Below are 282,264 nucleotides of genomic sequence, written 5' to 3'. Positions count from 1 at the left end.
ACTCTTTCCCATCTCACCCCCAATATCCAGTCTGTTGCCAAGGCCTGTTGATTTCATCTTATATCTGCCCCCCTTCTTGGACGCCGACACCAGTGGACAGCAGGACATTATCACTCCTTGTCTGGATTATTGCAATTGCCTGCCTCAAGTCCCTGCCCCCGCCCCATCCTCCCTTCAGCCACCAAAAGTGATTTTCCCATCGTGCAAATCTGACCACATTACTTGTTAAACTCCAATGGTTCTCTATTGCCTTCTGAACCAAATACAAAATACTGCTTAGCATTCAAAGCCCTTCCTAACCTGGCCCCCTCCTACCTTTCTAGTCTCCTTAGGCTTTATTCCCAACGTATACTCTTTGATCTAACACTGGCCTCTTGGCTGTTCCATGGACAAGATACATCTCTTGCCTCTGGGCATTTTCTCTCACTATCTGGAATGCTCGCTCTCTCTCCTCGATTCCATCTACTGACTTTCTTTAAGTCCCAACTAAAATCCTGTTTTTTACAGAAAGCCCTTTTCAGTCCCTCTTATTTATGTACCTTCCCTCATTTATTTATCTTGTATACAGCTTACTTTGTATACATTTGTTTGCATGTTCCCCCCCCCCCCCCCCGTTACATTGTAAGCTCCTTGAGGATGAGGTTTGTCTTTTGCCTCTTTTTGTATCCCTAGTACTAGGCACAGTGACTGGCAAATAATAGGCATTTGATAAATGCTAGCTGATAGGAGAAATGACCTCCTGAGTAGAAAAGAAGACTTTCAATAGCTAACTATAAGCCTGTGAAGCTGTGGAAAGCCTGGGAGCCAGACCCATCATGTTCTTGATCTCCAGGACTTGTAATTCTATAGACTGTTGAGTATCTCCTTTTGGGTGAGATCATTCTTTCTCTCCAGGTTTGAGCTGAGATATTACCTTGCTCCCAAGCTGATAAGCTCATTTTTGGGTGTGTTTTTTAACCTGTAGAACTTCTCCAACTTCTGTTCCTTTGACTGGATAAATGGATCTACTCTCTCTGAGGGTCTCCTGTGTAACGTCTGGTGGGGAGGGACAGAGATAGTGACTGTAAAGCATGCTGGTGATGCATGGCCCTTTGCCTCCTTTCCTTTCCACAAAGGCAGGCCAAACCTCAAATCATCTACAGATCCAACTGGGTGCCTCCATATTCAGACAACCCACATATATATCTTACATTCTCATCAGTCTTTCTCTATCAATACTGAAAAAGTGTCCTGCTCCCCTCTCTCTGACTAATCCAGGTACATTTCATCTCTTGAAGTAGCTAGAGTAATGACCATCAAGGAAGGATAAGAGCAAAGGGGCCTTTGACAGAATCACCAAAGAGCAGTAGCCTCTTTCCAAAAGCCCTGAAAGGATAAGGATAATGAACCACTAAGAAAAGGCAGAGGTCTCTTAAATCAGAGATGTGCCAAACATGTAGCTGTCCCACCCTAAACAGATTAAAATGTTAACCAGGAAATGTTTAACAGAATAAATAAAAACCCAATACAACAGATATTAATTTGTGGTTTTCTAAGTCAATATTTGGCCTGCAGGGATCCCAGTTCCACTTAACACCATTGTTTTAAATTACATAAAGTTCCCTGGAATCAGTTAGGGAGGAGGGAAGGAAAGAATAAGAGGGATTGAATAGTAGTTTTAGGGAAATTATTCTCTAGGATTAACTATTGTTCAGGATTGATGAATCAAAATGTCAACTTTTCCCTTATCCTGATTGTGTAATTATGTTTTATCAATGTGTGGGATTTCTTTATTCAAGAATCCGATAAATGTTACTTCAAAATTTGGAAGAAGTCACATGGGAGAGATATCCAAGGGCATGAAAAGACTGCCAGTTTATCCATTTCTCTCTCTATGCTACAAAAATGCTTGTATTAGGATAACACTAAATCAATAAAAATTGTTTCTGGTAGACTTGTCCCTATAGTTTAGAATACCATATTTTTTTTCAGTCTCTCTAACAAAAATAAGTTAGGTAGGATCAGGAACCAACTTTAGAAGATGAATTTGTTTTCGACATGGGTTTAAATATCCATGTGGAAACGTCAAACAAGTACCTGGAGTTTTAAGAGAACCTTAGACAGAAGCCAAGACTGGGGCCATAGACGAACGCAGAGATGATGTGTGAAGCTGCTGAACCAAAAGAGGTGGATGTTTAATAAGTCACGTTCTAGCCAAACTAATATGACATCTAAAAGATCCTTTTGTGTACACTATGGCCCAGACTGGGAAACCTGCCCATTCTTGGACGTGCTCTGCTCCTGGTGGGCCCCTAATCTGCAAGGACAGGAGAAAACAGGAAGAATTTCATTTCCATAGTTTATTAAAGGTGACATTGGACTGTTAGACTGTGTAAGAAGTACAATACAGCACGCAAAAATCCAGCTCAGAATACAATGTACTTTATGACACACAGACGGACCTTCTCTATTTATACTCATGACATTAATCACATTATTTATTACAATAGACTCTAATATCTTGGTGAAGAAAGTCAAGAACAGCCTCATTGGTGTGGAATATTTACTTTCCACCCCTCTGCCATGTCTTGAATCTTGTCCCCACTTTTGTAAGCAGCTGCCTTTTCCTTCACTTACAGAAAATAAATACTACCCACTCCATACAGAAGAAGAGATTTTGTTCAGTGGCTCCTTTACCCCACCCCCAAATTAAATCAGTGCACAGAGAAATCCCTCCTCACACAGAACACTGGATTTTCAGATACTGAAAAGCTGGAAAAGTGCTTTTAAAACATTCTCATATTCCATTCCCCCCTCACACACACATATACAATGTTCTTCTCCTCATCCCTCCATCCCCCAAAAAACAAAACTCAAAACCAGGGGCCCTTTGGACGGTGATGGGAATTTGACAGTTACTGAACCAGATTAACAACTTGGAATGAAGTGAAGGAAATGAAAGAACCAGAAAACTGCAAGATTCCCCAACTGGGCTGAGCTGCTAATGGCAAACGGGCAGGGCACTAGGCAGCACATTTCTCCCTCCTCGAGGGACTAGATGAAGGAAGGTTGGCCTGGTGGCCTATGTCAAACCTGAAGGCAGGGATCACCACCCCAGTAGGCCTGCGGGCCCATCACCACTGCTTTTCAAGGCCCCTTCTCCAGGTTCTGGGACGTGGCAAATGGGCTTCCAAGCCTAAAGGTGGAGAGACTGTGGGCGGGACGGGACAATTAGGCTTTGTGGAGGCTCAAGCGGCAATGACCACAGGCCAGCACTCAGGTCACAGTCACACTGAGCCACACTGAGGATCTCCCACAGGAGTTGTACTACTTACCTACCACTATGGCCATGCTCTGATCACACCTTTTCTTCCACTGAGACTCACTTCTATGGTGCTCTCAACTCATTCACTCTATCGGCCTCCACTGAACACACACAACTTTCAGTTCCCCTCCCTGAGACAGCCCACGGGCCAGACTGCCCACATTAGACACACGCAACAGCAGGAAGACAGGAACATGAAGACAAAAGTGCCCAATGGCAGTCCAGAAAGCAGCAATCCTCAAAGTCTGGGGCTATTGGTTTTACTTGTGGTAGACAAGGACACAGACACCAATAGGAAAGTGACCAAAAAACCTTCCACAAATGCATACATTTCCAAACTGAAAACTTTTCCCCAAAGTACATAAAATGAAAAAATAATTTAAAACGAAAAGGACAATTGGATACCTAAGTGTCACTAGGCTAGATTAAGGGTTTTTAAGTGCATAATTGGCAACAGTTGACTTGTGTCTAGCAAAAGGAGGAACATAAGTCACTTGCCCACAGGGACCCAGCCACTTACAGCGACAGCTTGGCTCTGCCTCCCCTAGGGGGGAGTACCTACCACAAAAGGGATGACAACAAAGACCGGGCACCGAGGATGGCATTGGGTTCACTACTGGACACGAAGAGGAAGGAGAGCTGGGCTTTCCCTACAGTCACCATTGACCAGAGGCCCCAGCAGCGGGACAACCCGTAAGCAAGGCAGCAGGATTTCTGCACTCAGTTTATGGTGATATCAGGGAACTTGCCTGACTGCCAAAGATCCTCCCCTCACCACAATGCTGAAATGGCTAAGGGCTGGAATTTTAACATGCAACAAGAGCTGACAGAACAGGAGAGACACACCTCAATCCACCTACGTGGAGAATCCCCTTTAAAGCAGGCAATGAGCTGCTGCCTCAGTCACACCTGCTTTGCTTGGACAGCCACAGGAGCTGTTATCAGAGGGCTATTCTGCGCCTGTCCCTTGTGCCAACCCCACCAGAATAGGCTCTGTGGACATTTCGTTTGCTTGGGAAGTGACAGTAGGTGCAGCACACCCAGGATGCTATTTCTGCTTTACACTGCTCCTCCTCAGGGTTTAGTCTAACCAATTCCAGGGTTGGGGGGAGAGAGAGGAAGAAAGGAAAAAAAAATTTACTGTTTTAGTAGGAAAGGAGAAGCAAGTAGGTTCTGCTAAGGACTTGGGAAAACCTTGGTTCAAAAGCTCTGGTACCAACAGGAAAAGAGTGGGATGTGTACTGAGGATATGAGGCAGTAACCAGGAAGGGCACACTGAAGGACCAGAAGGTGGCAAAGGAAGTGAGGTCCAGAAGTCCTTGACCACTGCCACTCCTGGTGGAAATTTCTGGTTCCCAACAAATCCTCTTCCATAGCAGACTGGAAAGCAGGGAGCCCAGTAACCTGGCACATACCAGGTAAGGTGCCTAGATGAGGGGCTCATATGAGTTATAAAAAATAAAATAAAAAACCCCTCAGGGTGGGTTGGGGAGGGGGGAGTACACAGGATGGCTCAGTTTTGAGTGTCGTGACACGCGCCATTCTTCAGGTGGCCTCCAGAGCCACGGCCTCGGCTGTCTCCTCCTCCTCATAATCGGACACACAGGACTCCAGGCTCTGCTTGGCCAGCAATTCTCTGCGGGCCTGCAGCCGTGTGCACTTCGGGCAGCTTCCAGACTTGAAGCAGGCTTTGTGGTAACAAGCTTTACACTCTACACAGGATTGGGAGCAGGGTAGTGAGAAAGAGGAGAGAAACAAAGAGAATAGGTCTCTGTTATCCCGGGCTTGGATTAATTACAACTCACCACAAAGTGACGCATAGGACTACCACAATAGCACAGATGGTTGTTCATTAAAACAAGACAAAAACATATTTGAAATCCCAGAGCTGGAAAAGACCCCTCAGATCACCTGATTCACTCTTTTATTTTCCATATTTTATGTTAGATTAAGAAAATCGAGGGTCCCCAAAGTTAAAAGACCTGGTTCCAGTCCTTTGGTAGCTAGGACTAGAACCCAGCCCTCCTGAACCGCACTCTGTTGTCCTTTTCAGGATTCCAAAAGGTGACTCTTGACAACCGAGAAGGCAGCATGAGGTGGGTTACTTTTGTTCTCCCTCCTTCCCCTCTGGCCTCACCTTCACAGGTCCGGCACTTATGAAGTTCAAATGGAAAAATGATATCATCCTCATCCTGACAGAACTCACAGATAAAGCCCTTAGCTTGGCAGAGCTGAAGAAGAAAACAGACAGGAAAGGGATTAAGGGCAGAATACCAGGGGCCAGCATGAAGGGGCCATCACATTGGAGGGCAGTGCAAGCATGGAGGGGGGCCTGGGGAGTCAGAACACACAGTGCCCGGCTGGAAAGTCTGCCTGTGTTCTCCTTCTGGCCATGAGACCTGACTCACTTCCTTCCATGTACTACGAACTCTAGAGCCCCACAGGGGAAGAAGAGGACAGAACTGTGGGTCAAAAATGTTGGGCAAAGGGGAAGCTAGGTGGCACAGTGGATAGAGCACCAGCCCTGGAGTCAGAAGGACCTAAGTTCAAATCTAGCCTCAAACACATAACACTTACTAGCTGTGTGACTCTGGGCAAGTCACTTAACCCTAACTGCCTTGCCAAAATAAAAAAAAAAGCAAACAAAAAAAGAATGTTGGGCAGAAGCTCTGGAAAGAAAGGCCAAGAACAAGACTGGTTTCCTGATGCCCTTGGCCATGGGGCTGAATCTCAATGAGGCGAAAGAAGAGAAGGGAATGACCTCAAGGTCAGTTAGCAAAATTCTCTGTTATCTAGGGCATCTTAAATACATTGCTCCAGTTTGGGTTATCATTTAAAAACAAAATGTCCTAAATACACAATAAACATTAAATATAAAGGGTAAGGTCATTTCTCCACCACGGAAGTGGAAACCTTTGCCACCCTCCTAAACCCAAGCAAGATTCTCTGCCCCTTCCCTTGCTCCAAGCTCCTCAACAGGGGAGACCCTAAGAACTCAAAATGGAAATTGTCTGAGCACTGAAGTAAGGGATCTCTGGATTTCAGGCATTCGGGACACCAAGACTTGTGCTAGGTGACTCAAGGGCATTGCCAGGATTGAACTCTCCTAGTATTTGCTCCTCCATGAAAGAGGTTTCCCTTCTCGTAATCTGCATCTATTTAAGAAGAATCCAGTACAAAGTAATCCTGTGCTATTTCCTTCACTATTTACTCAGAAGTGAACTATCAATTAAAGCATTCACATGAATCAAAAAGCAAAAAGTTCCCACCATGCAGTGCTGTACATGTGCAGTGCCTGCCCTGGTGAGCTCTGAAAGCTGAGGGGCCAGCTCCCCCTTCTTGGTGGTGCTCAAGTCATTGAGGGAGTACAGGTGGAGATCTTCTGTCAAGTGGCCCGGCACCATGTCAAAGGCATCCAGAAGGCTGTAAGGACACAGGAGGGAAACACAGTGGGGAGGAGGCCCTGTAGCAGCCCTCTACATCAGACCACCGTGTGGGCAACCACAGAGCCCTGGGTCCCAGCCGAGCATGCTCCTGCTATGCCCACGTGCTCTAGACCAAACCACTCCCCCTACCCTGACAGTAAGTAGGCTCCTGAAAAGTGACACTTTCCAATTAAATGGGAGACAGATTAGAGCCCTCCTTCATAATTTCAGTCACCACCACAAAAATCTCTTCCATGAGATGAAGGTGACCAAAGCACAACTGGTGATGGAGTCTTCATGATGCCATTTTTAGATCTCCCAAGAGCCAAGGCTTTACTTAGGCAAAGCTCAGAAACAGAGAAACTATAAAGCAGTGGTAATCAAAGGGTGGTCCACAGACCCCTGGGGGTCTTATGGGGAAGGAAATGGGGGTTACGGGGCCAAAACTATTTTCCTAGTAACAGTGAGATGTTAGTTGCCAATTAAAAATCTCCTCTCTTTTCTAACTATCTTCATAAGGCTGGATTTTCTTCACTTATTTCAGTCAAAACAATATCACAACAGATTGAATACTAAAGCAGATATGAGACTCTAGCTGTTTTCTATTAAGCCAGAAATCACATTTGTATGAATATGTAAAACAATGTCACTTTTCTCACTAAATTTTGTTTCAGAAAATAGTTCTTTTTTCATAAAAATGTTATTGATGTTAAGATGTACTGGGTTTATTTTAAAATAAATTAATATTTTTAAAAATCTGTCAGTTTTCATTTCTAATAGAGTAAATATCAGCAGAGTTAACCCATGTAAACAAGTCTCTGAGATCCTTAATGATTTTTAAGAGTGTGAAGAAGTCCTGGCACCCACAAGTTTGTCAGTGGTTCCTAGAAAGGGATCCCAGGTTCATATAGCCCACGAGAGACTCACTCTTTCGCCAACCGGCAAGTCTTGAACATGTTCTTCATGTGGTACAGCTGGATCCGCAACAGCTGAGTAAAGAGACGTGAGGGAGGGGGCAAAAAGGGCAAGTTAGGGCTTCGGAAGAGGCTGACCCCTTGGCATCTAAGAAGCCTACCTATCCATGAAACTGTACTAGAAGACTCCTCAGAAACACAGCAGGCCATGAATTTAAGAAGACCTGGTATGCCAGTCCAGCCTGTTCCCAAGGGCAGTACAAGCGATGACAGACCTAGAGAACCGAGGCCATCCAGGTTACCTGGGTGGTCTGCTTAAATTCACAGTGTTGATGGCTGAGGGGAGAAAAGAACTCAGAAAGCCCCACCCGCAGACAATTAATACTTAATTTACCAGTAACAATACTTCTGAGTGACTCATGTCCAGAGATTTATGACAGATCCACAAGGCATTAAATCTGCTTCTCTGGAACAGGTACTCAGGACCATTCTCAGGTTTGGGATTCTACCTACCCTAAACATCTGGGAAGGGGGAAGAAAAATCAGGAAGGACAAGGAACCTCACTTGGAAGTTCAAGGCCAAGAGGAAGAAAAGTAGGAAGATATGAGGAGAGCCTAGGTGGTGCACAAAAGAAAGGAGGCAATGAGAAGGGAAAGGAGTCTATGATGGTCCTCTTCCCACAGCCTTACCCGGACTTGATTAAGCAGCTTGACCTTCCTATAGAGGGCACTGTTGATGTCCTGCACATTGAAGAGTGGATCGTTCCAGATCTTGGTAAGCAGGTCTTTGGAGAAGTTGCTGACATAGTACTTGCTGAAGTCCCATTTGCGCAGGATGCGACTAGGGATGACCGCCTGGGCATTCCCATGACAGCACTGGCAGAAGTACTTGCCCAGATATTCACAGTAACGAAGTCGCTTGATATAGTCTGGGGAGCAGGAAGGCCAAGGTAGACAGAATGGTAAAGCTAGGGTCCCGTATCTAACTAACGGGGTAAGAAACAGCATCTTTGGTGGGAAGGAAGGCACAGGAATGACAGAATTCCGCCCCCCTCCTCCCCCAAAGGCTGCTAAGGATCTAGCCTTCAGGGACCTTGTTGAAACATCTAGCTTTCTCCTTCATCACAGTCCCAGTGACACAATCTAAGACAACCGATGATATTCACACAGACTGCTAGGGTTCTCCCAACTTTACCCTCTCCTGTCTCAGTCTCTTTCTCCTTCCCCTGGATATTGTCCATCATTCTTTTTTCATCTCTTCTCTGAATATCACTTCTTGTCTCCCAAGTGTGGATCATGGGGGAAGAGCAACCCATGGAGCAAGGTGGGAAGGAGATACTCACCAGGGTCTGTTCTGGTACCACACCCCGCACAGCGGTAATTCTGCTTGGCCACAGCAACTTTTCTCCTGTGACAAGAGGGAGTAGGTCAAGGACTGGCAGATGTTTGGCTGCTGTATCTCGCATGCCTTCACATCAAGGGGCTGGGAGATACTAACACTGGACTTTCACTTCCCAAGAGAAGAGAATTTGCTTATTTGCAGGTCTGGCCATCTGGCTTTTGTGACCCAATTACCAGCAGGACCTCAGAAGGATCACACCTGACCCTGGGGGATTAAGGCTGTAATTTCAGAAAGGGATGCCTACAGTAGACAGCCTTCATATCAGAATACAGGATCAAAAAGCAGGGAAAGAAAGGCAATAATAGACTAGAGGGAAACCACTCAATGCCAAATACTGTAAAGATACAGCAGAAACCACTCAAGACCATTGAAAAGAGGATGAAGGTCAAGGAATGCGAGTAGCTAGTGAACTTGTTAAAAGAATAACTCTGGGTAGGTACCAGAGTCAGCAACCAGTGTCACTAATCAACCCACTGGAAGAATTAGATTCAGGAGAGGCCATAATCTTCTCCCACTTTAAAGGGAATCAGATGAGCAGGTAGGGGAGGCCACATACTGAGAAGGGTGAAAAGAAATCTCTGGCACCTCATAAAACAAATGTGGTCACTGGTCACTTACGTGGGGGCAGGATGGATGTTAAAGATGATCTGGGGACGGGGTGGGGCCCACTCCAGGTTCCCTCGAACTCGGATGCGTAGCTTGTAGATGTCAGCATGCTGCCCATCATCTGGCGAGATGGGCAATGAATCAGGGATGGGCAGGAGCTGGAAGAGAGAGACAAGAGGGAACTGGAGGGGAGCAGCATAGGAAATCCATCCCTCCCTTGTTGGTTAATCAACAAGAATTTGTTAAGCCCCTACTACTTGCAAGATACTATGCTAGGGAATACAAAGACAAAAATGAAACCGTCCCTGCCCTCCAGAAGCTCATGATCCATCCCACATATTTTACCCATCAAAAAATGCCATGACTGAAAGATGCCTCAGTGACAACCACGGTGACTTTGGGTAACCTTAGCTTTCTCTCTGAGCCAGTTCTGTCCCTGCCCCATCTTCCCTGGGCTCCATCCCAGCCGCTCCATCTGAGCCACGTACGCTGGTTCTCGGGCACAATTTTCCAACAATCCCCCTAGAACTCCTCTCTGCTATTAAAATTCTGTCACTGTCCCCAAGGGGCAACGATGGCCCAGTGGGAAGAGATCACTAGAGTGCTAACCCAGAATCCCACGTCTGGTTTGAGGCCAGACCTAGCTTTAGTCCAGGATCAGGAGGTATTAATCTTTTTTATTTTGACCGCATAGAAAACTATCACCCCCAAAGCTAAACAAAAAAATATTTTTTTTGATTTTAGTGAGGCAATTGGGTTAAGTCACTTGCCCAGGGGCACATAACAAGTATGTGTCAAGTGTCTGAGGCCGGATTTGAACTCAGGTCATCCTATGGTGATGTGTTGAAATTTATGGCCTCCTTCTCAGAATAATGTTTTTAAATGTATAAAATAAAACATATGAGGTTACAAAGAGAATCAATTTTGCTGAAAGTTATCAAAATATTTTAAAAGAAGTTTACATATGCCAAGTTAAAACCGCTGGTCTGGAGGATATTGGGAAGGATGGTAGGCCAATCCTTGTGATCCCTAGGGATGAGGGGGAACAGGGAAGGGACTGGGTCCCTGGATTTCTATGGAATGAATATAAAGTCTGAGACTGACCCTCAAACTCAGCTGGCCTCTCTCTGAATGAATTTGACAAAATGTCCTGCATCTTACTGACACTCTGCTTTTCTTCGTATGGATGACAGGAGACTAGCATTAAGGCCAAGACTCACCGCATAGAAAACTATCACCCCCAAAGCTAAACAAAAAGAAAAAGTCTATTCTGGGGTGAAGAAGCGGCTCCCTCACAGACACAGCTGGGTGACAAAGAGAGAGAAGTCTAATGTGTGGCCTATGACTACCAAAGGAGCGGATACACAAGCCACCCTTTTCCCACATCAACTGATGGGAGAAGGCAATATGTCTCTTCACCCCACGTGTCACACATGCAAAGGATCGGGGAGGAGACAGGAGAAATGCCACGTGAGGCAGCCTTGTGGCAAAGGCTTGAAGTTGGACGGAAGGGGGTGAAAGGAGCAGGAGGGGGACCTTTACCTTCTGTGGGGCATCGTGCTCAGGAACCAACCACTCTAGCTCTGAGGCGGCTGGGAGCTGCATCCCTTCAAATTGCTTCAGAAGGCCCATGGCCACAGCCTCGGCTGACGTGGAATGCAGAAAATAGTGGGAGCTGGTGAAGAGAACAAGACGGGAAAGAAAACATGTAGACTGAGCATTGGAAAAGACGGAGGGCTGTAGGGCCAGCCAGGAGACCCCACCTCTCACCCAGGCTATGGGAAGAAGGGAGGTGTGGAATGGAGGCCATATTGTATCAACTGCTTTTTTTTTCTTTAGCTTCTCTTTTATCCTAACTGAAAGCAGAATTTGCTTAGGAAGGTTTCTTTTCTTTCTTTTTTTTGATTTTAGTGAGGCAATTGGGTTAAGTCACTTGCCCAGGGGCACATAACTAGTATGTGTCAAGTGTCTGAGGCCGGATTTGAACTCAGGTCCTCCTGACTCCAGGGTCAGTGGTCTATCCACTGTGCCACCTAGCTACCCCAAGGGGTTTCAACTCTAATAAGTCTGATTTTCTGGAATTCTCTTATTTTCATATTCAGAAACTAAGATCCCCTGCTTCCTTGGTTGGGATCTGATTTGTGGTATGGAAGAAAGCACACTGGCCTTGGGTTCAAGTCCCCAGTTCCCTTACCTCATAACCACTTATACTTAATAAGCGCTAGCCCTCACTTCAAGCATGTGTTGTACTAAGGCTTAGCGCTTCTTAGAACAGAATCTTAAGACTTAGAAACGGAGGGAGGAAAAGGGAAGGAGTGGAATAAGCATTTATAGGGTGCCTATGAGGTGCCAGGCATGGTGCTAAGCCCTCACCAAACAGCATCTCACTGGCTCCTGAAGGGGGTCCTCCCTCCCTCCCAAAGTAGGAATCTTCTCCCCACACCCCAACAGCTGACCTTGCAGCTGCTGCTTTCATGCCTCCATGCTCACCACTATGGCACAGAGCCGAGGAGACCTGTGGCCTTAACCCCGGAGACAGCCAAGGCCTTTTGTCCCCAGGCCCTGGGGAGACCTGATGGTTTCTCCTTATGCCTCAGGGAAGGAGGTTTCGCCAGGGAGACACTTACAAGGACTCTGAAGACAGATGGGATCTGTTGCTGGAGCTTGCGCTCCTCCTGATGTCAGCATCTGAACACAAACAAAACGTGAGGGGAACAGAAAAGAAGGTAAATGACCGTGAAGTAAGCAATCATCCTATGCTACTGCCAGTGAGACACTCTGCAAGGGACTACTACGTGCTGTCTTCTACAGAGGATGGGAAGCAGGCTCACAGGTGGGAGTGAGGGTCAGTGACGCCTGAGGCATGACCTATGGTTCAGCGGTCACAGGCGACACCACCAGGAGAAGATTAGGCTGAGTCAGTGATACTACGCACAGCACCAAGGGTGACAGAGTGGTTATGGACTCACACAAACACATACTAAGGTCTGGTGGGAAAAGACTACAGAAAGAGATTAAGCTGAGGAAGGATCCTAACAGGGACAGTGTCATGCCACTGCCAGGTCAAAACAACAAGAAACAACTAAACCCAACCAAACTCTGTTCTGACATGGCCTTGCCCCATCACTATTCTGGTACTGCCCCAATGAATGCTGAAATGTCTCATAATGGCCACAGGGGGAGAGACCTCTGAACTTTGGGGAGGGAGGGGGAAGGTCCTCAAAGATGAAAGGCTTAGGGGCAGCTAAGCGGCACAGTGGATAGAGCACCGGACCTGAAGTCAGGAGGATCTGAGTTCAAATCCGGCTTCAGACACTTGACACTTCCTAGCTGTGCGACCCTGGGCAAGTCACTTAACCCTACTGCCTCACCAAAAAGGAAAAAAAAAAAGGCTTAGCCAAAAAGACTTCATCGTCCCACGAAATAGGGAGCATAGACATTTCTCTACGGTTCAGTAAATCCCCAAAGAAAAAACTGAGTATCTCCCGGAAGGAGATAAACTAAATAACTGTATGTACTCCTTCTTAGAGCTCTTAGGGTTAAGTTAGTGAGAAGCCAGTAAGCTTTTTTTACCCTCTTATCAAGATTTTTGGGAGTTAAGTTTCTAGTACTATCAACCACCACCTATAATTACTTGAGATCCGGAGGAGAGGAGAAGAGGACCAAGCAAAGACTGCTTAGGTAGGCTGCCCAGCAGCCCCTGACTAGTCAGGAGGACCCCAGTGCTCTCACCATTCTTGTTCACTCCCTCAAAAGGCGGCTCAAAATTTACCATCCCTGATGAACTTCATCTCAAACTCTGACTACTCCCCTATTCTCTATTCCCTTAGCACTAAAGGAACTTTATGGATTTTATGCTTAATAATATGGCGCCTAAATGTTTGTGTGTGTGTGTGCATGCAGCCTTGTTCAAGTGAGGGATCTCTGGCAAGAGATTCAAAGGCAGATGGACTTTGGAAAACACGTCCTTCACTTATGTGAGCAGGATCATTTTTAATCAAGAAATTTCCTGGCAAATTCACAGGATCTGAGAATTTTAAGTAGGAAAAGGCCTTAAGAGATGATCTAGTCTGATCTTGATATTTTACAGTAATAAATGTGAAGCTCAGACAGTCAACTGTCTTGCCTAAGGTCAAACAGGCAATTAAGAAACAGAGCTGGGGCTCAAATTCTAGCCCTTTGAGCCCAAACCAGTGCTTTTCCCCTGCATGTGAAACTGAATGAAGCCCACACAATCTCTCATACCACAGAGAGTTGGCTGAGCTTTAAAGTTCTTAGGTCTCCACGGTATAAGAAAGGAAGGGAGGTAAGGTGGTGTGTGTCCCAGAAATGGAAGAGGCTGCTATATTTAAAAGAGAAAAAGAAAACCCTCAGGTAACTAGTTCTCTTCAAGGTAAGCAGAAAATGTGACAGGATAAGTAGGAAAGGCACCCGAAATTTCAAAGGTCTTCAGTCATAATATGTTACATCTGTCAAACTTTGATGACTCATTGTGAGAGCTCAAAAAACCCATTGTGGAAGGTTGTGATTCCTCCAGGACAAAGATCCGGGTCCAGCATTCAAGTCCCTCCATAATTTGGTCCAGATCTCCATTTTTATCATGTCTAAGAGATGGAAATTACATCATAAAACACAAGTTCTGATGCTTCCCAGGCAACGAAAGTCAAGACTTGGGGATATCCATTTCCATCTCCTCCAAACCTTGTAGCTTTTTTCTGCCAAGTCAAATGGAATAAAGAAGAAAACCAAACAGAAGTCACAACTGCATCTACGTTCACAGAAGATAACTCCAGAAAACAGACCACAACAGTTAGCTTGGAAGAAGAGATACTCTTGTTATGTAGCTGAGTTGGGAGACCTTGAGCAGGTTTAAAAAAAAAAAGAAAGAAAGAAAAAGTAAGGGTGGGGGGAGGAGAAGTCCTCAAGCATTTAGGATTTTAATCCTACAAGAAATTATATCTTTAGAAAGAAATTTCATTACTGAATAGTAAAGGGAACAAATGGAGCTAAGAGGGGATGCAAGGATGTCAGAAGAAACATGGTAAAAGCATCTTGGCTGAACAGAAGTGTCACAAAGGCCAAATAAGGCCCAGTTCCTCATTAGACCCAACAGCCTAAACAAAGTAAAGAGACCACGGCTATAATGGAAAAGTCTGACCGTTGAGGAAAGATTTTGAAGCTAAAATGGCTTGAGGACTGTTAGATCTAGGGTAAGTTAGTTCTATTCTACTACTCAAGAAAGATTAGATTAATTAATGATAGATAACAGTTAAGGATGAATGTGAAAGCTACCTAAACTCCTGCATTTCTATACTGCTTCTAACTGCATATACTAATTTATATAAAAGTAATTAGTAATATTATTTAATATGTATACTTAGCTATTTAATAAAACATTTTGCTTTTAATTATAAGTACGGAAGAATGTGTTCTACCTTTAAGTGGTTAGCTCCTGCAAAGAACTAGTGGTTTGGCTCGCGAGGCTTCACTGTCTACCTGGTAAGAGCCAATCCTGAGTACAGGCTCTTGAATTCAGACTCTACAAACTTCCTTTAATAATAATCTTTCTACCTAGTGACTAAATTATAAATCTGACTACTCATCCCCAATTGACCTCCCATATTCACCATTTATTTTGGAATTTTCAGAGGAAGAAAGAATCAGAGAACCATAAGATAAGTGGTGGGGACTGTGTAAGGCAGGGAGTTCAAAAGGCTCATTCTACATATATGGCTTCTATTTTCAGGTTTCTACCTAGTTCCCCCAAGAAGCCTTGTCATTCTCTAACATTGAGCTACATGAATCATAGGGCACACACACGTGCTAGAGACATACGTAAACACACACAGAGAACACTCTTCACACAGGCTACCTGAAAACAATGAAGCCATGGACACTGACAGTCCGTTCTTTGACGAGTGAATCAGGTTAGACCCATCATTACCATCTGTGTAACAACGGTAACAAAACGGTGCACTTCAGTGCTCAGGTCACAGGAAGGAGAAGTAACAGGGCAGGGACAAGACTGGAGCCCATTACCTCCTTCTGGGTGTCAGGATTTAACCCTTCACTTTTACATCCCCAAATCAAACTCTGGCCTTCCTTGGGAGACTGAGGTCAAGTCCAGAAAGCAGGTACCCACCAGAGCTCAAAGGACATTTTTACTCCACCTCTCCAAACCCATCTGCAGGCATGCTCCCTGTGGCAAGGTAACAACCATAGCCCCAGCTGGTCCACAAATGCTTGCTCTATTTCTTGCCAGTTGAAAAAACTGAACCTGACAAGTAACAGCCCCTGGGCAACCGCACCAGGTCACTCCAGGGTTCTTAAGTAAGTTTCCCTTCAAGTTGGACATCTATCTTTCTATAATAGAAGCTTTGGTGTTAGCAGGTAGGTTCAGGGTCATAAAGCTACATTCATCTCTGCACAGTGGGAGAAAATACAATGTCAGAAAGTCACCTTTGGTGAAAATTTCACTTCTTAGCAATGACAGCTCATTAAACTTAAATGGCTCAGAAAATTTCTCCATCCTAGTTTCACGGGCTTAAAGGAAACATGGGAGGATCTCTAAGTGTCTCTCATGAAAAGAACTAAGAAGTGGCTGGTATACTCCTAGATATAGTAACTTCCAAGTTATCTAGGTATTTTGAGCAATAAGCCAACTTATTAATAAGTCAAATGGAGTAGAGATCCAGTTACTACATCTGGAAATCTGCATAAGCAAACAAGTTCCCCAGACTGATATGAATAAAAACCCAGAATCTCTGAGAATGATAGGTCTACTCCAGCAAGCAAGCAACTGTTAATAAGTATAGACACAGCTAGTTTCCTACAAGGGAATGTGTTTCATTTTAAAGTAAGTGCCTACCTAGGGTAGGTTCCTGAGGCTGCAATCCAAGGTCGAAGGAAGAAAACAACGGAAATTTGAGTGTAATAATGTGACATCTCTTACCTTGGATCTCAAATTCATCAACTTCATCAGTGGAGCCAGAGTCAGAAAGTCGTGCTGAATCACGTGAGCTGAATTGGGAACCACTGGAAGTGACCAGAAAGCCTGTTTTCAGGGTGAGAAAAAGTAGTTAACCAGACTGCCATGTGCCGTTATGACCCAGCAATCGAAGAAGGAAAAGAGGTAAGGCTGTGAGGCCCTAAGTGATAGGACACGGGAGGAACTCAAAAAGAGGCATCAAGGGAAACCCTAACAGGTAAACAGGATAAAACACGAAAGCATTTTCCTGGTTTGTCATCTCAGAACCCATCTTGTAAACAGAATATAAAGTCAGGTCTTGTAGCCTTGGCTTGCAAGAGGGTTGAGTTATCCCAGCATATTACAGAGCAGGAACAAAAAAATCACCCTTGGCAACACAGGAACCAACTTAGGACAAGAATAGTTCCTTTGATGAGAAACAGGCCAGACCTGTTAGGTCAAACCTAACATCCCGGGTCTGGTAGGAACGACGGGGATGAGATGATGGAGAAGCATGTCGTGTAGGAGCAGAACAGCCCCTGGTAGGAGTATGATGCTCCAAATGAACTCAGGAGATCCCTGATGGACTAGACCAAAGCAGGGCAGGGCAAGAAAAGGCAAGGGCAAGCTGGGACGGGCCCAGAGACTCACTTCCATGCTCTGTCTCCGGGTAGGCAGGGAGGAGGTTTTTGGTGCGGATCTGCTGCCGCCGAAGACGGATTTTCTGTTTCAGCTCCTGGATCTCCTTATCACTATCATCTTCTTCCTCATCCGGGTGCTGGTTCATCATATTACACTTCATTAGTTCAATGGCGGCAATCAGGGACTCTGAGATGCTAAAGTGGGCATTCTCCTAGGGCAGGGAAGGAACCAAAGGAAGTTTACTTGGGGAAGAGCCAGGGATATTAAAAGGTCCCCAGACGCTCACTGCTTTGGCTAATGCCACTCTGTAGAAGCTACCAGAGGACGAGCTGACCACTAGAAAATCTCTCTTCTAAGTTATCTCTGCCCTCATCGCTGGGCAACAATGCTCCACATCATCTGAAAGCAGCTCCTTTCTCTCTGATTCTATAAAGCCCCCCTCTTCCTGTACCATCTCCAGCAGAAACAAGAACAACAATAGCAGTGGCCCAAGGGCCCTTCCTTGTAATCTAGGGCCTCCACAGCAGTCTTTCCTATAGACATACACAAACAAGAGTGAATATTGTTGTTCTATGACTTGTATCAAAGCACTTAGGAAGGGAGTCTGGAAAGAGCATTTTTTTGGTGGGGGGGAGGCTAGGCAATGGGGTTAAATGACTTGCCCAGGGTCACACAGCTAATAAGTTTTATGTGTCTGAGGACGAATATGAACTCAGGTCCTCCTGAATCCAGGGCTGGTGCTCTATCCACTGTACCACCCAGCTGCCCCAAAAAAGCATTTTTAAGTGATGAATCAAGGGACCTGATGACACACCCAACTCTCCTCACTGTCTACTTTCTGGCAAAAGATCAGGGATGACTATTTAGATTCAGAGAGAAAGGCTCCTTGGAGTTGCCCAGAGACGGATCTGAGCTAGCTTCTGTTTGCGAGGGGTAAAACAGGGAGACTTGTGTGAGGACCACGGCCTCCAAAATTTTTTTCACCTCCTCTTTAGCCCCTGAGCCTCTTTACCTTCTCCAGGTCCGCACAGCTACCAAAATCCTGTTCAGACAAGTAACTGATGAGGGACTGTCCTTCTGAAGGCCTTCGGAACATGCCTTCCCCTGAACATAGGTACTGATTACCATCTGGGAAAGAACAATGGGAAAATGTGGTCAGCTTGGAATGGGGACACAAATCATTAGAGCCAGCTTGTCAAAGAATGAAGTATCTGGAATAGCACAGATGCTCCCAGCCTTCTCCAGACAACAGAACCAAGTTGGAGGGAACAAGTCTCTACCTCCCATGGGAGTATCTCTAAACCTAAGGAAGTCTAGTTCATGAAACTCTCGTTAGGAAAGTTTGGTGAGGTCACTGGAGACACTCAGCCCTCAGGGAGCACCACAGATAGAGCCTGATCAGTTCACTGCCCAGACCTGTGACAGACAGACCCCAACCCCTTACCCCAAATTTCTCTGCTAAGAATCAGAAAAAGATATGGTCCTACCCCTCCTGCCACTAGGGGTTCTCTAGTCACCTCACCAAGGCCTCCACAAGGGCATCTTCAAGGTCCCACTGACTCTGCAGGAGATCTCGGCCATCCCATCTGGACCATCAGATTGCAAGAAAAGGGCCAACAGAGGGAGAGGAGGGAAGTATCAAGGAGGAACAGCAGGAAAGGAAAGTAACAGAAAAGTGTGACTTATAGCACCAGAGTTAGGAATGGTGAAAGGGAAAGTTAGCCCATACAATACGTACTTTCTATAGAGCTGAGCTATTCCAGAGCACAGGGGGTTGGGCGCAAAAGCAGGGGGACGAAGATAAAAAAACAAGCAAGACACAGCCCATTGCTCCACCCAGCCTTGGCTTTCCTGACACCCCGCACACTCACTCACCATACTCCACGTCCAGAGAGCTGGGAATGCTGACTTCACTGTGTTGGCCAGATGAGGACACAGGAGCTTTCAACTTTGAGCTATCATTTCTGGATTCTGATATCAGCCAGCACACCAGGGGGCGAAGGAAGAACAGAAAAAAGGGGTGAACAGTGGAGAAATATGCCCTTTCAACTTTAGAATTTAAGCCTTTATGGTGTGCCCATCCCTACTTCTCTCGAAAAAAAGGGGAAATTGCATACTAACAGGGAACAGTCCAGGAAAATGTGGAAAGGAGAAATGAAGTCAAGTCAAGTGGTCTCCAACAGTAAGAACAGAAGGTAGCAAGAGTGGATAAGAATGTGAGAAACAAGCAAATCAACTACCCCACTGTCTTTTTTTTCCTTACCCAATGGTTTTTGTTTCTAGCGGATTTCTTGCTAAGGGCCAGGACCATTCACAAGATCATTCTTCTTACTAAGATGTTGGAAATGGGATACCTAGAGAGCCACTAAATTGTCTAAGTACACCCAAGGAGGTATATGATTGCCAGAAAAACCCCAATTTATTTCACCTGTCTTCCAATAAGGACTACACCCTTCATAACATCCTCAATTTAGGGCACATTTGCCTTCAGAAGCTATCTCTTTACTGCCAAAGGAAGGCAAACGTATTTAAATTTCCTACCTTTCCCGAATGGTACATTGCAAAGTTACAAAGAGGTCTGCACTGGCTGCTCAATTTTGTTTTATACAATTGGATCTGGACTGAAAATTTAACACGTGCAAATTAAACCTATTCCTGGACTGGGCTAAAGAAATCAAGCAGCCACCATACAGGCAATACCAAGTACTGAAGGGAAAAACAGGACAGCTATGACTGGAAATACCAAGTGAAAGAGACAGAACTGGCTGTACCCAGCCTTATCAGAACTGTGACAAAAGCTGGTCACTTGCTGTCTCGGCATAACACGGTTATGGGAAGCAAGCAGGACTGGATGCAAGAAAGGAGGTTCTAGTGTTCCACAGAGGTTGTCACGGGCAGCTCTCTGCCAGAACAGGAACAGAGTGGACCTTGAGGTTGTGAGGAATTGAGGGGATTAGGACAGCAAGTGGTTCACTGTGGGAACTGAGCAAACAACACTGACCCCATCTTGTGACTCAATTCTGGAGTTAGCTCAGTTCCCTTTCTATTCAATTATGTGTTTAGTTCAACTTCTGTCCTGTGAGAAAAATTTATTCAATTGGTGGGATTAGAAGAAAACCTTATTTTAATTGTCTATACCTATCCCTGGATGGCTGGGAATCCAGATCACCTCTGCCTGCTGCTTAGAGACCCTTACCTAAGGACCTCTGTTGTGCTGACCAGACACCCAGTCAGGTCCTAAGATTGATGCACAATTTTTCACAATGATATATCTTAAGCAACCCACATAACTTATCTGAAAACTGGTTCTGTACTGATCAATCAATTATTGTTTCCATGTTTCTTTAGTTAAATACAGATACTTTGTGAAGTGGGACACCTTTCCTGATTTCAGGGAACTACACCTGTTTAAGCTCCCTCTCCCAACTTGGAAAGTCCCTAAGCTTTTCTCCAATTAAAAATCGGATTACCTAATTTTGTACTCTGGTTAACTGTTTTCTTTTAATTAACTGGTCTTATTTAATTAATTGTTTTTAATGTATAAAAAAATCTCTTCCCCTGTATTTGGGGTCCAGTGCTAAAGCTGAGGAAGGCTATTGGTCCCAATTTGTCAGGCAATTGGCATGCATTGCTTAATAAATCAATATGCTCAGAAGCTCAAACCCTTGTTTCCTCAGTCCTTTCATCTTTCACCCACCACAGTTGCCAAGAGAAAAGGAGGGTGTTCCAGGCAGGTAAATAAGGGGTAAGTAAATAAGGGTAACCCAACTCTCCTCTTTGACAAAGAACACCAACTTGTCAGCTGCCCTACTTAGGGCTTGTTATCTTTCACACGGTCTGGTGAGGCCTTGGTGTACTGTTTCAACCTCGAGCTCTAAAAGGATCACACTGGTCAAGATGTGTGTGTCCCTGACTACCAGATACCAGAGTAAGGAAAGACGGCCAAGGCCAGTAGCGTGTAATAAAGACATGTTGCTGAGGTCAGTAATAATTAGTCGTGAGTCTGTTGTGCCCAGGCAGTCATGGAATGGAATGCCCAATGACCCAGAAATTACAGAATTTTCAGGCGGAAACCGATGTAGTGGAAAAAGTCCCTCTCCAGTATCGTTGGCAGATGGTAATTTTTACTATTTGGGCAACAGGGAACCTCACTACTAGTACTCCATTCCATAACTGAATAAACTGTTAAGAATTAACAGTTTTTCTTCTAGATTGAGCTAAAAATCTGCCTTCTTGGAATTTCCATCCTTAATAATCTAATCCTGTGGATTTCCATCCACAGAACAAGGGGAATGCCTTCTCTAGAAATATTGAAAACTTCACTGCTGAAGACAACTATCATATCTACACCTAGTCTCTTTCTTCCCAGGCTAGGTATACCCATTTTTTTCAACCATTCTTTTTCAGGACATGGTTTTCTGAATTCTTTCCACCCGTTTTGCCAGTGCCTCCCTTTAAAATGTAGCATCTAAACTTAAATAGAAGCCACTGGACACAATTCTAATGTTTGCTCAACAACCACAATAGAGACCACATGAACAAGACTTATTTCACTGAGAAAATCCTAAGCAGTGGCTGAAATGGAAAACAAACAAACAAACAACTCCATAAACTGGACAACGAGGGAAAATGGATAAAAGGGCAAAAAGAAGTGAGGACGGTAAAGAACATGCAGCACCTGCTTCTGGGTCATAGGAAGGAATATTCAAACTGGTGTTAACTCAAGAGAAGCAGCGTGGTTTGGTGTTAGCCCCGAGAAATTGTGCCACCCAACCCATTGTAAAGTCTTATATCTTTCAATTTCAATGGGAAAAATCATGTGGATAATTTTTGACTTCTCCTAGAGGCTGCCAAAAGAAGGAACCATTTCACTTCAGCAGAGATGCCTTAATGGTCAGTCAGGCCAATTTTGGTGGCAAGCCTCCTGGTTGCCCTGACTTCCCTCAAGTCTCAGCTCCAAGCCAACCTTATGCAGGTGGTCTTTCCTTACCCCCCCGAGGCTGCCTATTTTGTATGTATGTAGTTGTTTGCACGGTGTCTACCCGCCATTAGGTAGTGTGGACTCTCTGAAGGCAGGGAATGTGTTTTTTGCCTTTCTGTGTATCCCCAGCGCTTAGGCCCGGTGCCTGAAAATGCTTAATAACAGAAGAGAAGGGCAAAGATGCCTCCAAACTAACCAGACTTGATTTAACACCAGAATGTGAAGGGAGGCTCTGAGTCAAGCCAAAGAAATGGTTGCAGGTGAGGAGATGGAAGAGAACAGGACTGGTTCCCAAACCTGCAACAGGATCTTCAACTATAATGGTGATATTCCTGAGGCCTTCTGTAGGTGGAGAGAAAGGGAGGCAGAAAGAATACAGAGACAACAGTGAGAGTGAGTGAGTGAGAGAGAGTGACAGAGTGACAGAGAGAGAGAGAGAGAGAGAGAGAGAGAGAGAGAGAGAGAGAGAGAGAGAGCGAGAGCCTTTTACTTACCACATACCATCTTTCACCATCTCAGGGGAATATCTTACCCTGCTGATGAAGCCCTCCATGGTTCCCATTTCTAATACTGTTTCTGGAATTTTGGGTTTCCCTCTGCATAGATTCAGGAATAAAGGGCAGAGGAAAGTTTATGGCCACAGGCCAGTAAGCAAGAGCAGGGAAGGTACCAGGGTCTAGCAAAAATTCTGGAACAGAGGACCCAGCCCAGCTATTCCTGGGGCTGTCATCAGGCTAATCAGGACAAAGACTTTGTTTTCAGAGTTTTTCTTAGAATCTCCAGATCAGCCAAATTAACAACATGGTCAAAGGAATCATTGTGTACATGGACAGCTGAAGATGAAGTCCCCATCTCCTAATCTCCAAGAAACAAACCTTTAGCATCTGTAGGAATATCAACAGAAACCAAAGATGGCCCCAGCTGTTGGCCAGGGCTCTTCTCCTGTCCTTTCTTTTCTAAATGGGGACCTTCCCCACCCAAGGCTGCTTTCAAGCATAAAAGGTTCACGTCAGCTTTTTGAGTTTGTGAGAATGCCATTGCAACGGAAACCCACTAGAGGGCTGCTAGACATCCAAACAGCCTAGGGAAGATGATGATGGGGCAAATGGCAAACCCCATTTCCCTGGTGCTAAACTAGCCTGAGCAAAAGAAATACTGGAAGTAGGAATTTACTGAAATTGTTCTTGAAGTTCATGGATGTAGTTTCTCTGATTTTAAGAGGCTGAGGGACTTAAAATTCTAAGGGAATCCCTTTAGCCCTAATAGCTATGGGCCCTAGCTTCTATTAGTGCTTGAGATCAAGGAAAGAGAACCCAGGAAAGGCTTTTTAATCCATTTTGAATCAATCCATTCAGAAACAATGATAAAGGAATAGAATAATAATTTTCAAAGCCCCACAGAATCAGGTAGGCTGGAAAACCTTCTTTTCCCCAGATTATATTTACAAGACCATCAGCAATAGTGAACTTCCTTTGTCAGCTAGAGATTCCTGGCTGCAACCTATCCCTACATCAATTCAACAAGACTGAGAGTCCTGAATTAACCATTCATTACCTTGGACTTTCCTAGAAGCTATGTTGGTATCAGAATGTGAACGGGTGTGACTCTTCTTGGCTCCACCAGAAACGGCCAATGTCTGGCCCTCCGAAAAACTGGACCTACGAAGGACCCCAGGCACTTGGCTCTGACCAACTTCCTCTTGCTCCCCTACAGAGGAAGCAGGAGAATTGGCTTTCTGGGAGCTGCTGGAAGAGAATAAGTTAGAACTGCTACTCTTGGTGTTGCTGCTGCCGTTACTCTGACAGCTGGAAGCTCGGGTTCGACTACTCAAGTTGCCAATGGCTAAATACTCAGGCCCATCATTGGCATCACTTTGGGGGTCGTCCTGGCTGCTGGTCCACGGCTCTTCACTGGGGCTGGTCAGGGCACTAGAGCTCATGTCGTTTGGGGAGGGTGGTGAATCCCTGGCCAATGCTGAGACTACAGAAGGTAAGGAGCCCTGGAAGGACTGGTCCCCTCTCAGTGCAATAGGCTCTTTGCTTTCTTGAGGTTTCCGTGGAGGGCCAGAGAGGGAGAAGGAAGTGGGTCTTTTGTCTAGGATACAAAGAAAAGGAGCAGAGGGTAATTTGGTATCACACAGTAGTTATAAAGAATGCTCATACAACCAAAGGAACCAGACAATCCACTTATATTTATATAAGATGTAGTATATGCTCAATCCTATGCTAAATATGAAAGCTAAGGAAGTAGAGCACAGTAAACCTATTGAGCCGGAACAGACCACAAAGGTCATCTAGTCTAACCCCTCATTTTATAGGGGAATCAGAAGCCCAGAATGGTTAAGTGATTTGCCCAATGCCACATACCTCCTAAGTGGCAGAATCAGCATTCACTGATCCTGACTCTGAGTACAGAGCTTTTTCCACTACACCATGGAAAAGAGAAGCTTCATGGAATGAAAATCATTTTTTAAAAATCCTTCTTGGGCATGTGAGTAATAAAGCCAGGAAAAATTTAAAAGATATTTCTCTTTTCACTATTTTTCTCTATCCTACTTATCCTGGGCTGCTCTGCAAGATTAAGTTCATGTATAAAGTTTAAGGAGCTTTAAATACTCTAATCACAAGTTATACACACACAGAGAGTATATTTTACACCCACCAGAACAGGGGCAAGCATGAGATCCCTGGTCCCCCTGCCTCCTCACCTGTGATGGGTATGGGGGTAGATTGGTAAGGGCCAGAGAAGGAGCCAAAGTAACAATGCTGGGTATACTTGGAAGGAGGGGTGTTGGAGGAGCCAGGCAGTGCCGTCAGACTCTGGCTTTTGGTCATTAGCAGCGGGGTCTCATGCTTCCTGGCAAACTGAAAGGAAACAAGGTTGAAGCCAAAGACATTGCTCCTGAAGGAAGAGTTCTGCATAAGACCCAGCACCTCCAGGGTTCCCTAAAGAAAGCTGGCTTCTGGCTTCAGGATTCCATTGCAGCCTGAACTTGTCATCAAACAATGCAGCACAACCTCTCCTCCAATTAGCAGTGGCTGACCTCAGCTGCCAGAATGTTTCTAACTGGTCAGCTCAGGAGCAGCTGACCAAGTAGGAGGGCCAGAAGGCCCTGATTAACAAGAGCCAACCTAATGTTCTCAATACTTGAAGGGTAAAACTGATCATGTGTAACAGTAGGTCACGCAATGAATTTAGAGCTGGGGTGCAGAACCTGTGGCCTCAAGTGCAGCCCTTTGATTGAATCTAAACTTCACAGAACAAATCCCCTTAATAAAAGGATCTGTTCTGTAAAACTTGGACTCAGTCAAAAGGCTGTACCCAGGGACCTAGAAGGCCACATGTGGTCTCAAGGCCGCAGGCTCCCCACCCCTGATTTAGGGGAACCAGTGCAGACCCTGTAACCCACATCTTTCATTCTTACTATAGATGTATTACCCATTCCACCTAAACGTTAGTAGCGCCTCTTCCCTGGGGAAGGGCCTGTTCAGACAGGAGACCTTTGCAGTGTTTCTTCTTAAATGGAAATATATCCTTCAAAATAGAAAGCAGACCCCAAACTAATCCCATCTCCAGATTCTTCACCCCTCAGGCCCACCTGATGACATTTCTACTTTCCAAAAACAGAGTGGGGGGGAGAGAAATGGGGTTTTACCCTTCCACTCCAGCTCCTGAACCCCTAAATGAAAGCAGGCTGCAACAGGACGAGGTGTCTAACACCTCCTTGCCCTCCTTACCATGGAAGCATCTATCTGAGCCAGGAGCCGAGGGTTGTTCTGCTCCACTGCCTCCAGGCACTGCAGCATGGCTGTGACGTGAGCGCTGCTCAGCAGGAATGCAGCATCTACAAAGAGAAAGACAACCCAGGAGAAGCTTCAGGAACCATCCGTGGCCTCCCCAATTGATTTATGAGCAGCAACTTGATGGAGAAGAGTGCAGGGCAAGAAGCCACTCTCTAGCCAGGAAAAGACTAGGGAGTATGGGCCTTGAAGGAACAAAGATAATCAGATGCATAAAAGGCCGGCAATCAGAGGCATGTAAGAGAGTGTGTGCGAGCGAGAGCAAGAGAGAGAGCAAGACAGAGAGCGAGCGAGAGAGAGAGCAAGAGAGAGAGACAGAGTAAAAGAGAGAAAATGAGAGAGCAGGAGAGAGAGCGAGAGAGAGCACGAGAGTGAGAGAGAGAGAGCACGAGAGTGAGAGAGAGAGAGAGAGAGAGAGAGAGAGAGAGAGAGAGAGAGAGAGAGAGCGCACGCAAGAGAGCGAGGCGGGGAGGGCATCACAAGGGTAAAACACTGGCCCTATTATATAAGATGGAGGGGCAAGGAAAGGAGGGAGAGCTGGCAACACTGCTCCGCCAAGAAATGTTCTGTTACCTGACATGGAGATAGGGGAACCACTGTCCTGGAAATTACAAAGAGCGCTTGGCAAGGCCCAGTGTGGAGCTGAGGAAGGAAAGGCTCCCAGGCTCTGCCTACCTGTGTAGAATTTCCTGATGTACTCTCTGTCTCCCAGCAAGGGCCGCAGCTGAGCAGACAGGCAGTGGAACTGCAAACTGTGCTGCAGCCACAGCTCTGCGATGGCCTGGTCCCTCACGCCGTCCGGGCTCCGCTGGCCATTCTCATACAAGCTGATGAACTGTGAGACAGAGAGCAGGCATGTGCATGCATTAGGACTGAAAGCCTCATCTATCATCATGGAAAGTCTAAGAACCGTCAGAACCTTCAGAGCTGAACTGAGGGAGAAAGGACATGCCCTCAAAAGTCCTTGGGGCAATGAACAGGGGAGGGAGGGAAGAGGACCTCTAAGGGTACCTGCAGCTCTACCATTTTTTGTTTGTAATTTCAATGGCACAGGGATCTCCTAATGAGGAAGCCCTCCTACCAGCAGACAGCTGTCACCTGCTTTGCAATTTCTAGTCTCAAGACTTGCCTGGGAGCGCTCAGAGGTTAAGTAACTTGTCCAGGACTGCACAGCCAGAATATATCAGAGGTAAGACCTGATTCTTCTTGATTCTGAGATCAGCTCTGTCTCCACTGTGCCTCTCTTCTTGCACCTAACAGGTGCTTAATAAAACGTCTATTGATTTGCATTGATTGACTGGCCAATGCCACGGATCTGGGAGTGACAGCCAACAACAGATCCCAAAGAAATCTTTGGCTGGATTTAAGGCTTTGGTGAGTGGGGCAGGGAGGAACATCTCAGACAAATGACAGATTACAATCAACAGAAACTACCAGGGAGGGAAGAAGCAGTTAAGGCCAGATAAACGGCTCCAGAAGAGGAAAAAGTTCATGACGTACCGACACACTTCAGAGATATTCCCCCATCCTATCTTGCCCCTAAAGAAAGTCTAAGTCAGTGGACTAACTCATGTGGTCAGCATTGCTAGATAGTCCCTGCAGAAAAAATACCCTCCAGCAGGATGTTTCAGAAACACTGGAGGAAACAGATAAAGGAATTCCAGACAAGAGCACCAGGTTAACTCTGGCTTCTCCTCTTTGAGAGAACTAGGGACACATTTTAACCTCAGTCCAAGGAAACTCTTAGGGATTTCACCTTCTCTGCCATTATTCTACCACCACAATCAGCAGCTTATGCCAAAAACAGGCAGGAGGAGGAAGGCAATGGCACAGTCACAGCCCGATGTGTGGCTCACTTGGTACCAGGCAAAGGGAGTTTCTGGAAACCTGCTATTTCCTCTTTTCCTGGTGCTACTTTCCCTTAAACAGTTAACAAAATTATACTCTAATGCTTTTCCTGTCCCTTCCTTCTTGATGTTGTTTCAGACACAACCTGTTGCCAGCAGCCCTGGATTCTGCAATCCCTCACTGCTCTCTTCCATGCACAAACTCTGTTTTAACAAGTCAGAGGCATTCCTTAGGTCACAGGATCACAGCTTTCAAGCTAAATGGGAACCTCAGAGATCATTTAATCCCACTCCTCACTTAAGAGAAAAGGAAACTTCTCCCCCTTTTCCATGGCTCTCTGTAACAATCCATAAATGACTGGGTTTGAATGGCTCAAAGGACCACAGGTTTAGAGCTGTCAGGAAACCTGGAGGTCACATACGTCAAACCTTTCACTTCTACTGCTCAAAACAAAAGAGACACTCTCCCCCCCTCTCCCACCTAGCCCAGTTCCTCTCTAGGAAATAGGACAGTCTTACCGTACTTAGTTAATAAGAACTCTCTGCCCCCAACACACATCCTCCATACATACACACACACTCATTCACTCCACTGCTCAGGCCAAAGAATTAGTAGGCACTTGAATGATAATATTTTACCTGCAGTATGCTCAAATATCTCCCTCAAATCCACATCTTACCTTCTCTACGTGAAGGGCCGAGTGAGGGCTGAGCCACCGAATGTCCTTCACAAACTGCCAGTAATCGTTCTGTTGGCAGCAGACCTGTCCGGGGAACACACACAGTGAGATACCATCTTGGCTGCATGCCAGCTGCGGTGCTGATGTACCAGGACAGAACAAGAGGTATAACCTTCGTTTATTTCACCAGGACACCTTACATCATACCTCAGGTGCACAGATGCCTGCTGGCTTCTAAAAGGTCATTCTCAGAGGTGGTGGTCAGCACCGGACTGAAAGCCAAAGAGTGATGGGTTCAACTGGTCCCCACTACAAATCCAAGCCACCAAGGACAGAACCAGGTTTTCCCTTGTCACCTTGGGTCTGGGAAGACTGCTTTTATGGATGAGCAGTCCAAGACTTAACAGTCTTGCGATGGGAAAGACCTCAAAATATATTGACACTGGTCTCTTCTGCCTACTTGGCAGGATGCAGCAAAGCAGCAGGGAATCACACCCAAGTACAATCATATTCCTGGCATTTGTCCCAAGCCAGAAGCGGCACAGGCAAAGACCTGCCCTGGGAATTTGTTCCCTTCCCTACACTGCTACCAGATGACCTTGAACTAATAACTTGGCTCCTCTGTGCTCTGGCTTCTTCTTTTAAGGAAGAGGAAAAATTTAGGTTAGGAAATCCTGTTCATTCTGTCTTGACTAATTCCTTCTGGTACCCCTGCCCCAGGATACTTCCTGTCTATGTTACTGAGGAAGGTTTCTTTCTTTGGAAGAAGGGAAAGGAAAAGAGGGAAAGAAGGGAGTGAGGGCCCCAGGAATGACCTTGAGGCCACAGCTTTCCTTAAACTCTTAGTGTTTCTCCCAAAAGACCCCTTTCTCTACTTGAGAGCACTATGGAAGTCCAAGTAAGATGTACCACTGTTTCCCTTCCCTCTCCTTCCTAAAAGCCTGATGCCCAGAATAGTTTTCTGATGATACGGCAACTTGAAGAAGTTTGAAACTCTTGGTCTTTAGTGAGGAAATGAAAAGAGGAAACAAAATTCTTGACAGAGAACTTGCAAAGGAATATAGAGCAGCAATGAGCTGGCCTACATCTTTGACAAGTTTCCCTTCTTGGACTGTATTTATTATGTTTTGTATCTGGAGATGAAGGGTGAGATAGTTTTGCTCAGTTTATAGTTAGCACTGATTTTAGGAATTTCTTTTTACATAAAATGATATCTATTGCTCAATGTGTAGACAAAGTGACTTCAAAAGTATTATTAACAAGAACAAAAAGCAATGCTAAGGTTTTACATTAACCGTCATTTTCACTGGATATTTTCATACATAGTACTTTATTAATAAATATAAACCCCATGGGCATGTCTTCTCCCTGTGGTGAAACAGGAGGTAGAGAGAGGAGAAAGGGCCTTCTTTTGGGTGTCCACTGCAGTTGTGCAACTCATTCAATGTGGGGCCTCTCACAGACTTGCCAGGTATTTCAATTATTTCCTTCAGAAACACCCACATTGCTTTTATTAGATTGGAATGACAGTGAGCCAGCAGCTGGCCTCTGGGCTGGTGAGATCACTTGTCTGGTCCAGCTATTCATTAGTCCCTATTACAGCAGGATGAACAAATTCCTTCATATGAACATCCCGGACTACACTTTCTTGGTTTTTTAGGTTTAGTCTCATTATTCTGTTGAACCCAGATGCGCCTACTCCACGTTGTTCATCCCACCTGCCACGGAGCCTCCTCTGTAGCAATTTCTTGAACTTCATATGCTCCGCTTCCAAATAGCATGACAAACATGATTACTTCCACCACAGACTCAAGGATCATGGGATTTTTAGATAGGGATCAAACATATACTAAGTCCAAACCCTTATTTTACAGATAAAGAAACTGCAACTCGGAGAGGTCAACTGTCATGACAAAGGTCACACAAATAATAAATGAGTCAAGAATGAAACCTAAATCTTCATTTTCCAGGCCCAGTGCTTCTTCCATTCCTCCCATCTCTTCCAGGAAGCCTCCCTAGAGATCTGAGAAGAACTGATTGCTTCTCCCTGACCAAACCAGACATGCAATTTCCATGGAAATGGTCTTATTTTTTTTTTATCCCCACTCAGTGATGTCCCTGGCATCTTTGTTAAAGATGTCATTAACAGTCTTTCAATTCCCAGACAGAATGTGTCTATAGGCATAGTATACCACATTTACTTATTTTAAAATAATCTTTAAATCAGGGCAAGTCATTAAAATACACCTAAAGCAAATAATTTTCTAAAATGAAATTATTTTATAATGTGAATTATCCTCTAATCTTAGTGCTATGTGAATTCCAGATTTCATTAAAAATAATTTCTCAAAGTTTTCTATATAGTGCTATGTGGAGAAATCCAGACTTTGAAGATGATAAAGGTGAAAAATTGATATCTTTGGCAAGCGTGCAAAGATAAAAATCCTCCTGAGTAATTGATATAAGATTTATTTTTTCTAGCTTCAAAATAAGCCTGAAACAGAAGAGACAAAACCCTTTATTAACCCAGCATCTTCCCTCTGTTGATCATCTCCAATTTATCTTGTTTATACTTATTGTCCATAGCTGCTAGTGTGTGGTTTCCCTCATTAGACCATAATCTCCTTTTTCCATTTTTTTTTGGGGGGGGAAATTGGGGATAAGTGACTTGCCCAGGGTCACACAGCTAGTAAGTGTCAAGTGTTTGGTCTGAGGCCGGGATTTGAGCTCAGATCCTCCTGAATCCAGGGCTGGTGCTCTATCCACTGCACCACCTAGCTGCCCCTAGACCGTGATCTCCTTGAAGAAAGGACTTTCTTAGCGTCCTTGTGTCTCCAGTACTTTAGCACAGTGCCTGACACATACTGGGTGCCAGTCAGTAATATTTACTGACTGATAAACATAAGGTTAATCTAATCTAAAGCAACTCTCAAACCAGTAGTGGTTCAATAACTATTGGTCTCAGGACCTCTTTACATTTTAAAAAATTACTAAGGACCCTGAAGAGGTTTCACTGCTATCTACTGATCTATAGGGCAAGTAGGTGGCACAGTGGATAGAGCATAGGGCTTGAAATGAGGAAGACTCATCTTCATGATTTCAAATCCAGCCTCAGACACTTACTAGCTGTGTGACCCTAGACAAGTCATTAACCCCTGTCTGTCTCAGTATCTCAACTGTAAAATGAGCTAGAGAAGATAATGGCAAACCACTCCAGATTTGATCTATTGGTCAATCTATTGACATTGACCACATCAGAAATTAAAATCAATAAAAATAAGATATTTTCATGAAAAATAACTATATTTTTTAAAAAGTGAGAATGGCACTATTTTGCACATTTTTGCAGATTTCTTTAATGTCTAGCAAGCTAGAAAACACTGAAGACAGCTAGAGTTCCATATCTTCTTCTGCATTCAATCTATTGTAATAAATATGTTGTTTTAGTTGAAGTTTATGAAGAAAATCTGCCGCCGCACAGATATGCAGATGGAAAAAGGAAGAATATTTTAATAAGCAAATAAGGTCATAATATTAATATGAAAATAGTTTTGAGCTCATTGACCCTCTGAAACGGTCCCCAGAGCATACTTTGAGAACTGCTGCCTTCGCCTAAACTCTGTATTATTAAAATCCTGTGACACTCTGCTTATGAATTATAGTTTTTAGACCTCTTCTTTCCAGAGGCATCTTACTATGTACTGTTCTCATTGTAAATCAACTACCAAACTTCTAGATCCAATTCTGAGAGTAATGCTTTTAAAATAGGGCTTTAAATCCAAAAGGAAGGGGAACTGGCTATCATGTCACTACTTGGAGAAGAAAGGCAAAGGAGATGAAATGGGGAAGGTGACACTGACTTCACTGAGGGAGTCTGAATCAGACTTTTTGGTGCTACACTACTGACTCTCAACAGTGAAACACAGATTCTGGAATCAAAAGACCGGGGTCAAATCCCAACTCTGGCTCTATCACTCATTGTGTGACCTTGGACAAGTCGCTTAATCTCCATGGGCCTCAGTTTCCTTACCTGCAAAATGAATGCACTGGACTAGATCATTTCTGAAGCCTGGATTTTCCAGACCTGTACCTATGGTGTGTGGTCTAGTGCCTCCTGTTCCTAAGGAGGATCTGTCCTAAATAAAATTGTGAAGTGAAAGGCAGTGTGGTATATCCTAGATTTCATGACAATCTCAGCAATCACTTTTAGCATTTCCCATGAGGTAGTTTATAGAGAGAGATTATAGCATCTAAGGAAGCTATCTGATTCAGGAACAGCACAGAAATGAACAAAATCTCAAGAACTCCTAAGCTTGCCTCTATTTGCCTATCTGTGAAGTTAGGAGATAAATATTCTGCTTTCATGTGATGGTGCTGAGAAGTTAACAAACACAGCACTTAGGCTAACTGTAGTAATATGTTCTGAGGGGGACACACAAAGCACTTCGATTTCTTTGCTCTCTACCCCTAAATATTTCACTTATTAACTGAAACTGTTCTCTGAAATTCAACCCTTAGAAATCCACCCATCTGTTTCCAAAGCTCTGCTACCAATTAAAATACAAAGAACCCTGGAAATTAAGAGACTTAAATGCAAATTATTTCATCAGATATTTTAAAAAATGATAATTAAGAACAGGTTTTAATACAGAAAAGTACAGGCCTCGTTGGGCCTCTCTGGTGGCAATATAAAGCCACAAGGTTCTAGAGCCAATATAAGGTCCATGGGCCACTTGCAGTTCACCAAAGTGCCCTGCAGGCCTGTTTTACATCATCTACATTTTCCGCAGGCCACCTGAAATCCTTTGGCAGGCCGTATGTTGTGCAGGCCTGTTTTACAGTGAAGTTGGAGGCTGGGAGAGAGGAGGGGAAAGAAGAATACGAAGAAATGCAAGGACATCAAAGACAACTTCCAATTTCTTAGAGAGGTATTGGGGGTATGTGTGTAGGGGGGAGAAACTGGGTGTGCTCAGATCTGGACTTGGGATTTCATGATGGGATTTCCCAGAGATGAAAGTGAGGATGTTCTCTCTCTACCACTAGAAATTTATACCTACTCTACAATTTCAAAGTCTTTCAGAGTTGTCTGGGCTCTGAGAGATTCAGTGGTTTGAACACAGGTCTTCCTGACAGATTTCTAATCACTTCATCTTGGGACCTTTCACTTACTTCACAAATTTTACCTAGGAATGGTCCCCCTAAGAAGCTTGGCTTATTGCCAAGAATGGTAGAGAAGCCATTATGTATTATCTAACTTCAAAATTTGAGATGTGAATAAAAGAAAATGAACCCAATGACAGTTTATCCTTAGGGGAAAAAAAAGTGGAACTGAAACTTTTCTCCAAGTATCAGTTGAAAATTGATAAAGCAATAGAGAAAAATTCCTTGGAAAGTTAAAATGTATTGTAACTATGCCAAAGGGCCCAATAACGTCTCTAAGAACTCTCCTAGGCTGGTCTCCAGAGCAACTGGTTGACATCAAGAGCTAAGAATGTTAATTCTTCCCACTATGTCCCTCTGCTATGAAAATGCATTTTCAGTCTGTACTCTGGTTGCCTTGTCAAGGGAAATGCCAACAGTTCACATGGCTAATTTTTCCCTTTTCTAACTTTAAGACAATGATTTAGGGAAGAAACTCAAGATTCTAATTCACTAAGAGTCAAGGAGACTTTCGTTCTGATTCTTCTTTCATAACTAATGTAGAAATATGATTAATATGATTGTACATGTATAGCCTATATCAGATTACTTACTGTCTTAGGGAAGGGGGAGGGAAAGAAAAGAGGGATAAAAATTTGGAACTCAAAATCTTATAAAAGTAAATGTTGACAACTATCTTTACATGTAACTGGAAAAAAATACTATTAAGTGTCGGGGAGCGGGGGGAAGAGTCAAGGAGAGAATCTAGTATTCTGAGATAAGAAGGTACTCTCAAATAACATTTAAATCAGCTCATCATTCAGTTCAGTTAGACTGGTTCCACAGCAAAAAAGGGTAAATTTCCCCAAATTAGATACAACCATAGCCTAAGAGTAATCAAGACTCTGTCAAAGTCAAGGGCCAATTCTACCATATTTTTGTCTTGTATTTCCATTGTAGCAACCTCATTGCTATGTGTTTTTTAAGCAAAAAAAAAAAAAGCACCATAGCTTTGAACTGAAGGCCCTCTTAAACATAATTAACTAACTTCCTGGTACCTAGATTCATTGACCTACTTGGCCATTTTCTCTATATATACTACCCAACTCACCTGTAATATAACTCATTTTCCCTTCTTCCCAATGAGTGTTTCTGTGTAGCTGGTAAACAAGAAGGGTCTTGGCATACCTGGTCATGGATGAGCCCATGATAAAGGATGCCCTTCATGTCTCGGCAAAGTCGCTCCAGGCCTCCATATTTGGACCAGACGTTGGGATTGTTGGCTGACACCAAACCCTCCACAGTAGTCTTCAAATTACTCAGTAACTTCCAGTGTTCCCTCCTGCAATGACATCAAACATGCTATAGGGTAAGCTTAATTATACCAAATGCTGATTACTTCAAGCCCAGCAATGAACCAGAATGCCTCATCCTGTCCCATGTCCTGTTGCTATCTCTGCCACTAATTTGTTAAGGCCACACTCTAACATAGTCAGGTTTGTATCAAACCTTAGGATGATTATTAATAATGATGATGACGATAGTAAATGCCATGCATCTGAATAGGGCTTCAAGCTTTATAAAAGCATTCACATCAATTATTTAATTTGATCTAGATTAATTTGATCCAATCTAGCAAGGTAGGTGATTCAAAAAATGAACATTTATCAGGCACTTGCTAGATGCAAGACACTGGAGATACAAAGACGATGCTACAGCTCTTGCTCTCAAGAAGCTTATTATCTAATAGGATAAAAATACACGTACACAAAAACTATGATGATAGGGAATGAGAGAAGAGTACAAAAGATAGGTCTTAGTAAACTGGTAACAAAAAATGTTAAGAGGAAGAACTCCGCTTTCACCTTGAAAGCGAAGATAGGCTTCAGGGAAAATTGTACCAGTGACAGGCCTTCGGAGAGAATAAACAGAGATATAGATAAGACGGGAAGTGAGAGGACTCTATTTCAGGTGTCAGGGATGATGGAAGCATGGAAACAGGAGATTGCAAGACTACAACAGAAAGAATAGTTTAATATGGCACATATGTAGGGTATGTGATGGTTTACAAAGGCTGACTGGGATAGGTTGTAGAGAGCCTTGAATGCCAGGATCAGGAGATTGTACTTTATTCAATAAGCTACAATCCTGTATCAATATTAGGTCTTGGAATTCAACAACAAAAAAGCCCCTTGTAGACAACAGTAGCAGTTATACATCATTTGAAATAATTAGGGTCACATACATTTCCTCAGAATCAGAGAAAATAATTTAACCCCCATACGTTTCCAGTTGGAGCTGCTAGATGGCACAGTGGATAGAGTGCCAGGCCTGAAGTCAGGAAGACTCATATTCCTGAGTTCAAATCTGGCTTCAGACACTATCTGTGTGACCTGGGCAAATCATTTAACCCTGTTTGCCTCAGTTTCCTCATCTATTAAATGAGCTGGAAAAGGAAATGGCAAACCACTCTAGTAACTTTGCCAAGAAAACCCCAAATGGAGTCACGAAGAGTTGGACGTGACTAAAACAACCACAAATGTTTCCAGTACTGCACTAATAAGCAGTAGGGGATATAAAAATCCAGCAAATGCTTATGTATGCCACTGTGTGCTTAGCTTGGTTAGACTTCTGAGAGTATAATAATAGTTCTCTATTCTCAAGGAGCTCATAAAGTAGTTGGGGCAATACATTTCATCCCATCTGTGATGTCGATGCCCTTCATTGGATGCAGACTGCACCCCCATCTATGCCTTCTCATCCAGAGAGATTCTCTCATAGATTCTGCAAAGGATCCTCCCAATGAGCTGAAGAAGCAGGCTACCCAGTGGTGACCCCTTGATACCACACCTCCTTTCCTAATGTCTCCTCAATGATATCTGTAATTACTGCTACCTCCAGGAGACATCAATTGATACATGCTACAGCTTATGTAAGCACATGAAGCCACCTATGGATGAGTTACAACTTTGATTCCTTGGATATTATGAATTTTTAAGGACAGTTCTATAATCAGGGAGCATCCTCAAAAGAACGCCTTTGTTGGTCTTTCTCCTGGGGCAAATTAGGACCATTAACAATGCCTGCATAGTTTCTTTTTCTAACCTACCCCTCTCTTTTTTTTCTTTTGTCCTACCCACAAAACTCTCCCCCATAAGCAATTTCTATTTATTTTGTAAAAATATTACAGTTTAATCTAGTTCAGGCATATGTCAGCCCAACATATCTGACCCCTCTGATGTGGACCTTGGGTAAGACATGTTCCATGACAGTGACAAACACCTGTTTTATACCTCACCCAATGCTAACAATCAGAGGTCCCTGAACAGAATTCTCTCCATGGTTGCACTTGTCAAGGAAATTGAGAGGTTACTTGTTGGAGGGAGGCCTTCGAGACCATTTCCTTTTATCAAATCAAATGCCTTCTTGTAATTAACATATAACAAATAAATTGGGACCTTGTTAAAACAGAGGCAAGGAAGGAATATAATTAAGAATTAGTCAACATGGGGCAGCTAGCTGGCGCAGTGGATATAGCTCCAGCCTTGGAGTCAGGAGAACCTGAGTTCAAATTTGACCTGAGACACTTGACCTGGTGTGACCATGGGCAAGTCACAACACCAATCACCTCATCAAAAAAAAAAACCAGTTCATTAGATCCTACTGTCTCCTCAAGCTATTGTCCTATATTTCTCTTCTCTTTCTCGCCAAGCTCATAGAGAAAGCTGTCTATTGCCTTCACTTCCTCCCCCCTTTAAAACTGCTGTCCAACCTCATCACTCCAATGAAACCACTCCGTCCAAAGTTACCCATGATCTCTAAAAGGTAAATCTTACCTTTGGTCCTCCCTTGGTCTTCATCTTTCTTCACCTCTCTCTGCTGCATTTGATTCTGTTAAACTATAATTGTCTTTCTCTATACTCTCTTTCTTGGTGATCTCGTCAGCTCTCATGGGTTTAATTTTCACCCCTATGCAGGTGATTCACAGATCAGTATAGCTAGCCCAAGTCTCTCCCTGGCTTCAGTCCCACATCACCAGCTGCCTTTGGAGCATTTCAAACTGGATGTCTCAAAGACATCTCAAACTCACTATGTCTAAAAGAAAAGGCATTTTCCCCTCAAACCCTCTCCCCATACTGAAAGTCTCTATTTCTGTGAGAGTACCACTATTCTTCCACTCTCTTACGTTTATAACCTCTCCATCATTCTCCACTTTCTACTCTCATACTAGATATTCAATCAGCTGCCAACTCTTCAGGTTTCTACCACCACACCATCCCTGACACCAATCCCTTTGCTCTAACTACCACCTTAGTGCAGATCCTCATCACTTCTCACTTAGACTATTGCACTGACCTCCTAATTGGTCTTCCTGACTCAAGTCTCTCCCCATTCCAAGCCAGCCTCCATACAGCTGCCAAAGTGATTTTCCTTAAGCACAGATCTGACTGTGTCACTCCTCTATTCAATTAGCTCCACTGGCTCTCCATTGCCTTTAGGACAAAGTATAAACTGGCTTTTAAAGATTTTCAAAACTTGGTCCCAGGCTCAGATTCTTATAATCTAGCCAATAGCTCACTAATGTTTAGACTCCTTAAGAGTCTGCCCAATATGACGGATGTTCTAATAAACCTTGTCTTTGGCTGGAAAAACAACAACAACAACAACAAAAACAAAACCCGGTCCCAACCTCTATTTCCAGAGTCATTACACATTACTACTCTTCCTGTAACGTACAGTCCAACCAAATTGGACTTTTCTCTGTTCCTCAGCCACGGCACCCCATCTTTTCCCATCTTTGTGCATTTGCCTGGTTCACACTGACTCCTTACTTTTATCTCACAGAACCCCTAACTTCCCTCAAGAGGCAGCTCAAGCACCAGTCCCTCCAACTGCTACTGCCCTCCTTATTGATCTTATATTTATTTTGCATTTAGTACACATACATTTTTCTGTATACACACGTTGCCTCTCCTGATAGAACAGAAGCTCTACGAGATCAGGGAGTCCTGCACTTTGGTTTTTGTAGCTCAGTGCCTGGCATACCATAAGTGCCTAATAAAGGCTTGTTGACTAGGGCAAGACTCTGGAAGGTCAGGCAGAGGCGTTGAGTCTCATGTGAAAATGGCGAGCCACTGTGACATTTTTTGAGCAGAAGAGTGATGTGATAAGGGGTGGTGTTTGAAGGGCACGTGACAAGAGGATTTTTTTGGTGACTATCTTAACATGTGGAGCTCCTAATGAAGCAGCTTCCTCTACCCAAGCAGAGCAGTGGTGGTCTTGTAACATAGACTTTGAAAGTTATCAGGGGCACTGAAAGGTTAAACAAGTTATTCAGGGTCACAAAAACATAATATGTCAGAGATGGGACTTAAAGGCAGGCCAGAACTTGAACTTAGGTCATCCTGACTCAGGCAGGCCTCCATCCATTCTTCCAACTTTCCTGTAAGTCAAGAGTTCTAACTCTTTTTGTCAGGACCCACTTGACATTCTGGTGAAAATTATGGACCCTCTCTCAGAGTAATGTCTTTAAATGCATAAAATGTATAGGGTTACAAAACAAACCAATTATATTTAAATACAGTTAAAATAAGCAAGTTCACAGACTCTGGGTTAAGAACTTCTGCTCTAGACAGTAACAGGACAGTAGCTCCTGACAGAGGTGATGGAGTCAAGATGTACAAGACGTATTCTTGGACATGACCAACGTGATTATTTGTTTTGCCTATCATTCATATTTATTATTAGAGTTTTGTCCCCTGCCCCCAACCTGGTTCATGGAGGGGAAATGGGAAGGGAAAGAAAATAAATTTTTGTCCATTGAAAAAATTTTTAAAAAAAAAGGTACATAGGGGCAGCTAGGTGGCACAGTGGATAGAGCACTGGCCCTTAAGTCAGGAAGACCTGAGTTCAAATCCAGCCTCAGACCAAACACTGGACACTTACTAGCTGTGTGACCCTGGAAAACTCACTTAAACCCAATTGCCTAAAAAAAAAAAAGGTGGGGTCTTCTTATCCTAAATTGGTTCCCTTTACCCTTTTGAGTATAAAGCAGTATTAGCCCTAAACACTGGGGCTCCTTCGATCCAGCCTCTAGTTCTGGGAAGACAGGTTTTCCTGGGACCACCATGTTTCTAATGATTTCCTTTCAGAGACTGGAACCAAATGAGATTTGGAAAGCCTGGCGAAGCTAAGTACATGTATCCTCAGTGTATGTGTGATCCTCCAGTGGTTTGTACACTGTTATAAATTTAAATGGGAGGTAGGTGGTACAGTGGATAGAGCTCCAGCCTTAGAATCAGGAGGACCTGAGTTCAAATCCCGCCTCAGACAGTTGACACTAGCTGTGTGACCCTGGGCAAGTCACTTAACTCTGACTGCCTCACCAAAAATAAATTTAAGGACTGTGAGACTGTGTTTCTGTTCTTTATGAGCATCAAACAGATCAATTCAAGGCCTTTCTTATAAAATTTATTTCAGCCAAGAGAACCATTTCATGCCCTCTGACAATAAAAGAGAAATCTGGATCACTTTTTGCACAACAGTGGTACTCCATAAATGCCTACTGAATTCCTCTTCACTAAGCCACATATAGTAACTCAAGAAAGAACATATAATTTCTCAAATGTCAGTCTAGATTTTCGCCTAAAAGTCACATATCAAACATTCATTCTCTTTCTCTTACTCATTTTCTCTCTCTCTCTCTCTCTCTCTCTCTCTCTCTCTTCTCTCTCTTCTCTCTCTCTCTCATCTCATTATAGAACACAACTGCTTTCCAGCAAAATACCTACCCATCTTGTCCATAAATTGTTTCATGACATTTAGACTCTGGAAATTCAGCGTGAATCCACAGGTTGGTGCTGAGACACTATTCCAGCAAGAAGAAATTGTGTACAAAAGTTGCAAATTACAAAAGATCAAGTTTGCAATAGTGAAAAGAAAGGGGAAAAAAAACTATTTCCAAACAGTAGGTTTCCCAGGGAAATAGAAATGTGAGATTCTCAAAGTGAACTGCACAGGTCTCTCTAGAAAGGAAAGGTAGACAAGGAAAGACATATGGGTCAAGGGGAGAATGAGTAAATCTTTTCTTAATGCAACTCTCACTTCCTCTTTTGTGGCATCTGGAAGATGTGCTCATTCTGACTGGTGACATGCGCATGACTTCATTATTTGTTAAGTCTGAGTGCTATCTGACATACCCTGAGAAAACCTGGATAGCGGGTTCTTCTGTATCCTGACAGAACTGGAAGAAGGGACAGTGATTATCAAGTAAGTACCTGAAGCCTCAACCTAGATGCCAGGTCAGAAAGGCCCAAGTGAATCTCTTTGCTACGGCAGGACTAATACCATTCGCCACTTCTATCCCCTTACCCCATTCCAGATTCATGACATTCAATCTGCCAGGCAAAGCCCTTTCCACTGATATTCCCATTGGAATTAGCCAATTCCAACTTTGTCTCCTCTTGTCTCCTATACTGTTCCAGCCCCATATTACCAAGGCCATTTTGCCTAGAAGCAGAGAAGCCCCCCAAGAAGTGTTGCTGCTCTTGTTACAATAAGACTAAAATAGATCAGTCTTCTCCACATTCATGTTAATCAAATGATCCCTGAGCTCTTTCTAAAGCATTTTATATGATCATGGAGACTAGTTTTACAGGCATAATCCACACACAAAAGTGTGTGCTTCTGGGTTACAATCCAAAGAAGAGTGATGATAGGATAGCAACTTCTATCCATGGGGTCTTTTGCATGGCATGCCCCTGTAGTCTGCAAGGATTTACATCTACTTACTTCTCTTCTACTTGCTTCTCTATGTGTCTCTTCCAATTATGGCCTTCACCTACTATCAATTAAGTTAAAAATTACCCAAATCCACAGTTAAATAGGTTAGATTTTCCCCAATAAGTTTGGTTCTAAGTTAGGAATACTTCCAGGGATTTATTACCTGGTTTTTTTAATGAATTTTAACTGTTATGAAAATCTACCCAATAGATTAACTTCCATGTACTGGCCCTAGTTCTGCAAATCTCATCTGGAGCTGTGCAGAATAATTCTTCTTCCAGAAAACCCTTAAAATGTTTGAAGTCAGTGATCATGTTCATCTACTGTGTTTCCCTTCACTATTCTATTCTTCAGCCTAAACAAGTCCAGATAATTTCAACTGCTAGTCACAGATCAACACTTCTGTCTGACGGTTCTTTCACCATCCCATCTGCCTGGTCCTCTCTAAGTGTGGATATATCAACTCAGTCAATGTACCTTTAAAAATATACTGTCTACTTCTGGTAGTAAAAAACTGGAAATACATTGGGGAATGACTAAACAAACTAGGGCCTATGAACATAATGAATTACTATTACACTGTTTAGAAATGACATGAGGAATTTAGAGAAATATATAAAAAACACATATGAAGTAATGTAGAGTGAAGACAGAAGAACTAAGAGAATAATATACAAAATTAAAATAATATAAATGAAAACAACAGGAAAAGGCAACTGAATTCAAATCAAATGCTATGAACAAATGATAAAAACATATCTCTTTCCTCTCAACAGAAGTGGTGGATTAGGAATGTAGATAATTGTATATATTGTCAAGCTAACCAACACTGCTGTTTTGTTGAAATTTTCCACTGTTACAAAGGTTGGCTCTTTGGGAGCTATTATGTGGGAAAATGACTGTCATGTAAAACAGAAAAAGGCCAATTACCCAAAAAACATAAGGGCATAGCTAGGAAAGAAATTCTTAGCAAAAAGAGAGAGGGAGGAGAGAGAGAGAGAGAGAGAGAGAGAGAGAGAGAGAGAGAGAGAGAGAGAGAGAGAGAGAGAAGAGATCATAAAAGATAAAAATTTAAAAGCTTTTGCAAGAATCAAATCAATAAAAACAATAAGGGAAATGACAGAAAGTAGAAAATATTTGCAACAAATGTCACAGTGAAAGCTGGTTCTCCAAAATATTTCAGGAACTGACACAAATATATAATATCAAGGGTCATTCCTCAAATGATAAATAATCGAAGGATATGAACAAATAGTCCTCTAATGCTAACTGACCAAATGAAATCATGCCCCAACCCATTAATAGCAAGAGAAATGCAAAGTAAAATAACTGGAGTTTTCTATACCATGCAAACTATCTATTGTTTAGGGGTCCACTTGTTTTAGATTTCAATTTGGAATTAGAGAAGAAAAGGGACTAAAATGTCCTCACCCTTTGACCAAGCAATGAATGACATTAAGGGATACATGCCCAAAGAAGTCAAATAAAGAAACAAAGATCCAGTGGCAGCACTCAGTGATATCAAAGAACTAGAAATAAAATGGGTCCTCATTTCCAGAGAAAAAAATATAGTATGAGAAATTAATATTTTCCTGCAGTATGAAAATACTAACATGAGGAATTCAGAGACCCAGGGGATAATTTATATGAACTGATATAGAGTGAAATAAGCTGAACCACAAACAATGTATGTAAATGAAAAGATTTCTAAAGGAACCTCAATTCCAAGTAAAGTGGTTAAAAAAAAAGGAAAAAAAAACAAAATCCTGTAGATATAGGTGGAGGACTACCATATGTATACATCCAGGAATAGTCTTTGTGTCAGAGGTTTTTGCTTAATTATTTTTCTTTGTCTTTAGAGAGTTCAATCTAGAGGGGGTAGGAAATGAAAGCATTCATTATTACAAGTACCAACATGGGGCTAAACACTGGGTCTGCAAATTCAAAAGCAAGCCATTACCTTTCATTAGAGGAGTTTCTATGCTAACAGGGTGCACACGAGGCAGAAAGGGGTGTAGGAGTCATGTTTGGAAGAAGTCCCAGAGATGGCCTATGGAGAGTGGGGGGGGGGGCGGTAAGGGGAACACATCAGGGTAGATAAGATGGCTAGGACAGAATACTAAGCATGGCCCTACTCAATACAATGATCCATTACAATTCCAAACTCATAACAAAACATGCCATACACCCCTGGAGACAGAACTGATGAGCTTTAGGTACAGGCTGAAGCACACCTTGCTTTCCAACCCCCACCCTACCTCCCCCCAACACGCTAATGTGGAACTGTTTACATGACTTCATATGTATAATGGGTATTTGAATTTCTTGCTTTCACAATGGGTGAGGGACAAGGTGGAAGGAGGTAGAGAATTTGGAAATGAAAATAATTTTAAAAATAAAAGGAATACTGAGCATGGCTTGGGCAAGATATACATATAGAGAGATATATATAAGGCCCATCTACCCATATAAGACAGCAGCATAAAAGTTATACCTAGAAACTTGGCAGAGCCCTAATGAGCTCCTAGATAACTTTTCCACAATCAATTTGCCAGATTAGCTAATTATTACTGTGAGAACATTTGGCTCTGAAGGGACGGGGATAGGAGGGAACCATATCAGCAACAAGCTGGGAAAGGGTGAGAAAAGAGTGGCAAAATCAACAAATGGGGGCACCTAAGTTGAGGCAGTCCAAAAGGTGCAGCCCATCATTTTGAGTAGTAGGGCTAGGGTTGGAGGAGAGTAGCTGAAGAGCCCCTACAACACTCTACTCAGTTCCAAGGCTAGTAAATCACTGTTCCTAGAATGTAAAACCTTTGCCAAGCAACGAGTGTTGGCTGGTGTAAGCAGTGAATCTGGTATTAAGAGAGAGCCTGTATTCAAAGCTTGACTCTGACACTGATGTGATCCTGGGCAAGTCAAGTCTCTCTGAGCCTTGGTTTCCTCATCTTTATGATCTTTAAAAATACTTGTACTGTCTTGGGGAACTCTAGGAAAAAATGTTTTGTACACCTAAGAGTACTCCATAAATGTGAATCATCATTAAGGAGATGGACTTAAAACACAACTCCAGGTGAATTTGTTTATACTAACCACAAGGGTCAGGGAATGAGCTTTCCAAGGGCTAGACTTCCTCTCCCCTCCCCCCCCCAATAGTGTGCCTACCCACTCCTCTTTCTGCTGCCATTAATAGACCCCATCCATCTATCCTTTTATGGCAACTCCCTGAAAAGAAATAAGAAAAAAGAAATATGAAATGAGACTAGAAGGAAACAAACAGCCAATTAGCTTGAGTTCAAGCAAGTAAGTTATGCCAAACATCTCACCAGTTACTGGATCCCATTTTCTACTTGAAAAGAAAAGAATTTATAACATTTCAGGCTTTAAGTGATACCTCATTATTCCCTGGACCGAATCCAACCCCTGTCCAACAAATAGAAAGGCTCTCTCTCCATCACCTGGTCCCACCTGCCCTGCCCAACGTCATCATCTCTCCCCAAGTCTGTTTCACTTAGGCCAGGTCTGCTTCTTGAACACACCACAGCTATCTCCACCTTGATGACTTTGCTTATATTACATTCTAAATCCTTTGACCCAGAATAAGAGATTTCTCTACTTAACTGCAATGTAAACTCCTTTAGGGTAGGGAATAGGTCTTACATTTCCTTTGTACTCAAAGAGGTATCTAGCATAGTAATGGATACATAATAGATACTCAATAAATAACTACTCAATTTAATTTAATGGAACCATTAAAAAATTGGAGGCATAAGGGGACAGAATAAGCATTTATATAGCACCTACTATATGTGTGCCAGCATTCTGCTAAGCACCTTTCAGATATCTCATCTGATCTTCAAAAAACCCTGCAAGGTAGGTATTGTTATTACTTCGCCACCCCCACCCCCAATTTTACTGCTGAGGAAACTGGGGCAGATAGAGGTTAAGTGACTTACCCAGAGTCACACTGCTAGTAAACGTCTGAGGCCAAATTTGAAGTCAGATCTTTCTGACTCCAGGCCTACTGCTCTATCCATTATGACATCTGGCTGCTTCTAAGAAGGCATAAGTCTTATCCCTGATTTTCACTTTAGAAAAGGCAACATATAAAACTGTCCAGGGTAGGACAAAAGGGAGAAGGGGAAGTGAAATAAGCACTTATATAGAGCCTACTATGTGCCAGGTCCTGGGTTAAATGCTTTTTATAATATTAACTTTTTGATAAGAACAAAGTCTGTCACTTTGCAGGCATTCAATTGGGGAATGGCTAAACAAATTGTAGTACATGAATATAATGAAATATTACTGTGTCTTAAGAAATGACACATACAAAGAAGCATGGATGAAAAGATCTGTATGAGCTGATGCAGAGTAATGTAAGAAAAAAACAAACAAGTGAATGCCATGTAATTATGACTAAGCTTGGCTCCCGTGGTAAGAAAATGCAGTTCTTTGCAGTGGTAGAGGACAAACGCCAAACAGTCCAACTTGTGTTGGGTCAGCTTCTTTTTTTCATTCTTTATTACAAGAAATGAGGGCTCTATTTGTAAATAAAAGTAATATAAAGGCAAAAGATACCAACAAAATTAAAAAACAAAACCAAGAGAGACAGCAGTATCTCACACCATATGTGCAAGAAGTTTCTCAACTGCCTTTCGACCTGAAACAGGGATAAAATTTTTCCTCGAAGAATAATGATTCTAGAGCCCTTTTTAACACCATGGTTGTTGGAGAAGCCCGAGAGGGAAAAGAAACTTTCTCAAGATACAAAGTACAACCAGCACAGAATGGATACCCAATCTGTTTATTTATATATAAAACAACTACAAAACATGAGGCTGGTTGCCTTAAACCACACAAAAACAGTCTTATTATTCTACAACTGATCATCATATTTGTCAAATAAAATACATGTAAAACTTTGTAAACCTTAAAGTTCTATATAACAATTTCAGAGCCATACTTCATGCATCTGGATTCCAAAGTGTTTGACATGAAATGTAACATCCACATAGAATCAACACTGCAATGCACAGTAGGTACAGAAGGGAGAAAAAAAGTGTGCCACTGGGAGGACTGGGCAAACTCCTTGGTTTCTGTCCCAAATGCACCCAAATGAGAAAGCTAATAGGAATGCTACCCCAGCACTCTGCAGAAGCCATTTGATAAATACGGATAAGCCCACATTCCAAAGGTCGATAACCTCTTTAGTCCCAAATTTTTTTCTTTTTACATTTATTATCTCTCCCCTACTGAAGTAAAAAGAAAATCCTCATAATAAATATGCACAGTCCAACAAAAACAATTTCCAACTTTGACGCTGCCCAAAAATGTGCAATTTTGCTTTTTAAGTCCATCCCCTCTCTGGGAAAGAGATGGGCAGCACATTTGTATCCCCAGTCCTCTGGACTTATGGTTTATCATTACATTGGTTGTAATTTTGATAATCATCATATAAACTGTTCTACTTCTAATCACTTCATTCTCAATGAACTGATAGAGTCCCTCACAGTTTCCTTTGAAACTTTCCACTTATTCATTTCTCACGGCATAATAATATTCCACTACATTCATATACAACAATCTGTTCAGCCATTCTCTAATAGGTGAGTTCACACTTATTTTCCATTTTGGCTACAAAGAGGTGCTGTAAATATTTCAGTACACATAGGACTTTTTCCTCTCTCTGATCTCTGTGGGGTATAAGTACAGTAACATATATGTGGTCAAAGGGCATACATACAGTTTGTTAACTTTTTGGGTACAGTTCCAAATTGTTTTCCAGAATGGCTGGGCCAATTCACAAGTCCACCAACACGACATTAAAGTGTCAAGTTTTTTCCCACAGTTCCTCTAATATTTGTCATTTCCCATTTTTGTCATGTGGAACCTCAAAATTGCTTTAAATATTCATTTCTCAAATTATTATTGATTTAGAGCATTTTTTCATATGGATGTTGATAGCTTGGACATATTCCGTTGAAAAATGTTGGTTCCCAAGAGGACTTTGTACACAATAACAGCCACGTTATGCAATAAACTGAACCCTTCTCGGCATTACAAGGATCTAAGACATCTCCAGAGGCCTCGGGATGGAAAATGCTGTCCACATCCAAAGAAAGAACTATGGAAGTCAAATTGCTATCACTTATTTTTACCTTCTGTTGAGTTTTGTTTCATCTTTCTGATGATTCCTCCTATTGGTTTCAATTTTTACTTACAACTTCACTAATGTGAAAATATGTTTAATAGGAATGTAAATGTAAAGCCTATATCAGATTGTGCGCCGTCTTGGGGAGGGTGGGGGGGAGGAAGGGGCAGAAAAATTTTCAACTCAAAAGCATATGGAAGTGATTGTTGATAAATCAAAATAAATTAATAAAATTTAAAAAAAAAAGAAAGAAAAATGTTGGTTCCTACCCTTTGACCATTTATCTATTGTTTTGTCCTTCCTTTTCAAAGAAGAGTACTGATATCACAGGGTGATATCTTGATTTGATTGGGATTTAAACAAGGCAGAGTTTCACGAAGTTGTCAGCTTCACTCTCTCTACCAGAGTTATGGAAGTCCAGTGGCAAGACAAAAGTCAGGACAGCTGGTGATGACCCGGGGTTGCAGTGGATGACCTTGGTGTCTTTGACATCTGACCACACTTTAAGTGCTCCACACCACCTGCTCCAGGCACCATCATGGCCATTGGAAAAAAATATTCTCACCTGCCCATTCCACGGGGGAAGTCTTCACATGCTTGGGATAGACATCCCCCTAACTCACTGACAGCTATAAGGCCTGTCAGTTACCCTCAACCTGGTTTACCCCATCGGCCAAGATGGTTTTACCAAGGTGTGGCTGCTGAAAATCCTACGATTTCTTGAGAGCTGGGGGACAGGTAGATACCAAATGTGGATGAGCACCCCTAAAAAGGGCTCAGCAAGTCCTCACACCAGAGGTGCTAGTCCTTTCTGAACACCCCTACACCCAATGTCTTGACCTACCCATGACCAATTAATATTTCTCCTATTTTTAGGTCTATCTTTTCACAAAGAGTGGTTTATACAGTTCCTGAGTGTGTCTTAGTAGACTGTCTCCCAAATATTTTAAAGTTTCTGTAGCTACTTTAAATAAAATTTCTCTAAGTATACCTGCTGGGTTTTATTGGTAATATAAAGAAATGCTCATAATTTATGTGGATTTACTTCATAGACTATAACATTGTTCAATTTAATGTTTCAATTAATTTTTGGTTGACTATGTTTTTCTAAGTAAATTTCCATACCTACAAAAGGCAATAATTTTGTTTCCTCTTTGCTTACTACCTTTATTCCCTCAATTTCTCTTTCTTATCTTATTGCCATAGCTAGAATTTCTAGAACTATGTTAAATAGTGATGATAATGGGCATACGGCTTTACACCTGATGCTCCTGGAGGGGAGCTATAACTTTTCTCTATTACATATGTTTGGTCTTAATTCTTGGTAGATAGTATTTAACATATTAAGGAAAGATACACTTATCTTTTTATGTGTTTCTATGCTTTCTAGTGTTCTTTAAAAAATGAATATTGAATTTGTCAAAAACCTTTTCAGAATCTATTGGCATAATCATGTAGTTTTATTATTTATGTCAATACGGTTTATTATATTTATAGTTTTCTCTATGTTAAATTAACCCTGAATTCTAGGCATAATTCCAAATTGGTCATAGTGTATAACCATTCTAACATGTTGTTTTAAGCCTTTTTGTTAATTTTTTTATTTAAAATTTTTATATTAATGTTTGCAAGGCATATTGGTTTGTAGTTTTCATTCTCTGCTTTGTCTTTCCCTGGTTTAGCTGATAAATCAAGACCATATTTGTATCATTGGAAGAGATTGGAAGGTTTCCTTCTTTTCTTATTATTACAAACAGTTTATGTGATATTGGAATTAGTTGTTCTTTGAATAGAATTTGAATGTTTGATAGAATTCACTTGCAAATCCATCTGGTCTTGGAGTCTTTTTCTTCAGGAATTCATTTATTTTAGCCCCAAGCTATATTAGTAGTGGTAAATGATATTCCCATGTATTCCACAATCAGGATGTAGGCAAATGAGACACCATTTGTAAAGCACTATAAAAATAGCAGCTATGATTACTATTATTATAAATATCCCTGATGCTATTAATATTCAGAGGGAGCATATGGAGATATCCCTCTTCCCCTCCCCCCAAAGTCATGATGGATTAAGACCCTCCAAATCAGTTGGGAAACAGTAGAACTGAGTTGTAGATATACTAGAGGTTGTCTAGAAAAGTTTCAGAAAATGAAGATATGTCTGTGCTATGTAAGTGTATTGGTGTTGTTTGGGGGTGGAGGTGGGGAATGTGGAATTGTAGGGAGGAAGTCCTGTGCTCTTTAGAGAAACTATAGTTTTGGAAGGGGAAATAGGGGTGAAATCATAAGAAGCAAAAACAGCTTAGGGGAACTGAACTCTATGTAGACACCCAGAAAATAGCAATGAAATTTTCTCACACCCTCCTCTATCACCTGGGTCCTGGGTCATTCTCCAATGTTCTCTATTACTCAGAGGGTTATAGTTTGCAGCTGTTTTTGTGCTACTAAAAAAAAAAATTAGCAGTGTAAATAATGGTCAGTCATCGAGTAAGCCTTTTTATACTGCTGAACCCTGGAATGGGCAGGGGAATTGAACAGGTGAGAGCTGAAAAAAGATAAGTGAGAGAATGGATTGGGGTAAGAAAAGAGATGAACATGGAAAGAAATAGTAATTCCACTGAGCATACTAAATAGCAATGTCACCATTCACTGACTATACAACAATGTGGGACACTACACTAGAAAAACTAAGCTGAATATCCACTTTCAACCTCTCTACTGTGGTCCCATAGCTCTCCTCCTTTTTGTACCTAGATTCCTTGAGAAAGCCATCTACAATAGGTACTTGCACTTCCTTTCCTGTCACTCTCTTCTTCACTCTCTACAATCTGACTTCAGACTACATCATCAACTGGAATTGCTCTCTCCAGTTACCAATGATTTTTCAAGTCTCCACATGTAATGGTCTTTTCCTCTATCCTCATGTTTCTGGACCTCACCATCACCCTCTTCTCCTTGAAACTCTCTTCTCCCTAAGTTTTCTTGACACTGCTCTCTCCTGGTTCTATTCTTATCAGTCTGACCTATCATCCAGGTCATGCCCACTAATTATGGGTGCCCCTCAAAGTTCTGCCCTAGGCCCTCTTTAATATTTTGCTTGGTCATCTCATCAGCTCCCAAGGGTTCAATTATCATCATAATGACATAGTAATTAAACTGTGAGCTCCTAGAGAGCAGGGAAAAGCTCTGGCCTTTGTTGGTATCCCCAGAGTTTAGCCCAAGCGCTAGGCACTTAGCAGGCTCTTAATAAATGCTTGTTAAACGACTACTTTAGATTGTATTATATAGTTCAAGTCTCTTAAAGATAATAAAGGAATGTGGAAGAGCAGAAGGACAGTTCACTCAGCTGTCTACATATGGGTGGTTGATTCCTTAGAGCAGGGAAGGGGTCTTAACTTTTTTTGTGTTATGGAGCCCTTTGGCAGTCAGATGAAGCTGATGGACTCTTTCTCAGAATAATGGTTTTAAATAAAGGAAATGCTACATTTTAGAGAGGTTAGTGGAAATAAAGATGTAATTTTTTTTTCCATCTAAATTCACAGATCCCTTTAAATCTGTCCACAGACCTTTTGAGGATCCACATACCCAGGTTTAAAAGATCATCTGTGCCCATCAATTGGGGAATGGCTGAACAAGTTGTGGTATATGAATGTAATGGAATACTATAGTGCTATAAGAAATGATGAGCAGGCAGACTTCAGAAAAACCTGGAAAGACTTGTATGGACAGATACTGAGTGAAGTAAGCAGAATCAGGAGAACATTGTACACAGAAACAGCCACACTGTGCAATGACTGACTTTGATAGACTTGGCTCTTCTCAGCAAGGCAAGGATCTGAGACAACTCTAGAAGACTCAGGATGGAAAATGCTATCCACATCCAGAGAAAGGACTATGGAGTCTGAATGCAGATGGAGAGTGTCTGTTCTCCTTTTCCTTTGTTGTTCGGTTTTATTGCTTCAATCTTGTGGTTCCTCCCATTAGTTCTAACTGTTCTTTAAATCATGACTAATGGAAAATATGCTTAATATGAATGTATGAGTAAAGCCTATATCAGATTGCATACCATATGGGGGGCTGAACATAGGGGGAGAAAATGTAAAACTCAAAATCTTATGGAAGTGAATGTTGAAAACTAAAAATAATTATGGAAAAAATAAATAAATAAAAAGACCACCTGTTTTAAAGTGGAAAGGTAGGGTTTTTTATTTACCTGATCAAGTCACTCTATTCCATTTAAATCAATCATTCAGTCAATAATCATTTATTAAACTCCTACCAAGTACTAGGCACTGTGCTAAGCACTGGGGATAGAAAGGCAATCCCCACAATCACAATCTAATGGGAGACAACATGCAAACAACTATGTACAAACGAGATAAAATGCAGGATAAATTAGAGATAATCAACAGAGGGAAGGCACTAGCCATTGAAGGGGCTGAGAGAGGTTTCTTGTACAAGTTGAGATTTTTAGTTGGGACTTGAAGGAAGCCAGGGAAGTCAGGAGAGAATACTAGAGATGGGTGACAGCTAGTGAAGACATACACAGTGGGGAGATGGAATGTCTTGTGAGAGGAAAAGATACTGAGGTGCCTGCCAACTCAAGAGATTTTGTGAATTGTGGTTTAAAATCAAGAACTACGTAAGTTTTCAAAGATAGTTTCAGTTCCTAAATATTTACCCAATAATGTAATAAACATAGGCAGCTAGGTGGTACAGTAGACAGAGTGCCAGGCCTGCAGTCAGGAAGACTCATTGTCTTAAGTTCAAATCAGACCTCAGACACTTACTAGCTGTGTAACCCTACGCAAGTCACTTAACCCTCTTTGCCTCACTTTCCTCATCTGTAAAATGAACCGGAGAAGGAAACAGCAAATCACTCCAGTACCTTTGCCAAGAAAACCCCAAATGGAGTCACCAAGAGTCAAAACGACTGAACAACACACTAAGGTAACACATTAGCTAGAAAAATCCCTTTCTGGGCAAGGTAATGGGTTTTTGGTATGGAGATGAGTACTTAGCAATGCCCCCCCCAAACTTTATTTCCTTCTAGTACTCAGTAAATGATGTGCATTATTTATGATTAAAATATTCTGACTGATAATGACAAGTCTAGGTCAAGGTGCGCTGCTCAGGCTTTTCATACAATAGCTCAGAAAAAAGCCAGAGAATAATGAATCATGAACAACTCTCTCTGGGCAACTAGAATCAAACTGTATTCTCAACAGGAACTATTTTTATGTTTTACTGTAAAGTTACTTTGTCCCAAACTGGCAACCACTTAAATATTTAAAAGCATGACCATCTCCATGTCCTTATGTTCCTTTCTTCTAACTGCAGATCCCGAGGACAAAGTCCCCCAACTCTGGTCAGAGGCCATGTTGCTTCTGAATTCCTTCAACTCTTAAAGCCTCAGTGAAGTTGTATGATTTCACTCGTTTCCTCCAGGAGAACCAAAATCTATTGCAGCAACACCCCACTCATATCGGGGTGCTGGTGCAGGCAAGCACAGGCCAAGATGTGAAGGAAATGGCAACCTTTCTCAGTTTCTTTCATCTTAAATTATATGGAAGTGTTTTGTGTTGTTTTTTTTAAAGTTCCTTCTCTTAATTGGTCACATAATACAGTGGTAAGATTGCCAAACAATCCGAATCACACATTGGCTTTAGACTAAGGGTGAAGTCCTTGGAATTGAAATGGCATTACACAGGAATTATGTTCAGATATTCCGAGGAAATCTGGTCACATCCCAAGGTTCTTCTATAAATTATCAAACAAGTATAGAAATGGACATTGGAGTGAGCTTGGCATTCCAGTAAGATCCCTGAAGAGGAATCACTGGGGCAGCCAGAGGAAGGGATGGGAATAGTGGCCATGGCCTAGGGCCTCTTTGCCATCTCTTCACCAGGTCAAGGACCTTGACCTTGTAAGCTTCAAAGGGTTTGAACCATGTTGGACTTCCCATTTTCCCACTGGTATCCTAGTATCACCTCCAGATCAGCTGACAGAGGTATCTGAAGCCAAGAACAGACTGAATATCGATTCACAATTTCACAAGGAGCCTAGCAAAGGCAAAAAATGCCTAAGGGTGATTTTTTTTGAGCACCCACAAAAAGGAAGAAAGGATTTCCAGGAGCCAGAAATTGTGAGCTAACCCCTTTGCCACATATGTTTCTTAAGCCTGAGCCTATTTTCCCTTGAAATCTGTATGGGCTTATGGGAAAGTGTCACAGACTTTGGGGGAATATTTTGTACCAATTGTATTTATTGTACCACCTTGGTAAATACTTGTTTCTAAAAGCTACTTAAGGCTGGCTGAATAAAGTGACTTTCAATTGATAATCTTGAAGAGAAGCACACTGATGGGGGGACTGACCTGGCTGAATTAGAGAATCACTTCCTTAACTCCTTAGTGAGTACACCTAGAACCCTAAAGGGAAGATGTGGCCTTGTTCTGGGGAAACAAGACTTATCTGTGAGAGTGAGAGCTGGGATAAGGATCCTCAGAGGTTATATGGGCAAAGAGATCAAGATTATAGTTTTAAACAATTCTACCTATGTTCAGGAACTCCCCTAGGGACAACTGTTGGTTATCATTTATCCCAGAATTTGGGTGGAATGATAACTACCCAGATTGGAAATGACAAAGGAATCTAAAAATAATAGAAGAGAGAAATCTTTCATTAACTGTGTAGTCTTACAGATTAAAAGTTAAAAGTTAGGCTAACATGTTAGGCTTTCGATGAAACAAGTCATCATTTCAAAGTCCCAGATCCAGAAAAGACAGGCAGTAAAGAAATGAGCAGGAGGAGGGAAGGAATGAGTCATTCTCCTAGCAGAACCCTGCAATGCCAAACTTCCTCTCTGATACTAGGAATCTTGTGGTCCTAACAGGAAATTTATCAAAAATGCATTGTCTTTCAGACACACACAAAAAAAGTGAATTAGCTGTTTTTTGTTTTGTTTTTGCCCTAGTTGTATTAGATTTGTACTGACTCATCCATATTCTTTTTAAAGTCAGTTTCCCCTTGTGATCACACTGTGGGTATGCATTTGCAAGATAGACAGATGAAACCAGAGAGTCAGTTTATGGCCAGTATACAAAGTAGTTCTCAATCTTTTTGGTCTTGGGACCACCTCTAATACTCTTAAAAATTATTAGGGACCCACCCAAAAATGCTTTTCTTAATGTGGATTATATCTAGAAATATTTGCCTAGTAGAAATTAAAATAGCATTATTATGAAAATAGTTTTGACTTCAAAGATCTCCTAAAAAGAATCTCAGGGCACCCCTGCCTTGGGGGTGGGGGGCCAACAGGGAGGTCCTGGACCACACTTTGAGAACCCTCATAGGATATAGCTAATTGTATGGCTCAAACCTTGATCATTTCAATCTAAACAAATAACCTAGCCACTTGAAAAGCCATGTAGCAATGATTTCAGTGGGATCTTCATACTTTAATTGTGACAACTACTCTGCTGAAATTAGTATTGGACCATCCTGGCCAGGAGCAAAGCAACATGGACAGAGAACTATGGGGATAAAGGTGCCTAGCAATGAGCCCATATGGCGTTCTGAGCAAGACAAGTCAGAGGTGCAATACCTCCTATTATTGTTATTTCTCTAATAACCACTAAGCTTGGATGTCCAGAGGAAGATACAGAATATATTTTGACTGAGTAAAAATGATGACTGACAACTCAAGAGGAATTGAGATTCAAATCTCAAATTTTTCAAGTTTTTCATGTGAAACATTTTAAGCATTTCAGACACCAGGAGGAAACCGAAATAGCCTCAATATACAAAAGTAACTGAAATGAAGAAAAAAAGAAGTAAAAGTCATGCATGCCCCTTTTCTCAGTCCCCGGGACAGCACATTAAGAATAGATTTTAGAATGGAAACTGAAAGTTCTGACAACCAGATCCTTGCATGGACTTATACAGTACAATTAGGTGGCTTCTGGTTACCTTCATAAGCTAGTAAGCTTAAAACTGTACTAAGACATTTGGAACAAGCTGTACCTAGACTGAAAGTTTAATTTGGTTTTTTATCGAAACATCAAGACTCCACAGAAGCACAAAATACCGTTTTCCCTGCAGAGATTTTTTTTCCTCACACGAAGAAACACATTTTTCCCCTTTGAGCCCTGACAGATTAGGTACCATTACTAATAGAAACCTGGTTTTCAAAATGCAACAAAAGACTTTAATGGTTTCTATTTAGCCCCCATAACGTTTCAAATACCTAATTCTCATCAAGAATGAAAGTTCTTAATGAGTCATTACCCACATTGAAAATGCAGTACACCTTTGCACGAGGAAATGGCAGTCGTGCATAAAGCCCTGGACTTGGGGGGCAGGAAAATCTGGGATCCATCGTCCCACCTCAGTACCTTAGTAACTGTGTGACCCTGGGCAAATGACTTAAATCTCTGGGCTTTTTCTCCCTTACAAATAAAATGAAGGGATTGGATGTGATAACTTATTCCCCCTCCAGCTCTATATCTGTCGGCCTATGAATGTGGTTTTATTCATTGTGGTTACTGGAATCCCAAACACTTACTTCCAGAATCTATGGAAGAGCTTCAGAAAATATTTCCACGAGTAAATACAATGACAGTCTACCCTATATTCAAGGAGGGATGTCAACATTGCGATCCTGAAAAAGCAGGTTGCTGTACTGAGAAGTCGACAGGCCGGGAATCCAACCAAGCTCGCACCACGGAGACAAGCAGCCCGTCTCATTAGTCAATAAACTTCACCCCTTGCCACTCACTGCTTCTCCAAAATCACCCCCCTTTCTTCTGCACTGCCCCCCTCCCCTATTCCCTTTGCTCGCCTCTTCACTCCCTGCTGCACATTCCTCTAGTTACCTCCCTTAGCGAGTCCTGCCCTTTGCACCCAGAAATTCCTTCATCCCCAACCCCGTCTATCGCTGGGGTGGGCGTGCTTAGCGAGGGGTTTCGGCGGCCAAGACACTGCGGCCCAGCTCCTGCTGTCATCGATCAGCTGAGAGACAGATCTCAGAACGAGGGATGCTCTTCCTCCCGGATTCTCCCCGGAGCTCCTCTCGCCCCCCACCATACCTTTCCCTCCTTCTCCTAAGCCCCCTTTACTCCTTCGCGCAGCGCCACCCGCTCCCCGGCAAGCCCCGGCCCTGCCAGTCCCTGCTCCGCGGCATCGATCCCTTCCCTTCGCCCCTTCGGCCCGGCCCGGCGCCGGCCCCGGCTCCAGCCTCCCTTCTCCTCCCCCTCCCACCTGCTCTCCTCCTGCAGCGTCTCTCCGCAGCAGCTGATCTCCATTCCGGCGCCCTCGGGCCGCATCGGGTTGAGGTGTGGCCCCTTGCGCTCCAGCCGCCTCGCCTGCTGTCTTGCTGGGCTCTGGGGATTCAACCGCTCCGAGGAAGCCGGAGGCCGGGCGGGCGAGCGTTCATTGGGCCAAGGCACCGCTGACACCGCCACAGCAGCTCTCGCTCCTCTGGCTGCGACGCCCCCGCTTCCTCCACCGAGGACTACAACTCCCAGCACACCGCGCTGAAAAAACTACCACTCCCGGCATGCACTCCAGGTAGTGACTCTGGCCCGGGACGCCCGTTGCGTTGCCAGCTCTCTGCTACTCCTCCCCCTCCCCCTCTCCCGCAGGACTTTGGTCTCCCAATCTCTAGGGACAGTTGACTCCGAGTCTCCAAGGTGCTTAGAAGTAGAAGAAACCTTCAGACACAAATCCACGGGCGCGCACCACACTGACATTCTTCTGTCTATACACCTAAATCTAGACTGTCCACATTGTCTACACTTCTGTACCTGGAGTGGATCTGCTGTCTCACTGATGAGTGTATCCCCCCGACAATGCAAAGCGCAGTCAGTTCTGGCCTCCTCATTCTGTGCAACTCTGGTCCACCCCAGGGATGCCCCTTAGAGGAGATCTTCCTCTGGTTCTGTTACCATCAAGGGAGCAGCACTGCAAGCCATAACGTGGCTGCCTCCTCTTCCCATCTCCCAGAGCTGAGCGGTATCTTGTGACGAGGCAGAAGGCTCTAGTACAGAAAAGGCAGAAAATAAAGTATTTCGAGGAGGTATGCAGAGCACTGGACTTGGGACGAAGAGAAGAGCAGAGTTTAAATCTCACCATTGAAATTGACTAGTTTGCATGCAGATTAAGACCAAGTCACTGGATCTGTCTGAGCCTGGGTTTCTTCCCCTCAGTAAAACTGGAAGACTTGTTAGAAAGACATATTACAAAGGCAGAGAAAGGATCAATGAAGCTAAAGGCTAAGCATTGTGTTAGGTGCTTGGAATACAAAGACAGAAACGGTCACAATCATCCAGAAGCTCACCAGGGGTGAGAGGAGATACAAGTCCACAGATACCATATTAAAGGCAATAGCAGAGGGCTGGAACACCACAGCTGTGGGAATCAGGAAGATTAGTGTGAACTGATGCAGAGCTTAATAAGCAGAATTAAGAGAACGATAGGAATAAATTTTAAAAAACCTTTATTAAATACAAAGCACTATGCTAAGAGCTAGTGCTACTAGATGGCCTGCCGGGCCTGGAGTCAGGAAAACTTATTCCTGAGTTCAAATGTGACCTCAGACACTTCCTAGCTGTGTGACCCTGGGTAAGTAACTTAACCGTCTTTGCCTCACTTTCCTCATCTGTAAAATAAGCTGGAGAAGGAAATGGCAAATTACTCAAGTCCAAGAAAACCCCAAAAAAGTTCTTGAAGAGTCCCACACGACTGAGAAAAACACCTCAACAAAAATGCAAGAGCTGAAAATACAAATAGGATAGAAAAATGGCCCCTGCCCTTAAGGAGCTTACATTTTAATTATGACAATAGGGAATATCGTCCAGAGAGGGGTGTTTGTTTGGCAAGTCTCAGGGGTTAGTAAATGGAACCACTGTGGGGAGCAGGGAGATTGATACAATTTCCAGTAGTATTGGCAGTACTGCTTTCCTCTGAGTTAAACTTAGTGATCTTTTTAAAAAAAATTTGTATCATTCTAGCCATCCTTACTGCCCCTATACCCTCTGGCCCAGGACTCCCCTCTGGAATATTTAACCCTTTCAACTGAGGAACTACTACCCTGAAACCCCCAATGCCCTGACTCATGAGTGCCTGTAATGGCCCATTCTATCTGGGCTGGCTCCAGCCTAGATGTCACTTTAACAAACCTGCCATGTGGCTGGGGTGTTCTTCTCCCCTCCCCACCCCTTCCAAAGTTGGAACCATAATCTAATCAAGAGAGGAAGGGTGGAAAGATTTCCATAGGATTTAGTACCTAAACTGAATTTGGAGGGAAGCTAGAGGAAAACTTTAAAAGGTAGAAATGAGGAGTGAGAGGCAATTTGTGTGAAGGCACAGATATAGGAGTGAGGAAAGGGGAGAGGCTGACAGGTTTGAGAATAGCTATAGGAAGGCAGTTTGGCTGGAATATCTAATATGTGAAGAGGAGTACCGTGAAACAAGTCAGGAAAGTTAGGCTTGAACCCATTTGTTGAAGGCTATTAAGGCCAGGCCGGGGAGTTTATGTTTTATCCTGGAAGCAAAATGGAATCACTGAAGATTCTGAGTATATGATTAACATAGTCATTGCTGTATTTTGAAGGATATAATTTTGCAGCTGCGTTAGGCGATGTTTGGAAAAGGAAGAAATTGGAGGCAGAGATGGTAATTATGAGGCTTTAGTCCGGGCAAGAAATGATGAGGGCTTGAATTATGACAGTGTACAGGAGAAGCTGTATAGCCTTAGCAACTGACTAAATAAGGGAAGCAACGTCGTGAAACTGAGGCACAAGGAGAATGGTGGAGTCCTCTATAGAAATAAGGACATTTGGAGGAGGGCCAAGTTTGGGGGAAAGCTAATGAATTCTATTTTGAACATGTTAAACTTAAAATGCCAATAGATCTTCCAAACGGCAGGATTCAACTGGCAGATGACAGTCGACCCGTTAAAATACAAACTCCTCCAAAGTAGGGATTACTCATTCTTCATATTTGTATCCCTAGGGCTTACCATAGTGTCTGGCTTATAGTAAGTGCTTAATAAATGCTTGTTGGTTGTGGGTTGACTGATTTGACAAAGGTGACTGAAAAGGTAAGGTGAGACAGAGAGGAGAAAGTAATGTCATTAAAGCTAAAAGAGGATGTAGTCGGTCAGAAACCTCGGAGAGGTCAAGTAGGATGAGGGCTGAGCAAACCAAGGTCACTGCAGTCTCAATGAAGTACAAGTCATTTGAGGGTCAGGCCTATGGATTCTGACCAGTCTAGTGGTTTAGACTTGTGAATGCAACTAAATGTGACAGTTCTAGAAGACATATTATTGTACGAGAGGAAGTTCACTTAATAATAGGATAGGAAGGAAATGCAGCAAAGATGAAGCTCAGATTCATTTGAATGCAGCTCCCTCCATAGGAAGAAGAGCCCAATAATCAGTTGTGTTGACTCAGGGTAGCATGGCCCACACAGAGCCTGAGGAGTTCCAACAGCTTTTTCACTGGGCTTTATGTGTTACATGACTAATATTAATTATTTTATCGATAGTAATGATAATAGCTAGCATTTATATGATCCTTTGATGTTTGTAAAGCAACTTACAAACATTACCTCTTTTTATCCTCATAACAACCCGGGGAGTTAGGTGCTATATTATCTCCATTTTACAGATGAAGAAACTGAGGCAGACAGGTTAAATGACATGCCCAGAATCACACAGCTATTCAGTAGCTGAGGCCACATTTGAATTCAGGTTGTCCTGACTCCAGGTATAGTGTTCTATAGTGCTCATTGAGCCTTAGTACTCAGGAATGTCTAAGGATTGTTTCATTGTTTTTTAAGGGAAAAACTATCCCAGCCTAAATGAAAAGGACTTCCCAATCTTGCCAGATATTGCTTCCACCACAAAAAGGCATATATGTTTGAGGTGAAGAAGAGTGAGGGGTCCAAGATTATTCCCAGATTACAACCTGAGACACTGAAAGGATATGTGTTCAACAAAAAGGGGAAAGTTCGGTGGAAGGAAGACTTTAGAGGGAAAGGTAATAAATTCAGCTGTAGACATGCTGAGTTTAAGATGTTTCTGGGACATCAATTTTGAAAAGTTTAATAAGCAATTGGGGATACAGGACTGAAGCTCAGAGGAGAGACTGGGGCTAGACATATAGATCTGGAATTCATCTCCCTAGAAAAGAAAAAAAAATCTCTGTAGGGAAAGGGGTATTTTATGCTTCTGTGGAGTCTTGATGTTCCAATAAAAAAACAAATTAAACTCTCAGGTACAGCATATCTTTAGTACAGTTTTAAGCTTAATAGCTTATGTAGGTAACCAGAAACCATTTAGTTGTACTGTATAATTCCATGCAGGGATTTGTTTGTCAGAACTTTTAGTTTCGATTCTAAAATCCATTCTTAATGTGCTAGCCTGGGAACTGGTAAGAGAGAGGCCATGTATAACTTCTGAACATTTTACTTCTCTTTTCTGTGGTTGCGTTGCTGCTTTTGTACATTGGGGCTCTTCTGTTTTCCTCCAGGTGTCTGTGAAATGCTTAAAATGAAAAACTCAAATCTCAATTCCTCTCATCAGTTATTATGACTCTGATTTCCTACCACTAGCTCAGGCACATAGTCAAGTGAAGAATTTTTTATTCTATCAAAATATATTCTTTATCTTCCTCTGGACATCCAAGCTTAGTGGTCATTTATGTTTTATTAAACCTTGGAGAGCTTTTGAGATTACCAAGATAATGTAGAGGGAAAAGAGGACCAAGGACAGAACTTTGGGGAACACCCACAGTTAGGGGGTATAATGTAGATGATGAACCAGCAAAGGAGACTGATAAAAGAGCAGGCAAGTAGTGGGTAAACCAGGAAAGAGTAGTCTCAGAAAAACCCAGAAAGGATAGAGTATTCAAGAAAAGATGGTGGTTACCATTTTCAATTTCATCAGATAGGTTGAGAAGAACTAGGACCAAGACTAGGGACCATCATATTTTGGCAATTAAGAAATCTTTATTAACTCTAGATATAAGGAAGTAAACATTAAGTTAAATTTAAGAAAGATGAAGGCTTGATATAGAATTTATTTTTTTCAGGCTAATTAAAAAAGCAGAGATACCAATCATAATCTTGCACAAGGCAAAAATAAAAGTTTGATGTGGTTTAAAAAGATAAACAGGGAAATTACATTCTACTTTAAAGTACCAAAGATACAAAAAATACCAATACTTAATATATTTATGTGCCAAATGATATCATATCTACAAATCTGAAGGAAAAGTTAATTGAATTATAGGGAGAAAAAGAGATTAAAACTATAATAGTTGGGGGTTTCAATGTGCCCCATTCAGACCTAGATAAATCTATCAAAAAAAGTAATTAAGAGGTTAAGGATCTGAATAGAATTTTAGAAAAGTTATACTGGCTAAATCTTTGTCAATTACTACATGGAAATAAAAGTGATCTATATCACAGCCGTATATAGTGCCTTTCCAAAAATGGACTATGTGCTAGGGCATAAAAACATCATAAATAAATGTGGAAAAGTAGCTATAAAAGACTTCCTTTACTGATCACAAAAAAAAATCAAAATAATAGTCAATAAAATGCCTCTAAAGAAAGGATTCAAACATAAAGGGAAATGAAATAATTTAATCCTAAAAAGCTGGTGGGTCAAAAAACAAATCATAAAAATGATAAATTCTGTAAGGAAAAGGACAACAATGAATCTCCATACCAAAACTTTTGGGATGCAGCCAAAGCAATTTGAAGGGGAAAATGTGTATCTCCACTTTTATTAACAAAAGAGAGAAAAAAGAAAAGCAGATTAATGAACTAGATATGCAAATAAAATAACTAGAAAAACAACAAATCAAAACACATCAACTAAATACCAAAATAGAAATTCTAAAAATCAAAGAGATAAACAGAATTACCAATATCAAAAATAAAAAAGGAAAATTCATCACAGATAGAGGAAGAAAAGTATAAGAAACTATTTTCCTTAATTATATGCCAACAAAAAAATAAAATAAAATGAATAAATACTTACAAAAATATCAAATACTTAGCTTATATGAACAAGAATTGAGATTTTAAATAACTCAATCTCAGAAAAATAAATTAAACTATTACTCATAAATAAACTCCTAAAGAAAAACATCCCCATAACTAGATGGATTTACAAGTAAATTTTATCAAGCATTCAAGAATTATTAATTGCAATATTAAATAAGCAGTTTGAAAAAATAAGAAAGGAAGAGATCCTACCAAATTTCTTTAATGTTACAAATATAGTCTTGATACTTAAATTAAAGAGACAAAGCAGAGAAAAAAATAGGCTGATATCCCTAATAAATATTGATATAAAATATTAAATAAATTATTAGAAAAGAGGCTTTAGTGACATATTAAGATCATATACTTTAATCAGGTTGGATTTATCCCAGGAATGGAGGATTGGCTCAATATCAGGAAAACTATAAACATATCAGACCATATTAATAACAAAAAATAAAAATCACATGATTAGATGAATAGATAATATAAAACAGTTTGACAAAAATCCAACGCAGCCTTTGTTAAAAACAGTAGAAAGGCAATGGATAAAGCACTGGCCCTGGCGTCAGGAGGACCTGAGTTCAAATCCAACCTCAGACACATAATACTTTCTACCTGTGTGACTCTGGGCAAGTTACTTCACCCCAACTACCTCACAAAAAAAGAAAAAAGAAAGAATATATTGGGGCAGCTAGGTGGTGCAGAGGACAGTGCTCCGGCCTGGAGTCAGAAGGACCTGAGTTCAAATCTGGCCTCAGACACTTGACACAAGCTGTGTGACCAGGAGCAAGTCACTTAACCCAGACTGCCTCACTGAAAAAAAAAACCCAGTAGAGAGACTAGCAATAAATGGTACTTTCTTTAATATGGTAATCATTCTGCATCTAAAACTAAAAATAAATATCATCTATAATGGAGAAATACTAGAGGCCTTTCCAATAAGATGAAGAGTACAACAAAGATGTGCATTGCTAAAACTTTGATTTGAAATAGTCCTAAGAATTATCAAGTGTTAGCAACAAAAGAAATTGAGGGAATAAGCATGTGCAAAGAGGAAATAAAATGATGATTTTTTTGCAGATGATATGGTTACTTACAGATTCAATTAAAATGAATATAAGAAATTAATAACTTGAATAAAGTAACAGTATTGAAAGTTATGCTGACTCAGTGACCCTATGGTTCCCAGCCCTGCTTGTCAATCAGTGTTGAGGGAGGTTCTGTTGGGATCACCTAGTCTGCAGCTTTTGTATTACCTGCTATTCAAGAACTACCTGGTCACCCCCACCTGTTGGTCACCTCATACCTGCTACCTGGCATATACCAACAGTTGGGGAGGAGGTGAGATGCAATGGCCCATCCTCTTCTGCTGACATGGACCTATTAAATTGTCTTTATCTCATTATGAAAGTTATCAATAAAAGCTGTCTCCATCTTGAATCCCTTGCTGATCTCTAGTGATCAGCTACCTTGACATTTTTTTTTAAATAAACTCTTTCTAATTCTCTGTCTCCTGAGTTTTACTTCATTAATTACGGCAAAAGACTGAACAAAGAATTTTCCTTTTACCAATAGGATATCAAATAAAACCACCCAAATCATCACCCTTTTTGCATATTACCAACAAACTCCAGCAGAGCCAAAAAAAGAAATCCCATTGCAAATTACTATAGAATATATAAAATATATATACCCTATTTACCTCAGTTCCTAATCTGTAAAATGAGCTGGAGAAGCAAATGGCAAACCACTCCAGTATCTCTGCCAAGAAAAACCCAAATGGAGTTACAAAGAAACTGAACAATAACACATAAAATATCTGGTAGTCCAATTACAAAGACACACATAAAAGAATTATATAAACACAATTACAAGATAGTCTTTATACAAATAAAGAAGAATCATTTATGGCTGAGCCATGCTATCATAATATAAATGATAATACTTACATAGATTAATTTACAGGTTTAGTGCCATGCCACTCAACCCATCAAAAGATTACTTTATAGAAATAGAAAAAAAAGGATAAAACAATCATCTGGAGAAGCTTTTAAAAGGCCAAGGTTCTCAAGAAAAACATGAAAAAAGTAGGAATTAAATAGACATTCTAATATTGATGGGCTATGGGACCTGGACCCCCCCCCAAAACAAAACGCAACCCTGCTCCTGAACCTTCCCACACAGCCCCACCTAGATACTCAGTCATTCTTTCAACTGTCCTTTCATTGTGGCTCTGACCCAGCCCAGCCCTTCACTGTCAGTTACCTGGATCTCGAGGCTATTTTCCAACACTTAACCCCATCTAGACCCCTTCTCTGTTACCTCAGGGCTATTGGCCACTCCTTGATCACATCCAGATCTTCCTTGATCACATCCAGATCTTCCCACACTCTTTCCTATAAAAGTGTCCATTTTTCCCTCATTAAATTGCTCAGATTCTTAAAATCCCACCCACTTCTATTGGAGACACAATAAACCTTGTTTCTGACTGAAAGAAGGCTTGAGTTAAATTCTTTCCAGGCAGACCTGTACCTTTTGCCATTGCATTTCAGAGTTCACAGCACCCTTAGACCACAATATATGGCAGACATTCACCTTTTGCCTTTTGCCCTTTCATTTTGGGGTTCAAAGCACCCCTAAAATGCAAGAGTACCAGAGCTCAAACTATACTTAAAAGCAATAATATTTAAACAATTTGGTACTGGCTAAAAACAAAACAAAAATGTTATTTCCTCAGTGAAACAGATTAAGTACAGCTGATCCAGGAAAAAGCTAAACATAGTAGCATAGTGCTAGATTCATCCAAGTGCACACACTACTAAGAATCACTATTCGACAAAAATTGATAGAAAAACCGGAAAGCAGTCTGGAAGGAATTCGATTTAAATCAACATCTGACACCTTATGCTACAACAAGCTCCAAAGGAATTTATAACCTAGACATTAATGGTAATATAAACAAATTGTTGTGGGTGGTTTGTCCTTTGTTCTCAGAGGACCATGACATCAGGAAGATGATGCCATAACTTGCAATTGACTTTGATTTGAGTGAAGGAGTACTGTGCAGTCACCAGCTTCATTCCCTCTTCCAGAGACATCTGGTTCCAGTGGCCAGACAGATCAGCACAATTGGAGATGGCCCAGTATGCAGTGGGAGACCTTGGCCTTTTTTTTTGGGGGGGGGGAGGTGTCAGGCAATGTGGTTAAGTGACTTGCCCAGGGTCACATACAGTTAATAAGTGTTATGCGTCTGAGCAGGGATTTGAACTCAGGTCCTCCTAAGTACAGGGCTAGCTGCCCCGACCTTGGCCTTTTTAAGCTAAGATCTTTCCCAGTTCTCACTTTGACTGAGGCAACCTGCATTTTCATGTGCAACCTCCATTTTCTGGCCTTTTTTGCTTAAGAAAATATTGATATTATTAATGACCTATATCATACTTTTTAAAATTTGAATACCAAACAACAAATTCTGTAAGCAGCATGGAGAGAGGGACACCTTCAACTTTAAAGTAACAAATTTTTTTTAAAAAGCATTGTTTAAGCACCTACTATTTGCCACAAATTGGGCTAAGTACTGGGGATACAAATAGAAAATGTAGATACTCCCTAGTCTCAAGAAGCTTACTTTCTAATAGGCGGAGATCCCACATATAGAGGAAATGGTGGTATATCCAACTGGTTAGGAAAGTTACTGGGATATTGGGTGAAGCCATAAGGGAGTAAGTATACAACACTCTCTTTCCAGTAACAATGACAGAATTGATTTGATTATGATTTCAGAAATAGAAGGGAGGTGGGGCAAGGTGGAGGGCATAGGCCCCTCTGTGACTAGTGAGGAGACGGCAGGAAAACCAACTAGCAATAAGGGCCACAGATACAGAATTCTAGCAATAAAATGGTTAAATCCTCAGGGCCATGGATTCTGGTCCAGGCAGCCAGATATCTGGTAAAGGGATAAGTAGAGAATGAATAAAACCATGGCTAAAGCCAAGCCTAAATACAGTGGGCTATTGAGGCAAAAAAGATTAATGAATTTTTCATACAAATTAAAAAAAAAAAACTCAGAAAAGTAACAAAGCAAAACACCTTTACAAAACAGAAATTCTGAAAACTAGAGATAAAATTGAAAATAAAAAACCTGCTAGACTATAAATAATTTTTAATTTTTAAAATTTTTTAAAATTTATTTTTAATGACTAATTTTTATTTTTAATGACTAATAAAATATACAAGCCATAAGCTAATTTGATTTTTAAAAAAAGAACAAAATCAAATGATGAAATAAACCAAAATAAATAATGAAAATGGAAGAATCACAACAAATGACAAGGACATAAAAGATATTGTTAGAAACTATTTTGTCCAATTATATGTGAACAAAACTAAAACTTTAAACAAAGTTGATGAATATTTTTTAAAGTATGGTATAAAACACCCAGAAAAAGAAGTAAAGAATTGGAAAAACAACTTGAGAGCTTCATAAATGAACTCTTAAAGAAAAAACTCCAGGTCAAATGGATTCAGATACAGGTGAATTCTATGAAAAATTAAAAGAACAATTAATTCCCTCCTGATGGAACTTATTTACAAAAATGCATATAAAAGACACCTTAACAAACTCCTTATATAAGACAAATATGGTCCTGATTCCCAAATCAAGGAAATGTAAATCAACACAGAAAAACTTAGATTAATACTTCTAATGAAGAAAATGTAAGTAAACAAATACAGAATATAAACAAATAAAATACTCAAATAAACAAAGCCTTAAATAGAGATTTCAACTCAATTTCAAAAGTAAAAATTAATAAAGGAAGGGTATGAGCTGGGGTGACTGGAAGAACAAAAAAACCAGGAAGAGGAGAGGGTTTTGGGGAGAAGATAACGAGTTCTGTTTTAGACACATTGAGTTTGAGATACCTATGAGACATCCTGTCTGAGATGTCCAAAAGGGATATGGGGGTAGAGACAGGAGCTCAGGTGGGAGCATAGGGCTGGATATATAGATCTGGGAAATATCTGCATAGAGATGATAGCTTAACATATAGGAGCTGATGATATCACCAAGGGAGCCAGTACAGAGGCCAGACCTGCATTGATGGATTGGAAGAACAGGGAGGAGTAAGGAGGTGTATAGGTTGAAGTAAAGACAAAGAATAGGTTAGGAATTATGAGATGAAAAGATGGATGGGCAGGAGGATAGGATCAGATTAGGGAATTTCAGAGTTCAGAATCATGTTACTGAATTTTTTGTTACAAGAAGAGTGATCCAGAGCTTGAGAGATTAAATGAAGTAATATACAAAGAGCTATTGCAAACTTTAATGCTCTCTTTCAATGTCAGCTATTACTACTATAATTATTTTTACATCATTTCTCTCTACTGTTCTTTGGCTTACCTGCAATTTTGATTACTTAATAATATGTGGTGACACAATTCACAGTATCATAGTAGAAAAATTAAGTTGTACAACAATCCATATTCATTGAATACCCTCTGTTGGTGTTATTTGTGGATTCTCACGAGTGCTAGCAAATAATTACATGGTCCTATGAGCTTCAAAGTCAAGCAAATAACTTCTGGGGATCAGAGAAGAATTATTACTTTGGAATACATAGGCAATGTACAGGGGATTGCAACCCTACCCCTCAACCAAAGGAATACATCCAAAACTGGGAGATAAAGTTAGTAAATGTCACCTTTGGAAACTGAAGATGTAAGGAATCATTATAAAGCAGTCAATTGTCCATCTGTGAAAGCTATCCACCATAAGGAATTATTTGAGTATTATATCTACCTTCCAGAAAGGGAAGGGAGGGAGTAGGATATTTTCAGAGAGGAGGATCTAGAATTAGCCTCAGGAATACAGATCTTCAGCCTAGTATCAGGAACAGTACCAAAAGTAACCTGAATCAATGCTAAAGCAATATAACCCAAGACATCCTTTCTGCACATCTACAAATCAATATTGCCACAATTACCCATTGTCCTGTCCTCCCTGGATTAAAGAGAAATCCTCCTGTCTGTTAATTCTTTTTTTTTTTTTGGCAAGGCAATTGGGGTTAAATAACTTGCTCAGGGTCACACAAGCTAGTGTCAAGTGTCTGAGGCTGCATTTGAACTCTGGTACTCCTGACTCCAAGGCCAGAGCTCTATCCACTGCGCCACCTACCTGCCCCTCATGTTAATTCTTTTTAAAAGTTTGTTTTTAAAATAGTGTTATTTCCCATTCCTTCTGTTTTGAAAATGTGTTTTAGATTTTAGAAACGTGTGTTGCAACTGAAGTTGATTTTTGCATCAGTGTACCTTCTAGGCTGGAGATCATGAAGGTGCTACTTAAAAGGAGATAAGGGATTTGCTTTGCCTTATCCACATTCCCTCTCTATTTGGTTTCATGCATCAAATTTTTTAAACCCAGCTATCCTGGTCACTGCCTGTTTGGTCACAGCTATTTGTGATAATAGGATTGCTTGACTGCTGAGATGGAGGAAGCCAGTCTGTTCTCCCTGGGGGGGTCAGGGTTGTAAACATCTGCTTATACATTTCGAAGGAAGCTCAGCGGAGTTCTCCTTCATTGCCCCTCAGTCACCCAAGTCCTGCTGATACTTCCTATGTAATGTTTCTCATGTCCGTCTACATTTTGAACATGATCATCTAACATCTTGTAGACTAATACAGCAACCTCCTAGATGGCTTCCTTGCCCCCAGTTTCTACCCCACTTTGAGCAATCCGCATCACTTCAATTAACTAAGTATTCTGAAGATACTCTATGCCACTGCAGCCAAAGTTCACCAAAGTTCCTTCCACGATCTATTTCTAATCTACCTTTCTTCCATTAGCTTTTAAAATCTTATATTCACTGTTGCTTAAAGATGCCTTGGGCAGCTAGGTGGCTCAGTATATGATAAAAGTACTGGGCCTGAAGTCAGGAAGACTCATCATCCTGAGTTCAAATCTGACCTCAGACACTTGCTAGCTGTGTGACCCTGGGCAAGTCATTTGACCTTGTGTGCCTCGGTTTCCTCATCTGTAAAATGAGCTGAAGAAATGGCAAACCATCCTAGTATCTTTGCCTAGAAAACCCAAAATGGCATCAAAAAGAGTTGGATATGTCTGAACAATAACAACAACAAGGTGTCTTGTAGTCTTCTTCCACTATGTTTTCTTTTTAATGTTCTTCTTGTTGCCTATCAAAAGGTGTACTTTAGGATTTGGGATGGTGTGTTACTTCAGATTAAAGAAAATTTTAAAATAATTTTGTTTGATATGAATTTTACTTAACCTAGAATACTTTGAATGGTAAGAACATATTCAGAAAATTAACAAAACTTGCCTATTCTATGTATACACTATCCTCAAAACATGACTCACCTTGAATGTGCAAAGAACTTCATAAAAATAGCAGCTCTTATGGAAGGGAAATTGCATAAATGTGTCTTTCAAGGTGTTGCCAACTGAAATGCTTAACGTGTAGCAATTCTTCATGGCAGAAATTATGGTGCCATAAGTAAAAAAAAGCATAAGAACCAGTGCATTCTTATAACCATAATGCCATCTATCCTCCCATTCCAAAATGCTCCCCACCCATACAAATCATACCTATTCTTCAAGGCCCAAACCAAGTGTTATCACTCCCATGACACTCTTCTACCCCACTGTAATACACTGTAGCTCTCTTCCTTCTTTTTACCTCAAAACTTATTTTCCTTAACTCTCATTTACTAATTATCTTGTCTGGCAGCTATAAATTCCATGGGGGCAGGGTATTCTTCAATGTTTTTGTCTTAGTATCTCTAGTGCCTAGCACAGTGCCTGTCATACAGTAGGTGCTTATTAAATAATAACTGTATGTTGATTGATGAGATCAAAATTTCTCTCAAATGGAACTTAGGGAAAGATTAAAATGTAATAATTAATCAAATGTAACAATCTAGGATACTATTGACATAACAGAAGTAGGGCCTTGGCTCTGCATGAGTATCTACAAAGAATTTCTCAATGTTTGTCTAGCACTGCCTAGACAAGAATGATTACTTGATCAACAAGAGTATTCTACTGGCTTATCAGGCATATCACTACACAAACAGGATACATTAAGCTATTATAGACTGAACACATAACACATTATCCTTAAGTTCTTCTAACTCTCTTTCTTTGGAGCTATATATGTGAGGAAATCTTTATGAACCTTAAAGAACCACATAAATGTGAATCACAACAAGCATTACTGTCACAAAGTAATCTACTATTTTATTTTGGTTTTGCCAATGAGAAAAAAAATAATGCTCTGATCTGATGAAATCTGTGAGCATCTGGTCCACTTGGCAATTATATTTTTCCTTGTAAATTTATAAAATGTCATTCTGATTTTTATGAGTTGGTCTCTTGCGAGTTGGGTTAGTGTGAATCAATTACACAGAGCTTGAGCACCACTTCATAGACTAATAAAAGCCAGCCTCTAGAGTTGAAGCTAAGATGACCTTAACTGATTCTCAATAGGCAAGCCAGACTCTCTTTGCCAACTATCTTTCATTAGCTCCAAAGCAGTATACACTCACCTTAACTCTAGTTATCCTGGACATATGGAATAATGTTATTGATACTTTCAATATTTAGACTTTTTCCCTCCAGTATCAAATTTTCCTATGCTACAACCATAATATGAGAACAGTGATGATGGGCTATAATTACATTCCAGATTTACCACTTTATCCATAGGTAATTCCTTAGCCAAAAGGGAGGTAACATTGTAGGTAACTTTATGTTATAATTTTTCTTTTTAAAAAATTTTTTTTAAAATTTCTAGGCAGTTGGGGTTACGTGACTTGCCCAGGGTCACACAGCTAGTGTCAAGTGTTTGGGCTGAATTTGAACTCAGGTCCTTCTGACTCCGGGGCTGGTGCTCTATCCACTGCACCACCTAGCTGTCCCCTATGTTATAATTTTTCAAACAAAATCTCCAATGCTGATACACAGTTGAGAAGGAAAATAACACAGGCATGGCTAACATATATCCTGGTGACATCCTGATGCTACTAAATCTAGCTATCTTCCTTGATGTTATTGGGATTTCCAGACATCTATGTAGTTTATAAGTAGATCTACCAGTTACTGCAGAACCAGTCTATTGTAGGTGTGGACAAAGGGAGTGAGGAAGGTAGAAGAGATTTCTGTATGAACAAAACGAGAGAAATGCCTCATCCTACCCCACTTTACCTCAGATGCAAATGTTTGAGATTGTGTGGTTTTCTTTTTTTAATGTTTTTACCCCAACTACAATTTCGTTTGCTTGAATTTAACTTATATATATGTTTTTAATCAGCAAAAATCTGCCTTCTCTCCCTCCCACCCCATTGAGAAAAAGAAAAACAAAATCTGTTACAAACATGTATAACCAAGCAAAACAAATTTCTACATTGGGCATGTCAAAAAAAATGTCTCATTTAGCACTCTGTCTTTTGCCCTTCTATCAGGATGTGGGGTGGCATGTTTCATCATTAGTCTTCTGGAATAGTTAATACCAACTACATTTTGAATTGAGGGAAAATTTGAGCATACAAAAATTCATCAGATGTTAACAATTTTATTTTTTAATTCATTTAAGATGCTATTTTGTAAAGCTTTTGTAAAGTGTTATAAAATTCCATCAATTTATTATCCTCATTAATAACTAGGATCACCATCATCATTTTAATTATGGAGTCTCTAGAAAGAAAAGGGAAAACCTTGGAATCCAAATCCCAAGGGTAATTAGAGGAAAACTGAACATAAAAATTCGAATTTACTTACCTTTCTCCCAAGAGAGGATGAGGTCTTTATAACAGTCACTAGGGCTATGCGACATGCTATGAAACGGCCAGGATGGTCCGGAAATACGAAGGTGATGCATGAGCTGTCACTACCATACAGGTTTCCACACAGACTTGGAGACGTTGAATTATTGCAGGGGAAACAATCCTGCAAGGAGAGAGAAGGGAGTGGAGAGGAGAGCTGGCCACAGGTCTTTCTCTCACTTGGAGGGCTTTGACTCGGGGCTAGCTTAAACCCGAACCCCACCGCGGTCCAGCTTTGCACCTGAAAGCGGCTGCAATGCAGTGCAGAGGTGCAGGCGTCTCGCTGCAGGTGCCATAGTCTACAGAGGTCTTGCTGCAGGTGGAGGTACTAAAAGGAGATGGAAGCAACATCATATCATGTAATGCATGCAGTTCTTGGTGGATAGACGCTCCCCTCCCCTCCTGGGGGGGGCAGACGTCAACTAATTTGAGCTGAGGAACTACCCCCGTAAGCCGATACGACTCCTGGGATACCTCCAGCTGCAGAAGCGTTGCTGAGTTTCCTACTGGCCTGCGGGGGGCGCCAGAAAAGAAACCCGGAAATGGAGCCTCTCTTGCCGTAATCTCCTCTCGATGGTTGCTCCTCTTACGACCCCTCCCACCTCCTCACCCCTCCCTGCCACCACTCCCCTGCGCCGGGTGGGAGGGTAAGGACGCCACCGCGCTTGCGCGCTTCTTCTGCTTTACTTGTTTCAGTCAGTCTGTGGGAGGTGGCCGGGTCGAGACGCAGGCCTTCCTCAGTGGCAAGTTCCTGTGAAGACACTTAGAGCGATGAACGGGTTCGGCGTCGGGATGGCGGCCGCGGTGGCGACTCCGCCGCCGTTGAAGACCAGCAGCCACGAAAACCTCGATAAGATTGATATGTCTCTGGGTGAGGGGTCGGGCCGGACCAAATCGCTGGGCCGAGGGGGAGGCGGGTAGTGAGTGGGTGGAACCAAGTGCCCCAGTTTATGGGGGAAGGGGCCGTTGGCTTGCCGGGTCGAACCAAGTACCGGGATTGTCAAGAGCCAGCGGGCCGGACCAAACGTGGGGTTAGGAGGGGGGGGATGGACTGGGTCAGGGGACGAAACCAAGTGCGGGACGAGGTGTGTGGACTGGGATCTGCCGCTGGAGAGCTGCGAGGAGTGGGGAGAAGGCGGTGGAAAGCCTAACCTGAGGCTTGGGAGGGGAGGGGCCACCCTCGGAGTGGACCGCCCCTGGCCCCCAGGGAAGCTCCCCCCATTTTCTTCCTAATCCACTTTGTATTGGGGGGGGGCAGCCGGGTAGTTTTTATCCAAAGTGAGGGGCAGTTGCGGGGGTCCCTAGCACCCGGGGGTCCTAATGGAGCGGGAGCCCATTCTCCAGCGGAGCCTTCCTCCCGGCCCGGCGTTGTGATTCCACAAGTCCGGATGGAGTTACTGCTGTTTTCTGCCCCGAGCCGAAGCTAGAGCTGGTGGGATCTGGGATCCTGAGAAGGCTGAGACCCCAAACGGAGGCGGGAGGCTAAAAACTTGGGGTTCTGTGGAATTGAGTTGTTGGAGGAGAGTCATTACGGAGCCCCTACTGAGCGGGCGTCGGGCCGGGGCTTGGGGTGGGGGGGGAAGGGAGGAGTTGACCTGAACTGTGCTTGCATTTCGAGGGGAAGCTGCTGCAAAGGACGTTTGTTCTTGTGGAGTAGGAATGGACTCGAGTTGGAGTGTTAATTCTTTTAATGAGTTTTAACTTGTATATTTTTTGATCCGTATGTGAGATAATAGAATTACTGTAGCTCAGAAATAATTTGAATAGCAAAAGTTAATCCGTTTTTAAAGTTTTGGTCATTTGATCCAAGCAAATTATCTGAAAAGTCTGAACTGATGACTGAAAATTTAGACTACTGATGGAGAATAAATAATATCTTGTGAAGGGTATATAGTGCTTCGATTCTCAGGAAGTAGTGCTTCAACTCAGGAAAGGCGATTAAACATCTCAGCCTCAGTTTCTTCGAGTGCAAAAAATCCCAAATTCTACAAGAAGCTTTTCTGTCCACCGTAATACTAGTGCCTTCCCTCTGTAGATTATCTCTAATTTGCCCTGTAAAGTGCAATGTACTGTGAAGTATATTGTTTCTGTATGGTTGTTTGGGGTGTCCTGTTCCTAGTTAGCCTGGGGTTTTTTTTGCATATCTTTGTATCGCCAGTGCTTAGCACAAAGGTGGGCACATAGTAGGTGCTTAATATATGCTTGATTTGACTCTTACATTCAAAGACTTTTCCAGCTATAAGGCTATGGTTCCATTATCTTTATTTTGCCATCAGTCGGCTACCATTTATTAAGTACCTACTATCTATCACACCCTGTCTAAGGGAGTAAAAGCAAAAACAAAAGACATAGTATCAAATTCTAGAGACCGAATGAAAACAACTGTGTACAGACAAGATTCAGAGATGATAAATTGGAGATAATTTTCCAGTTGTGGATAGACAGTAGCACTAAGGGGGATCTCGAGAAGGATTTTACTGGGAAACTCCTCACTTCACATATGAAAGAGAATTTAAGAGACTTAAAAACAGAAATGTTAAGTGTGAGGCTGGCATTTCAATCTAGGTCCTCTCACAGTGTGCTCTTTTCTATACACTGCTTTTGGTACGTGCTGTCACTGTTTTGATGTGCACTGTGCCTCACTGTGGAGGTTGTGGTGAGGAAAGCTATTTGTAAACCTTTTATATGTGATTTGTTTTGTTCTGTAGAGTGTTTAGATGTGCCTTAGTAAACGAATTCTCTAGGTGTGCCCTTTTGAAAGTAGGGATCCATAAATAATACTCATAAAACTCAGGATAATATCTAAGAATGTTTTTTGTTACAGTTTTTTTGTTTTGTTATAATGAAAATGTTTATTGAAATCAAAATGAATTTTTTTTGCATATATTCATCTAGCTCATGTATGGTTTTAAGGACAAGCTTTTAATAACTGTTCCAAGTCAAATGGTATGATAAACTTCACAAAGTAGTCACATTTTTTCTGATTATTTAAATTTCATAAACTATGCTATAGCTCCTAAACACTGGTGGTCGGGAATTAAGTTTAAAGTTTGGCAAAGTAAGGTGAATGTATGGCACGTGTCTTTACAATCATTCCTTACTTCCTGGATGTTTCTGTGTTATTTTGGGGTTTTGGATTTTTTGGTGGGTGGTTAGGATGTTCACCCAGGAAAAGTTGAGAAGTAATTGCTCTTTGGTCCAGCACAGAGCTGTGCAGCTGAGCTATAGCTTAGTTTACTCCCTCATTTTTGTTGTAGCACTAGGTCATGAGAAAATATTTATTGTACAGAATTATTTTTTTGTAAGAAATTTATTTTACCAAAGCACAAAAGTGTTACTATTTTGGACCTGGAGAGGATACAGATTATTTCCATTATAATGATTCAGTGTAATATATGTATTTTTTAACTTACTTCGTGTCGCTGTTTTGGAAGGATAAATCCTTTTTAATGTTGTAGAGGAGTTAAGTTGGTTTGGGGACTCAGGTGATTGATGAAAAGTGGTCAGAATTTTAAACATTATCATTTTACCTTCACTTTAATAAATTTTTTATCCTTGTGCTGAAATAATAGAATTACCTGTATGAGATTGTTTGCTGTCTTGGGGGAAGGAAGGGGGAGAAAATTTTAAAACTCAAAAGCTTATGGAAGTGATTGTTGGTAAATCAGAATAAATTAATAATAAAAAATAATAATAAAATTGCTACAACCCAAAAGCAATTTGATTAGTAACATTTACTCCATTTATAAGAGTTTTGGTCATTTGATCAAACTTAGCATCTCTGAAGTCTAAACTGATGACCAAGAATACTTACTAAACAAAATAAATAGTATCTTGTGAAGGAAAACAAGTCCTTCAGTAGTGGTAGTCTCCTAACTATCCTCCTTATGAATTGGAATCCTATAATCAGAATTGGACAAGATCTGAGACTATCTAGGCTAACCCTAACTAAAACAGTAATCTCCTAAAAACATCAGTTGGCTTCAAAACTTACACAGATGAAAAACTCACAGTGTCTGATTAAATTGAAAGTTTACTCTTGGCAGAATTATTTGCTCACCTTTATGCGGCTCTTTATGGTGTGTTTTCTTGATAATAGTCCTGAGAGTAGGCAGTTCAAATGTTATTACCTTCCTTTTACATCTGAGGAAACTGAGTTTCCATTTTAGTTACTTCCCAAAGTTAGCACATGACAAGAACTAGGGTTAAAGTCTAGGTCCTCTGACTCAATTTCTTTTTTGACTGGGTAGTATGCCTCGAAAAAATTTTTAGCAAAGTGATTGACAATGGCTTTCATTATGTTCTGGGGGCAGTGTAGTAAAATGTACATTAGGTGATTTTATAGTAAGATCTCAGAAGTGGTCTTTAATGGTTCCTCACTGACTTGGAATGTGTCCTATGGAATGCTTCAGGGATCTGTCCTTGACTTTGTGATAATTAAAAAATGTTATCCTTTTCTGTACTTTATTTAGAATGTATTAACTGAGAGAATACAAACCATCTACCTCCTTTCATGTTTTTGTGAGTTTCTTTTATGGAACCCTTCCAAAAATACTGGTTCCTTGGGGGAAAGGAATTAATAATAATAATAATTTGCTAGTCACCTCACAGAGGCAGCTAGGTGCTCCATGGATAGAGAGCTGGGCCTGGAGTCAGGAAGAACTGAGTTCAAATCCAGCTTTGAACACTTAACTAGCTGTGTGACCCTGGGCAAATCACTTAACCTCTGTTTGTCTTAATCCACTCAAGAAGGAAATAGCAAACCACTTCAGTATCTTTGCCAAGAAAACCCTGTGGACAGTATGGTCCATGGGATCCCAGAGTGGGACATGACTGAACAACAGAATTAAATTCACAGATGAGGCAAAGCTAAGAGGATTCTCCAATCTAATAATTGGGATATATGCTGGGGTTAAAAACAAACTATACAAGTATAAGATAGAAGAGGAGAGTCAGATAATAGCAATTTATCTGAAAAATATATGGGGATTTTATTGGAAGCTTGATATGAATTAGCAGTGTGATCAGAAAAGATAAATGTGATCTTAGGTTGAATTGAGAGAAAGGACCAGGAGGGAAGAGTCCTGTATCCTAGTAAACTCATATGAAATATTTTCCCCTCAATTTTAGGGCACCATATGTTAGGAAGGAAATAGAAAAGCTGGAGGGAATCTAGGAGGGCAACCAGTATTGTAAAGGGCTTTGAGATTTTCATGATTTAATGGATCCTATCCAAGACCTGCAGATGTTTAGCTTAGGGAAGAAATGCTTAGAAGAACATATACTGCTCTACGTAAAGAGAAATTATACTTCATTACTAGGAGCACTGGGTAGAAGTTGCAAACTGGAGGCACATTTATGTCTGATTTAAAGGGAAACTTCCTAACAATTAGAGCTATTCCAAAGTTGGAATGGGCTGTTTCTAAAAGTAGTAGGGGCTCTTTAGGTAAATGTTGGATATTATAGAGAGAATTCTTCTTTAGGTATGGTTTGGCCAAGATGGCCTTCAAAAATCCCTTTCAACTCTTGAGGTGGAGGAATCATAATCTAGTCATAGGGAACAGGTGGAGTCATAGAGTATGTTTCAGTGGACAGAATAATCCAGTTTTCACATTGTAAAACATGTTTTTCCATAGAAAATATTGTTTAAAATTTTAGTTTTGGTTCGTTACTTTGAAACTAGTAATTTGACATCGGAAAGTCTGTAAGAAAGTATGTGGAGATTTAATAGATCTTATTAATTTATAGTTTACTGGTAACAATCTTCCACAGCTATAAATGAAGAGGGAAAAGGGGTGTAGTTAGTTTGTAAATTTTTTTTTTCTCCATCAAATGGATTATGTCATTATGCTACTACTAGAATAACTGGTTATGATTTTCCATGCAAGCAGTAGTTAGAAATGGCTTTTCAGGAGTCATAAAAATGGATTTTAAGCATTTATATGTCATTTCCCAAAAATTTCTGAAAGTCTGAGCTTTGAGTCCATAAAACTGTTTCAGGGAAACACTTGTATTTGTGTGTTTCTTATAATTAAATCAAGCATTTTAATCTTCAAGTATAATCTGATGATTTAAGTCTAAACAGTTAAGTTTGGGAAGGCAACCATTTAACTCTAAGACACAGGCAGTTTATGTCAGCGTTCTTCTGGGAAAAAGAATTTGAGATAACTGTTGAGTTTAAATTTGCAAGATGATATGGATGATGAAAATTGTAAGATAGTTTTCCTAGCCTTTGTGATTGTTTGGAATTAAAGACCATATACTTCACTTGAATTTTGCAAACTAGGATTTAATTAAATTGTTTTTTTAAACACCAATTTTCATAAAACAAAAACGTTGTTAGCTGTTTCAGGTTCTGTTAAAAAAAATGTTAATCTTAAGCAGGTGGAAAGGAAGAAAGGAAACAAGCATTTATTAAGTACCTACTATATGCTTAGGCACTGTGCTAAGTGTTTTGCAAATATATCATTTGATCCTCACAACTACCCTGGGAAGTAGGTGCTGTTATTTATCCCCATTTTTCAGTTGAGGCAATGCTGCAGATGGAGGTTAAGTGACTTGCCCAGGGTCACACATCTATTAAGTGTCTGAGGCTGTATTTGAACTCAGGTCTTTCTGGCTCCAGGCCCTCTGTTCCATCCACTGCACCACTTAGCTTTAGCTGCCTAGGTGGGCAGTTATAGTGGTGAGAGAGAGGAAACGAAGGCAATTTTTGGAAGATAACTGTCTTAGTCACTAGCTCTAGTGTAAGGTGGATATGAGAAAGGGATGCACTGTGTAATAATAGGAACTTACAGATTATCAATAAACCTTTGTTATTGATTTCGATATCCTTTGCCTACCGAAACTTTTTTCTGAGCTGTAAGAAAGCAATGGAATAGATGAATTTTGAATCTTACCTCCTTTTCCCTTACCTTGCTCATCTCAGATGAGAAGTAGAAGGGAGAGTAGTTTTACCTAAGACCCAGCTAGTGATCTTTAAGTAATTAACCCATAAATTAAAACTTATGTGATTTCTATCCCCCTTTTACATAGATGATATCATCAAATTGAATAAGAAGGAAGAAAGAAAGCAGAATTTTCCAAAGTTGAATAGAAGACTTAAACATACTGGTGCCCGACAATTCAGGATGAGAGTAGCCAGATGGGGACTACAACAGCAGACTGGTAAGTCTTAAAAAGAAACTGTGATTTCCTTTACAAATTCTGAACTCAACTCCTTTTGGAATTTAATAGAAATTGGTGTTGGAATTATTCTTTTAAAAAGTTGTTAAAATGTCCTTTCCCTTTCACTCATAGATCCCACTACTAGACATATGCTGCCAGGTAGTAAGGAATAGAAAGATCCCACCTGTACAAAAATATTCATAGCACCACAAAACGAAGTAGAGAGATACCAGGTGATAGGGAAATGGTCAAACATCTTGTAAGACATAAATATGGTATTGTTCTATAAGAAACTATGAACATAAAGAATTTGTCAGGCTATGGAAAGATTTAGGAACAGATGGAGAGTGAAGTAAGTAGGACCAGGAAAACAGTATACTTGTCTACAACAATGTGTATGGAAAGAACAAAAAACCCAAAACTTCATTTCATAAAGTAAATAAAAATTTAACAAAATAAATAATAAGTGTGAATGTAGTGAATAATTAAAATAAAAATTTATTTGAATACTTTAATTATAATTATCAGCTTCAAAAAGTGAGAAAATACACTTTGTTCTCTTTGCAAATGTGGTTTAAGCTATGGGGTGTGGAGCATGACATTATCAGATTCAGTTGATATGTTGTTGAACTGCTTTTTTCCACCTTTTTCATTTTTTATAAAAAGACTTAGACACTTTGGTAGGGACTGGAGAGAGTGATGTATTTGGAAATGAATGTGATGCAAAAAATTTTTAAAATTCAAATTGTCAGTTATTATACAAGTGTTTTTTATAAAAGTTTTTCTGTACAGCAAAGGCAATGACAACAGCTTTTCTAAAGGATACAAAAATTTTTTCACTACTTATTTTTTTTATAATTTATTCATTTTTAGTTTTCAGCATTCACTTCCATAAGATTTTGAGTTTTAAATTTTCTGCCCTTCCCTTTTCTCTCTCTTCCCTTAAGACAGCATGTAATCTGATGTAGGCTCTACTTCTACATTTTTATTAAGCATATTTTCACATTAATCATGATGTATAGAAGAATTAGAACTAATGAGAGGAACCACAAGAAAGAAATAAAACAACAAAAGAAAAGGAGAACAAATAGTAAAGTTTGATCTGCATTCACACTCCATGGTTCATTTTCTGGATGTGGATAGCATTTTCCATTGTGAGTCTTTTAGAGTTGTCTTGCATTGCTGAGAAGAGCTAAGTCTGTCAAAGTCAGTTATTACCCAGTGTGGTTGTTACTGTGTACAGTGTTCTCCTGGTTCTGCTCATTTTACTCAGCATCAGTTTATATAAGGCTTTCCAGGTTTGTTGTTGTTGTTGTTGTTGTGGAAGTCTGCCTGCTCATCATTTCTTATAGCACAATAGTATTCATTTACCACAACTTGTTCAGCCATTTCCCAATCGATGGGCAGAGGATACAGAGATTAACTGGAATTCGTTCCTTAAATGTATTGGGGGAAAAGAATAATACCCCAATCGCAGAACTTAGTGCCAGAAGGGATCTTCAAGGTCATCTAGTCTAACCTCCTCATTTTGTAAGTGAGGAAATTGTGGCCTAGAAAGTAAAAGTGATTATCTTTCCAAGGTCACATAGCTAGTAATTGTTACAGCTGGGACACAGTCTCAAGCTTTTGACTTTTAAGCTCAGTGTTTTTCTACTATATCACAACTGTGATATACCCCTCCTAATAAGAGTTTTACAGCTTTTAAATGAGATAGCATTTGTAAAGTGCTCAGCATTTATGTGCGTAGTGCCTGGCACATAAGGGGTTCATAAACGCTTGTTTCCCTTCCATTTTTAATCAGAAGCAATTGCAAAACTTAGAGGGTAAAAAGCAGTTACAGTGTGCATGTAAAATTGTAAAGATGAAAACGGGTGGAATTAGTGTATTTGGGGGGCATGTGACCAGGTGAAGTTATTTCAGATGTATCAGTTCATCAGCACATTATTTTTGACCTTTGCACATAGAAAACCTATTGGTCATATAGTCATGTAGATCAGATGTGTCAAGGTCAAGGCCTGCAAAGCTCCCCAGTGAAGCTGGAACCAGATTAAAATGTAATTGTGGAATGTTTAACAAGGTAGGGATCTGTTTCTATATGAATTTGATACCTCTGATGTAGGTATTTGTGTTGGATGACAAGTTAACTTTTTCTGATATTCTAGAGTGTATACTAATTAAAATTACCCAAAGAAATTTCTGATGGGGTGCTTAACCAAAGTGATGGTGTTCGCAGAGCATCTTTATTTATCCCTTAAGGTTTAAGCTCTGAACCTAGAGTTGAGAAATCACTAAGGAGATCATATACTTCCAAGGTTGCGACAGAAAATTCCTTCTAGACTGGTAGAGCAATTATAAAAATGTAGGTTTTATTGTTTTGACTTCCTATTATCTTTAAGAAGAATCATGCTCTCTTATTTCCTAGCCTGCGTGTTTAGATGGTGTTCATGTACTTGAAAATTTTCCTTTATAGTGGTCGTGGTTGTGACTTGAAAGAAACTTAGATCTATATAGTGGTCTTTGCTCTTTATATTTTGCACGACAATAAAATTTGCAGATTGAACCTATGAGTTTTGATTACCAGTAGCTTGATGATCTGTGGGATATATCAGTAGGCAGGAAAGAGGAAATAGAAAATAGCAGGTACAGTAGAAATGAATCTGTAAAAAAAATGACAACAAAAACCTCATTAGTAGCATTTTAAAAAGTGAAATGGGATAAAAAATGGGGGTGGGGAACCTGTGGTTTCATAGCCACATGTGGCCCTCTAGATCAGGCCTGCACAACATTCGGCCCGAAGGTGATATTTTATGCAGGCCTGTTTTACATCCTCTACATTTTTCATAGGCCACCTGAAGTCCTTCCTGCAAGCAGCACTCAGGCTGTATGTTGTGCAAGCCTGCTCTGGGTCCTCAAGTGTGGCCTTTGACTAATCCAAACTTCACAGAACAAATCCCCTTAATAAAGGGGTTTGTTCTGTGAAGTCTGCACTTGAGGACCTAGAGGGCTACATGTGTCCTTGAGGACACAGGTTCCTCACCCCTGGTGTAAAGTTTTATATTACTATTGAGAGAGAAAGAGATGATGATATCTATCTAGTTCACAGATAGTTCCAACAGAAATTAGTAGTGATGAATTTTTTGAAAATTAATTTTTTAAAGCTTTTTGCCCTGAAAAATGGGTGTATTTTGAATTATAATTCTCTTTTGCAGTGACTTCAGCGTTTGACATAAGGTGTTTATACATTGGCTATCTTGCCATTGGAACATTGAAATAAAGGCTGAATAGCAACAAATGCCAATGAATCTATGACCTTTTTGCTGTGGGTACACAGCAAATGTGTATGTATGTACATGTACATGTATATATGTATGTGTATATAAATGTATATGTATAAATGATGCCTATTGAGATACATCTGTGACTTATGCACTTCTCCATTCTGTAAACGTCCTTTTATAAATCTTCCTTAGAGACTCTACCCAATGTCCTGGGAGGTCTTTTATAGTTCCCTTGCTGTTTGTGGATACCAGTGGAACACATGGACTGTCCACTTTTCTTTTGTTTTCATTATATGATCGACCCATTATTTGTTTCTAGTCGTATGTTTTTAATAACATCCTTTACACTGATATTTCTGTATAGTTCCATATTTGTAATAAGGTGGAGCTGGTTTGTGCCTCTGGTGCCTTTCTCTTGCCTTTTATGGATGCTGGTGTTCCATGACTTTCCACTGTGCAACATCCCTGGAAGAATATTGGTATTAAAAGTATAGGTTTTTGTTTCAAACAGAAGCATTTGGTCATCATTTGAGTAGTTAGCTGGCAAATTACATTTGCAAAAGTGTGTTCTCTTCTTACAGCTTCCTCAAAAGTACCTTTGGGGTGTGTCGGTGTGCATGCCTCCATACCCTTGAATGTGTGTGTGTGTGTGTGTGTGTGTGTGTGTGTGGTGTGTGTTCTTATGAAAATAGTATTTATTTGTTGTTTTTTTTATGAAAATAGTGTTTAAATGGAATAGTGATATGAATCTAATGAAACATAATCATACGGTAAGAAAGGAGGGATTCAAACAAAGATGGGAAGATTTGTATGAGGTAATATAGTACAAAATAAACAATCACAAGAACAATAGACACAAAAAGGATAGGTCACTAAAAGATAGTTGATCTCTGAATGATGAAAAAACTAGCCAGAGTCCTGGAGAAAAGACAGGGAACCATCCTTCCTTTCTTGATTTTTTTAAAATTTTTAATTTTGGGGGAGGTGAGGCAATCAGGATTAAGTGACTTGCCCAAGGTTACACAGCTAGTAAGTGTCAAGTGTCTGAGGCCGGATTTGAACTCCGTTTCTCCTGACTCCAAGGCCAGAGCTTTATCCACTGCGCTACCTAGCTGCCCCCATTCTTTCTTTCTCATAGCACAGACTGGGGGCACTAGTGGTTCCCCAGATAGCAAATATTATAAGCTACAGTCTTGGTGTCAGTTATTTTTCCTTACTTGTCTTTTTCACGAAGGAGGGTTCTAGACGGGGCCTGGGGAAGAAATGGCTGTGATATAAGGACAAGGAGCATTGATAGAACATTGTTCAAAAAATTTGTAGAGGTAGGAAAATGTGGCACATGGATCAGTAATTTTTGTTATTCTTTTGTTTTTACCTTTTTTATTGTTGTTGCTTTTGTTTGTTTTTGGTAATAAGATCCAAGTTTTTTTCCTGCAACTTTTACTTCCTCCCCTCTCCAGGGCCAGTGCTGTATCCACTGCACCACCTATCTGCCCCCCCACCCAAATCACTTTTAACTGATGCAAAACATATTTCTGTATCTGCTGTTATTAGGAGAGTATATCACAGTTGTGATATAGTAGAAAAACACTGAGCTTAAAAGTCAAAAGCTTGAGACTGTGTCCCAGCTGTAACAATTACTAGCTATGTGACCTTGGAAAGATAATCACTTTTACTTTCTAGGCCACAATTTCCTCACTTACAAAATGAGGAGGTTAGACTAGATGACCTTGAAGATCCCTTCTGGCACTAAGTTCTGCGATTGGGGTATTATTCTTTTCCCCCAATACATTTAAGGAATGAGTTCCAGTTAATCTCTGTATCCTCTGCCCATCGATTGGGAAATGGCTGAACAAGTTGTGGTAAATGAATACTATTGTGCTATGGAAGGGGAGACCTCCTTCATATACATTTGATCTCTTATGGCTGTGCTTCCCATCTTTAACTTCTGCAGGCCCTATCAGCTCCCTCATTTAGCATATCTAGGACTGCATATTAAGAGTACAAAAGCATTGCTTCTACTGTCCTGGATGCCAAAAAGAGTGTTATAAAAATCTTTGTACATCTTTTCCTTTTTTTTAGTCTGTTTATTGTCTTTTAGTTTCATCCTTGAATACCCTAAGAATGATTGAGTCTCTTGCCAAGCTTTCTTTAAACTGATTTTTTAAAAGTTCAGTGAATGAATGAAAAAGTATTACTATGTGCCATACTGAGGATACAAATACAGAGAGAGATAGGCATTTCCTCAAGGAACAGTTTAAAAATTTTTTTTTCTTTTTTTGATGAGGCAATCTGGGTTAAGTGACTTGCCCAGGGTCACACAGCTAGTAAGTGTCAAGTGTCTGAGGTTGGATTTGAACTCAGGTCCTCCTAACTCCAAGGCTGGAGCTATATCGTACACTATGCCACCTAGCTGCCCCTAAATTTTTTTTAAAAAAACATGGTTTGAAAATATTGTAATTTCCCTCCCTCTCTTTTCCTGTCCTCACTTATAGTAGAGAAATACAATTAAATGAAAAAAAAATCTATATAATTCATCGTCCCAGTGCCTAATTCTGTAGTACTTAAGTATCTTCTACTACTACTACCCACTGATGTGTTGGTGACTCAAGGAGTCAAGAGTCTTCTAGAACAGGTCATTGCATTGATCTTAGTTTTTTTTATTGTTGTTTTTCTTCTTTAGATTATTGTAATTGTTAGATGTGGTGTTCTCTTGATTTGATCATGTTTCTCTCTCCTCTCTCCCAATCAGTTTGTGCAAGTATTCCTAAACGTCACTTAAATTAAGTCAGTTTCTTGTGGTGCAGAAATTTTCAGATACATACTCTTACATATGAATAATGAATATAATAAACATGATTTTCTTCTACTGCATTTCAGTGTTTTATGAGGTGGTACTGCTCCTAAAACTTAAGCCATTCTCTTCTGTAAAAAGTTAAGAATGAATTTATATTCTAAACCAATGTTGTCTTCGTTGTCATCTCTCTTAGCTTGACAAGGAAAGTAATTATTTGCTGAGGTCCTAGGCCCATTTGGTCTCCTTTTGGAAAATTGATTTCTATTTGTTAAGAAAAAAAAATCAGGAAATGGTTATAATTTGGATTGATGGGTGTTCATCCATTTTCTTTTTTTTTTTAAAGTCCTCAGCTCGATTAATAGGTCAGGTTTGAGAAAATTGAGAAAATCAAATTTATTTGCATTTATTTTATTCAATAATTGATTATCACCATTCTGTTTAACTGATTTTCTTTTATCTTTAAGTTCATTTCAGAAATTCACAAGTACAGAAATTCAGTCTTCTCTGTAAATTAAGTTCAGAAATTCCATTCCCTTATTAAAACAACTTAATTAAAAGAATCATGCTATCTTAAGTTTGAGAGTTGTTTTCATATACAATAAATCACTTTTTTTTTTTTTGCAAGGCAGTCAAGGTTAAGTGACTTGCCCAGGGTCACACAGCTAATAAGTGTCAAGTGTCTAAAGCTGGATTTGAACTCAGGTCCTCCAAACTCCAGGGCCAGTGCTGTATCCACTGCACCACCTATCTGCCCCCCCCAATCACTTTTAATTGATGCAAAACATATTTCTGTATTAGCCATGTTGCAAAAGAAAACACAGACCAAAATAACAACACAAAAAAAATAAAGTTTTGTTTTTATTTTTTTTTAAGTATATTTTGATCTGCATTCAGACTCTTTATCAGTTCTTTCTCTTAGAGGTGGATAGCATTTTTCTTCATAAGTCCTTCTAAATTGTCTTGGATCATTGTATTGCTGAGAATAGCTAAGTCATTCACAGTTGATCATTGCACAGTGTTACTCTCCCTGTGTACAGTATTTTCCTGGTACTACTCACTTCATTTTGCATCAATTAATATGTCTTCCCATATTTTTCTGAAACCATCCTGCTCATCATTCCTTATTTATTTATTTGTTTGTTTGTTTGTTTGTGGTTTTTATGTTGAGGCAGTCAGGGTTAAGTGACTAGCCCAGGGTCACACAGCTAGTAAATGTCAAGTATCTGAGGTCAGCTGTTCATCATTTCTTTAAGTTTGTGTGTGTGTTTTCTGGTGAGGCAGCTAGGGTTAAGTGACTTGCCCAGGGTCATACAACTAGTGTCAGGTGTCTGAGGCTGGATTTGAACTCATCATTTCTTATAGCATAATAATATTCTATCACAATCATATACCATAACTTGTTCAGCTGTTCCCCAATTGATGGGCATCCCTTCCATTTCCAGTTCTTAGTCACCACAAAAAAAGCTGCTATAAATATTTTTGTATGTGTAAGTACTTTTCCTTTTTGGTTTTTTTATCTTCTTGGGATACAGACCTAGTAGTGGTATTGCTGAGTCAAGGAGTATGCACAATTTTATAGCTCTTTGGGCATAGTTCTAAATTACTTTGCAGAATTGTTGGATCAGTTCACAACTCCACCAGTAGTGCGTTGATGTCCCAATTTTTCCACATCCCCTCCAACATTTGTCATCTTCCTTTTCTGCCATATTAGCCAATCTGATAGGTGTGAGGTAGTACCTCAGTTAATTTTAATTTGCATTTCTCTAATCAAGAATAACTTAGAGCATTTTTTTTATATGACTATAGATAGTCATTTGATCATTTATCAATTGGGGATTGAGTTGTGTTCTTTTGAGTTTGACTCAGTTCTCTTTATATTTGAGAGATGATGCCTTTATCAGAGAAACTTTATATAAAAAATTTCCCCCCAGTTTTCTGTTACCTTTCTAATCTTGGTTATAACTGGTTTTGTTTGCGTAAACTTTTTAAAATATTAATGGCATCGAAATTGTTGATTGTATTTCCTGTAATGTTCTCTATCTCTAGTTTGGTCATACATTCTTCCCTTATCCGTAGATATAATAGATAAAATAGTCTCTTCTCCCCTAATTTACTTGATATCACCCTTTACGTCTAAGTCATGTACCTGTCTTGGTAGGTGGTGTGAGATGTTGGTCTCTACCTAGTTGTTGCCGAACTGCTTTCCAGTTTTCCCTGCAGTTGTTGTCAGATAGTGAGTTTGGATTTGGGGGTTTATCAAATACTAGATTATTGTGGACATTTACTGTTGTGTATTGTGTATTGCATACAAATCTTAATTCCACTGATCTACCATTCTATAAAAATAATTTCTATTGAAACCTCTTGTTTTCTATAACCTTTACTTCCACACATGTCTCTCCTTCTTCCTCCCCAGGGAGCTGCTTCTTGTAGCAATAAGTAAGCAGAATCAGAGGGAAAACAGCCCAATCAAAACCAATCACCAGATCAATATGATCATAATTGTTTTCTGAATAAAGCATGTTTAAAATGCCAGAATTTCAGAGCTGGAAGGAATGTTAGAAGTCATCTGGTTCCAATTCTTGTTTAATGAAAAAATTACATTTATGTAGCTTTCCTAACAGGTAGTGAGCCTGCTTTAGTACCTGAAGAGGCAGCAATCTGGCAGAAAGGTGTCCAGGCTGGCCTGGAGATCACTTACTGGCCAAGTATGCTTCTGAACAAGTCACTTAAACCTCTCTGAAGCTTCATTTCTTCTGTAACACGAAGGGGTTGAACTAGATAATCTCTGAGCCTATATCCCTGATCTTCATGGAGGCAGAGGGAGCTCTCCACCTGGCCAAGGCAGTCTACTTCACTGTGGATTAGAAAGTTCTTTCATTATTTAAGGTGAAATCTCTTTAGCTTTCACCAGTTTTTCTAGTCTAGCCTGAAACATTTTTCTCTGTAGTAGCCCCATTCATGCCTCCTCTTAATCTTTGTTTCCAGGCTACACATATTAAAGTCTTTCCCTTTTCTCATATTTTATTTTTTAAATTAAGAATTTGACAGCCATCAAGAAACATGATCGTTCTCATAAGCTGAGAACAGAAAAAGAATTGCAAAAGAACCCATGAATCTCAATTATGTGTAACCTTATAAAAGTATATGTGAGACATGCTAAATAATTAAAATATTGTCCTATATGCCTCTTTGTCTTTCTGAACATCCCCTTCCCTCTGTTTTATAAATGCTTTATCATTTATTAATTTTTGTATTTTTTAGACATTACTGTTCTTCCTCCCATAACAGAAAAAAAAAATTTAAAGCTCTCCCTTGTAACAAATAAATATGGATAAGCAAACTAGATCCACACATTGGCTGTCAGAAAACACATGTTTCATTCTACATCTTTTGCCCATTACTTCTCTGTCAAGAGATGGGAGATAATGCTGAATCATCACTCTTTCAGAGTCATGGTGGTTTATTGCATTCATCAACATTCTTTTAAATCTTCCTTGCTTTCCTTAACAATGGTGTAGTTATATATATTGTTTTCCTGGTTTTGCTTATTCATTTTGCATCAGTTTATATAAATATTCCCAGTTTTCTCATGATCTGTTTGTTATTGTTTCTTGTGGAGCAATATTTCATTACATTAACACTGTTCTTTTTTTTCCTTCATTAATATGTCATAATTTAGGCAGCCATTATCCAGTAATTAGGCCCTTTGTTTCCACACAAAAAGTGCTGCTATAATTTTTTGGGATGTATAGGTCTTTTCCCTTATCTTTGATCTCTTTGAGATATGGCCCTAGTACCACCTAGTGTGAGAGATGAAATGTTGAGTTTGGGGAACAGCTAGTGATATTGTAAATAAGAATTAGAACTAATAGGAGGAACCACCAGAAAGAGGAAACAAAACACAACAGAAAAAAAAATTAGCAAATAGTATGCTTCGATCTGCGTTCAAACGCCATAGTTTTTTCTTTGGATGTAGATAGAATTTTCTATCATGAGGCTTTTGGAGATGTCTTATATCCTTGTTTTGCTGAGAGGGGTTAAGTCTATCAAAGTCAGTCATCACTCAGTGTGACTGTTACTGTGTACAACATTCTACTGGTTCTGCTCACTTCACTCAGCATCAAACCATACAAGTCTTTCCAGGTTTATCTGAAGTCTGCCTGTTAATCGTTTCTTATAGCACAATAGTATTCCATTACATTCATATATCACATTCACAATTATGATTACTATTTGTGTCTTTCTCTTCATCCTTCCTCTGGCCTCAACCCCCCCACTCCCCCGTTTATGCTTTCCTTTCTCCTTTTCCCTCCTCACTAATGTTTTGCTTTTGACTACCCACCTCCCTCAGTTCCACCTCCCTTCTAGTAGCTCCCTCCCTTTTCTTTCCCCTTTTCCTTCCTACTGCCTATGGGGTATATTAGATTTCTATATCTAACTGATTATATTGTTCCCTTTTTGAGCCAAATCTTATGAGAGTAAGGTTCAAACAGTGCTCATCTCCCTCCATTCTTTCCCTCTACTGTAATAGGTTTTTATGCATTTTTGTCTGCCTCCTCTTTTCCTTTTCTCTCAGTACATTTTCTTAGTTAGATCAGATTAATCCACTTGGATCCATTTAACCCACTTGATTAGATTTTTTTCATCATAACATGCAGCCAGTAAAAATGTATGACTGTCTTATTGTACAAATTGGTGGATCTGCCTTATGTAAAAAAAAGGTGTATTCCTAAAAAGGTTCAATACAAGTTGACTAACTGAAGTATAGTAGGGGCTCATTAATGGAAGAAACTTTTTTTGTAGGTATGGGTTGCCTATAACATCTTTGCCAAAATGTGAACAATTTCCCTTTTTGCTCAGGTGTGTTACTAAAGCCACGTGTTAAAAACAAGCATAGTTTCCCATTTAACCATTAGAAGGGTATATTCTTGTTCAAGAAGTTGCCATCAGATAAAAAATAAGACCAAGAATATATATTTTTAAAACAAAAATCATAAATTATAAATTTCTATAAATTATAAAGTGCTAAATTGAAATAGCAGAATTATACTTTGTGTTATATAAAATGGGCATGAATCTGTTGCATATACTTACTGAGAAGGCGTAATGAATGTGCCTTGTCATAATACTGTAAGAGAGGTGGCCTCAAGTCAGAAAGACCTGGGTTCAAATTCAGTCTCTGACACGTACTGGGTAATTTAATAATCAGTTTGTCCATTTTCCTCAGCTGTAATATGGGAATAATAATAGCACCTACCTCACAGGGTTGTTCTGTTTTTAGTTAGATCTATGATTTCATTGGTAAAGGGAGCTCCTAATGAGGAAAGTCCTGCTTCTAATGTAGATCAGGACCACTTTTCAACTTAACAGTGACTGAAAATTGCCTACTGTGCTGAGAAGATTCATTCACATATTAAGGATTACATAGCTAATGTATGAGAAATGGGACTTCAGCCCAGATCTTCCTTAACTTTTTATCATTAGATAGTGCTTTTATTTACTACTTGCTCCACATGTCAATGGGAGAGAACCCAGATTTCCTGCTTTGGTTTGTGTCTGAGGTGTACTCCTTCATAAAAGTTATAGGCTGCAGCCCTCCAGCCTCCCTGGCTATGGTGCAGATGAGCCACTCATATTGTTTAGATTAGCAGGAAGTCATTAGCTATAGTCCTTCCAGTAAGACCTGGGCCTTAGACATTGCCATCTACTCTGTTAAAGACTTGTGTACATATAGAGGTCAAAACCTTAGGATTTAGAACTAGTAAGGGCCTTGCTCTGCCACAATATTGTGCCTTTATGGACCCCTGGGCTTTTCTGTCCACCCTGCAGTTGAACCTCTCTCTGTGTGTTCTCTTCCTGCCATTAGAACATGAGCTTGAGTGTAGGTAACAGTGTCCTTGTTATTCATATGCACACCTTAGCCCAACGGTTGGCATGTGTCAAGGACTTAAATGCTTTTTCATTCATTTATTTATATTCCACGTTGGAAACATATGAATAGAAAGTGGGCCAGTTTATGTAGCCAGATGAAGAGTATAGTGACTGAGATGTCCAGGGAGCCCTTGACGTGTGTCCTCACTACTACCTGTGCTACGTGGCTGTTCTATACTACAGATTAATACTTTAAAGGATATCTTGCTAGTAACACATTGATGAATGTGTATGAGTAGGAACAACAGGGCATATTTTTGTTCTTTGGGGTAAAATTGAACTAAAAATAAAGTGTGCCAGATGAAATTGGTAAGTGCTATAATAATGTGACATCTGAGGTTTGGCCAGGTCTGCTCTGACCTATTTAGCTATATAGTCTGTAGGGAGAGAGAAAAAGAGAGAGAGGGAAAGACTAAGTTGCCTGGTTTGGAGATGGTAGTAAGTATCTCAGTGCTCTTTTCATATTTGCTTTGAAATAGGTGGCAGCAGTCTAAAAAATAAATTTCAGAGACATCTGTAGGATAACTTTATTCTCCATAAATGTGCCTTTTGAATACCGTGCCCTAATTTCCCTGCTGCCGTGAAAAAGAAGTACAGTTATCCCTTCGACATTGTGACTTTCCCCATTATGGTTTTGAGGTATGATGGTCAGCATAAGAAATTAAATGGGAATTTTTGAGGAGGTTTTGCAGAAGCCTCAGACGACACAGGAAGGCCAGCAGGCAACATAGAAAAAGTTTAGGAACTCAGAAATGCATAAAGTATATGTATAGTATTGTATTATATTTAATACCATAATAATTCATACTACTTCTCTGGTACCAAGAGAAGGCCAAAAAATTTTATGTAGATTTTTCCTCATCACAGGAGAGCCACACTCCTAACCCTTGCAATGTAGAAGGGAAGGTCTCGCATAATTCCAGCTTATCAGAAAGAAGGTCTTAAACAATTCCAGCTGAAGGTGAGAAGTCCACATGAAAATGGATCCAGGGTGGTTATGGAACTTCTATGTTGAGATTCTGAGAGAGTTCTAAATAGGTGTCTGAATTTCAGAAGTCTTTTAGAGGAAGAAAAGGAGAAGGTAACCTAGCAGTGGTCTTCCTCAGTGACTTTATATTCTAGGCCTTAGCAGACTCCAGTACATTTTTTCCAGTATAGTTGATTATCTTGCTCTCATTTTGTCTCAATAGGTTTTGGTAAAAATGGTTTGGGCCGAAGAGGAAGAATGGGGCCCGGAAAGAGACGTCCGTATGGAGTCATCACTGGCCTGGCAGCTCGGAAAGCAAATGGGATTCGTAAAGGAGTCAGCCCTATCAGCCGACCACCTCTAAGTGAGAAGGTAGGATGATTGCACTATCATGAAAAGAGTAATAATTTCTCTCCCTTCTGCATCCATTCCCCCTCCCCCCAATTTGAATTAGAATTGATGTACACAAGACTAATGTCTTAGTTGATATTAAAGTGCTTCAAAAGAACTGTTATTTTATTAATGCTGGTACTCTGAACTGATTGTGAATAACCTTAGGAGATAATTCTGTGAATTACCATGGTCAAAACTTTCATTATCTGGTGACTGGCCTTTTGCTGAGGAGTCTTTTGAACTTGACCAAGCTTAATCCTTAGAGGACAGTTAATATCTAGGGCTATATTTCACTTTGTTTGGTGGGGGTTTGTTGTTTTTTTTTAAGCTTAGGAGAACATGACAGAGCTTGTGGTTCTATGACATGACATAGGTTCAAGAACTCAGGCTCACCTCCTTTCCTGGATAAGGCATTTTACCTAGGATTTGAGGGCAGGATCAGTTATCAAAACATAATAAATTTTAATTTTTTGTTTTTACAGTATTGTTGCTACATGTACATCGACATACATAAACACTGTAATAAATGCTAAACTAGAAACTATCCAGCAGCCTTAAAAACTAGAAATTTTTTGAAATTCAAACTCCACTAATTTTTTTTTTACATTTGCCTGTTAAGTCTGTTCTTCAAAGTGATTATAATGGATAAAAAAGGATTATAGGAGTGTTCAAAATCATTTAAAAGGACACTTTTTTTTTCAAGCATTTTAAGTTACTGTTCACATAGAAACAGCTTAAGTGCTAATTGCAAATGACTGTTAAATGTTTATTAAAATAAGTGCCCAAAGGACGTATTAGATCAACCTACCTTGTTCCTCACTCTGAGCAACTGGAGAAATGGCTGCATCCAGTAATTTTGTTCAGATTTGTGCTTTCTTTGTAGTCAGTTTAAAACTTTCAAAAAGGTAAAGTGCATATCTGCATCTCTAGTAAGACAGTCTTACTTTAGACCTTACTAAAAGTAAAATTTACATTATTTATCTAGTCATTGAGCTGGAAGGGGCTTTAGCAGACTAATCAGTATAAAGGTTAGAATTTGTTTTTATATGAGTTTGGGGTAACTTAAGATCATAGATTTAGAATAAGAAGGAATCTTAGAGGTCCTATCCATTTTTTTTAGCTTTTAAAAAAAATCTATTCTGAAATGTAGATATATTCTGTGTGTTGTTTATCTTTTAATTTTTCTCTCATGCGAATGTTGTGTTTTTCTTAGGCTTTGATAATTTACTTTACCTGGTTGATATATGTGTGTAATGACTTTTGTCATCGTAAGATTTTGAATTATGGTTTGGGGGTTTTTTTTGGTATTGTTTCTCCTATTAAGTAAAAATGCATTTCTTTTGAAAGAATACTTTTTATAATTTACTATTTGCCATAGTAACAAAAACATGAGGTTGTCTAATTAAAATCTCTTGTTTTGAAGACAAAGACTGGTCTAGAAATAGAGAAGTTCTCTACTCCAGTCTGTCAAAAAATCTTACTAAGCACTGTAAGAAGTATATAAAAGATGGTAATTTTACTCAAGGAATATAAAATCAAGTAATGAATTGTGTAGTATAATCTACTGAAAGTACTGGAGGAGATCAGTGAAGTTCTCTTAATTCCCTTGATCTTACCATCACTCCTGAGTGTTCCCTTTTCATGTTCAGGACTCTGTAATTCTTTTATCCAGTCATACTCTTTTATCATGCAATTTCTCCTTATGCCCATATACTCTCCTCTCCTGAATCTTCAATCCTTGTTGAACTATTCTTGAAGCCTTGGATCCCATGTCATGTGATCAGTTATACCTCCACCAAACCCCAGTCCTGGATTCCTAGAACATTCTGTTTCTGTTCACATGTTGCTGGAGTAAGTCACACAATTATGCTGACTGGGTCCACTGCAAATGTTATCGAATCTCAAGTGGGCCCTCAATGTAGCAAGATAGTTCTACTCCCCAGCTGATTTTCTCACTCCCCATAGAACTTTCCGCATTCTCTCTTCTCTCTCCAAATCTCCCATATTTCCCCTTCTTTATACCCTTTGAACTTAATGTTTTGCTTCATACTTAACTAAATAATGCCATTCACTTCAAGCTCTTGTTTTCTTCATCCCTTTTCATCTCACATTTCCTTGATATCTCCCATTGTCTCTTCCTTTAATCTGTGATGACGAATTGGCTTTTCTCCTTGACATTGCCAGCTTGTTTTTATGTACCCTTGGTCCCAACCCCTCCTCCTCTTTTGCAGTAAATTACCATATTACCATTCCCCTCCCTCTCTAGTCTTCAAGTGTCTATCTACTGGTTCCTTTTCTGTTACATACAAAAATGTCCAAGTCTCCCATAGCCTTAAAAAATGCTTATTAGATCCTGTTATCCTATATCTCTATCTCTTCTCAGCTAAATGCCTTGAAAAATGTATCTACATCCTCTCTACTTCTAAACCCTCTGCAGTCTAGGTTCTAGACCTCATTCAACTTAAACTGTTCTTTCCAAAGTTATCAGCAATCTCTTAATTACCAGATCTAATGGCCTCTTCTCAACCTTCATCCCCGATTTCTGTTAAGAATTTTACACTCTTGACCACTTTGTCTTAGATGCTTTCTCTTTTTTGGTGGGTTTTATGATTCTGCTTTCTCATTTCTCCTATCCACCTTGACTCCTCAGTTTTCATTGCTGGCCCTCCATCCATATCTTGGTCATTAGCCACGGCTTTCTCCTGGCCTCCTCTTTTTTATCTATTCTCTGTCATTTGGTGATCTTATAAGCTCCTGTGGTTTCAGTTATCTTTTTGCCGATAACTCTCAGTTCTTTATCTCCAACCCTAGTTTCTTTTCTGAGTTCTAATCACACATCATAAGTAGCTTATTTGACATTTTAAATTGCGTGTCCCATAGACATTACAAACTTAACACGCCCGAAACTGAACTCACTGTCTTTTTCTCTAAACCCATCACAATCCTTCCAGTCATCCAGGCTTATAAACTTGTGTAATTTTTTGTGTATTCACTCTTGCTCTCCCTATATATCCAATCGGTTGTCAAGCTTTGCCATTCTCTCCGTAGTATCCCATGTATATGTCTTCTTGCCTCCACTCACAAAGCCACCATCTTCCTTCCAGCTGGAGTAGACTATTACAGCAGCCTTCTGATTGGTCTTCCTCCCTCAGGTTTCTCCCTACTCCAGTCCATTTTGCACACAGTTACCAAATGATTTTCCTAAAACACAGCTCTGACCATGTCACTCCTACTCTGTTCATTCAGTAAATTCCATTCACTTCCTGTAAATCTGGGATCAACTATATCCTCTTCTCTTTGGTATTTAAAGCTTTTTATGCCCTGGCCCCTTGCTGTCTTATTGGCATTCTTACACATCACTCCCTTCCATGCACTTGACAGTCTAGTCATGTAGGCACTCTTGCTCTGACCCACATGCCATGCTCCATCTTCCATCTCTGTGCCTTTGTACTGATTGTTCCCTTTGCTTGAAATACTACTTCTCTTCACTTTCACCTTTTAGGTACCATGACTTTCTTCAAGATCAAGCTGAAATGCCTCCTTCTGCAAAAGTCTTTCTGGTTTCCCTCCCATTTACCTAGTGTCTTCCCTTTTCTATTTTTTTTTTTAGGCAATTGGGGTTAAGTGACTTGCCTGGAATCACACAGTAAGTGTCAGGTGTTTCGTCTGAGGCCAAATTTGAACTCAGGTCCTCCTGACTTCAGGGCTGGTGCTCTGTCCACTGCACCACCTGGCTGCCCCTAGTGTCTTCACTTCTAAAGTTACCTCCTATTGACTTCATATGAATCTTGAATACTTCTGTTGTATGTGTTATATCCCCTGTTATGATGTAAGCACCGTTACATTTTCCTTTACTGCTCTTAACATCATATCTAGCACGTAGTAACTTATAATATGTGCTAGGTGATTGAACTGGGCCCTGATGTTTTTAAATGCCCAACCCAATAGGTTGAGTTTGTATAGGAGGGGAGGGGAATATTCTGGTCAAAGAGAACATAGAGGCATGCATGAATATAGTATGTTAATAGGAGGATGAGAGAGACTAGTTATATAGCATGTGTTGTGAAATATAATTGAATAGGTAGTATACTCCTCTCATTTTGCAGATGAGGAAGCATGTCTGGAGAAATTAGGTGATTTTGCTCATGTTCACAAATTTAATAAGTAGCAAAGCCAGGCTTCAGATCCAACTCAGTAAAGAAAAATTTGTGGAGAGCCTTGGGAATGAGAAGGGGAGTTAAAATTTGATGTTGCAATCTATAGTGAAGCATTGAAAGTTTTTTAATAGGAGTGACAAGATGTGAAAGCATATTTTAAGAAAGCCTAGCTTGGCAGCAAGGTTAAGGGTGGATCAGCGTGGTGAGAGTCAGGAGTTAAGAGCAATTTCTCAAGAAACTCTAAAATTATATTATTTTTAACTTAGAAGAACTTACAATATTGTGCTTTTTTATGCATGACTTCTCACTTTCTTTCATATATGTATATAAATTTGTATTTTTCCTAACTTAACTATAATAGCTAGACTTGATAAATATTCTGTTTTTAGAAACTAAGTGTATTTAAAAATCTTAAGTATAAAATTAGTCAAATGGATGGAAGCATTAGTCCAGTTGATATCTGTGATAATGAACAAATGCATTACTCTTGATCAGGGTTTCTTCACCTGAGGTCCATGAACTCTTTTGTTGTCGTCGTTGTTTGAGGTTTTGTTTTTGTTTTTGTATTTTTATGACTATTTCAATATAACTAATTTCCTTTGTGATGTTATGAATTTTTATTTTTTGCATTTAAAAACATTATTATGAAATGGGCCCATACGCTTTACCAGACTGTCAAAGGAGATTCATGACACAAAAAAGATTCAAAGGGGACTTCCATGACACAAAAGAATAGTTAAGAGCTCATGCTCTAGGGAATACATAGTATAAGTAAGAAAGACAAAGAAGCAAACTTTTGAAATAAGAAACCAAATAGAGAGTATTAAGTGTGTTGCATAGATCTGCATTTAAAATACATGGACTTAAATTTAACACTACCTATTTTATTTATAATGCAGGAATTAAACATTTTCTTTTTGACAATTTTTAGGCTTATCTTTAAGTATGCTGTAGACTAATTTAAAAAGAGATAGATTTCTACATGAAGAAGAACAGCCTTGATGTGCAATATTTCCATTTTTCAGGAAGAGGTGTTTAGTTTTTTTGTTTTTGCTAACTGTTGGTTTCAGCTAGTGTTGAGTTAGAGTTGCCCCATACTACCTTCAGATAAGCATTTTTTAGCAATAGCTCACATTTCTATTCATATCATTTCACTCATTCGTTCAACATTTATGAAAGTCATCTTTGGGCAGTGTCCTATCCAAGGCCCTGGGAAAAATACAAAGGTTACGTGAATTAGAGCCCTCATAGAGAGCTCTCTCTAGAGAGGAAAAAAGGCAGAAATAACAAATAATTGTGTTACCTTATGATTTACAAAATGCTTACCTCACAGTAACTTCTAGGGGATAGAGATGGTCTTAGTATTCTCCCTAGTTTACAGAAAAGGAAACAGCTCGTAGGAGTTAATAATTTTCACTATTCATGTAGTTACTATGTCAGAGCTGGGACTTGACCATGTTTCTGATGCTTACTCTTATGCTGTTTTTATTACCTCCTTCCTACTTCCCCTTCCCCCCCAAAGAACACCTTCTATCTACAGGTAGGAAACCGTGTTAATCAGATTGTTGTTGTTATTGTTTTTAAAGAACATACAGCGATATTATCCAATGTTAAAAAGGAAGACAAACCTTCAGAGACAAAATGACATGCAGAGGAAACCAATCCCAGTTCTCAGGAGGCCTAACCAGTTAAGAAGGTGAGAGGTTTGAAGTAGACCATTATAATGTGCTCTCCTTCATAAATTAAGATAATGCCACTGACCTCCTGTCAGTGTGCATGTGTTTTTGTTGTGATTTTTTTTTCAGGAGTGATAATAGATGTGTGTTAATCTGTCCACACTCTACCTAGTGACTGTGCGCATGTCTTTTTAAGACCACTAGCTGGGATCCCTACAATATGAGTGCTAAGCAAGCAGATACTCCATAATGAGATTTTTTTTTAATCTAAACTATATCATTCATTAGCTCTAATAAATTTAACCTCCTGAAATTTGTGTTTTAAAGTATCACTCACCTTCCCTAAATTTCTTGCCACTTAAAACTATAATCACAAAAGCTGTCATCCAGAAGTAGAGTGTGAGAGTTGATTTAGACTGGTGTCGTCTTTCCTGGGAGTCTGTGGGATGAAGAAAAACCAGACATTCTTCATGAAGTCTAGCTGACCTGAAGCTGTATTAGACTGAATCTAATCATCATTGACTCATAGATTTATACTTGTCAGAAACCTTAGAGATCTAAATCAACCCCCTGTTTTATAGATGAGAAAACTGAAGCTGCTAAAGTTCATAAAGATTAGAGGCAGAGTTTGAATTTGAACCTAGGCCCTGTGACTTCAGACCTAGCTTTCTTTCCACTTGACCACAGTAGCAGCTTTAAATTTAGTTGTAATTTGTTCATTTGACCATTTGCTCTCTGTAGAGACAAGGTGAACAGGAGAAAAAGCCCAGCTGTTCACTTTTTTGCAAGTACTATAGTACTACTGAGTCTTTGTAGAAGTTAACTAGAATGAGCTGGATTTTATAATTTTATTTTAATATATTGCTGCTAAAGTTGCAAGACAACCCAGTTTAACCCAGCTGGAGCTGTATGTGGACACCTATCCTTTTGTTTTGTGCACTTGAACATATTCATCAGGATGGAGGTTTTGTAATGCCAAACCTCTTTGGAAACAAGCTTTTTTAAAAAAAAATCATATTGATGCCTTTAAATGGTTAAAACAGTGTTTTATTGATGCTCTCGTTTTTATATCGGTCACCTCCCAGGGACTCTGTCAACATCCCCTGCCCCCCTTTATTTTAACAAATAAGAACAGTCAAGAAAAACTCTGCACCTATAGTCCATCATCTTTCAGCAGAGAGGTAGGAGGCATGCTTCATCAGTCCTCTGAAATCAAGATTGGATAATGTTTTGAACAGACTTCTACATCTTTCAGTGTTATTTTTATTTACGTTATCATGGTCTTTGTATAAATTGTTCTTCTACTTTTTTGCTGTGCATCAGTTCATAAGTATAAGTTTCTCTGAATTCTTCTTATTCATAGTTTCTTATAGCATGGTAGCATCCTGTTGTATTTATATACCACAATTTGTTCAGCTATTCCTTTATCAGTGGGTAATTCTTTACTACCAAAAGTACTATTATTTTTGTATATATGAGACCTTGATATCCTTGAGATGTATGCCTGCTATCCCTTGTATGTCTGCTCATTAGTATTTTTTTTTTAGTGTAATCCCAAATTTCTAGATTAGGTAATCCACAGTTCCATCAACAGTACATTATTTGTATGTTTAGCCTTCCATAGGCCCTCTAGTATTGACTGTTTTCATCTTTTGCCAGCTTTACTGAGGAGTTTTTATTTGCATCTTTCTAATTTGCTATTTGAAGGATTCTTTTATATGGTTGTTGATAGCTTGCATTTCATACTTTTTGTTTTCACATCACAATAGTTTGTGGATCTCTCCAGGAGCTCTCCTGTACAACAAAGTAAAACAGTTGAGCAAAAGCAATGGAAACAGTGACTAGTCTGATAGCATATACAGCATTACAGAATTTGAAAATTAGAAAGGAATTTAGTGGCCATCTACTTTTTCCCATGCAGGAAAGAAACGTCTGTTATAAAATACTCCACTAAGGGTATTCCATCCTCGTCCGTAGTCTGCCAGCAGGTTGAAATTATTATTGCAAAAGAGAAACTTCTGAAATGAGAGTTGTCAGATAAAGTAATAACTTACATTTTATATAGCATCTAAGCATTGACAAAGGATTATGTATATATGTATTTTTTTCTCATTTCATTATTGAAACAGATAGTAAAAATATTTTTGTTCTCCTTTTATAGCTAAGGAAATTTGAGTGTCAGAAAGGTTGAATGACTTGCCCAAAGTCATGTAGGGTAGCAAGTGAAGAACTGGGGTGCAAATCCTAGTTTTCTGCCTCCCAATTCCAGAACTGTTTCCATGTTTCCTCTCTAACTCCTTTTTCCCTGTGACTACATGTTTCAAAGATAACATTTATTAATAAGATTATATGAACATAAGATGACTTCCTCTGGGTGGGTACTTACCCCCAGGGTTTTTGTTTTGTCTTTGTATCTCCAGCATCTAACACAGAGCCATGCACTAATTATTTGCATTGGCAATGGTGTTTCATGGAGAACCCTCATCTAATTTTAGAATCCAAAATGGTGAAATCTGGGGACAGTTAATTCAGGAAATATGTATTAAGCACCTCTTTCAAGCCAAGAGTGAACTTGGCTACTGTGAAGAATAGTAAAGCACAGGAAAGCCTTCCCTGAAATGTTTATATTCTCTTGTTAAAAAGTCAAACTGCAGTAACAACTGTAGTTCACATTTAATTTTGCAGTTACAATACTGTGATCTATATACATTTTCTTATTTGTATGTTTAAATAAAACTAGAGAACAATAATCAAGTGGTAGTTTATGTGGCTTAGGATGTCGATGAAGAAAGATGATTGTGAGTTCAGGTAGTCAGAAAAAGTTTCATGGAGAAGGTCTTGAGCTGTGTCTTGAATAATAGGACAGGAGAAAACAGCCAGGTTAGAAACTTTGTAAAACAGATCAGAGAGAACTTGTAGAATGGCTCAAAAGGAAGCCACAGAGAAGTTAAGAGCAGCAGCTGAGTTAGAAGGACTAATTTGCCTGGATTTGGTTGTCCTTTGAAAAGCACTAGCTGGATTACTGACATTTGCACAGATTGAGCCCTCTCAAGTCTTAGTTTAGCATTCTTATCAACAACCTTGTTGAACTCTAGGAAGAGACCTAGGTTTATACTTTATAATCACTGAGGCAACTCATTGCATGTGCTTAGGACTTAATGTATTTCAGAGCACTTCCATAGTATCTCCTTTGATTATATTATCCCTGTGACACAGATGCTTAAATTGAGAATGGTTAAGTGAGTTGTCAGGCCAGTGGAATTGGAACTTCAGAACTCTGGGGCCCCAAAACTCTTTCCATTGTACTATTCTATCCATCCGCATATTTTGGTTTATTTCATGAAGTTCAGATATGGCCTTTTTGAAAGGGACAATCTCAATTTACAAACATGACCAGGAGATTTACTTTGGGTACACTAAGGTTTCAAGAGAGTGAATTGAATCAGATAGGTAGCTTTCTATCTGCATAGGAAGCTAAAAACAGAATTAAGTTTTCCAGATGCAAATTAATGTTCCCTGCTTGTCAGATTTTTTTCCTTAACTTTTTTATTTTGAGGGGCAGATAAGTCTAATGTTATTACTGACTTGGCAAACTGCCATGGCAAAGTACTTCTACGTTGAAGTAACAGCTTTTGACTCCCAAAGTTTGAACTATTGAAACTTGTCTTGAAGTACCTATAGAAATAAATCAGGTTCTGCTTCATTAAGAATTATTTCAGTCTTTCTCTTTTGAACATGATTTGTTGAAGTCTTTGCCTTGAAGAGTCTAAGATCTTCATGGTAATCTGTTGTGTTTTTTTTTTTTAATAAATGTTACAGGAATAATGTTCCAGTCAATTTCACCAGGAATGGGACTAAATTAAATCAGCAAAAAGACACACGCCAGGCAACCTTTCTTTTCAGAAGAGGTTAAGGTATGGGGACATCAGAAAAGAAGACCGTGAGCCACCAGTTATGACAATGGTCATTTACGGGTGTGGTTTCATGGTGTAGGTGGAACAGTGAAAAAGAAGTGCTCTGAGAGTGGGAGAGTAGCACCCTCTATGAACATCTGTTCTTATGTACCCTGCTTGCTTGGCTCTCCTAAAAAATTTATTTCCTCTGAAAACTTTTATTTCATTTTAATTTGTAGCGTGTGTTTACTAAGGGTGTAATACATGAGTCCTTAGTTGGTTGATCATGGGGACATGCTTAGAATCTATATTGCTTGAAATAGCTGAAGTTGTTTGGCTTTTTAGTGATGCTTTTCCCTCAATTCTGTGTTTATTCCATCACTACACTTCAGTTAAGGAATAAAGTAGTTCTGTGGCAAAGTTTTATTGTGCTGAAATCCTGTGTTTTCTGCAAGAACAGTTGCTTTGCTTATTTTTTCAGGTTCAGGCCCAGGTACACCCAGGACAACTATTAGACAAACCAACAGCAAAGAGAACTCGTCAGTAAGTTTAAATTTGTATTTTTAGAGTGTCATTTTTAAAAACGCATCAATTCAGCTACCAAAATGAGCGTGTGTGGTAGTACTAAAAGAAGTTAAAATGAAGTGGAAGAAAATTGGATAGTGGGCCTAAAATTAATAGCTCCTGCTTAGTTTTTTTGTTGTTCTTCCACACTCCCATCTTTGAGTTTTAAAGGAGTATTCACTTGGAAAAGAAACTTTAAAGATTGTAGACTGTAGAATGATAGCATCATTAATCCATGTGTGTCCATAGAACTGATAACAGATTTTATAGGCGAACCCATCTTTAGTTACCATCAGCAACAGGGCTGCACTAACATTTCTGTGCTTAAAAAAGATTTAATTCTGCTTGTATGAACAATTCTAGTACTTGGAACATTACTGATATATTTTTATTACCATTATTACATATTTTTGAGGGAACTTTTGGCCTCCAAAATAAGGGTTATGATGGTTTATATATCCTTTTGATGTCATAGTAGGAGACAGTGGAATATAAAGGAAGACACTTGGATTCTAATCTCAGTGCTCACTCTGACTGGCAGTGTGACTTTAAACAAATCATTTAACTTCTTTTTGTCTGTTTTCCTCATGTATAAAATAGAACGAAAATAGTATTTGTCCTGTTTTCAAAGTGGGTTCTTCTAAAGAAGTGTCAGCTGATTTCCATTGTATGGTCTCTCACTCTCATTTCATCTTGGAGTTAGGGTTCTGAGATGATGTGACATACTGCAGTGGGATTTTTAAAGTTTCGGTGGGTGTCTTGCTTTAAACTAAACCTCAGTAAAGAATCATTCCCCTCCTGACCAAGGAAAATGATACTTTATGATGCAGTTTGTATTAAAGAAATTAATTTGTCTTTAAGAAAGACAAAAGTAACTTGCTGGCTGGTTTTAAATGCTTAGTTAATTTTTTGCTTCTTAATTGCATAGCTACTTTATTAAAATAACCATTTTGTACCAACTATTAAATAAACAGATGATGCGTCATATCCTAGCATATAAAGTTGGGGAGATAAAACAGAAACAGATTTACACATTCAGATAATAATAGGTCATATATACATGTGTGTGTAAGTATGTATACACGAAGTTAAATGTAATCAAGTTTGTAAAATTGGAAGCAGTATGGGAATATTGAGGTAATCCAGTTTATAATTAGTGTGATGAAATGGCAATACATTTTAATTAATTATGCATATGTGTATCCATGAAATAGGAAATTCCAGAATATATAAAAGATAATCACTAACGTGGAATTCTTTTTCACATAATTAAATATTACTGTATCACTTGGGCAATATAGGGTAGATTACAGTCTTATAGTTCCTTCTTAGTGTTCTGAAGTATTATTTGCTGATTGGGATATGCTGTATTAAATTATTTTTGCTGAAGTCCTTTCCAAAAAATTTGAAGATGGTAACTGTCAAAGTGTATGATGGTTCAATGAGTACTACTCTTTGTTAAGTAGGGAGAGGATATCAGTGTTCAATAGAATAAGGGGGAGGGTACTTCATGAAAGAAGGGGAATTGTAAATGGGCCTTGAAAGAAAATTAAGGTGCTGTTTTTAAGGCATGCTCAGTTAAGAAGTGATGAAAAGACAATCATAGTTAGAACATTGGAGAAGGGAGAGGAGAGAGAAGTTACATAGGTAAAGTGAGATCTGTACTGATTCAACAGGTAATAGGGAGTTGTAGCTTTTTAAAAGTGAGACATTGTTTTGGTACAAATATTATTTTAGGAAGATTAGTGTGGTGGCAGTATGCTGTTATTAATTGGGGTGCAGCGGAGATTGAAGATAGAGAGGTTAAATAGGACTCCCTTGTGAATAGTCCACATGTTAAGGCCTAGACTACGATGATGGCAATATAAATAGAAAGGAAAGGATTATAAAGGAAAAATTGGTAGGATTTAGTGATAGATTGTACATAGGGGATGGTAGAGAGGTAGAAATGGAGAATCTTCAGTTGTCTGTTTTGGATAACTGGGAAAACTGGTGTCATTAACAAGTGGATTTATATAGAAAAGTGATTAACACAAAATTAGGTATCAGAAATATTTAAACATAGGATATGACAAGACTTTTTTAATCAAATTTAAAATAAAATCACTTTGATTCAGCATTCTTTTAAGAGAATGATGTTTTAAGTTTAAATCTCTTCCAAACTTTTTTTTGACTAAAATTCACACAATTAAAGTGATAACAGAATGTCAATTTTCATGTGAATTACATTTCAATAATGTATTTTCATGTATTTTAACTAGGTGGCGAACTTCTACCACAAATGGAGGGATTTTGACTGTATCCATTGACAATCCTGGAGCAATTCATCCTTCAGTGTAAGTAAATTTTTTTGCCATTAGGCCTACTTAATATTTAAGCTTGTGGAAAGTGAAATGCTATTAAAAATGGAATTTTGCCAGTTAATTAGTTTGCATAAACATTTCACTTCACTTTTTAGTAAGTTATTTTAGAGATTCAGCTTTCTCAGTTTATATTTAGGTTTCAGCAGAGTGATCTAGGAGACTTATATTGGTATCAGAATAGTAGTCCTACATTCTAACCCATGTATCACCTTGAATAGTTAGTTCGTCATCTTTTTGTCTAGAGATTAAGAAAGCTTTAGCCAGGGCTCTTTTGGTTTTGATCTGTTCGCCTTAATGATTTAAAGTGAATGACTGGTTTCAGGTATATTGGCTCTTCAGTTTGTACAGCACATTGTCATTTCTGCTGAACTACCTGCCAGTGTTGTTTCGGCACAGTATGAAATTCTTCATGGCCTTGAAAGGGTACTTAATCTTATGTCCTTCAAAGCTTGGGCCACTTTCTGGTCAATGAGAGTAACTTAGTGACTCCATTAAGAAAATAATTAGAGGAGCAGCTAGGTGGCGCAGTGGATAGAGCACCAGCCCTGAAGTCAGGAGGACCTGAGGTCAAATTCAGCCTGAGACCAAACACTTGACAGTTACTAGCTGTGTGACCCTGGGCAAGTCAAGTCACTTAACCCAAATTGCCACCGCTGCCGCCCCCCCCCCAAAAAAAATAATTAGAATATTCTCTTCTCCTTGTTTAGGGATATAGACCACATAGGGCCTTCTCTCCCTGTCTGCTGCCCTTCTCCCCCCCCCCCCAAAAAAAGAAGACTTAAGAAACCTGTAACATAAGAAATACTCAGCTTTGATAACTTGAAGCAAATCAATTAAAATCCATCCTATTTTAGGATTCCTAAGATAAGGTACAGAAATAAGAAATAAAGCAAACTGACATGGGCATGAGTTCCTAACTTGACAGTTTGTTCTCCCTAAGGGAGGCCAGGGTAAACAGAAAGTTTTATTTTTCCATTTGTTGAGTCTTTTATGAGTGACTTCTCACCAATTTAATCTTCAGAACATGAAATCAGTTAGGATATTTTAATTTTTGCCAGTGTGACTTTGGAAACTTTCTTCATCAATGTATATTGGCAACTCCATTGTAACTTGTAGAGAGTTACCTGGGAAACTGCCAGGTTAAGTGATTTGCCCATAGTCATATAACTTTGGTGTATTGAGAGTGAGACTTAAGCTTTGGTCTTTCTGACTCAAAGGCCTGCCCTCTTTCCACTACTTCATGCTCTTCCTTATAGGACAGTTACTGGGGAGAAGTCAGGTGAATTTAAGTGTTTCTTCAGAATGTTTTATTTCTCAAAATATCTTATTTCCCAAACAGACATATTATAGAAACTATACATGAAGTATTTAGCCATAGTAATCAGTGTTGTAATGAGTACATTATGAACAATATTTAAAATTTTTAATTCATTAATGAAAAAATACTGCTGGTTTATTAGGATTTGTATGCCAGTCAAGACATCTTATATACAAAATTTTTCTTTTAGTTTTTATAGTGTTGTTGCACCAATTTAATTTTCACTTCAAAAATTTTTTTTAATAGAGCTCAGAGACCCCGTTTAACTCGTACTCCTATACCATCATTTCTGATGAAAAGGGATCACCCTGAAGAGAAGAAGATTCCTAAAGGAGTTCCCTTACAATTTGACATAAATAGTGTTGGAAAACAGGTAAATTTTATTTTCTTTGTAGTACTTGAAGCGATTTAACTGGGTCCATTTTAATTTAACAAAATAATAGTAACAGCATTTACAAAATACAATACTTTATACATAGTAACTATTTAATGTATTTTGTGTTAATAGCTGTTTTTTCTTCATAGATTTTAGGGAATACTTCTTTTTTAAAAGTTTTTTATCACATTCATTCCTAAATATATCCTTTCCCTCTCTTCTCCTTAGAGAATTATTCTTATAACAAAAAATAAAAAGAAAGAAAAATAGATAAAACTAAAACCTAAATTAAAGCCAAACCAAATATCAACCAAGTTTTGATAGTGTATGCATGTCTATGCCCATAACTCCCATCTCTGCAAAGAACAAAGAGAGAGGTGCATTTTTTTCACCCTTGATAATTATAATTAATTGCCCAATCCTCAATTGGTTCTTTTCTTTTTACATTGTTGTGGTCACTGTGTATGTTGATTTCTTGGTTCTGCTTACTTCTCTTTACATCAGTTCATAATAAGTTTTCCCATGCTTCTTTGTATTATTACTATTCATCATTTGTAGCATTGCAGTAATATTCCTTAACACATTCATGTACAGTAGTTTATGTAACGATTTTCCAACTAACTTTTTTTCTTGTTCTTTGCTACTACAAAAAATGCTACTATAAATATTTTGGTGTATGGGGGACCATATCTTTGGACTTGGGTAGGAGTATATATCTAGCAGTGAGATCTTTGAGTCAGAGGGTACAGGCATTCTAGACAATTGCTTAGTGTAATTCCAAATTTCTTTCCAGTCAGGTTGCACAGATTCATAGTTATACAACAACATGTCACTGTGCCTCTCTCCCTGTAGCCCTCTAATTTACTTCCATCTTTTGTCATGTTTGCCACTTGGTTGGATATGTAAGGTGAAACTGCAGCTTTATTTCAATTTGCATTTCTCTGTTAGTGAATCTTAGATGCAATTTTAAAAAAAAACTGTTTGATATCCTTTGGAGAATGGTTCTTAGTATTAAATTGTGCAAGTTCTCTAAATGTCTTGGATGTCAGACTATTATCAGATATTTGATGCAGATTTCCCCCCATTGATATCTTCCTTTCTTTCCTTACTCTTAATTCATTTTGTTCATGCAAAAGCTTTTCAGTTTTGTGTAGTTGAAATCGCCTATTTTTATTATCATTCCTGTCACTTGTTAAGAATTCTTCCACAATTGCTGGAAAAACTTAAAAGCATTTTTAGGAGGAAATAGGATTAGACCAACATCTCACACAGTATATCAAGATAAGGTCAAAATGGGTACATGATTTAGACATAAAGGGTGATATCACAAGTAAGTTAGGGAGGGATGGGAAAATGTACTTGTCAGATTTGGATAAGGGGAGCATTTGGAACCAAATGAGATAGAGAGGGTCCCAGGAAGTAAAATCAGTAATTTTGATTATATGAAATTTAAAAGTTTTTGCACAACGAAAGCAGCCAAAATGAGAACGGAAAATGGGGGAAGGGAGGAATTATAGTAAATTTCTTATAAAGGCCTTATTTCTCTAATCTTTAGGGAACTGAGTCAAATTTATAAAAAATATGACCTTTAATACTTAGGTTGTGTATTTATTGTGCCATAAGAAACCTGATGTCTTCGAGATTGCCTTCACATTTTCCCATTTGTTGTCAGAATAGGAGAGGAGTCCTTTCACCTAGGAAATTTATCTTCTTGGGTTTATGAAATACTAGTAGAACCCCTTATGCCATTATTATACTTGTGTTTCACTCCCTTGTGTCCATATTCTCTTCACAATGACTTCAGGTCCTACGTTTTCTTTTCTTCACCAGTATTTGTTCCACAGTTTATTAGTTCTCCAGTGACACCCTCTTTAGATGTAGATTCTTTGTGAATTGTGGCACTGCCTCCCTCTCCTCCTCTAACCAAATTGACTAGAAAGTATGAGTTCGTAAGAGTTAAGCAAATCCTGTGGGGGGGTCATAGATGGGCGAGTCATTTGCTGCTCTCAGTTGAATTACTTTAAAAAATCAGATCTGGGTAGGCCATAATATGTACAATGGATTTGAGGGTTTATTGATTGGAATCAAGGAAAATAGAGTTGCCTGTCACAGTATTCTAAGCAAAAGATGATTTTTAAAAAACCCTACATTTGGTAGTTAACAGTGGGAATAGTAAAGAGGGAGCAGTTGTAAGTGATATTGTGATCATATTGAAAGGGTCTACTGAGAAATGTAGTTGACTTGGAGAATTAACATAGCATTTACAGTGATAGGAGAGGCAAAAAGACAATTTTGGCGGGGGTGGGGGAGAAAAGATTTGGTGACACTAATCTTGTCGATATAAATTTGTAACTACAAATTCTCCTGAATCATAATTACATCTTCTTTATTCCAAGTCAAATTTTGGTTGAATGGGTTGAAGTCAAGTTGTTAAACTTTTTTTTCTTTCTTTTAGACCGGGATGACTTTGAATGAGCGATTTGGAATCCTGAAGGAACAAAGAATTGCTCTCACTCAGAATAAAGGAAGCCGCTTTGTGACTGTGGGATAGATCCTCTTTCAGAGGGACATTTGAGTGACAACTACTTGTTTGAAAAGTTGAGTTGACAGAAGAAAGTGTGTCCCAGAAATTCCATGGAACTTTGTTTCGATACTGACAAATCTAAATAACTATTACTGCTTTTACTTTGGAATAGTATTTTTTTTAAATGTACGAAGTAATCCCTTGAGAGAACACCAGGGAAATCCTGATCTATTCTTAAAGATGTCCTTTTTGGTCTGACAGAAAATTCTACATGGACTTAATTGGATGATAAAGGGGTAGCTTTCTTCTTTGGTTTCTCATGCAACATACATGCAACAGACCTGTAGAAGTTAATTATTTTTCTGATAGTGCTATTTGGTATCTTTTCTTTCCTTTACTCATTCACATTGCATAGATATGTCCATTGTAAATCTCTGAGGTATGAGTCTGTATCATTCTATTTCTTTTCTGATTGGCATTTGACATGGCATAGATTTCATCAGCAGGGGTACAAAAAAGTTTGTCAGGAAATTCAGAATTTCAGTGTTTGCATGTGTGTACCTGAGACTTGTTATTTTCTCCTCCATCAAAGTTTTATTAGGCAATGGGTCCACAACAGGAGGTAAATTTCCCAGTATACCTTTTTACTTTTCTAGAATAAGTCTGTAGTGACTATATTTTAGCAAGAGATTTGACTTCAGACATTAGTCTCAGTGTGTTTAAGGGTTATAAATGCATGTTTGCATAATTACCTATAGTGACCTTGGGGGAGAATATCTCCTATAAAAACCTCACTTTTAAGTTTTTATCAAATGAAGGAAATGAAAAAGGAAATAGTTCAAGGAATGGCTAGTCAAAGAGATGGATGATGGGACTTGAAGCTTCACATGTAGGTTATATGTATTTTCTAGACTGGCCATAGACCTGAGACCTGTACCTATGACCAGGTCAAATCATATTTTAAAACAGTTGGTATAAATTGAATCTGCCTTGTTAGACATCTCAGCAGTAAAGTTAACATCCATAAAGTACCGAGCTCCCCCATCTGGGATGTTAAATTTTACATTCATTAAACATACTGGAAAAAATGTTGAAAGTGACCCCTTTAAAAAAATTTTTTTGTAAACTTTAACTTGTCAAATAGAAAGAAAGGAGATAATAGACAGAGGGTAGGCTGTGATCTTGTTTTATACTTGTGACCAACTTCATGTTAATGGAGTGATGTTGAGACACAGAGAAATGGTAATTTTATTTGGGTTTTAAGGGGTCTGTTGTGCCAAGAATGTGTGCTTGAGGGATCCTTAGATAGTTGTGTACTATGAGTGGTATGAAGCCAAAATACAGAGGGAACATTTCATTTCCAGGTCTTGTCATTTCTAAACCTGACTTTTTTGATGTGCCACATCATTTAAAAAAAAAAGATGATAGGGATTTTAGATCACATTGAGTGTTGACTTTATTTCCCCGTGTAAAGAAAAATTTTCCCCCATCCCATCTCTTCAGTTTATCCTCCCCCCATCTCTTGCCCCTTCTGGATTTTTTTATCTTGGTCTCTTAAGAAGCTAGTGATAGAAAGCTGTCAATGCCATTTTATGTGCATATACCAAAGAAGTCAAGTCCGAATGAGAGTAACTTTCTGGTTTATACTGATAAAGAATTATAAGGAGTCAGCCACCATACCCAAAAGTAAATTAAAATTGCTGTTAGGGCATTTCTGCTTCTAATAGAGACCTTGGGGACCCATTTCAAATCATTTTCATAGATACAAAGCTTATAGTCAGTCCAAGAATAATGGGATTTAAACTGAGGGTGGTTCAGCTTCATTGATGATTTAAAAAAAAAAACCAAAACCTGAATACAAGTTTGCTACCATAATCTTTTGTGGAAAAAACTGAAAGAGGAGTAAAAATTATTTTTGTTTTCCTATTACATTAGTCTTGGAAATGATTCTACAAAAGTAATGTAGGTGATGTTTTATTTTGAAATCCCTTATTGAATGTTTACATTAAGTACATCAAGCAACAGGACTGGTTTTGGTTTCTCAAGCTTCTTGTCTTAATGCTTCCATAACATTATTCAACCTAAAGTTTTCTTTTTAAAAATACAAATTTGCATTTGCTACAACTAAGTTGAAATTCTTGAGTATTGACTTTTAACAAACATAAAAATGGTCAGTTTTGTTAAGGGGTAAAAAGGCCCCCTCTGTTGGAGTTTAAGCAGCTAATTGGTGTTAGTCATCCTGTTTCAGTGTATACAATTTCTATGTTCCAGGATGCAACATAAAATTCTTTTTGCATCAAGATCGATGCAAAACATTGATGCAATGCATCATGAAAAGAAAGTTTGTATTTAATGAGAAGGTGCTTTACACTGTACTTTTTGGTATTTTTTGGAAAAGTTACTACATTTGGAACTGTTCTGAAGCTGTTAATTTTTTTTAAAAATAAAATGTTGCAGGTTTCACATGGTCTATTCCTAGTTATAAAGCTTGAAATGGTAACCTAAGGTAACATTATGTGGTTTTAATAGGGTCTTCATGAAAAGGAAAAGGGTTACAATTTTTTTTTAAGTGGGCAGGGGAGCAAGGTTGCTTTAAGTATTTACTTAGGAGTGCTTAAAAATATTTTGACATTACACTAATTAAATCAACCTGTGTACTCAGAGGTCCACACACAAGTTGGACACCTGGCAATAAATTTTCATAGTGACATGGTAGCATCTGTTCATGGGAATATGTCTCCACTTCTAAAGAAGGACTGGTATACCATTTCTGATGTGATTTTTAAACCTATTTAAGGTTGGTTTATTGAATAGAGAGTAATCCTTTGAGTCTAGCCTTTCCCACTTTGTGATGCTAAGCAAATCACTTAATCTCAGAGCTCCCAGGCCATACTTAGAAAATGAAGTTTCAGAGTCCTTGTTGCTCGGAGTTGGTTGTGGCAGTATCTTCAGTGAAAGGTGCCCCACCCTAAGGAAATCACAGGACTAGCCCCACACCTCACCCCCTCTACACAGATAGTTCCTAAGATAGCTGAACCTGTATTGGTGGTGGAGGAGGGAGAGCCGAGGGAGAGCTAAATTCATTTACCTAGCAATCATTAAACATCTATATTTTCACAACTGTATTAGGTACTCAGAGGAATACAAAAAAACACGTAAGGTACAGATAGCATCCCAACCTTTAAAAAGGTTAGTTTAGGTGGTGAGGAAGAGAAGAACAAAAAATAATTATGAAGTCATGCAAAGTAATGAATGATTATTTGTTAGAATGGATAGTCTAGGGAGAGGATCACATGATCTCTTTACTTTTATGCAGTATGAGACAAGATAAACATCACTGAACTTAGGAGTCCTGACTCACTAGTTCTGTGACTTTATGAAAGTCAGTAGCTCCAAATCTCACACTATCCTTTAAAAACCCATCAAAAGCATTTATTAGACATCCCACCCCATACTGAGTTCTGAGAGTTCAATGACAAAAAATGAAGCAGTCCCAGATTTTATTTAAACAAAATCTGCTTTAATGGATTCTTGTTTGAATCAAATAAGATAATTGGTATAAAAGTTATAGTAACTGAAAAGTGTAATATAAATTTCAAACCAAGCATAAAACAAAATGTGTAAAAAACTGTTCTGGTGCCTCATTGAGGCATGAAGGTCACTCTGGAAGATATGTTAGCATAACACAAGCACTTTCAGGTTCTACCAAGCAGGAGAGCTTGAGCTGGTGCCTGGCATCTGAGGATCAGCTTACTTAAACTGGAAGTACTCCTCCTTTTCCCATGGCAACTCATGAAGATTATCTACTAAGGGACTTATAAGTTGAGATCTTTATTGGTAGAATGAACTATCTTACTGTAGCAAAGCATCAGGGAACCTTTTCTTTTGATCTTACAATTACATTTCTGTTGTTGGTATGGCATGACAAACATCCGAAAGATGCTATTAACTGTATTGTTCATCATTATTGAAAAAACAAGATCAGATTTAGAGCTGGAAAGAACCTTTAAAGATCCTTTAATCCAATTGACTGGACTGAAATGGAACCTGAGAATTTGACTTGTTACAAAGGTAGTATGTAGCAGAGTCAGGATTCAAAACCAGGCTCTCTCACCTGATACACCACATTATCTCTCCCACTATCCCTATACATCATCCTTTGTCTTCATGAGTTTTTCAAGATCTTGCTTCCTCCATTTTCCTTTTCTTTTCATATATTCAGTCTCTGATCCTTCCACTATCTTTAAAGAAAAATGGATCCCCCCTGCCCTGAAAAACTTTCATTTGATTTTTGTTCTGTTTTAAGAATTTCTACACCCATCATTTCTTGGAAATATTTCTCCCTGCTCCCCTCTAAATTGAACCCTCCCTTGAATCACAGAAAAAGCTAACAAAAGAACATAAAATACAGGGACCATATTTGATAATAACATAAAACGTTCTGTTTTAGTCACCTGCCTCTGTTGAAAGAAGGGAGATAGGTAGGTTTCATTATCTTTTCTCTGAACTTTTTAAAAAATAACATTTTTAATGGATAACTTTTTATATTACCCAGATTTTTTTTCCCTGTATCCTTTTTTACTTTTTCCTTCCTGCATTTATTTTGATCTTAATGATTTCATCCTATTTATCCTCCCATTCATTGCCAAATTCTTGAAAGTGTACATTTGTTGCCTTGATTCCATTAGTCCATTCTGTCCCCTAATCCTGGGAGGCAGCTAGGTGGCTCACTGGATAGAGTATTGGACCTGGAGTCAGGAGGATTTGAATTCAAATCTTGTCTCAGACACTTACTTCCTGTTTGATACTGGGCAAGTCATTTAACCTGTTTGCCTTAATCCACCAGAGAAGGAAATTAGCAAACCACTCCAGTTCCTTTGTCACAAAGAATCAGGTACTACTTGATAAATCTCTAATCCTAGAAATCTGTCTTCTATCCCCACCATTCTTCTGAAACTACCTCAGGAAAGTTACCAATTACCTTATCAAAATAAATATCCTTTTTATTGCTTATCCCTATTAGTTTAATTCTGATCCTTGACTTTTCACCTATATTTGAAGCCACTGACATGTAATCACAATTTTTTTCTTTAACTTCTTTTTCACATCTTATTCTACCTGCTCTTCTCTCTCAAATTATTATCTGCTCATCAATATGCATGTGAAGCTTTCTCACCATCTTTGCTCTTTTTTCCCTTAAGACCTCCCACATAAGCCTTCCTGACCTCATAGATTGATTGATTTTACTTGGATGACTCCTGGGTATTTAATCTCCAGCCTCAGTCTTCATTCAGTTCTTGATCTGTATTTTCAACTCTGCACTATTATGTTTTGATACACATATGCCTCTTAACACCTTAGCCTCAGAATGGTTCAAATAAAACCTATTTTTTCATCCAAAATCAGCTCCTCTTCCTAACTTTGTTATTTACATCAGTATCAGTATCCTCCAGATCACTGTGGCTCAAAGCTTCCTGAATCATCTTGATCTCTTTCCTCTACCTCAATGCCTGCCAGGGGTGGGGAACCAGCAGTTCCTTTTAGGGATTTGTTCTGTGAAGTTTGGATTCAATCAAAGGGCTGCACTTGAGGAACTAGATGGCCATATGTAGCCTCCAGGCTGAAGGGCCCCCCCCATGTCAGTTACCAAGTCATGTGAATGCATCTGTCTCTTTCCATTCCTAGGGCCACTTTTAATCCAGATCTTATTACCCTAATGTCTGGACTGTTAAAAAAAATTGTAAAAACAACCTAACTGAACTTCCTGCCTCTGGTCTTCTCCCTTCCCCTGGAATCATATTTTAGAACTGGAAAGAACTTTAAAAGGTCATTTTATACTGATAGCTTAACTTCATTTGAGTAAAGCAGAGCATCAGAGAAAACTAGTTGTGGAAATTACAAGAACATTCAAGTGATTTTTTTTCCCCAGCAGGCCTAATTTTTGTTGAAGCTCAATATGTTATTTAGTTTTCACTAGCAATTTTCTGAAGAAAAATTCAACTTTTTGAGGAAATTAGGATGTCTAAGGCCAGGATGGTGTTCTGTGTCAATTTCATAATTCTAGACTGGGATGAGTGAAAGGGCAAAAAACTGCTTTTACTCCTATTTACCTTTTGTCTTGCCCCACATTTGTATATCTATCCATTAAGTAATAGATACTGTTATTTTCTATTGTAAAATTGGTTTAATCTCTCCTCTAGGGAAGTTCCCATTTAGGTCACTCTGGAAATCCCCTTTTCCTTTATTTCCTCTCCTGCTCAAGTCTGTAATACAGTTCACCAGATTTAAACATTAACAATAAACCTCGAAATCTGAAATACTGTAAGACATCCAAATCTGCAATACCAGTGTTCATAAGTAGTTTGTTACTTATTTTGAATCTAAAACTGAATAAACGTGTTGCTACAGCAAAATAGCCTTGGTTGAATTAGCCCCTTGACAGCTGTAATACTTCTTAGGGAGGGAAAGTCCCAGTGCTGAGCTAATGATGCATTAGGAGTGTTTGACCAAAATATGGTATAATAAGCTTAGAAGAAAATAACTTTCAAATATCACATGCTCCTATAAAGTGTAAATATGAGAGTTGATTATTAGGAATCCTGGTAAAGAGAATGGGATCAATTAGGATTACGATCTTAATTTCCTGACTTTTGATTAAACCACAAAGGTGGCCATAGTGGTTCCTACTGTAGTGGAGGGATGAGAAAAATGGTTGGTTGTCTCTCCCTCCCTGTACCCCCTTACTGTGTACTGAAGATGGATGGCTTGAAATCTATGGCACCAATTCCAGCCCTAAATTGTCCTCTTCTTTTTTTTCCTGTTCCTCCTTACAGGTAGCAGAACAACATTTGGGAAAGATGTAGACCATTGTAGAACTGAACCATTACAAATTTTGAACATTTTCAACTTGACTCATGAAGCTGCTCATAAATCTTTTCATTATCTTTCGTTAATGCTTTTAATGCATTTATGAAAGAGGACTCAGATGTTTTATTCTTTCACTAAGTCCCCAACTATTAATCCTACCCTACTCATTCCCAGAAGATCATCATCTCTTTTATGGGAGTTATCAAGGCTGTTTGCAATTCCATTCATCATTTATTAAGGATTTACTATTTGCCAGTGACTATGCTAGGCCATGGCAATATGCTAGCCTATGCTAGGCAAAAACAGAATTGACTTGCCCTACACTGATCTTGCAAAAGTTTTACATCACCTGTTCGTTTATTTTCCCCTCGGTCTCCTGGAGGAGTCAAGATGAGCTTAAATTTATTTTAGAACCCTATGTATCATTCAGGTCAGCCTGAATTGCCCCCATACTTAACAGAGTAATTTCTAACTACATGCTTTACGCTGTTCTTTTCCCTTTCCCTCCTCAAAAATTAATTCCATAAAAGACCAGCTTCAAGCCCCAGCTCTAAGAACGCTTCCACGTGTACAGAGACTGGGGTCCATCACACCAGTTTCTCTCGGGCTGCACACATTGTATTTCCTTAAATTTTTGAAGCTGAGATTTACTCCATATAGCAGTAGGTGGCGCTAAATCGACAAAACAATATAAAATAGTGAGGGCTATTTAGATGAAACTTGAGTGGAAGTTTTAACTTCTCTTGAATGACTTCATTTTTGGCCCAGCTCGCCCTGCTGTTATTAGCTACATTCTAATAGTGTCCAAACTCTTTTTCTCCCATGCTCAATTTTAAGGAGTTCCAAATCCAAAATCTGGACTTACTTGGATTTGAATAACCAATAAATTCACCAACTATTAATCACCTACTCCCTACATGTGAGGAACTATGCTGGTATAGTAGTGGGGAAGGACGAACACAGAGAAGTATACAATCCAATGTAGAGATTGGGGAATTTGGAGAGGGATGCTGAGAGATCAGGGGGAGAAGATTTACCTGGATGTCACAGTGCTGTCCCATTTAGTAAAGCCAAAAAATCCCACTTAGAGGACAAATGAGGATGCATTTATGATAGGACTAGAGAAATCAGTAATTTAAAAACATGAGCGATCTGATGGATAAAAAGTGTGCCTGAGGAACAGATGCCAAAGTGACTATTTTCCAAAAGAGGGCAGGAGAGCAGAATTTTTTTTTAATCTGAAACCTCCAGCACCTCCCACTGAGAAGTGCGAGAAGCAGCCAAGTTCACGCTTCAGATAATGCCTAGAGCAACAGATAATAAATACACAAAGCTACTTTGATCCAGCGCTTTCTCCCTCACTAAGCAGTGGTCATTGCTAAGGTGCCCCGCTACCTTCTTGGAAATTGATTGTTGCTAAGCAGTTAACTTGTAAAGCTTCATTCCTCCAGGCAGTTCTCTCTGACGGACTTGAGAGAGGAACGCCAAGAAACCTATTTGTCAAGAAAAAGCGTCCCCAGTTATTTTTGTAAGGAAAAGGTGCGTTTCATTCCTTGAAGCCTTGAGGTGGGGAGAAGTGGAGTAGAGGTGTTGATTCTTAATTTTTTGATCGAGGTGGGACGGGGCAGAAAGTAGCTTCAAGAGGCTGAATAGAGAGAGAATACAGCTATCTCAAAGTATAACTTAGTCATAAACAACGTAATGGGCAGATGAACAGCAACTTTTTAATGGTACTTTTTTTTAGCTACCTATTTTTAATTCCAGAAAATTCCGTTGTCCAAGGTATATAGGCACTTATTTTGTGATTCCACGTCATGGTTCAAAGCCTCATATGGACTGACATACGGGCCTCAATTTTCAAGCCTTGCCTACGGCAAGGCCCACAAATTCAAGGTCCTAGCTTTGCTGCCATCTAAAGCCCTCTGCTTACCTTTGGCAATGAATGCAAATTCAGAGAAGGAATGTAGGGCAGCCGCAATTAGTTAAGCATCGTACTGGGGAAAGACTTTCAGTCTATTGATTAGGTGTCCTTCATCTATTCTGGTAGAAACCTAAGTGGCTTTCTAGAAGTTCGTTGTAATACGAGGTGCACGCCTTACGAGAGCTGAGCAAACCTCGGAGCTGTTTAACTACTTTGTACTTATTTATTCGTGCGTTTGGGGTGCGGTTTAACCTTTCCCCTTCTGCCCCCTATTCATTTCCATTTCATTTCAAGGAATATTCGCTTAGTCATGTCTTGACCTCGGCTATGAATTCTAGCCCAGAGACATCCGAGCGCTTTGCTCAAAAAAACAAACCAACCAGAACTCCAGTCGCAGGCTGGAGCAAGGAACTCGAAACGGCAAACCTCCCCCACACTCCGCTTCCCGGCCTCGCGCACAGGCGCAGGCGCCGGCCTAGCGATGCGGGGGCCCAAGCCTTCCACCTCTTCCCCCTCCCACCCGTCAGCCTCTCGACGCATGCGCCCTCTCTGCGGGCCGGAGAGGAGTCGGCTGGGAAATGGCGGCCGCGGGGATAGTGGCTGTTACTGCGGCTGCCGAGAACTCGGGACTAGCGGCGTCAAGCAGCAGTTTCTGCGGGGTAAACTGCGGCCCAAGTCCCGGGACGGGCCCGGGTCCGGCCTCGTGGAGCCGTTCTCTCGACCGGGCCTTAGAAGAGGCGGCAGTAACGGGGACGCTGAGCCTGAGCGGCCGGAAACTGAGGGAGTTTCCCCGGGGAGCGGCCAACCACGACCTGACGGACACCACCCGGGCGGGTGAGCTGGGGCCGGGGGTGACGGAGGGGGGCGCATCGCCGCCGCGCGGGGGGTGACGGGACGGGGCGCTGCGGGCGGGGCCGGGAAGGGGGGCCAGAGGACCGGAGAGGAGGGGGCGGGCGCCCGCTGGGAGGGAGTGTGGGGGGGACTCCGGGGTTCCAGAGACGGGGACTCGGATAACGGAGCCCCGGCCGAACTGCCATGGGACTCCTCTCCTCCCCCGGAGGGGCGGGGGCGGCGGCGGCGGCAGCGAGCCCGTCCTCCCAGCCCCGAGGGGCCCGTAGGGACCGGACAGCATCCTTTGGGTGAGAGGATGACTGGGTGTGTAAATGTAGGAAGGCACGGGGCGGGGATTGGTGATTTCCTACCTTCCTTCAGAAAGTTGCTTCCTAACTTCCACTCCCAGAGGTCTGTTTTTTTTGGGGGGGGAGGCCACCCCTGTTCAGTGGCTGCTGAAGCTGTAGGCTTTGGGGGAAGTTTTGATTAAGACCTGGGGGGCCGGCTGGTTGTTGGTAATGGCCCGACTGTGGGGAATGGGGTACCTGATACCCTCTTCCCATTGCACACTACTCTGCCTGGGAATCTCTGCAAACTCACAAGAAGGAGTGTGGTTCAGCAGCAGGTAGTTCAAGAGTTGTACTAGGTAAAGACTTACATCTGTGTGGCCTCGTTTAGGTAAGTTGCTTTAGATCAGTTCTTAACATGTTTCAGCTCCTGGCGGTCTGGGTGAATTCCTTCTCATTATGTCACTAAACGAATAAAATTAAAACACAGAGTAAACTGAAAAGAAAATTAATTGAAATACGATTAAAAAACAAAAGTTCAGGGACTCCAGGTTAAGAACCCGTCCTAGACTGTGTTTAGGAACTCTTTTAAGACTGTTACTGTATCCTTGCTGTCATCGCAATGAGGTGGTGGTGCTTGTGGCCATCGGGAGGCATTTAGCTTAAAAAAATGTAGTTTTTCATCTAGGGATCTAGATGAAATTATGCATTATATTTTTTATAGATGTCTTCTGCAGTTTCTTAGAAGCCTAATGTGTCTGGTAGTGGCAGGTTAAATATACCAGGTTTTCCTTGTTTAAACTGTAACATCCTCCTAGAGTAGATTTTTTTTAAAATGGATCCATTCATGGGTTTGAACAGAAAACTTGGCCTCTAATCTTCACTTATTATTATGAATTCCCTGCACAGCTGTGTTTGAGGAAATTAAATGTGCTTTATTTTTTGTAGGGTATTATTGGTCACAAAAGAATGAATAACACTTTGCTTCTTATTCAAAATGGAAACAATAGTGTGCATCATTTATTAATGGAGAGCCTGACAGTCTGCTTATTTATATTCACTTATGTCTGAACAACTTACACAAAAATCTATTGTTAGATTTTGTGCAATTTCTATATTTGGTACAAACTCATTGAACCTTGACAAATGATATGAACTACCACTGATGTTAGAAAAGTGAGCAAAACAAGACTAATATAACTTAGTGTTTATCCATGGAAATTAGAGGAAAGTTTTTAAAACACTAAATCAGTTTGTTACGTGATACTCATGTGTAACTCTGAATCTTGGTGGTGGCTGTGTCAGTGATAAGGAATTAGGTTGTGCATTTGCTTTTCCTTTTTATTCTGTAATTTGAGTATCTCACATAATATATGTAATTCTTATTTCTGCTTACTTCATCCTGTACTACTTTCTAGGGGGAATTGAACACTTCATCAAGCAGCAGTTTGTATGTAATTTATATTTTGTAAATGATCAGTCTTAAAATTGAAAGTTGCTTGCCCTGCTAAACCTGAGCAGTTACTGGCCATACACCTGCTTATTGAAAGACAGCATCTAAATCTGTGACTCATGTGTACAGTTTCTGTATTTTATTACAAAGGTAACTTCCTGAGGTAGTAGTGATCATGATCCTATCATTTCAGTATTGCTTCATTGATCCTGAAGCTAAGGAACATGTTACTTAAAATTTTTTTACCTAATTCATTGTCTTTACTACTTTGAAGTAATTTTTGGAGGTCTTCCTTGAAGTTTTAGGAAATGTATTCACTTGGTGAAAGCAGACTTCAAATCCTTTGTTGATAGGACACTGCTTAAGTAAAAGTTTTCTCTTTTAGAAGTACATTCATAATCAAGTTTAACTTATTACATTTTAAATTCATAAAAATGTTTTTCTAGAGGCAGCTAGCTGGCGCAGTGGATAGAGCACTGGCCCTAGATTCAGGAGGACCTGAGTTCAAATCCAGCCTCAGACACATAACATTTACTAGCTGTGTGACCCTGGGCAAGTCGCTTAACCCTGCTGCCTAATCCCCCCCCCCAAAAAAAGAAAAAGAAATCTTAACAAAAATGTTTTTCTACATTTGGGCCCTGTTGTTGATACTTTTAGTCTAACACATACCAAAAAACCCCAACCTTCTAAAGGTTGATGTTTTTATTTTTACCCAAATTGGTTTTTTTAAAAACATTTTATCATTTCATAATACATCTTTAGTTGGTTATTTTGTCTCTTTTAGTACAAAAATAATGTATTCTAGGGACACATTTACCATAAGCCATACCAAAATTATGCTGGTTTTTGCTCAAACTATACAAAACTTGAAAGTGTTACTTGAATGCTAGCTTCACAGTCCATTACATTGAACAGTATATGTAATCTAGGCGTTTTAGTTCTAGGAACTTTAATGCATGGATATGTAGAGCATGGTTATCTGCTGGGAACATTTAAATAATCGGAGGAATATAAACAGTGTGGAAGTTATAGTTCCACTTCTGATATATAAGACATAATGGGAAACACTCAAATAACTGGAGAGATAAGTGAAATGATCACAATAATGAACAGAGAAGATTGTTTCAGATTTTGAAAAAGACAGCAACCAGATTTATTAATCTTTGCATTAATTCAGATCATTTGAGGTTATATATTAGAAGACCAGCATGACATCGTGGGAAGAATTACTGCTGTTAAACTAACAAGTTGTGTGACCATGACCAAAATCATTTAATCTTCTGAGTCTTAGTTTCTTCATCTGCAAAATAAGTAGATTGGACTAGACATATTCCACAGGACTTTCCAGTTCTGACATTATATGAGGAGACATAAGCCTCCCTCTTAATTAAAGGGATATGTCTAGAAGTCTGGTATCCAGAAGGCTTAAGGTTTTTGATAATCCAAATTGTGAAGGAAATGGGTTTTACAGATGATCCTGTAACCCACGGGGAATTTGGCACTCAGCAGACTATGACTAAAAGGATTTCAGGGAAACATTGGAGCCTAGTTGATATTAGACAGAATGATGTAGTATTAGACACCCTTCCCAACCCCAACCCCCTACTTCCAGTTCAACATTAGAATTGGGTTCCAGTCCAGGTCCATGCTGATATCAAGCAAGTATACTTTTGCAACCTATTTCAGATACCATTCTTTTTGTTTGTTTGTTTGTTTTGCAAGGTATTCAGGGTTAAGTGACTTGCCAAGGGTTACACAGCTAGTAAGTGTCAAATGTCTGAGGCTGGATTTGAACTCAGGTCTTCCTGACTCCAGGTCCCGTGCTCTATCCACTGTGCTACCTACCTGCCCTCTCCGATACTATTCTTAATTGGATATGTTGCTTGTATTAATTACATTGTAAGTAAGGACTATTTACTGTAGTTTTTCATCTTATGTCTAGTGCCTTACAATTAGTTCTTCATAAATATTTGTTGAATTGACTAATTAATGATTCTGGCCATCTTTCATTCAGCAAGCAAACATTCATGAAGCTCCCTATTATGTACAAGGCAAAGACAAAAAGGGAACAGCTGCCTTGAAGGAGTTTACACTTTATTGGGTGGAAATGGTTTGCACATTTATTGGGCAGTGACATACACACAGATAAGTAAATGCAAAATATATACAAAATAGTACAAAGTAGGGGTTTTTGGTGGGCAGAACATCAGCCAAGCTGCTGGGGGGGATCAGGATAAGCCTCATTTAGGAGGCTGAACTTCAGCCTTGAAAGAAACTAGAGATTGTAGTGCAGCCCCCTCATTTTACTCATGAGCCAACTTAGGTAGTAAATGACAGTGGCAAGTTTTGAACCTGGGTGTTCTGATTCCAAAATCACTCCTTTATCTCCAAACTCATCCCTATTTTGAATTTCCTTATTACTATTAAGGGTGCTATCATCTTTCTAGTCACCTAGATTTGCAATCTTAGTGTCATCTTTAGCTCCTTATTCTCATTCATCCTGCATTTCCAATCACTTGCCACATCTAAAAATTTCTTTCTCTACAGTATCTTTTGAATATATTTCCTTTCCATTCATACACAGCCACAATCTTATTTCAGGCCTTAGTCATCTCTGGCCTAGACTATTATAATGGTATTCGAATTGGTCTCCCTGTCTCCAGTCTTTCCCCACAATCTATCCTCCACACAGCTGCCAAAATGATTTTCTAAAAACATAGGTCTGGCCAGGTCACTCCCTTACTCAGCAGTTTCCAATGGCTCCCCAATACTTCCAAGATCAAATATTACTTTCTCTATTTAGCATTTAAACATCTTCACAACCCAGCCCCTTCTAATCCTTCAGTCTTCTTACACATTACTCTCCTCTACATACGTTACCATTAAGTCATATTGGCCTACTTGTTCCTTACATTCCTGACCTCCCTCTTCCATCTCCATGCCATTGTACTGGTTTTCCTCCATACTAGAAATACTCTCTTGACTCATGTTGGCCTCTTAGTTTCCCTGGCTTCCTTTAGGACTCAACTTCTGCCAGTAGCTTTTCCCAGTTTCCTGACCTGCCACTACTGCCTTTCTCTCTAAAGCTTCCTTCCATCTACTTTATGTATCTCATGTACCAGTTTATGTACTTGTCTTCCCCACAGAAATGCAAACTCTTTAGAGAGGGAGCATTGTTTTGTGTTTGTGTTCTGAACCCAGCATTAAGTAAAATGTCTCACATATTGTAAGGGCTTAATAAATGTGTATTGACTGGTTAAATGATTATGTCCAGATATGTGCATATATATGTATATAAAATCAAGATCGTAGTCCTATTTTGTTGTGCTTCTAGAGAGACTGACATCACTGCAAAGGTCCGTGGGTAAATTAGGTATTGCTAATATGAATAAACTATGGGGAAATGTGTTCCTTGGGAAGCAGTGCTGTTTTTGGCTAGACAGTGGAACACCTATTCAACTTGCAGTGCTTAGCAGAATATTTCAATCAACAACCTGAACGTGTGGAATGACCAAACCCAATGGGAAGTGAGATTAATGTAACATTGTTAACCCAGAGGGAGCTTTCTAGAGAAGCACCTAAGCATCTATATTTTATCCTGTTCTGTCATACATTTTTGAATGCTTAGATGATATGCTTCTCAAGTTTGCAAATGACATGGTGCTGGAAGAATTAGCTAATACCTCAGATATCAGGCTCTTGACACCCTAGGATAAAATTTAATAGAGGTAAGTGTAGTTCTGCATTGTAGTTGGGTTTGACATTTCACCTGCACAAATAAAGGATGGGCCAGGTGTGACTCTACAACAGATCCAGAGGATTTTAGTGGACTGCAAACTCAAAAAAATAAATGGTATAACATGACAGCCAAGAAAAGCCAATGTAGTAGCATATTATGTCAATAGAAGCTCATTGTCCAGAATGTAGAGTAATGTGTAAGAAGTAATAATGGGTGGTAGCTAGGTGGCACAGTGGATAGAGCACTGGCCCTGGAGTCGGGAGAACCTGAGTTCAACTCTGGCCTCAGACACATAACACTCACTAGCTGTGTGACTCTGGGCAAGTCACTTAACCCCAATTGCCTCCAAAAAAAAAAAAGAAGTAATAATAGAGAGAAGGAACAGTCTTGTTGTGCTCTGTCATGGTCATCCCATAACAGAATAATGCATTCAGTCTGGGCCCTACATTTTTGAAATGACACTGACAAATTGGACTATCTGAAGAGGAGGGTAGGCTTTTCAGCAACCGTATAGAGAAAGAAATGGGCTTTTGTATCAGTGTGAGAACTGAAATCATACCATAAAAGGATTACTTGAAGGAACTGGGTTATTTATCATGGAGAGAGCTTGGGGATATATACGCCACATGACAGTTTTCAAGTAGTTGAAGAGCTGTCATATGGAAGACTGATTAGAATTGTTTTTCTTGACCTCAAAGAGCAGTACTAATTGGGAGTTATGGAGAAAGATTTTGGGGTGTTCTCAGGAAGGGCTTTTTGGGCAGTTCAAAGTTTAATGGACTGCTTCTGGAGATGAATTCTCCCTTATTGGAGGTTTTTAAGTGGAAGATCATTTGTTGGAGATTCCTGTTCAAATATAGGAATTCTGAGATTTTGGATTCTTAGTATCTAACAACTCTCTCCCTCCACCTTCCTCTCATATTTTTGTTTCTGTTGATAGCATTTCCCTTTTCCAAGTTGCCCCAGTTTAATTGATGGTTTGATTTATCCATATACTTGCCATCATTTGCTAAATCTTAAGTTCACAGTCACTACTTTATACTCCTGCTTCTACCACCCTATTTCACTGGTCTCCCTTCCTGTCAGTTCCTTATACTCATAGAATTATATGGATCTAGATGTAGAAGGGACCTTATAGGCCATCTAATCCAATCACCTCTTTTTTTTTTTTAAACAGAGGAGGAAGCTGAGTCTTAGGGAGGTTAAATGATTTGTTCAAGGTCACTCAGGTGGTTAACTGCCAGAGGTGAGATTTAAACCTAGGTTCTCAATTCCAGAGCTATCCTTCATACTGGTCTTATAGTAATCTTCCTAGTGCATGAGACTGATCACTTCGTTGCGCTGCTCAAACCCCTTTATAGACTTCCTACTGCCTATAGGATCAAATATAGATTATGTTGTCATTCAAGGTTTTTTATAGTCTCATTTCAACCTGCCTTTCTGGCCTCTTTTTGTGTATTCTCTTCTGGTCAGACTGGACTGTTAGCCACTTCCTGATGTCTCCCATTTCTCTTCTTGTCTCTGTGAATTTGTTCAAATTCTCCAATTCTAAAATTAATTTTTTATCTCCATTTGTTAACAATATTCTCTTTGATATGGCTCGATCAGCGGACATTTATTAAGCACCTCCTCCTATGTGCTAGGTGTAGGGCATACAAAGACAGAAGTAAAAGGGAAGCTTACAATATAGTGAAAGAGAACCAATTATCTCTCTAGCTAGAGGTGATTTTTGTATTAACACACATTTATGTAAGGTTTTAAAATTTGCAAAGCACTTTCTTCATAATTCTGATTTTTCCTTTTCCTAATGTGTCTGACCCTTCCTACATGCTTATCTCGTGTCTTTTGTTTATAATTTTTTGTGCACGTCTTATCTCCCTACTGAATTATTAGAATTGTTGGTTTTTCCATCTTTTTATTCTTGCACATAATATATAGGACTTTCTATATAGTATATATGTAAGAAACATTTGGTAAATTGAACTTGATAACTCAAAATTCATTGTATCTCAGAGAAAGGCTTTCTTTCTGACCCAGACTAACAAATATTTTAACCTATATCTTTGATTCCACCTTCTCCTAGCTTCTCCTGATGTTATTTTGTCAATTATCCTGTCTCTCCTTTTATCTTTAGTTTCACTCTCTTTTGGTTCCTTTCCTCTCAACTACACATAGGCTTAGGCTTCTGTCATCCAAAAAAAAGCTACCCTGATCTTGCTGCCTATTTTAGTTACTATTGCATATCCATTTTCCATTTACCTGAATAAGTAGTTTACACCCCAACCCATCTTCATTTTCTTTGGAGTGAAAATCAGTGAAGGTACTCTGAGGCACATATTTTTGGGGCAAGATAACCGTTTATTAGCAGGGAGTGAACCTGGTAATAAAGTGGATCTAATGACTGCCTCAGTTAGCCAAAAGATCCCAAGCAGAAGGACAGCTCCCTTTTTTTTTTCATTTTTGGGGAGTATAGAACAAAGAATAGGACTTCCAAAGGCCAGAAACAAATTATGATTGGCTACAAGAGCTCAATATCACAAATGGAAATCAGTAGGATTGGTTACAGAGTTAAGGCAGGGAGGACCATATTATTGGTTGGAAATTGGGAATGAGAGGTTAGCAACAACCCCTTCCTTCCCTCCTTTGACTAAGAAATTTTCATTTTTTGAGTCCACCTGCAAGGTCAGAGATAATGGATCAGACTTAGTTGGATAGCAAACTATACATCCTTGAAGAATAGCTTGATGGGGTATAGATACTGGACCGAACTCACTATTGTCCACTTGAATCCCTTAAGGATAGCAAATTTCTGATAAATGCTCGAAGGATATAAACAGACAGTTCTCAGATGAAGAAGTTAAAGCCATCTATAGTCACATGAAAAAATGCTCTAAATCACTATTGATTAGAGAAATGCAAATCAAAACAACTCTGAGGTACCACATCACACCTATCAGATTGGCCAACATGACAAAACAGGAAAATGATAATGTTGGAGAAGATGTGGGAAAATTGGAACGCTAATACATTGTTGGTGGAGTTGTGAAATGATCCAACCATTTTGGAGAACAATTTGGAACTATGCCCAAAGGGTTACAAAAATATGCATACCCTTTGATCCAGCAATAGCACTTCTAGGGCTATATCCCAAAGAGATCAAACAAATGGGAAAAGGACCCACATGTACAAAAATACACGTAGCAGCTCTTTTTGTGGTGGCAAAGAATTGGAAATTGAGAGGATGCCCATCAGTTGGGGAATGGCTGAACAAGTTGTGGTATATGAATATAATGGAATACTATTGTGCTATAAGAAATGATGAACAGGCTGACTTCAGAAAAACCTGGGAAGACTTATATGGTCTGATGCTGAGTGAAGTGAGCAGAACCAAGAGGTCTTTGTACACAATAGCAGCCATGTTATGCAATGACTAAGAATGTTAAACTGAACCCTTCTCAGCATTACGAGGATCTCAGACATCTCCAGAGGCCTCAGGTTGGAAAATGCTGTCCACATCCAAAGAAAGAACTATGGAAGTTGAATCACTATCACTTATTTTTACCTTCTGTTGAGTTTTGTTTCATCTTTCTGATGGTTCCTCCTATTGGTTTTAATTTTTACTTACAACTTCACTAATGTGAAAATATGTTTAATGGGTATGTGAATGTAAAGCCTATATCAGATTGTGCGCCGTCTTGGGGAGGGGGGGGGAGAACAAGGGAGAAAAAATTTTCAACTCAAAAGTATATGGAAAAAAATTAATAAAATAAAAATTAAAAAAAAGGAAAAAATATTAAATTCTCTTCATAAACAAAAAAAAAGGATAGCAAATTTCCTTGAGGCAAGAATAGAAGAGTCTTTAGCAGGAGAATTGGATTTCTAAACTTAACTTATTACAGGCCAGCTGAATTTCTGGACTGTGTTCAGAGACAGAGAACTATAGGCAGTAACTGGACAAAATCAATTCATTGTAAATAGGATCAATAAAAAAAGACACAGAATCAATTTAATTTTCTCAATTTGCTGTTCTCATCCTTTACTGAAATTCTCCCTGAATTGTCAGACCCTGTAGTCAAAGTTTATTCAGTCCTTGAGTTCTTTGTAGCTTTTGGCATTGACTTACCTTCACCTTTACGGTGTCCCCTCTTTTACTTCTGTGAAAATATCCTCTCTTTGCTTCCCTGACTGCTTTTTCTTTTTATTCACTTTTTTTTCTCCTTCCCCTCATTATAGGCATGACCGAACAGTCTCTTTCCCTTTGATAATGTTTTTCATTCCCATGACTTCAGCTGTCAGCTCTTTGCCAGTGACTCCAAAGCTATACAGCTCCAGCATTTCCCCCAAACTTCATATTTGAATTTCTAAACACTTTCTTCTAATAAAGCATCAAGCTCAGCATATTCCAAATGTAACTCTTATCTACCTACCCTTACTTAAAAGTTTCCTATTTCTGTTGAAAACACTACCACTGTTTCAGTCTCCCAGATTCACAACCTTGGGGTCATCTTTGACTCTTCATTCTCTCTCATCCCCAATTTGCAGTCATTTGATGAGTCTTGTTGATTCTACTTCTACAACATATCTCATTTCTCACATCCTCTTCCTTACATGACCCCCACCCTAGTTGTCCTCTCCTCCCCTCATTACCTTTAACCAGGTCTGTAGCAGCATTCTAATTTTACTCCTTACTTAGAGTCTCTCTTTTCTCTAATATATCCTTTTCAGAGCTTCAGAAGTCTTCTAAATCACAAATATGACCATGTTAATTTCCATGCTCAGGAAACATAAGGAATCCTTATCATTACCCCTAAGGTAATATAAACTTCCCATCTTGGTATTTAATGCTCTTCACAAACTGAATCCATCCTACTTTTCCTGGCTTTTTGTATAATATTGCCTTTCATAAACTATACATTCTATCCAAACTGACCCACTTGCTTTTCCCTGAACTCAGCATCTCTGCCACTAGCCATGTGACAAGTCACTTAATCTGGATCCCTTTGGCAGTCTGGTGAAGTCTTTTCTCAGTGCTTTTAAATGCATAAAAGTGAAATACATGGGATTTAAAGGAAGCCAATTATATTGAAATATAATTACCAAATAATATATTTTTTAAGATGATGGAGACAGGTTAACAACCCCTGGTTTAGGAGATCTTCCCTGCCTAGGTTGTGTGAATGTTATGGAAGAAAGGAGCAAAGTGATTTGTTATAAACTCAAGCCTATATAAATGAACACTGGTAAATTTAAAATTTATTTATAGACTTTTATAGTAGCTTACATTTATTTAAGTGCTGTATCCCATTTGATATTGATATTGCTCGATGAAATAAGTATTAACACAAGTATTAGTCTTCTTCCTCTAAGTAGAACTGGGCTGGGAACCTACTCACATCTTTCCAACTCCCAAATCTAGCCCTTTTTTCATTACACCCTAACAGTGCCTAGAAAATTGCCTAAGTGTACACAAAAGTTGGTTTGTTCAAGCTGTTCTTAGAAATTGAGGCTTTGATACTTAGTAATAATAACTCACATTTAAATAGCTACAGAATACTTTCCTCATAACAAATCTGAGATATAAGTATTATCATCCTGTTTTATAGATGAGGAAACTGAGGTACAGAGAGGATTGTCCATGATCATACAGCTAGTAAGTACCTGAGTTAGTATTTGAAACCAGGTCTTATATTCTGAGTCCAGCACTTTTTCCAGTATGTCAGTTTAGCCCATAGAGCCCCTGGTTTCCAGTTGTGATTCCAACAAGAACCATAACATAGTAACAAAAATAACTTTTATTGAAGGTGATAGGCTCACATTTCCAGCAAAAGGGGGAGAAGCTTCCATGATTCTAATAAAGGTAGTCTCTTTTGTTCACATCCCCCAGGGTATGCAACCTAAAGAATCATAAGGTCACCATACAATTATTGCAGAGCAGAGGGTCCTGCAGGCCTGCCAGCTAGTTTGAGCTGAGGTCCTGAGCAAGTGTTACATGTATTTCTGCTGACTGGATTAAAATATTGGTCACTATTTCAGCCAAGACTAAGAGTAACCTTTTGCTCACCCTGTCTTTCAGATGAAATCTGTAGGGGTTTTAATAGTTTTGCCTTTTCTGGAAAGGTCTTTAGGGGTGAAGGGGAGAATCAAATTAAGATGGCTGAGTGGTAGGAAGTAGCATGGTGAACTCCTGCCCATGAACTCCTGCAAACAGATAAAGAAAACACACCAGACTGAATTATGGTGGGGAAGTCCTGAAAAAGTTATAATGAGTCCTTTTTCCAGCCAGGTCAGCAAATGGAAAAAGAGATCTGTAGACACTGGGGAGGCCAAGAGCATGCCCACTAGACCTGTACTGGGGCACTAAGGATGGGGACAGGTACAAATTGGAAACTTTGTCTCCCACTACCCAGTTCTCGGGCCAAGTGAAATGGAGGCATTCCCTGGTAGGAAGGCCCTGGGCAATGTACTGAGAAAGGAGGAAGTTCAGAAGGCAGCAGCAATAGTTTGACTAGACTCAAAGCAGGGTTTCACTGCCAGCATCTAACCCAGTCTGCAGAGGAATAACCAAGGCAGGAATCTCAGAATAAAGGGGAGTATACAATCCTGCCACTCTGAACCAACAGAGCTTTCCAACTGGCTGCATACAGTTGGAGTCCAGCCACAGTCTGCTCTTGAATAGACCCAAACCAAGGTCAAGAACTTTCAGGGCTCAGACTAGGGGCAGACTAGCAAATAGACTTTGCCTTGAATCAGACCACTTTGGGTGCACTGAAATCTTGGAATAAGAAAACACTCAATATCCCAAGAAAATAACAACAGGACCAGCCCAGACCTTTCCTTTCGAAATGTAAACAGACTTCAACCCTAGCATTGTCTGAAGTCAAGAAGTAAGCTAGAAGAATGGGCAAAGAAAAAAATGAACCCCATCATAATAAGCTATTAGGATGTCTGGGATACTCAAGACACAAATATAGAAGAAGAGAAAGACCCAAAACATCTACAAGCAATGCCTCAGAAGAAAGTACAACTTGGGCACAAACTCAGCTAGAGTTCCTGGAAGAGGTGTAGCAAGAGTTAAACACTTAAAAAGTATTTTTATAAATTAAATGTGAGTGTTCAAGATAAAAATTAGAAAAGAAATGAGAGTTATGGAAGAATGAATTAGAAAGGAAATTAACAGCTTGACACAAGAGGTACAAAACCTTGCCTAAGCAACTCCCTGAATATTAGAATGGACCAAATGAAAGCCAAAGACTCCATGAGGCAACAGGAAATATTAAAACAAAGTCAAAAGGCTGAAAGAAATGAAAGAAAGTTTAAGCCATCTGGATACTATAACAAAAAAAAAAAGAAAGCCTAGACATCCTATTTCAAGAAATCTTAAAAGGAAATTACCCAAATCTCTTAGAACCAGAGGGCAAAGTGGAAATAGGAAGAATCCACCAGTCGCTTCCTGAAAGAAGCCCCAAAATGAAAATTTCCAGGAACATCATAGCCAAAATCCTTGTTAAATATGTGTGCGTGTGTGTAAAATAATAAAAATATAAAATTAAAATTAGATAGGTAGATATTTTATAAGCAGTCGGAAAGAAAGCATTCAAGTTCCAAGGAGTCACAGTCAAAATCACCCGTAATTTAGTTGCCACCAATACAAAGGAGTAGAGAACTTAAAATAGGATATTCCAGAAGACAGAGGCCTACAGCCAAGAATAACTTATGCAGCAAAACTGAGCATAATGCTGCAGAGGAATAAATGGATCTTTAATGAAATAGAGAACTTCTAAGTATTCCTAATGAAAAGGCCAGAGCTTTGGAGAAACTTTGAAGCTCAAACATAGGAATGAAGAACGGCATAAAAAAGGAAGCATAATGAACCATGATAAATAAGGATAAACTGCTTACATTCAAATATGGGGAGATGATACATGTGTCCCCCCTGAATCCTGCCAGCTGGTGGTACAGTGATTAGAGTGCCGGGCCTGGAGTCAGGAAGATCTGAGTTCAAATCAGGCCTCAGACACTTACTAGCTGTGTGACCCTGGGCGAGTCACTTCACCTCTGCCCCAGTTTCCTTATCTGTAAAATGGGGATAGTAATGGCACCTATCTTGCAAAGTTGTTGAGAGGATCAGATGAAATAATAATTGTAAATTGCCTGGCACTTAGTGCTTAAAAATGCTTATTCTCTTCCCTTCATTTTGGGAAAATTATCTCACATAATCAGGGTGCACAAGTAGACATCTCTACAAATCAGAAGGTATTGAAGAGGAGCAACTGAACCTCACTCTTATCTGAAATGATAAAAAGAAGGAAGAATACACATACAATTGGGTTGTTGTTGTTCAGTTGCTTCAGCCATGTCTGATTCTTCGTAACTCTGTTTGGTATTTTCTTGGCAAAGATAATGAAGCGGTTTTCCGTTTGTTTCTCTAGCTCATTTTATAGATGAGGAAACTGAGGTAAACAGGGTTAAGTGACACAGTTGGGTACAGAAATACATTTCACTCAACAGGGAAATAAGAGGGAAAGAGAAAGAGGAAGAGTAAATTAGAAGATAGATTTAGGGAGGGATTAATTCTAAGCAAAACAAACTAAGGAAGCATAAAAATATAACTCTTTTTGAGATGAGAAGGAATGAGAATCTAAGGGGGTACCTATACATTGGTGAATGGATGAGTAAGTTATTGTATATAAATGCGATAAATTATTGTGTTGAACTCTTTATTAGCATAATGACAAACTAGGATTCTAGAGGACTAATGAAGAAACATGCTGTCCATCTTCTGATAGAGAAGTGAAGGACTCACGATGTAGAATAAGACAGATTTTGTTTTGGACATGGCCAATATGGAAATTTGTTATGATTGACTGTGTGTTTGTAATGGGGTGTGTGTATGTGTATGTTTTCTCATGTGGGCAGGGGGTTGTAGGGAGGGTGAGAAGACAGATCTTGGCTGATTAAAACAAATAAATTTTTTTTTAAAAGGTGCTGTGGGGTAGGCATTTGCACCTGAGTGGCCTTTTTTTGGCAAGGTAGAAACGCAGTTGAGCTTCAAGCATTGCTGTTGATTTTGCATATTGGCCTCCGATTGTGGCTCTGTAGAGTGACACTTCAGGCATGGCCAACATCTGTCTGTCATCATAACAGCCACCTGTGGGTTAGAAGGATAACCTAAGCGAGAGGGAAATAAATAGGAATGTCTTCTCAAATTAGTACAGCATCATTTCCCTGTCCCAACTCCAGCCCTTCTGGGGATACTCAAAACAAAGCCCAGTAAATACAGGAAAGCAGCTGTACTCTGTGGCCAGGACTACTAAGAGGACTCCTGCAAAGATCCCTTTAGTTCTCTCCCAGCTATAATATTTCCTGTTGTTCTAATGGTCTGGGTGTGATCTTCTAGGGGCCCCTACAACCCTTAACCATCTTTATCATCCCACTGCCCAGCTCTCCCCACAGCATTCTCTTCTGCCTCTCTATATATTTGTTTGTCTTTTCAAATTTAGTGTCTTTGAACAACTCTGCCCCCAGCCTCTGCCTAGGGCAGCCATTCATTCACGTGAGAGTCAGGTAAATAGGATCCATCACAGAACCCTTTTTGCTTTCTGCTTGGTTTGATTTCTGTTGTTCAGCTCCAATTGATATAGTTTAGGCACTGTGAGTGGATTGTTAGGGAGGGTGTTAATACCACCTGTAACTATGTATAGTTCCTTCTCCTTATGGCAGAGCACAACAAGCAGGACTCTTGCCATATCTTTATCTGCTTACTCTGGCCTTTGTCTTCCAGTTCCAACTGAGGTTGCCTGGAATAAACATTCAGGTGAGAGATAACAATAAGCAAGACCCATCCCAGTTCTTCCATCTTCAGCTCTGCCCAACCTTGGTTTCCAGCCCTAATTCCTGCAGTTTGGGCCATACAACAGGAGCCATTTAAACCACAATGATCTGTTTCAGTCACCCAGCGATGCAAAAGGTCTTTACCCACAGATAGCCACTGTTGTTAAATGGCTTTTGATACCACCTCCCTCATATTTAGTTTATAGAGTCCCCTTTTGTTCCTTGCCTCTTTTTGCTGACAAATCTGGTTCATCCCTGGGAGCTTCAAAATCCTACTGACTATGCCAGGTGTAGTCTTTGGAGCATTTCGGTTAAAATCGTGAAACCATCAGGATAACATATCAAAAAGAGCTTTTATTGAAGGGGATAAGCTTGTGTTTCCAGCAGCAGGATGAAACCCCAATAAAGACCCTGCAAAATGACCCCTTTTAGAGGAACCTTCCAGCACCATTTAATGGAGGCTTCCAAGAGTCTGATTAGGATAGGCCCTTTTGGTCAGACCACCACAAGGTATGAAACCTAGATTGTTAAATAGATAGCTCTCCTGAAAGCTATTACAGAGCAGAGGGTTTGGCTGTTCATCTAGGTTCAAGCCATGATCACTCTCTGGCTGATCAGGTGTTTCATATAGTTTTGCTTGCTGGGATCAGCAATCATTATTACAGCTAATATACAGAGAGAAACTTTGTCCACCCTATTTTTAGATGAAGTGTTTCACAAATTCTCTATCCAAATGAGACTGTTTCTTACTTAAATTTACTGGTTGTTTACCTTTGTAAAATTAAAAAAAAAGTTAGATGCCAAAATTAATTTTAGCCAAACTTAGGTATTTTAGAATCTGGCACAGAAAGCAGGTTTTGCAAAGGTAGGTAACATGCTTTTGTATCCAAATTCCTTATACAATGCCGTGAAAATGATAGCTCCTTCACCAGCTGTTTGATAATAAAAATCTTTCCATTATCTTATCCAGTGGGGGATTGTGTAGTCACACATACAAAAACTGATTCTATCTTGCTAGTCTGCTAAACAAACTTATAACTCATAGATAGATAGATAGATAGGAAAAAAAATCATGTATTAGGTATTTACTATCTACTAGGCACTGTGTTAAGCTAACCTTATCTCTTTTGATCCTCACAACAATCCTGTGAGGTAGGTTTGATCCTCACAACAACCCTGTGAGGTAGGTGGTATTGTTACCCTCATTTTACAGTTGAGAATACTCAGGCCGACAGAGATTAAGTTGCTCGACCAGGGTCACGTAACTAGTACTTGTTTGAAGTTTTGAACTTAAGTGTTTCTGACTCCAGGCCCAGTGCTCTGTCCACTCTGCTGTCTAGCTGTCCTAGATCTTTTTTCCTGGATTTTGTGTATCTCTTTTCCTGACTTGCTATGTGTTTCTTCATTTTCTCTTTGTTACCTGTTTTAGTGACTTCTTATTTTTACCAGATTATGAAAAGCTTGGTGAACAGAAGTAGAAATTCAAATTAGTCAATTAAGTTCTTATAAAAGAATTCTTCCACCTGTCTCCTATTCACATGCATGGTCAAGAATTCACTCTATTTTTTTTTCTTTCACTTAACAGAGAAGTTTGGCTAGGATTAATGAAAAGCCTGCATTTTGGTTATTTTCTAATTTTCATTTTTATCAGTTACCTAATGCATCGTTATTGAGGAGGTATTTAGTTTAACTTTAAGCACTGTTGAAGATGCCATGGGGGAGATAGAAAAAACCCTCCACAAGATTTGGTATGGATCCTAGGACAATCTTAAAATTACATGAGGTAATAGGAAAAAATATAATACTATAACACTATATAATGAAATTTTAGTGTTTAATTATGTGGTTGAGACATGTAAGTAGTTTAGGAATACAGAGGTCTGATTAGGCTAGCGTATTTGTATTTAGAAAAGGCTTTAGAGAGAAAGTGTTGTGCTGGACTTTGAACGCTGAATCTGCCTCTTAGACATCTCAGACTCTGTGTCCTGTAGACATCTTTAATTCATCATGTCCAAAACTGAATTCACTGTCTGTCTCTTCAAACCCTCCATTCTTCCTCACTTCTCCGTTGCTGTCAGGTGTACCATCATCTTCAACTCACCACTGTAATAATCTTCCAAACCCAATGATTTGCCAAGTCTTCTGGTTTCTACCTTCATAGCATGTGTATGCCCCCTTCTCATCATTTAGGAAGCTATTGCTTCCTTGAAAAACTCCCTTGGCTCTGTGGTTCTACCTTCTTCTACAACTTTGGTCTCTGATAAATCCTCTTATTTCCTTTGTTCATTCCCCTTCCTCCTTCTGTCCCATTAGTAGTATTCCTAAAGACATAATAATCCTTATCCTGTTCTATTTTTACATTTCCTTGAAGAGTTCACCTATTCTTACAGGTTCAATTATTATTTCATGTGAAATGATTTGTAAATTTAAATCTCTAGTCCTGCCCTTTCTCCTGATCTTATCTCTGTTTACTGTATATTTTTACTTAGATGTCTTATTTTCACCTCAAATTCAACATCTGCCAAACCAGACTTAGTATTTTCACCTAAAAATCAGCTACTCCCTCCAGTCTTCCCTGTACCTGTAGGTAGTGCTAATAGCACAGTTGAAAGAGGACAGTTTGTCATTTACATCTTCTCATAGGCCTAGAATTAGAGAATCTAAGAGGGAGCATGATATAGAACACCAGACTTAGGAGCCAGGAGGCCTGGGTTCTAGACCCAACTCAGCCAACAGATCATGCAACCTTAGGCAGGTAACTTTCTCTTGGTCTTAGTTTCCTCATCAAAAAAATGAAGAGGCTTTAAATAGTCATTTAATAGTTTTATGTTTATTCATATTCTAAACTGAAGTAGTAAATTATCAGTTTCTTCTTAATTTTATTCTTTGTGGTACATATAATTTCATTAGTAGAGTGTACTTTCATAAGGAACTTCTTCCAGTAGTGAAGATTGGCACTTTGAGAAGTTAAGGGTATTGACTACTAGAAATCTATAATTTTGTGACCATAATTTTACTTTTGCCACATTTTATAGTGTTGGCTATTTGAATTATAATTGTGTTATTGTTAAGTTGTGCTTTCTTTTTAAAATTGAATCTGCTGTTAATATTTGGTCAGTTGTCATCATGTTGAATTTCCTTTAGACTTAAGCATAGGAACAATAACTGGAGAAAAATCCACAATCACTATGATTGCCATGTCTAGTACATGGTAGATGATTAATGAATGTTAATTGAATATTGAGTATTTTGGCCACAATTTTATTACATAGGATTCCTATACATAAGTGTATGTTGAAATCTTAACTTTTTGTTCATTAAACATAAGTGAGACATTAGAAAAACATGTTTAAAAATCATTCCTGGCTCCTTATTGCCTATAGGCAATGCAAACTTCTTAGCTTTACATTTATAGCCTTTTACAATCTGTCTCTAGCCTGGTCTTCCAAGGTTATTTCACATTTCTTTTATGCATACTACATTCTAGTCGATATGTTATTCCCCATTTCCCACTGCTTTGTCTTTGCATGGCCATTCTTCCGTGCCTGGATTGTACTCCCTCCTCCTCTCTGCCTCTTAGAATTTTTAGCTTTCTTTGAGGCAGAAGTCACAGGCTATCTCCTAAAGGAAACTTTTCATCATTGCCTTTAATTATTAATGTTCTCATCCTGCTCAAGTTTTCTGGTATGTACTTAACTTGCTTAAATGTATCCCATTTACATCCCCCTGTATAATGGGACTATTTTGCATTTTGTCTTTATTTCTCTAATACAAGGAAGTGTGCCTTGCATATGTATATGCTCATTGAATAAATGAAATAGTCAACTAGTCAGGATATGAAAATGTATAAAAATACATAATATATATTTATATATAATTTAAAATGTATAAAAGCACTTTCTGTGAGCCCTCAAAGACCTCACATTCTCTTTGAGGAAGACATCACATAAAAGGAAGCTGAAAAGCCCCTGGAGGGAATAACCACCCAGCATGGGGACGACGTAAAGAAAGTCTGAACTGCACCCTGGAGAGGATGGACTTGGCTGTCCTGGATGCCCTCCTTAAAAGGAGGTTCTAGGAGGATCCATCTAATCTGAGGAAGAAGCTGCAGGTGCCGAGAGTACTTTCAGTGTGTGAATTCCAGGGCTGGAGTGAGGCTTTAGGTGAAGAGCTAAGGGAAATCTGGAAAGCAGCCTGGAGAGGAATGAAGGTTAAGTTGAATATATCCTTGGATCTTTTTGTGTGTATATCAAAGTTTATGATGTGCCTTAACAGCAGTATATATCGATAGGGGACTGGTCCTGTAATCTCCTTGTCATAGGGGACCTTCCCTGATAAGGAAAACTACCTCTATTCATGCAAGTCTCTAAAATTTACAGGCCCAGAGAGTTGTTTAGAGCGCCACGAAGCTGTCACTTGCCGAGGTTATGTAACCATTGTGTTAGAGCAGGACTTCAACCCAGGTCTTCTTGGTTCCAAGGCCAGTTTTATGATGAGAATGGTGGACTGAAAGTCAAAGATACCATGTAGAGCAGAGGTGTCAAATACAGGGCAGGCTGACAGCACTTCTGAGTACTGCTGAACCAGATTAAAATGAAATTGGGAAATATTTAACAAAATAAATAAAAAATATAGTAGAATATAGGTGATATTAATATGTGGTTTTCCAGGTCAGTATGCTGCAGGCAGCAATCCTTGTGTATGGTTTATTGACCCCATTTCCATTTGAGTTTAACACCACTGGTGTAGAGACTTGGCCCCCTGCAAGGTAAGGTGAAAGCTCATCTATCAGGTGGGGGAACTCGGAGATGGAGTCCTAGGTTCCAGTGAGAGGGAGAGAAGGAAGAGGATAATCTAAGAACAGAAAGTCTGGTATGGATTTGTAGTGGAGGATCTGGATTTAAATTCCAGTTCTGCTACTTTTTAACCTATATGAATGAACCTGAATAAATCATCCTTCTTAAATCTTAGCCCTTTCTTCTGTAAAATGAGGAAATTCAGTTGTATTAGTCATATGACCTTTGAGTTCCTTTCCAGAACTAAATGTATAATTTCATCCAACCCCTTATTTGAATAGATAAGGAAACTTAAGGAAAACTTAAGAGAAAGGTGAAATTACTTGCTTAAAGTAAAATAATCTTATTAATAACAAGTGATTAATTTTTGCAAAATGTAATTTTTTTCTGCAAAAAAAAGCCTGAAAAATACTTTAAGACAAAGGAGATTAAAGGAAATGGCTTTATAAAAGGAAAATATATACATATATATATATATATGTATATATTTTCTGATCATTGCAAACCAGAGGCTCATTTTCTCACTCTGAGAGGCTAACAGAACTTTCCTTCTCTTTAAAATGAACTGGATTTTTACTTTGCATTCACTCAGATATCTTTGTTTCTAAATTCAATCTTTGTCCTCTTTATACTAACCACATTCACATATAAGACTTCACCATTGTATTTCTTGTTTTTGTCATTGAATATTCTTCATGATTTATTGAGAGCTCTAATAGTCGGTTGTGCTGGTTGAGGTTTTCTGAGAAGAAAATGTCTTATGTATTTAGCTCTAAAATAACTAATTATAAAGTTGAATACTTTAATTTTTAGTCATGACAGATAATTGAATGAAATCACAAGTTTGCGTTTATTTCCAAGGGTGTTATTTATTTTGTGTTAAAACTCCATCATATATAATAAAATTATTCAATTTTTAGAATTTAACTTGTTTTTGCCATTAGATTTTTTTTTTATGAAGTACCTATTTTCTGCTTTGTGATTTTATACTGTAATCTTGCCAGGGTTTCTTAATTGATTTGCTTCCCAATAAAACATTTTAGATATTGGTACTACCATTCTTCTAGTCTGCTAGGGTAAAGATTTTGGAATCATCTTTGGCTGTTCATTTCTGTTTATTACTTATGAGTAATAGCACCAAATTTTGTATTTTCTTTCTTTGAAGTATCTTTCAGATTTGTCCTTCCCTTTCTATTACTCTTTTCCTTAAGCACCCATTCTGTCCCCTTTTAATTTTCAGCAGATGTCCTCACCTGTTATTTTCCGACCTGAGCTGCTGCTTTTCCTCTTCTCCCTACTGTATCTTCTCCAAGCCTCACTATTTTAGCTTTAGTCTTTTCTATGTCAGAGCTAACATTTGCTCTTGATTCTCTCCCTTCCCATGTCCTCCAGACTCTTCCTTCTTGCATTCTTATCCTCAAGTTGCCACATCTAAATGATTAATAGAAGATCTCCTTGTGGTATAGTGGAAAGAGCACTAGACTTGAAGTCAGGAAACCTGGGTTGAATTCTTATCTAAGATTCTAGCTCTACATTGGCAAATCACGTACCTTCTGAGAACATTAGTTTTATCTGTAAAATGGGGAGAAAAAATAGTCATGCCACCTGGCTGACTGGTTGTATTATAAATGCTTTACAAACCTGATTGTCTTATAAATGAGATTTTTATTCTTATTCTTATTTTGCCATTTTTTTCAATGGGATTCAACTGGCATCTTGCTAATATTATTTTATATTCATCGTTGTATGGCCTGTTGAACATGTGGATAAAATCACTGCCTTATATAGTTGAATAAAAGTATTATTTGAAAGTTTATCCTCTGTAGACTCACTGAAAGCATCCTTGGTACAACTACAGGAGCAAGGGCAAATGAACATCATTCTGTTCCCCATGATTTTGCTCTTCTTGATCATGTTTATCTACTTTGAAAGTATTTAATTTGGAGATTATAATTATTATGATTCTTAATGCCTAACTTGTAAGATTGAGACTGAATCTAAAAACACTTTTTGTTTTCTTCTTATTCTTTATTCTTTATTTTATTCTGAACTTAAGAAATAAAATAAGCATTTTAAAATAAAATAAATTTTATAAATTTCACTTTTTAAAATCTTGCCATTTTCACAGAAATACCTAATCTTGGAAGTGATGGACCAAATAAAATAAGATGAAATTTAATAAGGATAAATGGCAAATTCTATACTGGCTTTAAAATAAACTGCACAGGTACAGATTTATGGGAGATATGGCTAGGCAGCAGTTAGTATGAAAAGGACCCCAAGGTTTTAGTGTCCTGCAAGCTGAGTATGAATAAGCACTGTGATGTGGCAGCTCAAAAAAAAAAGACAGAACAAGTAGTTTTGAACCTCACTAATAGAAGTTTTGTGTCTAAAATAAGGGAGGTTTAACTACTTCTGTACCACTTCTAGAGTATTGTGTTATTCATTGAAAAGAGGATAGGGAGGAGAATTTTGAAGGAGCTAGAAGCCATGCCCATGGGAAGATCATTGGAAGGAAATAAGGATATTTCTTCTGGAGAAGGGAAGATATAGGGAGACATAATAGTTTTCTTCAGATACTTAAGGAAGAGGAATATATGTGGAAGAGAAATTAGACTTGTTTCAATTGATCTCAGAGGACAGAACTAGGACTATAGCGGATGTATTCTGCGGGGAGGCAGATTTCAACTCTATGTAAGGAAAATTAGAGTTGAAAGTAGAATCAGCTGCCTCAAGATTTAAGAAGTTTCCTACCTCTGGAAAGTCTTCAAGGAAAGGCCATTTAACCACTTGGAGCTTTTACAGAGTTGATTCCTGCTGAAACTATGACTTAAATTAGATTCTCCAGTTTTATGATTCTGATTCTGTGATTTGCCCATGGTCATTTAATGCAGTCTATTGCTAATGCAATCCACTACCACTTCCATATGTGCAAGTTATAATGAGCAGATGATACAGATAATAGTAAAAACTTTTCCTATTTTGAAATGTTTAGAAATAATTTGGTAGGAAGGAAAGCTGAATAGCAGTAGTTAATTATTTTAAACCTTTTGTTTTATATTCTTTAAAAAAAGCCTATTATTTTCCCTTTTTTATTTTTTTTAGGAAAATTTTGTTGTTGTTGTTGGGCAGTGGGGATTAAATGACTTGTCCAGGGGCACACAGCTACTAAGTGTTATGTGTCTGAGGCCAGATTTGAACTCAGGTCCTCCTGAACCCAGAGCCGGTGTTCTATTTACTGCACCACCTAGCTGTCCCCCAAAAATACCCCTAAAAGAGAAAAACAGGGGAGGTAAAAATGTGTTTTTAAAAATTATTTTTCTTTTTTTCCCCCAGGCTTTTACATCTCAAAGTCTTACAATAGATTCATACCAATAAATTGCCATCGCAGATGTTTGTGTTCCTACTATAATTTAGGAATTTGGCATAACATATGAGTATTAATTTTTTTCTGTCAGTGTCCAAGCTAAGATTATATAATATTATTGCTTTGAAGAAATAAATAAATGATGATTAGTATACAAATTAATTGATGCTTATCCCAGAGTCTTTTAATTACATTGAGGTAACTGAGCTAATGGTTAATTCTATACCTGTTTTCCACATTTCTTACTAATGACATACATTTTGAAGGAAAAGAGAGTACATTTTGTGCCATCCACTAACATTACTTTTGTTCATTGCTGAAGAATTCCTTTTGGTTAGTTATAATTAAACTGGTTTGGTTCTAGACAACTTCTTGTTTAAAATACTTTCAACTGCTATTCATTTTAAATTTCATTGTGAAATGATACATATGTAGTACTACATTTGTAAGTTTTATCTTGCTCTTTAATGATCTTAAGTTAACATTTTTTTCTCCTGACAGAGAAGATAGAAGTGAGTGTCTAATAAGTATCTGATGAGTGCTGTTGAAGTTAGTGTTTTAAATACTACTCTTAATCATTTTCTGAAATCATTTTGTAATTCCTGATTCAGTTCCCTGTTGCATTAATAATTCAGAGTTTTGTTTTGAATATTTTTAACCTTATATCATGATTTTTGTAGTTTTTGCTTTACAGCTTTTAAAGGAACTAAGTTTTGACTTCTTACCATTAATCAAAATGAGAACTACCAGAAAGAATTCAGAATTTATTACAAATTTTGAGTTACAAATTTTGAGTTGTAGTGACACAAGTCTTTTCATAAGGTAGCATTTGGGTAACACTCTAGCAGTCAACTCTCATTTAACAGTGATCTAAGTTTTTACTTTGAACAAAAGTCATCTCAGTCTCTCTTAATAATATCTTCTATTTGAATAATGGGATTTTAGATATTGAATTGGACTGAACTTTAAAGGCCATCTGATCCAACCCTATCATTTTCTAGATGAGGAAATGGATGCCCATAGAGGTTAATGACTTGCCAAATATCATACAGGTTGTAAGGAGAGAGTTGGGACACAGATCCAAGTCCCAGATTTCTAAAACCCACATTCTTTCCACCGCACTCTGTTGCCATGGAATGTATTACTTTTCCTCCAAAAATCTCTTAGCATTTTCCATCAATTACTTCAAGGGGCAGGGGTGAAGAGGGGTCTCAGGGTAAGTGATTGTTTACAACTGGAATCTAAGGTACATGGAGCATATGTTATTTACACCCGTTTCAGTGTGGGTTGCTGGTATACCTGGCCTAGAATACAATCTCCTGATTGCTACTGCAGGACTCTCTCCATTAGCTAAATTACTTCTAAAGTTCTGAATCAGATTACAGTTATGAATTTAATTCTCCATTTCTATAATCTTTCTCATAAATGAAGGGTAGTTTTGGAGATGCATACCATAAATTTACCAGCCCACATTCATTTTTTTAGCATCCCACTCTCCTAAGGATATGCAGAGAATAAGAAACTAAATTTTTTAAAAAGCATGCTTTCCAAGTAAGTAATCTTATAGTTATATGAATAGTTGCTTTTCAGGAAGCCGTATACTTTTTAAATGGGGACAAGGACTTTACTGTGACAACATGAATGCCAACAGTTATTTGTGCCCCTTCCTGTCTCTTCCCCTCAGTGTTTTGGCATTATCAGAGCATCAAGACTATTTGAATGACAGAGCATGAAGGGACTCAAAAGGACCAATTAAATAGATTGAGTTTGTCAATATTTATGGATATTTAGGGTGGGGAAGCAGTGAAATAAAATCATTTGCCCCAATTCAAATATGAGTCAGAACCCCCCTCTAGAGGAGTTTGGAGCAGCTTCTATGAGGGATTCTTTTGGCATATGAAGGAATTTTAAATGATTTCCTTATAGCCCTGGCAAAAATGAGCCATTTTTTGTTTTGTGAAGAGGAAAAAAACTGACTTATATCCAGATTCTGCCGCTTAGTAGCCACAAGTAGTCATGACAAATCATTTAACTTCTCTGAATATTATTTTCTTCATTTGTAAAGTGGACAAATAATACTTATTAGACTATTTCCTTTATAGGGTTTTGAAAATCAAAAAACACGTGTAAAGTGCTTTGTAAACCTTAAGATTATAAGTAGAAGCTATTAATTTTTTTTCCTAATAACATAATCTTCAAAGTAAGGGCAGAGCTTACAAACATGAATGTGAAGGTTGTTAAGTCTAGAATATTTGTTTACAAGGTTCACTTAAAGTGAATGCATCATAATCCATTGACTAGCATCATTTCCTTTCATTTTAGTTGTCTTTGGACTTCTTCAGTATTTATTTGCATTTGATGAACCATTCCTGCTGACCCTTTCTGCATCATGGATCACAAATTATCCCAACAGCACATTTTAAAACAATATTTTTATTTCTGTGTTAACTTGGCTATTCACATTTTCAGCTTTTCAGTTCAGTTCAATAAATATTTTGTTGTTCAGTCATTTTTCAGTTGTATTTGACTCTTCGTGACCTCATTTGGGGTTTTCTTGGCAAAGGAACTTGAGTAGTTTGCCATTTCCTTCTCCAGCTCATTTAAGTGCTTTCTCTATGCAAGGCACTGGGGAGATAGTGGCCCAGAACCCATCTTTAAGTTTATGGTCTACTGAGAGATAAAACATGTAAACAGATACAAGATAATTTTGATGGGTTACAGAGCAATACTAATTTTACATGTGCTACCTGTTGGGAATGAGTATGTTAGAAATAATTGATAATTTGTCTTGTATAATATCTGCATGAGATAGAGCATATTATCCACAAAAATTCTTAGTCATAATTTTGCCATTCCTCTGTTTTGAAGTTTCCTGCACAGGCTTGGCATAATTCCAAGCTGTTTTTAAAAAAGTGTTCTAGAAATAACTGTCCTTATAGAAAGTACTGTATTGTGGGTAATACATCATGGACTTTATTTGGTAAAGATGATGTCACTGTATAGGGTGGCCTCAAGGAATCTTTAGAAGAACATAAGACTTTTGACTAGTAGCATTTCTTAATAAATACCGTACTGTTTATGACATTCACTTGTGTTTGCCCTGGTGTGAAACGAAGTCTTTGTGGCAAGCAATAGGTCTTAACGGTCATAATCATATAGAAAAATAGAATAAAAAACTAATTTCTTTTTCTCTCAGAGCAATCGACATAAGTAGAAGAAAGAAATTTATAAGTGTGTCTAGTGTGCACTAAGAGGCTAGTTTTTGAAATTTTACATTCTTGTTTCTAGAATTTGTATATTTAAGCCTTTCAGATGTGACCTATTTAGTTCTGGGATATAGGACCTGTTAGAAATTTTTAAGATAATTTTAAAATAAATGTGGTACAAGCAAAAGAGAAAAAAATATTTCCCCCCCTAATTCTAAGTGATTCTCATTTTTTATTTTAATGTCACTATTTCCAAATGTATGCTTCTTTCCATTCCATACCTTATAATAAAAAATGAGAAAGGAAGATGGAAAAAAAAAACAGTTCAGAAAAAACAAACCAGTGCAATAGCTACCTTTAACAATATATGTATGCAAAATTCCATAAGTTCCATACTCATAGATGCAAATAGGAAGGGAGGTGCATTTTATAAATGTTTTCTTTGCAAACAAGCTTGCTTCATTATAATAGTGATATATTTTTTATTTTTTTTTGCTCTTTCTAGTTACATTATAATTATACTGCATTTTTTCATTTTTTTTGTTCTTTCTAGTGACATTGTTGCCATTGTGGATATTGTTTTGTTTTCTTAATTCTGCTTACTTTCCCATGCCTCACTTCATGTGTCTTTCTGTGCTTCTCAGAATACTTCATATTCGTTATTTCCTACAGTACAGTAGTATTTCATTAACTTCATGTACTACAGTTTGTTTAGCCATTGTGCAGTCAGTGCACATCTACTTAGTTTCCAGTTCTTTGCTGCCACAAACAATGCTGCTATAAATATTTTGGTGTATATGAGACCTTTTTTTCTGTCTTTGACCTCCTTGGGGCATATGCCCAGTAGTGGCTTCTCTGAGTTAAAACATGTGAACATCTTAGTAACCTCCTTAGCACACTTCCAAATTACTTGCTAAAATGGTTGAATAAATTGACAATTCCAACATGGTGTTAGTATGCCTGCCTTTCCACATACTATGCTTCCCCTCCAACATTGGCCTTTTCTATTTTTTGTCATCTTTGCCAATTTGCTGTCTGTGAGGTGGCCTCAGAGTTGTTTTGATCTGTATTTCTTTTATTATTAATCGTTTAGATCTGTTTGAATTTAATTCGTGTTTCTGAAATTGGCGAATTGTAATGAAATAAGAATAAGCAACTCTGAAGAATGTCTGAGGTATTTATTCATTGCTGTGGGATCTGAGAAGTGGTATTATTTCTTGGTTGTTTTTATTGCTCCTGAGACAATGAAACACATTCATAAACATTCTTGAAGCTTTGAAGAGCCTCACATGGCATAGGGTGAAGTCAAACTAACCCTGTTGTGGGTTTGAAGAACTTGGTGCATGTTTAAACTTTTTTTTTATTAGCTAGCTTAGCTATATTTTACATATATTGTGACTTAACAATAGTCTGGATCCTTTAAATTAGGTTGTTGAATCCTTCGTTTGGAAATACCCTTTTTTTTGAGGGGGATAAAAGGGAGGCCAGATAGGAGAGGTATTTTCATTAAATCTACCAGAAATTAACATAAAGGTATCATATTATATTTATCATAAAATATACAAAGTGAAGGTGAAGGAAAGAGAGGGTTGCTTCACTAAGACCAAATAACAGGAGCTGTTACAGAAATTCCATTGTTCTGTTTCTTTAGATTTGACTTTCCTCATTTGAAAGATAAGGATTATAGAATGATGTGAGGAAAGGATTAGATTTAATGATTTCTTTAGTTACTTCCAGCTCTAATTCTCTGGTTCATGCTTTACAAATAAAGGACAGAGGTGAATGTGTTCTGTGAACTAAGAATCAGCTAGATGAATTAGAAAACATTGCAGTACCTAGTAACTTAATAAATAGAATAATAATATTAACAGTTTATTTAAATACTTATACTTTGACTACTTGAATAAACAGCTGAGAATAGGATGAGCTAGAAAAGGCCAGAATAGTTAGTTACCTGTTTTGTGCTGTGTTTTCCTCCCATCTTTTCCTCATTTTTTACTTGGTTATAGATATTTGATAAGGGTTTTATTAGTTATCTTTTTCTTAAAAAATGTAATTACAGCTAGATGATACAGTGGATAGAGTGCCAGGCCTGCAGTCAGGAAGTCCTAGTTCAAATCCAGCCTCAGACACTTAACTAGCTGTGTGACTCTGGGCCAGTAGCTCTTTTTGCCTCAGTTTCCTCATCTGTGAAATGAGCTGGAGAAGGAAATGGCAAACCACTGCAATATCTTTGCCAAGAAAACCCCGATGGGGTCACAAAGAGTTGGACACAACTGAAAACAACTAAACAACAACAATCACAGATGTCATCAGGGATCCAGAGTCTGATAAATCAGAGACTGATCCAAAGGAGTCTCGTAACCAGAAGATATCCCAAACCTCAGTGTATCAAGGGCATGTTTCTGAGCGCTCAAATGTTGGCTGCTAGGTGGAGCAGTGGGGAGTGTGGTGGACCTGAAATTAGTAAGACCCAATATCAAATCCTGCCTCAGACACTTACTACTCAGGTGATCCCGGGCAAGTCACTTTTCACTCAGCTTCCATTTTCTTATCTGTAAAATGAGAATAAAAACACCACCTACTTCATATGTTGTTGTGATGATTAAATAAGGGGTGTGTGTGTGTGTGTGTGTATATATATATATATATATGTGTATGTGTGTGTGTGTGTGTGTGTGTATACACAGAGAGAGAGAGAGAGAGGGAGGGAGAGTGCTCTGCTGACCCAGACACCTGGATGGAACTTTCTACTGCTTTCTCCCACCTACACTAAATTCCCTTGTGCTTGAAGTAGGTTCTCTTGGAAACTGTACTCTTCCTTCCCAGGTACTTAGCAGAAGTCCTTGAAAGAAGGGTGGGAGGAAGGAGGAGCTGCTTAATTGGTCATTCCCTCATGTTATAAGGCAAACTCCTAGCTCCTGCTCCCTTAACCTTCTGATTCAGAGTTGACCACAGTTGAGGTTGTTCTCTCCTGTATTTTCATCTATATCTACCTCAACTCTCTTATTCTAAGCAGAGGTATAAAACTTATTAAACCAGTGAGCTGCTTAATATGTGGTCTTGTAAGTCAATATGCTTCTGGCAGAGATCTGAGTTTGACACCAGTGCTTTATGGTATACTTCTACAGTACGCACCATCTTTTGCCCTTCTGTTCCATTGTATACTTTGGAATTCGTCCTATTTACAGTCTATGTTTTATTCCAGATTTCTTCATTTTACATTTTTCCATCTTTGGTACAGATAGAAACTTGGCTTCTTCCAGAAGATTATATCTTGGTCAGTCTCTCCTGATGCTAGAACACTGGGCCAACAGTTAAGAATAGGAAAACTTGTCTTCTCACTGCCACTTTCAGAAAAATCCCTTTTCTCACTGCAGCCTTTCTTTTGAAATTTATTCCATGCAATGATGTTCAGATCTTCATTGTAGTCCATCTATTGGCCTTGGGGTCACTCTCTTCCCGGTCTTAAGATAGTCAGTATTTGACTCACAGTCTTTTTCTCTACCCTAGTCCCATGTATATCACAATCCCCTGAAATTCCATGGTTTCCGAATTCATCAACATTTTCGGTTCCCTTTGCTCATTATTTTCATTTTATATCAGCCAACTATTATCATGGTCATGCCCTAAATTTCATCATTATTACCCTGATAGTCCCATGATCTAGAACTCTGAAGTTCTTCTCTTTAATCATAACCAGCTACCAATTCAACTCACCTCCTGCCTTACTCCTTTTACATCTGTTCTTCATCTTCACCACAACCTTTAGGGTCTTTAAACCTTCCTGTTCCGTCATACCATAATTCTTGTCTTGGCTGCACTTTCTTTCTTTTCATAATCTTAATCCTATTTTTGACAGGTGTAGCCACATACTATCTCCTACCTTTTAACCTTTCTGCTTTTGCCATTGCCCTTTAGCTGCTTATACCTGGCCAAACCATAACTCTAAGTTACTCCTATGATCTGCCTCTTTTTCTACTGTTGTGCTACTGAATGCTGCTGAAGAAAGACATTCAGCTGTGCTTTGTCCATCTAATCTCTGCTTGGAACTTACTGATGCATAACTCTCTTTTTCTTCCCTGTTTGACTTTCATATCACCCATATCAACTAACAAAAACTTCTCTCTTCAAGCTAAGCCAAAAAAACTTGCTTAAAATATTTTGATAACGGTACTTTATTATAATTTATTTTCTTTGTAATCCTACATATTTTGTGCGTTTAAAAACATTTTTCCAAGAAAGGGATCCTTAGCCTTTCCCAGAACTTCTCTGAACCATCCCTTTTTCTGCTCAGCAGAGTACCTTGATTCCTGGTTTAAAGCAATCAAAGCCATATGTTGACAGCTTTTTCTCTATTCCAAACCTAAAATCCTATACCATCCTCAACTTTTTCCTCTGCTCCATTCTCTGAAGAAGAGATGACCCTTTTCCTTGGCAAGGCTATCTCTTCTACTTGTATCCTTAATCCCAGCCTTTCCCATTTCCTGGTACTTGCCCCCTTGATAATTCCCTCTCTCTTAATTAAATCATACTTTATGCCTAGCTTCTCTGCTTCTGTCCTATATCTTTCATTAGAAAAAGGCTTCTAAACTTTCTGCCTCTACTTTTTCACCTCCCATTCACTTCTGAAGCCCTTGCCCTCTGGTTTCAGATCACACTATTCAACTGACACTGGTCTTTTCAAAGTTATTAATGATTTCTTAATTATAAAATCCAATTGCTTTTTTTCATTCTTCATTCTCTTTCACCTCTCCGCAGCATTTAATGTAGTTGTCCAACCTCTCTTCTTGAATATTCTATCCTTTCTTGGCTTTTATAATACTCTGTCTCCTGGGATGTGTACTTTTACTATTCTTTTTTAAAAGATAGGTGGGTATTGATGTCCATAATCGCCCCCCCCCATCCTTGCCCTGCTACTTTCCAGAGAACTCTCATATAATAGTTTTTTCAAGACAAAGAAAAAGAGCAATAAAATCAGCATAAATGATCAATACATTGAAAAAGTATGAAAATATGGTCAGTATGCAACACCTGTGGAATTTGCGCCTCTCCAAAGATATGAGGTAGGAGTGTCTTTTCATGTCTTCCTAAGAGCCATGCTTGTTATTTATTATTGTGAAACATTGCCTTTTGATTTTTGAGGGGGGAGGGTTCTTTTCATTTATATTATTACACTCATAGATATTTCTTGGCTGTGCTTTCCTCACACTGCATTGCTTCATCTACATATTTCTATGCTTCTCTTTATTCATCACATTAATCACTTCTTAAAAAACAGTAGGATTCCATTATGTCCATGTACCACAGTTAGGTTAGCCATTCACCATTTGATAGGTGTCTTTGTTTCCAGGTTTTTTGCTACTAGAAAAAGTGCTGCTGTTAATATTTTGGTGTATATGGAGGCTTTCTTATCAGTGGCCTCCTTGGCATATAACTCTAATAATGTAATCTTTTATTGAAGGGCCTGTATATTTTAGTCACTTTATTTGCATAATTCCAAATTGTTCCCCAAAATGGCTTTAATTCACTACTCCACCAACAGTGCAGCAGTGTGCCTATTTTCCCTAAATCTCTTAAACTTATGGAGAAGATGTGGGAAAATTGGAACACTAATACATCATTGGTTGAGTTGTGAAATGATCCAACCATTTTGGAGAACAATTTGGAACTATGCCCAAAGGGCCACAAAAATGTGCCTACCCTGTGATCCAGCAATAGCCCATCTAGGGCTATATCCCCAAGAGATCATACAAATGGGAAAAGGACCCACATGTACAAAAATATTCATAGCAGCTCTTTTTGTGGTGGCAAAGAATTGGAAATTGAGAGGATGCCCATCAATTGGGGAAGCAAGTTGTGGTATATGAATATAATGGAATACTATTGTGCTATAAGAAATGATGAACAGGCTGACTTCGGAAAAACCTGGAAAGACTTGTATGGACTGATGCTGAGTGAAGTGAGCAGAACCAAGAGGACTTTGTACATAATAACAGCCACGTTATGCAATGGCTAATGTTAAACTGAATCCTTCTCAGCATTACAAGGATCTAAGACATCTCCAGAGGCCTTGTGATGGAAAATGCCGTCCACATCCAGAGAAAGAGCCATGGAAGTCGAATTGCTGTCACTTATTTTTACCTTCTGTTGAGTTTTGTTTCTTCTTTCTGATGGTTCCTCCTATTGGTTTTAATTTTTACTTACAACTTCACTAATGTGAAAATATGTTTAATAGGAATGTAAATGTAAAGCCCGTATCAGATTGTGTGCCGTCTTGGGAAGGGTGGGAGGGAGGGAGGGGGAGAAAAATTTTCAACTCAAAAGAATATGTGATTGTTGATAAATCAAAATAAATTAATAAAAATTTTTTAAAAAAGAAAAAAATAAATCTCTTCAACTTAGAACAATTCTTTTGAGAACTATTTATGTGCTTTGACCATTTATCAGGGAATAAGTTTTAGTTAGATATAAATGAAGATATAGATGTGTGTTAATTGTTTAAATCTCTTCAATACCAAACCCTTCTCATGGAGATTTAAAACAAAGGTTTTTCCCCCCATAAGAACACTACTCTTCTTATCCTGGGTGCATTGATACTGTTTTTGAAGAGTTTCATGTAATCAAAGTTATCAGTTTTGTCTTTTCTAATTGCCTTTACCTTTTGTCTAGTTAAGAAAACATCTATCCATAGATGTGAGCTGTATATGATCTACTTTTCTAATTTTTTACAGTATGATCTTTAATATTTTTTTTAAAAATTTTTATTAATATAGTTTGTTTTTTACATTCTCAGAATTTTCCCCGGCATTTCTCCCTCTCCCCTCCCTCAGGGGACCATCCTACATAACAGATAGTATTTTTTAAAGACAAAAAAAAAGAAAGAAGGAGATGGGGAAAGCACAACTGTTCAGTTCTTGAAAAAGTCTGAAAACATACAGTGTATAACATGTGCCTCCTGCTTTCATAAAGGGGTGAATTAGGAATGGCCTTTCGCATCTGTTCTTTGAAGCTATGCTTATCTTTATAATTTTGTTACGTTAGCTTTTAATTTTTTTTTGTCCGTGGTTCTTTCCATTTACATTGTTGTAATCATTGTGTATGTTTTCTTGGCTCTGCTTTACTTCACTCTGCATCACTACGTGTAGATCTTTCCATATTTCTTTGTATTTGTCACATTCATTATTTCTTACAGCACAATAATATTCCATTATGTCAATGTATACCACAATTTCTTTAGCCATTCACTACTTGATGGGCATCCCCTTTGTTTCCAGTTCTTAGCTATCACAAAAAGAACTGCTATAAATATTTTGCTGCATATGGAAACTTTCATTTTGTCAATGACTTCCTTGGGGTGTAAACCTAGTAATGCATTCTCTGAATCGAAGGGTCTAGACATTTTAGTCACTTTGCGTAATTTGAAATTGTTTTCCAAAATGGCTATGTACCAATACACAGCTGTACCAATTATACATTAATGTATCTATAATCCCACAACCCCTCTAGTTGTAACTATTGCCATTTTTTTAGTGATCTTTGCTAATTTTCAGAGTGTGCAGTGAAACCTTAGGGTTTTGATTTGCATTTCTCTTACAAATTTAGAGCATTCTTTCATATGTTTGTAAATACTTTGAATTCTTTTGAGAATTATTTATTTCCTTTGACCACTTATCTATTGGCTATTAGTGTTATATATATATATATATATATATATATATATATATATATATATATATATATATTTGTTGATTTTTTTATATATCTTAGATTCTAAAACCTTATCAGAAAAATCTGATACAAAATTTTTCCCACCATTTTACTGCTTCCCCTCATGTCCTAGGTATGTTCATTTTGTCTGTGCAGAAACTTTTCCATTTCCTGTAATCAAAAATATCTATTCTATCCCTTGTTTGGTTAAGAATATATCTCCTACCCATAGCTGTAAGAGGTATGTCATCTGTTTTTCTTTAAATTTTTTTATAGTTTGAGCTTTAGTAGTATTGAGCATTGATATTAAGGTTGCATATCCATTTAGAATTTTTTTGTGGGATTTGGTATAAAGTGTTTATCCAAGCCTAATTTCTACTAGTTTGCTTTCCAATTTTCCCTAATTTATGTTTTCTGCTTTGTTGAACAACAGGTTAATGAGTTGCATTGTTTATGATTCTTCCTTGTCTAATCAGTTCCATTGATCTTTTCTATTTTTTAACTAACGTCAGATGATTTTGATGATTGCTGCTTTATAGTACAATTTGAAGTCTGGAAGTACTGTTCTCCCTTTGTCTTTACCTCTGTTCATCATTTCTCTTGATGTTCGAGATCTTTTATTTCTCCAAATAAATTTCGCTTTTGCTTTATTGAATTCTGTAAAGTATTCTTTAGATAATTTGATGGACATAGCATTAAAAGTGTAAGTCAACTTTATTAGTTTTGTCATTTATATTTTAGTGACACAACCCTACCACGAGCACTGAATATTCCTCAAGCTATTTAAGTTCTTTATTTCTTTAAGGAACACTTTGTAATTTAATTCATACAAGGATTTTGTATGCTTTGGTAGGTTGATTCCCAGATATTTTACTTACCTTGTAGTTATTTAAAATGGAATTTCCTTTTATTCTCTCTGATGGGAAATGCTGTCAATTTTTGAGGGTTATTTTGTGGTCTGCAACTTTACTGAACCTACCAATTCCCTAAGGATAATCTTATCTCCTTTTGACCTGTCTTTATGCCTTTAATTTCTTTTTTGCAAGGGGTATGATTTACAATTTAAATCAACATTTGTGTACTACTTTTTTTTTCTTTTTTGGTGAGGCAGTTGGAGTTAAGCGACTTGCCCAGGGTTACACAGCCAGTAAGTGTTGTGTCTGAGACCAGATTTGAACTCAGGTCCTCCTGACTCCAAGGCCAGAGCTCTATCCATTGTGTCACCTAGCTGCCCCCTTATGATTACGTGCCATTTGTTTAATTCAAAATAATTTTAAAAAATTTCTACTCTATTTTCTTTTTTTAATTTATTTTAAATTTTCAGCATTCACTTCCATAAGCTTTTTTTGTCTTTGACAGCTTTATTCTTTTTTATGTTTTTTTATTAATTTTTTTGATCTATCAACAATCACTTCCCTAAGCTTTTGAGTTTTAAATTTTTCTCCCCCTCTCTCCCCACCTACCTCCCTAAGAGGGTGGGCAATCTGACATAGGCTGGCTATACATATACATTCCTATTAAACATATTTTCACATTAGTGATGTTGTAAGGAAGAATTAGAACCAACAGGAAGAACCACCAGAAAGAAGAAACAAAACACAACAGAAGAAAAAAAATAGAAACTACTATGCTTCGATCTGCATTCAAACTCCATGGTTCTTTTTTGGGATGTGGATAGCATTTTCCATCATAAGACTTTTGGAGGTGTCTTAGATCCTTGCATTGCTGAGAAGGGCTAAGTCTATTAATGTTAGTCATCATACAACATGGCTGTTACTGTGTACAGCATTCTTCTGGTTCTGCTCACTTCACTCAGCATCAGTCCATGCAAGTCTTTCCAGGTTTTTCTGAAGCTTGCCTGCTCATCATTTCTTATACCACGATAGTATTCCATTGCATTCATATACCACAATTTGTTCAGCCATTCCCCAATTGATGGGTATCTCCTCAATTTCCAATTCTTTGCCACCACAAAAAGAGCTGCTATAAATATTTTTGTACACGTGGGTCCTTTTCCCATTTGTATGATCTCTTTGGGATATAGCCCTAGAAGTGCTTTTGCTGGGTCAAAGGGTAGGCACATTTTTATAGCCCTTTGGGCATAGTTCCAAATTGTTCCCCAAAATGATTGATCATTTCACAACCACCAACAGTGCATTAGTGTTCCAATTTTCCCACATCTTCTCCAACATTTATCATTTTCCTGTTTTGTCATGTTGGCCATTCTGATAGGTGTGATGCGGTACCTCAGAGTTGTTTTGATTTGCATTTCTTTAATCAATAATGATTTAGATCATTTTTTCATATGACTATAGATAGCTTTAATTTCATCTGAAAGCTGCTTATTCATATCCTTTGACCATTTATCAATTGGGGAATGACTTGTAATCTTAGAAATTTGATTTAATTCTCTCTATATTTTAGAAATGAGGCCCTTATCAGAGAGACTGGTTGTAAAAATTCTTTCCCAATTTTCTACTTTCTATCGCCATTCAATTTTCTCCAGAGGTCTACTGTATCTAACTTTTCTAATATTCTGTTCACCTCCTTAGCTTCTTTCTTGTTTGTTTTGTGGTCAGATTTATCTAGTTCAGAGAGGGGGAGGTTGAGGTCCCCCACTAGTATTGTTTTGCTGTCTATTTCTTCCTGTAACTCCCTGAATTTCTCTAAGAATTTGAATGCCTGTGCCATTTGGTACATATATGTTTAGTAATAATATTACTTCATTGTCTATGGTGCCTTTTAGCAGGATGTAGTTTCCTTCCTTTTCTCTTTTGATAAGATCTGTTTTTGCTTTTGCTTTGTCTGAGATCAGGATCACTACCCCTGTTTTTTTTTTACTTCAACTGAAGCATAATATATTCTACTCCAGCCTTTTACCTTTACCCTATGTGTGTCACTCTGTTTCAGATGTGTTTACTGTAAACAACATATTGTAGGATTATGGTTTTTATCCATTCTGCTATCCACTTTTTATGGGAGAGTTTATCCTATTCACATTCACAGTTAAGATTGCTATCTGTGTCTTTTTCTCTATCCTAGTCCCCCCCTCCCCCGTTTATGTGTTTTTTTTCTCCTTTCTCCCGTTCTCTCACTAGTGTTTTGCTTTTGACCACTATCTCCCTCAGTCTCACCTCCCTTTTCTTCCCCTTTACCCTTACTACTTCTTCCCTCCCTTCTATCACTCCTCCCTTTTCTTTTCCCTTTTCCCTCCTGTTGCCTATAGGGCAAGGTAGATTTCTATACCTAACTGATTATGTTATTCCCTTCTTGAGCCAAATCTGATTAGAGTAAGGTTCAAACAATACTCATCTCCCTCCCTCAGCTGTAATACGGTTTTGTACCTTTTCCTGATTTCCTTGTCTGCCTTCTCTTTTCCGTTTCTCTCAGTACATTTTCTTAGATCAGATTAATCCACTTACTTGGATCCATTTAACCCACTTGATTTGATTTTTTTAAATCATTACATCAGAGTCAACATATACGCATACCTTCTATGTATACCTCTTTAACATGGTGTAATAACAGTACAGTTTTCAAGAGTCACAAGTGTCATCTTCCCTTGTAGTGATATAAACACTTTGCCCTTATTAATGACATGTAGCTTTTTTCTGTCCCATTTACCTTTTTTAGGTCTCTCTTAAGTCTTGTATTTGAAAATCATATTTTCTGTTGAGCTCTTGTATCAGGAATGTTTGGAAGTCCCCTATTTTGTTGAATATCCATCTCTTCCCCTGAAAGAGTATGCTCGTTTTGGCTGGGTAGCTGATCCTTGGTTGTAATCCAAGTTCCTTTGCCTTAGGGAACATCGTATTCCACGCCCTGCGGTCTTTTAATGTAGAAGCTGCAAGGTCCTGTGTAGTCCTGACTGTGGTTCCATGATATTTAAATTGTTTCTTTCTGGCTGCTTGCAGTATTTTCTTTTTGACCTGGTAATTTTGGAATTTGGCTGCTATATTCCTTGGTGTTTTCAGTTTGGGATCTCTTTCAGGAGGTGATTGGTGGATTCCTTTCTATGACTATCTTACCCTCTGGTTCTAGGACTTCAGGGCCATTTTCCTTTATGATTTCCTGAAAGATGCTGTCCAGGCTCTTTTTTTCATTGTGATTTTCAGGTAGACCGATAATTTTTAAATTATCTCTTGTGGGTCGATTTTCCAGGTCAGTTGTTTTACTAATGAGGTATTTTACATTTTCATCTGTTTTTTCATTCTTTTGTTTTTGTTTGACTGATTCTTGCTCTCTCATAGAGTCATTAGCTTCCATTTGCCCAGTTCTAATTTTTTAACAAATTGTTTTCTTCCATTAGATTTTGTACCTCCTTCTCCATTTGGCCAATTGTATATTTTAGGGACTTGTTTTCTCTGGTTGGTTTTTGTCCTTCCTTTTCCAAGCTATTGGCTCTCTTTTGCATACCTCTCATTTGTTTTCCCAGTTTTTCTTCTACCTCTCTCATTTGACTTTTAAAATACCTTTTGAGCTCTTCCAAGGTTTTTTGAGCTTCAGACCAGTTCATATTCCCTTTTGAGGTTCCAGATGTGAGTTTGTTGACAATGTTGTCCTCTTCAGAATTTCTGCCTTGATCTTCACTGTTCCCATAATAAGAATCTATAGTATATTTCTCTTTGCTGATGGTTTTTGCTTATTTCCTGGCCTTTAAAGAGATTGAGCTCTCCTTCTAGGGGGCAGGGGGCACTGACCCAAGCTTCTTGTGCTGGGAGCCCATGACCTGGTCACTGGCTTTGTGTGCTGGGGCTTCTGATGCTGGCAAGTTGGAGACTGTAGGGTTCTGGCAGCTTACTTGGTGTTGGGCTGGAATCAGCAACACTGGAACACTAAGGGTAGGATTGGGTAGTCTGGCACCTGGAGTTTGCCTGCTCACTGGGCCCTTTCCTTCCTTTTGCTTTCTTCAGCTCCTTTCAGATGGATGTTGCAGCATGTTTCTCCACCTAGGGCCTCTTGGAGCGCTTCCTAGAGTTTTGCTGAGGCACTGGGAGACTTGGTTGCCTTAGAATGCCAAAGCACATGGTGGTTTTTTGAGCTGGTTCCCTTGCCCTTACTGAGGGAGTCAGGGGTGCTGGTGCTGGTGTTTGCCTGCTCTACCACCTGGGTTTCAGGATCTCCCCCTAGTATGCTGAGATGGGGCTTTCTGCTAGCTTTCTGGGATGCTTCCCGTTCTGTACTTCTCCCGTTCCCCCAGGTCAAAAGGGGCCTTTCCCTTTAATCCTTCAGGGTACCTGGGCTACTGGACTTCTGTACTCCATCATTCTTCTAGGTCAGCTGTTCCAGGTTTTTCCTGGGGTGATGTTTTCTGGGCTTTCAGAAGTTAATAAGGGATGATAAGAGTGACTTACTTCTTAGTCGGCCATCTTGGCTTCCGGAAGCTGAACTCCTACTCTATTTTCTAGTAATCTAAAATAATAGAATTTGGGATTACTTCCAGAAGAGTGAGGCAGGAACCCTCTGAATATGATCTCAGATAAAGAAAAGCAAAAATAGATCTAATTAAAAGAGATAAAGGGACGTATATCGCTAAAAGGTACCATCAACAGTGAAGTCATATCAGTATTAAACATATATTCACCAAATGTTAGATAGCATCTAAATTTTTGAAGAAGTTGATGAGTTACAGGAGGAAGTAGATAATAAAATCATACTAGTGAGGGACCTCAACTTTCCCCTCTCAAAATTAGATAAATCTAAGCACAAAATAAACAAGAAAGAAGTTAAGGAAGTGAATTAAATTCTGGAAAAGTTAGATGTGATAGATCTCTGGAGAAAATTGAATGGAAATAGAAAGAAATATACCTTTTTGTCATCAGTACATGGCACCTACATAAAAAAATGACCATGTATTAGGGCATAAGAACTTCACAACCAAATGCAGAAAAAACAAATACTAAATGCATCCTGTTCAGATCATAATGCAATAAAAATTACATTCAATAAAGGACAATGAAAAGATAGATTAAAAATTAATTGGAAATGAAATAATCTAATCCTAAAAAATAAGGGGTCAAAGAACAAATCATAGAAACAATTGATAATTCCATTAAAGAAAATGATAACAATAAGACAACTTTCCAGAATTCATGGGATACAGCCAAAAGGTGTTTAGGGAAAAAATTATATCTCTCATTGCTTACATCAGTAAAGTAGAAAAAAAAGACATCAATGCAAGTAGAAAAAACACATTCCATTTATTTATTTATTTATTTATTGGCAGTTGGGGTTCAGTGACTTGCCCAGGGTCACACAGCTAATACATGTCAAGTGTTTGGTCTGAGGCTGGATTTGAACTCAGGTCTCCTGACTTCAGGGCTGGTGTTCTATCTACTGTGCCACCTAGTTGCCCCCAAGAACAAATTTAAAAATCCCCAATTAGGCATCAAATTGGAAATCCTGAAAATCAAAGGCGAGATTAATAACATTGGAAGTAAGAAAACCTTTGAATTAATAGATAAACTATAGGTTAATTTGATTTTAAAAAGGTAAAATGAAAACCAAATTACTCGCATCAAAAAATGAAAGGAGTGAATTTACTACCAATGAAGAGGAAATTAAGATTATTGTTAGGAGCTATTTTGCCCATTTATATTCCTATAAATCTGACAGTCTAAATGAAATGGATGAATATCAACAAAAATATAAATTACCCAGATTAACAGAAGAAGAAATAAAATATTTAACCCAATCTTAGAAAAAGAAATTGAACAATCCATCAATTGTCATACACAATGCTTATTTGGCATATATGGATATAGCATAGTGTATATGAACATTTGTGCCCGATCTGTGGTACAGCCTTCCAAACTTGCATTGGTCTAATCAACCACAGTTGTACACCCTGTACCTTAACTCCAACATGTGTCATTTTGGCCCTCTTCAAGCACAAGGGACAACAACCAACTAAGAAATACTAGCTATGATGATAAGACAAGAAAAAGAAACTGAGAGAATAAGCTAGGGCCAAAAGGAAACAAAATCATTGCTTTTTGTTGATGGTAGGATGGTGTGCTTTGAGAAACCTAACAACTAAAACAATTAAAATGATTAACTTCAGCAGATTTGCAGGGTATAAAATAAACCCACATAAGTCATCAGTATTTCTGTATATTACCAACAAAATCCAGCAGGAAGAGATAAATCTATTAAGTGATGTATACCCCTCCCCTCCAAAGGGACCAGAGACTGAAGGAAAAGACCCCTATTTTGAAAAGTAGCACTTTTTTGTTTTAATAAAGACTTGGAAACAAAATAAGTATCCATCAATTAGGAAATAACAAAATAAATTATGGCATATGAACTTAATGAAATATAACTCTGCCATAGCAAATGACAAACAGGATGGATTCAGAGAAACCTAGTAAGACTTAGTTTTATCACAAATTGATGGTGAGTGAAATTAGTAGAACCAGGTAATAATTTATACAATGATTATAGTAATGAAAAGAAAAAGAATTTTGAAAGACTTTAGAACTGATAGTAATGCAGTGCCCAGTTCTTCAGAAGATTGATGAAAACCCATGCTTCCTGCTTAGTGGTGATAAGCTAGAAGTTCAGAATGAGACATTTTCAGACATGGTCAGTGTATGAATGTGTTTTGCTTGGCTGTACTTATTTGTCAGTCAGCTAGCATTTATTAAGCACCTACTAAGTGACAAGCACTGTGCTAATTCATTACAAGAATGAGCTTTTCTTTGGGAGTGGAAGTTGGAAAGAGTTGGGGATAGGGAGTGAGCAAGTAGTGGTAGTGATATTAAAAATAAAAAAGAAATTAGTATCTAGGAAGTATTAAAATACCCAGGAGAAACAAATAGGACAAAAAGGTAACAAATAGGATAGTTTTGTTACTGTCATTAAAATTTCATATATATACTTTAAAAAGTTGAATATAATAGAAATTCACAATTTCACATATAATCGCATATGATGTTTAAGTTCATAATAAAGAAAATCTTTAAAATATAGGAAAAGGAAAGGGAACAGATAGCTTCATTATCTGGAGAAATTAAGTTGCACAGTGTTCGGGAGGGAAAAAGAAGTGAAATGTTTCTTGGAATCAAGATTCCACAAATTAAGGTAAATTAGAATGGAAGGTGGAGAATGGGAGATGGGTAAAGCAGCAATTCCTAAACTACATTCTTTCCTGGCTACTTTTCAGAGTAAAAAATGATAATAATAGTTAAGATTCTACCAATAAAAAGAGAATTCTGGGATCAATCAATCAACGAGCATTTATTAAGTGCCTACTTTGGGCCAGACACAAATACAATGAATGAAATAATTCATATTAAGAAGGACTATACATATGTGTGTATGTCTATGTATATACATGTATTTTGTACATATGGAATAAAAAATAAGAAAATATATACTCAATATACACAATAATATATGTGCGTGTGTGTATACACATACATGTATACACACATGTATACACACACATGATAGTTAAATAAAAGGTAATACGGGGGGGCACTAGCAGTTGGGGAGATCAGGAAAGTCTTGATAGGTGGTGCTTAAGCTATCCCAGAAGAAAGAGAGTTATTCAGTGAGGCAGAGGTGAGGAGGGAGTTCATTTCAGGCATGGGAGAGAGCCAGTGCCAAAGTAAGAAGACAAGGTATAAAAAGGAGAGGAATGTCCTGTGTGAGCAACAAAGAGAAAGTAAGTTTGGCTGAGTGATAGAATGTCCAGGGGGAGCAATGCTCAGAGAGGCTGGAAAAATAGGTTGGGTCCAGGTTATAGAAGGCTTTAAAAGACAAACAGAAAAGTTTTATTTTATCCAATGTACAAGATGGAGCTACTGCCTTGGATTAATTAGGAATTCTGTCTTTGATGTTGGCTTTAAGGGAAAGAAGATTGGTGATTGAGATTGGATTGTTACAAAGGAAGAGGCTTATTCCACAATTGATAAATGGTCAAAGGATGTGAACAGACAATTCTCAGATGAAGAAATTAAAACCATCTATAGTCATATGAAAAAATGCTCTAAATCGTTATTGATTAGAGAAATGCAAATCAAAACAACTCTGAGGTACCACATCACACCTATCAGATTGGCCAACATAACAAAACAGGAAAATGATAAATGTTGGAGAAGATGTGGGAAAATGAGAGCACTAATACGTTGTTGGTGGAGTTGTGAAACGATCCAACCATTTTGGAGAACAATTTGGAACTATGCCCAAAGGGCTACTAAAATGTGCATACCCTTTGATCCAGCAGTAGCATTTCTAGGGCTATATCCCAAAGAGATCAAACAAATGGGAAAAGGACCCACATGCACAAAAATATTCATAGCATCTCTTTTTGTGGTGGCAAAGAATTGGAAATTGAGAGGATGCCCATCAATTGGGGAATGGCTGAACAAGTTGTGGTATATGAATGTAATGGAATACTGTAGTGCTATAAGAAATGATGAATAGGCTGACTTCAGAAAAACCTGGAAAGACCTACATGGTCTGATGCTGAGTGAAGTGAGCAAAACCAAGAGGATTTTGTACACAATAACAGCCACGTTACACGATGACTAATGTTGTTAAACTGAACCCTTCTCAGCATTACAAGGATCTCAGACATCTCCAGAGGCCTCAGGTTGGAAAATGCTGTCCACATCCAAAGAAAGAACTATGGAAGTCGAATCGCTGTCACTTGTTTTTACCTTCTGTTGAGTTTTGTTTCTTCTTTCTGGTGGTTCCTCCTATTGGTTTTAATTTTTACTTACAACTTCACTAATGTGAAAATATGTTTAATAGGAATGTAAATGTAAAGCCTATATCAGATTGTGTGCCGTCTTGGGGAGGGTGGGGGAGAGGGAGAAAAATTTTCAATTCAAAAGCATATGGAAGTGATTGTTGATAAATCAAAATAAATTAATAAAATTAAAAAAACAAATTAAGAGGCTTTGTCTCTTCTTAGTGGAGTTGTATTATAGTCAATGTAGGGAGTAAAATACTAAGTTACTTAGTGATTTTTTAAAAAAGGAAAAAGTAAAATAAGGTCTGATGGCAAACCAAACTTAACAATTATAACCTTGACTTGTAATGGTCATATTTCATTAAGTAAAAGAAAATTGCCATTTGTTAGCTATTACAAATTAAGAATATTATTTTTTTAATTAATTAATTTATTTTTATTTTTTAATTTTTTGCTTAGGCAATTGGGGTTAAGTGACTTGCCCAGGATCACACAGCTAGTTAAGTGTCAAGTGTCTAAGGCCAGATTTGAACTCTAGTCCTCCTGACTCCAGGGCTGGAGCTCTAAGCACTGTTCCACCTGGCTGCCCCCAAACTAAGAACTTTAATCAAAGAAAAGGGCTACAATAAAATCTTTTATGCCTTAATTGAATCCAGAAAAGCAAGATTTGCACTATGATTTTAGAAGACCTATTTGCATTGAGAGAGAGAGTTGAAGTCATTTGCGTCAGTCTTAAAAGATGGTTTGCTAAGTCTCTAATAACTAGTATTTAGAAATTTTGTCCAGAGGACCAAATATTTGTCTATCTACTATCTTGCTGTAGTTTACTTTTCATTAAGGCTGTAGTTTTTCACATAAAATCTATGTCTGTGTATAACTTTTATTAGAACTCTCACATAACATAGATATTTAACATTTTGGGAAACAAGTCACTTATTTGGTGATTTCAGGAGGTCTCGAAAGGGAACTTTGTAATAAATACTTTTGAGGGAATCTTAATGGGAGATTTAGGTAATCTTTTCTCTCCCTTCGTACCGTCCTCATTATGCCTTTTGTGAGCCTCTTTCATTACTCTGCCTACCTTCTGAGAGACCAGAACTAAAATGACAGCTTAGGAGTTGCTGTGGTTGTCTATTGCTAGTTTGCTTTTCTAGTTGCTGAATAGCCCAAGAAGGGAAGGAGGGAGTAGAGTGGGGAGAAAAGATGCGTCTATACCAGCCCGCTGCCGGCCTTGCCTTTTTCTGTGCAGCAGTCACACCCTACTTGTGTATCAAGTCCTAGTTAAAGAGAATATGCAAGAAAAGATTGGAGTTGGCAGAAATCTAACATTGCTTTAAGAGGCCTAATGATGAAAAGCAAAAGTGGAGGAAAAGATTCCTATCAGATAAAGAGCAAGAAGATGCTTTCTGATTTTAGTTCCTGAAGGAAATGTAAGAGTTTTTAAAGTTAGTTTTATAGGTAGCATGTTAGAGAAAACTAGAAAGCAATATTTTATGTCTAAATGAGAAAGTGGATCTGTAGCAATAGATAGAGTACTGGACTTGGTGTTAAGAAGACCTGGATTCACATCCAGCTTTAGATACTTAGTAGCTATTAGACCCTAGCAATCACTTATCTTGTTTCCTCATCTGTAAAAATAGGATAATAGCACCTACCTTCCAGTGTTGTTTGAGGATCAAATGAAATAAGATTTGTGAAGTGCTTTTCAAACCTTTATAAATATAAAATTAATTATATATAAATGTAAATACTGGCTATGATTATTCAAACATAGAGTCAGAGACCTAGAACTGGAAGGAATTTCAAAGGCCGTCTAGTCCAAGCCTTTTATTTTACAGATGAGGAATTTGAGACCCAGGGAGGTTGAGTAACTTGTCCGAGATAATTCAGGGAGTAAACTTCAGAGATTGGATTTGAGCCCAGGTCCTCCTGCACTAGGGCCAAGGCTTATTCTACTGTACCACAATAACTCTCTTTTGCCTTATCAGTAAAACTAAAAAAAAAAATTTTTTTTGCTCATGTAAAGGAAGAAATAACTAATGGGATATAAGATTTTGTAATCTTTCCGTCTGTTTCATAATATGCTATCGCTTACTTATTGGTGGAAATTATCTGTTATTAATTCTTTTTTTTTACTGTTAAATTGTAATGACAGGGTTCTGGAAAACCTTGGGAGACACTTGAATGCTGAATAATCAAAATGATTAGAGTCAAAATGTACCTCTTTTGTGCTGATGAACTTTGTTGCTAAGCATCACTGGAGAAGATCTTGAAAGCTGATTTCACCTACTAAAACTTCATGGTGTATAACTTCAGTTGGGTACTCCCTAATGCTCAGCAGTCGCTCTACTGATCTTCAGTCATTTCATATCTCATTCCCCACTGCAACTGTTCAGGTTTTTTGTCTCTCCCCAGCCATATCAACATCCCAATGCCCCCATGCACGCACACCAGGTTATGTAATCTCCTACTTCACTAAGAAGATTGAAGCTACAAACCCCTCACACTTCCCGTCTACATTCTTCAAATCTGTTTGCTTCATACTACTTAGTCATAGAAGAAGAAGAATGCCTATTACTAACTAAAACTAACTCCTCTACTTGTGCCTTTGATTCCATTCCCTCTTGTACAACTTGTTCCAGTAGTCACCTCTTCTCAGTCATATATCTTCAATTTCTCCTTTTATACTGGTTCCTTCCCATCTGCCTGTAAAAATGCTCAGGTCTTCCCATCCCAAAACAGTTCCTGACCCTTCTATCCTATCTTTAAATCAGCTAGGGTTTATTAAACTTTGTGCCAGGCAGTATGGAAGACAATGGGGATACAAAGATTAAAATGAGGTAGTTGGCTGCCCTTGAGGAATTTATCTTCTATTAAGGGATTACTATATGTTCCCAGATAAGTGTTGTGTACAAAATAGATGGGTAGGGGGAGAAGCAACAGTAATAACTGGGAGAATCGGAAAAGGTCTCTTAAAACATTGTACTGGAGCTGAGCTTTAAAGGGATCCGGGAGTTCCAGGAAGTGAAAAGGAGAGCAGTCGAGGCATATGGAACAAACTTCTGCCCCCAAACACCCCAAAAAAGAGAAAAATAAACCCAAAACTTAAGTGCTTTTCCTCAGGACAACCTGAGAGAACTCTATGTAGAATAAAGGGTGGTGACAGTGATGCCAAGAGAGCAAATGGCAAACCATGGCACTTGGAAGTAAAAGGGTGGGTACAGAGAGTCATTTTGAGATTAAGATGTGATTTAGTTTTGACATCAGCAAGGAACACTGTGATAGTACACTGTCTCTCTCCTACATTTTGCTTAGCACTTCGAGTATAAAAAAATTTAATATTTTGCATACATTCTTTGCTTTCAGACTGACTTTTAGAAAAATGAATTGTTCTTTTGCTGTCCCAATGTAGATGCTTGATTTTTTTGTGTGTGTGCTTTGTAATCTCTAATGCAGGTCAGGTCATTAAGAGATGGCAAGTTCCCAAATGAACTTTCAGATTTCAGAGTGCTGTCCAGTCAGGGAACCAGGAGAAGATTGGGCAGTCTACATCACTTGAATAGCTTTAAAAGTAGGCTTGAGAGGTTTGTGTTTTTCTTCCAGGAGACATGAGACTACATTTGCATATCTCAACGCATCTACAGCTGTATATCTGAATTCTCCAACCACATCAAATGTGGTTGGAAAAATAAATTATGTGGTGGTGTTGCTGTGCCCACTCTGCTGTATTCTGTTCTTAGAAAACCCTCTTTCTTCTTACTAGAAGAAAGGAGGGTAGTGCTGAAGAAGTGTTTAGGAAAGGAATTTAAAAAAAAGACAAGAGAAAAAGAAAAAATATAAAAGAACTAGGAAAGAAAGTGCTGTGGTGATGAAATTAGAAGACTTATACACTAACTTTGACTAACTGTCTGACATAAATGAACGATTGTCTTTCAAATCAAGTAAGTTCATTAAATATGTATTGAGCTGTTTTTATGTGCAGTGTGTTATTTTAGGTTATTATAAGGAACACAATGAAATATAAAATAGTCTCTACCCTCAAGAATCTTTTGCACTGTGTTCCCAGGCAATTACTTGAGTTTTAAACTCTTTGTTAAGGTAGAGGTCTGTTTCCAGTGAGGAGAATGTACTGTCCCAAGCTTCAGGGATTTTGTGCAGCTGATTTCAGAGATATTTTTAGGGACCTGTGAATTTTCAGTTCTTCCAAGGTGATATGATCAAGGGCGAGGTGTTTACTCCTTTCTTGGCCTGTGCTCTGGTCTATGAGTGACCATAAGCACTCTTTTCTGCCTTGGACCTGTGAGGAAGATTCTCTCTCCACTGCTACCATAAGCTCCACCATGCCAGCACTCCTTCTTGCCCCAGAACTTCGACTCAGATCCATGCATGGGCAAAGCAAGAGAATCCTGCCTCAGCACTGCAAAGAGATCCTTGCAATCCCCCTCTGATCAGCCGGTGAAGGTCCCCTTCATCTGTGGGCCAAGAGCTCTAGAAGCAGCCGCTCTGGGGCTGCACTGGGACTGGGACTTAGTTTTCCTGTCACTGTGGTCACAGACCTTTTCTCCTGACCTTCTAAATTGTCTTTGATGTTTGTGGGTTGACAAGTCTGAAAACTTCCACAGCTGCCCTTGATTCAGTACCCTGAGGCCTGCTCCAGGTTTGCTGAGGCCTGGTCTTTGTTTGCACATGCTGAACTGTGCTCCTCTCTCAGCCTGGCACAACAGACCTTTCCAATCAATTATCCAGGTTGTCTTGGGCTGGAAATTTGTTTCACTTTGTCTTTTTGTGGGTTCTGCTGCTGTAGCATTTGTTTAGAGCCATTTTTTACAGATATTTAGAGGGGTTTGGGGGAGAGTAAGTAAGTCACTGCTTTTGCTCTGCCTTGGCTCTGCCTCAAGAATCTTAAGATATATAACTTAGAAGTTGGGCAAATAAAGTATCTATATACATGAAAATATTATTAAAAATTCAAGGTTAAAAATAAGTGCTAAAGGAATTGTACAGTCAATATAGGAACAGAAGAAGGACAGATCAGTATCAAATGTAAAGCTTCATGCAGCAGGAGAGATTTGAACTAGGCCTTAAATGATAAGCAGGATTTGTATAGGTGGAGGAAGAATCATTTTCTAGGTTAGAAGAATAGCATTAGAGGCAGTAAAATGTAAGGCATATTTTGGAGACAGTGAGCAACAATTTTGTTGCAATGGAACAAGTGTTCTTAAGCATCCATAAACTTGTTTTCAAAAATATTTTTATGATTATATTTCACTGTAATGGGTGTCCTTTGTAGTCCCATGCATTTCATTATTGTTGTTGTTGTTGTTGTTATACATTTAAAAATTAATTCTGAGAAAGGGTGCAAGACTTAACCAGACTGCCAAAGGGGTCACATGACACACATAAAAAGTTAAGAACCCCTGATGTAGAACATTCATTCCCAGGTGTGAGAAGTGGGAAGTGAAGGTGACAGGGTAAGTTGGGACCAGTTTGTAAAGACTTTTGAATGCCAGGGTAAGGATTTTGGACTTTATTTATAGGCAAGGGATAGCCAGTGGGAAATTTCAGACCAGAGACTGAACTGGTGAAAAGAATGTTTTGGGAAGATCAGTATTGTGTCATTGTAAGTGAAGTGTAGGATGAAGTAGAGGGAGAAGAGACTGAAAGAAGGTAGACTACTTACTTAGGAAGATGTGGTAGTGGTCTAGGCATGAGGTGATAATGGCATGAATGGAAAGCGATGGATATTTGAAAATTATTGTAAATGAAAGAAGGACAGAACTTGGTGAAAGAGAAGTGCAAATTAAAAATGACTGAGATTTTCATCCTAGGTGATTGGGGTAGTGGCACCAGCGGGGAAAAAAAGCAGTTCGGGAAGAGAGAACCCATTTTGCATGAGGAAAATGATGACTTTGATTTGGGTTATCTTAGGTTTGGGTCAAGAATAGGACATCTAATTTAGAAGTATTTGGGAAGCAGTTGGAAGTTTAATAGCTCACATATGTATAGTGTTTTAAGCTTTGCAAATTTCTTTTTATGCATTATCTTGTTTACCACAGCAAGTAGTGAGGTAAGTCCCATTCTACAGATAATCAAACTGCTGATAGAAGAGGTATGCCCACTTAGCACCTGAGGCAGAATTTTAATCCAAGTCTTCCTTCTGCAAGTCTATCATTCTATTCACTGTCCACTATTTTATGTTGCTTGGGATAGAATATAAAGGTAAAGATTTGAAAGTCATCCATTTAAAGATAATAGAGCAGTTGCCGGCTATTGGTATGTATAGGATAACCTAGTAAAAGTATGAGGTGGGATGATGCTTGTCAGTGGAGTTACAAAGAGATAAGAGGCCCTATAAAGAATGGAAAATGCTGGAAAGAACACCCAGAATCAGCTAATTGTGTAGAGGAACCAGGATAATAGCCCACCAGGAGAGTATTAAATGTAAGAAAAGTGAGCTGGAAAGAGACAGAATATGTTGATGAAGATAGGAAGTCCTGTTTCCTTTAAGGTTATTAGAAATGAGTCACATCAGGGGCATACTACTTAAGATTCTAGGAATTTATTTATACTGGCTTAGGTCTAAATAGACTTGGAACAAGCTGATCTGTTTCCTGTAAAGACACAATATTAAAAGGATTCCTTTTTTGTCCATTATTCCTCCAATCCATTTTCTTATCCTGAAGATTGAAGGATATATATTGTTGAAGTCATGCTCACTTAAGGTTTAGGAAGAGGCTTTTGCTCTCCTGCTAAGTAATGGGACTCTTCATCTAAAGATTAAAAAAATAAAATTGGGTCAAACGAGGCCTAGTTGTAAAACAATCCCCATAACGATAAGAAGCCTGCAAGCCTACAAACAGATCGTGTGAGTAGTTGGAGCCAACTTAAGATAATCTTCTGATTTCTTTGCACACTTTTCCAGGAGTAAATTGGTGGTTATTTTGGACACATTTGAGGCTATACAGTAGGTTGACCAACACACAGAACGACACACAAAACCTTATCAGTCAAAAAGCAATTTGTTAAGTGTCTTCTGTGTACCAAATACTGTGCTATGTGGTGCGAATACAAACACAAAAATTAAATAACCCCCCTTTTTAGGAGCTAATAACAGGTCTGTCCCCAGAAGATCTCCCCAAAGCTCAACTTATACTTCCATTTAAATCTCATAGAATCACAAAATCTGAGTTGAAAGGGACTTTGGGATTTTTCTTAATCCTATTCCTAACTATATTACAATAGAATCTTCTTTACATCATTCAGTCAGTAACCTTTTATCAATCACCTACTATGTGCTAGGCATTGGGCTAGGTGCTGGAGGTACAGAGATAAAATGAAAAGCAGTCCCTGCCTTTAAGGAGCTTATATCTAGCTGGAAGAGACAACATACACATACATAGGTAGATACAAAATAGATCTGGGTGATTTTTAAAGGGTATCTCTAGAAGCTAAGGGCATCAGGAAAGGTTTCAGATAGAAAGTGGCACTTGAGCTGAGTCTTAAAGAAAACTAGAGATTCTTATCTACACAGGTGAAGAGAGGAATGAATTCTAGGCTTGGAGGACAGCAGTGCACAGGCATGGAGAACAACAGCCAGTGCTGAGGCTTGAAGGAAGGAAATTAAATATCATGTTTTTAAGGAATAGCAAGAAGATAATTTTGCCTTGACTGTGCATGGAGGCAAATAATATAAGAAGGTAACTTGGTTTCAAGTTAAGAAGGGCTTTAAATGCCAAGCAAATAGTTTACATTTTATCTTCCAGGTATTAGGAAGACACTGGAGTTTATTGGGTAGGGGATTGACATGGTCAGATTCGTGCTTTAAGAAAATCACTGGCAGCTATGTGAAGCATTGATTGGATAGAGGAGCAGAAGACTAGTTATGAGGTTATCTATGATGATAGTTCAGGCAAGAGGTGATGAAGGCCTCAATTAGGGTGGTGGCTTTGTGAGTAGAAAGGAAGGGTGAGAGAGGTTGTGGAGGTGAAAACAATATTTAGCAACTTAGTGGATGTTTGAGAAGTGAGAGGTTGAAGATTATACCAGTATTGTGAACCTGGGTGACTGGAAGAATGATATCAATCTTGACAGAAATAGGAAAATTTGGAGAGGGATCATTATGGATGGAAAGATAATGAATTCAGTTTTGCACTTGTTGAGTTTGACATATCTAAGATGCTTAGCTTGAAATGTTCTCTAGTTAGTATGTAGTGCAGGACTAGAACTCCACAAAATAGAACTGGAAATGTAGATCTGAGAAAAAGAATAGAGAGCAAGATGGCCCAGGACAGGGCCTTGATGTACACCCATAATTTTGTGCTATGATAGATGATCCACCAAAAAAGACTTGAGGATTGGTCACACAAGTAGGAGGAGAACAAGGAGAGAGCAGTGTCACAAATACCAGAGATGAGAAGATAGACATCTGTGAAGAGAGGGTAGCTAGTGGTATCGAATACCATAGAGTCCAAGAATAAGGATTGAGAAAGGCCATCAGATTTGGCAATTAAGAGATTATTTTTGACTTTCAAAAGGGCAATTTCCAATTGAGGGCTAGTGTCATAAGCCAGGTTAAGAGAGTTTAGAAGAGTTAGGTAGCAAATGCAGACAGTGTTTTCAGGGATTTTGATGGATGAGGAGAGGAGAGATATAGGATAATAGCTTAGGATGGTTGGGTCTATGAGGGTTTTTAAGGATAGGGAGAACATAGGTGTATTTGTAGTAGACTAAAGTAGACTTTAGTAGATTAGAGATTGGTGAGAAAGTACATATGGTGGAGTCATCAAACTGTTGCCCAGTTGGAACTGTTTCATTCTGTAGAATGCTGTCTAGTAACATTCTTACCAATTAAGAACACTAATTTTTTGTGGAATTTCAATAGTTTATCAAATTTAGAGCTAGAAAGGATCTTGGAAATCATCTAATTCAACCCCCTCATTTTTTAGATCAGAAATCTAAAGCCCTGGGAGGTCAAGTGTCTCTCCTAAGGACACATAGCTAGTAAGTAACAAAACCATGTTTTGAAACCCAGGGCATTCAAAGTTTCTAAGCAGGAATTATGATAGATTGGTTTTTCTAAACTTAGCACAGAGAAAGAAGTTAAAGACCTGAATAGAACTTGAGAAAAATTAAGGGATGATAGATGTCTAGTGACTACTGAATGGAAACAAAAAAAGTTTGTACATTTCTCAGCTCTGCATGGCATTTTTACAAAAATTGGCTATGTATTTAGGCATTAGAAAACCTTATAAAAGCATAAATACCAAACACAGCCTTTACTGACCACAGTACAATAAATTATATTTAGTAAAGGGCCTTTGAAGAAAAAGTTGAAAATTAATTGAAACTGAATAACAGCCTTAAAGAACAAATCATAGAAATAATAGAAAATGCTGTCAAAGAAAATGACAGTGAAACAACATACTAGAATTTCTGAGATTAGGGAAATTTTTATATCTTTCCAACCAAAGAAAGAACAAATCAACAAATGGGTTTAAAAAAAGAAAACTTGAAAAGCAGTAAAGCCAAAATTTCCAAAATTCAAAGACACCAAAATAGAAATACTGAAAATGAAAGTAGAGCTTAACAAAATTGAAAGAAAAAATTGAATTAATAAGTTAACTAAACTGATTTTTTAAAAAACCTAATAACATATATATATGTAATTTCAAATATATGTGTATATTTAGCTAGAGATGGGAGGCAGAATATAGATATAAAGAATGGTAGAAGGCTAGGTTAGATAAGGATAATGTATAGACCACAAGCCTCATTCAGGAAAACCTGGGTTGTAATTAGTCTGTCCTTTCATACTGACTGGCATTGTGATCCTGGGAGCAAGGTCCCAGGCCATTCTCTTTGTTAATGAGGTACAGACCTGATGTTGATCTGCATTGGTAAAAGAAGTTTTCTCCCTTTGAGTTTTTTATATTAGTTAAATAAAATCCACTTGGTTGGACCATCCAGTGCATGAAGGGTAGTGATATATTTATTTGAAATCTGATTGGAGCCAAATTGCAAAGAGCTTAGTTTGTGTTTAATCCTAGAGGTATTTGGGAGTCATTAGAATTTACTGGGCAGGAGAATGACATGGGCTTGTGCTTTAGGATTATCATTTGGGCAGCTTTATGAAAGATGGATTTGAAAGAGGAGAGACTTAAGTAGGGGAGACCAAGTAGAGGATTATTACATTAGTTTGGGCAAAAAATAATGAGGCCCTGAATTGTTAGTGCTTAATGGAGGAAAGGGAGGTAGATGTGAGGAATTTTGTAGAAGTAGATATCAAGTTTGACATGTCCAGTAATCCAATATGGGTAATACAGGATAGAACTCAGAAGAAAGGTTAGGGCTGGATATAGAGAAGATGATCCAGAGATCATCTTTATAGAGATGATAATTAAATTTGTGGGAACTGATGAAATAATGTAGAGGAAGAAAAGAGGAGGACCTAGGACAGAATTTTGGAGTACATCTTCAATTATGGAGTGGAATTTTTTTAAAATTTATTTTGATTTATCAGCAACACTTCCATAAGCTTTTGAGTTTTAAATTTTTCTCTCCTTCCCTTCCCACCTCCCTCCCCAAGACAGCATGCAATTTGATATAGGCTGTACATATACATTCCTATTAGATGTATTTTCACATTAGTGATGTTGTAAGGAAGAATTAAAATCAATAGGAGGAACCACCAGAAAGAGGAAACAGAATACAACAGAAGGAAAAAAAATAGCAAATAGTATGCTTCAATCTGCAGTCAAACTCCATAGTTCTTTCTTTGGATGTGGATAACATTTTCCATCATGAGACTTTTGGTGATCTTTGCGTTGCTGAGAAGGGCTAAGTCTGTGAAAGTCAGTCATCACACAGTGTGGCTCTTACTGTGTACAATGTTCTCCTGGTTCTGCTCACTTCACTCAGCGTCAGACCATACAAGTCTTTCCAGGTTTTTCTGAAGTCTGCCTGCTCATCATTGCACAATAGGATTGGCTTTGTATGTGCAAAACCTTTTCAATTTAATGTAATCAAAGTTATCCATTTTGCATTTTGTAATGTTCTCTATCTGCTGTTTGGTCATGAATTCTTCTGTTCTCCATAAATATGATGGGTAAACTATTCCTTGTTCTCCCAGATTTCTTATAGTGTCAGCCTTTATATCTAAATCATGAACCCATTTTGACTTTATTTTGGTATATGGCATATTTGTGATAATGTGGCAAAAGAGTGATCAGATAGGTGGCAAGAGAAGCAACAGAAAATTGTCAAGACACAGAGGACAGTATTTAGGAGAGGTGGTTAGTGTCAAAAGCTTCAGAGAAGTCAAGAAGCAAGATGACTGAGAAAAGGCCATTGAATTTGACAGATAGATAGATCTTGGTGATTTTGGAGAAAATAGTCTCCAGTGATGAGGTTGGAAACAAAATTGCAAGATTTCAAGAAGTGAATGAAAGGACAAAAAGTGGCGACAGTGAAGGTAGACAGCTTTTTCTGGGATTTGTCTGTGAAAAGGCTGAAAGAGATTTAGGATAATAATTGAGGGAGCCTGGTTTTGCTATTCTGTGTACTGTAGCCTGTCATATTTTTGTATAGATAAGGCTTTTCTTCTTTCTATAACCTCCTTAGAGAGGCTTGAGTCATAATCCAACTACCCAGTAAATATACTTGTTTTACTACAACCATGCCAGGATTAAATTTTATCATCTTTTATTTTGTCAGTTTGATGAGTGTCAAATGGAATCTGAGTTGTTTAAACTTCATTTTTCTGATCATTAGAAATCATGGACATTTCTTCATGTGGTGATGGATAACTTTTGTTTCTTTTTTGAGAACTGCCTGTTCACATCCTTTTTCCACTTATCTTGTGATAAATTTAAGTCATTTCCTTATTAATTTTGGACATCAACCTTATATAAGAAGTGTAGATGCAGACATTTATTTCCCTTAAATCACACAGCTTGTTAAAAATTTATAATTGTGAAAAATAGAATCCTTTGTATTCTAGGGCTTTTAAAAATATTTAAATTGTTGATCCATTTGGCAAGAATCAGCATTTTAATCCAGCTCTATCATTAATTAACTGTGTAACATGAACAAGTAAGCCTCAGTTTCCACGTGTATAAAGTGAGAATGGTGGACTATGTGATCTCTAATGTCCCTTCCAGAATTTACATTCTTTTATCTTATAATTCTTAGTCATTCAGTAATGTCTTCGTATTCCACGCTTGCAAATTATGTGAAATGTAGTATAAACTAGTAGAGAAAATGACTAAAAGGAGTAGAACAAGAGATAGTAAAGGAGAATTCAGGGAGAATTTTTAGTTTCCTGATCTAAGTCATATCAAAATCATTTATTAACATACAAATGTAATAGTCTGAATTTCCATTTCATCTAAAGTTATACCTGGACTGGGAAGCACCTGCTAATACTTGGTAAAGAAATTAATTTAGAGAATGACTCAACCTATGGCAGGTTAGGGGATTGGGGAGTAAATCAGGATAGTTGTAAAAAAACAAAAATCTACAATCCAAACCTCTCCTCTTAGGCTTCTCCCCACCCGTATCCCTGGACAAACCTTCACGCATCAGGAAATCCTCCAGGCATGAGTTTTAATGGTGTGAAATGCGACCAGCTGGCACTAGACAATGAGTTTTGGAGGGGGGGGGTCTGATTTCCTCCCTTTTGAAACTTTATTAAGATAGGAATTTGCCATTCAACTGCAGGGGGAAAAAAAGGATTAGAAAAAGAATTTCTTAATTGTGTTTGAACCCTTTTCTTGAGGGAAGGAATGTGGTTGTCCAAAACTTTTCTTCACATCATATTTAATTTAATGGTTTGGAAATCGTGTTCTGAGTTGAAAATCTATATAGTTAATGGAAATTTTATAGTGAGGGTTAACCACTTAGCCTCTTCTTATATCGTCATAGAATGCAATTGAGGATTAATGTTTTAAAAGTGTATGTCTAAGAAATAATTTGGATTTAATCTCGCATTTTGAAATGGATTTTTTAAAAACCATTGTATTTTGTTTCAATAAGTTTGTTAACAAATTATCAGCTATCTCTCCTATTCCTTAGTGTTAGCCTTAGGTGGGTTAATATCCTTTCATCCATTTTATTTCTAATATATCAGTGGCACAAAGGAGGATGCACATAAAATTGGACTGCAGATTGGTTACTTGTTGATTTAGAGTGTAATCACATTCATCCTATTTAATTCCTCATCTTTCTTTCATGCAGCAGTTTGCTTTTATTTGTCAGCGAAAAATAATCCTAATTTGATGACTGGTAAAATTTATAAGTAGTGTAGATGCTATGCCTGTATTATGGGAAAGGAAAGTTACAAGATTTGAAATAAACAATTCTAAAGCCTTTGAAATAGGCACTTAAGAATCTTCACAAGAGGGGCAGCTGGATGGTGCAGTGGATAGAGCACCAGCCCTGAAGTCAGGAGGACCTGAGTTCAAATTTGGCCTCAGACCAAACATTTGACACTTACTAACTGTAGGACCCTGGGCAAGTCACTTAACCCCAATTGCCTTTTAAAAAAATCTTCATAAGAGTTATCCATACCTTCTATTTAACCTGCTTTTTCTCAGGCTTCAGCATCTACTATTCAATATACAAAGATACCATTTTTTAACTCTGTTTTATTGTTTTTTGTTGTTTGTTTTTGGTGAGACAGTTGGGGTTAAGTGACTTGCCCAGGGTCACACAGCTAGTATCAAGTGTCTGAGGTCAGATTTGACCTTAGGTCCTCCTGACTCCAAGGCTAGTGTTCTATCCATTGGGCCATCTATTGTTTTGTTTTTATTGCAGCATTCCTTTTACTTTACATTGTAGAATTTTAGAAGCATTTTGTTTCAGGAACATTTGGAGCTAAATTTATTTTTGTGGGTTAACTTGAATCTATTGTTTCCATGAGAAAACATCATTTAGGTTTGAAATACGTCAAATCTGTGAAGTGCAAGCTGTTTGTAAATTAGGGGACTCATTATATTCAGTATTCAGCAGAAATTAAGCATCTGCTTTGTTTATTACACTGTGATCAATCTAGGCTAGTTGTAATTCAGTTTAGGTATGGGTAAATTTTACTTCTTTGCTTTCATTTCCTTCAGAGTTGAAATGATAATGCTTATAGATCAACTTTATCTTGCTATCATCCAGAGTAGTGATTTTCATATGTGATGCCTCTGCCCACCCAGTTACTGTCTGAGTGGGTCCACTATAAATGTATATTACACAACTTCGACTGGGCTCTCACAGCTGCTAGAAAATCATTCTGTATATTTGAGGGATTTTGCAATGGTGCAAAATCTTTGGCAACACATTGGATATGGCGAGGGGGTGTATGAAAAAGAGAGACAGAGAGGGTAATATGTATTTTTTAATATATATTTTGATAATATGCAAAACTACTGATTATTTGTGTGGATTATATTTTATGTTCTGTAACTTGGCTGAAATTTTTTTCAGTTAACTCTCAGGGGTTCTCTATATAAACCATTATATCATTTCAAGAATGATAGCTTTGGGGCAGCTAGGTGGTGCCCTTGGAGTTAGGAGGACCTGAGTTCAAATTAGGCCTTGGACACTTGACATTTATTAGCTTTGATTGCCTCACCAAAAAGAAAAAATGAAAAAAAAATTACGAAGGAAGAGTGATATCTTTGTTTATTCTTTGCCTATGATTATTTCCCCCATTTCTTTTTGTTGTCTTCACATAACTAGCATTTCTAGAAGTATATCAAATAGTAGACATCCTTGCTTTACCCTGATCTTATTGGAACAAATTCTGGATTATTCCTATTCCATATAATGCTGAATTTTTTTAATTTTATTTTAATTAATATATTTTTATTTATCAACAGTCATTTCCGTAAGCTTTTGAGTTTTAAGTTTTTCTCCTCCTCCCTCCCCAAGACGGTGTTCAATCTGATATAGGCTGTACATATACATTCCTATTAAGCATATTTTCACATTAGTAATGTTGTAAGTAAGAATTAGAACCAATAGGAGGAACCACCAGAAAGAGGAAACAAAATACAACAGAAGAAAAAAAAAGAGCAAATAGTATGCTTCGATCTGCATTCAACTCCATAGTTCTTTCTTTGGATGTGGATAGCATTTTCCATCATGAGGCCTTTGGAGAGATCTTAGATCCTTTTATTGCTGAGAAGGGTTAAGTCTATCAATATTATTTATTGTACAGCATGGCTGTTGCTGTGTACAGTGTTCTCCTGGTTCTGCTCACTTTATTCAGCATTAGAGCATACAAGTTTTTCCAGGTTTTTCTGAAGTCTGCCTGTTCATCATTTCTTATAGCACAATAGTATTCCATTACTTACATTCATATACTACAATTTGTTCAGCCATTCCCCAATTGATGAGCATCCTCTCAATTTCCAATTCTTTGCCACCACAAAAAGAGCTGCTATGAATATTTTTGTACATGTGGTTTCCTTTTCCATTTGTATGATCTCTTTGGGATACAGCCCTAGAAGTGCTATTGCTGGCTAGGCACATTTTTATAGCCCTTTGGGCATAGTTCTGAATTGCTCTCCAAGATGGTTCAATCAGTTCACAACTCCACCATCAATGCATTAGTGTTCCAATTTTCCCATATCTTTTCCAACATTTATCATTTTCCTGTTTTGTCATGTTGGCCAATCTGATAGGTGTGATGTGGTACCTCAGAGTTGTTTTGATTTGCATTTCTCTAATCAATAGTTATTTAGAGCATTTTTTCATATGACTATAGATGGCTTTAATTTCTTCATCAGGAAACTGCTTGTTCAATATCTTTTGACCATTTATCATATATTCTGAATTTTTATTTTAAATTGATACTATTCAACTTATTACTGAAAAATCTATTTATCCTATATTTTTTAGTATTTTTAACAGAAATAGATGCAGTATTTTGTCAAAAATTTTTCTAAATCCATTGGTAGTCCAGTGGTTGGGTTTTTGTTGTTCTTATTCTAATTTTTTATATTTATCATTTTTTAATATTGAGCCAACTCTTCATTGCTGGTATGAATCCAGCCTGGTTATACTGTATTATTTTTTTCTCTTGTTTTTATAGTCTCTTTGTTACTATTCTTTTATTTAAAATTTTCGTGTTATTATTCATTCACTTGGCTTTCTAAAAATTCCTTTAAAACAAGGAAGTCATTCATTGACATGAAACTTTTTTTAAAATTTTAGCATTTGAGTTAACTTAAGAATGTATTCTGGGTTTTTCTTTTAAATTATAGAAGATTTTTCATTATACTGTTTGATCAAAATTTTCTTGATCTGTCCTTTGAGTTTCTCCTTCAAAAAGCCCCCACGAATTCCATCACTATTCTCTCTGTGACCTGTGGTCCAAATATCTAATGAATGCATTCAATTAATTTATGAATTCATGCTGTTGTTGAAGCTCATGTAATTAATAGAGGAAAAATTGACTACTGTCAAAATACAGCTCAATCTGAAAAAAAATCCCAAACCTCTAATTAGAAGCCCCATTTTAAAAATTAGATCATTTGGTAAAATAACTAGTTATTTTGAAATTCATTTCCAAAAAAATTGTATGGAAAAGAAAAATAATAAGTATAGAGATAAGTCTTATAAACATTTATTTTACTATCAGTTTTTTCCTCAAGATAGAAATCATATTTGTCTATGCTTTAAAGCTGATTTAGTTATACTGGTTAATATATCAATATTTGAAACAGATGAAATAGATAATAGGCCTTCTTATTTTAAAATGTGCCATGATTATTTTAATCTTTTGGCTACATTTGCTCTGATTTGCTACATTTTAAAATTAACTTGATTTTCTTCTTCTCTTTCATCAGATTGATGTCATTTTATTTTGTCAAACTGGCAATGTAATTCTTTTTTGCCATATTTTATGTTAATATAAAGACAATAGAAAATTTTTTGCTTGTTTTGAATTACTTTAATTGTATAAGTACTTTTTATAACATAAGAATAAAAGGAGATTTAGAATTCTCAGACTATATTCTATCATATACTTTAGCATCTCATGCTAGTTTAAAAAAATCTAGCATTTCAATGTAACATCCATCTGATTTGGTTAAATGGTTAGCTATAACTGCTTCCTGTGGTAAACTTTTTTTAAAAGAAGAGATAATTGTTTATTTTTTAAAGTAATTTCAGAAGTAAAAAAACTTTGGTATGTTTTGTTTTAATGGAAATATATCATTTGTCAGGCCTTAGCAGCAATAGAGTAGGCAGAATTAGAGATCCCAGCAGAATAGATACTGGCATGGGCAATGGCAGACCTAGTCTAACTCCCTGCTTACTGTAATCCAGAACTATTTGGTCCTTCTACATTGCTTCCTGTAGGACATCCAGTGGTCATTAGACAGCTCCTCCCTAGGGAGCAATTAGAGGACCAAAGGGTGGCATTCTTGGAAGGTGGCTTACTCTCAGGCAGAAAGGAAAAGGTAACAAATGTCTACCCTGTTTCAACAAAAGTAGGGTGACAGTCCCTCAAAGGGAGAAAAGACTTGTTTTTCCTTCCCCCTCCCTTATCCCCAAGGGGCTTTCAGGAAGGGAAGTGGGCCAACCAACACTAACTGAGTACAGGGCAGTTCTGCTAATCTATCAGTAACTTTACAAGAAGCATCATGTTTAATGTAGCCCTGTTGTTCCTGATACTTTTGTGGCTCAAGTTCACATTTTTACGTTGAGAGATCCATTGTGAACTACAAAGGTTTGGCATCACCTACCACGCAGACCAGATTGTTTAGATTTAAGACTCATTCCTTTTCCAAGGTTGGGCAAAGTTTTGGTTTTTTGGTCTTCTTTCTCCTGTCACCCCTTCAGGGGATTATTAAATTGTTTTGTTGTGCTTTGCTTTAGCTTTCTTTCTGAATTTTTTTTTCCTTGTTTAGTGATACTTATATTAGACTTCTTGCATCTGAGAGTTCAGAGTTGACCAGTAATAACTCTAAAGTCATTTAGGTGATAGAAGGTCTTACTAGAACGAGGGTGTCAAATTCATGGTCCCCAGTACTCTTGAGTGCAGCCCAAACCAAATAAAAATGTAATTGAGAAATATTTAACCAAATAAATAAAAATGCAGTAAAACATACGTAATGTTAATTTTTGGTTTTCTTAATCATTATGCTGCCTGCAAGGATCCGAGATCTGATGTGTTTCATTTTGATTCTGACAACACTGCTCTAGAAGAACTTAAACACCTTACTTACCATCAAGTAATTACGGTATAGTGGGAGCAGTATCCTAACTCCATTCCCTACTCCCATGCAAGTTTTGTTTTTGTTCGGTTGTTTTCAGTTGTGTCCAACTCTTTGTGACCCTCTTTGGGGTTTTCTTGGCAAAGATACTGGAGTGATTTGCAGTTTCCTTTTCCAGCTCATTTTGCTGCCCCATTCCACGCAAGTTAGTTTTTGTTTTGCTTGTCTCAAGGCACTAAAGGTTGTGGCTTTTGACATCACTTCCTGGTTGTACTAGTATAAAACAACCATGAGAAATTCTTGCCTGATTTGGAGAACTGGCTGGCTGACCACAACAAGCATCTTAAGAGACAGAATGGCTTCACTTAGCTAAGTCAGATCAGAGTGTCATCTCCTTGAATGTCCTCTGCTTGCTATAGCTAAGTAAATCTCCTTTTGTTAAACTGTTGATTAATTTACAAGTGTATCATTTCATCCCGATATTGAACCTAAACCACCAGGGTACTAGCCTAAGTCACTGTAATCTGGTATAAAATGATATATAACAGAAATTCACAATTTCATATCATCCTCTTTTTTCTTCTTGTATGTGTGAATATTTGTGGGTTTTTTTATGATTAAATTCATTAAAAAAAAAACCAAAATGAATAAGTGTGAATTCCTAGGTAATTACTGTTCTTGAGAGTTCATAAGTTTGTTGAAATTGGGGGGACATTTCTCTAAATGTTTTTTGAGTGTTTTGGAGACTTTGGAGAAGCACATTTTTTGTGTGGGCTAGGGAAAACTGTTTTCCAAGGGTTCCTTCAAATTGAATGATAATTTTGTCAGTGACTAATCTCAACTTCAGTGGAACTACCACTTCTTGGTAGAGAAGAGGTAAACTATAGTAGTAGGATAGCAATAGCTGATGGCTAGCATTTATATTGTGTTTAAAGATTTGAAAAAGGCTTTTATATCTGGTAATCTCATTTGGTCCTCAGAACTCTTTGAGATAATGCTGTTATATTATCCCCATTTTAGAGATGGAGAAACTAAAGCTGAAGTGAAATGGCTTACTTAGGATGATATAGCTAAACAAGAATCTGAGCCAGGATTTGAATCCCCCTATTCCTGACTTCCAGGTCCATCATTCTATTTCGACTGTACCGCCTGGCCTCTGAGGCGTTCATTTTCAGACACGTGTGGTGGTTTAGTTGGTTGTTGGTGAATTTACCAGTAATTACCAGGGAAAAAAATGTGACATGTGGGGTTACTTATGTTAAAGTCATTAAGACCATTTTTAGGGGCAGCTAGGTGGCATGGTGGATAGAGCACCAGCCCTGGAGTCAGGAGGACCTGAGTTCAAATCTGTCCTCACACACATAACACTCACTAACTGTGTGACTTTGGGTGAGTCACTTAACCCAATTGCCTCACCAAAAAAAAAAAGACCATTTTTATAGTTAGTATAAAATTTGTAAGCTTTGGCAAATTCTATCAATTAACAAATATTTGTTGAGTGCCTTCACTATTTAAAAAGCACTGTGAATGAGATATGTATGTGTGTGTGTATATGGCCTGGTTTTGTAATTAATATTTAAGCAAAATGAGGACTTGAGAGATTGTTTTTAAGTATTGAGAAATGTGTTTTCCTTTCAGATCTATCAAGGAATCGCCTCTCAGAAATTCCTGCAGAAGCATGCCACTTTGTTTCCCTTGAGAGTCTCAACTTGTATCAAAACTGTATTCGGTATATCCCAGAGGCAATTCTGAATCTACAAGCATTAACATTTCTAAATATCAGGTAAGTGTAATAGACTTTTTATCAGTTGTATCACTTTATACTTCTGTTGTAGATTTTCATCTTATAAATCTGTCTTTACTTAATACTATGTTTATGTCACCTGTGTGTACATCATCTTGTGTGTATTAGCAGTACTTCCTGATCTTTCCTGGTTTTCCCTTTTTTTGTCCAGTCAGTATTTAAGCAATAGATTTTTATATTTTTCTCTTCTCACAATTGACATCAAATGGTCTTAATACTCCTAAATGGTCACCATATTATTTTTTAAAATATATTTCATCAACTAGAAAGAGGTTTGAGATTATAGCTCTCTTATCTATATATGTAGCTTGATTCTTATTTACCTTTGGATGTGAAGATTAACATACACAAGAAATTCTGCTAGATAATAAGGATGTATAAGATGGTGCCTGTTTTTATGATTAATAGGCATATAGAAGGAACTTAAAATTAACCACTTTTCAACTTCTGGACTTAGAAATTTAAAGTCATATTAATATTACAGGATTTCTTTTTTTGTTCCTTTAAAAAATAAAGAGAGATAGCATGGCACGATGGCTAGAGAATCATCCTCAAAACCAAGAAAATTTGGGTTCATATATTGCCTCTAACCAATACTGGCAGTGTGGCCTTAGGCAAGTCAACCTCTCAGTGCTCTAGGCAAAACTCTAAGACTATAAGTTGCATAAAAATGCTAGCCTGGATTGGCTAAAGGAATTTCCTTACCTGGGAGTTCCCTATCCTAATGAAATCATAAGTTGAGGCCCTATCCCTGTATACAGCACTAAACATCAATATGGTCAGTTAAACTTGTTTGGCAACTGTTTATTTACATAAAGGAATTTCATTGCATAAAATATCATAATTTTTCTGCTTTTTAAAAACTTTACATTATTTAATACAGGTCCTTGCAAGTTTCTTTATATTCCTAATTTTTTTATTAATTAATTTATTTTGATTCATCAACAATCATTTCCATAAGCTTTTGAGTTTTAAATTTTTCTTCCCATTCCTCCCCAAGACGGTGTGCATTCTGATATAGGCTGTACGTATACATTCCTATTAAACATATTTTCACATTAGTGATGTTGTAAGGAAGAATTAGAACCAATAGGAAGAACCACAAGAAAGAGGAAACAAAACAAGACAGAAGGGAAAAAAAAAGAGCAAATAGTATGCTTCGATCTGCATTCAGACCCCATAGTTCTTTCTGTGGATGTGGATAACATTTTCCATCATGAGACTTTGGAGATGTGTCAGATCTTTGCATTGCTGAGAAGGGCTAAGTCTATCAATATTAGTCATCACACAACGTGGCTGTTACTGTGTACAGTGTTCTCCTGGTTCTGCTCATTTCACTCGGCATTAGTCCATAGAAGTCTTTCCAGGTTTTTCTTAAGTCTGCCCGCTCATCATTTCTTATAGCACAATAGTATTCCATTACATTCATATATCACAACTTGTTCAAGCATTCGCCAATTGATGGGCATCCCCTCAATTTCCAATTCTTTGCCACCACAAAAAGAATCGCTATAAATATTTTTGTATATGTGGGCCCTTTTCCCATTTATATGATCTCTTTGGGTTACAACCCTAGAAATGCGGTTGCTGGGTCAAAGGGTATGCACATTTTTATAGCCCTTTGGGCATAGTTCCACATTGCTCTCCCAAATGGTTGGATCAGTTCACAACTCCACCAACAATTCATTAGTCTTCCCATTTTCCCACATCTTCTCCAACATTTATCATTTTCCTGTTTTGTCATGTTGGCCAATCTGATAGGTGTGATAGGTGTGATGTTTTGATTTGCATTTCTCTAAACAGCATTTTTTAGTATAACTATAGATGGCTTTAATTTCTTCATCTGAAAACTGCCTGTTCATATCCTTTGACCATTTATCAATTGGGGAATGACTTTGTTCTTATAAATTTGACTTAATTCTCTATATATTTTAGAAATGAGGCCCTTATCAGAGATACTGGTTGTAAAAAATTTTCCCAGTTTTTACTTCCCTCCTCATCTTGTGCATTGGCTTTGTTTGTGCAAAAACTTTTCAATTTAATGTAATCAAAATTATCCATTTTGCATTTCATAATGTTCTCTATTTCCTATTTGGTTATGAATTCTTCTGTTCTCCATAAATCTCATAGGTAAACTATTCCTTGCTCTCCCAGTTGCCTATAGTATCAGCCTTTATATCTAAATCATGAACCTATTTAGACTTTATTTTAGTATATGATGTGAGATTTTGGTCTATGCCTAGTTTCTGCCATACTCTTTTTCAGTTTTCCCAGCAGTTTTTTTCAAAGAGTGGGTTCTTATCCTGGAAGCTGGGGTCTTTGGGTTTATCAAATAATAGATTACTATGGTCATTGACTACTGTGTCTTGCATATTTAACCTATTCCACTGATCTACCACTCTGTTTCTTAGCCAGTACCAAGCAGTTTTGGTGATTGTTGCTTTATAATACAATTTAAGATCTGGAATTGCTAGGCCACCTTCCTCTGCATTTCTTTTCATTAGTTCCCTTGATATTCTGGACTTTTTGTTCTTCCAAATGAATCTTGTTATTATTTTTTCTAACTTTATAAAATAATTTTTTGGTAGTTTGATTGGTGTGGCACTGAAAAAGTAAATTAGCTTAGATAGAATTGTCATTTTTATCATATTACCTCAGCCTACCCATGAGCAACTGAATATATTCCTAATATTTATTAAGATACACTTTATCTTAGCCAGCATAGTGTAGTAGATAGAGAGCTCAACACAGAGAGCCTTAGGTTTGTGTCCTGCCACTGAGACATGCTGGCTAACCTTGGTAAAGTCACCTAACCTCTCATTGCCAGACTGTAAGATGTAGAGAAAGTAGCAATTGCCTCTCACAGGACAAGCAAGCCAGCTTAGCTGAAGCAGCAAAGACACACTGAGGAAGAGATAAGAGGTAGCATATGCCAAGAGAATCAAACTACTGATGTCACTGCTTTGACCACCATTTCCTCTCAAACCCTGATGGAGACAACAAGGACCCCAAGTGTAACAGCTTGGAAATAGCGGTGTCTCCAAAACCACCAGACCTGCTTCCAGGACAGGCCCCACAGCCCTCTTTAAGGGGAGAAATCATTGAGAAGAGAGCCCACCTTTGCTACCTTTCTCATTACTACTTGCAGTAAATGCCAACCAAATGCCATCCCCAAGAAGATGAGCATAGGAGCCCTGGAAATTGCAGTACCCGCCAGACCACTGATACTACTGCTAGTTCAGCTCTTAAAGGCATCATCTGGGGAAGCAGCTGCTGCAAGAGAAGGAGCTATTCGTTCCTGCCAACTGCCATTCATAGGGCACACAGCCCAGCCTTAGCTAAAGCACCAAGACACCCTGAAGGAGAGACAGGAGGCAGCATATGCCAGGCAAGTCAGACCATGACTAACACTTTGACCACCACCTCAGGCCCTGATGGAGACAGGCCAGGAACCTGAGATGCAGCTAGGTGGCAGAGTGGATAGTGCTGAGCCTGAACTCAGAAAGACCTGAATTCAAATCTGGCCCTAAGACACATACTATCTGTGACCATAGGGCAAGTCATTTAAACTTTGTCTGCCTCACTTTCCTCAACAGTAAAATGGGGACTCATTTGTAAAATAGTACACACAAATAAGTGTTCCCCCAGGTGGGACTCAACCCTGGTTGAATAACAATTAATAAAAGAACAAATATTGCAATGAGGGGCTGAGAGTGACATCATGTCACCCTTGTACAGAGACACTATCTCTCTGTACCCAGAACACTCCTAACCTTGGGCAGTCTACTCAAGCCATCCAAGCTTGAGCAGAACATAATGGCTACTCTACCAAGAAAGTTAGTCCAATCTCATTATCAGCAGTGTTCTTCAAGAAATTGAACTTTTTTAATACCAGAACTTTAGAAAAAGAGGGAAATTCTGGATCTCCCCAAATCATTGGTTATTAATAATCATTTCTCCTAGGGGGCTTATGTTTTAGTGAGGGGAATAATATATGACATGAACATAAATAAGTAAATACAAGATCTTTTAAAGAGGGAGAATGTACCACCAACCAGGAGGATTAGGGCAGGCTTCCTATAGTAGGTGGCACCTGAACTAAGCCCTGAAGGAAGGTAAGAATTCGAAGAGATGGATGTGAAGAGTGAATGCATAGCAAGCAGGGAGGTGAGGGAAAAGGGGAGGAACCTGTGCAAAAGCATGGAAATGAGAGATGGATGATGACGTCTTGGAACTGCAAAGAGGCTGGTTTAACTGGAACATTGAGTGTCTTTTGAGGTGATAGTGTGAATAAGGCTAGAAAGGTAGATTGGAGCCAGGACTTTTAGCTGAGAGTATTTTAAACTGAGAAGTTTGTATTTTATTTTGAAAGAAATAGAAAGCCATTGAAGATTCTTGAACCAGGGAATGACATCAGACCTTTGTTATAAGAATGATTATTTTGGCAGCTATGTGGAGTAGAGTTAGGATGCTATTACAGTGGTCCAGGCAAAAGTGAGTGAATTCATTCAAGAAATATTTATTATAATGAGAGCCTGCACCAGATTGCTAGCCATGTGAATAGAAAGAAAGGGATAGATGAAAAAGACATGGAGTTCAGATTATATTTTGCAATTGATGGGATATGATGGAGAAAGGAGTGTAAAAAGTTGAGGCTGTGAATCTGAATCATTGAAAGGATATTATTTCTCTTAATAGAAATGGAGGAGAGTGGGCAATTTCTCTCTCTCTCTCTATTTCTGTCTCCATCTCTCTCCCTTCCTTTCTTTCCTCTCTCCCGCCATCCCTTCTTCCCCTTCTCTTTCTTTTGAGAGGGTGATAGGAGGAATAATGAGTTTTGTTGAGTCCAAGTTTGCTTATGGGACATCCAGGAGATATTCAGCACGTGTTAGGCAGTGGAGGGCTGAAACTTAAAAGCAGTAGTTATGTAGATTTATGAGTTTTCTGCATGTGGAAGACAGCTGAACCCTTAAGAATTGGTAAGATCATTCAGAGATTGCATAGAGAGAGAAAATAACAAAAAGTCCAAAACAGAGTGTGTAGGAACACCCACATTTGATGGGCAAGAGACGTTCTCTCTTTGAAGGAGTAGTGAGACAGCTAGGAGCAAATTCAAGAGAGGGAATTGCCACCAGAGCCCAAGGAAGAAAGAATGTTCAAGTGGAAGGGAGTGGTTAATAGTGTTAAAAACTGAAGAGAAGTCAAGTATTATGAATATTGGAAAAAAAGCTGTAAGAATGAACAGATAGGAGATCACCTGTATGTAAGTTATGAGCGATTTGCTTCCTAAGAAGCCAAATTGCAGAATTTTAGGAGTGAGAGTTGATAGCTTTTTCTTGAAGGTTGGCTTTGAAAAACAGGAGAGATTATAGAACAGTAGCCTGAGGGAGTTGCAGAGGCATGAAGGTTTGTTTTGTTCTCTGTACTTGTATCCTCAGAGCCTTGTCATGTAATAAAGCACAGTGCTTTGTCATGTAATAAAAACCTAATAAATACTTAATTGATTTTTTAGAAATTTAATTGATTTATTTTAAATTTAAAAATCAAATTACATTTAATTTTTAAATTGATTGATTTAATTCAAAATCTGGACATGTTTGTAGGCAGCAGGGTAGAAGCAGTAAAGATGTTGGAGGTAAGATTATGAAAAGAAATTAAAATACTTTAAGTCATTTAGCTGATAATGCATGTATATTTACTGATAAAGCATTTACTTTTTAATATTAGTGCTCATGTGGGAACTGTGCATCTTATGTTTAGTATATATTGTTGAATTCTGAATGTGAAATATTTTTCTCTCAGTGGTCTTCTCTGACCGCTTCCTCTTTTTCTTTCTCATTTAGTCGGAACCAGCTTTCAACACTGCCAGTACATATGTGTAATCTCCCACTGAAAGTCTTAATTGCCAGTAACAATAAATTGGTCTCTCTTCCTGAAGAAATTGGACATCTCAGAAACTTGACAGAGCTTGTAAGTTAATACCTTATTTTGATTGTGAAATCTACATATGCTGTTCTTTATATGTGAAAATTGTCCATCAGGAAAACATGTACCTTTGAGTTTCATTTTCAGTATTGGTGATAGATTTTGTACCAATCCAACCATTATCTTCTTTATTCTTTCTTTTTGTGACAAATAATAGATTTTTTTGAGATCATAGGCTAGAATGAGAGCCATCCAAAAGAGCAAAAAGGTAACTGGCTCACTGTAGGGTCATAAAATTATAGATTTAGACCTGAAAGGGAATTTTAAAAGTCATGTATTCCACCCTGCTCATTTCACAGTGGAGGACACAGAGGTTGGGAAAAGTTCCCAAGGCCATACCAGATAGTACATAACAGAGACAGGATTTGAAGCCAAGTCCATCACTCTTGGGTCTGTCCTTCATTAAATCTATGCTCTAACCTAGTGGTTTGGATTTTTGTGAATTTTGTGAATTTAATAGTTTTCATTTTCAAACATTTGCGTGTGCCACTAATATGTAAGATTCTTTTAATATCAGTTAGGTCAAGGGCCCTCATTTTAGCCTATGGCACGCTAGTGAAGCCTATGGGCTCCTCAGAATTTTTTAAATGCATAAAACAAAATACATAGGAATACAAAGGAAACCAATCATGTTGAAATATAGTTATCAAACCCTTAGTTAAGAACCCCTAATTTAGATAAGGGATTTTGGCTCACTGTTATGACGGAATGGACAATCATTGTCAGCTCAAGGTAGGAAGATGTTAGTTCATAACCAAACTCTTGTAGCTTTATAAGTCCTGTTATTGTAAGCAAGTAACTTGACCATTCTGAGCTTCAGTTTTGTCATCTATAAAGCACGTATAACAATATTTGTAGCTCCTCACAGGGCTATCAAGAGAATCAAATGAGATCATGTATGTAAAAAGCCCTTTGCAAACCTTCAAGCTCTACAAAAATATCAGCTGTTAAACTCTGTCACGTTGTAGTTGGAGAACAAAACAAAAACCATGTTTCTCATCAAAAAGCAGGGCAGTAAGGTGGCACCTTGGACAGAGCACCAGGCTTGGAGTCAGGAAGACTTGAGTTCAAATCCAGCCTCAGACACTGAACTAGCTGTATAATCCTGAGCAAGTCTCTTGACCATGTTTGCCTCAGTTTCCTCATCTGTAAAATGAGCTGGAGAAGGAAATGGTGAACCACTCCAGCATCTCTGCCAAGAAAATTCCAAATGGAGAAATGAAGAGTCAGACATGACTGAAACATCTGAACAACAACAGCAGGAAAAAGCTTTTTGTAAATATGAGCTTTTTTTCCCACCAGTCAGAGCTTTTCCCAGTTTCACCAGGGCTGGATTCTTCACTAAATTTTTGTGCCACCTCTGTTCCTTTTAAAGCGTCTATACACATTCCTGAACTGACATTACAATCATAAGCTGGAATGAAATTGAGTCCACTTGTGCCTGAAGAAATGTTGAATATAATGAGCAACATAATAGTTACATTGTAATTGGCTCACATTTTTTCAGTTAGGTTCAGAAAATGTGAACACATTTCTAAAATTGGAAAGAAAATGTAACCCATATGAAATCTAGCTCAGTGTTCTTAGGGCTGATTCTGTATGAAAGAATTTGTTATGAAAGTTATCAAACATCTTTTTAGAAGTTGGCTTGACAGTGTATGCTGGCGTTAAAATTGTGCATTCAACTACAATGTCTTATATGTTTCTGGTATTTTTACTTTCTGTGTAACTTCTGGCATTTAGTTCTTAAAATACTTGAAACAAACACAAGTTTGACAAGAAGACTGAGTCATGCGAATTGTATCTGTGTTTTGTTCCACATTTATACTTTGTTCACGTATTCTGCAGATAAACTAAAATATCTTACTCAACTTTTTAAAATTTATGTATGCTTTAATTACCCATTAGCCACTTTGTGCCCTATTATGAGGTTAATGAAAATACTGACTTATCTTACACCTTCTTGGAAATAACTTCTAATTTCAGAGGACATAATATAATCCCATAATTTTTTCTGGAGTGTTTGAGGTTGCCTCATGGAATATGAAACCTTGCCTTTTAAAAATATACTTACAGACTTAAATTCATTAAATATTAAAGAGAGTTGAAATATACAATGAATGATGGACAGAGAAATACCATTAGAACTCATCTGCCCCAAATCTTTGACTTGATAACAGAATTTTATAAAACTGAACTGTTCTAGGCAAATTGTATTTTAAAAGACCTTCAAGGAAAGAGGCTCCCAAACCTCCCCGTAGTAATCCATTATATTTTTTGTCATTTCCTTAGTGACATGAAATTATTCTTTATAACTAAGCTAAATGCCTTATGTTGCAGTTAAAGATCATGTCTTGATGTTATATCTTATTTGAAATGAAGATATTGTCTTGTTAAATTCATTAAACAACTAAGTGCCTGCCCTATGTAGAACACTGCTAGACACTTGAATTCTGTAAACATCTTTTTAAAAGCTAAATTTGTTGGTTAGAACATTAAAATACCTAGGTTCCATTTAGATCTTCTCTGTTTAGTTGTGTGATGATGTTTGACTTCTTTTTTCTCTGTTATCTCTACAGAAAGGTCAAAGTAATAGCTACTACCTGAATAATATTATAAAAGACATTTTTGAGCAAAAACAGTTTTAATTAGTTAATTTTAGTTTAAATGAATTTCTTGACAATAAGAATTTTTAAGATAGTATCTATATTAACATGTTATCATTTCATTCTTATATTGCCTGGCATTTCTTTGTGACAGTTTGAAATTTAATTCACCTAAGTAACTTGCCCATGTGGTTGTATCTACTTTCAAAATAATAGTAATATGGATATTCTTTATCAGTCTTGGAATCTGCATATGAAGGTGTTTTTAGCACCTCGGAAACCATGCATTTGCCAAAATTATAATAGAAGTGATGAATCTACTCTAGCTTCTACCCTAGCTTCATGTTGGTGGCAAGTCTCTGATATTTTGTTAACTAATCTGTCAAAAACTTGTTTTTAATTTAGTTCCAGTTGTGTTTTCTGCCCTCATTCTATATGAATCATTTTATTTTCCAATATACTTTTCAGTTTGACTTGTTAAACATTTGTATCAATAAGTGATTTTTTTTCTCTTAAAAACTATCATTATTGCTTTAGCCCTTAGCCTGTTTTTCTTTTTCTTTTTTTCTTTTTTTGGCTAGGCAGTGGGGTTAAGTGACTTGCCCAGGGTCCACAGCTAGTTAGTATTATGTGTCTGAGGCCAGATTTGAACTCATATCCTCCTGAATCCAGGGCCGGTGCTCTATCCACTGTACCATCTAGCTGCCTCTTGTTTTTTTATATATATCATTAGAACAAACTCATAAAAATAGAGTCCTATGTAAGATTCTTTTTTGTAACTTCGTCTTGCATGCATTTCTATTAGCATTTTAATCTTCCTAGGATCTGCTATTTTTTGGCCTTTTTTCCACATTTAAACCTCTTCATTGAAAAAAAGCACTCGATTCATTTGGAGTCATAGGACCTGGGACAAGTTCCCAGCTTTGCCTTTTAACCACCATTGTAACCGTGGGAGAGTTACTTATTTGGGCCTCGTTTACCACAACTAGACATCATTTACCTTGTCTTGGATGCTTTATATTAGGTAACCTCTGGAGGTTCCTTCCAACTTTAAAGCTGCAATTACATCCTGTGAATTTTTTGTTCATAACTATAAAATTTAAAGCGAATATGTTCAGATTTTTAAAAACCATTCATGGAAATAGATAGTATTACCAAATGTAGTGGTAATAGTATTATCAAAAGTAAATACCAGAGCAAACTATGGAAATTAGACAGCCTTGATCATGGCAACAAGAATTTTTAGGGATATTAAGAATTTTAAAAGTCATTTATGCTAACACATTTTTCATATAGTTTGATGTAAATAAATTGCTAATACTAGAACATTTCTTTACTTTTTATCCTTTTGGCATAGGACGTGAGCTGTAATGAAATTCAGACACTACCTCCCCAAGTTGGCAATCTGGAGTCCTTGCGAGACCTTAACATCAGAAGAAATCACTTAGTGCGTTTACCTGAAGGTGAGAAGAAAAAGATTTTATTGTTTTGACTCTTTTGGACACATATTTATAGCATGTAACACATTATAAGAATGCATTATATCTGAAAATCACGGTCTCTCTTTAGCCTGTTTTGGTTAGTTTGTTATTTGATAGTTTCTTCCACTGCATCATCTTTGTTTTGGTTTGTCAAAGTTGATGCTCCTCCTCCATTTGCATGAAGAACTTCTGAGAAGATTCTAGGAGTTACAGACTCGTAAAACTCACCTCTGGTAGGAAATTGGTGGAATTTAATAAGGGCATGATCCCTGAGCATTCAAGTTATATAAATGCTTCGGGAAACAAATATTTTTGGTAAAGAAAGTTTATGACAGAGTAATACACAAAAATTCTTTGAGGAGATACATATTCCATTTCACTACGTATTTATTTGAATGTGTGCTACATGATATGCCTAGCCCTAGGCACTATAGGTGGGATACAGAGAAGCATGTGGCAAAAATCTATATATTTATCCTCAAGTTGCAAATGTAATGAGAGTGAAGTCCCTCTTTGTCATGATAGATGAAAAGAAATTGAATTTCCAGAGTAAATTCTTCATTCTGGAAAATACAAAAGCTAATGGTATTTAACTGAAGTTTATTTAAAAAATGTTAAATGTAGATAGAATGAAAATTGAAATAAACCAGGGATGGTTGAGGTACATCTCTAATCCTTAGAGACTGATGTCATGGATTAATCAGGACCCTTATACTGTATAAAACTTGATTCTTTTATCAGTAATCTTACCTTTTGAGGAATTTCATTAGTTCAGAGTATAAATGGACATTTGGGCTTCCTAACTCAAAATTCTAGAAAACTCCCAACACATCCAATACACACAACCCAACTAGACTATCCCAAATTTATATATCTTTTCTTTTTTCTCTCTGTCTTCATCCTGCTTCCTCTGGGACTTTAGTCTGACTAACCCATTACCTCGGGAGCAAGAAAAGTTGAGAGCCCTCAGTAGTGCTGACCGAGTGGTGCGCCCTTGTTCCTTGCTTAACAGGAATTATGATCCCTTCCTTGCAGTCTTCTCCTGCAGTGCTTAGTCTTCAAAGAGTAGTAACTTATTGTATAAAGCATTTCTGATCATGCTTAATGATTGACTTAAAGCCTTTTTTAGTGCCAATTCTAGTTTGGGTAAAAAATGTGTTTAGTATTGTAAGAATCATGGTCATGTGATTTCTAGTTCTTTGGGATTTTAGGTTGAACTGACTGAACATTTCCATTTTCCCTCCATACATGCAGAGCTCGCCGACTTGCCTTTAATACGGCTAGACTTCTCCTGCAATAAGATTACATCCATCCCTGTTTGTTACCGGAACCTCAGGCACCTACAGACGATCACCCTAGATAACAACCCCCCTCCAGTCTCCTCCTGCACAGGTGAACTGTTGTAACTGTTGGAGTAGAAGACAGAATTTGAAAGTTAGGTTATTTCCACTTAAGTTTCTTTTTTGAATGAAGTCTTTAAGAAAAGTTATGTTATTATTTAGAAGTTTTGAATAGCTGAGGTGGACGGTGGGAAAGATCTCTTGATTTCACTCTTCTTTCCCCTTACCTTCCCCTCTCTTTTCTTCTTCCCCGTCTCACAACTTCCTTTTTTTCTTCCTTCTTTCCTTTCCTTTTTTACAATTGGAATTCCTTCCTTGAAAATATAATCAAACATATTATGAAGGAAGAGAAAATTATGCTCTTCAGTTTTCTGTATTAAAATATCCATTTAGTCTATCTAGGGATTATTTTTGTAACAATGTTTCTAAAAACGTCAGTTTATCATTTAGCAGAGCAAAGCATTTGCTCAACAATAATGACTGAATATAATTTATTCAATAATTTCCAAATAGAATACAATTCTGATGTAATCTTGCCTTTGTTAGCAGAGTTCCATCAGCTCTCATAGTATTTGCTATAATATAGTTAATAGAATTCCAGAATTGAAATTATATCTGCTATTTACTATCTGCTCTTACACAATTCTGATTATTTGTTAATTGGACTGGCAGCTATAAATCTCGGTGAAACATATAGATGGGTGTAATAGTCCCAAAGAATTTAAATTTTCACTTCTGGAAGCATGTGGCTCTTGATACTGGTATAGTATACACTATTCTATGTCCTCCAGTTATTTTTCTTCCTCTTACTAGAATTGAAGATGGCAAGGAACTCTCTTAATATGAGAGAAATTGGATATAGCCTTGGGGATGGAGGGGTAGGGAGAAGACATCAGGCACTTATTAAATGCCTACTATATGCTAGACATTGAGCTAAGCACTTTATAAATACCTCATTTGATCCTCAGAACAACCCTGGGAAATAGGTGTTTTTATTTTCCCCTTTTCAGGTTTGGGGAAAGTAAGATAGATTGTGATTTGTCTGCTGTCCGATAGCTGGTGTCTGAGGCTACATTTAAACTCAGACCTTCTTAACTCCAGGCCCAACACTCTATCTACCTTGCCACTTGTACCTTTGTAGTAAAAAAAATCTGCAAGCATTACCTGGGACAGTACCTGGGAAGAAATTTTTAATACACTGAGTATAGAAAACAAGTTAGTATAAGAATAGACACTTATTTCTCTGTGAAAATGTCTGGTCTATACAAGTCTATGTAACACCATGGGCTTTCCAAGGCAAAAAAAAAATGCCCACCTTAAACAATTAGACACTATTCATTTAGCTGAATACCATTTTGAAATTAGAGATTCTAATACCACTAATGATGGACAGGTATTTTAATCACTGTCTCATTTTCTACACTTAAAAGTCAAAGGTGATAGAATTACTTACTTATTGAAACATACTGGATATTACAGTAACATGTAGTGTGAGAGCATGCACGCACACACACATATCTATATATAGAGATATAGATATATACACTATGCACTAATTTTCCACTAAAAAATATACTACCAAATACAGTCTCATATTTTTAACACTAATATTCATTTTTTAATTTTTCTTCTAACTTAAGTATATAGAAATGCCACTTTTTTCACAACTTGTTTTTAAAAAGGCATGCCTACAATAAAATAGTACTTTGGTTAAGTACGTGACCATGTTATTTGTTCTTTCTTTTTCTCCAGATATGTATAAAAGGCAAAATCCACATATTTAAATACTTGAACATACAAGCATGCAAGATTGCTCCGGACCTGCCAGATTATGATAGGAGGCCTATGGGATTTGGCTCCTGGTAAGTGTTTTTTCTTTTATCTATTATGACCTACCACTTCTCCCTACAGAGTAATAAAAATTAGATGAAACTATATATGGCTTGAAACATTTTCCTTTGCCTCTTTAAGTTACTAAATTAAACACAACTCTTTAGATTGTCTAAATTGGATAAAAATCTAGTAGCTGGAAAATTAAAGACAGACTGAATAGTTTAGTAACTGCAGATGATAACCTCTCAGAAGGCATTTAAGTTCAGTTGGATGTGGATTGTTCTGAGAAGTGAACAAAAGCAGCTACAAAGTAATACAAAGAGAACTTGTCATTTATCAGGAGGTCACTGATCCAGCAGCCTCAGGTATCTGGAATAATTCAGTAAACCAGCAAGGAAGTCATAATTGCTGCTGAGAAGAAGCTCGTACTAAATTTTCAAGAAGGATCCTTATGCCTTTATTCAGAGCCTGGTTGCTCTGTGTTTAAATATGGTTTTAATAATTTGAGTATACCAACAGAATCAAATTTTTTAAAAAGGAAATTATTAGAGGAAGCTACACTGACAAAAACAAGAAGTGGCAGCTGACCACCAGGGAGAAGACAAAAAAACTATGACTATCAAATACAAAGTTTTGTCCTTTTCTCTTTTCATCTTAATTCTTTACCATTTTATTGCCTCTGTCCTCCATTATATACATGCTCAGATTTCCCCTAGATCATAGCCTCTTGAAAAAAGAAAAATGCACTTATCTTCTTTAAAGTTACAGAACATATCCAGATGTATATTTAACAACAAGGAAATCTTCTTCTCTTAGCATCTAATAATGGCACCTACCTCTAAGGATTGTTGTACAATAACATAAGTAGAGACTTCCAGCAAAGATGGCTGCCTAAATGGATAAAGGCATCCAAGTCCCTCACATACCTACTAGATCAAAATCCTAAAAACTATACCCAATCAAATAATAATTGAGAAATCCAATGAGAAACTAGAATAAGTGACTTTTTCTACCTTAGAACTGAATTTTAAAATTAGTCAGAAGCCCATAAGCACTGGCAAAGGCACAACGCTCCAGCAAAGCCAGTGCAGACAAATAAGCCAGAAGCTTCCCCTCATGACCAAAGTGGAAAGCTCTTCTGAGAAAGCTTCCTGGTGAGGAGAAACCCAGTCTGGACCGTGGAAGTGACAAGAAGTAGCAGTGTCAAATCTAGAAGTGGCAGCACTTGGACTGGGACGCCCAGATCCAGGGCCCTAAAGTCCTACCAGCAAGATTTCACAGAGGTCTCTAAAGATCCTAAATGCTGAACCTCAAAGACCTGGTGGGGCAGTACATAGGTGACCCAGGTCAGGAACAAGCCAGACCAGCAGATCCTGCCCAGAAGCCCAGCAAAAGGTGAAGAAGAGGACTTGGCCTGTGCATAAAGTCCCAGTTCAGAAACTAAAGCAGGAAAAATAAGTAAACTGAAAAAAAATCTCTCCATTATGAAGAATTACTATAGATCTAGGGATACCCAAATATCTATCTTAAAAGAAGAGAATAACTGCAAACAGAAATTCAAAGGAAAAAACAGATTATCCATGAAGATTTCATGAATACTTAGGAGAAACAAAGCAAGAAAAATGAACTAAAAGCTCTGGAGAAAATATTTGGAAGGAGAGTAAGTACCTTAGAAGAAAAAATTGTAAAGCTTACCCATGTAATTTAATTCCTGGTCATTAGAATGAAATAAACAGAAATGGCTGCCTCTATGAGCTAGCAATAATCAAAACACTGGGAGAGGCAGAGCCAAGATGGGAAGCAGTGTAGCAAGCTCCTCTCCATAAACTTCTCCTAATAGATCTAGAAAATGCACCAGACCAAATCCTTAGAGGAAATGCAGAAAAAGTCACAGTGAGTCCTTTGTCCAGTCCAGCTTGACATAGGGAGACAGAAGTCTGCAGACTCTGGAGATAGGGTAGGGCCAGGAGCATGCTGCATGGTGTTCCAGTGACCTGGTGGAGGCTGTGCTCAAGAGCAACAGGAGGTCTCAGACACATTGGCACACCCAGACTCACACTGAGGCACTGCACTGTGGCCACTTTCTAACTGGCACCTTTGTCACAGAGAAAGGAGGAAAGTCAGAAGCTGTTAGCAACAGCAGTGGGGCTCATACCTCAGGTGAAAATCAGGGTCTCACTTCCAATGTCTAGCCTAGTCTGCAAAGGAATAACCAGAGTGGGAATCCCAAACCAAAAGGCAGCCATAATTCTGCCCCTCTGAGTTCACAGAGTTTTCCAGTTGATTGATAGAGGTGGAGTACAATAGCTGTTTGTTCTTGCAAGGATTGCCTCAGAGAAAAACACAGCTTGAGCAAAAATTTAACTAGAATTCTTAGAAGAGGTGAAACCTGAGTTTTTTTTAAAAGTTTAGAAATGCTTTCATAAATGGAATGAGAGCATTCAAGGAAAAAATTGGAAAATAAATGAGAGCTATGGAAGAATAAATAGGAAAGAGAATTAGCAGCTTGACACAAGAGTTGTAAAACATTGCCCAAGCTACAAACTGCCTGAAAATTAGGGTGGACCAAATCACAGCCAATGATTGCATGAGTCAACAAGAAATATTAAAACAAAGTTCAAAGGCTGAACAAATAGAAGAAAATTGAAAGTTTCTCATAGCAAAAACAACTGACATGGAAAACAGATCAAGGAGGGAAAAAAAATTTTGGAGGCAATCAGGGTTAAGTGACTTGCCCAGGGCCACACAGCTAGAAATGTCTCAGGCTGGAAGGAGGAGAAATTTAAAAATCATTGGACTGTCTGAACTCCACTACCCCCTCTCCCCAAAAAAGAGCCTAGATATCCTTTTTCAATAAATCTTAAAAGAAAATTGCCCAGATCTCATAGAACCAGAGGGCAAAGTAGATATAGAAAGAATCAACTAGTCACTTCTGAAAGAAGCCCCAGAATGAAAATTCTCAGGAACATCTTAGCCAATATCCTGGGTCACCAGGTTAAAGAACAGCTACTTCAAGCAGGCACCAGAACAAAAGAATTCAAGTGCCAAAGAGCCACAATCAGGTGGGCCATCCCAAAACTTTACCAAAAAAAGTCAGCCAGAAGCCCATGGGCAATACAGTATAGTATAGACTGACCACAAAGCTGGCACGAAAAAGTAAGCCAGAAGCTTGTCAGGCTCTATTCCTGAGTGCTACAAGTCCGAGAAAGTCTTAGAACTTTTCTACAGAAGAAAACAATAGATTCTAAATGTAATAGAGGACTTCAAGCATTTCTGATGAAAAGACGAGCTGAATTGGAACTTTGAAATGCAAAGAAAGGGAGTTAAATAAGAATGGGAGGACTTGCTGATGGATTTCTTCTCTTCTGAGAGTTATGAGAGGGAAAGAGAAGGAGGGGAGTGGAGGAGGTAAAACGAGTATACTAGTGTACAAAGGAGGAAGCAGGTGGTGGAATTTGTTATTTCTCATAATTGGAATGTATATATGCATAGAGAAATAATAATTATAATAGCTAGCCTTTACATAGCACTTACTATGTGCCAGGTACCACGCTAATATTATCTCATTTGATCCTCACAACAACCCTGTGATGTAGGTGCTATTATTATCACCATTTTGTAGATGGAGAAACTGAGGCAGAGTGTTAAGTGACTTGTCCAGGGTCACACGTCTAGTAAGTGTTTAATGCTAGAGTTGAACTCAAATCCTCCAGGCTCAACTGACACCGGATGAACCTCACTCTGAACGGAACAGAGGAGGGCTGAGCATGCGCTCACACACATGAGTGAGGGCATTCAAGAGGCAAATAATGCCAAGAGTGGAATAATTATAAGCAAAAAAAACTTCATGATCCTGAAGCAGAAATTAAAAGGAAAAAAGAAAAACTGCAAAGAGCTAGAAATTAAGGAGGTACCTATCAGTTGGCTTAACAAATTGTGGTATATGAATATAATGAATATTTTTTGCAACACAAAAAAATCATGAAAACTATGATTTCAAAAAATACTAAGCAATATGAACACATACAGAGTGAAATGACCAGAACCAAGCAAGCACTCTATAGGTGAATAACACCTTTTAAAGAGAACCAGCTTTGTAAAACTTAAGGAGTTTGATCAGGGCAATGAACAGCCATTTCTCCATTGCACTCTACCCACCTCCTTATGGCTAGATGATAGACCTAAAGTATAAATGGAGACCCACAGTTCAGGTATGGCTACTTCGTATTTTTGTTTTACTTAACTTTGCTTATTTGTTGCAAGGTGATATTTTTACCCAATCTTTTTGACTGGGGGACAGAGATTAAAGAGAAGAGGGAAAGTTAGTAATGTTGATGTGAAAAAAGAGGGCTGCTAAAACATTTTTTAAAAATGGGCAGAATAGAAGGAAGTTCAAAAAGAAACATATAACCCAGCAAAACTGAGTATAATCCTTCAGGGGAAAAGATGGTCATTCAGTGAAATAGAGGACTTTCAAGCATTCTTGATGAAAAGACCAGAGCTGAATAGAAAATTTGACTTTCAAATACAAGACTCAGGTGGAACATGAAGAGGTAAACAGGAAAGAGAAATCATAAGAGACTTATTAAGACTGAACTGTTTACATTCCTGCATGGAAAGATGATATTTATAACTTATGAGACCTTTTGTCAGTATTAGAGTAGTGGGAGGGGAAAAATTATATATATGTATAGATAGATGATAGATAGATAGATGGATAGATAGATAGATAGATAGATAGATAGATAGATAGATAGATGGCACAGGGTAAGTTGAAGATGAAGGGGTGATATCTGGAGAATAAAATTAAGGGGTGAGAGAGGATTATACTAGAAAAAGGAGAAAGGGAGAGGTAGAATGGGGCACATTATCTTGCACAAAACAGACAAGAAAAGGTTCTTACAGTGGAGGGGAAACGGGAAGATGAGAGGAAATGAGAGAATCTTATTCTCATAGGATTTGGGTTAAGGAGGGAATAACATACACACTCAATTGGGTATGGAAATCTGTCTTACCCTACAGGAAAATAGGGGAGAAAGGAGACAAGAGAGCAGGGAGATGATAGAGAGAAGAGCAGATTGGGAAAGGAGGAAGTACTTCTGAGGAGGGACAGGGTCAAAACAAAGAATAGAATAAATGGGGAGGGTAGGATAGGATTAAGGGAAATAGAGTTAGTTTTTCACAACATGTCTACTATGGAAGTGTTTTGCATAACTACACATGTATGGCCTGTATTGACGTGCTTGCCTTTTCAATGAGGGTGGGTGGGGTGGGAGGAAGGGAGAAAATTTGGAACCAAAAGTTTTAACAACACATGTTTAAAAAAAAATGTTTCCACATGCAGCTGGGAAATAAGAAATACAGGAAATGAGGTACAGAAATCTATCCTGCCCTACAGGAAAATAGAAGGGAAGGAGATAAGAGAAGGGGTGGGGGAGAGATAGAAGGGAGGGCAGACTAGGGGAAGGGTATTCAGAATGCATGCCATCTTGGGGTGGGGGAGGGGCAAGATGGGGTGAAAATTTGGAATTCAAAATCTTGTGGAAGTAAATGTTGAAAACTAAAAATAAATTTATATTAAAAAAATTAAAAAATTTAAAAACATAATCAGGACGGTTTTGAAAGTAACATATTGAATTTATTATGTACTAAAAAAACAACAAGCAGGAGGGGACTAAAATTCATTTTTTCATATACAGTTTTCATATACAATTCATATATAATCTTTTTTCTTTTTCTTTGTTTTAGTATTTTACTCTGTGCATGGAAATACCCTTTTGGAATGTTTAAGTTCAGAACTCAAAAATAAAAGAAGAAATAACAAACGTGAAGCACTTTGCAAGCCTTTAAATGCTATATAAATGTTGTTGAGTCATTTCAGTCATGTACAACTCTTTATGGTCCCATTTGGGGTTTGGTTTTCTTGGCAGAGATACTGGAGTGGTTTGCCATTTCCTTCTCCAGTTCATTTTATAGATGAGGAACTGAGGCAAACCGGGTTAAATGACTTGCCCAGGGTCACACAGCTAGGAAGTGTCTGAAGCCAGATTTGAACTCTAAAAGATGAATCTTCCTGACTCCAGGCCCAGCAGTCTGTATGCTTCACCATCTAGCTGCCCCAGTATATTAGATGGGCATTGTTTAGGTGCTGGCTGGAGATGCAAATACAAAAATGCAAGTCTTTGCCCTCAAGTTACTTATGTCCTGCTGAGGGAAATAGCTTTTACACACATATGTACATGCGAAATATGTAAATTCAAAGTAATTTCAGGGGGAGGAGAAGAAAACTAACAACTGGTGGGATCAGACAGAGTGCCTTCTTTAGAAAGTGGCACCTGAGCTTTGAAGGAAGTGAGGTATTTTTGGAAGCGGTCATAGGGAGCATTCCTGACATGGAAGACATCCTACGCAAAGGCGCGAAGGTGAGAAGTAGAATGATACTTATGTGGAACAAGAAGTAAGCCAGTAAAAACAAAGTCGTTTATTTACTAGAATGTAGAATGCATGGGGTGGGAGAGTAATACTGTGATCAGTTAAGAAAGACAGGTAGGAACCAAATTATGAAGTGCTTTAAAGAACTTTTTTTTTAATTTTTACTTTTTATTTTTAAAAAATTGTTTTATCTTGAAGCAATGGTGAACAGTCAGGTGACATACTAAGTAATGTACTTTAGGAATTCCAGTTTAGCTACCATGTGGGAGATGAGTTGGAGAAAACAGAAACATGAGAAAGCTTTTGCAGTGAGCCAGGCAAAAGCTATTGAGGTATAGTTTGAGAGAAGTAGAATGGATGCAAGAGATGTTGTGGAGCTAGAATCAATAAGATTTGTCACCTGACTAGTGTTTCTTACTCTTTTATTCTTTTTCTGTCTTACTGTCATCTTTTCTTCCTCCCATCTTCTTAGTATAGTCATTCTCTGCCCTCTATATCTCATGTCCTCCTCCTTTCTTTATATAGTCTCTCCCATGATTATCTCATTTGCACCCTCAGCCTCAATTACGATCTCTATACAGTTACCAGATCTTTTTTCCAACTGACCTGTCTTCCAAGCTTCAGATTAGAATCTGCAATTTTCAGCTGGACACCTCTGCTTAAATCAGTCAATCAAGAAACATTTATTAAGTACCTACTATGTGTCAGACACCGTGCTAAGTACTGGAGATACAAAAAGAAGCGTAAGACAGAGCATGACCTCAAGGGGCTTGCATTCTAAAGGGGGAAACAATATGCCAACAAATATGGTTACAAATAAGCTATATACAAGATAAATAAGAAATATTTAACTGAGAGAAGGCACTAAAATTAAGAGGAGTTGAAAGAGGCTTCAGGTAGAACGTGGCATTTTAGTTGGGTTAAGGAAGCCAGGTGGAGTTGAGGAGAGAGCATTCCAGGCATGGGGGACAGCTAAAGAAAATTCCCAGAGCTAAAAGATGGAGTGTCTTGTTTTTGGGAGAGCCAAGAGGCTAGGGTTATTGTAACAAAGAGTATAAGGCAGGGAATAAGGAATAAGACTGGAAATATAGAAGGGCATAGATTAGAAAAGTCTTTGAATACCAAACAGAGCATTTGTATTTGTATTCTAGGAAAAATAGGGAGTCAGTGGAGATTATTGAGTGAGGGAGGAACATGATAAGACCTGTGCTTTAGGCAAATCACTTTTGTGACTGAATAGAAGATAAATTAGAGTGGGGAGAGACTCGAGGCAGGCAGGCTCACCAACAGGCTATTGCAGTAGTCCAGGAGTGAGGTGATGAGGGCCTTTAGCAGAGTGGTGGCAGTGTCAGATGGGGGAATATTCAAGAGATGTTGCAGTGGTGACATTGGCAGGCCTTGACAACAGATTGGATTTGAGGGGATGAGAGAGAGTAAGAAATCAAGGATAATTCCTAGATTGTGATCCTGAGAGACTGGGAGGATTGTGTTGCCCTCTATCGTAATAGGGAAGATAGGAAGGGGAAAAGCTAGTGATTTCTGTTTTGGACATGTTGAGTTTTGGGTGTTTACTGGCTATCATTTCAAGATGTCTGAAATACAATTGGAGATGCAAGATCGGAAATCATCAGAGAGGTTGGGGCAGGATAAATAGATTTGAGAATCATCAGTATAGAGATCCTTGGGAGCTGATGAAATCACCAAGGGGAGTAATATGGAGGGAGAAGAAAAGAAGGCCTAAAAGAGAACCCTGAGAGACCTCTGTGGTAAAGGGTGTGATATGGATGAAGATCCAGCAAAGGAACTTGGAAGAAATGGTCAGATAGGTAGGAAGAGAACTAGGAAGGAGTGGTGTCCTGAAAACCTAGGAGGAGAGGGTGATTTCAGTGTCAAAGGCTGCAGAGATATCAAGGAGAATGAGGATTGAGAAAAGGTCATTGGATTTGACAACTAAGAAATCATAGGTAACTTTGGAGTGGGCATTTGGGGTAGAATGATGAAGCTGGGCACCATATTGTAAGGAGTTAAGAAGAAAGTGAGAGGAGGAAAAATGGAGGCACCTATTGTAGATGGCTTTTTCTAGGAGTTTAGCTATTAAGAACAGCAGAGTCAGAGGATGATAGTAAGCACTAGAAGAATCAAGTGAGGATTTTTTCAGGATGGGAAAGATGTGAACATAAGCATGGACAATAGAGAAAGAACCAGTAGCCAGAAATTGAAAATAAGTGATTAAAAAAATTAAGTATTAGGGGCAGCTAGGTGGCACAATGGATAGAGTACCGGCCCTGGAGTCAGGAGGACCTGACACATAACACTCACTAGCTGTGTGACTTTGGGCAAGTCACATAACCCCAGTTGCCTCATATAAAGAAAAAAAGACCAAAAAATGAAGTATTAGAGTGGGGATGATAGAGGGGAACACTCTGCAAGAGAAGATGGGATTGCTCAATCAGTTGGAAGAGTTGTTGGCCTTCATAAAGAATAAGGCCACCTCATTTGATACAGAGGTGTAGGAAGAGATGATGACAGAAGACATCTGTCTTCAATTTTTTATGCAACATATCAGGCAAAGTTCCCAGTTGTGTAAGTGGGGGAGAGGGTGCCATAGGAGATTTGAGGAGGGATGAAAAGGTTTGGAAGAGTTGCTATGTTGAGTAGGATAGTGAGGTACGGTAGGATTGCCTAGAAGCAGTGAGGCCGATTTGAAGTTATGCAACATTAATGGGTATGCCCTATTAACATACAGATTTAAATGACCTGTTGTCACCTCAAGCTCAGTAGTGTTTAAACAGATTCATCATTTTTCCTCCAAAACTACTACTTCTTCATGACTTCCGTATTTTTGTTCAGTGTACCAGGTCTTAATCTTACTTACAAACTCAGTTTAATTTCTTCTGTCTACCTCCTCCCCTCCAAATCATCCAAGATTTCCTAATGTTGCAAGGGATAACTTTGTTCAACAGTCAGCATTAAATGATGCGTAAAATACAGTGGCAGGTTCCTGCCAAAACTGTTTTATCACTGTCATGGAGGGTGCTCAAATAAAGAAAAGGATTCCCTGTAGAGTGTGAAATTTTATAGCAGCTTTCATTTGTGAATGACATTGTGTTGATTGTATCAAATCCCCTAATATTTTACGGTCTTTTTAATTAGATCTGCAACCATTGGGAATGGTATCTACTGAACAGTCCACAAAATAAAGCCAAATGAATAACTATGATATATATTTGGCTGGATAGTCTGTGGAATTAGTCCCTGGGAATATATGTTTTGGACAGACACAATAAATTTACCAAAACTGAATAGAAGAAAGAAGATGGGATGGATTGTTTTTGAGAAACGATAGAGCTCTTTAAACAATCCTAGTATTTTCCCTGTGATTCTAAATGACCATCAAGCAAATTCTGTAACTCCACAATCTCCAAATAATTAAATTTGAAAATCACCCAAAGGATGGCTTCTTGAGCAAATTATTAAGCAAGAACAGTAGAGCGTAAGTAAAAGTAGAATCTGCATTTATGCCTTTAGATTATATACCTATTTGGCTAAACTTTCATGTTATTTTTATGTATTGTATCATGCAGTTTCACTTTCTTATGAAAATAGAAATACATTTTCCATTTAGACTTATAAATTAAAGATTTGTTAATCCAACTTGTAAATATTACAAAATTGCATTTAGTTTGGTTTTTTTTGGTAGTTTACTTTCTTTTTAAATAAGTATAAAGTTGCTTCTTTTTCTGAAATACCAAGCATCTTATAAATGTACCTGTATTTTTGTTCCCTCCCACTCCACACTCCCTCTCCATTCATTTTTAACATTCAGCGATAAGGGCCTATCATATGTCTTCCCTGGGGTGTCAAATGCCAGCTTCACAACTGTGTTGTTATCATCTGCCATCTTTAGAGTGTCAGATAATTGTCATTGTTGATACAATTGCATCACCAGCTGACTGATTAGACAGCTGTTAGTCATTATTGATTTGTCTAGTCACAGTCCCAGATTAAAGGTAAATGAGCTTTTTAAAACATTAAGTTTTAAAGTAAAACGGGCTTTTTCCTCTTTTCATGCATTTGACAATTGTAAGCTCTGTGGGCTTGTTTTCAAAGATCCTAGTAAATAAATTCTTGATTATTTTTTAAAACTATTATATATTTAAAGTAATACAACTAATTAAATATTTTATGGTACTTAACATTTAAATAATTAATTTCAACACATACACTGCCATAACTTTCAGCACCTGTCCCTAAGTGTCCATCAGGATTTTTTATTTATCCCCTTATTCTCCTTCTTTTTCCTCACATACATATATGTCTAGTTAATGTGTACTGGTTTTCTGCTTCCATTTTTTCCCCCTGCTTTGCAATATTTCATAGTGGTCTTTCCAAATTACTTTATGTTTCTCATTCTTGTTGATCTTAATTGCATATACCACAGTATATTTAAATATTTTCTTATTGCTGGATGTTTAGGTTGCTTCTAGGTCTTTTTGCATTTACAAATATGCTGGCATGAAAAATTTGAAGAAACAGCTATTTTTAACCTTTGCTAACTCTCAGGGTTTTTCTTAGTGATGTTTTTAATAGCAGTTAGCACTAACATTATCTTGATTGCATATATATAATATAAAAGGTCCTGCTTTCAAGGTTACCTTTTAGAAAAATTATTTTAGAAACAGACTGGTACAATAACAAAGAAATGAAAGAAGATTTTTATTATTTTTATGGTAGAAAAGCAGGAGGAGGGTTTTTTTTATCACTTATTTTAAAACGTAAAGAATCACAAGTGATACATTGGTCACACGTTATTCATCTTTTTTTGTATTACCTCAGCAAAATTTAAGGAGTAATTTTATTTTTACATTACTCAGGAATGTTATTACGTCCTCGTGAAAATGATACAGTTGTCTAAATCTAAACTGCTTGCTGCACAAAAGAGAGTTAACATAAAATTCATTCTTCTCTCTCTAGTCCTCCTCTACCCAAAAAAAATATTGTTTACTACAAAGGCAGCACTGCTTAGTGTCCAGAAGACTGGTCTCAAAGCTAGTAAGAACTAGGTTCAAGTACCACCTGTGACACATATTGGCTTTGTGACACTGGTCAAGTCACTTAACCAGTTGTGCTCAGAGTAGCTCTCTAAAGACTATAAGTTATAGTGAAGGTCTGACCTTCATTAACAGAGGGAGTTTCCTTACCTGGAAGTTCCCTAAACTAATGAAATTCCAGGTCTTATCCCTGTTGAGAGATTTTAGTGTTCAACTCAAACAGATTTACTAAATAATTAGATCAGCCTGTGAAGAAATAAATCTTATATTGTAAATTTGTATTTGAGTCTCTACTGTAGATGAGAAAGTAAATGATTACAATTTGAAAATATCTGATAATGTTAGTATAAACATTTTACTGATTCCAAATACTTAATGAATCAGTGGATAAGCATTTATTAAGTGTCCACTATGGACCAAGAACTATGTTAGGCACTGCTGAAACGATGACAAAAAGTTTTTGGACTTATTCCAGTAGGGGGAGATATATACATAATTGGATACAAATATATATATAAAATAACTAATAATAGTTAATAATAGCTAACATTTGTATAATGCTTATATGTGCCAGGCACTGTGCTAAGTGCTTTAAAATGACTTGATTAAATTTGATCCTCACAACAACCCTGGGAGGTAGACGTTATTATTATCCAGATTTTACTGATGAGATTAAGTGACTTACCCAGGGGTCACACAGCTAAGTGTCTGAGGCCATATTTGAACTCACGTCTTCCTTATTCCATGCTTGGCAGTCTATTCACTGTGCCACCTAGCTTTCATGTGTGTGTGTGTGTGTAAATATAATAAATATAAGTACTTCTGGCAAGATAGCTACTTCAGTGGAAGAAGACAGCCCAGCTTTCATACACCTGCAACAAAAACCTAAAAATAGCACTGGACATTACATTAAGTGATCTTGTGAGAAACTGTAGTATGATATCATCTACCTCAGAATTTAAAATTAAGAAAAAACCAGAAGCCCATGAGCAGTAGTAAAGGGTGCATGCTAGAAAAGGCAATGGCAGTACAGGCAAATAAGACAGAAATTTTCCAATATGACTTGAACTTAGCTGCTACATAGGAGTAGGGAGCTCCCACAAAAAAAAAAAGCACCAAAGATGGTTGCAAACAGTAGTGTACTGGAGCTGATTCGTACCAAGAGCTCATAGTTAAATTTTCAGTGTGAGCATTTACACCTTGGAAATCAATACTACAAATCAGGGCTTAAGTGACTTGTGATTGTTGATTGTCCAGACATAAGTAATGGAGAAAATGTTAATAATGCAGATTAAACTAAAAAGTGTGTCATGAGTACATTTTTTTTTGAGAGCCAATTGTTAAACATTTACCAGCTCACCCCTGATAGTAAATTCACAGCATGGGCTTTGGAAGTGACAATGAGCTACAGCAACCAGCCCAGGCATAGCAGTGCTCTTGACCATGATCTGCAGAGGCAGGGATTCTGAAGTCCCTAGCTGTTTTTCCTGATGCTAGAGAACCTTGTATATATATAGTAATCTGAAGTTCTGAAGATCCAGGAGACCCTGAAGTATACTGGCACTCACCCTGGGAGGTGGAGGTCAGCAAGTAATGCAGGTGACCCTGAAAACCAGACTGACTGCCCAATTCCACTTCAAAAAATACATAATGAGGTAGAGCCTGGCCCAAATACAAAGCCTCAATTCAGGAAGTAAGGCTGAAGATATAAGAAGAAAACATAGGCTACTATAAAAAATTATAGTGGATGCAGAGATTCCCAAAAATCCAACCTAGAAGAAAAGAGTAATTATACATCAGCTTTTTACACAGACTCTAAGCGGGGAAAATGGATTTTCCACTTGAACTACATGAATACCTAAAAGAAATGAAGCAAGAGATTTTAAAAAATGAAATAAAAGCCCTGGAGGGAAGAATTGGATAGGGAATAAATAGCTTAGAAGAGAAAGTGGTAGCAACAAAGTAAAAAATCATTGGGTCATGAGACAACAAGAAATATTAGAATAAAATCAAAATATTGAAAAAAGAAAAAAAATTGTAATGTTTCTGCTACCAAAAAGAACTTACCTGAAAAACAGATCAAGGAGAAATAATTTAGGAATTATTGGACTCCTTCAAAACCATAATTTTAAAAAAAAATTGAACATCGTGTTTCAAGAAATGATTATTAAAAATTGCCTGTTTCTATTAAAACCATAGGGCAAAGTAAAATAGAAAAATATCATGATTCATCTCCTGAAGAGAATATCAAAAGGAAAAAATTCTAGGAATGTCATAGCCATAATCGAGAGCTTCTATCCAGGCCAAAGGAAAAAATACTCTAAGCAGCCAGAAAGAAAGGGTTCAAATACCACATTCAAGATCATGTAAGACCTGGCCATTTCTACTATAAATGACAGGAGATCTTGAAATATAATGGTTCAAAAGTCAAAAGACATGGGCTTACGATCAAGAAAAATTTATCTTGCAAACCTGAGTGTAATCCTGGAGTGAAAAATGTTCATTTTTAATGGAATAGAGGACCTTCAAGAATTCCTTGTGAAAAGACCAGAGTTGAATAGTAACTCCAAAATGAAAACACAAGAGTCAGGCAAAACCTAGAAAGGTAAATTTTTTTGAGCAATTGGAAAGGGCTATATAAGAATAAAGTGCCAACATTCTAACGAGGAAGAAGAAACAAGTATCCCTTCAGAGCCTTAGAAAGTTAAATAAGAAAAACAGACTCTAGAAATGGATTAAACCTATTCAGGGGTGTTTAAGAGGAGAAAGAGACAGGAGGATAAAAGGAAAACACCTACATAGAAAAAAGGACAGTCTGTGATTAGGAAGGAGATTAATACCAGAGAGGAAATAGTTTCAAGCTAAACAAATCTACTAATCCTGAAGGAGGAATTGTAAGGAAAAGAAGTAGAAACTGAATGCCCATCACTTGGTAAATGGCTTAAGTCAAACCGTGGTATGTGAATGTAATGGAGTATTATTGTACCATAAGTACTGAAAGAGACAATTTTGGAGAATCTTGGGAAGAAGATTTGTATGAACTGATGATACAGAGTAAAATAGAACTAGGTGAATAATTTATATAGTGATAACATTGTAAAGGAAAACAATTTGGAAGGACTTAAGCAGAGTTTAATGACCAGTCATAGAGAGATCTCCATAATACTTCAGTGATAAAGCATATTAATCACTTTCTTAAAGAGGTGATAGAGTCGTGGTGCAGAAAGAAAAATATATTTTCGCACATTGTCACTGTGTGGATTTTTTTTCAATTCTCAGTGCTTATTTGTTACAAGAATTTCTCCCTTCCCACCCTTTTAATTGGAGTGGCACAGGATTTGTTGGGGAATGATGCCAGAAAGAAAGCAAAAAAAAAAAAAAAGGCATTGGAGCATTTTTTTTTATTCACAGACTAGAACAGAAGGAAGAGAAGCAGAATAGCTTTGAGCAAAGCATGTTGCAACAAAAAAAATCAAAGCTACCTATAGTCACGTTTAAAAAAAATACTCCAAGTCACTATTGATTAGAAAAATGCATTGAAACAACTCTCAGGTAAACCTCATGCCTATCAGATTGACTAACATGACAGAAAAGGAAAATGACAAATATTGGAGGGAATGTGGGAAAAATAGGACATTAGTGCATTGTTGGTAGAATTGTGAAACTGAGCCAACCATTCTGGAGAGCAATTTGGAACTATGCCCAAAGGGCCATAAAACTGTGCGTACTCTTTGTTTTTTGGGTTTTTTTTAAATTTGATTTTTATTTTGATTTATTAATAATCACTTCCATATGCTTCTGAGTTGAAAATTTTTCTCCTCCTTCCTCCCCCCCACCCTCCCCAAGACAGCGCACAATCTGATATAGGCTTTACATTTACGTTCCTATTAAACATATTTTCACATTAGTGAAGTTGTAAGTAAAAATTAAAACCAATAGAAGGAACCATCAGAAAGATGAAACAAAACTCAACAGAAGGCAAAAATAAGTGATAACGATTCACCTTCCATAGTTCTTTCTTTGGATGTGGACAGCATTTTCCATCCCGAGGCCTCTAGAAGTGTCTTAGATACTTGAAATGCTGAGAAGGGTTCAGTTTAACAATCTTAGTCATTGTATAATGTGGCTGTTATTGTGTACAAAGTCCTCTTGGTTCTGCTCACTTCACTCAGTATCAGACCATATAAATCTTTCCAGGCTTTTCTGAAGGCAGCCTGTTCATCATTTCTTATAGCATAATAGTATTCCATTACATTCATATACCACAACTTGCTCAGCCATTCTCCAGTTGATGGGCATCCTCTCAATTTCCAATTCTTTGCCACCATAAAAAGAGATGCTATGAGTATTTTTGTGCATGTGGGTCCTTTTCCCATTTGTTTGATCTCTTTGGGATATAGCCCTAGAAGTGCTATTGCTGGATCAAAGGGTATGCACATTTTTGTAGCCCTTTGGGCATAGTTCCAAATTGTTCTCCAAAATGGTTGGATCATTTCACAACTCCACCAACAATGTATTAAGTGTTCCAATTTTCCCACATCTTCTCCAACATTTATCATTTTCCTGTTTTGTTATGTTGGCCAATCTGATAGGCGTGATGTGGTACCTCAGAGTTGTTTTAATTTGCATTTCTCTAATCAATAATGATTTAGAGAATTTTTTCATATGACTATAGATGGCTTTAATTTCTTCATCTGAGAACTGTCTGTTCATATCCTTTGACCATTTATCAATTGGGGAATGGCTTGTGTTCTTATAAATTTGTCTTAATTCTCCATATAGTTTAGAAATGAGGCCTTTATCAGAGAGACTGATTATAAAAATTCTTTCCCAATTTTCTACCTTCCTTCTAATCTTAGTTGCATTGGCTTAGTTTGTGTGCATACTCTTTGACCCAGCAATACCATTACTAGATCTGTATCCCAGAGATTTAAAAAAAAAAAAAAGGAAAACAACCTATATGTACAAAAATTTTTATAGCATCTCTTTTTGTGGTGGCAAAGAACTAGAAATTGAGCTATGTCCATCAGTTGGGGAATGGCTATATAAGTTGTGGTATGTAAATGTAATGGAATACTATTGTGCTATAAGAAATGATGGTAAGGATGCTTTCAGAAAAACCTGGAAACATTTACATGAACTGATCCAGGTGAAGTGAACAGAACCAGGAGAACACTTTAACAGCAGTATTGTAACAATGATCAACCATTGAATGATTTAGCTATTCTCAGCAGTACAGTGATCCAAGACAATTCTGAAGGACGTATGATAGAAAATGCTATCCACCTCCAGGGCAAGAACTGATAGAGTCTGAATGCAGATCAAAGCATACTATTTTTCACTTTTTTTTTTCCATAGGTTTTTTTTGGGGGGGAGGGGATCTGTGTTTTCTTTCACAACATGACTAATATGGAAATGTTTTGCATGATTACACATGTGTAACTTATATTGCATTCTGTCTCAGGAAGAGGGAAAAGGAAGAGAGAGAGAGAATTTGAAACTCAATTTTTTTTAAATGAATGTTTAATGTAATTGGAAAAAAATATTTAAAAAATTGCACATGTTGTATTTATTTTATACTTATAAAAAAGCCAATGGCATGGAATGGAGATTTATATTTTCGTTTGCGGTCATCTTTTTATGTTCTACTTTGTACATGGAAATGCTAATATTTTGTTACTATAAGAATTAATTCTTTTAAATAAAAGAAATAACAATGTAAATTTATGAGAGAGAAGACGCATGTAGCTGGAGGCATCAGAAAAGGCCTCATGTAGAACATGACACTTGAGCAAAGTTTTGAGGGAAAATTGGGATTCTGAGAATCAGAAGGTCAAAATGAATGCTTATTCAATTGTGCATTTATTCTGTACAAGCCACTGTATTCAGTGAATACTGCTATTTGTTGATGCTATCATTTCATTTTAAAAAGAAGTACCACTTTTGACTTTGCTGAACAATATAGATTAATTGAAATTTGTTTCTTTTCAGCCCTGAAGAATTGTACTCAAGTCGTCCATATGGAGCCCTCGATTCTGGTTTTAATAGTGTGGACAGTGGTGATAAGAGGTGGTCAGGGAATGAAGTAAGTAATTTTTAAATATTCAGAGATGGGAGAATAAGGACAAAAAATGAAATGTTTTCTAATTAATAGAACTAAAATTTATTTTTACCATGCTGTGTGGAAGTACTTGTACATAGCTGTTATAAAGACACAGATATATATACAGATGAAAAAAATACATGATGGTCTGAATATAGACCACACTTCCCCAAACCCCCAGTCATGCTTAATGTAAAACAAAAGTGTGTTCTATAATTGAATTATAAAAGAATGACAGTTAAAATGATAAAAAAGAACAGTCATAATAAAAATAAATCAAGCATCAAATATCTTTATAATATGAGATTTGTAAGTGAACTGATACCAAATAAAGAAAGCAGAACTAGAACTTTATATACAATAATTAGGGTAATGTGCATGAAGATACTAAAAGGCATTACCTCATTAAATATGACTAATGGTGAAACATATTTCACTGCTTTTCATATAGTGGTGAGGATATATTTGTGCAGAATATTACATTACAAAGTAAGGTTGCTCTTTTGGTTGGTTTTGCTTATCTTTTTTTCGGTCATAAGGGAAGGGTCAGTGGAAAGCATATTGGGAAGTGACCACAGTGTCAAAAAAAAAAGTTGTCAGTAAAACTTTTAGAGCTACATATATCTCTATTTATGTTGAAAGATTTTTTTAAAATCACTGTATTTTAGCATGGTAATTTTATGTCTTTTTTCAGCATATAGCTATTTTTTTTCTTTAATTAGCATGGTGGGCCAGTTAATATTCAGGAGTATTTGTATAGATAACCTAATTTGAATTAACTTAGTACGTATGGCAATCCTCAAAATAATCAGAACCCAATTTTAACTCTTTTATGTATGGGGGGGAAAACTCTATAAAATACAGATTAAGTGCCTGTTACCTTTTTGCTGTATCATTAATTCTAACGCAATTAATGACAATGAGCATTGGGTAGATATACCAGAATTCACTAGTCAATGAATTGCATAAGGAAAGAAAAGAGCCTACCATATTCCAGACACTGTGCTAAGTGCTTTGCAAATATTGCCTCCTTTGATCCTCAGAACAGTCCTGGAAGGTAGGTGGTATTATTTGCCCCATTTTACAGTTAGATAACTTGGGGCAGACAGAGGTTAAGTTAGTGAAGTATATGAAGCCAAATTTGGACTCCAGTTTTCCTCAAGCCATGCCCAGTATTCTGTCCACTAAGCCATATACCTGCCTGTAATTGGATTAACTTGTAATGTGGTTTGCTTGCCTCAACAGCTAATGTGGGCCAGAGTCTTTGAGGCTTATGTTATTCTTTGGGTTCTTGTTGCCAAAACATTTAAGGTTTCTGGGGATAGGACCCTTTCAGGGAGAAACTTTATTGCTGCCTTTTAGAAATAGGAATAGGGTGTCTCAGCTTTCAAATCAGTTCAACAATTTAGCAATTATTTATTTATTTAGCGAGTACTGTGTGCAAAGCATTAAATTTGAGGGAAGTACAAAGATAGAGTACAATGCCTTATATATAGAAGGCAATTTAATTTGATCCCTCTGTCTTCCTTTCCTATTTTTCTTTTCCTGCTATAGTCATACTCCTTCCTTGAGTCTTCCTTCCATTACTGTTTACTTTTGTCTACCGCTGGCAGAGCAAATTGGCAACCTCCCAACAAAACTCTGTAATCTAGACTACCTACTAATTCAGGCTTCACTTGTTCTCATTTCTGGTTCCTCAGAACAAAAAGGAAAGAGTTGAGTAAGACAGTGCCCAGAAACAATCTCAGGAACTGTTGAAGAAAAGGTGTTCTTAACTCTTTTCTGAGATAATCAAGGGGAAAGCATTGTAGATGGTGTAGGACAGGGATGTCATACCTGGTGCATATGTGGCATACTGTGAACTAGATTAAAATGTAATTGGGAAATGTTTAAGAAAATAGAATACAGTACAACTTAGATAATTTATGATTTTCTGCAGGAATACATTTCTATTTGAATTTGACACCACTATAGGAGACTGATAGTTAGAACACAACTATTTTCTGAAATTAGTTGGGCAAGGTGGTTTAGTGAAGTTTCTAGGTGATAGTTAACTATTTAGGGAGAGGAAAGTAAAGTACAACCAAATGAGTATCTGTTTCCAACTGATGAGATTGAAAAAGGAATCAACCTTATAACCATTTTTCTCCAAGAACCAACATTATAGATAAATTTCTATAAATTTTTTCAACTTTATTTTTTCTGTTTTGTTTAGTGACCATATTGTAATAGTATTGATTTCTATTTTTCAAGGTAAGTTTATTGGGTTTCAGCTTTTTTAAGTTTTATTCAACTACCATTTATTATGCTCTTTCTATAAAAAATGTTTCTGAGTTGCTGACAAATGACTTTATGAACTTTTGTAACACAGCACATACCTGACTTGGACATTGGCTCTGTTTGTTCATATTTGACTATTATGTATAAAATTTTCAATTCACATTTAGATATTAATCCATGCTTCGTATGTTTATATTGACTGAAGTTAGAAATAATATTTCTTTGTTGTGTTTAATATTTTATAAAGCCTACAGATGAATTTTCAGATTTACCTTTGCGAGTAGCAGAGATTACTAAAGAGCAGAGACTGCGAAGAGAAAGCCAGTACCAAGAAAACCGAGGCAGCACAGTGGTAACAAATGGTGGAGGTAAATATACATTGATGACATCTAAGTTGTCCAATTTTATTTTTCCACAAACAGCTTCTTCTCATTCTTATAGTTTCTCTTCTGTCCCTGCAGCCTTTTTCTTTTCATTTTTGATTTCAGAAAATTGTTTTATATGTGTGATGGGGTATTTGGGTGCTTGTACTCAGACTTCACTTCTAAGATCATATTTCTTCCTAGCCTTTCTTGAGGGAAAAGGAGATGGGAGACCATCAGTTGGGCAGTGGGAGGGAAGGCCTTGTCCCTAGGGTTACATCAGCCCCCTGCTAATGTACACAGCAGCTCAAGGTCACATACACCCCTGGAGTAATTCCGAGAGCACAATAACGCCTCACTAGGTTTCCATTTGCATCAGTTTGGACAAGCTTACCTCCATCCTGAAGCCCTATCCCTGACGATTTTCTCTTCAGCTCAAAGACCCTGTCTCTGGCAGTAACTCAGGAATGGGTCCAGTGAGGCAAACTATCTCTTTCTGTTACAAGGACAAGCTGACCTCTGTAGAATTTCCCTTGTACTATCTTGTATCAACAAAATTATCATGTACTGATTCCCACTGGTATCATATATGATCCAGAGGTCAAGTTATAGACATCACCTCCCAAAACTTTCTTGTTAACAGACATGATAGACCAAAAATATACCCCTTAGCAACTCCCCTCCTTGGTTTCTAGTAGTAAATAACACCTGTGACTAAGGTTGTATGTTATCACCTAATTAGCATACTTGGCACATAATTCACTACTTTTCCTGTATAAGCTTTAGCATCATTCTTGTTAGGTTACAAGTTCCCTAGGGAGCTCTGCCCACCTTGGCAAGTTCCATAAGGAGCTCTACCCACCGTAGCAGAATCCCTTAAGGAGCCCTGCCCCACTATATTAGAGTTACAGTAAACTTTTTGCCCCCTGCCTGGAAGACTGCTTGAGTCTACGAATTCATTCCAGATGACCCTGTTCTGTACCTAGGTCCTTGAGAGGTCCTTGAACCCCTCAAACCGCATCATGTGGACTAGATTCCATATATAGCAGCTCCATAATACAGTTTTAATTATTGTTTCTAAAATCCTTTTCTTCCTTCTTTTAATATTTTTCATATACTTTACTGCTGGGGGAAAACCTTAATGAAAATAAAAACAAAAACTTTTATGTTGTTGCTGTAAACATTTTAATCTCCTTTTAGGTAGAATGCAACTTGCATCAGAACCCTAGGCAGATGGCAGTAATTTTTGGCCCATATTTAGAAAGGAAAGTGACTGTTACTTTGTTATATTTGAGCTTCAGCATTGTCTTTTCCCAAAAATTATGCCCTTGAAGAACATTTGGATCTTAATCTCATTTACTTTAGTAATTTAAAAAGTGACCATTACTCTGGATCAAAGATTAGTAAAAGGGAGTTCTTGACTCCCTTCTCTCAAGTAGTCCTCATGGTAGCCTACTTGTTTTACCATTCTGTTCAGATATCATTTATCTAGAAGTTTGCTGTATCATTAAGTCCTGTGACTTAAAGATGGGAGGGACTTAGAGATCTTGCTCAGTCCTCCAGTTTTACAAATGAGGAAACTGAGGTCCACTGAGTTGACAAGTACACTTCTTCATATTTTCAGTCCTAAAGATGATTAAGGAGCATCTAGGTGGCACAACACATAGAGTGCTAGGCCTGGAGTCAGGAAGACTTGAGTTCAAATGTGGCCTCAGACACTTCCTAGCTGTGTGACCCTGAGCAAGTCACTTAACCTTATTTGACTCAGTTTCCTTATCTGTATGATGAGCTGGAGAAGGAAATGGCAAACCACTCCAGTATCTTTGCCAAGAAAATTCCAAATGGGGTCACAGAGAGTCAGACACAATTGAAATGATTGAATAACAAACAACAAAGATGATCAAAAATGACATCAAATAATGATTTTCAGGAAATTGATAAGAAAACGGAATCTTCCCTGTTTCCTAAAATTTTTTTCTCCCCACTTCTTTTGGGTACTAGTTTCTTTTTTTGTTTTCTTTTTCTCAGCATCAGGAGCATTACGACTATCCCATTTCAGATGTGTAACAATTACTGAACAGTTTATCATTTTAACAGTTCAGTTATTCCTTGTGACATTATTTCGGCTGTAACATGGACTGGGCCTAGTCTGGGAGAGACAAGCAAATTGAAATAAAATGTATAGTTTGTTTTTTCTGTGAGATGGGAATCTTTCCTCTTTTACATTAGTACGATGGTGATAACTTGGAAATTTATCTTTTACGTTAATTTGATTTAGTGAAGTACCAGACTTAATGATGTAGGAGAAACTTGTGGTGTAGAAACCATCTCCAGCACTTGAAGTCAGCAGCTGCTCTTAGTTGCCTGGGGCTCACTGAGGAATTGAATGACTTATTGTGGTCAAACAGCAGGTGTTTTTCAGAAGCAGGACTAATACCGTGGTTCTCCTGATTCCAATGCCAGCTCTCTATGTATTTTGCTATACTACCTGTAAAATGAAATGTGGAATTATTTTAGAAACAAAAAGAATAGTTGTTCTTAAGTAAAAGAACGATTTATTTCCTTTACGTTGTATTATTTAACTGTTATTTTTAAAAAGACCCCGAAATTTGACTTGCAATGATAGATAGACTGGTTACTACTTAGAAGAATCAACATACTTATGCCTTACTAACATTTTTTTTTCTGTCATGCATTTTGAGAAGAAAAAAAAAGTTTTGGTTCCCTTCATATCTGTGTAAAACATCAAACACCAATCTCCCTGCTCCATAATTGCACTGGTAATAATCCTGCCACCAATAAAGTTATGTTTAAGCAGAGTATTATTTGACCTCATCAAGTTAAAAAAAGCCTGTATTAGAGCTGCATCAGAATATTTGCTACAGGTTATATATAGGATTAAAACAATGAAAAATTAGTTAACACTCATTCTTCTACCAGGACTGAAAGAATGAAAAATTAGTTAACATTCATTCTTCTACCTCATCCAGTTTCTTCTCACTCTCTACCCTCCTTTTCACAGTTTACTGGCTCAAGGGAAATAGGAAGAAATATGTGGTTGTCACTTATCTAGTGTACTTTTAATTCTATGAGAAGACGTAAGCTATGAGCTGAACCCAAGGAGCTCATTTCTCAAACCAGTACTTGAAAACAAATCCTAAATGTTAACAGTATCTTTCAATTACTTAAAAGTAAGCTGGCTCTCTCACAAGTATAAACAGCCTTATCCAAAACTGTGAGGAATTGTTGGAAGAATGAAACAAGAATGAAAAGATGAAAAAACTCATGACATTCACTTTGCCACTAATTATATTCTTTCATAAAAGGGAAGATAACTAAAATAAATTTTTCTGATAGTGGCTATAGACCAGATCACAAACATACATATAACTTGATCTCCTTTTAAAGTAGATAGTATCAGTGAAAAAGTATGAGGGGTCAGTAATCTAGAGGAGTCATTCAAGTAAATATAACACTTAATAGCTTCTATTTCTTTCTCCACTGTTATCTAATCTGAATGCTTTTTCTGGTGTGCATATGTGTTTCTCTGTGTCAAGTGGAACATGAACTGGATCAGATTGACTATATCGACAGCTGTGCTACAGAAGAAGAGGAGGAAGAGATGAGGCAACCCAAGTGCCTGGATTCAGACAGCCTCAGCTCACGATTCACATCATATATTGAACAGCGGCGAATTTCTCATGAGGTGGTACAAATATTTAAACTCAAGTTTGTTCCTATTCCTTGATAAAAGTCTTCATGGTAGTGTGAAATTCTTTAGTCTCAGAGTAACTATTGACTATATGACTTCATTCTTCAGGTATTAATGTTGCTTTGTTTTGTGAAGAATTAATTATCAAATTTAATTCTTTGGTTGTGCCAGGTATATTTTATTCATTCATTAGTCATTCAGTCCATAAACATTTATTAAACACCAACCCTTTGCCAGGCACTGTGCTAAGCAGTGGGGATACAAAAAGAAACAAAAAGTCCCAACCATGAAAGAGCTTACAACCTAATGTAAACACTCAAGGTAAAATAGGATTAAATTGTTAAGACTAGTTATTTGATATTTAATCACACAGAATGTAAATTAATTGTCAGTAAAATTAACTACTTGGATATTCCTCAGTGAGCTGCACAAAATGGTCTTAGCTAACAAATAGAGCATTCAGCACACTGCCATCTGCAAAACATCTTTTTCAAATTCCAGTGGTGCAAAGTAGAAGCAAGGCACATAAGTATTTCTGTTCAAAAACAACAAAGAAGTTGGGGCTACTTGTGATAGGATGTTGATGTTTAGAAATACTCAGACTCAAAACAGGGTTTATTTGCAACATGCTTCAAACCTTTTTGGAAAATTATATACTTAGTTCCTTAGAAGCAGAGTGTGATCACTTCAAGACTATGAGTGTATTCGTTGGGATTATTTTTATTCTTATTAAGAAGAAAGAAAGCCTTTGACTTTTCTATTTGAATAGTTCTGTACATAATACTTTTTTTTGTTAAGGCTATAAGACATCTTACTTGTAAAGCAGGATTGTATTGTATTAGCCAAAAGTGGTACAACTCGGAGATAACACTGGGCCAGCTGAATGATGAACATATTTATGATTCAAGCTACAGTGGCAAAGGGCAGCTAATTTGCTGCATGATTTACAATGACATGTTATGATCTTGACAACAAATTCTTTTATTTGTCTCTTTAATTATTTTGTGGCTATGTTAAGGGTTCATTGTCAAATTTAATGTTATTTTTAAAAATAAAAATGCCTATTAGAGCATTATTTAAACTCTAACAGAATGGCCCCCATTAACATGCTATAAAAATAATTTGTAATTTTTTAATCCAAGTCAGTTTATCATATACCATTATTGTTTATTCTGTACCTTTTTTTTGAAAACTTGATCCCTTTAAAAATATGATGAAGTACTTTCACCATACATGACTTAAAATTCAGTGAGAAAATGTTCTTTAACAGCTTCTCTCACATTGGCAAAGTATTTGCATAGCATATTTATTGTTAGCTTAAGAACTAGTTGATGATTGAATGAGGCCTGCACTGTGACATTTAAAATAGTATGGGAATATCCCTTGCTTGAATGTCTAAATCAGTGGGGGCGGCAGTAAGCTCCCTTCCTTTTTTCCTCGTCTTTGTGCTGCTATATTGTGTCTATTTTACATACTTTACTACTTCAAAACAGCAAATAGGGATTTCCTCCACCAAAGTGTATGACAACTTATTCCATCTTTACTTTAGATAGTCTTCCCAAATTAATAGCCAAAAAATTTTACCAGCAATGGCCAATCTCTTGGTGATGAATCTGTCCAAACTTAGCTAGGCTATGTCAGTCGCCAGCTCGCATTTATTTTGTGCCTGCACTGTGATTACAGAGAAAGGCAAAGAGAAAAGTCCCTGCTCTCAAGTTCCCTGCTCTCAGTGTAATAAAGGAAAGAACATGCAAACAACTAGGTACAAACAAGATATATGTGGGATAAATTGGCAGGGAAATGAGGGTAGTTATTCTCCAGCAGAAGGCACTAAGATTAAGATTAAGACTTCTTGGAGAAAGTGAGATATTATCTGAAACCTGAAGGAAGCCAAGGAAGCTAGAAGACATAGATAAAGTGAGGGAGCATTCCAGACATGGGGGACTGCCAGAGAAAATGCTCGTACTTGAAAAGTGGAGTGTCTTATGGAAAGAATAGCAAAGAGGACAGGGTCGCTTAATCCTACCATATGTGGGGGTTGTAAGGAGTAAGAAGACTAGAAAGGTAGGAAGGGAACAGATTATGAAAGGCTTTGAAGAGGATTTTATATTTGATCCTGAAAGTAATAGGGAGCCACTGGAGTTTATTGAATAGAGGAATGACAGAGTCTGGCCTGCACTTTAGTAAGATGAATTGGACCGCTGAGTGGAGGAGGGACTAGAGTAGGGGGTGTCTTGTGGCAGGGAAACCAGCCAGCATGCTATGTCATTAGTCTAGTCATGAGATGATGACCTTCACCAGTAGGGTAGGAGTGTCAGAGAAGAGAAGAGAAGAAGGCATATTCAGGAGATGTTGTGAAGGTAAAAATCAACAAGCTTTGACAACAGATTGGCTATAAAGGGTGAGAGAGAATGAAGAGTTGAGGATGACACTTAGCTTGTGAGCCTGGGTCTCTCAGAAGATGGTAGTTCCTCTACAGTGATAGGGAAATTAGGAAGATGGGAGGTTTGGGGGAAAAGAAGAGCTCAGTTTTGGATATTTTGAGTTTGAGATTTTAGATCAGAAGAGAAATTCAGGCAGTATTGTTAGATTTGAGAATCATCAGGCACAGAGATGGTAATTGAATCCATGGGAGCTAATGAGGACACCACATGAAGAAGTATAGAGGGAGAAGAGAAGAGGATTAGGACAGAGTCCTTTTGGTCACGCACTGGTAGCAAGTATAACCTGGATGAAGATCCAGCAAAGGAGACTGTGGAGCAGTTAGATAGATAAGAGGAGAACCAGGAGAGAGTAATGTCTTAAAAACCTAGAGAGAAGAGAGTATCAAGGGGAAGAGGGTGACTGACGGTGTCAGAGGCTGCAGAGAATTTCAGGAGAATGAGGATTGAGAAAAGCTCATTCGATTTGGCAGCTGAGCATTCATTAGTAACTTGGGGGAGAGTAGTTCGGGTGAATTTATACAGTTGAAAGCCAGACTGCAAAGAATTGAGAAGAGTGAGAGAAAAGGAAAAGGAAGTGCTTATTGTAAATAGCCTTCTCGAGGAGTTTAACCACAAAAGGGAGAAGAAAGAGAGTAGTAGTCAGAATGAACAGATCAAATAGGACAAAAGACATATAGCCTGCCACTGACTGATATTCAGAGCCTTTCTAACTTTATAGAACTCATTAGACCCTGAATTCTACTGGTATGACCTTTGAGAAGCGAGAGTCATCTATCTCTGCATTGCAGTAAGGTATCAGAGCAGAATTTTGTAGAGGACACAAGTATTTTAATACTGTAAAAAGTAACCTTTTTCTCACCTGTATTTGTGAACTTGCCAATGATATTTCTGTTCTGCTAGTTATATTATGGTATAGTACTATGGAAGCATAGTAATGTCCCTCTTCCTTTTTTAGGCTACACATCACAAATTAATATTAGGAAATTAATGCCCTGGGATAAGATGTATGATAAGAATGTTGATAAGATTTCAGTGCAGGAGATACAAAAGGACAGATACCTTCTTTTGGAAATCTCTTGTTTAAGCTGAGATTGCTGAATTTTAACTAACAAATTTGTCTCTGACAAATACTTTGGCCAAAATATGGGGTACTTGGGTTTTTTTCCATAGGGTTATACAAAAAATAAGAATTACGTTTTATAGCATCTTGATATTATCAGGTAGCCTTGTAACAACACATGTACTTATCAACAGCAACAATTTATGATAGGGAAATAGTAAAGAAAATTAATTTATGAGCTCTCTATTGCTAGACATATATTATTACATCAGGTATAATGTAAAAAGATTCATCTACTGTGTAAAAGATTGAACTAGATGACCTTTAAGGTTCCTTCTGTCTCTTAAGATTCTGTGTTACTATACTATGTGTTTATGTAGTCTGTGCAGAGTAAAATATAATTTTATGAAGTACTAGAAGAGTTGTGGGTAGGTGAATATGTTTGTGCTTGTGTATAACTGCTTGCACTAAATTCGTACTCATAATCTCCACTGTGATGTGAAGGTGACTCTAGTTCTCTGTTAATAGGGCACTAGGAGGTTCAGCTAAGCTGGAAAGCATTGAATATGGGTTTATTGACAAATGTTACAGCTCTGTCCTGTCATTAGTCTAGCTAAATCAGAGTTTTACTACCAGTTTGGCCATAGGGGAATAAACTTCTAGATCATAGTACATCTCAAAGGCTGTCATATCTACTAAGTTGTAGAAGGAAAATCACAGATCCTTGAAATATTGAAGTATATACTTGTGACCTTCCACTAGGGTTTTACTGTGGTGGTTCATCAAGGCATGGAGAATTTACAGAGTTTGGGGTTTTTGTTTTGTTTTGGTTTTGGTTTTTTTGGAGAGGCAATTGGGGTTAAGTGACTTTCCCAGGGTCACACAGCTAGTGAGTGTCATGTGTCTGAGGCTGGATTTGAACTCAGGTCCTCCTGATTCCAGGGCCAGTGCTCTATTCACTATGCCACCTAGCTGCCTTGAGAAGTTACAGAGTTTTTGAAGGTTATCATCATCGTCATCGTCATCATCATCATGAACAACAACTACATTTCTATGGTGTTTTAAGATTTGCAGAGTGCTTTACACACTTTATCTCATTTAATCCTAACAATAACCTTTTGAAGTAGATACTTAGTATTATCCCCATTTTACAGATGAGGACACTGAGACTTGGAGAGTGGTTAAATGACTTAACCAGGGTCATAAAACTAGGAAGGCCTGTTTCTAACCAAGGTCTTCCTGATTCCAAATCCAGCATTATTCACCGATCCAAACTGATTTTTCAGAAAAGTACAAGCTCTGCAGTGTCCTAATCAGGTAAAAAGGGATTCATGTAGCTAATGAGACCTACTTTGTCAGTTGTTCATGGACCAGCCTAAGTCTGGAAAGTTCTGTCACCACAAGGTTCTCCACCAGGTAGTGAATTTTTAATCTCCTGCAACTCAGGAAAAAATTCTACTAAGGTAAAATGGGTGGTATAGTAGCAGGCACACCAGGCCTGGGCAGGAAGACCTGAGTTCAAATCTGGCCTCAGGCATTTACTACCTCTGTGACCCAGGACACACTGCTTAACCTCTGTCCACCTCAATTTACTCAATAGTAAAATTGGGATAATAATAGCACTTAATCTCCCTGAGTTGTTCTGAGGATCCAAGGAGATATTCGTGAAGCACTTGTCACAGTGTCTGGCACGTAATAGGTGCTTGTTGCCTTCTTCCTGTCCTCACCCTGAGGTGTGAAAGGGTTGCAGTCTGAATTAACATAAGGAACACACTAATAAAATCATTGGTCCTTGAAGTATTAAAATAGGTATTAAGGCTAACCAACACCCTGGTACAGTGGATAGAACACTGACCTCTGAGACAAGGAGATGCCAATAAAATCACAAGTCCAGTCCAAAGAAAAAAGATCATACATTAGAATAATGCTAAAAGGCTGGTATAAAATATCATCTATAGATTCTGCTAAACTATTTATAATCTAAGAGACAAAATCCCTGATTACATAGTTCAGTATATAATTGAACTACTACGTAATTCGTAGTTCAGATTTCAGGATATGTATGTTAAATTTGATGTTTCATCTTTATTTGGGTTTAGAGTTCACCAGTAAAGCCAGTACCCATTAGAGATTTTCAAAGAACAGAAGACACGAGAAGATACTCTCATCAAAACAGGTATGAGAAATCAGGTCATGTTATCCATAATCATTTACTTTGGAATTAAAATTCAATGACAAGAGTTTTAGGCATATTGAATTAGAAAAGACTTACTTAGGTTCTAGATTTTTAGAGAGCTACTCAGCAAAGAAAAATATGTCTTTCCTGGCTAAAAAGTTTTGAATAAGGTGACTCAGTTATATAATATAATTTATAGTACAGTTAACCTAATAATTTTTGTTAGGCCTAATAGATTTTTCTTAAATTAAAATTATGTATGTAAAACTCTAGTCAGACCTAAAATCTTTCAAAAAATAGATGACCTATACTACTTATTCAAGATGTATTAAAATAAGCTTTTTTCAATCCTAAATTAAGATTCCTGTTCACCTTTTTATTGCATAATTAATTTGAAGACTATTGTATATTAGCCTTGTGTAGTGTTTTAAATGAAATGTGGCTCTCTTATAAAATTTTTCTGAACACTTAAAAGTGTAATTATGAAATGATCTGCCTTAAAACTTGGAAGAGCTTGTTCATTTGTAGGCTAGGGAGATAAGGAAAAGCAAAAACAAAATATTATTCTCATTTTACAGTCAGGGAAACTTAGACATGAAACATTAATCATGTGCCCATAGTGTTTTCCACTAATGACCTTTGTATTCAAGGTGCTTCCAAAATTTGCTCCTTAGGGCTGAGAAAGATACCTCTCATCTCAGAATTCTAAAAACTCATTGTTTATAAGCTGAATACAGGAAGAAAGCTTCATGGTCTTTAGGTTTTTCCTTCCCTAATGTTTAGGACAGGAATAAGGACTAAACCAGTCATTTCGTTGGAATAAGAAGCTCTTGGATGAATAAACTCACTCTACCAATGCAAGTCAACAACTTCTCTGTAACTTGTAGTCTTAGAGTTGCCTGGAGTCCTGAGAACTTAAGTTACTGGCCTAGGGTCACACAGCCAAAAGAAAATGAATATAATAGCATTACTTCTTTAAAATTAAAAGAAGCAATTCCTTAAAAGATGAAGGTCTCATTTCCAAGACACATAAGGAACTTATTCAGACATGTAAGAATAAGTCATTCTCAGTTGGTAAATTGTCAAAGGACGTGAATAAGCAGTTCTCAAAGGAAGAACTCAAAACTATCGAGAGCTAGATAAAAAAAATGCTCCAACTCACAAATAATTAGAGAAATGCAAATAAAACAACTCTGAGGTTCCACCTCAATGACAGTTGTTTGGGAGAGGAGGCTGGGGTAGGATAAGCATATTAATGTGTGCTGTTGGTAGAGTTTTGAATTGTCTCAGCCATTCTGGAAAGCATTGGAAGTATTTAATTAGTATTTTTTGCTCTAGCAAAGAATTAGAAACTAAGGGGTGCCCATCAGTTGGGGAAAGCCTGAACAAATTATGGCACGTGAGTGTAATGGAATATTATTGTGATGCAAGAAATAACCAGCTGAGCCAGTGATAGGAATGTCCTTACCCTCAAATAGAGGAAAAGGTCAATGTAGCATTTCAATATGTGTGTATACATATATATGTGTATATATGTATGTATGTATGTATACATATATATACAGAAGAGAAGTTTCAGAAGGAGACACAGGCAAGCAGCTTTGAAACCTTTTGAATTCATTATAGTCATTTTTAGAAAAATAATTGTGTTGATTTTGAGAGAGCATAATTTTTTTCAGCAAAATTATATGATAGCAAATTGACATCTTTCACATTTGACCTTCACAGCAGAATCAACTTGCTGTAGCTTCTCATTAGATTTCTTGGTCATTAATCAATCTGGTGCAAATTTCAGGTTTTAGCTAGAATAAGTATATGGAAGCTGGATGGTCTGTCCCTGCTCAGGCAGCCATCTTGTCCAGAAAAGAAAATTCCACTCTCCATTGTATTTTAGTATTTGTTTTTTTGAGAAATCCAGTGGTATTTGTTAAGGCGAAGGCTTCTGTGAGGTAGTCATACAGAGTATTTAAAGTTTCAAGCTTTCCTAGAGCATACAATTCCTTATCCTTCTTATGAGACATGGCTCTTACCCTAATACAATTTACATTCTAGGTGGAAATATGTTATAAATACTGCAAAAAGCAATTTTTAAAAATGTCATGTTTATGATTTATTGCCAAATCAGTGACATGGATAGGTGTCATGAATTTCATAGAACAACAAGATCACTTTACACTGGACTGTCTTTGAAGGTTTCATGGAACAGAGGAGGCTGAGATTTAAATACATTTCGTTACTTTGCTACCTTATATTGTCTATAAACAGTTTAGGGAAGTAAGCTTTATTAGAGTTCGGAGACAGGAAAATTAGTATAGCCTTGAAGCGCTCATAAAAGGGATCGAACTTGAGGATGGGACTTTGAAATATGGAGGGAAGGGTGCAGACATGTTACATATGAGGAGTATTATGTTTAACTTGGACTCAGCAGTCATTGTATGTTAAAGAGACACACTAAGCACACTGGACCAGGAGGTTCACTGAAAGGTTTTTGAGGTGTAGTAGGTGATAATGTTAAACTGGATGGGGCTGGCTCAGGAGAGCCTTGAAGCCAGGTTAAGATATTAGAATCCTATTATGTATGCATTGAGAGGTCCTTTGGAGCCTTGGAGCAAGGGAGTGACTTGATTAATGTAAAGTAATCCTGATTTCTAATGGTTTAGGGTGATTTAGTCTATAGTTGTGACAGTCAGGTCCTAAATAGCATGATTAAAAACTAGGAAGTTAATATTCTGAAAATTTTTGTCTTCAGAAAAACTAATAAATTACAGATTTACAGAAAAGAGACAGGTGCTAAAGAAAAAAGAAAAGAAATCACTTACATTAAGACTACAGTGTAAAAATTAGAATTTTTAAAGTACCAGATTGCTTCCCTTTGTTAAATCAAAATCAGCTATATTTTCGTATTCTACTGCTAAATAGCGTTCTTATATGTGACAGAGTTTTTCTGTTGAAAACCAGAACAAGATTAATAGGAGTCATTACCATGTTATCTTGTGGGCCAGATTTATGTCTGGAAAATGGTCTTGTGTATAAAAAAAGATCTTGATTTACATGCATCTCTGTGGTTCATTCTGGTAAATAAATAATAGCTATCTGTGACATGATATATGTAATTAAGTTTGGGAAAAGTTACCTTAGGTAACTGTAGTTATCTGTAGTTAACTATATTTGGCCCAGTGATATAAACAGTACATTAATCAGTGATATCAAATAACATGAAACATGAGTTAGTAGCATCAGTTATTACTTTAGCTTGATTTAATGATGAGTTCAGGTTTATAAAATGTAGATACTCTTACAGTACTGACCACACTGTTGTAGTTTATTGGTAACAGTCTACCAAAAGGCTGTCTTTGCAGTATATTAAAATTATACATGTCACTTGAATCTGTATTTATTTAGTTACCAAAAAGTGTTTCTTTCTTTTAATCAGGATTCCAGTTGAAGCATCTTATCTTCTATCACTGTCACAGAGTCACAGTCAGGTAATTTGCTGAGTGGTAGAGCTTTTTTTTCAGGGAAAAAATTACTTTCTTTCATATTATTAAACCAATTGTCATTGATTTCTGGATCTATCACCCTGTTATCTGTTTGTGAGCTCATACAAGTTAGGTATGTTCTATTGATTTTACATGCAAACACTAAAGTTACTTAGGCATCTCCAATTTCTAGCCCCTTTCAAAACTGAAAACTAGCCTTTTCCCCTGTGGTTATTTCCATCCAGATCAACAAGATGCAAACCATAGAAAAGATTGGGAATACACCTATTTTAAGGAATGGTAGATGATAAGAGAAAAGCACTTTGGGCTGCTCCTTCTCTCTTGTTGTGAATTCAGCCTTAAAACTACCCATTTGTGCCTGAGGAATAACAATGTTGTATGGCTTTCACAGACAGACACAGAATTTCACCGGAGACGAGAGCAGTTAGTAGAGCGTACACGGAAAGAAGCACAACTTGCTGCCCTACAGTATGAAGAGGAGAAAATAAGGACCAAACAGATACAAAGAGATGCTGTTTTGGACTTTGTCAAGGTAAGATCTTTCAACCAGTGTTCCAGATTTTATCTAGAAGTACAGAAGCATATGTGTTTCTGATAGTATCAGTGTGGATTGTCCTATGTTGGTATTCCATTGGGTAAATTTATTTTATTTTTATTTTTTTGACCTAATTAAAAGTAATTGCTCACTGAAAATATGGATTGATAGTGATTTGTGGTTTTGTGAAAAAGAATTTGAAAATCCAGCATCACTTTGGTCTTTATTTTCTGCCCTTATTCATTTATTTATTTGTTGGTTGGTTGGTTGGTTGATTTTGTGGATTTATTATTTACTTGTTTTTAGCATATTTTAGAATTTTGAGTTCCATATTGTCACGCTCCATCCAGCCCCTTCCCCACCCACTGAGAGGACAAACAATATGATACCCATTATATATGTGAAAGGCAAAACATATTTCCATATTAGCCATGTCACAAAAAAAGCAAGTTAGAAAATTGTATTTTACTTTACACTCTGTTCATTGCTTCTCTTCTGGAAGTGGATAGCAGTTTTCATCATGAGTCCTTCCAGATTGTCCTGGATCACTGTATTGCTCAGAGTCTTTAAGTATTTCACAGTCAATAAGCATTATGATATTGCTTTTACTATGTAGTGATCTTCTATTTCTGCTCACTTTATTTTGCATCGGTTCATATAGGTCTTCTCAGGTTTTTCTGAAACCATCTCCCTCATTGTTTCTTGTAGTGAGGTAGTATTCCATCACAATGACATACCACAACTATTTCAGCTATTCCCCAATTGATGGGTATCCCCAGTTCTTTGCCACCACAAAAAGAGTTGCTATAAATGTTTTTGTACATTTAGGTCCTTTTCCTTTTTCTTTCTCTTTGGGATATATAGATCTAATGGTGGTACTGCAGAGTCACAGGGTATACACAGTTTTGTAGCCCTTTGGGCATAGTTCCAAATTGTTCTCAAGATGTGGATCACATGCTTCATCATCCGTCTTCTGGAGCTATGGTTGGTTATTGCATTGACTACCGTTCTCAAGTCTCAAAGTATTTTGGGTTTTCTTTTAATTTTGTAGTCATAATATGAACTGTTTTATCTCTTCATTTCACACAGCATCATTTTATGAAAGTTTTCTCTGAAATCACCCATTTAATCATTTCTTCTGGTACGATAATTTTTTATTACCAATACCCATTTGGTGGGCACTTTCTTAATTTCCAATTCTTTGCTGCAACAAAAAGAGTTGTAAATATTTTTTTACATTAGGTCCTTCTCTTTTTTTTTATGTCTTTGGGGTATAGGCCTAGTAGTAGTATCACTCAGTGAAAGATTATGCTCAGTTTAATGAATTGAGTGTTCCAGTAATTCCAAATTGTTCTGCAAAAACATTGGTTGGACCAGTCCACAGTTCCACCAAGAGTGGGCTTGTCACTCCATATTACTTCCAGCAGGTACCATTTTCATCTTATCTTTGCCAATATAATGGATATGGAGTTCTACCTCTGAGTTGTTTTGATTTGCATTTATTTTATTTGGAGTATTTTTTTCATACAGTTGTCAGCAGCTTGAATTTCTCCTGAGAACTGGCAGCTAATATTCTTTGACCATTTACCTGTTGGAATGGGTATTGATAATTTGTTTTTTATTTTTGTTTTATTTTATTTTTTTTTTGTTTTTTTAATGAGGCAGTCAGGGTTAAGTGACTTGCCTAGGGTCACACAGCTGGTGAGTGTAATGTCTCTGAGGTCAGATTTAAACTCGGGTCCTCCTGACTCCAAGGCTGGAGCTCTATCCACTGCGCCACCTAGCTGCCCCTGGGTCTTGATAATTTGAATCAATTCCATATGTATCTTTGATATGAGACTTGTATCAGAGAAATTTTCTGCAAAGATTTTTTTTCCAGTTTACTGTTTCCATTCTAATTTTAAGTGCCCTTATTTTGTATGTACTAAACAAAATGCTTATATAATTGAAATTGACCATTTTATCTCCTTTGATGCTCTCTATCTGTTGTTCAAGAACTTTTCCCCTATCCATAATTAGCAAAGGTATTTCCTTCCCTGTTCCTCTCATTTATGATATGACCTTTTGTATCTAGAGCATGTATCCATTTGGAACTTATTGGAGTATATGACATTAAATGTCGGTCTAAATCTTATTTCTGCCAGACTACTTTCCAAGAGCTTTTGTTGATTAGTAAGTCCTTATCTAATTGGTTCAACTGACCACTTTTTGTATCCCTTAATTAGTATCAAATATTCTTTTTTTTTTTTACTTATTTTTTATTCTGAATTTAGTGAACAAAAAAAGGCAGCTAAGTGATGCAGTGTATGGAGTGGTGGGCCTGGAGTCAGGAGTTCAAATCCAGCCTTAGACACATAACACTCACTAGCTGTATGACTCTGGGCAAGTCACTTAACTCCAACTGGCTCACCTAAAGAAAGAAAGAAGTTTAGCCTCCAACCCTAGACAAATGTCACCCGAGGCAAGTCATTTAACCTCTTTCTGCCTCAGTTTCTTTGACTGCAGTGAGGATAATAATAGGATCTACTTCAAACGGTTCTTGTGAGGATTAAATAAGATAATATTTGTAAAGTGTTTAGAACAGTGCCTAGCACATAGTTGGCATTTTATACAAGCTTTTTCCACCCACCCCAACAAAGTAGAAAGGGATGAAAGAATTATATGTGAATCTCTTTTTTTAAGGTATAAAATAAATCCAACGCATTATTTCAAAACAGTCCTGCTTTTCTGTTTTTCCTTTTGAACTTCCCTCTGTTCTCTTCTGTGAATTTTTATAACTCCTTTTCTTCTTCCTCCAAATGAAAAAGAAAAACATAGTCCTTGTATGAAATAAGCATAGTCAAGCAAAACAGATCCGTGAATTTTCCACATGCAGAAATGTATATCTAATTCTGCTCCTCGTGACCTCTCTCAAGGACGTATATAGCCTACCAGATAGTTTTAATTGCTTTGTTAGTTTAGTTTTAGATCTAGTATTACTAGGCCCTTTCTTCCCACTTTTTTCATCATTTCACTTGAGATTTTTGGTCTTTTGTTTTTTAGCTCTAAAAAAAATAACTTTTGGTAGTTTGATTAGTGTAGTACTGACTAAATTTAGGCAGTATTGTAATTTTTATAGTATTGGCACAGAACAACCATGAACAATTAATTTGTTGTTGTTAAGTAATTTCAGTCATGTCTGACTCTTTGTGACCCCATTTTGGGGTTTTCTTAGCAAAGATACTGTAGTGGTTTGCCATTTCCTTCTCCAGCTCATTTTACAGATGAGGAAACTGAGGCAAACAGTTAAGTGACTTGCCCAGGGTCATACAGCTGGGAAGTGACTGAAGCCAAATTTGAACTCATGAAGATGAGTCTTCACCTATCCACTGTGCCACCTAGCTTCCCTGAACAATTAATACCTTCATTTATATAAATCTATCCTTATTTATGTAAAAAGTGTTTTGTAGCTGTATTCATATAGATTCTTTAAATGCCATTGTAGATGATCTCATATATTTTGTGTAGTTATTTTAAATGGAATTTTTCTGGTAGTTTTGGTATTAATATATAATTTACAGAAAACTAATGAACTATGTGGGTTTCTTTTATATGTTGCTACTTGGAAGAAATTGTTTCAATTAATTTTTGTTTAATCTATAGGATTCTTTAAGTAGAATGTTGCCTCTCTAAGTCACCCCTAGGGACATTTACAAACTCCTCTTTTGGGCATTTAAAGCATTTTACAACCATACTGTAAACTGTCTTTCTAGACTTATATTACTCCTTTTCTCAGACTTTACTGCCTATCTAAATTTGCCTTGCTGTTCCTCACACCCTGCACTTGGAGTCTACCATCTGTACGCCTTGGCACAGACCTGACCCCATTTCCTGGCATATGTCCCCTTCTTGCCTCCACCTTTTACAATCTCTTGTTTTCTTCAATTTAAACACCACCACTTTGCTAGATGGGACTTTTCCTGTTCCCTCAGCTGCTAGTGCCTACCCCCTCCCACTTATCTTATATTTATTTTATGTGTAATTTTTGCATTTTCATATGTAAATGTTGTCTCACTTCTTTAGAGCAGGGACTGTTTCAATTTGGAGTTTGTATCCCCATTGCCCATAACAGTGCTTGACAAATAGCAGATGCTTAGCAAATGCTTATTGAGAGTAATTGATTTTGTCATATGTAAAATGAGGAGATTGGACCAGATAACTGCTCAGATCCTTTACAGGTCAAATATACTAAGAAATCTTTAAAGGATGAATCAGTAATCCATAGGACCTTGGACTTTTTGTGGTAAAGACTTACTGTGTAGACCAGATGTCCAAACCTGTGATTTCATCAAGATAGGAAATTCATAGGGAGGACATTCCTTCTATCAACAAACCTCAGCAACTGCTCTGCCACTTAGAGGCTTAGAAAGTTACTTGAGCCACTGACAAGTTAAGTCAGTGCTATCCAATTCAAATATAAAGGAATCCCTGCCAACAGCGTATTGACTTAGAAAACCACACATTAACATTATGTTATATTATATTTTCATTTATGTTATTAAACTATTCCCATTTACATTGCACTCTCTCAGTTACGTGACTTACTCAGGGTCACACGTTCAATATGTGGAAAGGTAGGCCTTGAACCCTGACTGGCACTAGCTCGCTATCTGCTATGCCATGTGTCTAATACCTTATGTTTAATATGTGTTTTTGAGGGAAGGGATGAATGATTGAGTATGAGAAGTAGAAGAGAAGAAGGAACCAGTAATAACTATAAAGTGGTATCCCTGAAACAGTTGGAAATACAAGGCTAAATTGGAATTACTTTTGTAGAGACAATAATAAGAGTATAATTGCTTCGAGGGAGCAAATGGGGCAAAGGAAGAACACAACTATGGCTGTGGTTATGAATTTATTCATTCACCTACTTTCAGTTTCATATATCTAAATATAATAATACTACATATGAGTTTGTTAGATTTCCCCTTTTTCAATTATAAGACCTTGAAGACAGGGACCATCAGATTTCCTTATATTGTAATCCTTGAACCCTTCTAGCACAGTGCCTTGTACATAGTAGGTGCTTAATTATTGACTTTTAAGGCACCGGCCTTGTAGTCAGGAGGATCTGAGTTCAAATCCAGCCTCAGACACTTGACACTAACTTACTAGCTGTGTGACCCTGGACCAAGTCGTCACTTAACCCATTGCCTAGCCAGAAAAAATATAAAAATAAAAAACAGACCTGTGGTTTCATTGGTGTAGGAAAATCCCCATCAGAAAACTTCCCATGCCAATACATATACACCATAATAAGTGCTGTGTGATGAAGATCAAAATTTCTCTTTTGTAATTTACTTAGTCCTAACAAGTTCTGTCTTTATTTATAGCAAAAAGCATCACAGAGTCCACAGAAACAAAGCCTTCCTGATAGTGAGGTAAGAGAGTAAGATTGTAATGGAGTTTATTGTTATTAATAGTTTTTTCTCATCAAAATACTGTCATTTTTTCCTTTTATCTCAAAACTTCACGTGTTCTGTACATGTACTTCTGCATGATTTTTTTTATCACATGCTATCTTTCCTTCACTGATTATTCCTTGTTTGTAAGCTAGTGTTTCAGTATTGAATAGACTGTTTACTTTGTATGTTCATATGTGCAATTTCCTGACCTTGTTAAGAAGTCACTTAATTGTTTTGAACTAATTTTCTTTCTGATGAGATTGTTAAAACTTACATTTGTTTTACCAGTAACATGTTCCCTCTACAGTGCCATCTTATCATTCCCACTGTATGATCCTGACCCTCTATAAAATTTATGTGACAATGTGTCAAGTAACAGAAACAAGTTCTGGTTTGTACTTTACTTTTGTAAATTATGTGATGAATTTATGTGATGAATGTGTTACACAGTTAAATGCTTGTTGAATATTGGTAATGAGGTAAGCTTAAGTGCATAATATATTTAAAAATTGTGCTTAGACTCAGACATGATGGAGAATTTGTTTCCAGTCAAATGATTATCCATTATGCATTATGTTGTGTGTAGAGGACCATCCTTGGACTCTGCAAGACTTGCATTCAAGTCTTGCCTTTGACACATCTTAGGTATGTATTATAGTTTTGCATCAGTGGAAGAAGTTATCTGGAATAATAATGAATTAGTGGTCCAAAAAAAAGGTTGTTATTTAAATTTTCACTGGGTACCTGAACATCATTTCATTTGATTTTTTTTTATATTCAGGCCTTTGAATTGGCAGAGTATCTGAAAGAGAACTCAGAGTTATAACTCCAGCAGAACTTTTGAAGCCCTTATAATCCATATTCTTTCCTACCTCCCTTCTCTTAAATGTTTTCTTCTTTCTTGATAACATATTCATAGGTTATTTGAATTTTCCAAAAAGTTAAACTGCTTCTGGACAAAATCAAAAGAGAAAAATACCTGGAATTTTAATTTTCAAATATATCCTGGGTTGTCTTTGAGAAGCCTAATTGACAGGCAGCTAAACTCACCATGAGTGGGCCGAGATTTCTTCCTGGTTTCTGCCTCTTTCTCACTGAATGGGCATGAAAATCTCACTGTAGTGCTCTGTGCTTCTGCTTTCTCTTCTTCATAGTGTGAACTACCTTATTTGCTTCTTGCTTACAAAAGATTTTAGGTGGCATATAAGTTGTTTTCATGTAGTAACATTTGCCCAGTGAAATCCAAGTATTCATAACACAGAGTAAACATTTAATAAATATTTGTTGGTTAATTAATACGAATGGAATTCCAAGGTGGTGTGAATGTGGTACTTTGCTAGCAATCTTCTCATTACATCTTATTAATATCTTCTTCCAAAGTGTGTATTTGTTTATATTATCTTCTGCCCTTGCTGTATATTGTTGACATTACTTCATTTTTCTCCCACTTCCCTAGTGTCCCTTTCCATCCAGAAGGTCTCAACACACTGATGATAGTGCCTTGTTAGTGGTAAGAATCCTGCACGAAGTACAATTTTTACACTTCTGAGTCTAGAGGGCATAGCTTGTCATGAATATACACTTCCCTCAGAAATATTCCAAATAACATAAAACATGATGGCCTTCAAAGTAATTTTTTCCCCAAAAAAGCTATAACTCTTCATTTATATTATATCAGTTTGGTTTACTCTACCATGTATTACAGCCATGGTAAAAATAACCCTTTCTTTAAAGTTAACGATTTAAATTGGGAACTGAATGATTTCATTCTTGAATGTTGTTGGGAAATAGCTTTGGTTTCTAAATATACATATTCTCACCTCATTAATTGTTTCATCATTAATTTTTGGTCCATAAACCATCTGTTTTAAATAAATTATCTTTCTGACATATAGTTAATTATAAAATTAGATATCTGCTGAGTTGTTCTTAAAAACCTAAGCTGTGCTGATAATAATTCTCTTGTTTTATAACTTTAATAGGTGGATTAGAAATCCAGCTTACTTCTTGAATCTTTTTGAAGATTAATGTTTCCTTCCATTTCTTGTTTTATCGTCAGAATTAATTGTTCAATCTTCATTAAAGTCATGAAATCATCACTTTTCTGCACCCTATGAGGACGACCTATTATGGAATAACTGTCATGTTTTATGTTATCTTATTTGTTGCACTATCTTTTAAATTTAGCACTTTAGAAATCTGGTGACTGTAGCAGTTCCCTGTCCTCCTTTACCTTTCAAAGTAATGCTTCATTCAACTTCCTGGCCTTGCATGGAGTGACTGCATGCTTAAGTTTGAAATTCTTGTAACATTTCTCTGCCATTGTCAAAATTTCTGTGTGTTCTGCAGCCATTGTCCATTTCAGTTTGAGAAAGATGAAGCATTTTTTAAATGGGAAAATCTTCTTATAGATCTTTGCTAAGGTTTCCATGGTATTAAATTTTTCATTTGGTATTACTGACATCAGAATTAATTACTTTTTCGTTGAAGTGATAGCAAATATAATAGAGGACTAATAAATTATGAAGATTTGGCTTTCAAGTTCATTGTTCCCAAAGCCTATCATGTTTAATCTAAAATAGTGAAACTAGAAAGACTTTTCTTAATACAAGGTACTTTTTAAGTTGTTAATATTAGTTATTGATCAAAATGAGTAACTTAATTAAGTAACTAACTTAAATCCCAGAATGACTGGCCAGAGTTCTAGTTTAACCCAATTTCAGTAATATGAGTAATAACAGCTGATATTCATATAGTGATTTAAGGTCTGCAAAGCACTTAACGTTTAACAATTGTCTCTTCTGATCGACACAACAACCCTATGAAGTAGGTACTGCTGTTATCCTCTTTTTGCAGATGAAGAAACTGAAGCTAGGAGATATTAAGTGAGACACCGCTAGTAAGAATATGAAGTAGGACTTGAACTCAGGTCTTCCTGGCTCCATCTACATCTCCATGTTCTATCCATCATGCCATGTAGCTGCTACCTCAGTATTATGTTGTTTAAACCACATGACTATATATTCTGTAATTTCTAAGAATGCATTTTTCTTGTATGTTAAAATTTTTCTGGAGTGCTTTAACAACTGCCTGTTTACTAAATTTAAACAGAAATCTCTTAATCTCAGAATTAGAGTGACCCCTAATAAAGACGTGTACTTCTCTTGCTCTATCCCTTATTTTTATTCTACTGACTGTAACCAAGACATCGTAAAGTATACAAAGGGTGGCTTCCGTTGCCTTGTTCTTCTCTTCCTTCTCCCCACTCCATCCAGTGATTTCTTGGTGGCCTAATATTCTATTCTATGAAGAAGTGATCTGATAAAACTACCAGTCACTGTGACCATCTTGTTGCCTGTGAGAAAAGAAAAATGACAAACATTAGAGAAGATGTGGGAAAATTGGAACACTAGTGCATTGTTGGTGGAGTTTGTGAACTGACCCAGCCCTTCTGGAGAGCAATTTGGAACTCTGCCCAAAGGGCTGTAAGACTGTGTATACCTTTTGATCCAGCAATACCACTACTAGGTCTGTATCCCAAAGAGATCATAGAAGGGGGAAAAGGATTCGCGTGTACAAAAATATTTGTAGCAGATCTTTCAGTGGTAGGAAAAAATTGGAAATTGAGAGGATGTCCATCAGTTGGGGAATGGCTGGACAAGTTGTGGTATATAAGTGTAACGGAATACTGTTGTGCTGTAAGAAATGATGAGCAGGCGGATTTCAGAAAAACATGGAAAGACCTACATGAACTGATGCTGAATGAAGTGAGCAGAACTAGAACACTGTACGCAGCAATAGCAACGTTATGTGATGACTGACGTTGTTAGACTTAGCTCTTCTCAGCAATACAATGATTCAGAAATTCCAAAAGACTCATGATGGAAAATGTTATCCACATCCAGAGAAAGGGGGCAGCTAGGTGGCACGGTGAATAGAGCACCAGCCCTGGAATCAAGAGAACCTTAGTTCAAATATGGCCTCAGACATTTGACACTTACTAGCTGTGTAACCCTGGGCAAATCACTTAACCCTATTGCCTAGCAAAAAAAAAGAAAAAAAGAAAAAAAAGCAACTATAGAGTCTGAATGCACATCAGAACATACTATTTTCACTTTTTTTTTCTTTCTTATGATTTTTCCCTTTTGTTCTGATTTCTTCTTTCATAACATGACTAATATGAAATATGTTTAACATGATTGTACATGTATAACCTAAAAAAAAAAAAGAATATGCCTGTGCATAAAATCAGAATGATGCAGAAACCCTAAGAAACTTGGCATTTTGTACTTTAAGGTGCAAAGTATATTATCATACACAGAGAAATTTTTATGATATTAGTTAAATATTCTTTCAGTTCCTACAGTGTGCTGAATTATGCCAGATGTAGTGGAAAGCATATAGTACAAACCAAATATAATATGTACTCTCTTCCCTCAAAAAGTTTATAATACAAGGGTGATCCACAGGTTTTAATATAGTTTTAAGCTTTCAAAGTTTGAAGCTTAAAACTGCAGTAAAATTTTTGGGACATCCTTTATATTTGGGGAGACAACAACTAACTGTTAAACTTTTGATATTGGGTAAAAATGAAATAGGAACTAAAAGAAGGGAGAAATAAGTATGGACTGAATTAGTAGAAAGTTTTGTAGAGGGAGAAAGATTTTGAGTTAAGTATTCAAGAATGACAAGGATTTTGACAGATGGAGGAAGGAGAGCATTGCAGGAATAGGAAAAACAGAAGTGGAAATGAGGAGTGGGTTGTGTAGGTGATAGTAAGGAAGTCTGCCTCACTGCAACCAAAGGTACTTACTGGAGAGTAATGGGAAGTAAGATTGAAGTATCCATTGGGACCCAATTATGGTGGACCTTGAAAGCCAACAGATTTTTAGATTTGATGTAGTAGGCAGAAGAGAAACTTAAAATAAGTTTCCTAAATAAGAGAGTGATACCATGGTAATGTTGTTTTAAGAAGGTAACCTTTAACAGTATTCAGAATAAACTGGAAAAGAGAGAGCAGGGAGACCAATTAAACGTATTAAGTACTTTGTGTAAAGCACCATAGTGGGTGCTGGATGTGCAAAAAAAAGAAAACAGCCCCTTGTCTTCAAGAAGCTTACATTCTTGGGGGCTGGGGAGTGGAGTGTAGGGCACAACATGTACAGATAAGTAAATATAAGGCAACATGGGGAAGAGAAAATGCTAAGAACTGGCAGAAACAGGGAAAGTGCCTCACAGAAGGTGGCATCTGACCAGACCTGGACCTTGAAGAATACAAGGATTCTGAGAGGCAAGAATGAAGAGGAAGCTTAGTGGAAATGCTGCTTTTGTAAATGCCCAGGGGGAGGTAGAATGTCGAATTGGTTAACAGCTAGTAGTTCAGTTTAGCAGTAGTACAATTGTACTGCACTAGTAATAACTCAAGGCTAAGAATTGACAGGACAAGAAAAGTGGAAGGATAATGGAGCAAGGGATACCAGAATGGAGAACAGTGATCCTGCTTAACACTGAAAGAAGAAAAGTTGAGTCTAGAGCAAAGGAAATGGGTTGTACAACAGCTTGGGACTGGTTTGGAAGTTGTTGCAATAATCTAGGTATGTGAGGAAGAGTCCCTGAAATAGCATGATAACATAGGAATTAAAAGAGGAGGGATGAATATGATATGTCTTTTGAAGAATAGGATTTGGTGACATTAAATGTCAGGTATGAAGGAAGAAAGATAAACCAAGGTGACATTCTAGCTTTGTGACTGGTAGAAATGGAATAAATGGATGAGCTCACTGAAGAGCTTAGCATACAGAGAGAGGAAAAGCCTAAGCTTCGAGGCATCCACTCACACTTAGGGAGTTCAAGAAAGAAGAGTAGACAGCAAAGGAAATGGAAAATGGATTGTCATAGAAATAAGAGAAACCAGGAAAATGCAGTAATACAGAATCGTTGAATGATAAATTCAGAAAGGACCATAAAAATCAAATATCTCAGCTTCTTGTTTTTATAAATGACAGAACAGAGGCCTAGAGAGGTTGTGACTTCCCCAAGGTTCTACAGCTAATTAGTGACTAATGACATAATTAAGACTAGAATTCAGGCAGGTCTCCTGAGTGTATACATTTTAGTGCTTTCCACTAATAATAATTATACACATTTGTGTAACATTTTATAGTTTATAAAATGCTTCCCTTACAGCAACCCTGTAAAATAGGTAGTGCAAATGTTATCTTCCCCATTTTACAACTGAGCCAAGGGAGATAGAAAAGAAGATGATGATAATAATATCAAATGATGTCTGTCTGTATTGTAGTATTTGCACATGTATTGTCTCATTTGAGAGTAAATGATGTAGAAGGTAGAACCAACCATATACCTCTGATTTTGCCTTTTGTCTTTTCCAAATAGAATGATATTTGAAATGTATAGGAAAGAATAAAATGTGTAATAGGGATTAAAAGGCAATATGAAATGATTTAGTTCCTTTTGAGTTCAGAACACCAGGGCAAGGGATGTGATTACTGAGATCTTTTGTCAGTGATTCTTAGATGACAGGGAATGGGTGAAGTGCCCCAAGATTGGAGTAAAGCAGATGTCCTGATTTTCAAAAAAGAGGAAGTAAATAACTCTGGGCCATTAAGTCTGACTTGCTTAAATAGGCGTACTTTATATAAAGGTAGGTGGTGCAGTGAATAAAGCTCTGGGTCTGGAGTCAGGAAGACCTGAGTTTAAATCCAGCTTCATAAACTTACTAGTAGCTGTGTAACCTTGGACAAATTATTTAATCTTTGTTTGCTTCTGTTTCCCTGTCTGTAAAACGGGGTTAATAGTAACACCTACCTCAGGATTTTGGGCAGGATCAAATGAAATAATATTTGTAAAGCACTGAAGTGCACTGCCTTGCGCATAGTAGGTGCTTAATAAATGCTAGCTATTTTTATCACCATCATCATTATTACTTTGCACTTATAAATTGTAGATCCCCCCCATGCATTCTCTAATACAATGTTTGAAAGCAAAATTGTGGGATATAAAATTTAAAGGATGGTTAGCAAACATTTAAAAAATAAAGGGGGGGTTCACAAAAAGCCGGTATGACTTCATTAAAAACATGTAAAAAATAAAGGGGAATTCACAAAAAGCCAGTGTGACTTCATTAAAAACATCTAAAAAATAAAGGGGAATTTACAGAAAGCCAGTATGACTTCATTAAAAACAGGTTATGTTAGACTCGAAAATACTACTTGAATGTTATCGAGGAATTATTACACATTACTTAAATTTTAGCAAAATATTGGTCAGAGTATCTTATGCTATTCTTGTGGACAAGTGAGACTTAGTGTAGATGACAAGTCAGTCAGATGCACTTGGAACGGGCGTTTCCTACCTGCCTTTCCATTTTGATTTCATGTTACTCTCACATATTTTGTTTTCTGGTAAGATTTACTTACTAACTTCCTACACACAGCATTCCATCTCCTTCCTCCATGGGTTTGTACAAGTGGTCCCCCATATCTAAAATATTGTTGGGTAGAGTTCATCCCTTGGCCTCTGTTTTCTGAGTCCACAGAAGAAGCCCCAGTCAGAAACTCAGTGTATCTGTTCTCAAGATCCAGGCGACAGAGATCTTCAACTCTTACGATAACTGCACTGTTGAAGTTGATCTCCACACTGCAAAAAAGGGGTCTTCCGAGATGCTGTGCCCAGTGGTGCTTCTACCAGCATTTGTGAAACCCTGGAGTTCCGAGACAATAAGACCCCTTACATAAGGAAAGGTGCCTCAAAAGCAGTTGAGCACATCAATAAAACTATTGCTCCAACCCTGATAAGCAAGAAATTGAGTGTTGTGAAGCATGAGAAGACTAACAGATTGATGCTAGAGATGGACAGAACTGAGAATAAATTTAAATTTGGGGCAAATGCCATATTGGGAGTATTTAGTTCTTTGTAAGGCTGGAGCTGCTAAAAAAAAAAAAAGGTGTACCCCAGTACCACCACATTGCTGACCTTGCAGGCAAATAATGAAGTCGTTTTGCCAGTTCCAGCCTTCTGTGTGATCAACAGTGGCTCACGTGCTGGTAACAAGCTGGCAATGTAGGACTTCATGTTTCTCATTGTTGGAGGAGCAAACTTCAAGGAGGCCAGGCTCATAGGAGCTGAGATCTTCAATAACCTATAGAATTTGATTAAGCAGAAATATGGACAGGACACCACCAGTGTAGGTGAGCAGGGTGGCTTTACTTCTAACATCCTGGAGAATAAAGAAGCTCTGGAGCTGCTAAAGAATGCTGTTGGTAAAGTGGCTGTAAACCATAAGACTGTATATCACATGGATGTTGCTGCCTCAGAATTCTTCCAATCTGGGAAATATGATTTGGAGTTCAAGTCTTCTGATGACCCCAGCAGATACATCTCCCTTACTGTACTTGGGGACCTCTGTAAGACCTTCATCCAGGACTATACAATAGCATCTATTGAAGATCCCTTTGACCAGGATGATTGGGAAGCTTGGAAAAATTTTACTGCTACTGCAGGCATCCAGAGGATAGGGGATGATCTCACACTGACTAATCCCAAGCACACTGAAAAAGCCTGAAACTGACTTCTGCTTAAAGTGAACCAAATTGGCTCCAGGCATGCAAACTGGCCCAGTCTAATGGATGGGGAGTAATGGTTTCCCATCATTCTGGGGAGTCTGAAAATATCTTTGTTGCAGACCTGGTGGTGGATCTCTGCTCTGGGCAGATCAAGACCAGTGCCCAAGGCCTATTTGAGTGTTTGGCCAAGAGTTATCCAATTCTCAGTCCTGAGGAAAACCTGGGCAGCAAGGCTAAATTTATGGGTAGGGACTTCAGGAACCCTCGGACCAAGTAAGCTTATTGGCAAGGAGGACCCCAGAGATAGTAGACACTAGTCACCTGAGTAGATGTCTGCTTCTTTCCTTAGAATGGGCAGCTACAAGTAGAATACCAAATAGATGTGTCTATTTGTCTGTATACACACACACACACACACACAACACACACACTCTCTCTCTCTCTCTCTCTCTCTCTCTCTTCTCTCTCTCTCTCTTTTTGGCAGAAGCCTCTGCTGCTTTACTCTTTTCTCTTCCACCTTTCTGTGATGTTCTCACTGTTTTGTTAAAACTGTCTCCTCAGAGATTGTACTTGCTTACCTGGCATTCTGTTAGAAAGCCCTACTTTCTAATCTTGTGACTTGTCTAAAATGACCACCCCTGTGTGTTGATATGTGGAGCCATATACTTGTGATTCAGTCCCACAGGCTAGATTCTTAATGGTTTTACGTACAGAATAAAAATGCTTGGTAACCTCCTCCACCAAAAAAAGTATACTTCAGATATCACCTCCTCCATGAGACCTTTTCTGATCCCCTTCAATTATCATTACTCTCCCTCTTAAAATTATTTTGTATGGGGCAGCTAGGTGGTGCAGTGGATAGAGCACCCACCCTGAAGTCAGGAGGACCTAAGTTCAGGTCTGGCCTCAGACCAAACATTTGACACTTACTAGCTGTGTGACCATGGGCAAGTTACGTAACCCCAGTTGCCAAAAAAAAAACCAAACTTATTTTGTATGTATATTATATTTACTTGTTGGAGACCTCTTCCCTCCAACCCATACACCCTCTAACACAGTAATTGTATATTGGATAAATTTCAGTGTCTTGAACTTGGATGAGGGAAAATATTACATCTCTATTTTCACTAACCTCCAACTGAAGTTTAGTTTAATAAATGAGATAACATATGTACAGTGCTTTGCAAACTTTAAAGCATTACGTAAATGCTAGGTATTTTAATTAGTATATTTAAAGGTAGAAAAGAAGAAACGTGAAGATTAGAGGTTAAAAATTCTAGCGAGGGGTGAGATAATCATGTGACCAACATCTTGAGGAGATGAAATAAACTGAGATTGATTTTGAAAAGGAAAAGAAACCTTTTCTTCTGAGACTGGTGGGAAGGATGAAAGAACAGATGTGAGCTACTGATGTGTTGAGGTAGAGATGAGGATGCATGAAGGAACTTATGCTAATCTTCTCCATAGTCTGAGGTTGGGTTTTCCTCTAGAGAAGAGTGTTGTGAGAAGAGTTAGGTGAAGTGAGGTAAATTGAGTAGACAGAAGAGATTTGTAATATAGTTGGGATAAATGATGGTTGAATTGAATTAAGGGGACAGAGAGAAATAAAAGTATTGTAATAAATTAAGTGTGCCAACATTACCATCACTTTGGGGAGTTTTATTATCCTACTAGCAGTAATGATAATTTTCCAAGACAGTAATAAGAGTAAAAGGTATCTTTTTCCCCAAAAGCAGACCTGCTGATACTGAAATTAGCCTACGTTTCAAAGCAGGACCCAGTGATAACCAAATAATATGTATTTGTGGGAAGAAACATAACTGAATTATTTAGCATGTTCTCATGCCTCTTTAACACAGGAAATGCTGAACCTGGACCTGCAGTCACTGTTTCTAATCAGAGATGGAGGCACTGAACCTTAGGAATGTAGAAAATTTTATAGACTTTCTTTTTTAAACTAATAGTGTAGCTCAGTGGAGGTACTACTTTATAGGAATTAAAATGTTTCTCTTTTTTCCTCAGTTCTGCTTCTTTTATTCTCACTTTTTCCAAACTCTTAATTTTTTTGCATTGATGCAACTGGAGATATTTCAGCTTGGAGAAAAGAAGATTTAGGGTGAGGATATGGTTGTTGTCTTCAAGTATCTGAAAGACTGTTAGAAGAAATCAACTTATGTCACTTGATCATAACAAGAAGAACTAGAAGCAGTGAATGAAAACTGATTTTTGCTCCATATAATGAAAAACTTCCTTAAAATTATAGTGAAAAAAGTGAAATGGGTTGCCAAGGTAAAGAGTGACTGAAGTGAAATGATTTACATCAAGTAAATCATTTTCAAGGATGTTGTAGAAAAGATTCCTGTTAAAGTAAGGGGTTGGACCTTAGTTTCCTTACATCTGAAGTTCTGTGATTCCTTGTTTGATCATCCCTCATCCTTGAAGTATTCAAGCAGAGGCTGAAAGACAGACAATGACCAGTAATTGGCCTTCAAACTTAAGGACTCTTTGTTTTTGTGATAAGAGTGACCTGTGAAGTAGTGCAGACAAATCTTCATAAAATAGTATAGAATATGAGTTGGGTCGTGAAGGATTTTGATGAGTAAAAGTGAGGAGAGAACATTTCAGGTTGGATAAATGGCATGAAGAAAAGCACAGAATCAAGAAAACGCCAGGTTTTTAGCCGAAGCATAAGGATTAAGTAAGATCTTGAACATCACATTAAGGTGTTTGGATTTTTTCTTATAGGCAGTAGAATTCTATGACCAGTTTTGAGCAGAGTAATAATTTTAACAGAGAGACAGCATGTCATAATGGGTAGAGTTAAGGCTTTCAGAGTCTTGGGTTCCAATCAGTCCTCTCATACTTTGACCCTGGGCAAATCACTTCTCAGTGTCCCAGGCACTATGTTTTAGAGCTGGTACTGACCGTCATTGGTAGATGAAACATAGCCATTGAGAATTCCCTATAATATAGTAGCATCGAAATCATAAGTCTTTTTTTTTTTAATGAGAGTCTTCTCTGCATAGTAGCTAGAAAGTTGACCTCAGTGTTAGGTAGACCTGGATTGAAGGCCTAACTAATCCACAGACTGTCTGTGTGACCTTGACTGGGTAATTACTTCTGTGTGCCCCTGGTACCTCTTTAAAACCGTACATTACAAAGCAGCTGTTGGATCTGTATTGTTAGAGGGCATTTCCTTACTGGAAGTTCCTTATACTAATAAAATCACAAGTCTATACCCAAAATATGTAATAGGTATTTTTTTTTAAAGATTAATCTATAGTAGATTTTTACTTACCTAAATAGTAAAACTCCATTTGGTGACTCAGCAAAGAACCTGTTGTCAGAAACATTGTCTGATTCTTGCTACAAATAAAGTTATATTTCTGGCTAGTAAAATAAACATCTAATAATAATAGGTAGCATTTACATAGTGCTATTACATTATTTGTCCTAGAATAGTTATCTATAAAAGACATTTTTACTTAGCTTTTTAGTGATATTGTCGAAGACTGCATTTATAAATTCTAGAGTAGATCTGTTTCTTACCTGCTTACTTTTCCAGCATTCAAGGAATAGGAAATAGTTCAGTTTGGCAGATGAGTAGCTCCAGCATATAGCTGTAGCATATAACCCCTCTAAGATTTATAAATACAAAGCCCTCAACTGTTCTTTTAAAACCTGTACTCTGGTCAGTCTGGACTACGTCATCCCAAACACGCATTACACTCCGGGTTCCATATATCATTTGGTAAATTTTGTCTCTGCATCTTTCCTCATGCCATTCTCTCTGTCTAGAAATGTCCCCTACTTTTATCACCAGTTGTTGAAATTCTGTTTCTTCCTTAAGATCTTGCTCAAATGCCTATCCCTTCTTCATGTCTTCCTTGATCACCTCAACTAAAAATGATACTTGTTTCTCTGTAATACTTAGCTATACCACTTATGTAAATCACCTTTTGTGGTGGATATTTATGTAATAGCTAAGGATATATGTCCATAAGGTTAGGAGCTATATTCTTTATATGGTGCCTTACTTACGAAAACTCAGATATTTATTGATTGAATCAGTTATTAAAGAAAAATTACATTTGATTGTCAAATGGCATTTTAAACCTAGAGCTAGGCATACAGACTTCACACTCTTCTCAGCATCAGTGTCAAGGACTGTATTTCCAATTGAATGTATAGAATACCTTTTCAGCCTGATGGCGGCTTCCACCTGCAAAAGGAAGCACTTTAGTAGTCTCATTCATAAAAAATGTCAAATATAAATTAATTATTCCACTGTTGCATTTGATGTCATAATTACTCAGCCATCCTCTCTATCAGTCTCCCCAGCAAGCTGATACTTTGTGTCAACATCTTAATGTAATACGTGGACTCCATGCACTTTCCCTTCCCTCTCCTTTTTCTTCTTTTATTCTTGACTTTGGCTTTGTGCCTTTCTTTGTGTATACAATTGGCAGTAATGCCACTATAAATAAAAGAAGCACTAGGATGCCCAAAACAGGTGAAGTGCATACTGTTGTTAGTGGGTTAAACATTATTTCCTCATTCCTATTTGCTGTTCCCCTACCTCATTATTTTGTTTTGTTTTGCATTTATTTCCTGAATTTAAAAACAACAACAACATTGAGCATGATCTAATATTTTGTGAAGGAAACAGATTATTTTGGCAGTGTGATAGAGCTGATGGAGTCCCTTTAATTAAAAACATAGATTTATTTTATTGATTCACCTACATATTTTGAATAAGAGGCAGTAGTCTCACTTTTTTCTCTCTCTGAGGGCATGAAAGGACATGAGTACATTTAGATATCCCATTTAGAATACTCTAGGTCTATACCTGAGGATGGCTATATGAAATGTATAATCCTAGTTTTAGATATTTTTATTAAAGTTTATCTGAGTTCATCATTTTAAAATTTTTATTATTTAGACTAATATTCACCCACTATCATCTCTTTGTAAAAAGTCTGTCTCCAATTTCAAATCACATTTTTAAAATGTTTTTATATACCTTATTATAGCTTAAATTTGAGCATGTATTAGTTCCAGTCACTCAATATCTGTAGCTATACCTATCCATCAGAAATACTTACCAATTAATAATATACAATGTGAGTTTTAAATGTTTTTTTTTTCAATGACTAATGAGCAATTTTCAGTTCAAGGATTTTAAAGTTATGTAGCAGAATGCCTTCTTCAGTGTGTGTGTGTGTGTGTGTGTGTGTGTGTGTGTGTGTGTGTGTGTGTGTGTGTGTGTGTACACCCATATATGCCCCCATTTCTGGAGCTCACAACATACTCTTTGTTTGCCTTTTAAAATCCTTTTAGTTTTAACATAAAAAACTGGTCACATAATAGTATATGTAGTTTTATCATTCTAGTTTGTTTGCAGAATCATTCCTATGCTACCTTCTCACATAGAATCATATCTTTATTAGATTCAAATATAATTTACTCTGAATTGGAATTTTACTTAATAATTTTTTGTGTGCCACTTATTCAGCTAAAATTAGCTTTTAGATTAAATCCTTTTCTTTCATGTGATTTTGGTGTAATACATCACTGACTAAATTTCCACAGTTGTGTTATTAAAACCTATTATGTTCTTGGCTGTGTTTCTATTCATATGGTAAAATGTTTTTCATGAAACTCATTTCAGGTTTATTAAATACTGAAGTGTTATAAAATTAGGAAGATATTATGTTACATACAGTAGAAATTTTTCTTTTATATTGAGTTTGGTTTGATTTGTTAACAAATACTCTCTTTCTGCCCTGTCAACATCTAATAAGGCATAAGAATATATAAATGACTTCTTCTTTTCTAATCTTACTTATTTTACTAACATAAATGCTGCCTTCTTTTTATCTTTCTTTGCCTTTTTGGAATTCAGTCGATGTCAGGGTTGACTCAAGTGGGCTGTGCTACTACCCTGCCTCATTCTTCTGCCTTCAGACCTCTCAAGGTATCTCGTTACTATAATTCACTAGAAACTGAGGGTGGGGAATGTATCTTTTGTTTTTTACATCTGTCCTAAGTTTGCCAATGCATTGGTTCTGATTAAGTTTAATCTCTTTGTTTCTTTTAAAGTTTTTATTGATATTTGCTGTTTCTCATATCATCTTATTTATCCTAAATATCCCTCCCCTTCCTCCTGTCAGAGAGCCATGCCAGATGACAGAGTATTTTTTTAAAGGGGGGGAGGGCAGGAAAGTCAACGCAACTGATTGATACCTTGAAAAAGTTCAAAAATATGTGCAAAGTGCAAGCCCTGTAGAGCTCCCACCTCCATGAAGGGGTAGGTGAGAGGAGTGTCTTCCCATCTTTCTTCAACTACTACTTGATCTTTATGATTTTGTTACATTTACTTTTGTTTGTGTAGCTTTTTTTATTTACATTGTTTAATTTCTAATTAATACTTTGCTGCTTTTTTCAGTCTTTTCATATTTCAAATATACTTGGTGGCTACATTAGTTCTATTAGTGTAGAGTTTTTCAAATGGCATCTGATTATCCTTTAAATAGATTCTTTTGTCATCAGTAATTTTATTGCTTTGGTAAAATATGAAATCAGATCAATAACATCATATTTTACATCTTAGGATAGTTCACTTTATGATACTTCCCTAAACCTAACAATACCAAAGTTTTCCACAGAAATACTAATCCTGTAAGGAAGAAAATGACTTAAGGGATTATCTATACTACCCTCTACCTCCAATCAGAACCACTACTAAATTACAGAAAAATAGTAATCTGTGCTATTCTATTTTTAAAGAGCTGCAGGGAAGGCAATTTTACAGATTTTGTCAATAATCCGTACTAATGGTTAACAAGCTTTATTGACAAGGAATTAATCTTACCTCAAATCCATTATGGTGCAGTTTAATCCATTTTTGCTTGTTATATTCCTGGTTTGTTCATAAAATCATGTTTGGCATGTTAAAAAATATGAAGCCTTGGAAAAATAAAGGAAATCCTCCCTTTTTTTTCCCATTTTTAATCTAATTTTTATTATTTGTTTCTAGCTCTAGGCTTAACCAGTTCCTCCTTAGTTAACCAGCATTTTAAATAAATTAATCCTCATTCTGTCAGTGTGTTGATCAGATCCTCTTTGGAGAATTTATAGAAAGACATTGACAAATATCAAAGCATAGATGGTTTTACACTAGTGGAAGAACTTCTACCCATTGATGAGTTCACAGAAGTATTATGGTAGTAAAGTAATCTTCTTTCCAGTTTAGTTGTCCCTCTATCCCCAGAACAGAACCTTAGAATCATAAAATCCTATCATTGGAAGAGACCTCAGAGGTCACATGATCTCAAGCCTTTAGTTGAGCCTTGGAGCTCTTCTGCAGCATCCCTGACAAAGATCATTCATCCTTCATTTGAAAACCTCTTGAGGAAGCTTATTCCTTATTTGAACAGCTCTAGTTGATAAAATTAGTTCTTATATTGAGCCAAAATTTGCCATCCTACAGTTTTGCTTTATGAGGCCAAGTAAATTCAGCAAACATTTATTAAGTGCTTAATATGTGCAAGGTACTATGCTAGGTGTTGGAGATACAAAGAGAAAAACAAAATAGTTGCTGCCTTCAAGGAGCTTACATTCTACTAAGGGGGTATAGAACAATTAAGTAAATACAGTCGTTTCAAGAGAAGAGAGTACTAATAACCTGGGAGGATGTAAAGAAGGTCACATGTAGTAGGAGATACCCAACTTTTGCTTTCTGTGAAGTAGTGGATTCTATAAATCTAATCTTCCATATGCAGCTCTTCAGATACAGACAATAATGTTGAAAGAGGTGACCAAGAATATTAATAACTATCCTGGTTATTTTCCCATCTCTTTTGTTGTTGTAGTTCATTCCTTTTTCAGTCATGAGTGATTCTTCATTACCCCATTGGGAGCTTTCTTGGCAAAGATACTGTAGTGGTTTGCCATTTCCTTCTCCAGTTCATTGTACAGATGAAGAAACTGAGGCAAACATGGGCAAGAGACTTGCCCAGGGTCTCATGGTAGTAAGAGTCTGTGGCCAGATTTGAACACAGGAAGATAAGTTTTCCTGACTCCAGACCCAGCACTCTATCCATTGTAACACCTAGCTTCCCCATCTCTACAAGTTCCTTATGAAAATAATTTATGAGCATATCTAGGGTATTCTCAATAAAGTTAGGAGAATGAAATGGCAGACTTCCACAAACAGAGTTCTATAGCAGATCGCATCTTTACAGTCAGTCTCACAATTGACTGAGGGGTGAAAAAAAGTTCAGGATCTCACTGTGCTTATTGTTTGTTGATCATAAAAAAGTATGATTCTGAAGACCAAACGCTGCCTTTAAAGACTTGCTCCAATAAGGTGTCTCTCATGCATTCATTAAAACCTTAAAATGTTCCTTGAAATTTATAACATTACAGGTAATTTTATTTGAAGACCCTCTAATTATTTACATGAACTAAGACATAAAACAGGAACATATATGCACACGAAGATTTTTGCTACTTTTATGGAGGATGTCCGGCAGAGTCCTCTTCCTTATCAGTTACAAGCTGCTTTTTCCCAAGGTTTCACTTTCATTTTGTTTTTGTCAGAATCATCAGGTCCAGAATAGAATTTCTCTTCATCATTTCCTTTTATCTTCTAAAACCAGAGCTTATCAACAACACAGGCTTACAGTTCCTTAGGATCAAAGAATCTAAAACATTTTATAATCTGAAGCACTCAAAAAACTATACCTTGAGACAGAGTATACCTAATACCTGCAGATGTCCCTTTCCATGTCTAAAATTCATAAAATGTCCCTTCCTTCTCTTGACTAGCCTTAGAGCAATACTTGCACACATTTTTTCCCTGCCCTGGGTACTTTGATAGATATTCCAGAAAAGCACTGCTGTGAAATGGGTTTTTGTTCCAATGCCTTTCCCTGTATACTTCCTGTAAAGTATTCTACCATATATGATACCGGTTTTTTTTAATGCTAGGAAAAGGCTCATGAAGCAGAACTTTTCCTATTTCCATAGATCATATATTCTTCTGTCCATTGTATGCAAACCAAAAGACCTTAGCCTCTAAAGAAAATTATAATTCATAGCATCTGATTCTTATTCCCAAGTGAAAGGTCATATTTGTCTTATACATTCCCAAAGGAACCATGCGTATGAATAATTGCGTCCCATTGAATAGTAATTATTGACGTTTGTCTATTTATCCACAGAATGATGACAGACCCACCGTCTCACCAGGTTCACCTACAACCCAAACAGGTAATAAGCACAAAAACCAGCCTCAGATTAGATTACTCCATCACTTAGTGAGAATTTTTTTGGTAATTGTTTTTCAAAGGGCAAATATTTCCATGCTATATCTTCTTTATCTGAAGTAGAAATTCAGAAAGAATAAAATGGGCATCATTATGGCCCTTTGATAGTCAGTTAAACAGGTTATTCACCTAATTTTTGTTATCAGCTTCTGAACAAAAAGTGGGCAGACTAGGAGTTTTAAATAAATTCATGCAGTGTCAATCCAAATGACACCTTCAGAGAGAATAAGATATTTGCATGAGTAAAAATACTCTGCATGTAGCCCCTCCTATATTTGCCATTTCTTTGGTCACACTTTTTTGTGATGCGCAAAGCTGTAATCATCATGCTGTTTTTCTTATTTTAATTTGCTGCTTCTTTGATTGCTACTTCATTAAACTTTTTTTTGCTCTATAATTTCTATTACATTTTCATGTATTTCATTCTCAATTTTCTTTTGCTTTTCCATGCTGTCTCAGTACACCTTTCCCCTCCATATTCTCCTGCTACTTCTACCTTTAGAAACCAGCTCCAGCGACCAGAAAGTTTCCTTTTCCGAGCAACTGTCAGAGATGAAACAAATCAAGGTATGTGGTAGTACCAGTGAAGACACCTTGTACTGCAGAGTGAAGCTAATGTGTTTGTTCCATTCTTTTCAATCCCTGCAATGCCGCCTCATTATCTTGGCAAAAGTGTGAAACATCCTTATCTGCCATAAGACCTATCAAGAATAAAACAGAATAGGGAGGAGAGGAAGGGAGAGAAAATTTAAAACTCAAAATCTTATAGAAACGAATGTTGAAAACTAAAACTAAAAATAAATTAATTATTTTTAAAAAGGATTTGTTGAGCAAAGGGTTGGATGATCAGTTACTGGAGCTGTTGTAAAAAGGATTCTTGTTTAGCTATCCATTGAACTAGATGGTGTCTGAGAACCCTTGCAATGCTAAAATTCAGTTAGTGTGGTCTTAGTGAGCTATTGATGGAAGACGTCTTGAACCAACTTGATGGTGGAGAGTGACCTACTAGAGGAAAATTGAAATGCTGGACCCAATAAAAAATCTCTTACAAGTTAATAGATATGTTGGTCCTTGTTGCAGTACCACGTAATGAATATTAAATGAAGAAATAAAAAATAAATCCCTCAAAAAAAAGAATAAAACAGAATATTATTTGCACTAAAAGTTGTATTATTTTCCCATCTTAACCATTTAGTAAAACAAGAAATAGTGATTATAGAAATGGATGTAATGAAGAAATAGAACAACCTTTTTGAGTTATGTGGAATTGGCTTTCTTCCTTTTCTGAATTCCCTTTGGGATTATTACATTTGTTCTGTGTTGATACAATCTTGTTTCTTCATTTTTGAAAAAAATGAAATAATATAAAATGAATCTACTTGAAGCCTGCCTTCTGTTACTTGTTAGTCTGACAATTTTCAGCCTGGGTCCAGAAGGGAAAAGAAATAACCGAGGATCAGAAACAAATGTAATTATCAGAGTGTAACAGATCTCAAAAAGGACACGGAGACTCTTTCACTGTTCTGAAGAAGAAACATTAGCATGATTTTTTAAAAAATCTAACCACAAAGTTAACCACATATAGAAGTCATCCTACTTGATTCTCTACATAAGGCAAGTGTGTTCATGTTCACACAAAGTTTAGCATTTACCTGAGGCAGCCTTCTATATTCATGTTTTCTGGTAGGTCATTCCTCACCCCTTCTTTCTTCTGCTGCTTCAGCGACTGAATCTGCAGATCCCAGATCAAGACAGAATTCCAAACAGCGTGAGGAAGAGCTGGAGTTAATTGATCAACTACGAAAGGTGTGGTGTGTACTCCTGTTAACCTTTGAGTGATACTGTTTCAGTGATATCACTAAAGTCAAGGATCGAGGCATCATTCATTAATCCTGCCAACAAAGAGCCATTTACTAAGAATATTAAGTACCACACTCTACATATGTCCCCTCTGTCTTGATGGTAAAGTGGAAAATAAGTTCTTTCACTAGGATCCTCCACTGTTGTATCATTTGTTAGCCTCTGAATTAGCACCACCAAAGTGAACAGATTTTTTGAGACTTCAGGACATGATTGAGTGTAATGATGATATTTAAAATCTGATAGGACTTCAAAGTCCTTTTCCTTTCTTCTTGGCTGAAGGAGGAAGAGTGTTACCTAAGATAATGTGAGTGTAGATTGTGGTGGACAATTTATTTTGCTTTGGGTTTGAAAGAGGATCAGATCTTCCACAGAAGATAAGTATGATTAGTTTTATAATGTACTTTAAAACCATCTCTTTTTAGTCTGGCTGCCTTATATATTCTAGAAGATAGAGAATGTAACTTTTAAACCCCAGCAATTTATTCTCACGCTGGAGTAGAGAGAGAATATAAACATTGTACCACTTAAGTAATTTTTTCCCCTCAATTTTTGGATGATTTAATATGCAATTGAAATGTGTTTTGTAGTCCTTTTGGGTCTTTTCCTTTCTTGTAATATATCATATTATATATGTAACATATATGTGTAATATATTTAACATATATGGAATATATGTAACATACACATGTGTATGGCATGTAATAATTCGTATTGTGATGTATCATATAATATGTGTAGCCTTTTCTTTTACCCAGAATATTGAGTTCCGGTTGAAAGTTTCTCTGCCTTGTGATCTTGGAGCAGCTCTTACTGATGGTGTTGTTCTTTGTCATTTGGCCAACCATGTGCGTCCTCGATCTGTTCCCAGTATTCATGTTCCCTCACCTGCTGTAGTAAGTATATAAAGGTCAGAGAGTATTTGGTTAACTAACAGATTAACTTAGCTCTCTTTAAGAGCCTAAATGATACTTTATATGTTTACATTTTTAGTTATATTTAAATTTTCATATCTTGTTCACCTGTTACTATAATAATAGTAACAAATTTATATCATGTGCTAAGTTTTCCCAAACACCTTCCTCCACAGTAAACCTGTGAGATAGGTAATGCAAATATTGTTTCCATTTTACATATGATAGCTCTTTTTGCTGAGATTAGAAAATATATCCAGGTATGTAGAAGGAAAACAAAAAGAAGCCATCACATAGCAACAATCCCAGTGGACCAAAAATCTTACTCTTTGTTCTGGAGTGATTAAGAGGACAGGAATCAGCATATTGTTGGAGGAAGCCATTGAAGGAAGAATTTATTCTCTACTTTGTAGGCTTCCCGGTTTCTCTTAGTTGAGTTAAGAAGTTATCACTTCCTGAAAGATATCATACAACTACCATTATTTTTTCCAAAAAGTTAACACTTGCAAACTAATATGGTACTAGATTTTTAGAGAAAAATTTAAGCTCGGGCTGAGGAGAGGTAAGATTCCTTTTCTTCAACCACCATATATCATTTAAAGCATATAAAATGAGTACGAGAAAAATTAAGCACTTTGATAACTACCCAGCTAGTTGAATAGTCTAGCAAATGAAAATATTTAACTTGTCATTTTGCTCTTGAGCAAGGGAGTAGCACAAGTAGTAACCATTTAAAATTTAATTGTCAGGACAGAAGAATATATACAATAAACTTACTATTTTAGGAGAGAACACTAACTCTGGGAATGCTAGGGTTTAGCACATTTGAAATGTGTCTCAGAAAAGAGATTTTTTTATGAAATGGCAGCTTGTGGCTTTCCAAAAACAATTGGAGTCTATTGTGAATAAAACAGTATTACTATAACCGGGTTTTTACTGTAATGAGTTTGTATATACATACTTACTGTTTCCTGATCACCATTTTATATTCATTTGAATTGTACATCTGAATGAATTGGCCCCATAGGCTTGCTTTGCCCTTCTTTTTTTCCCTCAGACCATTCAATTCAACATTTTTTAAGTTGGAATTCTCTTTGCTTCCCATTGCCACTTCTAGCTTTACCCCCTTCCTCCATCACTCTCTTCCTTTGAGGTTCATGTTTCATTCATATCTCCCACCTAATCAAAACCCTAGTAACTGTCATCTACAGAACCCAGGTCTCCCTTTCCTTCCTCAGTGAGTTTGATACCTAGATTACAATTTTTCTCTCTTCCCCTCATACTAGGGAACTTCAGTGTACATATTGACTCTCCCTCAAATACCCAGTTCTTCAACTTCTCTACTCCCATGAGCTACTCTTCCACCCTACCTCAGCCATACTCAGAGATGGTCATCTATAATAAATGTTTCCACTGTCACTCCGTTCTTAACCCCTGCCCTCCATGCCTGAAACACTCTTCACTCCTCTTCTCTGACTATTATCTCCTTGGCTTTTCAGCTTAAATTCCATTTTTATACATCAAGCCTTTCCCAACCCTTCTTAATTCTAGTGACCTCTCTCTTAATTATTTCCTATTTATACTGTGCATCACTGGTTTGTACATATTTGTTTGCTGTTGTCTCCCCCCTTAGATTATGAGCTCCTTGAGGGCAAGGGCAGTCTTTTGCCTCTTTTTGTTTCCCCAGTGCTTAGCATGGTGCCTGGCACATAGTAGGCTCTTGATATTGATTGATTGATTAATTTATCAAGGATGCCCGAGGTTCCTAGATCATGCTTTACATGGCATTTGAAATTTTCCTTTCTCCTTGTACAAAACATATTTGAGGAGATCAAAAATTAATTCTGTCTGCCCAGAGTTAACAATTTCAGAGTTCTCATATTAAACCTCAGAAGGGAATCTTCTTTATTAAAACAGGTCCTCACATCTCTTGATCTCATATTTGTTTTTTGGGGTTTTTTTTCCATTACTTTAAAGGATAGGGTCCCAGCTTTCTTCATTCCTCTCTTAACCCACCACTACCACCTCATAGGTGCTGGGTTCTTTCCTCGCCCTAACCCTCCTTCTTTCCATTATGTTCCCATCTCTCTTGAAGTTTTCCTACATACTCATCTTCTGACCAGTATCCCCATCTTCTAGACCAGGCTCTTCCTAAGGAGGATGCATGATGTGCTCCTCCTTGGAAGTAGCCATTATATTGACTCTCTGTACTTATCAGTTCCCTCAGAAGGAATTACCTAGAGAAGAGTGAAATTTATCCCTTCTTAACTGGGTCAGTCTCTTCTCCAAAAGAAAATTCCTAACCAGTGGATCTTCTATTTTCTTTTAGTACTGTAAGCTAGAAAGTATACTGAAATAAAGATTATTTGTATTCCCAGCACCTGTATCAGTGCATGACACATAGGAGGTACATCACACATATTTGTTCTTGATTAACTGCCTTCCTCCTGGCTGTATTTGTGGTTTTTATTTCAGTCTGAAAAAAACCCTTATGAAAAAACTACTTTCCTTCCATGTTCCACAATATTAATAGTATTTTTTCTGTCTGAAAAGAATCCCTTTGTCCTTATAATGAAGGAGTTGAGTCCTAAGTCCATTACGTTATTGTTGTTTTTTTAAAAGAACATGTAAAAAGTGGGTTTTGGGGTTTTTTTAATTTTTGAACCAATTCAAGTCTGGTCATTTATAGCATAGCTCAGGGCCACAGTTCAATCAACTGTCTTCCCCACCTTCAAGTGCTCTCATAAGGACTATAAGTGACAGTGTAGTACCAGGAAAAGAACTTCCTCTTGAGTCAGAGGACTTGGGTTCAGATCATAATTTGTGTTTCTTGAGGCAAGTTGCTCAGGTTCTTCAGGTCTCACTTTCCACATCTGCAAAATTAGAGGGTTAGATGAGGTCATCTCTTCCCAACCCTAGATTGATGATCCTCCAACTCTTTAGTGTACACTTTCAATTCTCAATATTACTGACACTTTATGCTTAACTTTGTGCCCTACCTGCTGGTAGTCCAGCTCCACAGTTACCTACAGTACCAAGTTGTAAGAGACAACTAAATCTCATTTTTTGAAGAAATCCTTATTAACCTATTACCTTATTAGCTACACCTACCTGTAAGCTTGTTTCTCCAAAGATGTATCCCCTTTGACAACCTGACTCTTGACTATTAAATCCTAGACCTGAGTAAATTCATACAGGATTAGAACTAAAGAACTGCTTGTGTGAGTATCCTAGTTACTCTGACAAGTTGAAAACATATAGACTAGGGGAGGGATATGCCTAATGGAAACTCTTTAGACCAAAAAGTTTTTTCCAGAACTTAGAATAGTGATTAGAAGCACTGGTACAAACTGTCAGGCATGATAGATAGACAAGGAAACAGTTTTACCATTAAGTAACATTTCTTCTAAAGATCAGACATTTCAGAAAGGTAGTTACTGCTGATGCAAGCTTTTAAAATTCAAGTATTATTGCCACTTAGAAGAAGCATCCAGAATCTTTAACCTACTCAGAAGCAAATAGTTTTAATAGTTAATAATCCCTTTTTCTAATTCTTACCTTACACAATCAAAGCCCCTGGCTAGAATTGTTTTATTGTATTATTATGTAGCAACCATCAGTTTTCTTTAAAATTTATTGAATCACGTACATGTGTGTGTAAATGCATATGTGTATATACACTTATATATGTATTGCATATATATATATTTAGTTAATAATTCTCTTTTTTAGTACTTAACGTTACACAAAGCCCCCAGCTAGAACTGTTTTACTGTATTATTATTATATGTAGTGTGTGTGTTGTGGGTGAGTATATATCCTGTCTTTTCAAGAAGCCTTCCCAGTCCCTCTTAATTCCAGTGCCTTTCCTCTGTTAATTATTTCCTGTTTATCCGATATATAGCTTGCTTTCCATATATTTGTTTGCATGTTGACTCCCCCATTAGCCTGTACGCTTCTTGAAGGCAGGGACCATCTTGTCTCTTTTTGTATCCCCAACAGTACAATGCCTGGCACATAGTAGGCACTGAGAGAGAGAGAGAGAGAGAGAGTGTGTGTGTGTGTGTGTGTGTGTGTGTGTGTGTGTGTGAGAGAGAGAGAGAGAGTGAGAGTGAGAGACTCAATAACATTTTAAAAACAAAACTAATGAATGGTTTTAGCCAATTCTAGCCAGGGGCTTTGATTGTATAAGGCAAATACTAAAAAAAGGTGTGTGCGCATGCACACATGTGTGTGTGTGTCTGCGTGCGCATGCAAACATGTGCATGCATGGATGTATATATCCCTTCTCTCTTTCTCATTGCAGCCTAAATTGACAATGGCTAAGTGCAGGAGAAATGTGGAAAATTTCCTAGAGGCTTGCAGAAAAATTGGTGTACCTCAGGTAAATACACTTGCCGTTCTTTTATTGTCTATTAGAGTTTTTTGTTATTTAGTAAAACAGCTCTTAGGAATATAAGTTTATGGTGATCTCTTGGTCCATCTCTGAGCCAAGTTCTTGACTTGGTCACATAGTTAATTTTTGAGCAGTTTATGCAGCTTGTTCTTGATTACCAGAGCCTATAAAGATTAAGCATATAGACTTCTAATCTAAATTATGTATGTTGAAAAAACTATGTAATTGACATATCTGTTTCATATCTGTGACCTTGAAACAGATATACAAGCTAATTAACAAAAATTATGTTACACAATTTTTTAAATAATGCCCTACAAATAATTGTTTTAAATAGTAAAAAAAATCCATCAATGGCCCTCACTACAGATACTCCCCAGCTTTATAGTATTTCACTTAAAAATTATATTTATAAATTGACACCCCTGTCTTAAGTCTCTGGCATACATCTCTAAACTAGATGATGCTTGTCATGTACTTTATTGGCTGTCTCATTATTGTCACTTTATGTTTAGACATGCACATTCAGCACTTAGAAGGGGCCATTTGTTTTTACAGACAATTCTCACTTTATGTAATTGGACTGTTCCCACAGACCTCTATGTAAAGCAATTTTTACATAAATGTGAATTTGCCAGTGGACATAGGAAAGGGAGGGAGGGAAGAAAGGAGGCAGGCAGGAGGCCTTGCAGCCATGGAGGGAGGGGACATGCACACAGTTCAATGGCACGTGGGGGCCAGACACAGAGAAGTGAGAGCAAGAGGAGGAACACCCTGGGGCTAGGGGCAGACAGTGGGTACCTGAGCACAGAGGGACAGAAGACAGACATGCAGGGGCTGGACATACGAACAGTGAAGCAGAACAGCAAAAATCTCAAGGGATTTTAAGCCAAGTTCCCTAACTTCTGCTTTTACTTAAAGTTTTTTTTTTTAGGGTTTGTTTTGGGGTTTTTTTGTTTTTTGTTTTTGTGTACAGGTAGAAAGCCTCAGAGAGCTGAGGGGCAGGAGCAGAGAGACCACAGTACTATAAAGTTGACCTAGGTGGGTTTTTTGGAATGCAGATTTCTCTCAGAATTCTGTATGTAAAGCCAAATATGCATAATGCAAATTTACATCGAGGGAGAATTGTCTGTTTCCCATACTTTGAGTCTTCTATCAGCAAGTACCCTGCTTCTGTCTTCATGGTTCAGACAATTAAAGCTTGTCCTGTGTTTATCAAAGACAGAAATTAGTTCACTGTACCTCACAGTTAATCATTTAACTCTGTATTAAAACAATTAAATGCAGAAACATTAAGAAACACTGATTCATATCATGTGTGCCTAAAGAAGATTTAAGAAATATATACTTTGAAGTTGTTGTCACTAATCCTGATTAGCAATCCTAGTCTTCCTAATTTTTGCCTTTTATATCTTCAAAGAAAGAAGCCCTTAGCTCTGTTTTGTTAGCTCCATGATTTGGTACCCAGACTCCAACTTTGTCTGTTGGGTTCCATTTTCCACAGGTCTGTGTTTTCCTTTGGAGTTAGTAATCCCAGTAGGTTCAAATCCTCAGCCTTTTTCTTGAATCTTTGTCTCTACCTCTCTCCAGTTGCAAAGGTCATGAAAAATATCTCAGACATCCCTTTTGTGCCAGAACTTTTTCACCACTGCCATCCAACAGAAACCAGAAGGGAGAGATTACATTATTTAGGATATCTCCACTTTAACTAGTGAGAGAAATCCCATAATTTTCACTAATCAAAAATTTCCCTACCAGTTTGCCTTTAGGGAAGTATACTGGAATGCCTTCTTTCCCATATCTACCTCAATTTTTTGAAGTTCCCTACCTGAGCTTTGAATGAACTAATGTTTGTATTCAGTAAAAACTTATCCAAAGTAAAAAATTAAAAAAAAATAGGTACTCAACAAAAAACTGTTAGAAGACTCAGTGAATGCCAGAATTTTTGAGTTATAGCTGGCACTGATTGCTTGATTGATTTCAGCAAATTTATAATAAATTAGTTTAATTCCCTGCAATATTTGACGCTAATATAAATTTAATCATTTGTCTTGACAGAAGGAAAGCTATGGAAAGGAAAGGAAGGAAAGCCTCTGTTTTTTAGTCCTTCTAAGGAATTTACAAAATAAATGCTGAAATAATTTTTGTTCTCATTAACATGCTATGTATTTTGAAGAGCAGATTCTAAAATATTTTCTTATTAATAGTTTGGTTTTTTAAAATAATATTTAAATTGTTGCCTTTTAATAAGAACATCGGTTTCTATATTTTGACTAGTGATTATCATTACAGAAATCCTCATTCCTACAACATGTGTTTATGTTATTAAATACTTTTAATTTGTTATATCCCCCCCCAATTCTTTTCACAGGTGTATACCAGTTAGGTTAAATACTGCTTTTACAACTGCAGTCTCTCTTTAATCATCCCAGTATCCTAATAGCATCTCTCTGTTAGAAAAGCTTTCATTAAGAAAATTATTTTTTATAATGTATTTATAATGTTTCTTAAAAAATGTTTCTTTCTTCTTCTGTTAGTTAGTCTTCTGGTGTTTTTGACAATGATTACCAAGGGTTATTATCAGTGCTTGTTAGGAACTGAGTTTCCCAGTTAGATACTTACTGCTGTCAACCCCTGAACAGTTTGTAAAGAAAAAACATGCTGATAAAGCTGAGTATCCCCAGATGCTTCTAGAAGTGTTTTATTGTGTCTTTGCTTAATGTTAGCCATGATTTGTCAAAATATATGTCGTTAAATGATCAAGGATTCCCAACTACAAACCCTTCTGGATCAGTATGGGAGTTGGGTCTTGGGCAAAGTTGATGTTTCATGAGTTATCTCTTGAAAAGACTGATTTCCCAAGTCATTTTCAATGAATTTCAGAGTCATCCAAACAAACTCAAAGGAATTCTTTGTCAATTGAATTGGTATGAGCACACTGAAGGAAATAAAATTATGGCTCTTGCCAAGCTTATCAGTATCCTAAGCTGAACCCTGGTTTCTAACATCTGCCCAATTAGGTACCATGAGCTAGGAGAGCAAGGTGGATCCCACTCCTTTGACATCATCTTGACCTCCACTGCCCTCAGTTTGAGTCAGAGGAAAAAGTACAAAAGAGAACTTGTCATTTGCATAGCCTCTGTATCTCAACTTATGTGCTCATCTTCAGATGAACTGTTTATTACTAAGGGATAAAAGTAGGTGCCTTATTCTATTACTAATTTTTACTCAGAAGAAGAACTTTTCAAAGAGAACAGAATAAGCCATTATGAAAACTCTCATCTACTTAATAAATTAGACTTCCCAGAGCTCTGGATCCCCTTAAAACTTGGCTCCTTTACCTGCCCCTTCAGCTTTTCTACCTTAACACCAAAGAACTATTTACTATTGTTGATGTTGGAAGGCTGATCATGGTCTGCAGAGGTATGGACCTATTTTTCAAAATACTTATATTTCAAACTGGTAAATGATTTGTTTGTAATTCTCTAAAAATGCGTCATCATTTATGTCTGTATATTCCCCTGTTCTCTGTAGCTTTCATTGGTTGGTCTTTCTGAAATATAAAGATCTTGAATCTTATGATAATAAGAAGTCTTGTCATACTAAATAATATATCTGTTTTTACTTGTTCCCATTTCTGCTTCTATTTGACTTGAATAGAAAGTAAACTTCCATTTGGTTTAATATATAAAGCTCTCAAGTTGGTGTATTTGTATATGTGTATGTAGATATATATGTATCTATGTGTATATATTCATATATAACATATATGGATATATCCTATATCAAAAGGTTTGAATCAGTTGTTAACTCCCAAGAAAATTTGTCATTTTCATCCCTTTAATATTATTCTTTTAATTTGATTTAATTAATTTATTAAATTCTTCATCTGTAAGAAAAATGGGTTTCACCTATCATCCTGTGACTTTAAGTGTCATGTAGATACCTTTCCAGCTCTAATGAGTGAGCAGGTTTTAGTTATAACGGGCCTGATGCTCCCAGTGAGTGAGTTGATTTTCTGGCCACGTGCTACTGGTTCTTTCAGGACAAGCATTTAGTAAACTACGTAAATGAGAGGTGTTTATACCATGGGTTATGTAATACTTTGATGACGCAACATAGCATACTAGATAGGATATTGAACTAAGTACAACCTGAGTTCAGATACCGCCTCTGATGGGGATAATAATATCTGTCTTTACTACCTACATCACATGATTATTATGAAGTTCAAATTATAGAGTGCATATAAAGTGCTTTGCAAACACTGTATGTGTTGGGGTAAAGGGAAGGTAGAACTATAATTTCATGGGTGTACAGAAATCTCAGTGAGGAAACTCCCTCTACTAAAACACATCAGCAAGTGTCCTGCAGTTTATAGTTCTAGAAAGTTTCCCAGAGGACTGAGAGGTTAAGTGACTTGCCTAGAGTTGCACGCCCGGTAGGTATCAGAGCCCAAACTTGAACGTAAGTCTTTGTGATACCGAGGCTCGAGGCTCATTCTCTAACTTAACTGATCCTATCTATTCTGTGAACAAAATACTCTGTCTCATCTCCAGATACCTTCTCTGGCTGCCCTCCATCCCTGTAACACTTGCCCTCTGCTCCAACTGCTGACCTCCTTGGCTTCCTCTAAGTCCCAGATAAAATTCCATCTTTTACAGGAAGCCTTTCCCAACTCCTCTTAATTCTACTGATTTCCCTCAGTTAATTATTTCCTGTTTATCCTGTATGTAGCTTACTTTGTAGATATTTGTTTGCATGTTGCACATTTCTCTCCCCCCCCCATTAGAGTATAAGCTTCTTGAAGATAGGAACTTGCGTCTTTTTGTATCCCCAGCACTTAACACAGTGCCTGGCATATAGTAGGTGCTTGATAAATGTTTACTGATTAATATCTGCTACTCCATGCTGCATCTCAAAGCACTATATAAATGTCACTTATTATTTGATCTCCAGATCTCTTGATTTCCTTATTGTCTCATACTCGTTGTTCTGTTCTTTAGGGCTTTGATTTTTCCTGTTCTAGCACACCTTGCTTACTGCCCCATCTATTTGTTAATTCCTTCCAGAAACCATTTCTTGTAGTGGGGGTGGGGGGAACCAAGGAAGGCTTGCCACAGCCTCCTGTAGCCCCTAACAGACATTAACTTCATTTAGCATAAAAAGATAGCATACACCTTTGCAAATTATATTCTTCATATCCTGTAAGTCTGGAGCAAGCCATTTTTACTCTACTCACTAGTAGAATCAGGCCTGGGTAATTACAGGGATTTTTTAAATGCTTATTTTTAAAATCTTTTCATTTACTTGCAATTATAAAAAGAAATCTGGTATTATGTGTATGTTTTGAAGTATAACTGATATGGTTTCATGATATAATTCTGTACTAAAGTCTGTACTTCTGATCCACTGACTTTGTTTTTCTGTCTGTTTTCCTTTCCTGCTCACACTTTGGACAGGACAATCTTTGTTCCCCTTCAGACATCCTTCAGCTAAACCTCAGCGTTAAAAGGACTGTTGAAACACTTCTTTCTCTTGGGGCACATTCAGAAGAATCCTCTTTTATCTCCTTATCTGCCCAGCTTCTGGGCTTTGTGGCATTTTACTGTACTTTAATGCTCTCTCTGTGTATGTTCTACAACTGGGTTTTTCACTCCAGCTGAAAAAAAGTCTTCCAATAAGTGTCTGCCACATTCATATTTGCTGAATAGGAATTAGAGAATAACTTTATAGTGAATATCTCCGTTCTCCTGACCCCATTTTCCTTGTTATTAAAAGTGCTGTAGACACTTCATGATATAAATCCTTAGCCTGTTTTTAGACTAAAAGACTTACATAGATCTTAACTTCCAAAAGACAGGGACCAACATTTTTACAGGACACCCATGTAACCCATGGCAATAAAATGTTTCTTCCTTGCAAAATACCCAGCCTTACTTTGTAATAGTGTACTAACCACCAGAAAAGTAGTGACACCATTTCTTAAGTTATGTGTGGCTGGTTTCTAGTTGCCACCTGACTCACGTCAACAAAACTGCTTTGCTGTTTCTACACCTAAAAATTGGGACTCTTCCTCTGTTTGTATCCATAGATACACATGCTGTTTGTTGTCTCTCTATCTAGCAAGCAATGAGATTTAGTGTTGGCAAAGTATATGTATTTTTCCCCTATATATAAGCCTTCTATATATACCACCATTTTAAGCCCATAATATAAATTCAAAATGGGAGGCAATAAGCAAAGTAATTTAACTGACCTTTTTTCCTTCTGCATTGGGCTTAAGAAAGTAAAAGTGTCTGGACTTTTTGCTGATCCAGACTTGCTCTGTTCATTATCCTGGACCAAGATCTATTTTTGCCTCCTTGGAATACAGACAGGAACCTATGACATTTGTGAAAAACATTAGAGGTCTTTGTAAGTATCATGTGAGGCAGATGTTATCCCATTGGGCATCCTTAGTATAGAGGAGAATGACACAGAAGTTCTGTTCCTTTTAGGCAGCAGCCTCTGCTTTGGGTGGGAAGCAGGGAATTTGAATTCATCCTTCAGAAATGTTGAGCATTTGCTCTTCAAGCCCTGCTGATGAGAATATTAGAGCGCACTACCTCATAACTAAGCTTAGATTATAGTCATCATAGAATGCATTCCTGAACATTTACTTCAGTCATTCTCGTGAGCTCTTTTATTTAAACTTAGACCATGGAAGAAGGAGGGGGAGAAAATATTTCAGTGAAGAGAAGATAGTTGTTTTGGGGATACTTGGCATTCTTGTTTGAGATCCGACATTCAGCCTGAGTGTCTGTCTGCTTCAGCTTTCCTCCTTATTAGATAGGACAGTTATTGGATGAAGGAATTTGTCATTAGAGCTCTGTTTGCACTGTTGACAACCAACCACAGAAATGTACTCAGCTACTTAGGGTACTAATGTAAATATTGAAGACTGGTGCCTTCCTTCCTATTTTTAACAGTGTTTTATTGCTTATGATGATGGATGATTGAGACAGTGATCATTCTAGCAGTTTTTCTCCTTTAAAAACAAGCAAAACCCCTTAACCATAATTATAAAACAGCATTTGTTTTTATTGCATTTTGTATGTAGTTATGACCCTAAGGGCATTGGAAATAAAAGGTGCATCATCTAAACATATAAGTCTAAACTGATTGCACTGAGCTGTTGTACAGGAGAGGGACCCCCAGTTTAGTGGTCTCTATTGAGAACACTGCCTTCCTACTTAGGAAAACTGTCTGATCTGAGAAGAAAACAGTGTAGAGAAACTCATTCTAGATTTTAATTCATTCACTTATAGATATATACAAATATTCTAGTTTAACAACACTACCAAATATTAGGTATCTTATTTTGCCAAACAAGAAAAAGCCTACTAAATCAGAAACATAATTAAATGGCATAAATATTAATAACTGCCATGAAAGAAAATGTTATATTTTTAATTATAACTGTTTACTAAATACAGTTTTTGCAAAATGTCTTATTAATAACCCTGAGAAATGAGTGCCTGTGAAAATTAAGCAAATGAATGCACAGGAAAATCATCTTTTTTCATTTATAAATGCACTTAAATTGTCAGTGGATCCAGATAGCTTCCTTGTGTTCTTTTAGTGTTGTGTATACCCCATTTCTTGCCCAAGCAGTTTGGGCATATAGTTAAACTTTGTTCATTAGGATTCTCCTAATTTGTGAGAGCAGGCCTGTAAGTACCAGGGGAAGTTTCCACTTTGAGTTCATAGGGAAAGAGCTCACTAATCGCATGTATTTTGGAAGCAGGACTGAACAAGGTGTTTAAAGCCCTTAAACCCTCTACAAGTACACATGTGCAGACAAACCATTGACCTATTAACCTCTAATTATTTTCAGAAATTTGTTATGTCCCTTATGAGATATTGTTTTGTTAATTTAGTTCTAATTACTATATACACACTTAAACCCTACAAAAATACACTTAAAACAATAACAAAAAACTTCTGTAATTCAAATTTTTCCCTAATTCAGCTTGATGTCTTGGCCCCCCCACCCCATCTCCCTATTAATCTCACTTAAGGAGAATTTACCTTATATGAATAAGTCTAAAGCCCAAAAGCTCAAACTCTACTTCCTTCTTTTCTTATAGTCTCTCTCAAAGTAGTAAAACCCAAGTTTCCAAATATGCAGATGACAGTCTACCTCGTGCTTATTGCTCCCTGGTTTGTCAGAATTTTTGTGTGAGCATCTCTGGTGTAACTGACATATAATTTCCAAAGCATTCCCTTGTAGTGCATTAAGAGACAGTGTGGTGCAGTGGTAGGAGCTAGAAGATCTGAGTTTACTCTCTGCCTCTGATGATTACTACCTGTGTGACTTTGGGCAAGTCACTTAGTCTCTCTAGGCCTCAGTTTCCTCATCTGTAAAATGAGGAGGTTTAGTCTAGATGTTTGATTCAGTGATCTCTTCCAGGTCTTAGCAAATTGTCAGAGAGTTTAAAGTTTTTCTACTTCAGATGTCTACTCTTATATTTGGATCTTTGTCATAAAAAAAATTGTTTCTTCCATTCCAACTGTCCTCCACTCTTGCTATGTAATATTCCTCTTAGAAAAATGAAGTATATGCCACTTGTCCATTTTCAGTCCCTTCCAGATGTTCTCTTTGAATTGAATTTTGTTGATTAATAAAATGACTGTCATTGGAACATACTAATATGTAATGGTGGATATATATTCAGCCTGTATAGTTATCCCTCTTAATTTATTAGAATAAATTATCATGAATAATTAATCGTGAGATACAATCCATGCATTTGATTTTGTGTATTTTAGTTGATTTTCTCATGTCTTAACATTTCATCTTTCAGTTGGTAAGTGGGCAGGGTTGTTTTGTTTTGTTTTTTAAACTGTGGTGTTCATTCCATTTTCTTTTCTTTCATTTTTTTTCTGTTATGTTATCCCCTTTCAGGAGCGATTATGTTTGCCTCTCCATATTTTAGAAGAAAAAGGTTTGACCCAGGTAGCAGTGACCGTCCAGGCCCTCCTTGAACTTGCCCCACCCAAGCAACAGCAGCACCAGTTGTCTGCTGTATAAAGACTACCAGGACCTTGAGGGTTTGTCTTGGCCAAGCAGAAGAGAGAGGTGATGTGACTACCACTGCCAGGCATCTGGTTTTTTGAAAGTGTGTATGGGTGTGTTTTCTTAGAAGGGAATATTTCCAGAATTCCTGACAGGAATGTTTTGCTTCATTTCTCCATTTTAGGGGAGATCATGCCATTTGGTTTTAAGGAATACTCTGGCCTCCCTTAAAGTACACTTTATTTGGTCCTGTGGGAGGATTATTGTTGAACTAGAATTACCGGCCCAGACTGACTATTCAGCTTTAATATCACGTGTTTTATTGTACAATGGGTTACTTTAAGATACCCAATAGAATTTCCTCAAAGGAACACAGTTTGATCCCATTAAGACACAATCATGATACCTTCTTATCCTCTTCCGTAAGTCCTACAAAAAGAATTAAGTATTGACTTTCTGAAATAATGTTCCATCATTTTCTGGTCACACATAAGAATCAGTTAAACTAAAAGACATGTTATGTCATATCAAAGCCAAAACAAAACTAGTACAGTGTCATTCATCATAGGTGTACCATAGATGAGTCTTTTCCAAAGAATCTGTATATAATATGATACAGAGGGTAGATTTTATCTGCTCCTAAGCCCGATGTCCCAGGTTTGCCCACCTCTGTCTTCTCTCAGTTCCATTTGTGTCCAGACTTTGTAGGAAAAGGTTCCATTGGCTGGAGTCTTTGATCTTTTTTTTCTGAGCAGCCAGATAGATCTTTGCAAGAAGGTTCTCAATTCTTGAGGCTTAAGAAAGAAAGATCACTACACCATCATTCCCATTCCCATTTTCTTTCAGAGCCATCACCTCTTCATTACAGTTACCATAGCACTAGATGAGAGAATACAAGGCAAACACTCTCTGAGTCTTCAAGCTAACAGAATGCCTTGAAAAACAAGCAGATAAGTAAAGACAATCTTCAGTTCCTTTTAGGTCTAAGCCTGTGCTAATTTCCATAATTGAATTTAATCATAGGCATCTTAGAAAGGTGGGAAATCTACTGAGAAACAGCATGCTACATAGAAAGATCACTGGACCTGAAGGCCTGGGTTTGAGTCTCAGTTCTTCCACCGGCCTTGTGGCCATGGCCAAAACACTCACCTCCCTGGGTCTCAGTTTCTTCATCTGTAAAAGGAAGGAGTTGGACTAGATAACATCTGTTTTCTTCTAGCACTAATATTCAATGAGCCTGCTCACCTGTCCTAAAGATATCACCTTGTTTTGAAGTCTGTCACTGCGGAAGAAACCATTCAAAGGATCCTCAGCCAGTGACTTAAGCCTGACCCATTTGCTACTTTTACTATTAACCTCGTTGCCAGTTCTCTCATAAGTTAGATCTCTCAGCATTAGCTGCCTCTGTAAACCAAATTAATAGGGTCTGGAAGGGATAAGGAGCCAGTCGTCTAGATTCATGGGTGCCAGTATGTGGACTTCAGTGTGAGACTTCATTTCAGTGACAGAGTCCTCTTTAGAGCGAGTGCCTGTGTTCTCATCCTGCACGATTCTTAGCTGTGTATTTCCCTGAATCCTCCTCGAGGGCCCAGCCACTGCACTAGACGTGGTCTTTTCTTCCAGAGCCACCCTGCCCATCTGCCATCCCTCATTTCCTAGGGAGCGTCTTTATGCCATTTCTCACGCATGAAACTCTTCTTGACAATGTGTCACAGTCTGATCACCCGAGCATGCCAGTGATCAGAAAACCTGGGCTTGAGTCCCAGCCAGGCTACTCCCGCCTGTGACTTAGACAGGTCAGCTCCTCTCCCTGAACCTCAGCAGCCCTGTCTGCAAAGTGTAAGAATTGGATCCCTTCCAGTTCCAAATCCTGTGAACTTCTAGCAAAATAAAACCCCTCTTATTCTAGCATAGAAATCTGAAGCTTAACAGTGTGGTCATTTAGACCAAGTTTGAAACGGAACAACTATTGATGTGTTCTGGGATACAGTGGAGTCTGATTCTGAGCTCAGAGCTACACCTAATGCAGGTGGGGATAGGGGCAGTAGTGCAGGTGGCTGGTTCTCAAGGATGAACCATCGCAGTGGAGCAAGTGTAGTGGAAGCCAGACCCCATCATTTTCGAGAGTCCTCACAAACTCACCAACTGTATGACTTAGAACTTAAGATTTATGCTTGTGTGAATTTTGTTTGTTTATTGACAAACTCCCACAGCCAGAGATAAAGCGGTCTACAATATTTAAATAAAAATATATCCAAATGCAGACACTGGCACCTAAAACTCTGTGTGACCAATCCCTGTCCCCATACCCACTTAACTCACATTAAGGAGTAGCCTAGTATAGTAGAAGTAGCACTGTTTGTCATTTAAGGATCTGGGTTCAAATTCTGGCTCTCCTGCCTTCTACCTTTGTGGTTTTTGAGAATTCACTTCACTGCTCTTCTGTAAGATGAGCATCTTCATTTATAAAATGAAGGGGTGGTACTTCCCAGCTTTATATGCTGGGTAAAAAGAGGTACCTAAAACAATGTCTCAGCTATCCATGTACTTAATATAAAACATACATGAACTTGCAGCAGCTTTTCATTGCATTTTGAGTCGGGGTAGGAATTTTTCTGGCTCCCTGCAATTTTTTTGGCTGCAGTCACGAAAAGAAAAATGTCACCTGTGTTTTGAATTGTATTTTTTCTGTGTCAAAAACAAGAACCAGGGGCAGCTAGGTGGCGCAGTGGATAGAGCTCCAGCCTTGGAGTCAGGAGGACCTGAGTTCAAATATGACCTCAGACCAAACAGTTGACACTTACTAGCTGTGTGACCCTGGGCAAGTCACTAACCCCCAATTGCCAAAAAAAACATACACAAAAGCAAGAACCAATCATGTTTTCTTTCCTATTGCAGCATTTTGGTGCCTGTTCTTTAATCTGACTTAGAAAGGGCTTTTATAATCAGAGGAAGTGGGAAAATGTTTATCATTTCCCTTATGGCTTATTATTTTTAAAAAGCACAACTAATTAAATAACTCATCATCTCTGTTATTTTAGAAGCTCCACGGTATCTGGTGATGTGTGCTTATCCAGATGAATTCTAATGGTTTTATAAAAAATGGACTTTTAAAACAGATATAGGAATGAAGGAAAATGTGGACATTTGAAAACTTTTTTTATATAAATATTACAATGAAAGAGCTTAATAAAGCATTTTCATTTGATCATTTCAAAAATGTTGTAAACGTGTAATTAGTAAAGGAATTTTTAAAACGCTGTCATATATTTGTATGTCTGTAAATACATTCCAGCATTTCTAAGAAGTATAAATATGTCAATATCATGTATGTTATTTTAAATTACCTGTATGTTGCCATTAATGTAAACTAGCAAGATATTAAAATAAAAACCTGAAACACTTAAGTAGCATGAAATAAAGACTGATTTGAAAATGTACTATCAAGCACAGCTTCCTTCAGAGAGATGACTGGCAAGTATCCGGTTCCCTTAGTAGAAGATTAAAGGAAGTGCCACAAGGCCTTCATGTTAGATACTTAACATTCAAAATGGAATTATTTACAGAGTACTGAGAGTTGATGTACACGAAACACGGCCAAAGTATTTGCATCGATAAACCAAAGAAAGAGCATGTTCCAGGACATTATTTTGTCAGTGTTTTCTAATAACAGGATGTCCCCATATCATCAAATCAAGATTGTTGACAACCTAATTAGCCCTAAAATTTCCTTCTTTTGGCTAGCCACTTAAAGGTTATGAGTTAAGGGTTCCACTTGCCAAAATATCTCAAATGTTGACTTACCAAAGCATTTTTTCTCTCTTACATGACCTTTGTTTTTTACCATTAGCGTTATTTCTTTCTTTTATACAATAAAGGAGTCTTTAGAAGACCACTAGGCCTAAGCTCCCTTAAAAGGAGAAAGAACCTTTGTAGGTCTCCTAGGTTTCTTCCATTTGGTTTAGCAGTACATACCCAGGATTCAGCAGCAATGCCTCTTCCAGAAGAATATAAAATATTCTCACACAAGCAGTGCCTCTTCCAGGAGGTTGTGTGTGTTTTGTGTTACAACTGGCCATAGAAAAATACCCCATTGCCCAGAATGTTATGTGCTGAAAACACATGCCATAAAGGCACCAAGCAGAGATTGCTGGGAGGAAAGTTGGAGAAGGCTTGGATAACATTATGCCAATAAGGAGGAGCAAAGAAATTTTATTTACCAGAAAGAACTGTCCAAGTTGAATGGGAGCAGCTGCTAGGCAGGAGGTTCCATTATTAAAGAAGCAATGAAGTCATTAAGAAATTTCCACGTTTTACCAATAGATTTTTTGAAAAATAAATATAAATTGAACTAGGCAGTCACAAATTGATCTATTTTTTTCCCTTTCCACTCTGCAACTTTCAGAATGTCTTTGGAATGCTCTGTCACTCCCCACCAACTCAACTCCCCCCAAGTAGAAGTTATCCTTTATGCCAAATATGTGCAGTGCAGCAAAGCAAATAAAGATATTGGCCATGTCTGAGAATGCACGTCTGGTTGTATTCCTCCAGTCTGTTACCTTTCTACCAAAAAGTGGAAGATCCAATTCATCATCTGTGTTTGGAAGTCATAAATGGTTGTAGCTTCAAAATTCTGAAGTCTTTCACAGTTTTTCCCCTCATGTCATGACCATCATAAATTTGTTCTCCTGGTTCTTGTTCACCTCACTCTGCATCAGTTCATACACATCTTTGTGCACTTCTCTGAATATGTCATATTCCTTTTTCTTATGACACAACAAAATTACATTGAATTTATATACAATTTGGTCAGCCATTCCCCAGTTCATAGCTGACTGTTTTGTTTCTAGTTCTTTGCCAAGGAAAAAGTGCTATTATAAGTATTCTCATATAAAGAAGCGCTTTCCCTCTGTCCTTGAACTCCCAGAATTACATAATGGTACTATCACTAGGTCAGAGGACTTGGGGATTATAGTTCTCTTTTTTTTTTCTTAGAAGAAAATGGTTGAGCTAGTTCATATCACCAATAGTGCATTAGATTGCCTGTGGTCTCATAATCCCTACAGCAATGGTTATTTTCTTCATTGCCAAAATGATGGATGTGATGTTGAATCTCAGAGTTGTTTGATTTTCATTTTTTCTTATTACCAATGACTTGGATTATACTTTCCCTGTAGTTGTTGATAGCTTACATTTCTTCATTTGTGAACTACCTGTTCATCTCGTTTGACCCACTTTGATCAGCTATTGAGAGATGATCAGTCAGTCAGTAAACATTAAGTATCTACCTAGTATGAGTCAGACACTGTGCTAAGTGCTGGGGATACAAGGAAGAGCAAAAGGCAGTCCCTGTCTGCAGAGAGCTCACAATCTAATAGGAGAAGGCAACATATAAAAAGAAGCTGTAAAGGAGGTGGAGAGTAAGGGAGGGGGAAAGTGGTGAATTCCACTGTCTATCCTCAGCCCCCACCTTATGTGAAAGGTCAGGGAGGAGTTCTCGGATATTGATACTCTCCAATCATAGGAGAAGGAAGCAGCTGAAAAGAGATTATTTATTTTCAGTGTTATTTTCACCTCAGAAATTAACATGCTACAAATTGGCAATCCATTTATTGTTTTGATGATTTCTAGACTTACAGTGATGGAGAAAATGTTAATAGTGCACATTAAACTTTAAACTGTCAGGAGCACATTTTTTGAGAGCCAGATAAACCCTTCTTCAGTACACCATGGTATATAAGTATTGAATCTATGGCTTGGATATTTGTGCAGAAACTTCTCAATATTATGTAATCAAAATTATTCATTTTACCTACCTTTTTTAATCATATCTCTAGGTAAGTATTTTATTATTCATTATGGTTGTAAAAGAGATCTTCCATTGTCTTCCAGTTTTTTTGTGATTTGACCTTTAATTCATTTCTTATTTCTTATAGTATGTGACATAGTGTAGTTAGTCTAAACACTAACATCTTGTCATATACTATAAGAAATTCCAAATGAACTAATTTTTGCCAGATTGCTTTCCAGTTTTCCCAGCAATTTTTATCAAATAGAGACTCCTTTCCTCAATAGTTGGTATCCTTGGGTTTATCAAAATCTAGTGTAATATGCTTTATTGCTTTTAGGTTTTCCTTAATCTGTTCCACTATACACTTTTATTTTTTAACCAGCACCAAATTGTTTGAATAATTATTGCTTTGTAGAATAATTGAGATCTGATACTACTAGGTCTCCTTCATTGCTACTTTTTTCATTATTTCTCCTAAGATTCCTTGCCCTTCCAAACCCCTCAGTAGTCTGATTGGTATAGCTCTGATATGTAAATTACTGTCAGTAATAGCAACATTTTTATTTACTGCCCCAAAGCAGCTAACACAATGCTGACCACAGAGGGCTCAGTGAATACTTGTTGATTTTACAGAACATTTAACCTGGATGTCTTCAACTGTGGGATGCACAGTTTTGATTAGTATCCATTCAAAACCAGAGATTATGAGCCCTCACAAATCTTACCAGACTAACCACTAATTCAAAGCAAAAAGACATTTAAGTAGCTTAGTAAAATACATTACAAGAAAAATTCTACTCCATCTGTCCCCTCCCCAACATACAGAGCAGTATACTGTCCCACAAGACATTGTACCACTGGTAGGAGAGTACACATGGCCTAGATAACATACTCTAATGGTGTCCCACTGGAAGACTTTTCTGCCTCTGATGTTGAGACTTCTTTCCCTGCAGAGCCATTGAATCTTCAGGTCATCGTGGTGTGAGCTGTCTTCTTAATTCTGGACCCTCTATTAGTCTGTTTTCTCTGCTGCATTTGCTGGTGCTTAGGATGACCTAACATGGAAGTTGTGGGGAAGGGGGTCATATCAGCCCTTTTTGCTCTTAGCTATCACAGCTTTTTTGTGATTCAGACATACAGCCACAGACAGCCAGCCAGAGAAACCTTTAGGCATTTAATTGAACTTTTAATTTCTGTTATTCTGTCTCACTCTTTGAATTCATTCTGCAGTTACAGAAAATTGCTTTAAGTCCCATCATGCTCCCTGGCCATTAAATTTGAAATACCTTTTGGGATCTTTATTTATAGAGACTTTGGAGGAAGGTCATGTGGTTGGTCAAGTTTTTTTTTTCTGTATTACTTTTTCATCCTGTAATCTCCAAATAGATATACCACAAATCTATAGTAGTTAAAACCATAGCAAAGAGATAAAATCACTTTGTTAACAAAAATGCTAATTAAAGCAACTCTGAAGTTTCATCTTACACCCAGTAAATTGGCAGTGATGATAAAAGATGGAAATAATGCCAAAAGGGCTATGAGAAAGCAGGAATGTTAATAGACTGGTTGTGGAGCCATGGATTGGTTTTTTTGAGTTATACAAGAAAAGGGTTGAGTTGTTCATACTTTGATTCAGAGATGGTGCTACTGGGCATAAATCTGAAGGAGGTAAAAAATAAGCCCCATATATACCAAAATATTTATAGCAATATTTTTTGTGTGTGTACAGTGCCAATAGTTGGGTGCCTGTCAGCTGAGAAATGGTTGAACAAATTGTGGTGCATGAATGTGATGGCATATCCTGGAAAGGATGGCTATGAGGAGGGAAGAAAAAAAGGGAAGACATATATAACTAATATGGGATGATATAAGCACAACCAGGAGGTTGAAAATCAGACATAAGCAGATTGTTTGATTCATGAGCGCTTCCAACAACAGAAATGCAAGAAAGCAACCAAGGAAGATACAAGAAATGATACAAATTGCCCTAGGAAAGAAGGGAGGAAAAAAATTACAAAGAAAAAGATACTAACAAGGACAATTAAGAGATTTCTTTCTAAAAGTGCACAAGGAGATGAGTGAAAATGGAAATCTAATAAGTGAGAGTGAAGGAGTAGGTCGGAAACATCATGGTCTAAACCACACATCACACTACCTACAGGTGAATCAATGTTTTTTGTGGGATTAGATTGCAGAATGAGAGGGTGCATAACTACTGTATATCTACTATTCTAATAACTACTGTAGTATCTGAGGAGGAATGGAGCCTACAAGAGAATGGATGAGGTGGCAAAGGGAAGGGGGCAGTGTGGGAGGGGGTCCCACTGAAGAATGCTCCCATGGGGGAGGTAAGGGGAGAGATCCTATAAGGGGATATACAAGCCTTACAATAGGTAAAATTTACATGGATCTGATGCTATCTCTGAAAGAGTATTGTTCCTCCATGGATCACATTTTGCATCAGGAGAAGAAGAATCAGAGATTCTGGGAGCAACTGACACATAGAAGAGTTGGAAGACCTGGACCTAGAAAGGAGATTTTGACAAATGGGGGGGGGGATGATCATGGGGAGGGTAGGGAGTAGTAATGAATTACAGAATATTATTATTATTATTATAGAGTAATATTTCTAACCTCTCTACGTCTACAGGAATTAGAGTGAGGCACATTGGGGGGGAGGGGAGGGGGAACAGGCTACAAGGTAATCCTAGAGAAACTAGAAAAGGGAACTCAAAATAGATACCCTAGAAACTTCAATGCTATGGGGAATACAGGGACTAAAAAAGGAATAAAAAAAATCAAAGAACCAAAGTCAGAAATAGGCAGAAAGGGAAGAGAAATAATAAAGAAAATGAGTGAACAATTATTTTTAGAGAAGGGTGCAGAAAAGCTAGCAAATTAGGGAATGCCCATCAATGGGGGAATGGCTGAACAAGTTGTGGTGTATGAATGTAATGGAATACCATTGCGCTATAAGAAATGATGAGTAAGGTGGACTTCAGAAAAATCTGGAAAGACTTTGTATGAACTGATGCTGAGTGAAGTGAGCAGAACCAGAACATTGTACACAATAACAGCCATGTTGTACAATAACTAACTTTGATAGATCTATCTCTTCTCAACAATGCAAGGACCTAAGACATCTCCAAAAGATTCATGATGGAAAATGCTATCCACATCCAGAGAAAGAACTATGGAGTCCAGATGAAGATTGAAGCATACTGTTTGCTCTTTTTTTGTTGTTGTTCTGTTTTGTTTCTTCTTTCTCGTGACTCCTCCTATTGGGTTCTAATTCTACTTTACAACATGACTAATGTGAAAATATGTTTAATAGGAATGTATATGTATAGCCTGTATCAGATTGCATGTCATCTTGGAGAGGGAAGGGGAGAAAATTTAAAACTCAAAAGCTTACAGAAGTGAATGTTGAAAACTAAAAATAAGTAAATTAATTTTAAAATAGTACACAAAAAAAAAAGATCAAATTGAAAGGTAAGAGACAAAGGGCTATCCTTGACTACATAACAGAGAAATAGGAGAATTACTAACTAGCAAAAGAAAGGGAAAAGGAATAATATGCAAGACTAGGGAAAGGGGTTACAGCCCAACCCAAGCCTAAGGCTCCCAATGCACTTCAGTATAGGGAGCTGTTGGACACTTGCAACTAGACTATTTCTCTCTCTCTCTCTCTCTCTCTCTCTCTCTCTCTCTCTCTCTCTCTTTCTCTCTCTCTCTCTCTCTCTCTCTCTCTCTCTCTCTCTCTCTCTCTCTCTCTCTCTCTCTCTCTCTCTCTCTCTCTCTCTATTTCATTTCCAGTTCCAAATTCTCTTTCTTCCTTCCCCATTCATTGAGAAGGCAAGAAAAACAAAACCCATTACAAATATGTATAGTCATACAAAATAAATTCCTGTATTAGCCATATCCCCCCCACACAAAAAAAAAAGGAAGAAAAAAAGAAGATATGCTGCACTGAGTCCATTAGGAGGACTCATCATTTCAGTCTGGAGGTGGGTAGCATTTTACATCATGAGTCCTTTGGAATTACAGTGAGTCATTCATTGATCAGAACTACTAAGTCTTCCAAAGTTGATTTTCTTTACAATATTACATTATTGCTGCTACTGTATAAGTTGTTCTTGTTCTGTTCACTTCACTTTGCATCAGGTTCACATAAGGTTTCCCAAGTTTTTTTGAAACCATCCCCTTCATCATTTCTTTTAGCACCATACTATTTATTCCATCCCCTTCATAACTTATTCAGCTATTCCCCAAATGATTATTAAATAACCAATTACTGGGGAGATCTAGGGGTTTTTTTTTCTTCCTAGTTCCTCATTCTCTATTAGATGCCAAGCCAGCATCTAAAGGACATTGTTGATGGATGAGATTGCCAAAATCCCTGGGGTATTTGCCTTTCCATCCTGGGTGGGAGTAAAGAACCCTACGAAAAATTTAAGGGGAATTCTGGCCCGCTCAGCCAGGTCTGAGCAGAGGTGTACCCCTTATTTAGATTGCCCTAGATAGGGGTAGTATGGATAAGAGATAAGACAGATCTTTTGACCAAGATCGAGTGATGAGAGTCACCCCCAAACTCTCATTAGAATAAGCCCACGTGTCATTATAGTATTCATTTTCTCATTACTTGTTAACCAATCAGAATTGATTGCCACCCTCAGGAACACCCACTCTTCCAAGGGCATATAAGCATTGAGTGGGTTCCATGAAAGGTCTTTGGTATTTGAGAATGTCACTAACCCCTTTTATTAATTATATGCTAGTATGATTAATAAAATGAAATAAAATAAATGAAATAAAAACCCAGAAACTATGTGTCTCAGACTTTTTGTACACCACTCTACCAACATACCTATGTATTTTCTGTGCTCACGAAGACCTCACTGGATCCATCCATCCTTACTAGTGAGGTATAGATGCTAAGGGTGCTGGGATCCTGAAATCACAACACACAGGTTCTGCCTGAATTAATTTGACCCAAGTCTTCTTTCAGCCAAAGACAAGGTTTTATTAGAGATGAAACATGCAGGCCAGACTCTTACGGAAATTGAACATTAGTGACACTTATAAGGACAAGCGGGCATGAGGAAGTCTCAGCGTTTAAATGGGGGACAGGATGGTTCTTATATACAGCCAAGTAATTTGGGGTGACCAGAGGAGGGGCTGGGAGGAGGATCCTGAAGCTGGGGTGACTGGGGGAGGAGTTTAGGGAGAATCCTGATGGGAATGTCTGGGAGGTTGAATGGGGTCCTCCAGGAATGGACAATGGAGGGCTAGGCTTTATTAAGGTAACAAAGAACTGGAAGATAAGGAAGGAAGAGGTTGAATGGGGTCTGGATAAGATCAAAGATGGGAAATACACTAGGCTTCACTAGGTAACAAAGGGAGATTGGGCCTAAGTTATCACTAGGAATAAGAATAAGAGATAACGAAAGGCCAGTGGGGGGGGGGGTGGATTATAGCCTCAGGCAACCACTTGATACTTCTTTGATAGTTCAAAAAAAGTTTAAGGGTTTTCTGGGGCCCACAGACAAATGGGACCTAAATTCTTTTTGGGGTGAGGGGCAAAGGTCTCAGCTTGCGCCCATACCCCATCACTTACTCCCTACCCTATATCTCTCCTCCCTTTCATGGCTAAACTCCTTGAGAAGGCCATCTACATGTGGTGCTTCCCCTTCCTGTCCTCTTACTTTTTTCTTAACTCTGTAGTCTAGCTTCTATCATTCTACTGAAAATGCTCTCTTCAAAGTTAACCAAAACGAAGGTCTTTTCTCAATATTCATCCTTCAAGATCTGCAGCCTCTAATGCTGTTGTGAGAGATGATCTCTCAGGAAGTGAAGCCTCCTCAAAGGGTCATTGGTTCTTGTTAATAGTTCTTGTATTGTTGTTTTCAAAACCCTCCCCCACCCAGACCCTGTTTTTAAGTAAGTAGCAAAAAGAATAGCCCTACCCCCAACCTGAACTGCTTGCACTTGCAAAACTTCCCGCTTTTCTTGTCTCTGGGCAAACTTGTATAACTGCCTTTGTTCTCTGTTGCTGGGAGGACTAGATTGTGCCCCCTGAAAGCCCAGCCAATGGGATAAGGGAAAGGGGGTTAGGAAGGAGGAGCTCACGTTAGGGTATAAAATAAGGCTTCGTTTCTGTAACCAACTTGTACTCTTTTGGCCAGCAATGGTGACTAGGAGCGGTACCCTTTCTCAGGAGAAAGCAATAAACTCCTTTTTACTTTCAAGGTATCTAAGTCTTTGTTTTAATTTTGAGTAAGTGGTCTCTGTCCCACACAGTTGATTGTCCTGTCCTCC

General features: G+C 37.9%; 3 protein-coding genes and 1 pseudogene across 7 annotated transcripts; 3 read left to right on the top strand and 1 right to left on the bottom strand.

Moving 5' to 3' along the window:
* Nucleotides 1-2,324: 2,324 nt before the first annotated feature.
* Nucleotides 2,325-72,666, bottom strand: RUBCN (rubicon autophagy regulator). 5 transcript variants are annotated; one of them, XM_020986029.2, is made up of 22 exons: nucleotides 72,492-72,666; nucleotides 34,896-35,049; nucleotides 28,569-28,652; nucleotides 26,717-26,876; nucleotides 25,979-26,085; nucleotides 24,949-25,105; nucleotides 23,796-24,335; nucleotides 22,539-22,583; nucleotides 19,136-19,231; nucleotides 18,273-18,388; nucleotides 17,270-17,471; nucleotides 16,604-16,705; nucleotides 15,524-15,598; nucleotides 12,279-12,339; nucleotides 11,194-11,326; nucleotides 9,664-9,809; nucleotides 8,987-9,051; nucleotides 8,334-8,572; nucleotides 7,657-7,718; nucleotides 6,574-6,727; nucleotides 5,442-5,535; nucleotides 2,325-5,016 (listed from the first exon to the last, which is right to left on the bottom strand). In XM_020986029.2, the coding sequence occupies exons 2-22, from the start codon at nucleotides 34,932-34,934 to the stop codon at nucleotides 4,850-4,852; spliced, it is 2,844 nt and encodes a 947-aa protein (XP_020841688.1). In that variant the 5' UTR covers nucleotides 34,935-35,049; nucleotides 72,492-72,666; the 3' UTR covers nucleotides 2,325-4,849. The 5 variants fall into 5 exon arrangements, with proteins under 5 accessions (XP_020841688.1, XP_020841684.1, XP_078002876.1 ...); XM_020986025.2 differs by lacking the exon at nucleotides 72,492-72,666 and adding an exon at nucleotides 56,903-57,164; XM_078146750.1 differs by lacking the exons at nucleotides 15,524-15,598; nucleotides 72,492-72,666 and adding an exon at nucleotides 56,903-57,163.
* Nucleotides 72,667-73,088: 422 nt separating this feature from the next.
* FYTTD1 (forty-two-three domain containing 1) lies at nucleotides 73,089-112,405 on the top strand. Its single transcript, XM_020986030.2, is given in 9 exon segments — nucleotides 73,089-73,406; nucleotides 79,571-79,702; nucleotides 92,902-93,050; nucleotides 98,815-98,924; nucleotides 102,724-102,818; nucleotides 103,253-103,340; nucleotides 105,623-105,697; nucleotides 107,289-107,415; nucleotides 109,874-112,405. Coding segments are annotated over 9 exon segments (972 nt in total). The 5' UTR covers nucleotides 73,089-73,306; the 3' UTR covers nucleotides 109,970-112,405.
* Nucleotides 112,406-119,265: 6,860 nt separating this feature from the next.
* Nucleotides 119,266-273,562, top strand: LRCH3 (leucine rich repeats and calponin homology domain containing 3). The gene is given in 22 exon segments (XM_020986024.2): nucleotides 119,266-119,564; nucleotides 183,498-183,642; nucleotides 189,507-189,633; nucleotides 193,612-193,717; nucleotides 194,990-195,102; nucleotides 195,104-195,127; nucleotides 196,828-196,937; nucleotides 214,383-214,476; nucleotides 217,022-217,142; nucleotides 220,694-220,842; nucleotides 226,452-226,528; nucleotides 229,962-230,013; nucleotides 230,420-230,560; nucleotides 235,936-235,983; nucleotides 237,464-237,517; nucleotides 250,498-250,569; nucleotides 253,820-253,868; nucleotides 254,384-254,491; nucleotides 255,612-255,730; nucleotides 256,543-256,680; nucleotides 261,005-261,082; nucleotides 270,045-273,562. Coding segments are annotated over 22 exon segments (2,307 nt in total). The 5' UTR covers nucleotides 119,266-119,308; the 3' UTR covers nucleotides 270,171-273,562.
* Nucleotides 238,893-245,024, top strand: LOC110208156 (alpha-enolase pseudogene; annotated as a pseudogene).
* Nucleotides 273,563-282,264: the final 8,702 nt, after the last annotated feature.

Source organism: Phascolarctos cinereus, unplaced genomic scaffold, assembly GCF_003287225.1.
Source record: "Phascolarctos cinereus isolate Bilbo 61053 unplaced genomic scaffold, phaCin_HiC Scaffold_726;HRSCAF=1367, whole genome shotgun sequence".
NCBI lineage: Eukaryota > Metazoa > Chordata > Mammalia > Diprotodontia > Phascolarctidae > Phascolarctos > Phascolarctos cinereus.
The sequence above is the reverse complement of the archived record's forward strand: the minus strand, read 5'-3'. Positions and strand labels throughout refer to the sequence as shown.

What these genes read in the sequence shown, in the direction of transcription:
- RUBCN (XM_020986025.2), bottom strand. Translation starts at nt 56,967, where the DNA reads ATGCGGCCCGAGGGCGCCGGAATGGAGATCAGCTGCTGCGGAGAGACG. An exon ending in ATGGGCTCATCCATGACCAG is followed by an intron (nt 28,653 to 34,895) that starts GTATGCCAAGAC and finishes TTCCCCGGACAG; the next exon opens with GTCTGCTGCCAACAGAACGA. An exon ending in AACATCCATCCTGCCCCCAC is followed by an intron (nt 9,052 to 9,663) that starts GTAAGTGACCAG and finishes CTCTTGTCACAG; the next exon opens with GAGAAAAGTTGCTGTGGCCA.